The 264,674-nt window shown below is 43.1% G+C and overlaps 1 protein-coding gene across 9 annotated transcripts; it reads left to right on the top strand.

The window, feature by feature from the left end:
* Positions 1–29,828: 29,828 nt before the first annotated feature.
* cdk8 (cyclin dependent kinase 8) lies at positions 29,829–227,869 on the top strand. 9 transcript variants are annotated; one of them, XM_068033590.1, is made up of 14 exons: positions 30,075–30,190; positions 73,935–73,983; positions 79,097–79,172; positions 125,876–125,986; positions 128,168–128,308; positions 163,920–163,977; positions 183,998–184,129; positions 184,946–185,089; positions 201,799–201,868; positions 210,664–210,736; positions 223,554–223,651; positions 224,673–224,751; positions 225,293–225,451; positions 225,843–227,869. In XM_068033590.1, exons 1-14 carry the CDS (start codon positions 30,163–30,165, stop codon positions 225,966–225,968), a joined length of 1,344 nt encoding a protein of 447 aa, XP_067889691.1. In that variant the 5' UTR covers positions 30,075–30,162; the 3' UTR covers positions 225,969–227,869. The 9 variants fall into 9 exon arrangements, with proteins under 9 accessions (XP_067889689.1, XP_067889690.1, XP_067889691.1 ...); XM_068033594.1 differs by lacking the exon at positions 30,075–30,190 and adding an exon at positions 63,499–63,618; XM_068033587.1 differs by lacking the exon at positions 30,075–30,190 and adding an exon at positions 63,626–64,036 and having other exon boundaries at positions 225,296–225,451.
* Positions 227,870–264,674: the final 36,805 nt, after the last annotated feature.

Genomic DNA, 264,674 nt, shown 5'->3' with positions numbered 1-264,674 from the left:
ATTCCATCACACTCCTGACTTGTCCCTTGTAGATGGTGAACAGGCTTTGGGGAGTCAGGAGGTGAGTTACTTGCCACAGGATTTCTAGTCTCTGGCCTGCTCTTGTAGCCACGGTATTTATATGGCTACTCCAGTTCAGTTTCTGGTCAATGGTAACCACCAGGATGCTGATAGTGAGGGATTTAGTGATCGTAATGCCATTGAATGTCAAGGGGAGATGGTTAGATTCTCTCTTGTTGGAGATGGTCATTGCCTGGCACCATTTATCTCTATTTATGCCACTAGTTTAATTTATTTTATTGCAAATGCATTATGCATTCAGATAAACAGCCTTTAATTTTTTGTCAATGGTGGGGAAACTGTTAGAGACTATAATTTGGGAAAAACTTAATTGGCACTTGGAAAAGTATGGGAAATAATAAATAAATAAATAATGAAAGTCCACACAGATTTGTTAAAGGAAAATTGTATTTGACTAATTTTATTGAGTTCTTTGGTGACGTAAAGGAGAGGATTGATGAGGGTAGGGTGGTTGAAGTGTATATGGACTTTCAAAAGGTATTTAATAATGTATTAGATGTTAGCAGAATCAACGCCCACGGAACTAAAGGGACAGTGGCAGCATGGATATAAAATTGACTGAAGGTCAGAAAGCAGAAAGCAGTGGTGAAAAGTTGCCCTTATCTGTGATTGACAAGATAGCAGTAGAAAGATTACATGAGGTGGCAAGGTCAATGGTCTGGCCATGAATCTGGGCAGCTGAGTTTATTTGGAAGGGGAGATGAAAGGAGGATAGGAGGGTTGTGAACTCAGTGGAGAGAGGGCGTGATGAGTTGAGATGGAAGTTGAAATCACAGACAATGAGAAGTCACTGAGCAGAGGCTGAGGAAGGAAGCAGGAAAGACATGTTGGTGAGAGACCTGGTGTGGTACTTAGGTGGGTAGTAGAGATAGAGAATTTTAAAGGAAGGCAAGAGGGATCGAACAAGGAGTGATGATCAAAGGAGGAGAAAGTGCCAGAGGAGTAGGGGGACAAACTAAGGTGTGATTTGATGATAAGAGCCACACCATCAGCATGGTGGTCTGGTCTGGGGGAGGCAAGTGCTGGAAGATATAGCTAGGCAGGGAGACTTCATGAAGGAGAAGGTGCCATTATCTTTCAACGCAGTTTCTGTCAAGGCCATGATGTCGCTATAATCAGCCATAATATGCTCATGGATGGCAGGGCTTTGTTTGGGGCGGCACAGTGGCGCAGTGGTTAGCACCGCAGCCTCACAGCTCCAGCGACCCGGGTTCAATTCTGGGTACTGCCTGTGTGGAGTTTGCAAGTTCTCCCTGTGTCTGCATGGGTTTCCTCCAGGTGCTCCGGTTTCCTCCCACATGCCAAAGACTTGCTGGTTGATAGGTTAATTGGCCATTATAAATTGCCCCTAGTATAGGTAGGTGGTAGGGAAATATAGGGACAGGTGGGGATGTGGTAGGAATATGGAATTAGTGTAGGATTAGTATAAATGGGTGGTTGATGGTCGGCACAGACTCGGTGGGCCGAAGGGCCTGTTTCAGTGCTGTATCTCTAAACTAAACTAAACTAAACAAGCGAATGGATATTCTGGAGGGAGATGTGGAAAGGAGAGATGATAGCTGATTCTTACAAACATAGGAACAGAAGTAGGCCATTTAACCCCTCGAGCTTGTACCGCCATTCAATGAGATCACGCTGATCTGCGACCTAACTCCATGTACCCACCTTTGCCCCCATATCCCTATACCCCTTAGTACATCTGGTTACAAAATCTCTATCAATCACAATTTTAAATTTAACAATTGATCTCACATCATTTGCCATTTGTGGAAGAGTGTTCCGAAATTCTACCACCCTTTGTGCGTAGAAGTGTTTCCTAATTTCACTCCTGAAAGGTATGGTTCTAATTTTTAGACTATGCCCATAGTCCTAGACTTTCCCAACCAGTGGAAATAGTTTCTCTTTATCTACCCTATCTGTTCCCCTTAATATCTTGAAAACTTCAAGCAAACCATTCTTAAACCTTCCAAATTGCAGGGAATACAACCCTAGCTTGTGTAATTGCTCCTTGTAATTTAACCCTTGGAGTCCAGGTAACATTCTGGTAAATCTATGCTGTGCTCCATCCTGGACTAATATATCCTTCCTAAGCTGTGGTTCCCAGAACTGCTCACAGTGCTCCAGGTGTGGTGTTATGACCAAGGCGGGAGGAGTGCACCGTTTATTCTAGTTCCACTTCTCCATGGGTCATAACATGTATTTAATTATTTTCCCACTTACCAATACGGTCAATCATAGATCCAGAATAAAACACACCAACCAGGTTTCTTTAATAAACAAAAAATTATCAGTTTATTATAAAACTAGTCTTACCCAGCAAAGCACACACACACACACACACACACACACACACACACACACACACACACACACACACACACACACACACACACACACACACACACACACACACACACACACACACACACACACACACACACACACGTTAACCAGAAAAATAAAAGGGAATTTTGCTTTAGAGATCTGTTAAAAAAAAAGATGAAAAATCCACTTCGGCTGAATACTTGCTCATTCTTGAAGAAAAAAGAGAAGATATTGAAAGATGTTCTTTGTTTTGGTTTGGCATCCCAAATATGCATAGACAGCTGTCACTGGAATCTTCCTAGAACAGTTCTGTCCAGGTGATGTTGAAGATCAGTTTGGATAGGCTTTCCAAGAAGTGCAGCTACAGAGGCTTCAGACAGGTCCTACAGCAGAAATGTGGCAACAGGAGTTTCAGTTCTCACACATTTGATACACAGGGTTTCTTCAAATACAAGAGGAAAGAGGAAACTCACACACTGCATATGCAGGATTTCTTTCCACGAGAGAGAGAGAGAGAGATGAGCTGGGTTTTTTAACAATTCAAAGTGAAACCAAAAACATTCCAGAAGTCAAACCTCCTGAATAAATCTTCAATAAATCTTGACCTGTCACTTCTTTGTAAACATCTCCCAAGTCAAAACAACAAGCTTCATGTTGGTATTTTATCTGAAAACAGGTGCCTTCCAGTAAGGGCTTGTTTACAAGCCAAGTCTAGGAATCCTTCTGGTGACCTCTTTTAGAAAAACACAAAGTTCAGTATCTCTTCAAGCTTCCAGATGAATCAATGTCCATAATTCAACTATAAGTCCTTAAAACATATTTTACAAATAGTGGTCTAACTAGGGCTTTGTGTAGCTCACCAAGGTTACTCTTATAGCTCCTCCCTCCCCTGCAAACTTTACTACCAAGAAAAACAACAGCAGCAATGTAACGGGAGCACCATAACCTCCAAGTTGTATACCATACCGATGTTGGATATATGTCAGGATTCTTTCATCGTCATTGCCCGGTATCTTTGGAGTCCCTACTGAACATCATTGTGGCACCATCACCACAAAAACTGTAGCAGTTCAGGACAGCTAGGGATGAGCAATGAATGCTACCTTGCCAATATTGCCTATATCTTGAGAACTTTTTTTTTGGTATCAAAAGTCTCTACATTTACAGCTGCTACCAGAAATAAAGAACTTGCATTTATACTGTACTTTCCATGTCCTCAGGATGTAAAAGCAAGACCAAACTGAATAAAACACCACATAAAATTTTTAACACTATATATTATGAAAAGTAGGACGTACTTGAGAGTTATTTCTAATTAGCATCTTGTAAAATGTACTTCCAAGTACATCTTGCCCTGTTTCCTCATTATTCTTTTCCTTTTTCCTTCATACATTTCTACAAATTCCTGACAAAATCTACTGAAGTTACTTGTCAGTATGAAGAGTTTGTTTTCAAATGTAAAAGGCAATTCATTTCTTTAGAAGTTATTGAAAATGGTTATCACTATCATGGAATTTTGCTCGTTAAATTTATGTGTTAGGCTGTATCAATCATATTTTCTTAATTGTGTTTTGCTTCATATTTTCATTTTATTGGAAATAAATATTTTAGTTGCTTCAGTCTGAACAAACTCTGGTGCATGCCTATTCAAAGATAATGTACAGTGCAGCAGTTGTCAGAGAAATTGTTAATACTGAGGTCATGAACGAAATACAGATATGAAGTAAGACTTGAAAAATTGAGGCTTTTTTTATTTGGAGACATGTTAAAATTATGAAAGGATAAGAGAGGTAAGTAGGTTGCTAGTACTTGTGGGATTGAGAATGAATGGTTATAGATACAAGATTTAATGCAAGAGACTTAGAACAATGAGCAGAAGAAACTTAGTTCACATAGAATTGCAAGGCTGTGGAATTCATTTCTAGGGTTAGTGGTTGACACAGAAACTATGTCAACATTCAATATTTAGATTGGATAAATGGATGAAGGTAAAAGAATGAAGGGATATGAGAGCAGGATGGGTAAATGATACATGTTGTAATGCCTTTGTATTTCCATGTGTTTCATTCTCTCAGACAGTCTCTGTTTCTCCCTCACTCAGTCTGTTTCTCTCTCTGACACCCCTATCTCTTTGTTTCTCCCTCACAACCTCTCTGTTTCTCCCTCACACAAATGATTTCTCTGTATTTGTCGTTCTCTTTCTGTCTTTCTCTCTGCTTCTCTGTCTCTTTTTCTGTCCCCCCGCTTTGTTGCTGTGTTTACTTTTTCTCTTTATTTCTTCCCATATCTTTTGCCCTCTATCACATGTCTGTCTTTCTCTCCCTCACGCAGGCTCAGTCTCCCTCTTGCACTCTCTCTCCCTCATGCACTGTTTCTGTTTGTACCTCATGAAATGAAAACCAAAAGAACTGGGAAGTACAGACAGCACGGACTGGGGCCTGGTAACAGTTGGGTGATGGGCAGCACTAAAGGCACTGGTCTTCGAACAGTCAGAAGGGGGTTGGGGGAGCAGCATCAGCATCATCAAGCTAACAAACTTCCTCTGGTTGGAGGCTCAAGCTTCTCTCAGTCCTAATGCTGCCAAAATTTCTTGCACCATGCCTGTTTTAACTCCCCAATCCCAGTATCTATCTTAACTGATTCATGGCTGCTAATGAACAAATAGCAGCTCTGAGGAAAAGCAACATTGAAGTAAGGGAGAGACAAGAAAAAGTGCTTCAGAGTGAGAAAGACTCTATTTACCTGTAAACAAGAATGCAGGATATCATTATTTGCCATCAAGAGATTCTAGTACAGGTAGGTGAGGAATGTGTCACACTCAGGAGAAGTGCAGCGATGAAAATATAGGACCAAACTGAAGAGTTATAAAAAATTGACTTTTCTTTTAAAAAGTGGACAATGTGCTGCAAAATGGCCACTGAAGGTCGGCTGACTTGGCCTGTATATTCAATTTGTCTCACTGTCTGTTAAGGCCAAAAGGATGCATTCCAGTTCAGGAGATGTCAATTACACCCATTCCGAAACCATCAAGATACATTCTTGAATTGAATGGGTTCTTCTGAAACAAAGAAGGTGTGAAGTAGCCACATCCTGGGCCATTGTGTAGTCACAACAGGATGAGGGCCATGCATCTCCTAACAGAGGCTAATGTGAGAGATTTTTACCTTAAAAGGTAGTTCTCTGGAGAGAGAGAGAGAGAGAGAGAGAGAGAGATTACAAGAACATCACAGAAAGGAAGTCCAGCCAGTGGCTTTAGAAAGGCCAACCAAAACAAGAAAGGAACCTGTGGCAAATGCTACACTTCAACTTGGTGCAGCAGAGAACAGAAAGTGACTATCGCCTCCACTCTGAAGTCTTAACCACCAGAAAACGACAAATACCCAGGCCTGCAACTTTAAATAAATTGTCCTCAGAGAAGATTCAACAGGTTTACTGTTAACTCCGAGCACCTACTTCACTTCAAACCACTTACCCTTTTCCTGTCTATCTATCTATTCTTGTGTCTGTGTGTGTTTGTGTGTATGCGTGTGTGGGAGCAGTTGCGACCATTTCAGAAATGAACATAGTTCAATAAATAGCTAATTTTATTTTTTAAACCTGCTGGAAAACCAGTCACTGTCTGTTTATTTGACAAATAAAACACAAAGGATAAAAGCCCTAGTAACAGAAACACTTGCTGTAGTCAGCTCGGAGGTGAACAGTGGGAACAAGTCGCACGATCACCCACCTAGCCGTAACAAATGGAAAACTAGTAGGCATATATATTGAAATGCTATATTCAATATGCTTTTTAATAAATCATCTAGTACAAAGTAAGTTTTTGTCTAACTTATTGGCTATGTATATTACATTTGTTTATGATCAGAGTTCTTAGGCTAGAAATTCATTTGCCCCAATTTTCACATCGTGCCCATGCTCATTCAGATTGAGGTGGCAATGCAACTGCAGGACCCATCTTGGCATTGCCAGGACCTACATTGTTCAAACTTGGGATCCGGGCATCACATCAGTTAGTTGGACTGTGTGACATCAGGATAGCGCCAAATCAATGTGTTCAGATGCATGCAGGGGACGCACCTGTGTCCACCCATATCTTTGGAGAACACCATGCAGGCCGTGCAGATAGTGTCCTGTGGCATTGGCCGCTACCTGCGTGACCCATGCAGGTCTCCTCATTGATATCATTGCTGCCTCTCCCTGGGAAATTGACATAGCCTGCAGAAGCAAACAAATTTCTCCCACTTGTCTCTGGGATTTCCACTTCAAATAGCTTTACATTGGAAATTCTGTATTACCAGCAGAGGGCAGCAGAGGTGCAGTAAACGAAACAAAGTTGAACTGTGCCCTGGTATAGTAAAATCTAAATGAAAAAGAATGTAAATGTTGGAAATCTGAAATTAAAGCAGAATATTCTGGAAATATACAACAAGCCTTCCAGGACCTTCAGAGACAAAGATAAGTAATGTTTTGGCATTGACCCTTTGTCAGAGTTGGCGTTGGAAGGTAAAGCAAGCCATTTAATGGAATTGAACACAAAAGGTGGGGAGTTGGCGGCAATGAGATAATGGGTGAAGCAAACAGGTTTTATTCAAAGGCTAGAAAGAAATGAGAAATGGAGAAGGATGTGTAAAGATATGAAAAGACATCAAAAGAACAAAAGGTCATGAAATAGCTACAGGAGCATGTAGATATAGAAACCTGAAATAAACAACTATGTTGGGAACACACAGCAGGTTGCCAGCAGCCAAAAGAAGACAGGCCAACCTCCTGGGTACAAACATCCACAACTCGACTTGACCACAGCTGTATTCTGACAAACCTGCCTTACCCTCCCTCTAGATGTCTATGGACCCAATTTTCATTATCTGCACAAGATTAAGAAAATAGGAAGGTCAGCTGGCACACTTATACTGCAGCTCCCAATAGCTGCAGTTACCAGCTCCAGCAGGCAATATCCCAACCGTATTGCCTGGCTCAACCTAGAATTCTCCTGCCCAGGAAAGAGATCTGTTTACATGCATTGCATAAAGCTCCCCTCACAGTTTTAAGAGTGGAAGAAGGAATGTAACACACTCTGAACAATGAAATCAATTCCAAATGAATTTAAAAAGTGCTAAGAATGTCCAAGGGACCCCTGAGAATTTGTAAATTAGATTTGCCACTGGACTGTAGTTATGCTCCATGCTGTGACAAATCAGGCAAAGATTACATCTTTCATGGGGTCTTACGCCACTTCTGTAGTCTATTGTACATTTATTGTCCATTTGATATGTAGTGTATTGTTCATTTGAGGCCACCATACATACTTGAGGTAGCATGCACAGTGTGCCACTAGAGGGAGGTGATAATAAAGTTTCCGTTTACAGCAGCAATCAAGAAGGTAGTGCCTTGTGTTTCTTCCAGAGATTTTCAATGGAATATATTTTTGTTGAACCTTTTGAATTGTTTCTTTAAAGGTTTCCCACTGTTTATTTAGATTTTAGATTTTTTAGATTTAGAGATACAGCACTGAAACAGGCCCTTCGGCCCACCGAGTCTGTGCCGACCACTAACCACCCATTTATACTAATCCTACATTAATCCCATATTCCTACCACCATACTTTTTAATCTATTTACCCAACTTAACATGGAATTCAATGGTATTATGATCACTATTTTCCAGTGGATCTTTTACTATGGCATTTCTAATTAACCCTGCTTCATTACACAATATTAAATCTAATACAGCTTTATCCCTAGTTGGTTCCACGACGTATGGCTTCAAGAAATTGTCCAAAAAACATTCTACAAACTCATCTTCTAGACCACTCTTGCCAATTTCATTGTCCCACAATTTATACATTGCCTTTGCTACAAGCTCCAATAATTTCTTATTTAATGCTCTGTCCAATGGTATAACTACTGTTAGGGGACCTATAAACTGCTCCCACCAGTGATTCTTGCTGCTCCTAATTTACATCTAGACTGATTCTATGTCATGACCTTCTGAGGCCAGATCTGTTCTCACTAATGTCCTTATGTCATCCTTTATTATCAAGGCTACCCCTCCTCCTTTGCCATTCTGTCTGTCTTTCCAAAATATTGTGTACCCTGGAATATTTAATTCCTAATCTTGATCACCTTGTAACCATGTCTCTGAAATGGCGATTAGATCTAAATCGTTCACCTCTATTTGTGCCACTAGTTCATCTACCTTATTGCAGATGCTTTGTGTATTCAGATAAAGAGCCTTTAATTTCAATTTTTACTTCAATTATCTGCAATGACCGTATTCGCTGATATACAATTTTTGTTAAACTCTCTGTCTCTTCCTGTCCCATTCTGCTTATCTTTACCCACAATGCTATACTGTTACAATGCCTCAACCTTTCTCTTTGGATTTCTAAATCACCCTTCACCTGAACCCTCCCCATCTCTGTTAGTTCATGAGCTCTAGCCTTATCTGCTGGCGCACTCTTAAGTTTGTATGCTCTGTCCCTTCCTGCCACACTCTGATTATCATTACCCTTATTGCTATCCTGCTCTTTTGCCTTCTCGTCTCTTTTTAAATTATCACATCTTCCCTCATTTGATCCCTCATCCCCACAATTTTGTTTAATGCCCTCTCTACTGCCCGAGTTATACTACCTAGAACACTGGCCTAGTATGGTTCAGGTGAAGACCGTCCCAACGGTACAGCTTCCACTTCCCCCAGCACTGGTGCCAATGCCCCATGAATTGAAAGCCATTTCTCCCAAACCAATCTTTGACCAAAACATTTAACTCTCTAATCATGTTTACCCTACGCCAATCTGCTCGTGGCTCAGGTAATAATCCAGAGATTACTACCTTTGAGGTTCTGCTTTTTAATTTATCCCCTCACTGCTCATACTCCCTGTGCAGAACCTCTTTCTTAGTCCTGTCATACCCATGTGGACCACAACAACTGGATCCTCCCCCTCCCACTGCAAGTTCCTCTCTAGCCCTGAGCAGATGTCCTGAACACTAGCACACACCACCACGCTCTTAGACAATGCATTCCAGATCTTGACCACTCATCCAGTGGATACCTTCCTCCAGTCCAAAAAATAACTGCTACTCTCTGTTTCCTGTCACTCGGCCAACTTTGTACCCATGCTGCCACTGTCCCTTTTATTACATGGTCTTCCATTTTGCTGGTAAGGGCTCATAGATTTATCAACCACTTTGCCAAAAACATTTCTCGAATGTAATCTTTTACCAACACTTAAAGTAAAATCTATATTCACTTAAACATGAAATAGAACATTACAAATGTGACTGTTCCACTAGTCATCTTCTTGCCTTTATAGTATACATCTGGACCCACTCTGGAAGACATTGGTGAATCATCTGTAAGACACCATGCACTTTGAGACTGGCTACCATTATATATGCTCCCAAAGTTTTGTTTGTGCATATCTAGTTTCCTTTCAAATGGCTAACTGTCCTATAGGTGCCATCTCATCCTTTGATACTTTCTTCATTAACTCAGAAGTTCACCAGGGCTACACCTTCTTTCAACCTCTGGTCTTTCTTTGTGTCAATGATCTCCCTCACTTACCATCTAATCCTATCTAGTCTTTTTCTGCCACTTCAGTCTACATTCATCAATCTTCCTCAGATGTCATGCCTTCAGTGTACACAATCCTGTTGTGTAGTCATTGAATCAGTACCTCTCAATCTTTATTTTGTTTATTTTTATTTAGAGATACAGCACTGAAACAGGCCCTTTGGTCCACCGAGTCTGTGCCGACCATCAACCACCCATTCATACTAATCCTACATTAATCCCATATTCCTACCACATCCCCACAATTCCCCTACCTATACTAGGGGCAATTTACAATGGCCAATTTACCTACCAACCAGCAAGTCTTTGGCTGTGGGAGGAAACCGGAGTACCCGGCGGAAACCCACGCAGTCACAGGGAGAACTTGCAAACTCCGCACAGGCAGTACCCAGAATTGAACCCGGGTCGCTGGAGCTGTGAGGCTGCGGTGCTAACCACTGCGTCACTAACCACTGCGCCACTAACCACTGCGCCACTGTGCTGCCCTAAATTCTTTTTGATAGAACAATGAAAATGTTGCTTTCTTTCACTCTTCAAAGGCATAATATTTTTATGTCAATTCAAATTTAATTATCCTCTGATGAATTTTCTCATCAACAATATAGGTCTTCAAGAGAATGACAGGCCTTACAATCCCAGCAAATCTAAGCCTATTGCAATATGCAGACCAGCATAACTGCCACTACTATCTGCGTACAGGTAGAACATCTGGGGACATATCTCAGTCAGAAAGGATAATGTATGGGCTCTGTTTGGTACTCAGAAAATACTAGACAGCCTGGACCCAATTCTTGGAAACCCAGGCCCTTCCCAAACATACCTCCTGTTAAGATGGTAGCAATATTCATCTTCTCCAGTGCTCCATAAAGAACATGTCCTACCATCATATCTGAAAGGTCTTTGATGCCTCCTTACCTAGCCAAACCTTACAGACTTTTGAAAAATCATCCTGAGATCCTCAAACAGCATGTGGCTCCCAATGTGTGTGCAACGTACTGCCTATCCTATCTTTGTAAATCCTATGTGATAACTGTACTGCAACTTCATTAAATCAATTGTATATAATTAAACGTACTTCAGTGGAGAACTGAGGGAGTGCTGCACTGTCAGAGGCGCTGTCTTTCAGATGAGCTGTTAAACTGAGGTCACGTAAAAGATCCCATGGCACTGTTTAAAGAAGAACAGGAAAGTTGTCCCTAGTGTCCTGCCCAATATTTACTTATTTATTTTTATCTCTTCACGGGGTGTGGATGTTGCTGGCAAGACCAGCATTTATTGCCTACACCTAATTGCCCTTGAAAAGGTGGTGGTGAGCAGCCTTCTTGAACTGCTGCAGTCTGTGTGGTGTAGGTACAACCATAGTGCTGATAGGCAGGGAGTTCCAGAATATTGACAGTGAAGGAACAGTGATATATTTCCAAATCAGGATGATGTATGACTTAGAGGGGAACTTGCAGGTTGTCGTGTTTGCATATGCCTGCTGACTTGTCCTTCTAGCTAGTAGAGGTCACAGGTTTGGAAGGTGCTGTTGAAGAAGCCTTCGCAAATTGCTCCAGTGCATTTTGCAAATGGTACACACTGCAGCCACCCTCCACTGGTGGTGAAGGGAGTGAATGTTTAAGGTGGTGAGGAGGGTGCCAGGAAGTCGGTTGCTTTGTCCTGGATGGTTTCAAGCTTCTTGAGTGTTGTTGGAGTTGCACTTATCCAGGCAAGTGGAGAGTATTCCATTACACTCCTGACTTGTGTCTTTTTAAAAATTCGTTCATGGGATGTGGGCCTTGCTGGCTAGGCCAGCATTTATTGCCCATCCCTAATTGCCCTTGAGAAGGTGGTGGTGAGCTTCCTTCTTGAACCGCTGCAGTCCTTGGGTGTCGATACACCCACAATTCCGTTAGGAACAGAGTTCCAGGTTTCTGACCCAGCGGCAGTGAAGGAATGGCGATATAGTTCCAAGTCAGGATGGTGTGTGACTTGGAGGGGAACTTGCAGGTAGTGGTGTTCCCATGCATTTGCTGCCCTTGTGCTTCTAGCTGGTAGGGAGGTCGTGGGTTTGGAAGGTGGTGTCGAAGGAGCCTTGGTGCGTTGCTGCAGTGCATCTTGTAGATAGTACACATTGCTGCTACTGTGCGTCGGTGGTGAAGAGAGTGAATGTTGAAGGTGGTAGGTGGGGTGCCAATCAAGCAGGCTGCTTTGTCCTAGATGGTGTCAAGCTTCTTGTGTGTTGTTGGAGCTGCACCCATCCAGGAAAGTGGAGAGTATTCCATCACACTCCTGACCTGTGCCTTGTAGATGGTGGACAGGCATTGGGAAGTCAGGAGATGAGTTACTCGCTACAGAATTCCCAGCCTCTGACCTGCTCTTGTAGCCACAGTATTTATGTGGCTGGTCCCATTCAGTTTCTGGTCAACAGTAACCCCTAGGATGTTGATAGTAGGGGATTCAGTGATGGTAATGCCATTGAACATTAAGGGAGAGGGTTAGATTTTCTCTTGTTGGTGATGGTCATTGCCTGGCACTTATGTGGCATGAATGTTACTTGCCACTTATCAGCCCAAGGCTGGATGTTGTCCAGGTCTTGCTGCATCTGGACATGAGCTGCTTCAGTATCTGAGGAGTCGTGAATGGTGCTGAACATTGTGTGGCACAATTCAAAAAGCCCCAGTCTTACCAGTGGGTAGGTCATGTGACCATCTCTTTGTCTGAAACAGCAACGTCTGGGAGGGTTGTTGGATTTCAGAGCCTCCCAGATATACTCGGTGGGGGGATGGGGGGTGGAGTTTTGTCTCTTACAAAGTCAAAAGCTGTCGGTGTCTTTTGATCATCACTATTGTCCAGAACAATCTTGTTAATTGAATCAAGGAGCACCCGTATTGTCTCTCCATTAATGTCTCTCAGAATGCAAATATGAAACCATGTTTTCAGCTGCTCAACTCTGCTTTTTTTTAAAACAAGTTATTTGCAATGTCCAGTAAAAAGTTTCAAGTAGGGTCCCATATGACAAAATTAATATGTTTCCATTTGGCAGGTGTGATTTCTGTCACAGGATTGGATTTGTCCTGCTTTTTGTGTGCAGGATATGCTTGGGTAATATTCCACATTACCGGGTAGATGCCAGTGTTGTAGCTTGTAGCAGTGTTGTCTTCCAGAAGGTGGAAAGGCTTTGGGAAGTCAGAAGATGAGTTACTCGCAGCAGAATAATGCAGCCTCTGACCTGCTCTTGCAGCCTCACTATTTATGTGGTTTGTCCAGTTAAGTTTCTGGTCAGTGGTGACCCTGAGGATGTTGTGGCTTGGGGATTTGGCAATGGTAATGGCATTGAATGTCATGGGGAAATGGTTAGATTCTTTTTTGTTGGAGATGGTCATTGTCTGGCATTTGTGTTGTCAGCCCAAGCCTGAATTTGGACATGGACTGTTTCATTATCTAAGAAGCCGTGAATGGAACTGAACACTATGTAACCATCAGCAGATATCCCAACTTCTGACCTTATGATGGAGGGAAGGCCACTGATGAAGCAGCTGAAGATAGTTGGGCCTAGGACACTGTCCTGAGTAACTCTGGCAGCGATGTATTGGGGCTAAGATGATTGGCTTCCAAAAAACACAACCATCTCCAGTCAGTCGAGAGTAAAGGTCTGCAAAGGAAACTCGACCTGAGCCCAAATGCTGGACCTGGAAGTCCAACCCAGCCTGAACCCGACACATGTCATCGGGACCCGTCGGGGGCGGGTCAGGTAGAAGGCCTTGACATCAGTCCGGGTTGGACTTCCGGGTCCGGCATTCAGGCTCGGGTTGGGTTTCCTTTGCAGACCTTTGGTAGAGAGTTTTCCCCCCCGATTCCCTTTGAGTTCAATTGTCCTGGGGCTTCTTGATGCCACACTGAGCCTTGATGTTAAACTCAACCTTGGAATTCCACTCTTTGGTCCATGTTTGGACCAAGGCTTTAATGAGGTTTGGAGCTGAGTGATCCTGGCAGAACCCAAACTGAGCGTCAGTGAGCAGGTTATTAGTAAGTGCCCCTTGATGGCACTGTTGGTGACATCCTCCATTACTTTGCTGATGTTTGAAAGTAGACTGATGGGCGATAATTGACTGGATTGGATTTGTCCTGCTTTTTGTGAACAGGATGTACAAGGGAAATCTTCCACTTTGTTGGGTAGTTGCTAGTGTTGTAGCTGTACTGGAGCTTGGCTAGGAGCACAGCCAGTCTTGGACCACAAGTCTTCAGCACTACAGCTGACATGTTGTTGGGACCTTTGTTGTGCCCAATATGCTCAACTGTTTCTTGAAATCATGTGGAGTGAATCGAATTGGCTGAAGACAGGCTTCTGTGATTTTGGGTTCTCAGGTAGGCCGAGATAGATCATCCACTGAGCACTTCTGGTTGAGGATTGTTGCAAATGCTTCAACCTTGTCTTTTGCACTGACATGCTGGGCTCTGCCATCACTGAGGATGGGGATGTTTGTGGAGCCTCCTCCTACTGTTACTTGTTTAATTGTTCACCACCATTCATGACTGGATGTGGCAGAACTTCAGAGCTTTGATCGCATCTGTTGATTGTGGTATCGCTTTGTTCTGTCTACAGCATGATGCTTGTGTTGTCATTCAATTCACATCACTGCAACAGGTTATCTGTTCATTATCTTATTGCTGTTTGTGGAACCTTGCTGTGTGCAAATTGGCTGCCGCATTTCCTACGTCACCACAGTGACTACATCTCAAAAGTATTTCATTGGCTGTAAAGTACTTTGGAACACCCTGGGATTGTGAAAGGTATTTTTAAATGCAGTTGTTTCTTTCTTTTTATATGTATGTTTCTATCAAAGAAATGGTTTAAAACAGAACATGCAAAATGAGAAAAACAATTGGAAAATATCTTATTTAGGAAGAGAGAGTCAGAACAGCCATATGTCATTTTTATTACAATCTCATGCAAGAGGCAAGTTAATGCACTGAAGTGCAATTTATATTTTTGGATTCTGTGTTGGCAAACAGAAAACTGTTTTCTAAACACCTTCTCATGCAGATATTGTTCTTTTAACTTGCGCCTCCGGAGGCCTGTTATCCAACTATAATCTGTGAAATTTAGATTTTAGTTTACGGAAAGACTGAAATAATTTATCTTAAAGGGTGTAATAATAGGAACCGTTAGAAATCAGCTTATCTTTTCCAGCTGAAGAATGGACTACCAATGGATGTTAAATTGAAGTTGATTCTGTTTTGTAAACCTTATTAAAAACAATAATTTTCTGATAATCCCAAATAATATAGTTTTGAATGGAATCTTAAAATTTCGGTTTACCCCTCTCAATTGTGAAATTTCATGTTTTAAAGGAGGGCTAAGTGTTTAACAATGATAAATATTAGCAGTTTACTCACACATTTCAATTTTTCTGCTGAGCAACTGTAGGCAATATTGTGTTTTCTGCTTGCCAATATATTTAATTATGCATTGAATTCCAAGTAAAAATGAGGTAAATTCAATGTGGTTTTGTGAAAGGGAAATCATGTATAAGCAATTTATTGAAGTTTTTTGAAGAAGTAACGTGCTGTGGATCTACTAGACTTAGATTTCTAGAAGGCATTTGATAAGGTGCCACATCAAAGGTTATTGCGGAAAATAAAAGCTCATGGTGTAGCGGGTAACATATTGGCATGGATAGAAGATTGGCTAGCTCATAGGAAAGAGAGAGTAGGCATAAATGGGTCATTTTCTGGTTGGCAAGATGTAACGAGTGGTGTGCCACAGGGATTAGTGCTGGGGCCTCAATTTTTTACAATTTATATAAATGAGTTGGATGAAGGGACCAAAGATATGGTTACTAAATTTGCTGATGACACTAAGATAGGTAGGAAAATAAGTTGCGAAGAGGACAAAAGGAGGCTACAAAGGGATATAGATAGGCTAAGTGAGGGGGCAAAGATCTGTTAAATGGAATATAATGTGGGAAAATGTGAAATTGTCCATTTTGGCAGGAAGAATAAAAAAGAAGCATAATATCTAAATGGTGAGAGATTGCGGAGCTCTGAGATGTGGAGGGATTGGGTGTCCTCGTGTATGAATCTCAAAAGGTTAGTATGCAGGTACGGCACGTAATTAGGAAAGCTAATAGAATGTTATACTTTATTGTGAGGGGAATTGAATACAAAAGTAAGGAGCTTATGCTTCAGTTATACAGGGCATTGGTGAGACCACATCTGGAGTACTGTGTACAGTATTGGTTTCCTTATTTAAGGAAGGATGTAAATGCATTGGAAGCAGTACAGAGAAGGTTTACTAGACTAATACTTGGAATGGGTAAGTTGTCTTCTGAGGAAAGGTTGGACAAGCTTGGCTTGTATCCGCTTGAGTTTAGAAGAGTAAGAGGTGACTTGATTGAAACATATAAGATCCTGAGGGGTCTTGACAGGGTGGATGTGGAAAGGATGTTTCCTCTTGTGGGTGAATCCAAAACTAGGGGTCACTGTTTAAAAATAAGGGTTCGCCCATTTAAGACAGAGATGAGGAGAATATTTTCTCTCAGAGGGTCGTGAGTCTTTGGAACTCTTCTTCAAAAGGTAGTGGAATATTCTTTGTAGTTTGAATATTTTTCAGGCAGAGCTAGATAGATTCTTGATAAGCAAGGGGGTGAAAGGTTATCGAGGGTAGGTGGGAATGTGGAGTCAAGGTTACAATCAGATCAGCCATGATCTTGTTGAATGGCAGTGCAGGCTCGAGGGGCCGAATGGCCTACTCCTGCTCCTAATTCGTTTGCTTGTACCCCAAGTGGGACACATTATGTTAGGTAACCTAAAAGGACACATTATGATAGGTAATAACAGCTTGGCTCAGTTAGTAGCACTTTTGCCTGTAGATCAGAGGGTTGTAGATTTGAGTCCTTCACCAGGCTTTCAACTCATATTCTAGGTAACGGGTCTGCAACCTGCAGCTGCAGAGCCCATGCAGCTCTTTAAAATCTCATTTGCGTCTTGCAACCTTTTCCAGTCGGATCGCATTAACATGAAAAAAGCCTATAAACAATAAAATCAAGAAATATATTTTCATTGTGGAGATAAAAAGCTAATCATTTTGCTTCACTTTATGGTTTCAAATGATTATTTTAACAAAAAATCATCATGCTTTAAATAAATCTGTTTGAGTGATATAGCTATGCCATGGTTATAGATAACGCCCTTGGAAAACCTGAGGAACAGGTTTTATGGTTGCGACTATTCTAATATGGCTGAGACGATAAGATATTCCAAATGTGTTAATATAAGCTTTTATTTAATCACGAGAATCAAGAGCCAAAAAACTGTCTTAATTCTAAGCATTTTAATTTATAGCTTGTTTTAAAGATGACTTTACTGACAAGTTAGAGTAAAAATAAGTCAAAAAACAAGGTAATTCAGAGTTAGGTCTATTTTAATTTCCATGTTTTTTCCATTGATACATAAATTCAGTACATGCATTTTATTTATTATATATGCAATTTATGCATGCTACCAGAGACACTTGGCAGTTTGCCAAATATTTGGTTTAGAAATGCTGAAATTTTGTCCTGTGGCTCCCAATAGTTTTCATTTTCAGCAAATATTTTTTAAAAAGGCTCTTCAGGTAAAAAAAAGCTGCTGACCCCTGATCTGGGCTCCTACTCTAATGTAGTACTGAGAGGGTGCAGCATTGTCACAGGTGCCATCCTTTTGATAAAACAATGTACTTAGTTCTAACTTAGCCATCATGGTAGTTCACGTCGTCCTTAAATATCCCATGGTGTTATTCCATTGTCATTTGTGGAACATTACTGGTGCACCCTGGCTACAAAACAACTATCACTGCACCTTGGAACATTTTAACATGACAAATACAATGTAAATCTAAATATAATTTAAGAACGGGCAGCACAGTGGCGCAGTGGTTAGCACTGCAGCCTCACAGCTCCAGCGACCCGGGTTCAATTCTGGGTACTGCCTGTGTGGAGTTTGCAAGTTCTCCCTGTGTCTGCGTGGGTTTCCTCCGGGTGCTCCGGTTTCCTCCCACAGCCAAAAGACTTGCTGGTTGATAGGTTAATTGGACATTATAAATTGCCCCTAGTATAGGTAGGTGGTAGGGAAATATATAGGGACAGGTGGGGATGTGGTAGGAATGTGGAATTAGTGTAGGATTAGTATAAATGGGTGGTTGATGGTCGGCACAGACTCGGTGGGCCGAAGGGCCTGTTTCAGTGCTGTATCTCTAAAACTAAAACTAAAGACATAAGAAATAGGAGCTGGATTGGGCCATTCAATGAGATCATGGCTGATGTTCAACACTGTTTTCTTGCACGATCCCCGTATCCCTTGATGTTTTTAATATGTAGAAATCATTCGATTTCAGTCTTGAACGTACTCAATGACTGAGCCTCCACGGCCCTCTGGGGCAGAGAATTCCAAAGATTCACCGCCTTCTGAGTGAAGAAATTCCTCCTCATCTCAGTCCTAAATGGCCTGCCCCTTATTCTGAGACTGTATCCCCGGTTCTAGACTCCTCAGCCAGGGGAAACATCCTTCCTGCATGTACCTTGTCGAGCCCTGAAAGAATTTTGTATGTTTGAATGAGATCACTTCTCATTCTTCTAAACACCAGAGAATAAAGGCCCAGTCTATTTAATCCTTCCTCATCGGACAATCCCTCCATCCCAGGAATTAGTTTGGTGGACCTTTGTTGCACTCACTCGATGGCAAGTATAGCTTTCCTTAGGTGAGGAGACTAAAACTGCACATAATACTCCAGGTGCGGTCTCACCAAGGCACTATATAATTGCAGGAAGACATCTTTATTCCTATACTCAAATCCCCTTGTAATGAAGGTCAACATACCATTTGCCTTCTTTATTGCTTGCTGTACCTGCATGTTTGCTTTCAGTGGCTCATGAACAAGCACATCCAAGTCCATTTAAGTTCAATACTTTTCAGCCTCTCACCATTTAGGAAATACTCTGTGTGTCTGTTTTTCCTACCAAACTGGATAACCTCATATTTCTCCACATTGTATTCCATGTACCAAATTTTTGTCCACTCACTTAGCCTCTCCAAATCCCCTTGAAGCATCTTTGCTTCCTCCTCACAACTCACACTTTCAGCTAGTTTTGTATCATCTGCAAACCTGGAAATATTACATTTAATCCCCACATCCAAATCATTGATATGGATTGTGAATAGCTGGGGCCCAAGCACTGATCCTTGCGGTACCCCACAAGTTACAGCCTGCCAACCTGAAAATAACCCATTTATTCCGACTCTCTGTTTTCTGTCCATCAACGAGTTTTCAATCCATGCCAGTATATTCCCCCAATCCTATGTGCTCTAATTTTGTTTACTAGCCTCTTGGGCTGGATTTTGTTTTCCTGCCACCGCTCATAGTGGCGGGCGAAAAAATAGTGGCCAGCATGCATGGGCCGCCATGCCACCGCGATCTTGAGCCCGGTGGCTCATTAGAATATGCGGGGTGGCCGCCCTCCCCCCAATCACATGGCGGGGGCAGCCTTGGCAATGGCGTGAACAGCATCAGCTGTCTCTGCGCAGTGGCTGGTGCCATTTTTAAAGGGCTGCTAGCTCTGCTCAGAGAATGCAGATTTGCTCCCGTTCCCTCCCCCACTACACTGAAAATAAATGTGTGCCCCATTTTCCCCCCAACTGCACAAAGTGCAGAGTTCACCCCTTCCCCCCCACAACTGTACAAAGTGCAGAGTTCAGTCCTTCCCACCCCAACACTAAAAATGCAGAGTTGATCCCATCCCCCCCACCACCACACTAAAAGAGCTGGGTTCCCCTCTTCCTCACTTCGGTGGCGCCAGCTTTCCCTGGACGGGAAAGTGAAGGCGCGTGAGTGCCACCCATCGTGCTGAAAATCTGGAACTGCCAGTAAGATCGCTGCAGGTTCAGTTTTAACGCATGCAAACACCCCATTTATATATTTAAAGTCAGGCCTGTCGTTGAATGGTGGAGGGGCTACCCCGGAGCCTCGCTGCCGCCGCCGGGAAGATTGGGCCTGGCAAACCCATCATCGGGCTCCCTGGTGGGCCGCTGCCACTCCAATCTTCTGCACAACCCCCCCACCTTGTCACGGAGCCCGATGTTGGGAGCTGAACAACATTCAGCCCCTCGTATGGGATCTTATCAAAAGCATTCTGAAAATCTAAATATACCACATCCACTAGTTCCCCCTTATCTATTCTGCTAGTTACATCCTCAAGAAACTCCAACAGGTTTGTTAAACATGATTTCCTTTTCATAAATCCATGTTGACCATGAGCAATCCTACCATTATTTTCTAAGTGTCCTGTTATCACATCCTTTATTATAGATTCTAGCATTTTTACTATGATCGATGTGGGACTAACAGGTTCTTTCCTTTCTTAAATAGTGAGGTTACAATTGCCACCTTCCAATTTGCAGGAACCATTCCAGAATCTATAGAATTTTGAAAGATGACCACCAATGCAACTACCATCTCTCAGCCACTTCTTTCAATATTTTAGGATGTAGATCATCAGGTCCAGGGGATTTATCTACTTTAAGCCCCATTAATTTCTCTAATACTTTTTTTTAACTAATATTAATATCTTGCAGTTTCTCGTTTACACTAGTCCCTTGATTCTCCATTATTTCTGGGAGGTTTTTAGTATTTCCCTCCGTGAAGACAGACACAAAGTATTTGTTTAGTTTCTCTTCCATTTCTTTATTCCCCATTATACATTCTCTTGACTCCACCTGTAGTGGACCCAAATTTGTTTTCGCTAATCTTTTCCTTTTTACATACCGATATATGCTTTTATGTTTCTCACTAGTTTACTCTCATATTCTCTTTTCCCTTTCACAATCTTTTTCTTGGTCCTCCTTTGCAGAATTCTAAAATGCTCCCAACCCTCAGGCTTACCTTTTTTTGACAACTTTATACACCTCTTCCTTTGATCTAATACAATCCTTGATTTCTTTTGTTAGCCACATTTGGAACGCTTCACTTGCTGGATTTTTGTGCATTAAAGAATGTATTATTGTTGTAAGCTATGTATTAGTTCTTTAAATGTTAGCCATTGCCTGCCTACCATCATACCTTTTAGGGTAGTTTCCCAATCCACCATAGCCAATTTGCCCCTCATACCTTCATAGTTTCCTTTGCTTAGATTTAAGAACCTAGTTTCTGATTAAACTACCTGACTTCCAAACTTAATGTAAAATTATATCATATTATGGTCACTCTTTCTTAAAGACTCCTTTACAATGAGATTATTAATTAGCCCTTTTAAATTGCACAATACTAGATCTAAAATAACCCATTCCCTAGTTGGTTTCCAACGTAATGCTCTAGAAAACCATCTTGTATACATTCCAAGAATTCATCTTCCACGACAATAGTACTAATTAGGTTTACCCAGTCTATATGTAGATTGAAACCCCCCATGATTACTGTATTACCCTGGTTACATGCATCTCTAATTTCCTGATTTATAATGTGATTTACATTACCACTGCTGTTTTGTGGCCTCTAAACAACTCCCAGCAATATTTTCTGCCCCTTGCTGTTTTTTAGTTCCACCCAAACTGATTCTAGATCTTCAAAATACATCTGAAATAAAAACAAGAAATGCTGGAATCACTCAGCAGGTCTGGCAGCATCCGTTCCGATGAAGGGTCACTGACCCGAAACGTTAACTCTGCTTCTCTTTCCACAGATGCTGCCAGACCTGCTGAGTGATTCCAGCATTTCTTGTTTTTATTTCAGATTTCCAGCATCCGCAGTATTTTGCTTTTATTTATTTGATTCTAGATCTTGATCTTTTGAACTAATGTCATCTCTCATTACATTACTAATGTGCTCTTTAATTAACAGAGCTACTCCACCACTTACAAACATATGAATTAGGAGCAGGAGTAGGCCACGGCCCCTTGAGCCTGCTCCGCCATTCGATAAGATCATGGCTGATCAGATTGTACCCTCGACTCCACATTCCCACCTACCCCGATAACCTTTCACCCCCTTGCTTATCAAGAATTTATCGAGCCCTGCCTTAAAAATATGTCAAGACTGCTTCCACGAACTATTGAGGAAGACAGTTCCAAAGACTCACAACCCTCTGAGAGAAGAAAAATTCTCCTCTCTGTCTTAAAGGGGAGACCACTTATTTTTAAATAGTGAACCCTAGTTCTAGATTCTCCCATAAGGGGAAACATCCTTTCCACATCCACCCTGTCAAAACCCCTCAGGATCTTATGTTTCAATCAAGTCGCCACTTGCTCTCCTAAACTCCAGCAAATCCAAGCCTAGCCTCTCCAACCTTTCCTCATAAGACAAACAACCCTTTCCAGGTATTAGTCTAGTAAACCTTCTCTGAACTGCTTCCAACTCATTTACGTCCTTCCTTAAATAAGGAGAACAATACTGTCCTTCCTGAATGTCACGTACCCTTGGATATTCAGGTCATGGCTTTGGTTTCCTTGTAGCCACGTCTATGAAATAGCTATCGGGCCATACATATGAATTTGTAGTTGAGCTGACAATTCATCTGTTTTATTGTGAATGCTGTGGGCCTTCAGATACAGAGCCCTTAATTCAGTTTTTTTTAACTGTTTTTGTAAACTCTTTCCATATCTGCTGGCACACTCTTAAGTTTGTAATCACTGCCATACTCTGATTATCATTACCATTATTGCTACCTTGATCTATTGCCTTGCCATTTCCCTTTAATTCGTTCAATCTTCCCCTATATGATTCCTCCCCCACTTTATTTAGTTTAAAGCCCTCTTTACTTCCCTAGTTATACAACTCGCTCGAACACTGGTCCCAGCACGGTTCAGGTTGCGACATTTGATTTCAAGAAGATTTGCAATCCTATTTTGCTTTGTAATGTTCCGTCTAGGATCATTTATATTAATTAACTGGTGCTCAGTACGACAGTGGTGTGCATTTAGTGGGACAGAGGTGTCATGTGTGCAGTAAAGCCAACTTATAGCATTTATCAAAAGCAAAATACTGTGGATGCTGGAAATCTGAAAGAAAAACAGAAAATGCTGGAAATATTCAGCAGGTTAAGTAGTATCTGTGGAGAGAGAAACAAAGTTAACGTTTCAGATCGATGAACCTTCAACGGAACTGGAAAAAGTTAGACATGTAACAGGTTTTAAGCAAGTACAGAGGTAGGGAAATGGAGGAGGGGAGGAAAGAACAAAAGAGGAGGTATGTGATAGGGTGGAAGACAGGAGAGATTAAATGACAAAAGGGTTGATGGTGCAAGACAAAAGAGGATGGTAATAGGACAAGTAAAGCAACAAAAATGGGTCTAGAGTAACGTATCCTGTAAATTTTTTTCACAGTGTGTGACCAATTCGTTTAAGTGCATGGGCTCTTTAAATTTTTTTGCATGGCTGTACACGTGCATTAACTTAAAGCGGCTGACTTGTGTGCGGCCTATGCGGGAACTTTTAGGGTGCTGCGTCGCCATGTGGCTGCGCAGCATTGAGGGAACACTGGTCTAGATGAGGTGCATAGAGGCACAACACCTCACCTTTCAATTCGGCACTTCACAGCCGTCTGGACTGAACATTGATTTCAACAATTTCAGAGCGTAACCACTGCTCCCATTTTATCCGGTAAAGCTGTTTGCCATGATTCTGGTAACACAATTTATGTCTCCTCCAGATCCATTTTTGTTTCTTTACTTGTCCCATTACTATCTCCTTTTGCCTTGCACCATCACCCCTTTTGTCAATTAATCTCTCCTGCCTTCCACCCCACCACATACCTTCCCTTTTCTCCTTTCCTCCCTTTTGCCATTTCCCTACCTGTTACATATCTAACTTTTTGTACTTCTGATGAAGGGGCAACAATCGGAAACGTAACTTTGTTTCTCTATCCATAGATACTACCTGGCCTGCTGAGTAGTTCCAGCATTTTCTGTTTTATTTATTATAACATTTATGATAGTTTCGAATGTTACAAGTTGCACATAGCTGAAAATTACAGATTACAACAGGGCCTCCTTTTCCACAGTCCCTTCCATATAGCTGTGTTTGCAGCCTTTGTTCATTATGCATTCAAACAGTAGGCCAAAGAATTACACCTTGAAAAGAACTGTCACAGAACTACATCTGGAGACTAACTTGACGAGGGTTTCATAACAGTTGGGAAACAAGAGTGGGATGATATAAATGAGTAAAAACATGAATTTGACTCATCATACTCAGTTTAGACTAAAAAGTTGGATAGCCTGCCATGTAATTGTTGCAGACAGTGCATTGAGGTTATATTGTCAAATAATTTATTGATCAATCTTAATGTGGTTATACTTCATTCTAGCAATACTCTGTATTTCAATTTTATTTTGCTGCAAGACTTCAGTGTATAGTATTATTGTGGCTAATCCAAAGACATATTGGTATTAACAATCCAGCTGTAAGATATAAGTCTTGCTTATGCATGCATTTCCTGACAAAAAAATACTTCCTTTAATACTTTGCTATTTTTCTGTCGTATCTGTATTTCACACTTTTCTGTCATGATTAAAAATATCTGCTTCATTTTATTTACCTCTGTTTGAATCCTCCAAATTTGGCCTCTGGATTAGGTGGTACAGTTGTGCACTCCTGAGTGGGGCCTCCCAGCTATGTGACATTATTTGACAACAGGCCTACTCTCTGTTCCTTCTCTGAAATGGCCTCTCTCACTTCAGGGCCTGCATGACCCCCAAGCTGAACTCAAGCCCCCTCTAAGATTGAGCTGATCATATCCTCACCATGACACCAGAGCCTTGAGACACCCTTGGAGTACTGAAAGCTATTACCTTGGATGTTGCCAGGAACTGGCTGCAACTTTCTATCTGATCCACCCAGCTTTATTTTCATAGATATAAAACAATCTTAAAATGCTGTGTGCTTCAGTTAATTCTCTTGAAGGTCATACCAGTTCTACAATGACTACAAATTCTTAAGAGACCTGTCAACCAAACAACGTCAGGATTCTGAGCTTCTGGAACCGAGCCCTAAGTGAACCCACCATTAATTTCAAGAATGCAAAGTAATTATATCCTTCTAGTTACGTTCTATTTTACATGGCAGAATTTTCCTGTCCTCATAAAAGAGCACACCTCTGACTCACCTTGACACAAGAGATTCACTATGCAGAATTATTTATGAGCTTCCTGATTGGTCCAACTTATTTAATTGCAGGGCTGTAAATATCATGGGAGGTGTGACAGAAACCCAAACAATGTCTGAGCTTTGAACAGTATGTTTCTTTCACAAGTGGTGAACCAGTTAGGTGGGTGAAAGAACAAAAGGTTTATCCAAATGGGATGGCTGGACCAGATACCAGAAAGCAGTCCAGTTAGCTATCATATTCTTTTTCCCACATGAAATATTTAGTGGTAGCATCAAATAGATTTGAGACATCATGATATTAAACCACACTTTCAAACTCCCAACTGTCTTTGGCCCTCCTTTCTACAGCTGTTGATTTTCTCAACCACACCTCACCTTCAATGCCTTCCTCCTGTGCCTTCCACCTTCACCTCTAACAATTACACGGAGCTCAAAGATTTCTTCATCACTAAGATAGAGATCATATCCATTCAGTTTCCCCTGCTGAGTTCTCCTTTCCCACCAAGCTAAACCTCCACATTCCTCCTATCCTAACCTTGAACCTCCTTCCCTCCTGTTCCTCCTCTGTCACTCCATTCTTTTTCCAAGCTCATTTCATCCATGAGACCCACCTCCTGCTTCTTCAACCTCATTCACATTAGATGTCTGGCCACCCAACTTTGTTTCCTGACCATAATGCTAGCTGACATTGTAAATGGTTCTCTCTCCACAGGTATTGTCTCTCTCCATTTCAAAATTGCTGGTATCAATCAGCTCCGGAAAAAATCCACTCTGAACTCTTCTGTTCTTGCCACAATGCCTGAGCTCTGATCTCCCATTCCTCCCCAAGATCCTTGAAAGTATTTTTGTCAGAGCTCATATTCATCACTCCTGCAACTCCCTGTTTACATTCATCCAATTGAATATTCACCCCTTCCAAAGTGCCAAAATAGCCATTACCAGAATCATGAATGACATTCTCTATGATTGTGACCTTGGTGCATTATCCCTTCCTGTCTTTGTCAAACTCTCTGCAGCCTTTTACAAAGTCTTTCACACCATTGTCCTCCAAATCCTCTTCTTTGTGGTCCAATTCATTGGGACCACCCTTTCTTGGTTCCATTTTCACATGTTCAATCATAGGCAGACCATCTCAACCAATGGTTTCCCTAATCTCCCTTGAACCTTCATCTGCAGAGTCTCCCAAGGAGCCTCTTCCTCATGTACTTGCCACCCTTTAGCGACTTCATCATTGACATGGAGTCAGCCACATGTATGCTGTTGACACCCAGCTCTCCCTCTCTGCCACCTTTTTTGACCTCTCCTCTGTGCCTCTATGTTAACTGACTACTTGTGCAACATTCAGTACTGAATGATCTTTGCTTTCCTCCAGTTTAATGTCGGGAAGATCAAAGCCATTGTCTTCGGCCCTGGTGCAAGCTCTGGAAAGGCATAAATATAAAGTGCTTTTCACGACCTCAGGATGTCCCAAAGTACTTTACAGCCAATTGAATACTTTTTAAGTGTAGCTTCTGCTGTAAAGTAGGAAATGCAGTAGCCAATTGCATGCAGTAAGCTCCCACAAACAGCAATGTGTTTTAGTGATATTGATTGAGGAGTAAGTATTGGCCAGGACACTGGGCAGAACTTAACTGTTCTTCTTCAAAATAATGTGATGGAATCATCTACAACACCTGAGAAGGCAGAGGAGGCCTTGGGTTGACATCTCTTCTGAAAGAAGGCACCTCTGGCAGTGCAGCACTCCTTCAGTACAGCAGTGAAGTGTCAGTGTAGATTTTTGTGCTTAAGTCTCTGGAGTAGGATGTTAACCCACAGCATTCCATCTCAGAAGCAAGAGTGCTACCCACTGAGCCGTGGCTGACCCACTCCATCAACTCCATTTCTCACCTTGGCCAGTTTCAGGCTCGATCAGAATGTTCAGAATGTTGGCATCCTGTTTGATGCTGAGCCAAACTTCCAATGCATAACCACTTTATCACAAAGACTGCCTACTTCCACTTCTGTCACAATAGCTCATTTGCCTTATTCATGCTTTTACTCCAATATTCCCCTGGCCAGCCTCCAACTCTTCACCCTCTGTAAACTTCAGCTCACCCAAGTCTTTGTTGCTATTTCTGTATCTCACACCCATCAACACTGATGTACATTTTGTTCTTGGTTTCCCTCAACTCATAAATGTAAAGTTCTTATTTTTCTGGTTTAAATCTCTTTCTTGTCTTGCTCCTCCCTATTTCTGTACCCTCTTCTAGACCTACAACCACTCCTCATACTCTAATTTCCTCTGTCCAGTCTTTTGTGCATCTTCCGCCTTGCTTCACCTCACCTTTGAGAGTCATGCATTTAGCTGCCTAGGTCCAGTTCTCTGGATGTCTCTCCCTAAACCTCACAGACTGTCTACCTCCCTCTCCTCCTTAAACACCATTCTTTTTGATACACTTTTGGTCATCCTCCTCCTAATGTTTCCTTCTTTGGCATGGCATCCATTTTCCTATGTCTCTGTGAAATGCCTCCAGATGTTTTTCTATGTTGCATAAATACAGCTGTTATTGAGTAAAGTTAAAATCCACAATAACAAGGTCTAACATGATAAAAACTGGCCTATTTCCAATGTATATTATTAATCAATTACTCATTCAATTCATGCATCAGGTACTAACTTAAACTAACTTAAAGTGAGAAAATGGTTTTGAAGCTTTTATGATCAAACTACAAGAACACAGCATGCATTCATCATACAAAGACCTAGTCAATTTCTCAGCAGCCAGATTAACCACATAGCAAGGAGGTTCATCATACAGTTCCATCCATTGTTCACTGATCAGACCATTTTAAAATGTTGGTGGATGGACCAGGAGATTGTGAAAACTGTTACAACCGAGGCGGAGTAATGCACTGTCAATTCAGTCCCATTACTCCATTGGTCACAGCAAATTATTAAAGTTTCCCATCTACCAGAAATTAGCCAAATTAAACACTTTATTAACTCCCAGAATAAAACACACCAAGCCAGGTATCTTTAAACAACAACAAATTAACTGTTTATTAATAAACTAAATCGTAAACAATACTGTGATAAATCGATGTCTGAAAATACTTTATAACTTCTTATTCCTCCTAACCCTCATGCACACACACATACAATCAAAAACCAATAGTTAACCGCTTTTAAAATGATGTTTTAAATTAGAGTTGTTTCTTAGAAATAAGCAAACAGCTGGGTTGTAAGTCCTGGCAGGTTATGTACCCGGTTCGGTGAGGAGTCCCAGAGTCGAATAGTCAGATGCCACTCAAAGTCTCCCGGCGAGTTTGATGAACAATTCGTAATGGATAGGCATTCACAGCATCGGTTGCAGAAGGTGTCACACAGATCTTTCAACAAGGAGTATAACAACAGGTCTATTTAGATTTTGAATTTGCAGTCTATCAGTAGAAACTTTACTGAGTTTACAGAACTCCCAGAAACACGAAAGGCAACAGAAAGTCACTCCTGAGGCAGAGACTGGAAATAAAAAGGAATTTTTCTACCCCCAATAATGCAAATATTCCTTTCCAGGGGTCTTTTCCTCTTTAGGCAAAACACAGCCTGTGGACCAATGTAGATTTTCTGCTGAGAGAGATAAATTTTTCCTTCTTTCATGAGAGCACGATTCGCTGGTCTGTCAGTTCAAACCGGTTCCAGCCATTCTTTACACACAGTCAAACTGATATGGCATGTGACCTCTCTCTCTTGCTGTTGCTTAGGAAACAGGCTTGTAGCTCACGCACTGTTCCCAGAGAATATAAAAACTGCTCAGTCTTAAAGGCACACGACCCCCTTTAGCTTTTAAACAGAGAAAAAAACACTTCCATGACAACACAAGTAAGAGACTGAGGGAATGTTTTTGAGCCTATCAGATGTTTTGGAATGCTTAGTTTTGTGTCAAACATAATATGTGAAATAATAACAAAGTGCTGGAAATACTCAGCAGGTCTGGCAGCATTTGTGGAGAGAGAAACAGAGTTAATGTTTCAGGTCTGTAACCTTTCATCATAATATTTGAAGCCTTGATAGCAACCCAAAGCTACTAGAGGTTTCCGTCAACTGGGTTTTTAAAATTCACTTCTCCCCATCACTTTGATAATGAAAAATCCAGATTAAATCTATATTCTTCTAGCAAGCTGAGAGTATCCTGGCCTGTACAACTGTCATAAAACACATAAAATGCATCTTTCCTCCTGGTGCAGTGAAGGACGGGCAAGTCAAAGGACCTCCTCATGGGCCTGGACAAGGGGTTATCCACAGCTACAGAATGGACACTGCCTGTACGGGTGGTCGCTCTGGCTGCCTGCCTCTCTTCTGTGGCCTTTTCTGTGCCTGGGTGGCCTTGAGGCCGACAGCGACCGATGGGCACTGCAAACTTTGATTGACACAGGTGGAAAGCTTGTCAATTAATTATGTTTCCTTTGTCCTTTTTTAATGATTTGGGTTTCATTACGTGTGCCCCCTCTCGGGGGGGGGGAGGTTATTTTTGTTAGATCTTTTTGTTTGATGACACTTGGCGTAAACCAGTGCCTCCTTACAAGTTGGACTAAAAAGTATCAACCCTCTGTCCCTGGGCCTGAATTCAATCCGTTCCAAATATTCGTGCGCACGCACAGTTCAACGTCCGAGCGTTCTTCAACCGGCAGCGCACCAGATACGTAAGGAAAGCGCTGACTGGCGGCGTGTTCGTTATTTACGACAGTGTGCGGCAATGCCGTATGTGGGATTGAAGTGCGATACCGGTGTTGTGTGAAGCAGAGAGTGAGCGGCGGGGCGACAACAGCGACGACTGGTGCATCCATCCCACGTCGACAGGCCAACCAGTGGCTTATATGGTACCTCCGAGTGTCATCCAGCGACATCGTGTACTGAGGGAAGAGAGTCGGCTGTCTTCAGTTCGACAATACAAGTAATAAAGAAATAAGAATCTAATCGCAAAGCTTCAAAAATGGACTATGATTTCAAGATGAAGCTGACGACAGAGAGGGAGCGAGTGGAGGACCTGTTTGAATACGAGGGTTGCAAAGTTGGAAGAGGCACTTACGGTCATGTATACAAAGCCAAACGGAAAGACGGGTATGTACAGGTTCCGAGAGCATGTAGGCCACGTTGGTCAATTTTCAATATCGGTTATTACATGGATTTTAATTGGTGAAGGAGTGAAGCTGGGTTTTCTTTTTGCCAATAACTTTATCGTACGTAATCTCCTTTGAAGTAAAGTCTGCTGCTGGCTTGGTACAGCTTGTCGAGTGTTTGCGGTTATGAAGGCAATTGAGTAAAACAACATTTTTGTATTAATTTCTATATGGAAAGATGTCATACACCAGTTGGGAATTAAACCTTTGAACTTGTATGCTTCCTTTCATATTTACAAATTATATTTCATTCCAATTTACTGTTTTTGTGTTCAGGTAAACTAAATTACTTGGTCTGTAAGACCAAATAGATTATTACTGATCAATGTTTCTGTTTAGCTGGAAACATTTGAAGATTGATGGACCCATTTAAATATAATTAAAATGTGCTTTATTTATTGAATACTATTTGGATGTTTATTGAATGGTTTAAGATCTTGCAAACATTCCAGTGATGTGATTATAATATCTTTTGTAAGGTTATTGGTATTCAAATATATAGGTATTATACTTTTTGTAATGTGTGCAGTACAAAAAACTCCCCTTTCTATATCTTAAGTGATGCAAAGAAATACAAGAAAACATTTATCACATTTTCCCCAGCAGGATTAGTAATTTTACAGTGACAACCAGTCTAGTTTCATATGATTACTGTGAAATGAACACTATGACCTGTTGGGAAGAAATATTTTTCTTTAAAAGAGCCACTGTCTTTAAGCCTGGAGATAGCAATTGTGTAGCAGTTTGGTTGTTTTGACTTTGCATGTATTGTGGTAATACTTTTGAATTTTTTTTGGGTGTGTTTTATGTTATCCTTTAGTGTTCAGCAAACACTTTGTAGTATTAGTGCCTGCTTTCAGTTTTTTTCCTTCTGTCCTGTAGGTGCTAACTTTTTTTCTAGGGTATAGTTGCAGTAGTAATGACAACCTTTTGCTTGCCCAAGTGACTGTTCTACAATCAGAGGGCATTATGGCAAAGTTTGATCATTCACATAGATTTACAGATGGAGACATTATATTAGCCATCAGGGGAGAGATGCTTAGCTGATTTTACCCCTTCCATTTGAGATGCTGATGTATTGTTTCACCTGGTACCCTAGCTGATATTTGCTAACATACAGAGAGGGGATTGAACCTGGGACCTTCTTGCCTGTACAGTTTAATAATGCAACGTGCATGCATTTATCCTCTTGAGCTGTTGAGGGAACTTCAGTGCCTTTTCTTAACAAGTTTCTTTTATTCTAGCTCTGCCTGAAACAAGATTGAATCTTTTGTAGTTGCAGCTTTCATCGTGGTGAAATTGAATTGGTCAAATTAATGACATTTAACTTGTGAATATATTCATTTCCCACTTGTGTATTTTCATGTAAGAGTATGTCAATATTGATAAACTGTAATGATAAAAGGGAAGTAGATGTTCTCCCAAGACTTGCATATCCTAGCAGACAGTGAATTTCTTTGAAAGCATTTTGCATCTATATATATATATATAATAGGAACATAAAGCACTGTTGTGCTCTGAGATGATTCAATTTATGCGAACATAAAAGGTGCAAGTTGCTGAACCGAATAGTTAGGTAACAAATAATTCAGTATGTCAATCTGATATTTTTTTTTACCCTATTTAGTTTCATAAGTGTTTGAAACCATTTCCTGTAATGTAAATTTGCAGCATTATTGATTTTTAAAATAAGTTGTATTTCAGTAACCTATAATTCTCATGTTCAATTCAGCTCCAAATGTTTAACAGTTGGTTACAATTGATCCTACTTGTGGTTATGATAGTGTTAGAATACATGTGCTGCATTATGTGAAATCTCTATAGATTTTCACAATGTTTCTTTGAAGTCAAATTGTCTTTGTTGTGGAAATATTTTGCCTGAATCAGCAAGTTGTGGATTCAAGTCCCACTCCAGAACTTGGGCACGAAATCTAAGCTGTCACTAAGTGCAGTACTGAGGGAGCTGTCTGAATTGTTTTTCACATGAGACATTAATCTGAGGCCCCAACTGCCTGCTCAAGTGAACGTACAAAGATCTCATGACGCTTGATTGAAGAAGAGCAGAAAGTTCTTGGGGTGCCTGAGCCAATATTGAGCACCACCAAAACAGATGAACTGCTCATTCATTTCATTGTCCTTTGTAAGACCTTACTGTATATAAAATTAGCTGCTGCATTTGCCTACAAAGTAACAAGGGACTAGACTTAAAAAATAATCTATTGGCTGATGAAGTGTTTGGAATGTGGATATGATCAATGCAATATAAATTTTATTAAATTTGTGCCCAGTTGCTAGTCAGTGGAACCAATATATCACTATTTACCCTGTTGTAAATTTGAAAGTTTGATCATCATCTAGTGAAAAAAGCCACTCTTCCCTGTTAAGATTCCAGTGAATATATATTGCACCTTTTCCATTGTTTTTACACTCCTGCTCTAAATGGATGCCCAAACTGTCATCAGTACTTCACCCACAATCTAAGCTTTTGTACAGCATTAGCTACTTGCTTTTGTATTCTGGTGGTCCTCAGCTCTTCTGATAATGAAGAAGACCTCTTTATACTCTGACCTGAAATCAGCTGTAATGGTCGAAAGCTACATGCTTTTTGCCTTGCAGAGGGATGTTTCCAGGACTTTAGAGGACAGACCCTGAGTGCCCTCGAGGTGTGGTGTGACCAGTTAAGCCTAAACAAGATCCATAACTGCAATTAATGCCTTTTGGCAAAAGGAGAAGTTGGACTGTCATCTTTCTGAAGTGACTATTAGTGACATGGTCATACCAACAAATACAGCAAAGAGAAGAGTGAAGCGATTTCTGGTTTGCTGTGCAATCTTTGCCTGGTCTGCTTACAGTAAGTCCAAGTTTTCAATGCATACAGGAGAGTTGGAGTGTTGTAGGTATTTGAGATTTTATTGGGAGCAGGAGTTGTGATTACCATATGTTCTTACCTGGGTCTGTCATCACCTGGCACATGAAGCAATTTTGCATCATATTTATGTGGTGCTTCGTGATTCCTGGATGATGTGATACCAGATATATAAACAGCTCCACGTACTTCACCGTTTCACCTGCAATGTATAGATTAGGTGGATGTAGGGGATAGTTGCTGAGTGACTGGATTTTTATTTTCTTCCAGTTGACTTGAAAGCCCCAGGTACCAACTTCTCTGAAGGTTTCAAGGGTCAAGACTAGAATGGCAATCATTTACTGCAAACAGGGCAACATGGTTGCGAAATCTAGGTCCGTGAAGGAATTGCCACCAATAGAGGCTCCATTAAGCGATGACAGTTCCTCCTGAGAATCAATTCTATGACTGAATTGAAGGCATTTGGAGTAATGTGCCCTTGTCTAAAGTGAATTGGTTTGAAAAGGCAGAGTCTTGTCCCGTCCAATCCTCACGAGCTGTTAATATCTGAGTGTATGAAGTATAAGGTTATATGAACTTGTCAGGGATGCCAAGGATGGAGAATATTTGCTGGAGGTCAGGTCTATACACATAGTTGAACACAGACGTAAGACCACGTGTTTAGCAGGTGTTGATGCTCCTGCCTTGTCAGTGCAAGCGGGTTGAGTGTCCGTATTCAATCGTTGATGTCTGCACCCATATGGAACTTTGAATCTTCTAAATTGTTTGAAGTCACCTGTTTTTTGTTTAAAGTGATTTCACATTTATATATCAGCTGTTGTGTTGTCAACGTTCAAACAGAGGTATGCTTACATAAAGTTAGATTTTTTTTAATTATTTTAAAGCTCATGCAGTTTTTCAGATGTTCTTTGAGACACCACACTTGTAAAATTAAATAACACAAGGTATAGTAGTTTGTTCAGCTACAACTATGACTTGGAACGCTGTTAACTTTTCCATTGGTTTTTACAGCAAGAATAGTGCGTGAAAAGTTTGAAATTCACATTAGTTCTCTGTGTTGATTGCATCAGTGAAGACTGCAACAGTGCACCAGTGGACGAGCAGGGTATTGAGACAGCAACTACTGGATTTCTCCGTCTAACTGTGCATGTGCGGACACCAGAAGTTGCTGTCATTTTTACACAGTGACAGCGAGTGCTAACAGTTTCACGGTCGTTAGAATTGCTAAGTGTTTTATAACACAGAGGAGGTCATTTAGCCTAGTCAACTGCATTTGTGCTGGCTCTATAAAACAGCTATCCACTTGGGTCCATTCTCTTTCCAAATACCCGTTTAAAAAAAATAAATAATTTTTGGTATTTATCCACTTCCCTTTTAAAAGCTATTATAGATTCTATTTCCACCACTCTTTTTGATAGGGCATTCCATGCCCAACAACTCCTTGTATAAAAATAAAATTTCTTAACCTCTCCCTTCCTTGTTCTGTTGATCTTCAGTAGATTTTCTCAGTTTAAGATGTCTCCTTTCAAAGCTTTTCAAATAACCCAAGCTTCTTCAATCTTTATTCATCACTCAAAGCTCTCTGTACTGTACCCAGTTCTTGAATGTCTCCATTTTCTCTTGGTGGCCAGAACTTGGCATGTTACTAAAGGTGTGGTCTGACTAAAACAGTACACGCTTTGGTCATGTCTTCCTCTGACTTGAATTATACTCTTTTTTTTCAACATTGTATTGACTTTGTTGGTAGCTGCTCTAAACAGTCTGCTTTGATCCCACTGCCTCTCCTAACTTGGTATCATCTGCAAACTTGACCAATTTGCATTGACTTTCTGAATCCATATCATTGATGTAAATTAGGAACAGAAGTGATTCCAATACCGATCCACTTAGTACTTTCCTCCTCTTCTCGATACAGCTCTTCCAACTAATACTTGTTTTCTACACTCCAACCACTTTCTTTATTGCAAAGATTTTCCACAAATCTCCACTGTTTTGAACTTGAATAATAACTCTCGTTTGAGAATTTGTCTTTTGGATGTCTAGATACAGCATGCCATTAGGCTTTCCACAGTAAGGCTCTCTGGTTACTTCCTCAGGCCACTGTTTTGACAGAAAATATCCTTCTAATTCCATGTTGATTGCTGTTAAGAAGGTTGTTATTGTATAGAAAATTGTTTACTGCTGTTAATTTGATTATTTTACCCAAGATTGAAGTAAGACTAGTTGCTTTTTTTTTGTCATCTTTTTTGAATATGTGCACCACTTTGTCTTTTTTGACACCTTCAGAGATAGGGTCTGTGCTGGTTCCATTGGTGAGTATCACAGCTTGCATGTCATCGTGGAGTAGACGGAGGATGGTGACAAACTTCTGAGGGCAGCCAAATGTGAGCAGGATATTCCATAAGCCTTTGTGGTTGAGAGTTAAAGGCTTTTGTGAAATCAAAAAGGGCCATGTCCAGCAGTTGGCGTTCGCTGCATTTTGATTGGATTTGCTGCGCAGTGAAGGTCATGTCTGTGGTGCCTCTTCGTGGGTGAAAGCCGCAGTGAGACTCCGAAAGGAGCTCTTCAGCCACTGGAAGGAGGTAATTAAGGAGGATCCTTGCAATGAGCTTCCATTTGTCGTTGCTGCAATCGGTCTTGTCTCCCTTTTTGAATACAGTCACGATCACCGCATCCCTGAAGACCCCCGGCAAGCACTCCTATTCTCAGGTGAGGGATATGAGGTTGTGCAGTCATGCCTGGAGTGTATCTCTGCTATGCTTCTGGATTTCGGCAGGGATTCTTTCTGCTTCAGAGGCCTTGTTATTCTTCATCTGCAGAATGGCTTATCGGACCTTGCTCTGGACTGGGGTAGCACTGAGACTGAACCGCACAAGGTGTTGAGCGACGGAGTCGAGGACATACAAGTCGAAGACAGAGTCTCAATTGAGGAGTTCTTCAAAATGTTCCCACCAGTGAGCACTGACTGCCTTCCTGTCCTTGATGAGTTCTCCCCCATGTTTGGCTCTCAGTTTCATACTTTGTCATAACACTCCTTTGGCATGCCTTGGGATCTTCTAAAGGCAATATATAAATGCAAGTTATTTTACTAACTACAGATCATTGACTGCTTGGGTTATAGATCGCCTTGACAGCACTGAAGAAACCGTGCACGTCATTCGTGTCTGCAAGTTGCTGGATCTCTCGTGCTCTCTACCCACCATTTGTTTTTTATATCCTGAGTTTTATACTGCACCACTGCCTTCAGGAGCCTGTAGGATTGCTGCTTTACCTCAGATATGTGGTGAAGTTTCTGGTCTGTGAAGGCTTTGCGCTTACGATCGATTCAAGTCTGGTATTACTTTTTATGTAGCTGCTTGTTATGGTGGCCTTTCAGGTCGAGCAGGCACGAATGGCACACAGCGGCTCCTGGTGGTTGCAGGTTGAGAGGTTGGCAGTAAGGCGCTGACTGAGAAGGGCTGCTTTAGTGGGATCTTTGAAGCCTTCAGTGTTAATTTTCTTGTGGTATTGTTTTGTTTGTTCTGCTTGGGGGCTAGGCTGATGGAGATGGTTGGTCCAGCAGTCATTGGTGTCTGTCACGGCGCGGATGACTTTTTAAAACAAATAAATTGTTTCATGGGATGTGGGCATCACTGGCAAGGCCCGCATTTGTTGCCCATCCCTAATTGCCCTTGAACTACGAAGTGGTTTTCTTGACCATTCAAAAGAGCAGTTAACAGTCAACCATATTGCTGAGAGTCTGGAGTCACATGTTGGCCAAACCAAGTAAGGATGACAGATTTCCTTCCCTAAAGGACATGAGTGAAACAAATGGGTTTTTATGACAATCACTGATAGTCTCAGTAATGGCACCATAAAACTAACTTTCAACTCCAGATTTTATTATTTAAATTTATTTCACTGAATTTAAATTCCATTTGCTCCTGTGGTCGGATTTGAACCAGTGTCCTGAGGGCAATAGCCAGGGCCTCAGGATGACCAGTCTAATGACATTACCACGACACCACTGTGTCCCCCGCCCACCCACCCCCTGTGAACATCTCTGCAGTCCCTCGCTTGAACAATGACGTCGAGTAGGTGTCAGTGTTTGGACCATGGGTGTTGTCATTTAAGGTCTTGTTTTTGTCTCGCTGGCAGAACAGGGTGTTAGTTATGACGCGGTCATGCTCCAAGCATTTCATCAGGAGGAGGAGTCCATTGGAGTTTTGCTTTTCCTACTCCTTCCTTGCCAATCACCCCCTTCCAGAAATTCGCATCCTTCCCAACTCTGGCATTGAAGTTTCCAAGACTGATCAGTTTGTCGTCTGCTGAGGGATTGCTCGAGGTTGGTGTAGAATCCCTTCTTGGCCTCGTCAGTTGCCTCGAGTGGGAGCATGCAGTGGCATGCTGGTTTCTCATTTGGGTGAGCTGGGCAGTCATGAGGTGCTCGCTTATCTCATATGAGTAACCAGTTGAATGGCAAGGTAGTGTAAATGTAATAATCTGGACCAAATCCAATCATGTTGACAATGGAACAACAAATTTGAAGCTTAGTGCAGAAGTTACACTGATGTAAATGCAGTATATGGGGAGACGGTGGCGTAGTGGTATTGTCACTGGACGAGTAACCCAGAGACCTAGGGTATTGCTCTGGGGACATGGGTTCAAATCCCACCACAGCAGAAAGTGGAATTTGAATTCAATTAATAAATCTGGAATTAATAGCTAGTCTAATGATGGCCATGAAACCATTGTCGATTGTTGTAAAAACCCATCTGGTTCACTAATGTCCTTTTTAGGGAAGGAAATCTGCTGTCCTTACTCTGGCCTCCAGACCCACAGCAATGTGGTTGACTCTTAAATGCCCTCTGAAATTGCCTAGTAAGCCACTCAGTTGTATCTAACCGCTACAAAGTCAATAAAAAGGAGTGAAACCGGACGGATCACCTGGCATCGACCTAGGCACCGGAAACGACAACGGCAAACCCAGCCCTGTCAACCCTGCAAAGTCCTCCTTGCTGAAATCTGGGGGCTTGTTGCAAAGTTGGGAGAGCTGTCCCACAGACTAGTCAAGCAACAGCCTGACTGAGTCATACTTACGGAATCATACCTTACAATGCCCCAGACACTGCAATCACTATCCCCGGGTATGTCCTGTCCCACCGGCAGGACGGACCCACCAGGGGTGGTGGCACAGTGGTATACAGTAGGGAGGGAGTTGCCCGCGGAGTCCTCAACATCGATTCTGGACCCCATGAAGCCTCATGGCATCAGATCAAACATGGAGCAGGAAACCTCCTACTGATTACCACTTACCGCCCTCCCTCAGCTAATGATTCAGTACTCCTCCATGTTGAACACCACTTGGAGGAAGCACAGAGGGTGGCGAGGGCACAAAATGTACTCTGGGTGGGGGACTTCAATGTCCATCACCAAGAGTGGCTCGGTAGCACCACTACTGACCGAGCTGGCCGAGTCCTAAAGGACATATCTGCTAGCCTGGGTATGCGGCAGGTGGTGAGGGAACCAACAAGAGGGGAAAACATACTTGACCTCGTCCTCAGATGCATCGGTCCATGATAGTATTGGTAGGAGTGACCACCGCACAGTCCTTGTGGAGACGATGTCCCGCCTTCACAATGAGGATATCCTCCATCGTGTTGTGTGGCACTATCACCGTGCTAAATGGGATAGATTTCGAACAGATCTAGCAATGCAAAACTGGGCATCCATGAGATGTTGTGGGCCATCAGCAGCAGCAGAATTGTACTCAACCACAATCTGTAACCTCATGGCCCGGCATATCCCCCACTCTACCATTACCATCAAGCCAGGAGACCAACCCTGGTTCAATGAAGAGTGCAGGAGGGCATGCCAGGAGCAGCAGCAGGCATACCTCAAAATGAGGTGTCAACCTAGTGAAACTACAACACAGGACTATCTGCATGCCAAACTGCGTAAACAGCATGCGATAGACAGAGCTAAGCGATCCCGTAACCAACGGATCAGATCTAAGTTCTGCAGTCTTGCCACATCCAGCTGTGAATGGTGGTGGACAATTAAACAACTAACTGGAGGAGGTGGCTCCACAAATATCCCCACCCTCAATGATGGGGGAGCCTAGGACATCAGTGAGAAAGATAAGGCTGAAGCATTTGCAACAATCTTCAGCCAGAAGTGGCGAGTTGATGATCCATCTCGGCCTCCTCCTGAAGTCCCCAGCATCACAGATGCCAGACTTCTGCCAATTCGATTCACTCCGCGTGATATCAAGAAATGACTGAAGGCACTGGAAACTGCAAAAGCTATGGGCCCTGACAATATTCCGGCAGTAGTACTGAAGACCTGTGCTCCAGAATTTGCCACGCCCCTAGCCAAGCTGTTCCAGTACAGCTACAACACTGACATCCAGCCGGCAATGTGGAAAATTGCCCAGGTATGTCCTGTACACAAAAAGCAGGTCAAGTCCAACCCAGCCAATTACTGCCCCATCAGCCTACTCTCAATCAGTAAAGTGATGAAAGGTGTCGTCAAGCAGCACTTACTTAGCAATAACCTGCTCAGTGACGCTCAGTTTGGGTTCCGCCAGGGCCACTCATCTCCTGACCTCATTACAGCCTTGGTTCAAACATGGACAAAAGAGCTGAACTCAGAAGGTCCGGTGAGAGTGACTGCCCTTGACCTCAAGGCAGTATTTGACCGAGTATGGCATCAAGGATCCCTAGCAACACTGAGGTCAATGGGAATCAGGGGGAAAACCCTCCGCTGGCTGGAGTCATACCTAGCGCAAAGGAAGATGGTTGTGGTTATTGGAGGTCAATCATCTGAGCTCCAGGACATCACTGCAGGAGTTCCTCAGGGTAGTGTCCTAGGCTCAACCATCTTCAGCTGCTTCATCAATGACCTTCCTTCAATCATAAGGTCAGAAGTGGGGATGTTCGCGGATGATTGCGCAATGTTCAGCACCATTCACATCTCCTCAGATACTGAAGCAGTCCGTGTAGAAATGCAGCAAGACCTGGACGACGTTCTGGCTTGGACTGAAATGTGGCAATTAACATACAAACCACACAAGTGCCAGGCAATGACCATCTCCAACAAGAGAGAATCTAACCATCTCCCCTTGACATTCAATGGCATTACGTTTGCTGAATCCCCCACTATCAACATCCTAGGGGCTACCATTGACCAGAAACTGAACTGGAGTAGCCATATAAATACCGTGGCTACAAGAGCAGGTCAGAGGCTAGGAATCCTGAGGTGAGTAACTCGCCTCCTGACTTCCCTAAAGCATGTCCAGCATCTACAAGGCACAAGTCAGGAGTGTGATGGAATACTCTCCATTTGCCTGGATGGGTGCAGCTCCAACAACACCAAAGAAGCTCGACACCATCCAGGACAAAGCAGCCCGCTTGATTGGCACACCATCTACAAACATTCACTCCCTTCACCACCGATGCACAGTGGCAGCAGTGTGTACCATCTATAAGATGCACTGCAGCAATGCACCAAGGCTCCTTCGACAGCACCTTCTAAACCCGCGACCTCTACCAACTAGAAGGACAAGGGCAGCAAATGCATGGGAACACCACCACCTGCAAGTTCCCCTCCAAGTCACACACCATCCTGATTTGGAACGATATCGCCGTTCCTTCGCTGTCACTGGGTCAAAACCTGGAACTCCCTTCCTAACAGCACTACCCCAAATGGACTGCAGCGGTTCAAGAATGCAGCTCACCACCACCTTCTCAAGGGCAATTAGGGATGGGCAATAAATGCTGGCCTGGCCACATCCCATGAAGAAATAAAAAAAAATTCAATGTTTGCTCTGTGTTTTGATTTCTAATTGACATATTAGCCAATATCTTTCCTCTCCCATTACTTTATAACATGTAAAACCTCTATGAAGTAGAAGTTCGTAGGATTTGAAAACAATTACTTTTATCTCAATCTGTATAATTGACCAAGTTTCTGATCATATTTCCATTATGTAATAAGGGTTAAGTAAATACTCTCTGTTAAGAAAACTCTATGGAAAAAGCTGGAGCTGAAACTATTTTTTAAAACAATTTCATGTAGAACTTAAAATGTTTGGTAATAACTAGAATATTCCCCAAATGTGTGTCTGTTTTGCCTGAATGTATCTGGTATAATATGTTGATCAATATTAAACCTTGATGGGAGCAATAGCTGTTTTTGAGTTGTCCTAAGATGTAGTGCACTCAAAGAATATTTAAATCTTATCAACGATAGGCATTGTTGGAATGTATTTACCGTGAGTACTTTCTTGTGTTAAATTTGTACTGTGAAGAGTTGTCGCTCGAATGTTAGATTGTGCATTTGTTTTCGTCTCTCACCTGGTTACTTGTTCAAATGCAAAAAGGAAATCATGTGTTATAAGCTGGTTCTCCCTGCTTTGTACATTGGCAGTTATTCCCTCAGCCCATACATGCCTATTTTGAAAGGGTTAATTAATTTGAAAATGCATAATTTGAATTTTTAAAAGTTCAATTCATGGAATGTGCGTATCGCTAATTCCCCTTAAAAAGGTGGTGGTGAGCTGATGCCTTGAACTGCTGCAGTCCATAAACAGTGGCGTTAGGGCCGACGTTCCAGGATTTTGACCCAGCAACAGTGAAGGAGCGCGATATATTTCCAACTCTGGATGCTGTGTGACTTGGGGTTTGGAAAGTGCTGTCGAAGGAGCCTTGGCGAGTTTCTGCCAATGTGCACCAGTGGTGAAGGGAGTTTAAGGTGGTGGATGGGGTGATGACCACGCGAGCTGCTTTGTCCTGAATGGTGTCAAGTTTCCCAAGTGTGGTTGGAGCTACATTGACCCAGGTAAGTGGAGAATATTCCACCACACTCCTGACTTGTGCCTTGTAGATGCTGGACTGGATTTGGCAAGTGAGGAGGTGAGTTACTTGCCACAGAATTCCTAGCTTCTGATATGCTCTTGCAGCCACTGTATTTATATGGCTACTCCAGTTCAATGGTAACCCCCAGGATGTTGGGGATTCAGTAATGGTAATGCCATTGAATGTCAAGGGAAGATGGTTAGATTCTCCCTTGTTGGCGATGGTAACTTGTGTGGCATGAATGTTACTTGGCACTTATCAGCCCAAGCCTGAATGTTGTCCAGGTCTTGCTGCATGCAGGCACAGACTGCTTTGCTATCTGTGGAGATTCGAAAGGTACTAAATACTTGGCAATTAGCCAAGGTCTCTACTTCTGATCTTATATTGGAGGGAAGGGCATTGATGAAGCAGCTGAAGATGGTTGGGCCTTGGACACTACCCTGAAGAACTCCTGCAGTGGTGTCGAGGGGCTGAGATGATTGGCCACACTTGGTCAAATGCTGCCTTGATGTCGAGAGCAATCACCCTCCGCTCTGAATTCATGTTTGGACCAAGGCAATAATGAGGTTTAGAGCCGAGTGGCCCTGGTAGAAGCCAAACAGAGCATTGGTGAGCACAAGTCTTCAGTACTATAGCTGGGATGTTGTCAAGACCCATAGCCTTTTCTGTATCCACTGCCTTCAGGTGTTTCCTGATACCAGGTGGCGTGAATCAAATTGTCTGAAGACTAGCATTTATGATGCTGGGGACCTCAGGAGGCAGTGAAGATGGATCATCCACTCGACATTTCTGGCTGAAGATAGTTGCAGATGCTTCAGCCTTGTCTTTTGCACTGATGTGCTGCACTCCCTATCATGAGGATGAGGATGTTTGTGGAGCCTTCTCGTCACATTAGTTGTTTAATTGTCCACCACCATTCATGAGTGGATGTGGCAGGACTGCAGCGTCTGATCCATTGGCTGTGGGATCACTTGGTTGTGTCCTGTAGAATGCTGCTTACGCAGTTTGGCATGCATGTAGTCCTATGTTGTAGCTTCACAAGGTTGGCACCTGATTTTTAGGTATGTCTGGTGCTGCTCCTGGCATACTCTCATTGAAGCAGGGTTGATCCCCTGGCTTGATGGTAATGGTAGAATGAGGAATATACTGGGCCATGAGGTTACAGATTTTGATGGAATACAATTTTGCTGCTGATTTGGCCACAGCACCTCATGGATGCCCAGTTTTGAGCTGCTAGATTTATTCTGAACCTTTCCCATTGAGCACGGTGGTAGTGCCACACAACATGGAACTTCACGGTGAATACGAGATTTCGTTTCCACAATGACTCTGCAGTGGTCACTCCTACCAATACTGTCCTCTACAGATGCATCTGCGACAGCTCAATTGATGAAGATGAGGTAAAGTAGGTTTTTCCTTTTGTTAGCTTTCTAGCCACCTGCCACAGGCCCAGTCTAGTAGATATATCCTTCAGGTCAGTAGTGGTGTTACCGAGCCATCTTTGGTGATGAATGTTGAAGTCCCCCACTCAGAATACATTCACTGCCATTGCTGCCTTCATTGTTTTTTCCAAGTGCTGCTTAATATGAAGGAACACTGATTCACCAACTGAGGGAGGGTGGTAGGTGGTAATCAGCAGGAGGTTTCCTTGCCCATGTTTGACTTGATCCCATGAGACTTCATGGGCTCTGGGGTCAATGTTGAGGATTCCCAGGGCCACTCCCTCCCAACTGTATATCACTGTGCCATCATCTCTGGTGAATTGGGACAGGATATCACTAAGACTGCCTATTTCCAGCTCCGTAACATTGCCTGACTTTGCCCCGGTCTCAACTCATCGTTTCATGCCTTGAGACTGGGCTACTCAAATGCACTGTTGACTGGTCTCTCACATTCTACTCTCCGTAAACTTGAGATCATCTAAAACTGTGCTGCCATGCCTTAATTCACACCAAGTCCTGTTCCCCTGTGCTTGCTGACCTACATTGGCTCCCAGTGAAGCAACGTCTTGATTTTAAAATGTTCACCCTTGTTTTCAAATCCCTCCACTAAGAAAGGATATAATTGCATTGGAAGCAGTTCAGAGAAGGTTCACTCGACTGATTCCTGGGATGAGAAGGTTATCTCATGAGGAAAGGTTGGACAAGTTGGGTCTATATTCATTGGAGTTTAGAAGGGCGAGAGGTGATCTTATTTGAAACTTGTAAGATCCTGAGGGGACTTGACAGGGTGGATGCTGAAAGGATGTTTCCCCTTGTGGGAGAGACTAAAACCAGGGGGCATGGTTGAAAAATAAGGGGTCTGCCATTTAAGACTGAGATGAGGAGAAATTTTTTTCTCTGATGGTCATGAGTTTGTGGCACTCTCTTCCCCGGAGAACGATGAAGGCAGGGTCATTGAATATTTTTAAGACAGAGGTAGACAGATTCTTGACAAACAAGGGAATCAAAGGGTATCTGGGGTAGGCAGGAAAGTGGAGTTGTGTCCACAAACAGATCAGCCATGATCTTATAGAATGGCTTGAGGGGCCGAATAGCCTACTCCTAGTTTGAACGAACAAAGAGATTCTCTGAATTAATGGATTCAGATGGGCTGAATGTTCACCTGAGTCATCTGTCATTTACCCCTCAGACATCCGCTCGCTGACCCCAAACAATCAGTCTTCAGGAAGGGCAATAGCTTCATCTCTTTATGCCCCTGTCTCATTGAATTTTGAGCTGGGCATATCACTGAGCTCTTCTTCCATAGCCTTCACTTCTGCTCCCACATCTTTGTCCAGAATTTTATCACCACCCCCACGTACAACAGACACTTTCTCCTGTCCTCAGAATTTTCGTTCACCTGGACCACACCCCCACTGGCCTCTTAGTATCCCTAGATCTTTTCATTGGGAGCTGCTGGCATAACATTTGCTCCCCTCACTCACTCTCTAACCATCTCCCTCTGAACTTGCAGCACTCTATTCTCTCGGGCACAACCCTAACCCTGTCATTGAACTTGCTGTCGCGGGTGGTGCTGTTGGTTGGCGAATTGACCTCTCACTTTTGGAGGCTGAACGTCAACTTTCCACCTCCTCCTACCTCCCCTTGGACCATGACCCTACCACCAAAGGTCAAGCCATAGTTTTAAAGACTGTCACTGATCACCTCTCCTCTGGAGATCTTCTCTCCATGACCTCCAACCTCATAGTTACCCAATCCTACACAGCCGCTTCTACCTCCTTTCCAAGATCCACACAGGACTGCCCTAGTAGATCCATTATTTCATCCTGCTGTTAAACCACGGAATGGATTTCTTACTATCGAGACCTTTTTTCTCGCCATTATCCAGCCTCTTCACACCTACATCTTTGACTCTTCTGACACCCCCACTACTTTAAAAGTTTTCCGTTTCCTAACCTAACTGTGACCTTTTTCACCGTGGATGTTCAATCCCTTTATACCTTTATCCCCCAACAGGGCACCCTGAGGGTCCCCTGCTTCCTTGAAGGCCTAACCATCCACATCCACACCACCCCTTCTCTGCCTGGCTGTCCTTGTTCTCACATTGAACAATTTCTTCTTTGACTCCACTCGCTTCCTCTCAATCAAAGGTATTGCTGTGGAAACCCGTATGAGTCCTAACTATGTCTGCCTTTTTGTGTGATATGTGGACCATTTTTTGTTCCAGTCCTACTCAGGTCCTCTTCCTGATCCCTTTTTCTGGTACTGTTGGTGCCATCTCCTGTTTTCTTTTATTCTTTCATGGGATGTGGGCATCGCTGGCAGGGCAGCATTTGTTCTCCCTAATTGCCCTTCAAATTAGTTGCTTGGTAGGCCATTTCAGAGGGCAGTTAAGAGTCGAGCACATTGCTGTGGGTCTGGAGCCACATGTAGGCTAGACTAGGTAAGGACATCAGATTTCTTTCCCTAAAGGACCTTGGTGAACCAGATGTGTTTTTTATACAACAATCAAAGTCTCATAGCATCATTACTGAGACTAGCTCTCAGTTCCAGACTTTTGTTAATTAATTGAATTTAAATTCCACCAGCTGCAGCGACATAGGTCCGGGAAAGAGGTTCTGCATAGGGAGTATGAGCAGCTAGGGGCTAAAATAAAAAGCAGAACCTCAAAGATAATGATCTCTGGGTTATTACCTTTCTTTGGCCTGCTTGTCTCGAGAGACAATGGGTAAGCGCCTGGAGGTGGTCAGTGGTTTGTGAAGCAGCGCCTGGAGTGGCTACAAAGGCCAATTCTAGAGTGACAGACTCTTCCACAGGTGCTGCAGATAAAATTGTTTGTCGGGGCTGTTACACAGTTGGCTCTCCCCTTGCGCTTCTTTCTTTTTTCCTGCCAACTGCTAAGTCTCTTCGACTCGCCACTCTTTAGCCCCGCCTTTATGGCTGTCCGCCAATTCTGGCGATCACTGGCAACTGACTCACAGGACTTGTGATCAATGTCACAGGACTTCACGTCACATTTGCAAACGTCTTTAAAGGGGAGACATGGACGGCCGTTGGGTCTGATACCAGTGACGAGCTCACTGTACAGTGCATCCTTGGGGATCCTGCCATTTTCCATGCGGCTCACATGGCCAAACCATCTCAGGCGCTGTTGGCTCAGTAGGGTGTATATGCTGGGGATGTTGGCTGCCTCGAGGACTTCTGCGTTGGAGATATGGTCCTGCCACCTGATGCCAAGGAGTCTCCGGAGGCAGCGAAGATGGAATGAATTGAGATGTCGCTTTTGGCTGACATACGTTGTCCAGGCCTCACTGCTGTAGAACAAGGTACTGAGGACATGGGCTTGAAACACTTGGACTTTTGTGTACTGTGTTAGTGTGCCATTTTCCCACACTCTCTTGGCCAGTCTGGACATAGCAGCAGACACCTTTCCCATGTGCTTGTTGATTTCTGCATCGAGAGACGGGTTACTGATGATAGTTGAGCCTAGGCAGGTGAACTCTTGAACCACTCCAGAGCGTGGTCACTGATATTGATGGATGGAGTATTTCTGACGTCATGTCCCATGATGTTCATTTTCTTGAGGCTGATGGTTAGGCCAAATTCGTTGCAGGCAGCCGCAGTCCTGTCGATGAGTCTTTGCAGACACTCTTCTGTGTGGGATGTTAGTGCAGCATCATCAGCAAAGAGGAGTTCCCTGATGAGGACCTTTCTGTACTTTTTGGTCTTCGCTCTTAGACAGGCAAGGTTGAACAACCTGCCACCTGATCTTGTGTGGAGGAAAATTCCTTCTTAAGACTTGAATGCATGTGAGAGCAGCAGGGAGAAGAAGATCCCAAACAGTGTAGGTGCGAGAACACAGCCCTGATCATGCCACTCGGGTTCGGAAAGGGGTCTGATGACGCACCGCTATGCTGAATTGTGCCTTTCATATTGTCATGGAATGAGATGACACTAAGTAGCTTTGGTGGACATCCGATCTTTTCTAGTAGTCTGAAGAGACCACGTCTGCTGACGAGGTCAAAGGCTTTGCTGAGATCAATGAAAGCAATGTAGAGGGGCATCTGTTGCTCGTGGCATTTCTCCTGTAGCTGGCGAAGGGAGAACAGCATGTCAATGGTGGATCTCTCTGCTCGAAAGCCACACTGTGCCTCAGGGTAGATACGCTTAGTCAGCTTCTGGAGCCTGTTTAAAACGAATTTAAAAGGACATCAGATTTCCTTCCCTGAAGGACATTAGTGAACCAGATGTGTTTTTTATACAACAATCAAAGTCTCATTGCACCATTACTGAGACTAGCTCTTAGTTCCAGACTTTTGTTAATTAATTGAATTTAAATTCCACCAGCTGCAGCGACATAGGTCCGGGAAAGAGGTTCTGCATAGGGAGTATGAGCAGCTAGGGGCTAAAATAAAAAGCAGAACCTCAAAGATAATGATCTCTGGTTTATTAGCTGAGCCACAGTCAAATTGGTATAGGGTAAATAAGATTAGACATTTAAATGCGTGGTTCAAAGATTGGTGTGGGATAAATGGGTTTTGATTCATGGGGCACTGGCAGCAGTACTGGGCAAAGTGGGAGCTGTACTGTTCGGACAGTCTGTTAAACTCCAGAAAGCTTGTTATAGAAGGATAAGGCTGGCAGCCTATATTTACTCAGTTTCACATTTATTGTGCAGAGTAAAAGGATTACAAACATGTAGCTCCTCACACAAATCCCTCTCCCAGTCTCAGTGAGTGTCTGCTTTTAAGTGCTCAACTAAATCCCCAATTAATTCCCTTCACCTGCAGATAATCTCAGATTCCCTTCTTTCTTTTACAATACAACTTAGATTAACATGCTCAAAGAATATTTCAAAATGAATAAAAATTAAATTCCATATTAGGTAGTTTTTTTTATATTGAGATGCCCCCCCCATCCAGCATTTCCAACAATCTTTGTTTCACAAAGAGAAATGAGAGTACAGTCGGATAGCTGATGACTTGCATCTACCCATTTAAGTTTGGAGATTTCCTTTCTCTCCAGTGTTTGTTTCAATCCATCAAGGTCAATACGTCGTCTTTTCTCACTCACTTTTTGTAGAGTGTACATTATCCCACAAAGAATGATTATCCACATAACATTCAATGGTTTTCCTATCTTCAGGATGTCCCTTGTTCAGAATTTCACCCAAAGTATTTGACAAATAGAACCCCATGTCCACTGTCTCCACAAGACCCAGTGTTTCCGCAGCTCGCATGCTTTTAACGACCCATTTTATTTTCTTATCCTCCCAAGCTAAAGGACAACATTGCCCATTTTCACCCATCGAAATATTATGAAACCAACTGCACTCGAATACCCATCAGCAAGATTAGCATGTGAAGCATCACTAAAAATTATTAGCTTCATGTTCTTTGGGTACCTAAGGATGGGAACTTCAGTACACATTTCTCCAGATTTAGTTTTTTCAACATTTTATTTGTCCTTAAAACTTTCTCAGGGTTTGGATGTTTCATCATCATGCTTAACTCCAGCACATCGGAACTAACATCAGGCCTAGTCTGAGAGCCCAACCAGTTTAATTGACCCACCATGCTTCGCAAATGCTGAGTCTCTGGTTTAGTTAGGTCATCACAGAAAAGATGATCTGACACGATTAACTGGGATGGGAGTAACTCTCTCTAAATAGAATTGTTCGTTCAACCTTAATCCAAACTTATTCTGCTTAATATCTAAACCAATATATTTAAAGGCCCCACAAGCTTGACTCCTAATCTTAAATTCTGCCTTAATTTTAATATATTTCTCAATTCACTGTACCACTCCGTAAGGAAATCAGTGTGCATCATGAAGATGCCTGAAAGTTTCCCTTAATGATGCCAATGAAACATCAGAGGATCTGCTTTCAGTTGAACAGATCTCGCTGAGAAATACCACCCCCTGGAAGCATCATTAAGGCCCTAGACGCATTTGTTCAGTTTCCATAATTTTCCTTCTGTATCTGCTGTCTCTTTGGGTGGTTTCAGATACACATCTCTGAATAGTATCACCCTGCAGAAATACAGCTTTTATGTCAATGGATCGACATTGCCATGAATATGTGGCCAAAAGAGCCAAAAATATTTTCAAGATTACTTTTCCAGCTGTGGGAGAGTCCACTGTAACATCGGTATCCCACAATCGCTCTTCAAAGCACCTCTCAGCTAACCTTGCCGTAGCTTTATAAGTTCCATTGGGAAGGACTTTCAGTACAAATCCAGACAGGATTTCAGGCTAGCTGTCCCCGATCTAGTAACTCAGAATAGACTCCAAACTCCCTCCAACTCTCTAATTCCTTATGTTTGCTTCTCTTATTCGTTTATCTTCAAGTTTATTGGCAGCCACTAAAACTTCTCGATCATGAAGATTTCTGCTTTTAGTTCTATTCCAAGACTGCCCTCCAGCCTTTGTTTCATTGCAGTTTGGCTGGTCAGCCAAGACGTTATGTAACATTTCATCAACCACTGCATGATTCCTTTCACAAAGTCCATTGCTGAAAGGACTTTCAGCTGCAGTATTCAGAACGGTCATGTTCATGTATTCACACGCATCCCTGAACTCGTCATTGGCAAATTCCTCTCCATTATCAGTCAGAAACTTAGCTGGTGCCCCAAGCTCAGTTCCTATCCATTTCTCTGTAATTTTGCCTATAATCACCCTTTTGTCCTTACTATTATTGTAGAAAAATGAAATCTAGTTGCTAGGTCTATAAAATGTAGAATGAAAATATACTTGTCTTTGTCCCACACCTTTTAAATCCATGGCAATTACCTCATTAAAGTCACATGCCAATAGAAGGCTGACAATAGGACGTGATGGTGTCCTCCGATACTTTTTACAAATCTCACTTTTTGCTAATTTCTATTATCCTTGTCTACTCTCCATCAATCACACCTGCATCTTTCAGGAGGGTTTTTAAATCTCTGACAGGAGGGGTGAGCAAATTGTCTGTGCAACTTTAAGACAATCTGCCTTTTATTTCTGATTCATAACACCTGATGCCATCAACACTCATATTAGAAATATCAGGTTTTGTTAAGGGGATACAATAATGCCCTGACTGGGAAAATTACAAATTCACTGGCTTCCCAAAAACAATTGCCTTATCATGCTCCATATCAGGTTTCATCTGTGCCTTTTTCATTGAAGACTTACTCAAGAGTAAAGGTAACTCACTGAAGACTACATCAGTACTGATAAAGTGGCTTACCCCAGCTACTTTACATGGGATTACGACTCTCTTCAGTGACTTCAATGTGTTGTCAGCACTAAACCTAAATCTGGTAGTATTTTTATACTCAACCTTGCATTGATCCTCACTACTGATTGAATCCAGATAACACTGTAACCAGTCAGTTCCACATACGGTCAACGTACAAGCATTATCCAGTATTGCACAGTTGAACGAATCCGCAACCAACACATTCATCACAGGATGAAAACTCTGTGACTCGTACAATTCCTTCAGATCCATTAGTATCTTCCGCCTCAGAATTTTCTGCGTCATGTGTTATTTTGAAGATTCTGTCCCTCCGCTTAGGGCACTTCATTGCATAATGATACTTTGAGTCACATCTGAAGCACCTATTAATTGTTCCTTGGGCATTCCTGGGATTCATTCGCCTTTGGTTGCTGTTCCAACCCTCTCTGCCACTGTAATTTTCAGACCTGCTAAAGGTCCTGTCTTTAACTCTTCCATTGTATTTCGGCCTGCTTCCAGTACCTGGATTATTTCTAAATCTTTAAACATTGAGTCCTCCATTCTTTGTGTCACTGCAGAGTGTCCTGCTTGTTCTACCAGGACTGCAGGAAATGACTCTTTCCCCAGGAATTTATTTTTCAGGCTGCGGACATTTGGTCCAACCAGGAGTCTTTGTCCAAGAACTGAACCCCAATTAGAACCAGGAGCCTGTCCATATGCGACACCCTAGCACAATCAAGCAATTTAAAAGCTAGCACTGAACCAGGGATCTCCAAATTGAATTTTCTCAATCTTTTATATAGTCTGTTAAAATCCATGATATACTCCTCCATTGAATAACCATCTGTTTTCCAAAATCTATCGAAGCCTGACCATGCCTCATACGCTTTCAATAGGTCATCCTTTTTGTAAATTTCATCCAAAAATTCAAACAGAAAATCCAACCCTAAATCAGTATCCAATTGATGAGCATCCAGTTCACAAAACACTTTAAATCTGATTTTACTTTTGGTAGCAAGTGACAATGCCAAGACAATACCTTGTTTCCTTTTTGGTAGAGATGTAACCTGTGACAACATATCCACTTCATTCTTCCACAGACCATATGGTTCAGACTCCGAAAACACCAGGTAATCATACCCTGACAATTTGCACTTGCTTTCTGCCATATTTTTCACAATGGCCCTGGAAACTTTAGTTTTCTATCAATCTTTTTTCCTATTTTCCAACCTTCAGCTTTAGGCAACCATCCAAAGCTACCATGTTAAATTCCAGAAAGTTTGTTATAGAAGAATAAGGTTGGTGCCCATATTTACTCAGTTTCACTTTTTTTGTGCAGAGTAAAAGGATTACAAACATGTAGCTCCTCACACAAATCTTTCTTAGTCCCAGTGAGTGTCTGCTTTTAAGTGCTTAACTAAAACCCCAATTAACTCCCTTCGTTTGCAGATAATCACAAAATTAACAGTCTTCACCTGAACCATGCTGGGACCAGTGTTCTGGTGAGTCGTATAACTAGGGCGATAGAGAGGGCATTAAATTAAATAGTGGGGGCAAGGGATCAAGAGAGGGAAGATGTGATAATTTAAAGAGAAAGGAGAAGGCAAGAGAGCAAGATAGCAATAAGGGTAATGATAATCAGGGCGTGGCAGGAAGGGGCAGTGCATACAAGCTGAAGAGTGCTCCAGCAGATAAGACTAGAGGTTGTGAACTAATGGTTCCCAAGTGGGGGGGAGGGTGTTCGGAAGAGAAAGGCCAAGGCATCGGAACAGAATAGCATTGTGGGTAAAGACGAGCAGAATGAGTCGGGAAGGGACAGAGTTTAACAAAAATTGTACATCAGTGAATAAGGTCATTGAAGGGAATAGAAGCAAAAAAAATGAAATTCAAGGTTCTTTATCTGTGTGAAGCATCTGCAATAAGGTAGATAAACTAGTGACACAAATAGAGGTAAATGATTTAGATATAATTTTCATTACCGAGGCATGGTTACATGGTGATCAAGGTTGGGAAATAAATATTCCAGGGTACACAATATTTTGGGAAGACAGACAATGGCAAAGGAGGAGGGGTAGCCCTGATGGTAAAAGATGACAAAAGAGCATTAATGAGAAAGGATCTGGCCTCAGGAGATCTTGAAGTAGAATCCGTATGGGTGGAAATTAGCAATAAGAATCAGAAAACACTGGTGGGAGTAATTTGTAGGCCCCCTAACAGTAGTTATACCATTGGACAGAAGGTAAAACAAAAAATTATTAGAGCCTGTAACAAAGGCAATGTAATAACTGTGGGAGACTTGAATCTTGTTATAGACTGGGACAATGAAATTGGCAAGAGTTGTCTAGAAGATGAGTTTGTAGAATGTTTTCAGGACAGTTTCTTGGAGCAATCTGTAGTGAAACCAACTAGGGACAAAGCTGTCTTCGATCTAGTATTGTATAATGAAGCAAGGTTAATTAGTAATGTCAGAGCAAAAGATCCACTGGGAAATAGCGATCATAATATCATTGAATTCCATATTAAGTTTGAAAGTTACATGCTCCAATCGCAAATCAAATCGCAATCTTAAACTTAAAGCCGATTTACGTAGGCATGAGGAGAGAACTGGCTAAGGTAAATTGGGTAAATAGACTAAAGGTTATGGTAGTAAATGAACAGTGGGAAACCTTTCAAGAAACAAACAATTCAAAATATTCAACAGAAATACATTCCATTGGAAAAACAGAAAGTCAGCAAGAAAGACCCATCAGTGGCTCACTCAGGAAGTTAAGGATAGTATTAGATTGAAAGAAGATTCTTACAATGTTGCAAAAAAGAGTAACAAGTCTCAGTGTTTTAGAAACAAGCAAAGTGCCACCAAATAGTTGATAAAGAAAAAAATAGAATGTGAGAGTATTCTCGCCAGTAATATAAAAACAGATTGCAAGAGCCTTTATAGGTAGATAAAAAGGGAGAGAGTAACTGAAGTAAATGTTGGTCCCTTAGAAGCAGAAACAGGAGAAATTATCACGGGGGATGAGGAAATGGCAGATGCAGTGAACAAATATTTTGTGTCTGTCTTCACAGAAGGCACTATTTTCATACAGGTATGAAGTAGTCTTACTGCAGTTGTACAGGGTTTTGGTGAGACCACATGTAGAGTACTGTGTGCAGTTTTGGTCTACGCATTTAAGAAAGGATATACTTGCACTGGAGGTGGTACAGTGAAGGTTCACTAAATTGTTCCCTGGGATGAGAGGGTTGTCCTATGATAGGCTGAGTAAATTGGGCCTATATTCTCTGGAGTTTAAACGAATGAGTGACAATCTCATTGAAACATTCCAGATTCTGAAGCGGCTTGATAGGCTAGACACTGAACGCTGGTCGAGGAATCTAAAACACGGGGGCACAGTCTCAGGATAAGGGCCGATCATTTAGGACTGAGGTGAAGAGAAATTACTTCACTCAAAGGGTTGTGAATCTTTGGAATTCTCTACCCCAGAGGTTTGTGGATGCTTTGAATACGTTTAGGACTGGGATAGACAGATTTCGAGGAATCGAGGGATATTGTGAGTGGACGGAAGGTGGAGTTGAGACTTAAGATCAGCCATGATCGTTTTGACTAGTGGAGCAGGCTCGATGAACCATATGGTCTACTCCTCCTATTTCTTGTGTTCTTGTGAGCTCCATGGCGGGATTTGAACCTGTGCCCCCAGGACATTAGTGTGGGCCTCTGGGCTATTAATCCCGTGACATTATCGCTACGCCACCATCTCATCCTGTATTGGAAAATTTCATCAACTTAGATTCCAACACCTACCCTTCCTTCACCTTCACATGGTCCACCTCCAACTCTTCCCTTCCTTGACTTTTTTGTCTCCATTTCTGGGGATAGACTATCAATATCCACAATAAACCCACTGATGTCCATAGCTACCTTGACTGCACTTCTTCGCACCACTGAAGAAACAAAGGGTAGTGGTCGACTGATGTTTTTGCAAATGGAAAGTGGTTTCCTCGAGTCATAGAGTTGTCCACCACAGAAACAGGCCCTTCGGCCCATCGTGTCCGTGCCGGCCATCAAGCAGCTAACTATTCTAATCCCATTTTCCAGCACTTGTATGTTATGGCGTTTCAAGTGCTCATCTAAATACCTCTTAAATGTTGTGAGAATTCCTGCCTCTACCACCTCTTCAGGCAGTGTGTTCGAGATTCCAACCACCCTTTGGGTGAAAAGTTTTTTTCCTCAAATCCCCTCTAAACTTCCTGCCCCTTACCTTAAATCTATGCCCCCTGGTTATTGACCCCTCCACTAAGGGAAAAAAGTTTCTTGTTATCTAACCTATCAATGCCCCTCATAATTTTGTATACTTCATTCAGGTCCCCCCTCAGCCTTCTCTGCTCTAAGGAAAACAACCCTAGCCTTTTCAGTCTCTCTTCATAGCTGAAATGCTCCAGCCCAGGCAACATCCTGGTGAATGTCCTGCACCCTCTCCAGTGCAATCAGTGCAACCCTGTGGTGTTCCACAGGGCTCAGTGTGGGTCCTTTGCTGTTTGCAGTATATAGCCTTAAGGACTCTATTCCATTCTCTGTTTCTTTGTCTCCATCTTGTCTGTTCTGACAATACCATCTTGCACAGCAGAGCAATCACTTTAATTCTCTCCCACTCTGACCTCTCCTCAGCCTCCTGTATACTGTTCCATTGAAGCTCAAAATAAGCTCAAGGAACAGCACCTAATCTTTTGAATGGCCACTTTATAGCCTTCTGGACTCAAATTGAGTTCAGTAATTTCAGATCATAACCTGTACCCCCACTTTTTTGGACAGCAGCTGTTGATAATGATTTTACTGATCTCATTTACACCTCTTCTGGGCCTATATTTTGTTTCATTACGTGTCCCATTCCCATCTCCTTTGGGCTTGCACCATCATCCCATTTGTCATTTAATCTCTTCTGCTTTCCACCCTATCAAATACCTTCCCTTCCCCACCCCCTTTTCGCTGCCTCTGCACTTGTTTAAAACCTGTTGCATTTCTAGCTTATTCCAGTGATGACGAAAGGTCATTGATTTGAAAAGTTAATTCGATTTCCCTGTCCACAGATGCTGCCGAGCATGTTCTCTGCTGTTTTTAATTTCAGGTTTCCAGCATCCACAGTATTTCGCTTTTCTATTAACTAATCTACTTGTGCCGTGTTAACAAACTTGGACTTATTTAAAAACTTGGATGTCATTTTTCAAATGGTACATGTCTGTAAATTATTTCTATAAATTGTGTACAATGAAGACGAGCAACAGCAACCACTAGCATTTATGTGGCACCTTTAATGTAATAAAACATCTCGAGGTGCTTCACAAGAGCGTAATCAGACCATATTTGACTCTGAGCTACATAAGGAGATGGCTTGGTCAAAGACATAGGCTTTAAGGAGCTGCTTCAAGGAGGAGGGAGAAGCTTAGGGAGGAAAATTGAGGGCCTAGGCAGTGAAGGCATGGCTGCCAGTGGTGGTGCGATTAAAATCAAGGATGCACAAGAGACCAGATAGCACAAGGGTGAGTGGAACTTAGGATATGGGTAGCAGAATTTTGGATGAGTTTAAGCTTACTGTGATGCAAGGGTTTCAAGAGTAACTGAATTGATGGTTTTCCCAATCATATAAATTATAATTTTGATGTTACAATTTAAATATTGCAACATAAATAATTTAACAAGATTAAAATCAATACATTTATTATAATTTCTCAAGATAATCAGTAAAGTAACATCGGGGAGACCAAACGCAAATTGGGTGACCGTTTTACAGAACATCTCCGAGTCTGTAAACCCCGAGCTTCCAGTTGATGGCCATTTCAACCACCCCCCACCCCGGCTCTCATGCTCACATCTCTGTCCTGGGATTGCTGCAGTGTTCCAGCGAACATCAACAGCATCTCATTTACCAATTAGGCGTTCTACAGCCTGTCGGACTAAACATTGAGTTCAATAATTTCAGAGCATGATGGGCCCCTCTTTATTTTTAGTTATTTTTTTTATTTGGTTAGTTTTTTTTTGGTTTGTTTAGTTTGTTTCTACTGTGCCTACCCACTGTTTCTGTTTTTTGTAATGTTTGTGCTTGGAGTGCTTTGTGCTTTACAGTCTATTTACACTCTCTCTGCACTAATGCTTTGTCTTTCAGCATACTATCAACGTAGCGTTTGCCTTTGTTCCATGACCTTCTGGTCAGTTATTCTCTGTCACCCCCTGTCCTATCAACACCTCTTTTGTTATCTCTTTCCCTACCCCCCGGCTTTACTTGCTTAAAACCTTTTACATTTCTAATATCTGCCAGTTCTGATGAAGAGTCACTGACCTGAACCGTTAACTCTGCTTCTCTCTCCACAGATGCTGCCAGACATGCTGAGTATTTCCAGCATTTCTTGTTTTTAATTTCAGTAAAGTAACTGCTCAACTTCAGAAAATGTTATATTAAATAGGATTTAACTGAAGGTTTTGAAACTTATTAAACTTGCACAAATTTTTTTCTTAAGAGCAGTTCATAAAATTCAACAAGGCTGTTGTGCAAATTTAGTTTCTCTCTTTCCCCCCCCAACCATGGTAGGTTTAACAAATGAAATTTGAGAAAATATATTAGTTACTTGGTACCGATGGTGCTCTTTTAAATTGCACTTTGTGTCAGAGAATCGGTATTTAGTTCTGAGTACTGATGGGAGAGAGGGTTCCTCTGGAGAGTGCAGCGAGAATGATGACCAGAGCACCATGGTTCAGCTGTGCAGGGAGGGAGGAGAAAAGACAGGAGAGCAATAGTGGTAGGTGATTCTGTAGTTAGGGGAGCAATTAGGCGTTTCTGTGGTCGCAGATGTGATTCCAGGATAGTATGTTGTCTCCCTGGTGCAAGGTCATGAATGTCACCGAGCGGCTACAGAGCATTCTGGAGGGCGAGGGTGCACAGCCAGAGGTCCTAGTCCACATTGGTACCAATGTTGTAGGTAGAAAAAGGCCTCGGTGGTGGGTATATTATTAGAACCAATCCTGAGAGAGGTAGGATAAACTGCCACTTAGAAAGGCATGGATTAATTAGGGATAGTCAGCATGGATTTGTTCAGGGAAGGTTGTGTCTTACGAACTTGATTGAGTTTTTTGAGCAAGTAACAAGGAGGATTGATGAGTGTAGTGCAGTGAATGTGGTCTGCATGGATTTTAGCATGGCATTTGACAAGGTCCCACATGGCAGACTGGCCAGAAAAATAAAAGCCCATGGGATACAGGGGATAGTGGCAGGTTGGATCCAAAATTGGTTCAGTGTCAGGAAACAAAGGGTAGTGGTCGATGGATGTTTTTGCAAATGGAAAGCGAGCTCATTGTGGGTCCTTTGCTGTTTGTAGTATATATTAATGATTTGGATTTAAATGTGGGAGGCATGATGAGGAAATTTGCAAATGACACAAAAATTGGCCATGTAGTTGATAGTGAAGAGGATAGTTGTAGACTCCAGAATGATATCACTGGTATGGTTGTGTGGATGGAAAAGTGGCAAATGGACTTCAGTCCGGAGAAGTGTGAGCTAATGCATTTGGGGAGGGCAAACAAAGCAAGGGAATACACAATAAATGAGAGGATATTGAGAGGGGTAGAAGTGAGAGACCTTGGAGTGCATGTCCACAGGTCCCTGAAGGCGGCAGGACAGGTAGATAAAGTGGTGAAGAAGGCAAATGGAATGCTTTACTTTATTGGCCGAGGTATAGAATACAAAAGCAGGGATGTAATGCTGGAACTGTATGAAACACTGTTTAGGCCACAGATGGAGTATTGTGTACAGTTCTGGCCACCACATTACATGAACGACATAATTGTTCTGGAGAGAGTACAGAGGAGATTTACAAGAATGTTACCAGGGCTTGAAAGTTGCAGCTATGAAAAGATTGGATCAGCTAGGGTTGTTTTGCCCAGAACCGAGGGGGCTGAGGGGTGACTTAATTGAGGTGTACAAAATTATGAGGGGCCTAAATAGAGTGGACAGGCAGGACCCGTTGCCCCGAGCGGAGAGGTCAGTTACTAGAGGGCACAGATTTCAGGTGATTGGTAGGAGGATTAGAGCGGACATGAGGAAAGCTTTTTCACCCAGAGGGTGGTGGGTGTCTGGAATTCACTGCTTGGATTGGTGGTGGAGGCAGAAACCCTAAACTCATTTAAAAGATGCCTGGACACGCACCTGAAGTGCTGTAACCGTCAAGGCTACGGCCCAAATGCTAGAAAGTGGGATTAGATTGGGCGATTAGTTTTTTCAGCCGGCACAGAAACCATGGGCTGAATGGCCTCCTTCTGTGCCGTAATTTTTCTATGGTTCTATGATTCTGGAATACTATTGCAAACTCAAAATGAGTTCACTGTGCTTGTGAAAAGGTGTGTGATTGCTGTCAAAGTGGTTAAAAATCTCTACGTTCTTCTCCCTGTGCTGCCAGTATTTTCTTTGTCTGTTCTTGGAACCTGGCATCAGTTGCATTCTGATTTTAATGCAACTAAATGGTTCAAATTGGCTGTTTTTGTCTACCATGTGTAATGGACTCTATAGACTTTTGTTACGTTAAGCAAAGCTTAAAATCTTTAAATCCTTAGTTTCTAATGACTAATCTGTAGGCAATATTTAATTTCTGAATTCTTCTATCATTCAACTTTCCTTCTTTTGCTTTTCTTTGTTCCAGAAGAGGATTTGAATTTTTGTTGTGGTAATGTCAATTGAGTCCAGTGACAGTGGCCTAGATATTGCTGGACTGGAGCATCTTGCAGCGCGTGACATGCTGCATTGGACTTTTTTCCTTGCTCTTCAGATTTGTGCCGCAATTTGCTGGAAATACAAATTAAATAAGGCACAACAATGTTAACACTGCATTTTGGAACTCGTAGACGTTGTGTTCAGTGGTCTATCTTCTTGACCAATGGACTTTAAGGATACTGGAAGAATCAGGAGAAAGAAATGAGATGAATTGGAGTCAAACAAGATAAAGAGAAATAAAGCAAGTTGTTTTAAGAGAGACAAGAGTCGGAAAGGAAAATTAATAAGTTAAAAGAACAAGTAGAAGACGTTGCAACCCAGTTGTATTTGGGAATTGTTGTGCTAGTCATTGAGTGAATAATTTAGTGAATGACAGGATATTTGTGTGAAAAGTATTAACATTCTTACTCGTATATTGTATTCCAAAATGATTTTCTGAAAGAAATTGACCTAATTTACATTACTGAGTGTTGTTAAAGCTTTACATCCTGAGAATTATTGCCTTCCAACACAAACAGGAGGGTATACGGTAAGACTGGCACAAAAATATGGACAAAATAGGTTTTTAAAAAAGTTTCAAAAAAACCCTCTAGGAACTAATTCACTACCTGCTGGATCGAGCATGGCTCCCCGACCCGAACCTGACAGGATCCAACGACATGTGTCGGGTTTGGGTTGGGTCGCTTTTCCTGGTCTGGCAGTCATAGAGTTATACAGCACAGAAACAGGCCCTTCGACCCATCGTGTCTGTGCCGGCCATCAAGCACCTATCTATTGAAATCCCATTTTCCAGCACTTGGCCCGTAGCTTTGTATGCTATGGCGTTTCAGGTGCTCATCGAAATACTACTTAAATGTTGTGAGGTATTAACTGGGCTTGGGTTGGGTCAGGCCGGGTCAGAGACAGTGACAGCTGGGATGTCAAGGCAGGAAACACTCCGCATGAGACTGCAGTGAGTAATTCCATCCAAGGTAGAGCACGACCTCTTCAATAAAGTTGATTATATTCTGGTGGTCAGGTCGGGGGCGGGAAGAAATGAAAGGACTTGGGCTGGGTCGGGCTCGGGTCGGATGTGGTTCTGTCGGGCTTGGGTCGAGTTTCGTTTACAGACCTGAGCAGGCCTTTACTGCTGGAGTGAGACTCTACAGCTTCTATTTGGGCTTCCAAGGTTGTATTTCATGTCAGGACCATAAATCGCATCATTAATCAAGGCCTCACAACGTGAATTACAAACTCTGATTGGCAGTGACAAGGTTAATTTGCATTTATGATGCAAATCCAGCAATTTTATGACATGCAAGTAATTTCAATGAAGAGGCTCAGTGAGGTTGCAATTTTTTTCAGTTTTGGAGAGAGTAATCGTCCAGAAATTTTGCAGAAAATCTGAACTTGTGACCTATTTGTTCCAAATTGCTGGATTTGTTGTAAACTAATAATGGGTGCATTATTTATCCAGCAATTTCTGGACTTTTTTTTGCATTGTTCAGGAAAACCAAGTTACTGCTTATTTGTCTACAGTTTTACAATAAATTTCCTGTTATTTATAGCAGCATCTCCATCAGATAGTGTATTTTAAGTCTGTTCCCAAAGGCCAGAATTGTGGCAGCATGTGGTGTATGGAATTTATTTTATACAGAGCACCCATTCTTATTTGAATTATGGTACAATTCTTCCACAATTTCTTCAAGTTAAGCTGCCATCAATTTTTTTTTTCCATCTTGGCTTGGTTAGAAAGTAAATAAAATTAATTAATTTACTGAACTCTTAATCATAATCAAGGCCACTGATTTACAGTTTCTACATCAATAACGACATAATCATAAAGGTCGAGCCACAAAAATCACTAACACTCATAGTTGCAATAAAAATGCACTTCTTTCAAATATCTGTAAACCACCAGCCCTGATAATGTACATAGCATGGAACTAAATGTTCTTTGACACAACAACAATAAAAGTTTGCATTTATGTAGTGCCTTTTAAAACATCCCTGGTCACTTTACAGGCACACAATCAGACAAAAAATGACACCAACCTAAAGGAGATATTAGAATTGTTCAAAGATGAAGGTATTAACAACAACAACCTGTATCTATATAATGCTTTTAATACCATAAAACATCCCACGACAATTCACAACAGCTTTATGAAACAAAATTTTGACACCAGTCCACATAAGGAGATCTGAAATAAAAACAAGAAATGACTCCATCTATCCTCGAGGTTTTAACATCTTTCCAAGCTGTTATCCAAATGAAATTTAGATTTCCAAAGAGTGGAAAAGACCACAGGGAGTTCTGCCCTGTGCTAATAAGAAAAAAAACTAGTTTCCACTAAGTGGTAAACACTCCTTTAGGCATTTGAACATTTAAAAAATAATGTCATTCTTTAAAGCAAAAAGAATGTCATGCCATGTTGTGTACAGTCTATTGCCATCAGGAGCACTCAAGTCATTTAATATATTCAAGACAGGGATCGCTAGTTTTTTGGATACTCGGGATTAAGGGATATGTGGATAGTGTGGGAAGGTGGAGTTGAGATGGAAGATCAGCCATGATCACATCAGATGGTGGAGCAGGCTCAAGGGCTGAGTGGCCAACTCCCCTTTCCTATGTTCTTAGCGAGTTAAGGTGACTGAATTAATTAACTTCAGTTTTTATTGCATGGTATTCTGGGGTTTTAATGGTATTTTAGGGATTAAATTTTGTGATTGCCCATATATAAAATCTATAAATTACTTGCCTTTAATATTCCTTTTACATTTGTGTTCAATTTATTCTTTGTTTCGATTCAAATCACTGAAAAGCAAACTAAAAAAAAGTGTTTGGGCAAATTTAAATTGACTTGCCAACTGAGGAAAAATACTTTTTTTGTAAACAAAGAAAACGTAGATGTTTACATCATTGATTTATTTTCTCTTTCACTCTTTCCCTGTCACTCATTCTCTTTATTTCTTTTATTCTTTTTCTTTCTTTTGCTCTACATTTTCTTCCCTTGTCCTCTTTCTGTCTCATTTATTTTGTTTTTGTCTTTTTCTCTCTCAGCTAAGTTCTCTGTAATAAGAAGGAAACATCTAAATGCTTAGATGTAAATCAAACATTGTAAAATCATTCTCCTGATTTCCAAATCATTTATTAAGACAAAAAAGAGAAATCCAGTTACAGCATGATGCATACTGTCAGTTACAGTAAGAAGCATATTGCTGACTGATGGAAAATAGTGCACATGTTCAAATTGCAAGCACAGAATGATGGTGTGCAAAATCCAAGTTTTTGTGAGAGAATGAGACTTAGAAGTAAAAAAAAAAGCTTAATGAGGGTACACAAAGATTTCACTATCATGAAATATATAATTATTCAGTGTTTTATTATGTTGCAAACCTTATTATGAGCCTTTAGTTGGCAGGCGTAATAATTATAGAATAATTTAATCGTATAGCACAGAAGGAGGCTATTTGGCTCATTGAGCCTGTGTCGGCTTTTTCAAAGAGCAATCCAGTTAGTTGTACTCATCCATGCCTTCCACATATCCCTGCAGTTTTTTTCTTCCTTCATGTGTTTATCTCCTTCCCTTTTGAAAACGAGTATCAAGTCCAGGTCTATCGTACTATAGGCATTGTGTTCCAAGACCTAACCACATGTTTTTCCTCATGTCGCCTCTGCTTCTTTTGCTAATCACCTTGAATCTGTGCCCTCTGGTTATTGACCTTTCAGCCATTGGAAACAGTTTCTCTTTATTTACTCTAAATAACAGGGATGGGAAATTTCCACCAAATGGCGGATTTTGGGCATTGGGATTTTGGAAAGCCGCCATTGGTTTCTTCCTTTTCTGACCTCAGAACCAAAAGAATGGCTTTGAAAAAAAAAAGGAAGCGTCAGTTTCACTGACAGTTGCTGCGAGTAGGAACTGCTGCTTTCGACCTTCGGGACAGCTTTGTGGTTTTCTGGTGGGTTTAACTCACAGATTCTGTCTTTCCCAGGCTCGGCTGTTGCAGCTTGTCCAATTATAGCTTGCAGCTGAGGCTTGGAGAAGTAAATCAGCAGCTGGCCACTGAGAGACAGAAACAATGGTTGGTCAGCTGAGGGGTAGCAGGATGGGAGGGTGGGACCTGTTGGAGCAGTGAGGCCCTGGAGGATCAGCGCGTGCAGAAGCAGCAAGGAGGTCCTCGAGCAGTAAATGGGAGGTGGAGGTCGGGCGAAGCATTGAGGAGAGCGAGAAACATCAAAGACGTCGGTTGAGGAGTATCAAGGACGGTGAGGATCAAGCACGTTAGTGATTGGCTTGATGTCCATTGGACTGGAAGCTTGTATGGTACTCAGCCAATGGCTCTCGATTAATTTCAGCTACTCTGAACACTTGTGGAGAAAAATGTGCACCGTGGCAAGACAGAAAAGATATTGTTGATCGTGAAGATGGAGATGAGAAACTTAGGGAGGAGGTCGACAAGGGATTAAAGAATATGTGGCGCGGGGACTGACTGGAAGCAAAAGTTGGCGGTCTGTTGCTTCCCGAGTTCTTTTGAAAGATTTGTCAACCCGGCAAAGCATTGTGTCTGTGATGCAATTCAGAGGCACGCAATGGTGTGCAGGGAAAGAACTCAAATGAAGCATGCTGAAAGTGCGAAGCACATTGAGAACATGAAGCTCTGTAAGACCAATTATCAGCTGTCCGGTAATTGTGTTCTGAGTATAGTGCAATTTTATTCATTACATATGCAAAATTGTACAAAATTGCTATTACTCAACTAGTTTGCTTCATTAACAGTGCTATAATTACATGATTCCTTGTCAAATAAATGCAGACTTTTTTGCCTTCAGCCACTAATTTTCAGACGCTTTGGTCTTTGGCCCCTCTCACCCGAATATAAGCACTTTTTGTGATTTTTAAATGCCTATCAATAGTCAAAAAAATTTCATAATTACTTTGTGATTTGATTTGTTTGCTTTCTCATTTCTAAGAAACATGCATATTACTTAATTGTCATTGACAATAAATTTGTGCAGCTAATCGTTGCTCTTTTATGAATCCTTAATTTCAACTCATTGATCAAGTATGGCACAGAACTTTGCTTGTGGTTTTGCTTCAGCTTGAGTGCTGAAGTGCGACGGGCAACAAGTGCATGCGATCTTGCTGTTTTAAAATAGTTTATTTTCTGTGGTGTTGCTCATGAGGAAAATGACAGGACATTGTGTTTTACAAAGAAGTTGATGTTGTGTTGCTCACGGTCAAGTCAGAGTTTAATTGTTTGGTGAGAGAAGTGATGATTGGCAAAATACTTGTGCCTTTCAGCAGCATCAGGTTGTTTTGCATTTATAATGAATAGTTATGTTTGGAATTTGATGGAACAAATGCACACTGAATGTCTGTGTCTCTCTTCATATATATGTAGTATTTGATTTCCCCTGGTGTTACATAAGGGGAGTCAAGGCCTTCATCGTGTTGACAAGTTTGACCTAGATGTTTTTAAAGCAGTGCACAATAGAAACAGCTACAACTACAGCTTGGAGATTTCAAAAAACAAAATTAACTGAAGAACTTCAGTTGGAATAAAACAGGCCATTTTTTGGCCTTTGTACAATCTTAACAGGAAAGCTAAGGGGCACACCATAGATCAAATGGATCAGTGAGTCCAAATCAGTGTAGCAGTGGGCACCAGTGACTTAATAAATTGATGCAGTAATGGGAAACTAAGAAATCCATAAATTATTAAAGAAGTGGGGACCATAAATTAATATCATCTTAGTCATAGAGTCACAGAGCTATACAACATAGAAACAGGCCCTTCGGCCAACTGTGTTTGCGCCGGCAATCAAGCCTATCCTAATCCCATTTTCCAGCACTTGGCCCATAGCCTTGTATGCTGTGGCATTTCAAGTGCTCATCTAAATACTTCTTAAATGTTGTGAGGGTTCCTGCCTCTACCACCTCTATAGGAAGTGTGTTCCAGATTCCAATCACCCTCTAGGTGAAAAACTTTTTCCTCAAATTCCCTCTAAACCTCCTGCCCCTTACCTTAAATCTATGCCCCTTGATTATTGACACCTCTGCTAAGGGAAAAGGTTTCTTCCTATCTCTATGCCCCTCATAATTTTGTATAGCTCAAACATGTCCCCCCTCATCCTTCTCTGTTCTAAGGAAAACAGCCCTATCCGACCCAGTCTCTCTCCATGGCTGAAATACTCCAGCCCAGGCAACATCCTGGTGAATCTCCCCTGCACCTTTTCCAATGCAATCATATCCTTCCTATAGTGTGGCAACCAGAAGTGTACACAGTACTCCAGCTGTGGCCTAACTAGTGTTTTATACAGCTCCATCATAACCTCCCTGCTGTTCTATTCTATGCCTCGGCTAATAAAGGCAAGTATTCCATATGCCTTCCTAACCAACTTATCTATCTGTGCTGCTGCCTTCAGTGATCTATGGACAAGTACACCAAGGTCCCTCTGACCCTCTGTACTTCCTAGGGTCCTACCATCCATTGTATATTCCCTTGCCTTGTTAGTCCTCCCAAAATGCATCACTTCACACTTCTCAGGATTAAATTCCATTTGCCACTGTTCTGCCCATCTTGCCTGTCCATCTATATCATTGTGTAATCTAATGCTTTCCTCCTCACTATTTACGACACCACCAATTCTCGTGTCATCTGCGAACTTACTGATCATACCTCCTATCTCTTCTTTGGCCTCCTTATCTCGAGAGACAATGGGTAAGCGCCTGGAGGTGGTCAATGGTGTGTGGAGCAGCGCCTGGAGTGGCTATAAAGGCCAATTCTAGAGTGACAGGCTCTTCCACAGGTGCTGCAGAAAAACTTGTTTGTCGGGGCTGTTACACAGTTGGCTCTCCCCTTGCGCTTCTGTCTTTTATCCTGCCAACTGCTAAGTCTCTTCGACTCGCCACACTTTAGCCCCGCATTTATGGCTGCCTGCCAGCTCTGGCGAACGCTGGCAACTGACTCCCATGACTTGTGATCAATGTCACAGGACTTCATGTCGAGTTTGCAGACGTCTTTAAAGCGGAGACATGGACGGCCGGTGGGTCTGATACCAGTGGCGAGCTCGCTGTACAATGTGTCTTTGGGGATCCTGCCATCTTCCATGCGGCTCACATGGCCAAGCCATCTCAGGCGCCGCTGACTCAGTAGTGTGTATAAGCTGGGGATGTTGGCCGCCTCGAGGACTTCTGTGTTGGAGATACGGTCCTGCCACCTGATGCCAAGTATTCTCCGGAGGCAGCGAAGATGGAATGAATTGAGATGTCGCTCTTGGCTGACATACATTGTCCAGACCTCGCTGCCGTAGAGCAAGGTACTGAGGACACAGGCTTGATAAACTCGGACTTTTGTGTTCCGTGTCAGTGCGCCATTTTCCCACACTCTCATGGCCAGTCTGGACATAGCAGTGGAAGCCTTTCCCATGCGCTTGTTGATTTCAGCATCTAAAGACAGGTTACTGGTGATAGTTGAGCCTAGGTGGGTGAACTCTTGAACCACTTCCAGAGCGTGGTCGCCAATATTGATGGATGGAGCATTTCTGACGTCCTGTCCCATGATGTTCGTTTTCTTGAGGCTGATGGTTAGGCCAAATTCATTGCAGGCAGCCGCAAACCTGTCGATGCGACTCTGCAGGCACTCTTCAGTGTGAGATGTTAAAGCAGCATCGTCAGCAAAGAGGAGTTCCCTGATGAGGACTTTCCGTACTTTGGACTTTGCTCTTAGACGGGCAAGGTTGAACAACCTGCCCCCTGATCTTGTGTGGAGGAAAATTCCTTCTTCTAAAGACTTGAACGCATGTGAGAGCAGCAGGGAGAAGAAAATCCCAAAAAGTGTGGGTGCGAGAACACAGCCCTGTTTCACGCCACTCAGGATAGGAAAGGGGTCTGATGAGGTGCCGCTATGTTGAATTGTGCCTTTCATATTGTCGTGGAATGAGGTGATGATACTTAGTAGCTTTGGTGGGCATCCAATCTTATCTAGTAGTCTGAAGAGACCACGTCTGCTGACGAGGTCAAAGGCTTTGGTGAGATCAATGAAAGCAATGTAGAGGGGCCTCTGTTGTTTGCGGCATTTCTCCTGTATCTGATGAAGGGAGAACAGCATGTCAATGGTCGATCGCTCTGCACGAAAGCCACACTGTGCCTCAGGGTAGACGCGCTCGGCCAGCTTCTGGAGCCTGTTTAAAGGGACTCGAGCAAAGACTTTCCCCACTATGCTGAGCAGGGAGATTCCACGGTAGTTGTTGCAGTCACCGCGGTCGCCTTTGTTTTTATAGAGGGTGATGATATTGGCATCGCGCATGTCCTGAGGTACTGCTCCCTCGTCCCAGCACAGGCAAAGCAGTTCATGTCGTGCTGAGAGTATAGCAGGCTTGGCACTCTTGATTACTTCAGGGGTAATGCTGTCCTTCCCAGGGGCTTTTCTGCTGGCTAGAGAATCAGTGGCATCACTGAGTTCCGATTTGGTTGGCTGTATGTCCAGCTCATCCATGACTGGTAGAGGCTGGGCTGCATTGAGGGCAGTCTCAGTGACAACATTCTCCCTGGAGTACAGTTCTAGGTAGTGCTCAACCCAGCGGTCCATTTGCTTGCGTTGGTCAGTGATTATGTCCCCAGATTTAGATTTGAGGGGGGCGATCTTCTTGATGGTTGGCCCAAAAGCTCTCTTAATGCCATCATACATTCCTCTGATGTTTCCAGTGTCTGAGGCCAGCTGAATATGACTGCATAGGTGTTGCCAGTAGTCATTTGCGCAGCGCCTGGCTGTTCTTTGTGCAGTGCTTCTGGCTGCTTTAAGTGCTACGGATGTTGACTCGCTGGGGGCTTTCTTGTAGTTCAACAGTGCAATGCGCTTAGCGGCTATGACAGGTTCCAGCTCTTCAATATGAGATTGAAACCAGTCTGCATTCCTCTTCGCACGTTTGCCGTAGGTGGTCAAAGGTGACTCATAGATGGCGTCTCTGATGTGGGCCCACTTGGTCTCAGCATCCCCTGTGGGAGTACAAAGAACAAAGAAAATTACAGCACAGGAACAGGCCCTTCGGCCCTCCAAGCCTGCGCCGATCCAGATCCTCTATCTAAACATGTCGCCTATTTTCTAAGGGTCTGTATCTCTTTTCTTCCTGCCCATTCATGTATCTGTCTAGATACATCTTAAAAGACGCCATCGTGCTTTGAAGAGCTGTTACAAGTGAATTTAGAAATTTTTGTAACAGCTGTGGATGAGAAATTCTGCTCGTGTTGATGTGCGGGTGGCCCTTCTGCTTGGAATGATGCAACTTCTTTGGTCTGAGTCTAACCTTGTTGCACACCAGGCAGTCCGCACTGCGAAAGCTGCGTGTGATTTGAACACTGTTTAAGGAGGCTCACCTTGTGATGATGAGGTCTAGCTGGTACCAACGGCGCGATCTTGGGTGCCTCCATGAAACCTGGTGACAGGGTTTAATGTGAAAGAACGAGTTGGTGATGCAGAGGTTATGATAGGTACACAACTCAAGCAGTCTCTGCCCATTCTCATTCATCCTTCCAACGCCAAAGTGCCCAAGGCAGGAGGGCCATGAGTCATGGTCGGCCCCAACCCTGGCATTGAAGTCCCCCAGCAGGAACAGGTGTAATGTACCTCCTATATTCAATGTCTAAATCATTAATGTACACTACAAACAGTAAGGGTCCCAGCACCAATCCCTGCGGTACACCACTGGTCACAAGCTTCCAATCACAAAAACAACCCTGGACCATCACCCTCTGCCTCCTGCCAGTAAACCAATTTTGGATCCAATTTGCCAAATTGCCCTGGATGCCATGGGCTCTTAACTTCTTAACCAATCTCCCATGCGGGACCTTATCAAAAGCCTTACTGATGTCCATGTAGACTACATCAACTGCTTTACCCTCATCTGCATCTGTAGTCACCTCCTCGAAAAATTCAATCAAATTTGTTAGACACCATCCCCCCCTGACAAAGCCATGCTGACTGTTCTTGATTAATCCCTGCTTCTCCAAGTGGAGATTAATCCTGTCCCTCAGAATTTTTTCCAATAGTTTCCTTACCACTGATGTTAGACTCACTGCCCTGTAATTACCTGGTTTATCCCTACTACCCTTCTTGAATAATGGTACTACATTTGCTGTCCTCCAGTCCTCTCCCACTTCTCCTGTGACCAGAGAGGATTTGAAAATTTGTGTTCGAGCCCATGCAATCTCCTCCCTTGCCTCATTTAGCAGCCTGGGATACATCTCATCTGGGCCTGGGGATTTATCCATTTTTAAGCCCGCTAAAACCTCGAATACCTCCTCCCTTTCAATGCTAATTTGCTCAAGTATATCACAATCCCCCCCTCCCTGATCTCTACACCTACATCGTCCTTCTCCGTACTGAACACAGATGAACATTAATCATTTAAAACCTCACCTACGTCCTCCGGCTCCGCGCACAGATTGCCACTTCGGTCCTTAATGGGCCCTACTCTTACCCTGATTATCCTCTTGCCCTGAATATACTTAAAATGTCTTGGAATTTTTCTTTATCTTGCCCACCAGTGTTTATTCATGCCCCCTCTTCGCTCTCCTAATTACTTTTTTAAGTACCCCACTGCGCTTTCTATACACCTCTAGTCCCTCCGCTGTTTTCAGCCCTCTGAATCTGCCATTAGCCTCTTTTTTTCCCCCTGATCCAGTCCTCTATATCCCTTGGCATCCAGGGTTCCATGGACTTATTGGTCCTACCCTTCACCTTTACGGGAACATGTTGGCCCTGAACTCTCACTATTTCCTTTTTGAATGACTCCCACTGGTCTGATGTAGACTTTCCTACAAATAGCTGTTCCCAGTTCACTTTGGTCAGATACTGTTTTATCATATTGAAATCAGCCTTCCCCCAATTTAGTACCTTTATTTCCAGTCCATCTTTGTCCTTTTCCATAACTACCTTAAATCGTACAGATTTATGGTCACTATCCCCGAAATGCTCCCCCACTGACACTTCTACCCCTTGTCCGGCTTCATTCCCGAAGATTAGGTCCAGTACCACCCCTTCTCTTGTAGGACTTAGTACATGCTGGCTCAAAAAGCTCTCCTGAATGCACTTTAAGAATTCTGTCCCCTTTTAAGCCTTTTGCACTAAGACTATCCCAGTTAATATTGGGGAACTTGAAATCCCCTACTATTATTACCCTATTATTTTTTCACCTCCCTGAGATTTGCCTACGTATTTGCTCCTCGATCTCTCCCTAACTGTTTGTTTGTTTGGAGGCTTGTCATACACTCCCAGCAAAGTGATTGCCCCCTTTTTTGTTTTTAAGTGCTGCGGCCTCATTTGAGGAACCTTCCAAGATATCATCCCTCCTTACTGCAGTAATTGACTCCTTGATCAATGGTGCAATGCCACCTCCTCTTTTACACCCACCCCGTCACGCCTGAAGATTCTATACCCTGGAATATTAAGCTGCCAGTCCTGCCCTTCCCTCTGTGATAGCAATAATATCATATTTCCATGTGTTAATCAACGCCTTCAATTTATCTGCCTTACTTGTAAGACTGCTTGCATTAAAATAGATGCAATCCAGCCTTGCATCATTCGCTTGTGCCTTAACAGGTCTATATTTGCTCTGCCTTCCAGACTGACTTAGTTTCTCTTCTATATTTGGCTGTGCGTTACCCCTTACTGTGCCTCCACTCTGTATCCCACCCCCCTGCCAAATTAGTTTAAACCCCCCCCCCCCCCCCCCCCCCCAAACAGCACTCGCAAACCTCCCTGCAACGATGTTGGTCCCGTTTGGGTTCAGGTGCAACCCATCCGAGTTGTACATGTCCCACCTTGGCCAGAAACAGACCCAGTGATCCAGGAAACTAAAGCCCTTCCTCCTCACCATCTCTTCAGCCAGGCATTCTTCTGCTCTCTCCTCCTATTCCTCTACTCAATAGCACGTGACACCGGAAATAGTCCAGAGATTCCAACCTTTGAGGTCCTGCTTTTTAATCTGCTATCTAGCTCCCTAAATTCTTGTTGCAGGACCTCATCCCTCTTTCTACCTATATCTGCCTTTGCTATTGCTGCTTCGTTCCCTCGTGGCCATGAATTGGCTTTTGCCAGTTTTATTGGGAGTTTGTGTTTTATCCACCATGAGTGTTTATCATTTCCTGTCAGTGAAGATAAGATTTAAAAAAAACTAAAAGGCTTGTTACGGAGAGATGGTCAGCAGCGTGGGTAACTTCCACTCCTCACTTCCCAGTTGACCACAGTCATGTTTAGTTAAAAATGGTGTGTTTGTCCCTGAATGTTTTAGGGTCAAATAAACAAATGGCAGGTTTTCTTGTAGCTTTTTAAAAGAAAGATTAAATTTATTTAAAAAGCAAAAAATCCAAATTTCGCAACCTTTATCCACTCATGCATTCACACACGCATGCATACACAAGTATAGATAGATAGAGGGAGGAAGGGTAGGATGGAATTCAAGTTCGTAGGGAGGTAAGAATTTGTGGTTCACAGAAAACCTGTTGTAGCTTCCCGGGAGGAAAAGTCTTTTTAAATGTGCAGGCCTGGACGTTTGTAGTTGTGAGCTTGCTGAGGTGTTCGAAGATCTCTGGTGTTATAAACGTCATACTGGAGGCAGTGGCCACTTTAAGTTCCCTGCTGCAGCAAGTCGAAGTGTAGAATTAACAGCAAGGCTTCTTCCTTGTGCTGGTCCACACTCACAGCCTTTGGCTGGACTGGCTTTCATTGGTTTTTCTTCTCAATCTCCCCTCTCTCTTCTCAGAAGGCTACCTTTTAAGGTAAAACCCCATCATCTTTGACATTCTGTTGGGTGACACATGGCCCTCTCCCCTGGTGTGATCATGCGATGGTCCAGGATATGGAAACCATTGTTGTCTGTTGATGTCTAAATGGGGACCATTCTGTTATAATGATTCTGTTCTTCACCTGTTCTTTTTGTGTTGGGCTGTGAATCAGTTTGTTTCCAGAACCTTTTGTTAATTCGTTCATGTAGATAGGAGTCATCAATGTGCAATGGTGCTCCTTTCAATTTCAGTGGGTTCTCCGCAGAGCTATTCAGATGCAGTTCATGAATTTTGTCTTTGCAGACAGGTTTTTTGATTTCCAGTACAGGAGCGGTCACGTGACCGCTACTCCCTTTTGACTGTAGTACAAGTGTCCATGTTCTTGTGGTTTAATTTAACAGTTTTATTTTTCATAATTCCTCCAATTCATTGTTCATTTTCATCATGGTTCCAACCGTGCATGACAGGCTCTTTAAACTAATGAAGAGCGTTTTGGTTTACTGAGATATTTAAACTGGCAATATATGTTTCTACAAGTGCTCCTACAAATAGATTGCTGGTCTTTAACATTATAGTAGGGCCATGGGTCACAGTATGGATGTAGTACTAGGTCAGCATTGTACCGCCAGGCAAGCTCTGGGTCAGTAGGCCTCAGCTCCAAATGAGGCAGCTGCAAATAGTAGGGCGAGGTCTGCAAACAGGCAAGGGGATCCTAGATGTGTCTATTTGGTGAAAAAAAAACAAAAAAAGGCTTTAAACATGTGATAAACAGGAGAAAAGAACCCATGGAACTTTTTGCTGAATTGCTGCTGTAATTAGACAGATTTAAGAAACTGAAACTTGTCCAATAATGCTACTTAGTGACCACAACCTTATAACAAGCAGCAAAGGTTTACATAGGAAGGTTTCCAAATGAATGTTGCCATAAAAGTGCAACTCCATCTTGGCACAAGAGGTGAGTTTATGAACAGGAACAAAGGATTTGTAATAGTGGACATAGACATATTGATCACCTGCATCATTAATCAGATATTTTTTTAAGAACTGGACTTTTTAAAAAACATTGACAATGTATTCTATTGTTAAGATGGGGTTATGCCCATTTAAGGCTGCAAAATCTAATTAAGCAAAGGCTTAGATCAGAGTTCAGTTTGGTCAGTGAGTTTGAAAATTGCAAAGTACTTGTCAGTTTTAGGCTGCTGTAGTACCCAGCATTTTCAATCTGTTTGCATCTGCAACAAAGTGTGCCATCTGGACTGTGATAAGTCTTTAGATATATAATGTATGTCTAAATATATTAAAATTATTTTTATGCTCCACTGAAAACTTTTATGTGTACATTTCCTGTGCACCTCTTCCAAAAGCTTGGGGTTGGAGTTGATTTTTTTAATGACTGTTGGTTGAAGGCAGATAGGCTGAGTTTGTTTATCGAATTTCTGTGGATGCATCAGCATTTATTTAGTCTGCTGAAGTGCTGAATGTTTTTAGTTTCTGCATAGTTCTGAAATAATTTAAGAAAAAGAGAACAAATTTCAAAAGCTTTTTTTTCAGATAAATGTTATACTTGTTTGTTTCAAAGGAGAGGCTTTGTGCATGTTGGGGAAGAGAGGGAGAGAGCGAGTGAGGAAAGACTGCACGTCTGTTATAACTTTTGCTTGGCAAACTTCAGTAAGCTTATTAAACTGAGATATTGTCTGTCTTCTTATTTTAAGTTCATTTTTCAAGTTTAAAGAAACAAATTAGTTGAATTTTGGAGCAAAGAGAAATCTTCTGATTATCGTCTGTGTTTTATTGACAGAAATATTACTGACACCTGTGAGGCAGAGAGGGGGAAACAGAAAAAGAGTGTGAGTGTCTTTTGTCATACTAATTTGAGTTTATTTCACAAAATTCAATTTTGAAAGCTCGCAGTCTCTCATTGGCACTTGTGTCTGGTGCTCTTCGAAAATGGAAATTTTCGAATTATTAATAGCTTTTAAATGTAGGCACCTCGTTTAATTTGAGTTTGAGAAAAAGTTACATTATTGAAACAAATGAAAAAGCTTAAATTTCCACCTGTGTTTTCTAGATTATAATTAGAATTTTCTTACAGTTTAAGATAGAGACAGAGACATACACACATCTAGGAACCTATCACATAACATCAAATTTAATCTTTGCAGAGATCCCTTGTATATAGACCAGTGTTGCCCTCCAAGTGCCGATTTTCTCTCCCCTTATTGCTGATGGACACAAGGAATACACTTGTGAGGCAGCACACTCATCCCACCAATTTTGCTGATTGAAACTATTATTATGGTAAATTTCTGCATTAGATTGCTGATGTCGGAATTGAATATCTTGCTGTTTCTAGTTAAAGAAACTAACAGAGGTAATTTAGAATTGCAACAGAATGGTATAAGATTAGCCAGACAAAATGGTAGCATAGGTTTGCAGCTTTCTAAAAGAAGCGTCAATCCTAATTGAATGTGATGGTTCTATTTTTTTAAATCCCATACCTATGGGAGGCAGTCTGTATTTCAGGGGCTTATGCTTTTTATTGGGTACAGGTGTGCATTTGTAGTGTTGAACTTGTTTATGTATTAGTTCCACCATCAGATGTATGAACAATTACTGGATATTCTGCTCATTGTTGTTTTTCTGAAGGAGCTATTTAAATTTGCAACAAGAATTCTAAAATGTACATGTTTATAGTTTCTAGCTGGTTGCCTACCTGGCTGATGTTGGCACTTTTGCAGCAATCTATTGGCATCCTTCATTTGCAAGAGATGATGGGAATGCAGCCTCAGAACTTTGATGAGATCAGATGAGATTATCTGCTACACTTCTTTTGATGGCTGAACAAACCGATTCCGGAAAGGCAAAGTCTGCCACAAGTGCCACACATGAAGTTTTCCCTTGCCTGTGGTGCAAGATGATCTCTGCTGACACCTTGTTTTCAGGGCTGGTGTCTGCTTTGGAGGTCCAGCAACATGTCATGGTAGTGAGTTCTGGCCCACAGCTGGTGTTGTCATTTGCATTGATCATCAGCTAGAGTTTCCTGCTTGTCATGATTGGTGTTTAGGGTTTTCATGTATCTCTTGACCGACAGCATCTTTGAATCGGAGCTTTGGGTACCCTGCTGGTCTCTTGGCGTGGGCTAGCTCCCCATATAGCATATCCTTGGGGATGGGGCCATCTTCCATCCTGTGCACATGCCCAAGCCAGCGAAGCCTTCTTTGCTTTATTCGGGGTAGCATGCTTGGCATTTTGCCCTAGAAAGGACTGCTTCATTGGTGACTTTGTCTTTCCATGTGATGCCAAGGATGCATTGTAGTCACGGGGATGGAAGCTATTCAGCCTTTTTCTTGGTAGTTGTAAGATGCCCAGGCTTTGCTGCCATACAGTAATGTCCTGAGGTTACAGGCCTTGTAGATGAGCATTTTGGTCCTGTGGTTCAGTTTGTTGTTTATCTGTGCCCTTTTTGTTAGTTGGCCAAGGTTGGTGGCTTCCAATGCGTGTGCTGAGTTCTTCATCAAGAGACAGATTGTCTGTCACCATAGATCCAAGGTAGCAGAATTTGCTTACTGCTTCTAGTGGTGTTGTTGAGTCTGATTGTAGACGGAGACATAATACCCTGTCCCGTAACTACAGTTTTCTTGACACTCATGGCAAGGGAGAACATGACACAGGCATGGGACAGACAATCCATGAGCCTTTTGGATTTAGTCTTCTGTCTGGACAACTACTGCAGTACACTGAAGTTCTCTGATAAGGACATGCCACACTTTTGTCTTGGCTTTCAGTCTTTATAGGTTGAGGAGCTTCCCGTCTGTGTGTGGAGGTACACTCTTTTCTTGTCGGCAGGGAAGGCATATGTCAGGAGGAAAGAGAAAAAAAATACTAAACCGAGTAGGGGCTGAGACGCAGACCTGTTTTACCCCATTCTTGATCTCAAAACTGTCAAGCGGTGAAGCTGTCGAACTGAATGGCACCAGGCATGTTATCTTGGAAGGACAGTATGAGACGTATGTGAAGCTTGGGAGGACAGCCAATTTTCTTTAGTATCCTGCTCATGGTGTCAGATGCTTTTGTGAGATCAACACTGGTAGACTGGTGTTTGCTGCTCTCTGCACTTCTCTCGCATTTTCGCAGCAATCATCGAGGAGGTGAAAGTGATTGCCCTTTATATCAAGGCAGCATTTGATTGAGGAACCCTACCCAAATTGAAGGTAATGGAAATCGGGGAAAACTCTTCACTGGTCGGTGTCATACTGAGCGCAAAGGAAGATGGTTGTGGTTGTTGGAGGCCAATTATCTCAGCCCCAGGACATTGCTGCAAAAAAACCTCAGGATACCGTCCTAGGCCCAACCATTTTCAGCTGCTTCATCAATGACCTTCCCTCTATCAGAAGGTCAGAAGTGGGAATGTTTGCTGATGATTGTATGATGTTCAGTAGCTTTCGCGACTCCTCAGATACTGAAGCAATCCGTGTCCATATGCAGCAAGACCAGGACAGCATTCAGGCTTGTGCAGATAAGTGGCAAGTAACAGTTGTACCACACAAGTGCCAGGCAATGACCATCTCCAACAAGAGAGAATCTAACCACCCTCCTGTTGACATTCAATAGCATCACCACCGCTGAATCCCCCGCTATCTACATTCTGGGGGGTTATCATTGACCATAACTGAACTGGAGCTGCCGCATAAATACTGTGGCTACAGAACAGCTCAGAGGCTGGGAATTCTGCGGCAGGTGATTCACCTCCTGACTCCCCAAAGCCTGTCCACTGGCTACAAGGCACAAGCCAGGAGTGTGATGGAATGCTCTCCACTTGCCTGGATGAGTGCGGCTCCAACAACACTCAGGAAGCTGAACACCATCCAGGACAAAGCAGCCCGCTTGAATGGCACCCTATCCACCACCTTGAACATTCGCTGTCTTCACCACCGCACAGTGGCAGCAGTGTGTATCATCTACAAGATGCACTGCAGCAACTCGCCACGCTGTCTTCGACAGCACCTTCCAAACCCACGACCTCTTACACCTAAAAGGACAACAGCAGGTGGTGTAGAGAAAATGTCCCTAAATTAGTAATCCAGAGGCCCAAGCTAATGCACTGGGGATACAGGTTCAAATCCCACCATGGCAGCTGATGGAATTTAAATTCAACCAATTAGTAAAAAAAAAAATTTGGAATTGAAAGCTAGTTTCAGTAGTGGTATCATGAAACTATCATCGATTGTTGTAAAAACCCATCTGCTTAACTAATGTCCTTTTTACTGAAGGAAATTTGCCATCCTTACTTACCTGGTCTGGCCGACATGTGACTCCAGACCCACAGTAATGTGGTTTACTCTTAACTGCCCTCTGAAGTGGCCGAGATACCAGGAAATGAAGAAAATATATAGGATCAGGGTGGAGTGGAGAAGGAAGAAGGAGTTGATGTCCTTGTGCAAAAATGCTCTCAAAGTACACAAATGTAACTCATTCGTACATTTGAACACTCCTGAATGTAATACACTTGGAAAATACGTCACTTTAATTAGTTGTAAGCTATTCCTTCCTGCTTTACTCAAAGCTAGTGCTCGTTGTCTTTTAATTTAATGCCTAATATGATACAACTACTGTTATGTTATGCTTTGTTGTGCAAGCCTATGGATGATGCAGAGAAATGTTAAAACCCAGACACTGCAAAAGGATCTTTCCATCTGAATTTTTGAAACTTTTGGATCCTACAATTAGGCTACACATTTGATTATGTACTTGTTATAACAGAATTAGGGAAATTCTGTCTGGAGATTGTCAACAGCCCAATCACATTAGGAGAATTTTCCTACAGCATCTGCTTGCCTACATGAATAGGAAACAGATCATGGTTCCCAATCTCTGTTTTTTGTGTGACCAGGACTTGCTCTGCCTACCCAAATTATGCTATTTTTCGCAAAAAAGCTGAGGAAAGTTGTGGGTCCTGGATCTTTTTAGTGTTGATGTAGGAAAGCAGATTTGATGGGTTAATGTCTATAGCACTGTGCTTCCTACAAAAGTTTTGTTTTTAGTTTGGGTAGGCAAATGGTTGTGTGCATTATGTGACATACAAATGAGGGAAATATATCCTGTAATGTATTTTCTATCATGTGCACCCAAGAACCAATGGCATCCAATGTTGCTCAGGGCTGTGGTAGAATTAATATAAAGTCTTCCCTACTGCAATGAATAGAGCAGGATAGAAACCAGCTGTAGGTCTCATGAAATTTTAAAATAAATTTTTGGTTGGGGTTGGAGGGGTAAGATTTCCTTCCTTCCCAAGGTGGGTAATCCAGCTGCATCATGAATAGTACAAGTGCCTGTCCAAAATATTTAACCACCTTGACTTGGGTCTGGATGCAACTAATGGGCAGACAGAAGTCCTATCCTGCTGTACTTGAGTTAATGATGTGGTATTGGAGAAAATTCTGGACTCTCCTAGAGGTCCAGTATACGGTTTTATTTAGTGTTATTCTGTCTGTCATTGCTCCAGATCAGGGTTGAGTAGAGTTCATTCAGAACGTGAGCATAGATGATCAAGAAGAGGAAACTGTTGAGGTGTCGTGTCTGGGGTTTCGTACGACATAATTCCCTGAAGTTTAATAAGTTAGGTCAGCTAAACGCTGTTTGCAGTCTAAATTGAGCAGTTTGCCATTCGCTATATAGAGTTTGCCCAATATGCTCATCTGAGCTGAATGACTAAATGAGAAACTTAGATTCAGAAATTAACAGCTGTAAATGTGGTTTAAAACTAAGTTTAAGCAGATGTAATTATATTTGTTACTTTGTATGGAGCAATTGCTGTATACAGTGCTTAGTAGAGCAAATTGTAGCTCTCTAATTGGATGAAAAACTTTTACTAAGAACACATCATATATAGTCTTTTTTGTCTGAGTTCTTGCCAACAGAAAACCCCTTTCTGCAATAATTTTTTATTTTTGTTTTGTATAGGAAAGATGACAAAGACTACGCTTTAAAACAAATAGAGGGTACTGGAATTTCTATGTCTGCTTGCAGAGAAATAGCAGTAAGTAAACACCATAGTTTTTAATATTCTAAATGCAAAGCTGGAGCAAAATAACATTTTACTCACTTTTGCTTGAGGGTAAGCCATCCCTTGAAAAAGTTAATCAAGTTTCTCAGATATTGGAAATAAACAAAATAAAAAGTTAAGTCAATTTGAATTGTTATTGGTGGGCGAGATACAAGATTGTCCAGGATGCAAACAAGTAATTGGCCCACAGACCACAGGAGTGGCATATCATTATAGAATACATATTGGACATAGAATTTCCTAATAATTATCAGATGTTTATTAAAAGATCAATTCCCAGTAGTGATGATAAACTGCTAGACCTTTTTTGTGAACAGGGACATGGTGTACAGTCAGCATCTGTTCTAATGACTCACAAATTGAAAGACAGAAGACCAGCTCCAAAAAATGTCAACTGAATTATTCATTGCTTTGGGTAAGAGTACCTGGGAGTGGTTCCAAAGTTATGACCTATTCCCTGTGAGCAGATTATTTTAACCTGCATCAATTCTTCCTGTCATATAATTGGTCTCTTAATTTCCATGGATGTATTTTTTTTACATATTTATCTTAAAGAATTTCCTGAAATTTGTGTAATTTCCAGGTCTATCTACTGCACCTAGTTTACTGTGCATTGTTCCCCTCAAGTACAAGTCATTTTATTTTGTCCTTAGTTTCTTAAGGCCATGCACTGTATAATTTAACCATTTGATTTTTAGTTTGACAGCATCACTTATCACTCCCCCATTAGAATCCAAAAGTAGTCAGACTCTAGGTTGACTACTAAATGTACTGCTGAAAGATTTCTACGTTGTTAGAGGTGTGAGTCCTTCAGGTGAGAATTTAAATTGAGGCTTTGTGTTGCTATTGCGTTGGTTCAGGTAAATGTTAAAGATCCTATTGTACTAATGACAAAAGAGCTAGGAATCTTTCCTTAAACCAACACCACCAAAGAACAGTGAGGTAATTCTTCTTTGTAAGATCTTTCTGTGTATAACATGAGCACCAAGTTTGCCTGCATAAGTGTCTGAACTTTAGGTGTCAGCCGTGGCCATGTGATAGCACTCTTGTCTTTGTCAGAAACTCATGAGTTCACATCCTACTATAGAGGTCGTTTTACTGAACAAATGATTTGCTTGCCACTAATGTTTTAGAGCAGTGTTGTAAATACTTATTTTTTAGAAAATGTGTTATTGAAATGAAATAACTTAGGTGGGATATGATCGTTTGTGTTTGGAGATCAGTTTAAGAATCTCTTTTCTCCGTTAGTGATTTTTAACCGTGGCACATAGCCCTTTTGAATGATATATTCAAAAGCTGTGAATCAGAAAAGGGGTGATGCAGTGTAGCGTTTAATCCCAGAAGGTCACAATCTGTAAGTATCACAACACATACCCCTGGTTTTGCTTTGGAGCTATGGTGTGCCACAAATAGGTTAACTTGTCTAGACATTATGATATCTACAGTCAAGATTGACTTGATTCTGTTTATGGAGCTTGATTGGCCTTTAAAGCTATTTTCAGCTAATCGGGGACAATTTTTTCATTGTTGCCTATTCTTCCAGAACAAAGGGTTCCTGTTGCTCGAGAACATGCCAATAAACACAAACAACCCCACATGGTGTACAGGGTGCAACTTCAAAATTTGTCAATGATACGAAACTTGGAAACATTGTGAACTATGAGGAGGATAGTGTAGAACTTCAAAAAGAACTTCAAGTTGGTGGATTGGGTGGACAAGTGGCAGATGAAATTTAATGTAGAAATATGATCTATTTGGTAGAAAGAATGAAGAGAGACAATATAAAATAAAGGGTACAATTCTAAAGGGGGCGAAGGAGCAGAGGTACCTGGGTGTATATGTGCATAAGTCATTGAAGGTGGCAGGACAAGTTGAGAGAGCGGTTAATAAGGCATTGGGGTACTGAATTTCATGAATAGGGGCTCGGAGTACAAAAGCCAGGAAGTTATGTTAAAATTGTACAGAACACGAGAGTATTGTGTCCAGTTGTGTGTGCCACATTTTAGGAAAGCTATGAAGGCATTAGCGAGAATGCAGAAAAGATTCATGAGGAACTTCAGTTATGTAGATAGATTGGAGAAGTTGGGACTCTTTTTCTTGGAGAAGAGAAGTTCAAGAGGTTTGATTGAGGTGCTCAAAATCATGAGGGGTCTGGACAGAGTTGATGCGGAAAAACTGTTCCCATTGGTAGAACGATTGAGAACAAAAGGGCACAGATTTAAGGCATATGGCAAAAGTAGCAACGGTGACATTAGGGAAAACTTTTTTATGTAGCGAGTGGTAAGGATCTGGAATGTACTGCCTGAGAGTTTGGTGGAGGCAGGTTCAATCGAGAGGGAATTAGACTGTTATGTGAAAAGGAAGAATGTGCAGGGCTATGGGGAGAAGGCGGGGGAGTGGCACTAGGTAAATCACTCTTTTGGAGAGCCAGTGCAGGCAGGATGGGTCGAATAGCCGCCGCCTTTGCTGTAACGATTCTGTGATATCACTTAACCACAAACTGCTGCATTCAGCTTCCTTCTCCCTGCACCTACATCCTCATTTCTGAATTAATTGAGGTTGACTTCCTACTCCCCTCAGTCATCCTCGACATTGTACACCTTCTCCATTAACCTCAATCCTCATCAAACTGGTCTCCATCAAACTTATCACTTGCTCTTAATCTTCCCCAGTTAAACTGTTGAGTACAGAATATTGTCGTCTTCAGCTCTTCTTGCTGAGAAGAGCAAACACCACCCTCCCTGACCCTGCCGACCACTTACAAAGCTACAGTTATGTCACCTGACTGTAGCAGGTGTGTTTTGTTATTCGGGTTTAACACCCTTCGTGTTTTATTTATCAAATAAACAGACAGCAACAGGTTTTCTTGTAAGTTTAAAAATAGAAAATCAATTGTTTAATGATCAATATGTTTTGTTCCGAAATTGTTGCAACCGCATCCACTCATGCATTTGCTCGCACCCACACACACTAGAGAAAGATAGAGAAGGGAAAAAGGGGGAAACAATTGTAAGTGGGGGGTAGGTTTCGGGGGAGATCACGGTAAACTCTTGGATTCTCTTCGAATCGTTATTTGCATGCCTGAGGTGGTTGTAGATTTCTCTCTCGGTTGAAAGTTCAGTTGTAGTTCACTGCTGTATAGCAGCATAGATGCAGAATTCTACCACAGGGCACATGCCTTCTGGTTTGTTGGAAGCAAGCTTCTCTGCTGCTTTTTTCTCTCTCTGGGGGTGTGTTTCTCGAGGCTGCTTTTTTTTAAGGTAAAACTGTGTTATTTCTCCCCTGGTAGGAGACACTTTTTTTTCTCCTCCCCCATGGTGATCGCACAATGGCTCATGACATGGCTACTTCGCACCTTCTTTGTTTCAGAAGAAGACATTCAATTCTGGAATGTTTTTGGATGGGTACAATTGACACCTCTTGGCTTTGAAGAGCTTCCTTTGTCCCTTTCAGACAGTTTGAATATACAAAGGCCAAGGCCTTTTTTCTTCTTTGACTGTTTTGGAGCATTGTTTACTTTTTAAAAAGGAAAGTCCTTTTTTTAAAAAGACAAAGTCTGTTTTTTTAATAAATCTTCAGGTTTAGTCCATAATTTGTATCATCGTACTTCTTGTGTGTGTGACATTACCTTCATTATTGCCATCCTGTAAGATCTCATCTCTAATTTCTTTAATTGCAGCCCCATCTCCAGCTGACACTTTTTCTCCAAGAACTTCTCATTGCCAAACAACTATGCACTCATCTCTCTCAACAATCACTGCACCATATGCTTCAGAATTTTTGATACATCAGTAGTATAGGCACCAGCCTGGTTAGAGATAAAAATTGTATCCCGTGCTAGAACTATAAATTTGTTGCTGTTTATTCTCATTGGTCTTGCTGTTGCTTTGGGCATTGTTGACTACCAGTAATGAAGCACAATTGTATAAACCAAAACTAGCAACTTAGTCTGAAAGCTTGGAAAGGAATTTCCCTTTAAAGAGCAAACTTGTATTCATATGGCACTTTAATTGCCTGGCTTTTTTTGGTTGTAATGACAGTGAAACTGTCAGCTTTTGCCATCATTGCAACTGTGAAACTGACAGCAACCTCTGGTCTGCACATGCACAGCTAAACGCAGAAATCCAGAAGTTGCCTTGGTGAGTTGCTGCCCCTCCACATGGTGCATGGTTCAAGTCCCTACAGATAGCAATATTTAGAAAATGCTGAAGTGACGAGAACTTCCCCTTTTCATAAAAATCATAGAATTGTACAACACCAAAGTAACCCATTTTGTCTGTTGGGTCTTTGCCAGCTTGCAATCTAGTTTGTCCTGGTCCTCTGCTCTTTCCCCATATTCATGCATTTTTTTTCTCCTTTAAATATTTATCCATTTCTCTTTCGAAGGCTACTGTTAAATCTGTATCTACCACCCTTTTAGGCAACGTACTCCAAATTCTAACCGCTTGTTGCATAAAGATTTTCCTCATGTCACCTCTGGTTCTTTTGCCACCCATCTTAAGTCTCTGCCCTTGGTTATTGACCCTACAAACATTGGAAACATTTTCTCTTATTTACCCTATCCAAACCATTCATGATTTTAAACACCTATCAAATCCCTCCCTTTGCCTTCTCTGCTCTGAGGAGCACAACTCCAACTTCTCCAGTCCATCCATGTAACTGTAATCCCTGGAACCATTCTAATAAATCTGTTCTGTACCCCCTCCAAAGCTTTCTCATTCTTTCAAAGGTATAGTGCCCAGATTTGGACACAATACTCCAGTGAGGACTGAACTAGTGTTTTATATAGGTTTAGCATAACTTCCTGCCTTTTATACTCTCTGTCTTCATTTATAAAGCCCAGTATCCTATGTGCTTTATTAACTGCTTTGTTAATCTATCCTACCATCTTCAAAGACTCGTGCACAAGCACTCCCAGGGCGCACTCTTATTTTATTTATTTATTTAGAGATACAGCACTGAAACAGGCCCTTCGGCCCACCGAGTCTGTGCCGACCATCAACCACCCATTTATACTAATCCTACATTAATCCCATATTCCTACCACATCCCCACCTATCCCTATATTCCCCTACCACCTACCTATACTAGGGGCAATTTATAATGTCCAATTTACCTATCAACCTGCAAGTCTTTGGCTGTGGGAGGAAACCGGAGCACCCGGCGAAAACCCACGCAGACACAGGGAGAACTGGCAAACTCCACACAGGCAGTACCCAGAATTGAACCCGGGTCACTGGAGCTGTGAGGCTGCGGTGCTAACCACTGCACCACTGTGCCGCCCTCTGTTCTTGCATCCCTTTAAAACTGTACCACTTAGCATGTAATGTCTTTCCTCATTCTTCATATCAAGATGTGTCACCTCACGCTTTACAGCGCTGGATTTCATCTGCCAAGTGTCCACCCATTCTGCCTACCTCTCTCTGTCCTCTTGAAGCATGTCACTGTATTTCTCACTGTTAACTATGCTTCAAAGTTCTGTGTCATCTGCAGATTTTGAACTGTGCCCTGTACTGAGTCCAAGTTATCATATCAAAAACAGCAGTGGACCTAGGTCTGAACCTTCAAGAACTCCACTATACATTTCCCTTAAGTTTGAGAAACAGTCATTGACCACATCTGTTTTCTAGCCCTTAGGCAGTTTTGTATCCATGCTGCTACTGCTCCTTTTATCCCATGGCCTTCAATTTTACTAATAAGCCTAGTATATGTGATACTTTATCAAAGTCCATATACACAATATAAATGGCACTGCCCTCATCCACCCACTGTTGCCTCAACAAAAAACTCAATCAAGCTAGCCAAACACAATTTGCCCTCAACAAATTTGTGCTGGCTGTTCTTTATTGGTCTTTTCTCATCCAGTGGCTGTTAATTTTCTCCCTGATTATTGTCTCTAAAAGCCTCCCCACCAACAATGTTAAACTGATTGGATTTGAAACGTATACTGTTAAAGTCCCCCCAAAAAAGCCACAAACTGAGAATGCTGGAAATACTCAGCAGGCCGTGTAGCATTTGTGGGGAGAGATGCAGAGTTAATGTTTCAGGTCTGTGATCTTTCATCAGTTGTGAAACGTTAATTCTGTTTTTCTCTCCACAGATGTTGCTTGGCCAAAAAGGTTTTCCAGCATTTCTATTTTTGTTTCAGATTTCCAGCCTCCACAGTTTTTTTTGCTTTTGTCGCAAAATAGATACACTTTGTTAATGAGGTATAACTGTGTTTTTAGTGTTGTACTAATTCATAACTACTGCTGAAGAACCTCACTGGCCCTGAAAAGCTAACTTTATGTTTGTGTAATGTAAAATTTTTCCATTATGATAAATGCATAGTTTTTTCAATCATTTAAAATTTATGATATTTCACCACCTAATGTGTATATCCCAATCTTGATTTCACTCTCTAAAATTTGTAATAAATGAAGGATAATTAGTGCATTTTATTTCCTGATTTGCTGTTTGTAAGAATACTTCAGTGTGACTGGTTGCTCACCCTGCTTGATGACATCACTGTTGCTGGAAACCCGGAGAGTCCCTTGATTTGGCGCCAGATTCAAATTAACTTTGGGAAAGGTGAAATCCGCGCTACAGAGATCACTAGGTCTTTGTAGACAGCTTTCTTCAAGGGCAATGGCGAATGCTGTCACTTGGCCGCTGGCCACAAAACCCTGGCCATTGTGTTCTCAAAGCTTATCAAAGTGGTTCATTGCTAATTCACTACTTTTTGAGTTGAAGTCACTGTTTGGTAGGTAAACACAGCAGCCAATTGGGCATAGTAAGGTCCCAAATATAGTAAATGAGATGAATGACCAGTTAGTCTGTTTATTGATTGGTATTGGTTGAGAGACAGGACACAGGGATAATACTGTGTTCCTTTCCAAATAATACCATGTAATCTCCTGCATCCTAATGGGCAGACAAGCCTTTGCTTTAATGTCTTATCTGGAATATGACACTAACAAATGTGCAGGATTCCCACAACCTGATTATCTGGTCAAGTCCTGGAGTGGGGATGGAACCCATGTCCATTTGACTCTGATGTTTGGGTGCTACCTGTAAACCAAGCTAATGCTTTGTATAATGGTTTACTTGATTTGTTTCTTGTTTCCTCTCATGCCTATGATTTTCCATGATAATTGCATCAATAGTGATGGATGGATGGATGGAGGGACATGCCTATTTAAAGGCTCATATGTTATAGTGAAACTGAAATTAATAGCATGTGAAACATAAGATTGAATTACATAATTTTCTGTATTGTCTCCTGAGCACCTTTTTTGTATTCAGGATGTTTTTGGCTGCTATTGATTAGTTAAGATGCAAGATAAAAAGACAAAACAAAGACTTGCATTTAGATAGCGCCGTGCATGACCTCAGCCAATTAGATACTTTTGAGTGTAGTCACTGTTGTAATGTAGGAAAATACAGCAGCCAATTTGCATGTGGCAGGTTCCCACAAACAGCAGTGTGGCAATGACAAGATAATCTGTTTTGCTGATGTTGGTTGATGGAGAATTATTGATCTGGACACAAGGGAGAACTCCCCTGAGACAGTAGGTGCTATAGGTCATGACTCATCTGAAGGACAGCACCTAGGACAGTCCAGCACTCCCTCAGCACTGCACTGGAGTGTTGGCCTAGCTTTTATGCTCAAGTCTTAAATCCAGTACTATCTGATTTGGGCATGAGTGCCACCAACTTAGCCACATCTGATACCAAAAGGGTGGTGGACCTTAAAATTCTGATAGAATATAAGGCCGATATGCAGGCCTTTTTAAAATACTTCGCTAACATTTAATTACAAAGCAGTTCTTTATACTCATAATTTTTGCCCTGGTAAAATTATATTTGATATGGGACAGTGAACAGTTATGTTTTAATGAACTTAAAAACTAGTGACCTCTTAGAGTGGCAATGAATAGAATTCAGCCTCACCATTCTGGCAGAAGGATCACTGGAAGGTGCTGTTGAGACATTGAATAGTTCATGCCTACTAAACTTCAGTTTGAAACATCTAGTTCGGCAAAAGGTACCATTTATTGCTGAGCATGCTCCAGACAAACAGCATTATTGCCAGCAGACTGTATTTATAATGGATAAAATATTCAGAATTAGTTTTGATTTCTATGGTCAGTATATCATAAAAACATAGAATTTTACGGAAGAAGGCTTGCACAGCGCTGTGAAAGATATATCCACTTGGCTTTATATCCTTTTACATTTATCTTCAAATATTGATCCAGTGCCCTCACCTGTCTGCCTGTCGCAGATGCATCTGTCCATGACAATATCGGTAGGAGTGACCACCGCACAGTTCTTCTGGTGATGTAGTCCCGTCTTCAAAATGAGGACACCTCCCATAATGTTGTATGGCACCACCACTGTGCTGATTGGGATACATTCAGAACAGATCTAGTAATTGTGCGTGGGAAATCATATCTCAAGAATTTGAGTGAGTTTTTTGAGGTGACCAAGAGTTTTGACGAGGGCAGGGCGATGGACGTTATCTACGTGGACTTTAGCAAGGCCTTTGACAAGGTCCCGCATGGTAGGCTGGTCCAGAAGGTTCAAACAATGGGATCCAGGGTGAGCTAGCAAATTGGATACAAAATTGGCTTGATGATAGGAGGCAGAGGGTGGTAGTGGAGGGTTGTTTTTCAGATTGGAGGCCGGTGACCAGTGATGTGCCGCAGGGATCGGTGCTGGGCCCTCTGTGATTTATATTAATGACTTGGATGTGAATGTAAGTTTGCAGATGACACCAAAATTGGTGGTATAGTGGACAGTGAAGAAGGTTGTCTAAGGTTACAACAGGATATAGATCAACTAGGAAAATGGGCAAGGGATTGGCAAATGGAATTTAACGCAGACAAGTGCAAATTGATGCATTTTGGGAAGTTAACCCAGGGCAGGACATATACAGTGAATGGCAGGGCCCTGGGGAGTGTTGTTGAGCAGAGAGACCTTGGGGTGCAAGTACATAGTTCCCTGAAAGTGGCAACACAGGTAGACAGGGTGGTGAAGAAGGCATATGGCATGCTTGCCTTCATCGGCCGAGGCATTGAGTACAAGAGTTGGGATGTCATGTTACAGTTGTACATAATGTTGGTTAGGCCGCATTTGGAGTATTGTGTACAGTTCTGGTCGCCGCACTACAGAAAAGATGTGATTAAGCTGGAGAGGGTGCAGAAAAGATTCACAAGGATGTTGCCTGGTTTGGAGGCCTTGAATTATAAAGAGAGATTGGATAGGCTGGGTCTGTTTTCCCTGGAGCGAAGGAGGCTGAGAGGACATGATAGAGGTATATAAAATTATGAGAGGCATAGATAGAATAGATAGCCAGAGTCTGTTTCCCATGGTAGGGGTGACTAAAACTAGAGGGCATAGATTTAAGGTGAGAGGGAGGAGGTTTAGAGGAGGTTTAAAGGGGATCAAAGGGGTAAATTTTTCACACAAAGAATAGTGGGTATCTGGAATGAGCTGCCAGAGGAGGTGGTGGAGGCAGGAACAGTAGCGACATTTAAGAGGCATCTGGACAGGTACTTGAATGAGCAAGGCATAGAGGGATATGGAGTTAATGCAGGCAGGTGGGAGTAGTTTTGATAGGCATTATGGTCGGCATGGACGCGGTGGGCCGAAGGGCCTGTTTCTATGCTGTACGACTCTGACTCTAGTTCAAAACTAGGCATCCATGAGGCACTGTGGGCCAGCAGCAGAATTTATTCCACCTCTATCTATAACCTCATGGCCCAGCATATCCCTCACGCTACCATTACAATCAAGCCAGGGAACCAATCCTGGTTAAATGAGTATAGGAGAGCATGCCAGGAGCAGCACCAAGCGTACCTGTAAATGAGGTGCCAACCTGGTGAACTGACCTCATAGGACTACGTACATGCTGACCAGTCTAAACAGCATTCTTTGGGTAGAGGTAAGTGACCTAACCATCGGATCAGCTCAAAGCTCTGCAGTCCTGCCACATCCAGTGGGAATAGTGATGGTCAATCAAACAACTGATGCAAGAAGGAGGCTCCATGGACATCCCTATCCTCAACGATGATGGAAGCCAGCATGTGAGTACAAAAGACAAGGCTGCTGCTAACCATCTTCAGCCAGATGTGTCGAGTGAACGGTCCATCTCAGCCTCCTCCCGAATTCCCCACTATCACAGATGCCAGTCTTCAGCCAGTTTGATTCATTGCATGTGATTTTGAGAAATGGCTGAGTAAACTGGATACAGCAAAGGCTATAGACCCCAGCAACATCCTGGCTATGGTGTTGAAGATCTGTGCTCAAGAACTAGCCGTGCCTCTGGCCAAGCTGTTCCAGTATATCTACAACACTGGCATCTACCCGTCAAAGTGGAAAGTTGGCCATGCATGCCCTGCCCACAAAAAGCAGGACAAATCCAATCCAGCCAATTACAGCCCCATCAGCCTACTCTCAATCATCAGCAAAGAGCTGGAAGATGTTGTCGACAGCGCTGTTAGCGGGCCTTACTGACCAACAACCTGCTCACCGATGCTCAATTTGGGTTATTTATTTATTTAATTTATTTATTTATTTAGGGATACAGCTCTGAAACAGGCCCTTCGGCCCACTGAGTCTGTGCCGACCAACAACCACCCATTTATACTAACCCTACAGTAATCCCATATTCCTACCACCTACCTACCTATCACCTGCAAGTCTTTGGCTGTGGGCGGTCACAGGGAGAACTTGCAAACTCCTTACAGGCAGTACCCAGAATTGAACCCGGGTCCCTGGAGCTGTGAGGCTGCGGTGCTAACCACTGCACCACTGTGCCAGGATCACTCTGCTCCAGACCTCTTTACAGCCTTGGTCCAAACATGAACAAAAGAACTAATTCCAGAGGTGAGGATAAAGTGCCTGCCCTTAACATCAAGGTGGCATTTGAACGAGTGTGGCAGGAAGGAGCCTGAGTAAAACTGAAGCCGATCTGGATCAGGAAGAAAACTTCTACACTGGCTGGAGTCATAAATAGCACAAAGGAAGATGGTTGTTGGAGACCAATAAGTTCAACCCCAGGACATCACTGAAGGAGTTCCTGAGGGTAGTGCCTACGGCCAACCATCTTTAGCTGCTTCGTAATGACCTTTCTTCCTTCATAAGGTCAAACGTGGGTATGTTTACTGATTATTACACAGTGCTTAGTTCCATTTGCAATTCCTCATGCTGAAGAAGTCTGTGCCTGCATGCAGCAAGATCTGGGTAACTTTTAGCCTTGGGCTGACATATGACAAGTAATATTTGTGCCACATAGTGCCAAATGTTGACCATCTCCAAAAAGAGAGTCTGTCCCCCCTTCCCCCCCCCCCCCCCCAACCTCCCCATGATGTTCAATGGCATTATGATCATCTAATGCTCCACCATCAACACCCTGGGGGTCATCATTGACCAGAAACTTAACTGGACCAGCCATATAAATGTTGTGGCTACAAGTCAGAGGCTGGGAATTCTGCAGCGAGTGGCTCACCACCTAGAAAGGATAAGTCAGGAGTGTGATGGAATACTGTCCACTTTACTGGATGTGCAGCTCTGAAAACACACAAGAAGCTCAATACGATCCAGGACAAGGCCATCTGCTTGATCATCCTATCCATCACCTTAAAGATTCACTCTCTCCACCACTGGCGTAATGTGGCTGTGGTGCATACCATCTATAAGATGCACTTAAGCAATTCGCTAAGGCTTCTGCGACAGCACCTCCACCTAAACCTGCAATATCTAGGACAAAGGGCAGCAGGTACATGGGAAAACCACTCCCTGCAAATTTTCCTCCAAGTCACACACATTGTCACTTGGAAATATATTGCCCTTCCTTCATCATCACTGTGTCAAAATCCTAGAACTCCTGACCTGACAGCACTGCGGGAGTACCTTTGCCACATGATTGCATCAGGTCAAGAAGCGGCTCGCCACCACCTTCTAAATAAATGCCTGCCTTGCCAGCAAAGCCCATGTCCCATGAATGAATTTAAAAAAATAAGCTATTCTAGATTCTGCTTCCACCATTGTTTCTGATGGACATTCCATGTCCCAACAAACCTCTGCTTACTCTCTCTCCCTGCATTCTTTTGGTGGTGATTTAAAATTTATGCTGATTCATCAACTAGTGGTAGTTTTTCTGTATTGTAATAGAAGTAGCATGAACGCAACATTATCTGGCTTAACTATATCAAATATAGTTCCGCAGCAGTTAGAAATATTGAGTTGTTTTCTGCAGTTGCTTTTATTATTTTTATTTCAGTCTTTAGAATTTCATATACTGCACCTTCCTTTGATTTCAGCCAGGCTTGGTGAACTCCAGACCAGTGGTCTGCTTAACCTGCTCAAGTTACATACCAAATATGCAATTGCACAGTGGGTTGTTGTTTGAATTTTTTTTATTCTGAGGATCAACAGAAACAACAGCTTGTATTTGTATTTGCCTTCAGTGTAGGAAAATGTGTTCAAATCCTTCACAGGTGTAATTTAAAAAAAAGGCACTGTGCCAAAGAAGGCGATATTAGGAGGGATGGTCAAAGCCATGTGGTTTAAGGAGGGCCTTAAATGAGAAGAGGCAGAGGGATTTAGGGAGGGAAATTGCAGAGCGTTTGGTCTAGGTAGCTGAAGGTACAGCTTCCAATGGTGGGAGCTGGAGAGGGGCAGTGTGATTAGACAGAGGATGCACCAGAGGCAGAGATAAAAGAATGGAAAGTTCAGGGGTAAATGTTATAGAGGTGGAGGAGATTAGAGATAGGGAGGGGAGAGGCCATGAATTGATTTAAATGTGATGAGAATTTTAAATTTGAGGTGATGGCAGCCAAGAGCCAATGTAGGTCACCGAGAGCAGAATCATAGAGTGGTTACAGTACAGAAGGAGGCCATTTGACCGATCGTGTCTGTGTCAGCTCTCTACAAGTGCAACTCACCTAGTCCCACTCCCCCTGCCTTTTTCCCGTAGCCCTTCAATTTTTGTCTCTTCAGATAATTATCCAGTTATGTTTTGAAGGTCTCGATTGGATCAGCCTGCACCACACTATCGGGCAGTTCATTCCAGATCCTAAGCACTCACTGCATTAAAAAGTTTGTCTTCATGTCGCCATTGCTTTTTTTGCCAATCACTTTGCCCTCTGGCTTTGGGTCCTTCGGCCAATGGGAACAGTTTCTCCCTATCCACTATGTCCAGACCCCTCATGATTTTGAACATCTCTGTCAAATCTTCTCTTCTCCAAGGGGAACAGCTCCAGTTTTTCCACTCTATCCATGTAACAGAAATTCCTCATCCCTGGAACCATTTTTGTGAACCTTTTCAGTACCCTCTCTAATGCCTTAACATCCTTCCTAAAGTGTGGTGCCCAGAAAGGGACACAGTACTCCAGTTGAGGCCGAAACAGTGTTTTATACAAGTTTATCATAACCTCCTTATTCTTGCGCTCTGTGCCCCTATTTATAAAACCAAGGATCCCATATGCTTTCTCAACCTGCCCTGCCACCTTCAATAATTTGTGCACATACCTTCAAGTCTGTCTGCTCCTACACCCCCTTTAAAACTGTACCCGTCAATTTATGTTACCTCTCCTTGTTCTTCTTACCAAAATGAATCATTTCACACTTTACTGGATTCAGTTTCATCTGTCACTTGTCTGCCCATTCCACTGGCCTGTCTATGTCCTGTTGACGTTCATCACTATCCTCCTCACAGTTCACAAATACTTTCAAGTTTTGTGTCATTTGCAAATTTTCAAATTGTGCCCTGTACACCCAAGTCTAGGTCATTAATATATATCTAGGAAAGCAGGGGTCCTAACACCGAGCCCTGGGTAAGGTATACTTTAACAACCATTCACAGATACTCATGTTTCCTGACACTCAGCCAATTTCGTATCCATGCTGCTACTGTCTGTTTTGTTCCATGGGCTTTAACTTTGCTGACAAGTCTGTTTTGTGTCACTTTATCAAATGCCTTTTTAAAGTCCACGGGCACCATATCAACCCTCTCTGGTACCTCAAAAAAACTCAAGCAAGTTAATGAAACACGATTTGCTAGTAACAAATCTATGCTGGCTTTCCTTAACTAATCCACATTTGTCCAAATGACTATTCATTTTGTGTTGAATTATTGTTTCTAAAACCTTTCCCACCACCAAGGTTAAATTAAATGGCCTGTAGTTGCTGAGCTTGGCCTTAAACCCTTTTTTGAACAAGGGTGTAACATTTGCAATTCTCCAGTCCCCTCACACCACACCTGAGTCTAAGGAAGACTGGAAAATCATGGCCAGTGCCTCTGCAATTTTCACCCTTACCTCCATAAGTCTTCTTGGAATCATCTCATCCAGTGCTGGTGACTTATCAGTGCTAAACACAGCCAGCCTATCTAATATTTCCTCTTTATCAATTATTAGCCCATCCAGTGTCTCCTCTTTCATCATGATTTGGGCAGCATCTTCTTCCTTGGTAAACATGCAAAGTACTCATTTAGTACCTCAGCCATACCCCCAGACCTGTGTGCGTAAATCCCCCTTTTGGGTCCCAAATCAGCCCCGCTCCTCCTTTTACCACCCTTTCATGACTTATATGTCTGTAGAAGACTTTTAGATTCCCTTTTATATTAGTTGCAAGTCTCTTCTCATACTCTCCCTTTGTTTCTCTTATTTGTTTTTTCACTTCCCCTCTGAACCTTCTATATTTAGCCAGGTTCTCGATTGTATTGTCCACCTCACATCTGTCATATGCACCCTTTTTACTTTCATCTTTCTCTTCATCTCTTTCGTCATCCAGGGTGCTCTGCCCTACATTTTCCGCTCGTGGGATTGTACCTTGACTGTACCCAAATTATCTCCTCTTTAAAGGCAGCCCATTGTTCAGTTACAATTTTGCCTGCCAATCTTTGATTCTAATTTACTTGGGCCAGATCCGTTCTCACTCCATTTGAAGTTGGCCCTTCCCCAATTAATTATTTCTACTCTGGATTTCTACTTGGCCCTTTCCATAGCTAACCTAAACCTTATGATGCTGTGGTCACTGTACCGTAACTGTTCCAGTCCTGCCAATGATTCACTTGACCACACCTTATTCCCCAGAACCAGATCAAGGAATGCCTCTTTCCGCTTTGGACTGGAAACAAACTGATGTAGAAGATTCTCCTGAACGCACTCTAGAAATTCTTGCTCCTCTCTGTCCTTTACACTATTACTGTCCCACTTTATATTGGGATAATTAAAGTCCCTCATTATAGCTACTCTATAACTCCTGCACCTCTCTCTAATTTCCTTGCAAATTTGTTCCTCCATATCCTTCCCACTAGTTGGCCTATAGAATACCCCCAGCAATTTACCTCTCTCATTTCTTGGCTCCAATTAATTGTCTGTGACCCTTCTAGGACATCGTCTCTCTCCTGTACTGTAATGTTCTCCTTCAGCTATACAGCTACCCGTCCTTCCTTCTTTCCCTATCTTTCCTTAACACCTGTATCTAGGAATACTTAGTATCCAGTCCTGCCATTTTTTGAGCCAGGTTATCGTCACCACAACAACATATTTCCACGTAGCTATCTGTGCCTGCAACTCGCCAACGTTATTTACCATGCACAGTAAACCGAATTTAGACCTTTATTACATTCCCTCTTACATTGACCCCACCTAATGCCTTATTACTACCTACTCTAGTGCTATCTGTATCTCCCAGTTCTCTGTGCACCTTAGTTTTCCTCTTTAATCTTAACTCTCACACCCCTGCCAGGTAGCACTAGCAAATTGCGCTGCAAGGTCATCGGTCCCGGCTCTGTTCAGGCACAACCCCTCCGGCCTGTACTGATTCCATCTCCCTCAGAACTGATTCCAATGTCCCAAGAATCTAAAGCCCTCCCTCCTGCATCACCTCTCCAGCCGCGCATTCGTCTGCTCTATCCTATTTCTGTACTCACTGGCGCGTGCCACTGGGAGTAATCAGGAGATTGCTACCTTTTGAAGTCCTGTTTGCTAGTTTTTTTCCTCGCTCCCTCAACTCTGCCTGCAGGACCTCATTCCTCTTTCTATCTATGTTGTTGGTACCAATATGGACATAACTGCTGGCTGTTCACCCTCCCCTCAGAATGCTCTGCAGCTGCTCTGTGACATCCTTAACCCTGGCACCAGTGAAGCAACATACCATCCTGGATTTACGTCTGAGGCTGCAGAATCGCCTGTCTGTTCACCTAACTATTGCTATTTCTAATATTCCTCCCCCGCCCCTCCCCTCCCGCCCCCTCACCCGTACAGCTGAACCAGCCATGGTGCCGTGTACTGGACTCTGGCTGCTCACCCCAGAGGAACCATTACTTTCACCAGTCTTCAGAATGGAATAATGGTTGCTGAGTGAGATGGACTCAGGGGACTCTTGCACTACCTGCCTGGTCCTCCTTGACTGTCTGGTCACCCATTTCCTCCCTGTCTGCATGCCCTTTAAACTGCGAGGTGACCACATCTATAAATGTGCTATCCATGAAACTCAACTTCATGGATGCGTTGCAGTGAATCCAGAACTTGAGCTGCTGGAGCTGATGACACTTTCTGCACATGTGGTTGTCCAGGACGAGAAGAGTCCTGGAACTGCTCTGCCATGCCTCTATTTATTAGACTATTAAACTTACTACTTTAATAAATAAAGACTCACCAGCTACTCACCAATCAGCTGCTTTTTCTTTACTGATGTCACTTTATTTTATAGGGAGGTTAACTAAAGTGTTTTTATTTAACAATTATGTAAAAACCTTAGATAGGGGTGCTGGGGTGAGTGGGACTTGGTGTGTGATAGAATACAGGCGCAGAACTTCTAGATCAGCTGAAATTTCTTGAGGGAGGATGATGAGACTCCAGCTAGGAGAGTGTTGGAATAGATAAATCCTAAAGTGTCAAATGCAGGACTGAGGATTTCAGTAGCAGATGGGCTGAGGTAGGGCCGAAGCTAGGTGTTCAGGAGGTGGAAGCAGGAGTTGGAAAGATTTATGGGATTGGAACCTGCACTCAAGCTTCAGTAGGACACCGTGGTTGGCAATGATCTGATTCGACCTGAGACAAGTGCTGGGGAGAGGATGGAGTTGGTACTGGTGATGAAGATGGTGGGCTGCATTCTTCCCAGTGTTCAACTTGCGACTGAGCCAGGACTGAATGGCAGACAAGAAGCAACATGTAGATGAGGAAGTGGAGCGAGTCTGGATAGATCCTTGAGGGACTCCCAAGATTGCAGGGGTGAGTGGAAAATGGAAATGCTGGAGGTGCTGTGGTGGTCAAGTGTGATCTGTCCCATAGCTGGGCAAAGAAGGAGAAGCAATGGAGGAGGATGTTGTGGTCGACTGTGTCAAAGCACACACGACGAAGAGAAATAATGAATCATGGTCGCAGTTGCAGACAATGTTTTTCATGACTTGGGTTAAGACTGTTACAGCACTGTGATTAACACATTAAATATTGCAATTCTTTTTAGCTGCATCTCAGAAATGTGCATTGTTGATTAAGATCTGTTAGCTGATTACTTGACCTAAGTAATGCACGCTTGTTTCTTCAATCTCAATTATGTTGCTGTCATTTTCATATTTTTATTTATCTTTTGAATGAGAATTAGGTCCTTGTTTTCCTATTTTTGATATATTTTACCTTTTCAACTTTCCTTTATCATTAATCGTTTTAGTTTGTCATCTGTTTAGATTTTTCCATTTCTTTTATTCCTTTATTTCTATTTAATTTTTCTGTTATTCCTTTGAACTCTAAACTGCTGCCACCAACATGAATTGCAAACCTGACTTTTGGTTATTTATTGCAGACTTGTGGAATTTTCAGTTTCTCATCAATTTTCAACAAAAAATATTAGCTTTTGCTTCAAAGACAGGAAATTAATATAATTGCATAATTTAAATTAAGTAGTTTGTTCTTTGTAAATTTTATATCATTTTTTCTGCCTATAGTCTAATGTGCCCAAGCTGAAAACTGAGCACTTTTTTTCAATTTTGATAAGTAGCATCAAGCATTCCAAGGCCTGATAATTAGGCAGATACCAGATTAAAGCTCTCTCTCTGTTTTGCTCTGCTCAGCAAATTTAACTAACCTCAGTCTAAAAGACTATTAAGACTGCGTAAAATGCAATTTACTTACCGACACCCAGCTAGTGTTCCTTTAAGATTTCTGTTTTGTGCAAAATAGTTGATAATTTTGCACTGCAGATGAAGATTAACCAGGCTACTTTCACAGGAGATAATTATCCCACCATTCTGGACTGAGCTCCACCCCAGGTATCAAACCAAAAAGGACAGCAGCTTAATAAACAGTGCCACTAAGTTCCCCCATCTGTTACTAAAATTATCTTCCGTCTAACTTTCTTTTATCCACTTCTACTGAAGGTGTTGACATGCGGTTCATAGTTGCATAGGTATTAGCGTCAATTTCTGTCTTTACCCAAGCCTCCTTTTCATTGGACTAGACAGTGAATTGCTGCCAGGGTATTTGACCAAGGAGGGCATTATAGACAATACACCTTTCTCAGCCCAACAATGTAGACAGAAACAGGAACTGCACCAAATTCTTTTCTCTCATCCCTAGCTCAGATGAGGTCCAGTGAAGCACCCTACCTTTGATATCACTTAACCTGTAAAGATCGAAAACTGAGACCATCCTGGCATGCTGCACATTGAGCTGTGCCTTTACCAAATGAGCTTTGGGGGGGACTGGCCTTCCATCGTTTTAATTTTTGAATTGAACAACATTGGTAAATTGTCCTTTGAAGTAGTCTAAATTGTGCATAAACAAGTCCAGACTTAAAGAATGCTTTGATTGAATTTTATTTTAGTGTACAGCTATGCAACAGAACATTGGAAGAAAGATGAACAGTGATTGAAGTGTTTAAAAGAATACTTTAGGTATTGATTGTGCTTTTGCACAGCAGCTCTTCCTAGTTTGTATGGTTGATTGTCCAAAAAAACAGCTGTATTTAAAGGAACAGGTCTTAAATGCAGAATACTCAAAAGGATTGTGGATAACTTGGTATTCGTGAAACGTACATGATGAGAATAGCTCAGGGAATGTGGAGAATGGGAGGGACTTGAGCAATGCTACAAGTTAGTCCTGCAGGGGTTAACTTGCACGATTTGCTTGTTTTTCTCATGGTTTTGCTGATTTCAGGTCTGTCTCAAAGTAGCAGTATTTTCCAGTCAAAATAGTGCAACTTTGCAGAATTCTCATACCTTGATCACTTTTATGTGAAAGGGAAAAATACATAAAATAGTGCTGATTGTCAAACTACGTGCACGAATACACAAAAAAAAATCACAAACCGAGCAAATGTAAATACTGTATCAGAATGCAGTAGTTAAACTATGTTTAGTAATCTTCCATATTTACTGCACTGCAATTTATACAGATCTGTAGGAAAGACATTTATTTTGTTAATAGATTCTCTTTTTAAAAAAAAATGGCAAGTGTAATATCTTCAAATTATGGTCACTGCATTTTTCATACTCAGATTTTCAGTAGTTTATTTTTTGTTTATATATAATGTGTGACTACTTACAAACATGTTGCACATAAATGGATATAGATATAGGACATAGGAGCAGGAGTAGGCCATTCAGCCCATCGAGTCTGCCCCGCCATTCAATACCATGGCTAATTATCCACTTCAATGTCTTTTTCCCCACACTATCCCCATATCCCTTTATGTCATTGGTATTTAGAAATCTGTCAATCTCTGCTTTAAACATACTCAATGACTGAGCTTCTGCAGCCCTCTGGGGTAGAGAATTCCAAAGATTCACAACCCTCTGAGTAAAGAAATTTCTCCTCATCTCTGTCCTGAGTGGCTTCCCCTTATTTTGAAATTGTGTCCCCTTGTTCTAGACTCCCCAACCAGCGGAAACATCTAACCTGCATCTACCCTGTCTATCCCTTTAAGCATTTTGTAGGTCTCCATGAGATCACCTCTCATTCTTCGAAACTCTAGAGAATACAGGCCCAGTTTCCCCAATCTCTCTCCATAGGACTGTCCTGCCATCCTGGGAATAAGTGTGGTGAACCTTTGTTGCACTCCCTCTATGGCAATGATATCCTTTGTCAGGCAAACCCCCCCCCACCCCTACCCCACCCCACCTGCCAAGACTGAGGCACACTTGATTTTGCCACATGAACATTAAAACTGGAAAGACATTTGCATAGTAACAGACCGTGTTGGATGAAGGGACAAAGGACCATGCCCTGACACATTCAACCAACTATGGACTTTTGATTACCAGACGTTGAAGGTGGAGGAGCTAGCATTCCAGCTTGACTGCTAAGGTAGCAGAATCCACAAGCACAGAAGAAGTGGTCAGACCAGTTTTAGTCACATGACTGACTGACTGTTGGAGTTTTGAATTTGAACTTCCAACAAGGAATTTGAAATCAGAAGGCACTTTTCTCCTGGACTAAGAAGACCTCTGTCCTGTCTGCTCTCATCTCGCTCCCACCAGCTTTGGAAACCAGTTAAGACACATGAACCCAAAGAGAGAAAAGTCTTCTACAGTGACCAAGGTTTAAGAAGAGTACTGGGCCCCAATGAAAAGTAAGAACTGTCTACAATCAAGGACATTATGGCGAGCTGGAAACACAGCACAGGAAACAAGAAACTCTTCTGATATTGCCTCAAACCACTCCATTTTATTTTTCTTCTCTTTTCTGTCCCTATTTGCATGTGTATCGAGTGTGCATGCTAGCATGAGCGGGTCATATATCCGTAGGCGTTAACTGTATTAGAGTTTAAATTTAAGCTTTTAATAAATTTCACTTTTCTCCTTTAAACCAAAGAAAGCCTGTTTATGCTCATTTCTTTGCCTTATAATTGGAAAGCTATGAACAAGGATTCACAAAGGGGGAGCTCAAAACACTCTGTTTAAAAATTAAACCCTGTTACAATTAGAGCGGGTAAAGACAGAAAAAGACCCCCAGACACCTTTCTTAGCCGGTTGTAACACCTTCCTAAGGTAAGGGGACCAAAACTACACACCGTACTCCAGGTGCGGTCTAATCAAGGTTCGCTACAATTGAAGCAAGACTTCACTACTCCTGTACTCAAATCCTCTTGCGATAAAGGCTAACATTACATGAGCCTTCCTAATTGCTTGCTGCACTTGCATGTTAGCTTTCAGTGACTTATTGGCAAGGACACCCAGGTCCGTTTGTATGTCTACACTTTGTAAACTGTTACCATTTAAGAGATACTCTGTACATTTGTTCCTCCAACCAAAATGGATAACCTCGCATTTTTCCACATTATATTCTATTTGCCACGTTCTTGCCCACTCACTAATTCTGTCCAAATCCCATTAAAGCCACTTTGCATCTTCCTCACAACACATATTCCCACCTAGCTTTGTGTCATCTGTGAACTTGGAAATATTACATTTGGTACACACGTCAAAATCATCGATCTATATTGTGAACAGCTGGGGCTCCAAGTAGAGATCCTTGTGGTACTCCACTAGTCACAGCCTGCCAATGCGAGAATGACCCATTTATTCCTACTCTCTGCTTTCTGCCCGTTAACCAATCCTTAATTCATGCCAGTATATTACCTCCTATCCATGTGCTTTACTAATCAACCTCCTGTGGGGGACTTTATCAAAAGCCTTCTGAAAATCCAAGTATACTACGTCCACCGACTCCCCTTTATCAATTCTGTTAGTAACATCCTCAAAAAACTTGAAAAGGTTCGTCAAACATGATTTCCTATTCATAAATCCACGTTGGCTATGCCCAATCAGATCATTATTATCCAAGTATTCATTTATCACTTCCTTTAGAATAGACTCCAGCATTTTCCCAATGACTGATGTAAGCCTAACAGGTCTGCTCCTCAGGAAATTCAGGGAAAGGCCAGTAAGCAAATCAGGCTAAAGTTAGATTTTGCTGTGCAGCTGAGCCGGATCAACTTGGAATGCATGTGCAAGTTGTTAGATAAAAATAGAAAATGGTGGTAATATGCAGAGATCCATCAACATCTGTAAAGAGCAGAGGCACAATGTCGTCTTGAGTGCAGAATCTTTGTGAGGGTCTATGCTTAAAATTGCCATTTTCCTTACACGCACCTCTAGATCGATTTGGATTTTCTGTTTTTATTTCTGATTTCTAACATTTGCTGCTTTCTTACAAATTATGCCCAGTTTTCCAAGCACCTGGTTGTACTGCAACTAAATGTTACTCCTAGTTTGGGATTGTGTGCCCAGGAATGTATTATGTAATGACATCCGTCTTACTCTGTTGCAAAACTTAGATGGAACAAAAATAGTCTCTCCTGTTCTGACATCATGGCAGTACAGTCAAGATGTGAGTGGTGATTCAAACTTTGGATATGTCACAATTCTTCCAAGAGTTTGCAGCCTGTAGTGAGGAGTGTACAGTATTATATAGAATATACAGCACAGAAACTGGTCATTTGGCCCAAGCAGTCCATGCTCCATTCGAGCATCCTTCCATCTTCCTTATCTTTGTCACCATAATCCTCAATTCATGTTTTCCTCATAAGCTTATGTTATGGCCAGGTGAGGAGGGGTCTTAGGCTCCCCTCTTGCCCTCCCTCTTATTTGACCGCAACAAGGTTAATTACTTTTTAAGCAGTGGTTGTGCTTGCCACTTCTGAGAGTGATTTACCTTTTTCCTTTACTGTGATTGAGAAAGAACCAATCGGACAGGTTTTCTTGAGTTTAAACAGGCAAGTTAAGTTTTTTTTATTCATTCATGGGATGTGGGCGATGCTGGCCAGGCCAGCATTTATTTCCCATCCCTAATTGCCCTTGAGAAGGTGGTGGTGAGCTGCCTTCTTGAACCGCTGCAGTCCATTTGGGGTAGGTATACCCACAGTGCTGTTAGGAAGGGAGTTCCAGGATTTTGACCCAGTGACAGTGAAGGAACGATGATATAGTTCCGAGTCAGGATGGTGTGTGACTTGGAGGGGAACTTGCAGGTGGTCGTGTTCCCATGTATTTGCTGCCCTTGTCCTTCTAGTTGGTAGAGGTCGCGGGTGTGGAAGTGCTGTCTAAGGAGCCTTGGTGCATTGCTGCAGTGCATCTTGTAGATGGTACACACTGCTGCCACTGTGTGTAGGTGGTGGAGGGAGTGAATGTTTGTAGGTGGGGTGCCAATCAAGCGGTCTGCTTGGTCCTGGATGGTGTCGAGCTTCTTGAGTGTTGTTGGAGCTGCACCCATCCAGGCAAGTGGAGAGTATTCCATCACACTCCTGACTTGTGCCTTGTAGATAGTGGACAGGCTTTGGGGAAGTCAGGAGGTGAGTTACTCACCTCAGGATTCCTAGCCTCTGACCTGCTCTTGTAGCCACGGTATTTATATGGCTACTCCAGTTCAGTTTCTGGTCAGTGGCAACCCCCTAGGATGTTGATAGTGGGAGATTCAGCGATGGTAATGCTGTTGAATGTCAAGGGGAGATGGTTAGATTCTCTCTTGTTGGAGATGATCATTGCCTGGCACTTGTGTGGCACAAATGTTACTTGCCACATAAGCCCAAGCCTGGATATTGTCCAGGTCTTGCTGCATTTCTACACGGACTGCTTCAGTATTGGCGGAGTCACGAATGGTGCTGAACATTGTGCAATCATCTGTGAACATCCCCACTTCTGACCTTATGATTGAAGGAAGGTCATTGATGAAGCAGCTGAAGATGGTTGGGCCTAGGACACTACCCTGAGGAACTCCTGCAGTGATGTCCTGGAGCTCAGATTATTGACCTCCAGCAACCACACCCATCTTCCTTTGCGCTAGGTATGACTCCAGCCAGCGGAGGGTTTCCCCCTGATTCCCATTGACCTCAGTTTTACTAGGGCTCCTTGATGCCATACTCGGTCAAATGCTGCCTTGATGTCAATGGTAGTCACTCTCACCTCACCTCTTGAGTTCAGCTCTTTTGTCCATGTTTGAACCAAGGCTGTAATGAGGCCAGGAGCTGAGTGGCCCTGGCGGAACCCAAACTGAGCGTCACTGAGCAGGTTATTGCTAAACAAGTGCCGCTTGATGGCACTGTTGATGATACCTTCCATCACTTTACTGATGATTGAGAGTAGGCTGATGGGGCGGTAATTGGCCGGGTTGAATTTGTCCTGCTTTTTGTGTACAGGACATACCTGGTAAATTTTCCACATTGCAGGGTAGATGCCAGTGTTGTAGCTGTACTGGAACAGCTTGGCGAGGGGCGCGGAAAGTTCTGGAGCACAGGTCTTCAGTACTACTGCCGGAATATTGTCAGGGCCCATAGCTTTTGCAGTATCCAGTGCCTTCAGTCGTTTCTTGATATCACGCGGAGTGAATCGAATTGGCTGAAGTCTGGCATCTGTAATGCTGGAGACTTCAGGAGGAGGCCGAGAAGGATCATCAACTCGGCACTTCTGGCTGAAGATTGTTGCAAACGCTTCAGCCTTATCTTTCCCACAGATGTGCTGGGCTCCCCCATTATTGAGGATGGGGATATTTGTGGAGCCACCTCCTCCAGTTAGTTGTTTAATTGTCCACCACCATTCACCATTTATTATACTTAATGCCCTAACCCGATTTTAAAAAATATGCTGGACTTTCATGCACATTTTCAAATGAGAATCTCACGCACAAATAGATTACAGAGGGAAAAATACATTTGGTTGAATTAAAGTCCAGAACAAATGGAACTTAAATACACAGTCTCTGAAGTGGATAATCCGGTTGTCTTCGGCTGAAACTGTATTCTTGAAGTCCTCGCTGGTCAAAGTGCGCTTTGGCTGGCTTGCTTTGCTCAGGCGTTTTCCTGAAGGCAGAATTGTATTTGGCTGTCTTTCCCCCTGGTCACTAGCTGTAGCGGCTTGGAGGGTCCCCCAGTCCCAGACAGTGTTCAAACTTGATGTGTTCTGGAGAGAGAGAAAGGGAAGCCTGCAACCTTTTCTGCTGCTGCACACTCAGTTACTGCTTGTTTCTTTGTCTGTGTTGTGAAGAGAGTTTGCATTTTTTTGTTAAAACTTGAGAATCTATATTTTTAAAACTGAAAAGGATTTCATGGACATTGAATCATCTGGAGAATGCTGAACTTCACAGAATCACAGAATTGTTACAGTGCAGAAGGAGGCCATTTGGCCCATCGTGTCAGCACTGGCTCTCTGAAAGAGCAATTCACTCAGTTCCATTCCCCTGCCTTCTCCCTGTAACCCTGCACATTCTTCCTTTTCATATAACTGTCTAATTCCCTTTTGAATGCTTCAATTGATCCTGCCTCCACCACACATTCAGGCAGTGCGTTCCAGAGCTTAACCCTCTCTGTGTGAACAAGTTTTCCCTTATGTCACTTTTGCTCCTCTTACCGAATACTTTAAATCTGTGCCCTCTCGTTCTCGATCCTTTCACAACTAGAAACAGTTTCTCGCTATCTACTCTGTCCAGACCCCTTCATGATTTTGAATACCTCTATCAAATCACCTCTCTGCCTTCTCTTCAAGGATAGAAGTCCTAACTTCTCCAATCTGTCTTTGTAACTGAAGTTCCTCATCCCTGGAACCATTCTCGTTAATCTTATCTGCACCCTGTCTAACGTTTTCACATCCTTCCGGAAGTGTGGCTCCCAGAACTGGCCGGAATACCCCATCTGAGGCCGAACTAGTGTCTTGTACAAGTTCAACATAACTTCCTTGCTCCTGTAGTCTAAACCCCTATTAATAAAGCCCAGGATACTGTATGCTTTATTAACTGCGCTCTCAACCTGTCCTGCCGCCTTCAGTGACTTGTGCACATATACATCTAGGTCCCTCTGCTCCTGCACCTTCTTTAGAATTGTACCCTTTATTCTATATTGTTTCTCCTTGTTCTTCCTACCAAAATGAGTCACTTCACATTTCTCTGCATTGAACTTCATCTGCCACCTGTCTGCCCATTCCATCAACTTGTCTATGTCCTTTTGGAGTTCAACACTATCCTGCTCACAGTTCACAATGCTTCCAAGTTTTGTGTCATCTGCAAACTTTGAAATTGTGCCCTGTACACCAAGGTCTGGGTCATAAATATGTATCAGGAAAAACAAGGGTCTCAACACTAACCCTTGGGGAACTCCATTTACAAACCTTCTTCCAGCCTGAAAAACATCCATTAACCACTACGGTTTGTTTCCTGTCACTCAGCCAATTCCATATCCATGTTGCTACCTTCCCTTTTATTCCATGATCTATAATCTTGGCACTATATCAAACGCCTTTTGAAATTGTGGATTTTTTTTTTGTTAAAGGAAGGGCAACAAAAGGTTGACCAGTAAATAAGTACAGGAAAACATGTGATTTCAAATGAGCATTGCAGGCGTTCTAACCTGATGGGGCAGATGTTTACAGACCATGATATGTGGCTGTCACAGGGATTGGTGCTGAACTGTTTTTGGTTTCATCTTGAACTGTTAAAAGCCAGCTGGTTTTGGACTAAAAGAGGCAGTTGGAGTTGGTTTATGGACCTGCCAGGAGATCAGAAGAAAATCCAGTTAACTGTTACCTCTCCTTGAAGAATCCCTACTCTTGAAAAGAAAAATTTTGTATCAAGTTGTACTGTTGCCTCCTGCATTTTGAAGAAATCTGGAATGTTTGCGGAAACCTTGCATCTTCAAAAGTACTGCGCATCGCATGTGTGAGAACTGAAACCTTAGTTGCTGCGCACCTGCTATAAGACCGTTGTGAAGCCTTCTGTAGTTGAATTTCTCTAACTGTTTCAGTAAGTGGGAAAATTTATTGATATGTTGTGACCTGTGGAGAAGTGGGACTGAATTAGAGGTGAGCTGGCAAGATGGATACAGAACTGGCTCGGTCATAGAAGACAGAGGGTATCAGTGGATGGGTGTTTTTCTGAATGGAGGGATGTGACTAGTGGTGTTCCACAGTGATCAGTGCTGGGCCCTTTGCTGTTTGTAGTAAATATAAATGATTTGGAGGAAAATGTAGCTGGTCTGATTAGTAAGTTTGCGGACGACACAAAGGTTGGTGGAGTTGCGGATAATGATGAGGATTGTCAGAGGATACAGCAGGATATAGATCGGTTGGAGACTTGGGCGGAGAAATGGCAGATGGAGTTTAATCCGGACAAATGTGAGGTAATGCATTTTGGAAGGTCTAATGCAGGTGGGAAGTATACAGTAAATGGCAGAACCCTTAGGAGTATTGACAGGCAGAGAGATCTGGGCATACAAGTCCACAGGTCACTGAAAGTGGCAATGTAGGTGGATAAGGTCGTCAGAAGGCATACGGCATGCTTGCCTTCATCGGTCGGGGCATAGAGTATAAAATTGGCAAGTCATGCTGCAGCTGTACAGAACTTTAGTTAGGCCACACTTAGAATATTGCGTGCAATTCTGGTTGCCACACTACCAGAAGGACGTGGAGGCTTTGGAGAAGGTACAGAGGAGGTTTACCAGGATGTTGCCTGGTCTGGAGGGCATTAGCTATGAGGAGGGGTTGGAAAAACTCGGATTGTTTTCACTGGAACGACGGAGGTGGAGGGGCGACATGATAGAGGTTTACAAAGTTATGAGCGGCATGGACAGAGTGGATAGTCAGAAGCTTTTTCCCAGGGTGGAAGAGTCAGTTACTAGGGGACATAGGTTTAAGGTGCGAGGGGCAAAGTTTAGAGGGGATGTGCGAGGCAAGTTTTTTACACAGAGGGTGGTGAGTGCCTGGAACTTGCTGCCAGGGGAGGTGGTGGAAGCAGATACGATAGCGACGTTTAAGAGACATCTTGACAAATATATGAATAGGAAGGGAATAGAGGGATATGAGCCCCGGAAGTGCAGAAGGTGTTAGTTTAGGCAGGCATCATGATCGGCGCAGGCTAGGAGGGCCGAATGGCCTGTTCCTGTGCTGTATTGTTCTTTGTACTTCTCTCACCTTGGTCGTAACAGTGTAACAACTCCCAGTTTCTTCCAACGGTCACCTGATTCTCTCAATCACCTTTGTTTTTAATGAGGTCCCAAGTCTAAAACCCAAAACCTTTCTCAGGTGGGAATGTCGGGGTTTACCCCCTGGAGGGGCATCTCCACTTATGAATGCTCGAAATGGTTTGGAATGTCCTGCTAATGAGGGTGATCTGGCTAATCTTGTCAGTTAGCTGAAGCATTGTTTTGGCTTGGCTTCTTGTTAGACATTTTGTTTCCAATTCAATCTTCTCGTATTTCAGATACAAATTACAATGGCCATTTTGGCTGCTAGTTTTTTAAAAGTTAACTTGTAGGATTTTTCCATTAAAAGTCTAACGTGAATTTCCAACCAATGAAATCAATATTTCTCATTTGGCATATAGGGTTTTCTTGACACTTATCTAGCTTCCTCTTAAATACATCGATACTTTTTGCCTCAACTACTCCCTGTGGTGCTAAGTTCCACATTTTCACCACTGTCTGAGAAAAGAAGTTTCTTTGAATTCCTATTTGGTTTCTTTGTCTGTCTGTCTGTCTTATTTTGATGGCTTCAAGTTTTGCTCTTCCCTCCAAGTGGAAACATCTCTGTGTCTACTCCATCAAAACCTGTCATAGTTTTAACAGTCTCCTGACAATGCAGAGCATGCGCAAAGCGATGCCAACATTATCAGTGCATCCAACCATTTGCCAGCTTGTTAGTATGGGACTGTGCATGCGCGCAGCAACATCACCATGTAACGGCGTCAGACGCATTGACGTCCTAGTGTTGCCTCACCCCTCAATGGCTGCGATCGCCGACTCCATACCCTCCAACAGTACCCTGCTCCCTCCTGCAATTGCTGCTTCTCTCCTATGCCCACCTGCTCGCTGCTCCATCCTGCCGCTTGGTCGCCACACCCCCGCCGCTTCTCTGGGCAGCGAGGCAAGGAATGAGTGGCAAGAGGCAACAGTGAGAAGGCGAGCGTGGGAGGGATTGGGACATTGAATGCAGCAATCGCAGGAGGGAGTGGGATGCTGTTTAAAGGGTGTGGCGATCGCGGCCATTGAGGGGTGAGGGGGTTTGGCTTCAGTTTGCTTTCTTGTGTCATATTGAGCAGCAGCATCTCTTAATGGCAGCTGCCTGAGACGTCACAGACGGTGACGTTTCTGTCAATGAGTCTGCATTTGTGCATGTGCCAGTACTGCGCCACCTAGTGGTTGCATTGTCAACAATGCAGCCGAATTTTAAAGACCTCTATTTGGTCACTCCTCAGCCTTCTCTTTTCAAGAGAAAATAGACCAAGACTGTTCATTCTTTCCTGATGGGTATACCTCGCAGTTCTGGTATCCTCCTTGTGAATTATTTTTGCATCCTCTCCCGTGCCTCTCTACCCTTTTTATAATATGGCAACCAGAATTGTACACAGTGCTCCATGTGTGGTCTAACCAAGGTTTGATAGTTTTGTTTTAGTTATGGCCTTATTCATCTGTGTTGTGACTTTTAGTGATTTTTGTATTTGTACTCCCAGATCTCTCTGCTCCTCTACCCCATTTAGATTCTTATTTTCCAAGTACTATGTGACCTCCTTATTTTTTTCACCTAAAGCTAATTTTCTCTTCCTTTTATGTTCAGATTCATTTGCCAATTAAATGTCTGTTCTGTAACTTTATTAATGTCGTCTTGTAATTTGTTGCAATGCTGCTCACTGTTGACTCTCTTCCAATTTGGTGTTGTCTACAAATTTAGATATGTTTTTTTAATTCCAAAGTCTAAATTGCTGATATAAATTGCAGGTTATTGCCAAATTCTGTAGTTTACATGTTTTACAAAATACTGCAGATTTGATTATGCTTCAGGATCCAGCAGTACTGGAAGCCACATCCATTGCACTGCCTTTTCAATATTGATCCCTCAGTATCCAAACTTGGACAAACTTCTGGGTTTTTGCCTAACTGTAGCAAATTAAGGTGGTTGTTGCTGCACCCACAACCCAGCCAATTTTGGCCATGGAAAATAATCCATCAGATTTTTTAAAAAAAACATAAACTGAGGCTTTCCTGGGGGAAATTTCCAACTCTTGTGCTCTACTGCCAACCTTTAGCTAGCACACTGACAACACTCCCCATGTACATAGGAATGCATAGAGATTATAACATGAATCAGATCATTCAGTCCCAGCAGCCCATTTTGATGTTTACCTTGGTTGCCAGGACATAGTCATAATCACATTACTTGCCCTGTATCAATATCCCTTTATCCACTTTTCCTTCAAATACTTATGCGATCCAGTCTTGAATGTTGATGTAGTTTCTGCCTCAGCAATGAGCCTTGAAAGTGAATTCCACAGCCTCACAACTATCTGGCAAATAAGTTTCTGCTGCCTTCAAATCCAAGCCTGTTATATTTACATTTTGTATCTATGGTGCCTTATTTTAGATTCCTCAATTATTGGTATTCTGCTTTTATCTACTCTACCTTTGGCAATTTTAAACACTTCTATCACATTGGCCCGTAACCTGTGTTGTTCTAATGAGAAAATACGCAGTTTTTCAAATCTTCCTTTTGTATTGCCTCATATCAGGCAGCATTCTTCTCCTCTGCAACACAGATCCTGCTTCCATTCGGAATATAAATGCTGCTGTTAGTTTTTAAACAAAGCGTATCACATTACTGTTGCTGACATTGATTTCGATCTGCCATTTTTTAGCCCAGGCATCAAATGAAGGGGTCATGGAAGTTCACAAAGCTACAGTGATTTTAGCCAAAAAGATCCCATTAACATTCATGTTGCAACAAGCAGCACATCTAAATATCAATATACTCACCAGAGCCCGTCCTTGATGCACCTTTGAGCCACTTTTACCATAAATTATGTCCGTTCCACCTTATATGGCAGCTCAAAACTGGGCATCCATGAGGCACTGTGGACCAACAGCAGAATTATATTCAACCACAATCGGTAACTAGGCATATCCCTCACTCTACCATTACCATCAAGTCAAGGGATCAATCCTGGTTCAATGAAGAGTGCAGAAGAGCATGCCAGTAGCAGCACCCGCATACCTAAAAATGAGGTGTCAACCTAGTGATGCTACAATACAGGACTACTTGCATGCCAAACAGCGGAAGCAGTATGCTATAGATAGAGCGAAGCAACCAATGGATCAGATCAAATCTCTGCAGTCCTGCCACATCGAGTCATGAATGGTGGTGGACAATTAAACGTAACTGGAGGAGTTTGTTTCACAAATATCCCCAACCTCAATGATGGGGGAGTCCATCCCATCAGTGCATAAGATAAGGCTGAAGCAGTTACATCCAGCTCCAGCCAGAAGTGCTGAGTGGATGGTCCATCTCTGCCTCCTTATGAGGTCCCCAGCAACACGGATGGCATCAAGGAGCCCTAACCAAATTGAAGTCAATGGGAATTAGAGAGAAAACTCTCAATTGGTTGGCGTCATAGCTAGGAGGATAGTTGTGGTTGTTGGAGGCCAATCATCTCAGCGTCAGGACATTGCTAGAGGAGTTCCTCAGGGTAGTGCAGCGTTGTGCAACCTTTTCCTGTTGGTGGGGGGGGGGTGCACATTACAATTTTAGTCTTACATAGGGGGCCAGTGAGACAATTTCAGAAAGGTAAAGGCATTCAAATTTATCTTGCTATTAATCAAAACAGCTGCAAATGTAAATTTTTGTGAAGAAGCTTTAAATGAGAAGATTAATTTATTGACTTACTTTCTCTTCACTATGTTGGACACTGATTTAGTGAGATATCTGTTATTTTCATTGCTTGCACAAGTAGCCTATGTTTGCCGCAGAGTATTCCGGACAGATGTCATTCTGTCAGGAGTGATTTTGATCCTGTTCTCTTTCCCCCTCTCTGCCCTGCCCCCCTGCACCACTGCCCCTCTGCCCCCGCAAAGTGGACTGGGAGCAGCTACTTGTAGGAAAGTCTACATCAGACCAGTGGGAGTCATTCAAAAAGGAAATAGTGAGAGCTCAGGGCCAACATGTACCCGTAAAGGTGAAGGGTAGGACCAACAAGTCAAGGGAACCCTGGATGTCCAAGGGATATAGAGGATTGGATAAAGAAAAAAAGCAGGCTTATGGCAGATTCAGAGGGCTGAAAAGAGCGGAGGCCCTAGAGGAGCAGAGAAAGTGTAAGGGGGTACTTAAAACATCAGGGAGGGGGATTGTGATATACTTGAACCAATTAGCATTGAAAGGGAGGACGTATCAGCTGTTTTAGCGGGCTTAAAAGAGGATAAATCCCCAGGCCCAGATGAGATGTATCCCAGGCTGCAATGTGAGGTAAGGGAGGAGATAGCAGGGGCTCTGACACAAATTTTCAAATCCTGTCTGACCACAGGAGAGGTACTAGAGGACTGGAGGACACCGAATGTGGTACCATTATTCAAGAAGGGTAGTTTGAGGACAGCTGTACAAGGAGCTGCAGAAATGTGGCAGCTTCACTGAACAGATGTATTGCAATATTGCCATTTAAAGAAGGTGATACACAGACGTCAAGCTAGAGAACCTGCTGCAGGGCCTGCATGGTGAGCCTAACATCAGTGGTAGGGAAACTGTTGGAAAAAATTCTGAGGGACAGGGTTAATCTCCACTTGGAGAGGCAGGGATTAATCAGGGATAGTCAACATGGCTTTGTCAGGGGGCAATAGTGTATAACAAGCTTGATTTGAATTTTTCAAGGAGGTGACTCTAGGTGTGTAGATGAGGATAAAGCAGTTGATGTAGTCTACTTCAGTAAGGCTTTTGATAAGGTCCCGCATGGGAGATTGGTCAAGAAGGTAAGAGCCCATGGCACCAGGGCAATTTGGCAACTTGGTTCCAAAATTGGCTTAGCGGCAGGAGGCAGAGGGTGGTGGTCGAAGGTTGTTTTTGCGATTGGAAGCTTGTGACTGGTGGTGTACCACAGGGATCGTTGCTGGGACCCTTGCTATTTGTAGTGTACATTAATGATTTAGACATTGAATATAGGAGGTATGGTCAGTAAGTTTGTAGATGACACTAAAAATTGTGGTGTTGTAAATAGTGAGGAGGAAAGCCTTAGATTACAGGATGATATAGATGGGCTGGTAAGATTAGCAGAACAGTGGTAAGTGGAATTTAATCCTGAGAAGATTGAGGTGATGCATTTTGGGAGGACGAACAAGGCAAGGGAATATACAATGGATGGTAGGACCTCAGGAAGTAGAGGGTCAGAGGGACCTTGGTGTACTTGTTCATGGATCACTGAAGGCAGCAGCACAGATAGATAAGGTGGTTAGGAAGGCATATGGGATACTTGCCCTTATTAGCCGAGGCATAGAATATAAGAGCATGGAGGTTATGATGGAGCTGTATAAAATGCTAGTTAGGCACAGCTGGAGTACTGTGTACAGTTCTGGTCGCCACACTGTAGAAAGGATGTGATTGCACTGGAGAGAGTGCAGAGGGGATTCACCAGGATATTGCCTGGGCTGGAGCATTTCAGCTATGAAGAGAGACTGGATAGGCAGGGGTTGTTTTCCTTTGAGCAGAGAAGGCTGAGGGGGGGGACATGATTGAGGTATACAAAATTATGAGGGGCGTAGATAGGAAGAAACGTTTTCCCTTAACGGAGGTGTCAATAACTAGGGGGCATAGATTTAAGGTAAGGGGCAAGAGGTTGAAAGGGGATTTGAGAAAAGAAATTTCAGCCAGAGGATGTTTGGAATCTGGAACACAATGCCTGATGTGGTGTTAGAGGCAGGAACCCTCACAACATTAAAGAAGTATTGAGAGGAGCACTTGAAACGTCAGAGCGTACAAGGTTATGGGACAAGTGCTGCAAATGCGATTAGAATAGGTAAGTGCTTGATGGCCGGCACAGACACAATGGGCTGAAGGGCCTGTTTCTGTGCTGTATAACTCTGACTCTCTCTTTCCCCCCCCCTCTCTCTTTTCCACCCTCCCACTCGCTCTCTCTCCCCCTCCCACTCGCTCTCTCTCCCCCTCCCACTCGCTCTCTCTCCCCCTCCCACTCGCGCGCTATGTTCCTAAACTGGCATATCGTCTAACTTCTGAGTACATGTCGACACATCACTGAAATTTTTAGAACAGTTTTTTTCAGGTGGCATTGAGAATTAATTTTAGCAGGCTTTTTTCAGAGACAGGAGACTAGATGAATCCCCACAGTGAACTTCACAGGGTCTTTTATGGAATTGCTGGAAAGTGAGCTGGGTTGTGGTCTTCTCTCCTTTTTCAGGAATTCTCCAGCAGACTTGACTTTATCAGCCGCACACTCCACAACCAAAAAGCTTGAGTTTTCTGTCCATCCCAGGTGCTTTCTGCTGCTGTTGGGCTTGTCCAATCAAGGGGCGCTTATCTCTGCCCTATTACCAGGGTTTCTGTTCTATTTTTTACCTGAGTCATGTGACAACCAGTAACTTTGCTGCTAATCCGGCTCCCTCAGTGACCTCTTGATGGCTGTCGTTTTAAAAAAAAACTGGTCCAACATTTATTCAGTTTAACTATAAATTCCTTAAACTATTTTAACAAAAACAGAATCACCTTCATAGCACCTCCACCCTCGGAGGAATGAAGCACCATTTTTAAATGTGTTTCATTACAAAGTGTGGAAAAATAGAAGATAAAAAATGTTAAAACACATTTTCACACTCAAACTCATTTACTCTTTTCTTATAGTTAATACAATTTTGCTCTGTACGCTCTGTTCATTCAGATAACTTGAACAAAGTTAGATTCTCGATAAAGCGTCTGCAATAACATTATTTTTACTGGCAATGTGGACAATCTTCAAATGATAAGGTTGTAATAGTAAACTCTATTGGAATAGTCTGGCATTCTGGTTTTTAAATTTTTCCACAAAGACTATCATCAAATCAGCCAACTGCAACCTTCCGAACCAAGCGCCCCAGTTGTTTCAAGCGAGGAATTGGGCAGTAGTTTGTCTTTGTTATTGCATTAACTTTTCTGTAGTCTATACAGAGTCCAGATGAACTGTCAGGTCAGGTTTAGGCACCAATACTACTGGTGAACTCCAGCTGCTTTGCATTCTATTAGGTGGTTTTCCAACATGTTTTGGATTTCTGCTTTTACCTGGGCCTGTTTCTCTGGACTGAAGTGGTAAGGATGCTGTTTTATAGGAACGGATTCCCCTATATCCACATCATGTGTGGCTAAGGTTGTACATCCTGGCTTATCCCCACAGACTCTTTTTTTTAAAAAATGCTGTGAGGAGTCTTGTTCGGTCTTCTCATTGGTTAGCTAACAGGATAGTGGGAAGCTCAATTTGAGAATTGTCTAGGCCTCCTTCTGCCTCATCCTCACTATTCCTTTCATCTTTCACTGCCCCTATTACCTGACACATTTGGGTTTGCTTATCCTCCTCCTGGCGATAATATTGTTTTAACGTGTTGATATGACACAGCCAATTCTTTTTCCAGTGATCTGGGGTGTCAATCAAATAATTTACTTCACAATTTCTCTTGACCACCTTATATGGACCACCGAACTGTGCTTTCAATGGTTCACCCTGTAAAGGCAGTGATACTAACACCTCATCCCCTGGTTGAAATGTTTGGGTCATAGCATGCTTGTCTGCCCATTTCTTCATACTTGTTTGGGAAGCTTTAAAGTGTTCCTGAGCCACTTTGCAGCTCTCATGAGACGTTCACGGAACACGGATACTTAATCTAGTACAGAAGATTCATCCCTCTGTTCCAAAAATCTAACTTTAATTAGTTTCAGAGGACCTCATCTCATTTCCGTAAACTAATTCAAAGGACTAAAACCGGTAGGCTCATCAGGTGAATCCCTAGTGCCAAGCAAAAGAGATTCCAGCCCTTTATCCCAATCATGGGGATATTCATGACAGAATGCCCTGATCATTGTTTTGAGGATTTGATGGTACCTCTCTAAAGCTCCCTGTGTCTGTGGGTGGTATGCTGAAGAGTTTAACTGTGTCAGACCCAAGTTACCCATAACATCTTGAAAAATTTAAGATATAAAATTGGAACCTTTATCTAACGGAACCTCAATTAGTAAGCCATATCTATTGAAGAACTGGGTTAACTTCTCTACCGCTATTTTAGCAGAAATTGTTCTCAAGGGAATGGCCTGTGGGAACTGATAAGCCATATCCACGATAGTGAGTATATATTGGTGTCCCACTTCAGAACAAAGAACAGTACAGCACAGGGACAGGCCATTCGGCCCTCCAAGCCTGCGCAGGTCTTGATGCCTGCCTAAACTAAAACCTTCTGCACTTCCGGGGTCCGTATCCCTCTATTCCCATCCTATTCATGTATTTGTCAAGATGCCTCTTAAACGTCTCTATGGTACCTGCTTCCACCACCTCCCCCGGCAGCAAGTTCCAGGCACTCACCACCCTCTGTGTAAAGAACTTGCCTCGCACATCCCCTCTAAACTTTTCCCCTCTCACCTTAAACCTGTGTCCCCTAGTAACTGACTCTTCCACCCTGGGGAAAAAGTTTCTGACTATCCACTCTGTCCATGCCGCTTATAACTTTGTAAACCTCTTTCATGTCGCCCCTCCACCTCCGTCGTTCCAGTGAAAGAAATCTGAGTTTATCCAACCTCTCCTCATAGCTAATGCCCTCCAGACCAGGCACCATCCTGGTAAACCTCTTCTGTACCCTCTCCAAAGCGTCCACGTCCTTCTGTTAGTGTGGCGACCAGAATTGCATGCAATATTCTAAGTGTGGCCTAACTAAAGTTCTGTACAGCTGCAGCATGACTTGCCTATTTTTATACTCTATGCCCCGACCGATGAAGGCAAGCATGCCGTATGCCGCCTTGACTACCTCATCCACCTGCGTTGCCACTTTCAGTGACCTGTGGACCTGTACGCCCAGATCTCTCTGCCTGTCAGTACTCCTAAGGGTTCTGCCATTTACTGTATACTTCCCATCTGCATTAGACCTTCCAAAATGCATTACCTCACATTTGTCCGAATTAAACTCCATCTGCCATTCCTCTGCCCAAGTCTCCAACTGATCTATATCCTGCTGTATCCTCTGACAATCCTCATCACTGTCCGCAACTCCACCAACCTTTGTGTCGTCCGCAAACTTATTAATCAGACCAGCTACATTTTCCTCCAAATCATTTATATGTACTACAAACAGCAAAGGTCCCAGCACTGATCCCTGCGGAACACCACTAGTCACAGCCCTCCATTTAGTTTTTGGTAAAGGTCCTACACAACCTACCAACACCCTACTAAATGGTTCCCCAAAAACTGGTATGGGCATTAGAGGTGTCGGTTTTATGGCAGGTTGCAGTTTTCCCACAATCTGGCACATATGGCGTGTTTTACAAAACTGCACCACATCCTTGGAAAGACGTGGCCAGTAAAAATGTTGACCTATACATGATTGGGTCTTCCAAATCCCCACATGTCCCGACACAGGAATTTCATGCGCCATTCTTAATAATTCCCAGCGATAATTTGGGGAGACCACTATCTGGTGAACAACTGCCATTCATCGTCCGCAGGTCTGTGAGGAGGTCTCCACTTCCTCATCAGAATCTCACTTTTAATATAATAGTCTTCTGGAACTCCTTTCATCTCAGCTTCTCTTAGAGCTGATTGTAAAGCCTGGCTACCCGACCCGAATCTAACAAAACCCGACTACGTGTTGGGTTCGGGTCAGGTTGGGTCTATATTCCGAGTCCAGCATTCGGGCTTGGGTCGGGTTGGGTTGGGCTGGACAGTGCTGCTTCCGGGAAGTCATGGGATCAGACTTACCCATGATTCCTCACAACTCTAACTGCAGGAATAGTCTGCAGTCGGAACAGATGAACGATATTCATGTTGGGTCGGGTCGGGCTGGGCCGGACGCAATAAAAAAATTAAACGACTCTGGCCTGGGTCGAGTTCAGGTTGGCTGTGATCGAGTCGGGCCCGGGTCGGGTTTTAATTTGATTCCCGAGCCAGGATTTAGCTGGATGTGCCTTTAACTCTGGATCAACTTGCTGAGCCGTCATCTGTGAAGATTTATAAAATATTTCCTTGGAATTATCCAAATCTCCAAAGAAAGTTTCAGATATTCAGCTATCTGACTGTGGTGGCAATTTTACTTTCGACAATGGAACTTGTTTAGCCATTGCATGGGTAGTTACACATAAAGGAAAAGTTCCTGGAACCTTTTCCTGTAACTGTTCTGTCTCTTTAACTTCAGTTGTTTTTTCCGTGACTACTGGAGAAGCTACTACTTTCACTCCGGCCAAATCATTCCCCAGTAGTATGTCAACTCAGTCTACTGGCAAATATTGGACAACTCCTACACTTACCGTTCCAGGCATTAGGTCACACTCTCTGTACACCTGATGCAAAGGTACGGGTATGTACTCCCTGCCGATACCATTCACTAAAACCTTGGCATTCAGCGCACTCTCTGGTGGAAATGATATGCCTTTCCCCAGCAAAAGAGTTTGGGTGGCTCCTGTATCTCTAAATATAACTATCGGTTTGGCTGCCTATCATACAGGCCCCTACCTGCCAAGAATGAGGCATATTAATTTGGCCACATGGACATTAAATTTCAAATTGTTGCTGGGAAGAAGGGAAGGCCTATTACAAGGACTGCCAGACCTTGGCTGTAAAACACGCTACTTACATACTACAGACATTGAAGTCAGGGAAGCACATTCCATTCCCTGCTAAGATGATACAATACACACAGCCAAGACATGGTCAGACCAGTTAGTCACATGACTAACCTGCTTGGGAACCTGGGGGTTTCTGAATTGTACAGTTTGAACTGAGAGTCTGCAAAAAGCTGTTTGCTCCTGGATTGAAAAGACCTCTCCTCTCTGGCTCGGCACAGCCTCTCCTGTCTGCTCCCATCTCTTTCTCACAAGCCTCTTAATCCACTGAAGACACATGAACCCCAAGAGAGAAAAGTCTCCTACAGCGAACAAGGTTTAAGACGAATTCGGGGCCTCAACAAAAAGCAAGATTTGCCTACAATCATGGACTCTACAGTAAACTCGAAGACCCATAACATAAACTCTTCAGATATTGCCTCAAACTTTTCCACTTTATTTTTTCTGTTCCTTTCTGTCTCTATCTGCATGTGTGTATTGCGTGTGCATGCTCATGTGGGCGCGTCGTGTATCCATAGGCATTAACCAAATTAGAGTTTAAGTTTAAATACGTTTCAACTTTTCTTCTTTAAACCTAAGAAAGCCTGTTTGTGCTGGTTTCTTTGCCTAATAATTGGACAGCAGTGAACAAAGATTCACCAAGGTGGAGCTAAAAACACAATGTGTTTCAAAATAAAATCCTTTTACAGTAAGACCAGGTGAAGGCTGAAAGGGAACCAGAGACCTCTTTCTCACCTGGTCGTGATAGAAATATGGGTGCTAGTGCCTAGAATTTTACCCACAGACAAATGAGAGAAATTGGAAGTGGAAAGCCAAATTGTTCCCAATCAAAAAAGAGCAAGATTAGTACAGGTTTTCTTGTGGTTGTGTGTGCTTGAATACTAACATGTCTACAACTGAAGCTAGTAGCTCTCCAAGCCATGGTGTAGTAACTTGGGATAAGTTAAAAGCACTGTCTATGGAGGAGTTGAGGAAAATGTCTGAGCAGTTTGGGATCTCAGTACATGGCAAGGCGAGGAAGTCTGAACACCTAAGGCTAGTGGCCAACCATTTTTCCCTTGAATCTGAAGAAGCAGAAGCAGTGTTAGAAGCAGACTCCAACAGGGTATTGTTAGCAAAGCTATAATTGGAACAGAGGAAACTTGAATTTGAGGAGAGAGAGAGAAAGAATATTCCAGAAAGTATGCGAAGAAAGAGTTGAAGCTGCTTGAGTTAACTAGGGGGTGACAGAGTAACCCCAGTGAAAGCATGGCCTATATGGAGGAGTGTATTCCGGGGCTGGCTACAAAATTGTTCAAACTAGCTCAGCTAATCCCAAAATTAAATGAAGATGTGGAAGCCTTTTTTGTGTCTTTCGAGAAACTGGCAAGGCAGCTAAAATGGCCAGCTGAAACCTGGTCTCTTTTACTACAAAACAAGCTAACTGGAAAAGCCCAGGAGGTTTATTCCATGTTGCCAGATGAGAGTTCATCAAATTAGGAACTGACCAAAAATGCTATCCTCTGGGCATATGAATTAGTACCCGAAGCCTATCACCAAAAGTTTAGAATCCTCAAGGAGCAAGCTAATCAAACTTATCTGGAGTTTAAAAGAAGTAAGCAGCTGGCTTTTGACCAGTGGCTGAGGTCTCTGCAAGTACAGCTCAGCTATGAGAATCTCAGGGAAGTAGTTCTGTAGAGGAATTTAATAACTCTCTCCCACTCTCAATAAAGACCCATGTGGAGGACCAGCGGGTTTGGAGAGCCCAGCAAGCTGCCGTTCTGGCCGATGAGTTTGCTTTAATTTATAAGTTGGTTTCCCTGGGGAAAACCTTTCCAAATCACCACCACAAAGCTGAAAAGGGCAAAGGGTGGGAAGGTGATAGCAGCCCAAGCAGTCCTGGGAAAGAAAGGAAAGCAGGATACACGGGGTTCTCCTCTAGCCAAAGCGGAAGGTGCTGTGAGCAAGAGTGAGACCCTGAGACCTGTGTGCTTACATTGTAATAAAGCAGGGCATTTAAAAGCTGACTGCCTGGAAACTAAAGGGAAAACTGGTAGGGTTAATCAGGGCACACCCACTCAGTGAAGGAAGGAACCTGAAGAAAAGCACAGCAGAACAAGCTGTGGCTTTAACTGCAATAAGAGTGAGACCCAGGAAGCTTACGGTTGCAAGTGCAGGAAAACTTAATAGGATTCCTGAACGTTATCAGGGTTTTGTGTCGAAGAGCAAGTAATCCCATACCCCTCGAGTGGGGCCAGCAAGCCCATAGTAATTCTCAGGGACAGGGGGCCACTCAATCCCTTTTACTGGAAAAAGGCCTAACCTTTCCCCCAGAGAGTGTAGTGAACATCAAAATGGTGGTGAATGGTATTGGAGGGCAGTGTATGCCTGTACCTGTACACCGGGGGCAACTGGAGTGCGACCTAGTTTCGGGACCGGTGACCGTAGGGATTGCCCATAGTTTGCTTGTGGACAGGGTTGACCTGCTCCTAGGTAATGATCTGGTGGGGATGAAGGTGGTAGCCCCCCCAGTAGTGAAAGAAAGACCACAGGAGGTCGGAGAGACAGGGCAGTGGCAGGAGATGGACCCCTGCAGTTTCCCTGAATGTTTAGTAGATCAGGCAATGATCAAACCAGCTCCCCCAGAGGAGACTGCATTGGCACTGCAGACAGATGACCATGAGGTCTGCCTGTCCGAGACTTTCTTTGGGAAGTTAGGAGACCCAGGGAATGAATTAAATGGATTTTCCCTAGCTGAGACACAGTGAGCCGACCCAAAATTTTAAGTGTTAGCACAGGCTGCCCAGTCTGAAATTGAATCAGACGGAGTCCCTGATTGTTACTATTTAAAGAATGAGGTACTGATGAGGAAATTGAGTTCTCCTCACAGACCTGAGAGCAAGGAGTGGGCAGTAGTTCACCAGTTAGTGGTGCCGCAGAGGTACCGGAAAGAAATATTAAGAATGGCCCATGAGATTGCAGTGGCAGTACATGCCGGTATATGAAAGACCAAAGCACGCATAAGACAGCAGTTTGACTGCCCAAAACTCCACAAAGATGTGGTGGAGTACTGTAGGAGTTGCCACATTTGTCAGGTTGAGGGGAAACCCCAACTTATAGTGAAACCTGCATCCCTAAGTCCTGTACCGGCGTTAGGAGGACCCTCCAGCAGAGGGCTGGTGAACAGTAAAGGACCCCCGCTGAGAACAAAAGGGGATGGGCAAGCACAAGGCTGGCAAAAGGTTAGAACGAGAAGGGGGATAAAGCGACCAAGAGGGCAGGTTAAAGGAAGTCTGGGAGAATCCTGGATGAAAACCCCTATGTCTGGTCAGCCAACCCCGAAAAATGTGAAAAGTTAGACCCCACATCCTGCTATGTAAATGCAGATACTAGAAGCATCCCACATGAGTTGCTAACAGCATTTACACGAACCCGCAGAGACAAAGGAAGAGCTCTGGGGGGGGCAGGGGGTGATGCCTCACCTCGTCGAAGTGCCACTGTGGAGTGCAGTAGAATCTGCACAAATCCCTGCAGGCAGGAGTGTCCCAGAGGACAAAGGGGAGGTTAGCAAAGAATCCTCCCGCACAGTTCGAAAAAAAGAGAACCACCTATCCCCTGAAGTCAAAAGCCTTTGCATGACTCAGCAAAGCGCTGAAGGAGAGTTCAGGATAGACCCACCCACTATTGACTCTCCTGGGGAAAAAAAAAATTCCAACTTGGGGTTAATTAAACCTAACTATCTCAAAGACCCCCTAGGCAGTCATGGAAATGGCAAAGTGAAAAAAAACCTCCACAAAGAACCATATGTTTATTGGGTTGCCAGAAAAGGGCAGTTTAAAGCAACACTGCTGCCAAGAAAAGATGGGCTGTAATAAGTCTTAGGATTTATGAATGAATGTGAATCACGTGGAGAGAGAGAGAGAGACGCATGCTTTTTCCTGTATCTTATATTTTCTCTCTCGACCCTTTTAATAAAATGCGCTATTCTCAAAACGCATTTCATTCCACTGGGTGTGGAGGTGTCATGCAGGCCCCTACCTGCCAAGAATGAGGCATATTAATTTTGTCATATGAACATTGATTTTAAACTGGCTGGGAAGAGGAGAAGGCCTGTTACAAGACAGTTAGCTGAAAAACATTTGCATACTAGCAGACAGTGCTTGTGGAGACAAGGACCATTCTCTGACACATTCAACCCACAATGGATTTTGATCACCAGACATTGAAGGTGTAAGGAAGAGCATTCCAGAGACCGCTAGGTAATACAATCCACAAAAGCCAGGACTGGTTAAACCAGCTAGTCACATGACTAACTGGCTGGTCCAAGGTTTTTTGAACTAGCCACAGTTTTTGAACTCAAAGAAAGACTGTTTGCTCCTGAAGTGAGAAGACCTCTCCTGTCTGCTCCCATCTCTTTCTCACAAGCCTCTGGACCCACTGAGGATACATGAACTTCAAGAGAAAAGTCTCCTACATCGAACAAGGTTTAGGAAGAATACTGGTCCCCAACGAAAAGCAAGACCTACCGACATCAAGGACTTTACAGCGAGCTCGAACAGTAACCAAAACCATCTTCAGATATTGCCTCAACTTTTTCACTTTATTTCTTCTCTTTTCTGTCTGCATGTATGTATCGCATATGCATGTTCGCGTGGGCGCATCACAAATCTGTAGGCGTTAACCGAATTAGAGTTTGATTTTAATCAAGTTCAACCTTTTTTCTTCAAACCTAAGAAAACCTGTTTGGCTAGTTTCTTTGCTTTATAATTGGAAGTTAGTGAATAAGCATTCACCAAGGGGGAGCTTAAAAAAAAACGTGTTAAGAATTAAACCCTGTTACGGCAAGACCAGGTGAAGGCTGAGAGGGAACCCTAGACCCCTTTCTCACCTGGTCATAACACATAACAGGGTTTCACGCTTTAAGTCCTTTGTAATAACAGCTAAAAGAAAAGAAATCCCCAATTAACTAAATAGTACTTTGTAAGTAGCTGAACCCCAAATTACAAAAAGGTATTTTCTTTACTTATTCAAAACTTACACCACACTTGTAATGTTACACAGTCCTTTTTGATGATGAAATCCTTTGTGGGTATAAGTCCCAAACTACTCCTAGTTGCATTGGGTTCGATCTCCCAGACATTTCAACCATCAATATTTTCTTCTCTCCCTTTTCTGAGCGCTCCCAACCTGGACGTCCGTGGATAATGTGATTTCCAGTGATCCTGTGGGCCCTTTTACTCCACCACAAGCTTTGACTCTCAAAACAGGTTCACATCTCCATAGCCTTTCGCAGTATGTCTTCAGAGAGCAGATGTTGTATGTGTGTGTGTCGCTCTCTCTCTGTTTCCCCCTACCCCCCCATCCAAACCGCAGAGATCAGTAGCCTGAGTTCCACAAAGCTACTCGGCCTTTCCATTGTCCCAGGTGCTCACAGCTGCCTGGTGCATCTGCATGTTCTGAATGGCTGCCTCGTCGTTTTACAATCCAAATGTCTGGGAGGGCAAAACCCATTGTTATTCAGGTGTTCGTGCTGTAGTCTCTGTTTTTCGGAAGACGGTCTTTGATCTGTTCTCTGTTGTCCTGTGGTAACCTTTCGCCGAGTGGAGGTGAGGCCCACTGACTTTCTGGACTCCGTCTTTAACTTTTTCAAAATCACAATCTTTAAGACACAATTGTGTTTGCAAGATGTAGCATTTTAACACTAATGTAAGCAAAACAACAGCAATGAAGTATGACAAGTCCCTAGGAGCAGATGGCTTTCATTCCAGGGGTTCACAGGAAGTTGGTGAGAACATTGCAGATGCTCTAACTATAATCTTCCCAAGTTCTCTTGATTTGGGAGCTATTCCTTTTTAGATTGGAAAATTGCATCTGTCCCTCTGCTGTTTAAGAAATGTGATGGGCAGCATTTGTTGCCGAGAAATTGCTAGAGTCTATAATTAAGGATAAGGTGACTGAACACCTTGAAATTTTTCAGCTGATTGGGGAGAGCCAGTGTGGATTTGCAAAGGGTTGGTCATGCCTGATGAACCTGATTGATCGAATTTTTTGAAGAGATGACTCAAGTAGTAGTTAGGATGTTATTTTATATGGATTTCCAGAAGGCATTTAATAATGTCCCTCATAAGAAACTGTTGGTTAAAGTTGAAACCCATGGATTTGAAGGCAATTTATTGACCTGGTTATGAAATTGGCTAAGTACCGGGGAGGAGGTGGCATAGTGGTAATGTCACTGGTCTAGTAATCCAGAGCCCAGGCTAATTCTCTGGTGACATGTGATCAAATCCCACCATGGCAGATGGTGAAATATGAATTCAATTAATAAATCTGGAGTTAAAAGCTAGTCTAATGATGAAACCATGAAACCATTGACGATTGTTGTAAAAACCCATCTGGTTCACTGATGTCCTTTAGGGAAGGAAATTTGCCATCCTTACCTGGTGACTCCAGACCCACAGCCATGTAGTTGACTCTTAAATGCCCTCTGAATGGCCTAGCTAGCCACTCAGTTCAAGGGCAATTAGGGATGGGCAATAAATGCTGGTTTAGTCAGCGACGCCCACATCCCACAAAAAAAACAAATACAGAAAAAAAAGTGGCAAGAGACAGACAGTAAGGATAATGGCAGGTACTCTATCTGGTTGGCAGGTATCCTGTAAGGCCTCAACTATTCACCGTATTTATTAACGACTTAGAGCATGGGATAGGAAGCCACATAACCAGATTTGTCGATACACAGATAAGCAGCATTGTTAATTGAAGCATAAAATTACAAAGGGATATTATTAATAGATTAAGTGAATGGATTTAGTGTAGGCAAATGTGAGGTCATCCACTTTGGACCTAAACAGGATAGAATAGGGTACTTTCTTGTTGGTGAAAAGCTAGACACAGTGGAGGTCCAAAGAGACTTGAGGGTCCAGGTATATAGATCATTAAAATGTCATGAACAGGTAGAGAAAATAATCAAAAAGGCTAATGGAATGCTGGCCTTTATATTTCTAGGAGTAGAATACAAGGGGGTAGCAGTCATGCTTCAGCTACACAAAACCCTGGTTAGACCGCACCTGGAATACTGTGAGCAATTCTGGGCACCACGCGTTAGCAAGAATATGTTGGTTTTGGAGGGAGTGCAATGTAGGTTGACCAGAATGATATCTGGACTCGAGGAGTTAAATTATGAGGAGAGATTACACACACTAGGGTTATAATCCCTGGAATTTAGAAAGTTAAAGGGTCAAAGTTATCAGGATATTAAGGGGTAAAGATAGCATAGTTGGAGAGAAACTATTTCTGCTGGCTGGGGAGTGTAGGACTAGGGGGGCATCATCTAAAACTTAGAGCCACACTTTTCAGGAGTGAAGTTAGGAAGCACATGTATACACAAAGGGTGATAAAAGTTTGAACTCTTCTGCAAACAGCAATTGATGCTGAATTAATTGTTAATTTTAAATCTGAGTTTGATTCTCATATTAACTAAAGGTATTAAGGGATATAGGGCAAAGGCAGATTTGTGGAGTTAGGTCACAAATCAGCCAAGATCTCATTGAATGGCAGAACAGGCGCGAGGAACTTAATGTCCCACTCCTGATGTTCCTATGTTTTGAGAGGGAAAAGTGAATGTTTGTTTCCACCAGTTTGCAAAAACACTATATGATTGCGAGAAGAATGAATATGAGGTTAGAAGAATTTTTTAAAATTCAGTATGCTTTACACCAAGTTGCGAATGGATGGAGATCATTACATTTTAAAAGCGAGCTGGTTAAGTGTACAAAGATATTAGGGGAAAGGGCAGGGAATTCAGATTGCTTTTGAGAACTCCAGGTGAACTAAAGGGGCTATAATTTTGTTGATTCTCATGTTAACAACCTGTAGAATTTTGTTTATTGTCTTTTAAAAAAAAAACATTAAACTGTTAATTTTTTTTAAAGGAAATAGAAGGGACTCACAGCTCTGCCAAAATAATCATTTTGATGGGTGTAAGAGAGATATGCTGGTCACAATAAAATTGATGATGTGTGCAAATAAAGCCACTAAATTCATTTTTTAAAATTAAAAATCCCTAGGTTGTGAGGATAAACTTAATTTGAATTGAAAGAACATTAATTCTGATACAACGGGAATGTACATTTTCAGTTGTAGAAACTCTAATGCAATATATTTTGTTTCACAGTTGCTGCGGGAGTTGAAACACCCAAACGTCATTGCTCTCCAGAAAGTATTTCTGTCACATGCAGACAGGAAAGTGTGGCTTTTGTTTGACTATGCTGAACATGACCTCTGGGTAAGGTCTACCTTTCTGGACTGCTAAGTACTTAGTGCAACATTGTCTAATTTCACTGTTTATACCACTGACTGGTTTAACTTGATATGTTTGTGTTTTAACATCTATTTCCAAAAATTATGCTGTGGATCCATTTTGTACAGTAATTCTCATCAGACTGAGTAATCATAAGGTGACCCATTGTAAGTGATTGATTAGCTGAAAAGTGAGTATCTGACTTTTGAAAAGTTACTTCCATAAACAATTTTATGCAGCCTTTAATATGACACTGTTGGTACCTAAAGGAAGAAAGAAATATAATTCTTGTTTTCCTCAGACTTGCATAGCTCTTTGGCAAGAGCCACATTTTGATTTTTGTGTTCCCCTTTTCCACCTGCCAATAAAGTTGAACCAATGTGATGAGTACAAATTGTGCATATGATGATTTTCACTGTTTTGCAGGAATAAGTTCCCAGAAAATGTTAGTCTGCTGTTTTTAATCAACATTGAGTTGAGCTAAACCTTGTATAATTCATATGAGTTAGTCAGAGTGCAAAGTTTATTTTCATTTCAACAGATTTTGAAATGTTGGAAAGATGATTCTCAATACAACACATCCAGTAATTGTTCAATAGTTACACTTAAACAAAATATCATATGCTTTCCACAGTATGAACATTCTATTAATCATTTACAGTATAATAGATTTCATTCATCAGGTAGAGTGTCACATGTTTCAAAGAGGAATGTTATTAATAGGTCTGAAACCTGCAGAAGTAAAAATTGTAGTGGTGGTCTACAAAATTTCACCGCAGGTCTATTCCAGTTTTTATTGTTTATAGTCTCTTGATTTACTTTGAAAACATTTCAGCACTGAAAACTATGCTTTATAAAACAAATTGCATTTCTTGTGTCAAATAAATTGTGCATGGACTAGACAGTCCTTTCAGCTGAGCTAAGATTGAGATTGCAGGAATGAAGAATGGCCATTCAACTCTTTCCAGTCAGTCTTTCAAATTCTTTCTTTGAATATACCTATTGAAAGAGCAATAGAGATGATATAGGTGCAATCAAGATATGTGTGCATGCATATCAAATCTCACATCAAAATCTGTATCTCTGTTCTTTGCTGAATCAGGTTAATTCTGCCAGTCTTAGAATGTTTCAAGAGTTTTTAACTGTAGTACTTAGCAGTCTACCTTTTTATATTGATTGTGCAAGTTAAGTCATTCCTTATAAACTCATCAAGTAATTTATTTGTTTATAATCGTGCTCTCTCATTTTTCTTCCCTTGTTTTGAGCCTCTTGTCTGTGTGCAACTTGTCTATTCCTGTCATTATTTCAAAATTATAGTTATTAACCACTTTTAATTGTAATTAATCTGTGGAATCCATTATATAGTGGCACAAATTATCTAGTCTGCTTTTCATCTCTAATGTCAGCCACTTACAGACAGACCACAGACTTATTTCTGTGTAGCATTTTATTTAGTAGCCAGCTGAGAGTCAACGAGTTCAGTTAGCTGGAATGATGAACCACTTTGGGAGCAACAAACACCTTTTTAAGTTGCCTTTATGTTTTGGTAAATATATTTATATATTGTACCAATTATGTAATTTTCTAAATAGCATGAATAGCTGTTCATAATATTTAATATAATAAAGCACTTTCAGCCTTATTTAATTGTCTTTTACATGTAAAATGCAATTCAAAACAAAACATTATCATTTCTCTGACTCTTTTTGTTCAGAAAGAATGCCTCACTAGGTTTTTCAGGAACCCTAATGCATCGATTCACTACAGTAGGAATTCAGAAGCTCAAATCTATTGACAATATTGTGGCATTCCTAACTGATAATTTTAAGTCATTTAGATCTTGGTTGAGCTTTGGACCCAGGAACTCAGCTCCATGCACATCATTGTATTCTGAATGTTTAGTGCAAGAAGCATTTTTGGATGGGGTTTCATGTGAGGCAGATACAGGTGGGAATCCTTTTTGATGCATGCAGATCTTGAGGGAAAAATAAATCTAAGTATTTTAAAGTAAGGGATGGGACTGGAAAAGGTAAGGGATTTTTAAATGTGCCAGTACACAGCCAAGAAATTACTCTCTGGAATGCACTTCACTAGTAATATGGTCCAAATCTCTGATTCTCCATTTTTTTTCTTTTCCCAATAAATGGTTTATTTTTCTTTTTCCAGCACATAATCAAATTTCACAGAGCTTCTAAAGCAAACAAGAAACCAGTTCAATTACCTCGAGGGATGGTGAAGTCCCTATTATATCAGATTCTAGATGGCATTCACTACCTGCATGCTAACTGGGTGTTACACAGGGATCTGGTAAGTAATTTACTGAGGGTATGTGAAATGGATAGCAATGCTTGAATAGCTGTTGGGGGCAAAAAGCTAATTTTATCACTAGTTGCTTTAGTGACATATTAGGCAACTTACCTGAAATAGTGCAATAAAGGGGGTTTAGTTGGAGTCAATGCTGAATAACAGATGTTGGATTTTATGACTTGGTATAGATTTCTTCATAGCATATTTACAGCTTTATCAAAAAAAACCTGAGAATTATCTCCCCCCACCCCCACACCCCCACATCACTACCACTACTCACCGCTAGCTATTTTGTCTATCCGATCCCTTTTGGGCATATTTCATTGTATATTTCTGTAGGTAGTAATAGAAATTGGGGAAATATTGTCTTAAAAGTATAATTAATTTTGTAAGACCTCATTTGAAAAGAAGGAAGATCTTTGGGGAGTACTTTCTGTTCAAGGGACACTGCCTCCAATTCTATCTTAAATATTTAACATGATGACTTTAAAAAAACAAATACTGTACTTTTTTTTATAGTTCAGGGATCTACCATTTTGTATTGCCCCACTTTCCCAGGTGCTTGATGATAAATTGTAAGGAACTACTATGTGAATCCTTGAAAGCCTTTATTAATTTCTAAGCCAACATTTGAGCTGCCTAGTTGGTAGCTGATTTTTGGGGTTGGTTTATCAGATTAACTACTCAATTTGATTTGAATTCTGGCTGCCGTTGAAATGAATTAATTTGCTCCAAAATATATATGACACTCTCGTGGACTGAGTGGCTGGGGGGTTTGGGGGAGGGAAGACCAGTTTTCCACAAATATGCAATTAAATGAATTGAAGAGGAATAATTGCAATGCTGTATCTATGATATAAGTAATTCAAATGGAAGTGATGTACTAACAAGAGCAAATGTGTATTTTCCTGATGAGGTTGAATTCAATAATGGTCTTTAGATCCCCGAGTATTCTTCTTTTACCTTTATTAAGCTTGGTGTGAAGCGAAGTTACACAAGCAGAGTAAAATCAAGTCTAGTGACATGCTCTTCAGATTTGGATACCCTTTAAGTATTACACCAGGCACCTGTTTGGGTATTGTGCTACTAAAAACTAAACATCACAGCCTATTTACATGCTAATAAGTCCCCCCCCAAAGTTCCTTGTTCTCCCTATTGGCTCCTTTTGTCACATGACATCATACGGTCCTTCCTCTTCAGTAATTTTCCTTCATGCTTGGACTTGTCTTTGATCTTGAGCAACTCCTAGTCTTTGCATTGCAATTGATCCAATCAACCATTGCTAGAGTTCCTGTCTTTGTACCCGCAATTAATTTAATCTGCTGTTGCTGGGCTAACTCTCTCGAATCATCTTTCTGTTTTCCATGCTACAACTGAATGCAGTTTCCTTAATTTCTCTAATTTCTTGTGGCAGTGTTCATGTTCTGTTTCAACATAACTGTAATATGAAAGTCTGTTACACTAATGAAGGTAAGCAATGCACAGACTTCATTATTCATTCCAATGGGAGCTTTATCTTGAACCTGTATCAACTAAGCAACTATTGTCACAATCTGCTATTGGAATAAGTAATGTGTGACTGACTTGGGATTTGCCCAAGGGAATGATTAGTAATGCACAGCTGAAGAAGATTAATTTTCTAATGTACAACTTGAGTAGTGTTAAATCTGTGGTCCCTTTTGAGTCTCCGATTCAAGTAGATTTTTGTGAATTGTTGGATATCGAATTGTTTTCCTTCCCTGTTTCTGGGCATTTGACTTCCTTTTATTACTATTTTCTTAAAATGCAAATAGTCAAATCCAGAGGTTAAAGACATCTTTGCCACATGTGTTGAAATCTGAGGAATGATGAATAAATAGAGCTCCACTTGTTGATGCACAACTGGAGCAGGAGGAATTACAGCCAACATGGATTGGTTGGTTGACCAACCTGTGTCATTATTGTAATTTTCATGTGTTCTGCTCCATTTGTAGAATGTTTCTTCAGTTTTCCTTTTTATAGTGTGTTCAAGAATTTGGTGAGACAAGCGGGTAGGTATGCTGTCCTTTCACCTGTGGCCTGGGCTCAAATATAACCTGGGCTGATGGCAAATTACTCTTTCCTGGCTACAAGGATCTTGTATACAGTGAGTTTAGGCCATCTCAATTCAAGTGTGGTTCATAACACAAAATTACCTGCAATTTGCATTAATTTGCAACCTCAGTTTACTACAAGGTTTGCCTGTCAAACATGGGAAAACATCACATTGGTGCTGAGAAGGTTGCTCTCCTGAGGCTAGAGTTGAGGCTGATTTGTTGGGGAGGAGTAAAATGAGCTTTCCTCCAGATACTGATATTGAGTCCTAAAAGTGGAGAAATGTTTGAATGCCCATAACAAAATATCAAAAATAATGCGAGAAAAAAAATGATAGCCAACTGACAAAAATATATGTCTCCCATAGATTATCCTGCCTGTATATCTTCTGAACTTTATGCAACATGGCACTTTTGATATTTAGTAATGTCTTATTGCTGGGTTCCAGTTCTTTACATTTTGTACCAATTCAAAAGCTAGTTTTGAATCTGACCACAAATCGATCTGTTTTATTGCACGATGTGCATACTGTTGGTTGGACTCATTGATTAGTCTCTAATTTAGATGACCATCTTTAATATCTCCCATAATGATGACAGTTTTGAAACCGGCACAAATTGAGAACCTTCTGAACTTGTTTCAGGTGGGAGAGTGGGGTAGATGAGACTTATGTATAATAATGTCACTGTATAAAAACCTGTCAATTCAAAGAGTGAATTATAAGGACCTCTAGCTTATCAGTGAGTTTACTGTAGTCCAACTTGGGATGTTCTGCATCTTCTGTTACTGGAGTAAAACTTGCATGTTTGACAAATCGTACCCTCTTAAACATGAACATCATAAAGTCTAGAAGTAAATCAGTAATGGTACCTAACTTTGTGTATAACATTTCCTCAGTACTATTTCAGCATGCATTCTCTTGAACAAGGAGAACAATAAACATTTGCCATGTATGTGTAACTCTTTTAACAAATTTGGTCTTCCAAAGATGCTTCTACTATATAGAGGTTACAGTCTCAGGGGACTACAACTGTGCACCCTACTGGGAAGCATAGAATCACTGACAGAAACTTCTGGATTTCCGCATTTAATTGCTTGCATGTGCAGACTCGTGAAGTTCCTGTCATGACGACAAATGACAGTTTCACCGTCTTTACTGCGCAGAATCTGACAGTAGAATTTTACAGACAGGAGTGCAGTTGGACCATTGTGTCTGTACTGGAGCTCTTAGTCTCGATCTTTTGCTCTTTCTCCATATCCTTTTAAATTTTTCTCTGTGATATCTTAAATGCTATCAAAGATTCTGCTTCCACCACTGTTTGTGGTATGGCATACATTTCCTGACATCTTCAATGTTATGTAAAAAATAAATTATCTAAGGTCTTGTTTTAATCTTCAATGTATGTGCTCCAGTTATCAACACTGACCAATAGAAGTATTTTTCCTATTTACCTCATCGAAACTGCTCATGGAATACTTGGAGTGAGAACAGTAATGGTCAAAATACTGCTCCCTGGAAACAACAATATTGTACATCGCTCCAAGTTAATATTGTATTCTGCCCTTTCGCCATCTTCCTATCAATGCTGCCACATCCCAATTCCATGCATCTTATTTTTATTAATGAGCTTCTAATTATACAATCATAGAATGGTTACAGCACAGAAGGAGGCCATTCGGTCCATCATGTCAATGCCACTTCCCTGCAAAAAGCTAGTTCCACACCCCTGCCTTTTCCCGTAGCCCTGCAAATTCTTTCCAGATAATTATCCTGTTCTCTTTGAAGGCCTCAGTTGAATCTGCCTCTACCACACACTTGGGAAGTGCATTCCAGAACCTAACCACTTGCTGAGTAAAAAGATTTTCCTCATGTCATTGTTGGTTCTTTCCCCAATCACTTTAAATTTGGTGTCCTCTGGTACTGGATCCTTCTGCCAATGGGAACAGTTTCTCCCTCTCCACTCTGTCCAGACCCCTCATGATTTTGACAGCTCTATCAAATCTCTTCAAAGAGGAAAGCCCCAGCTCTCCAAACTATCCATGTAACTGAAGTTCCTCATCCCTGGAAACATTCTCATGAATTTTTTCTGCAGCCTCTCTAATGCCTTAACATCCTTTCTAAAGTGTTTTGCCCAGAACTGGACACAATACTCCAGTTGACGTGGAACCAGTGTTTTATACAGGTTTAATCGTAATTTCCTTGTTCTGTACTCGGCCCTATTTGTAAAGGCCAGGATCCATATATTTTATTAGCTGCTTTCTCAACCTTTCCTGCAACCTTCAATGATCTGTGCACATATACCCCCAGCTCCCTTGCTCCTGCACCCCCTTTAGAATTGAACCCTTCAATTTATATTGACCTCTCCTCATTCTTCTACCAAAATGAATCACTGAACACTGCGTTAAATTTCATCTGCCACTTGGCCGCCCATTCCACTAACCTGTCGATGTTCCCCTCCCCTCTCTCTGTCGGCCCCCTCTCTCTCTGTCGGCCTCCTCTTCCCCCCCCCCCCCCCCCCTCTCTCTCTCTCGGCCCCCTCTCCACTCTCTTTCTCTCTCGGCCCCCACCCCCCCCCCCTCGGCCCCCACTCTCTTTCCCTCCCCCCCCCCCTCGGCCCCCACTCTCTTCCCCCCCCCCCCCCCCTCGCCCCCACTCTCCCCCCCCTCGGCCCCCCACTCTCCCCCCCCTCGGCCCCCACTCTCCCCCCCCCCTCGGCCCCCACACTCCCCCCCCCCCCCTCGGCCCCCACACGCACCCCCCCCCCTCGGCCCCCACAGTCCCCCCCCCCCCCTCGGCCCCCACTCTCCCCCCCCCCCCCCTCGGCTCCCCACTCTCCCCCCCCCCCCCTCGGCCCCTACTCTCCCCCCCCCCTTCCCCCCCCTCCCCCTCGGCCCCCACTCTCCCCCCTTCCCCCCCCCCCTCGGCCCCCCACTCTCCCCCCTTCCCCCCTCCCCCCCCCCTCCCCCCCCCCCCTCGGCCCCCACTCTTTTCCCCCCCCTCCCCCCCCCCCTCGGCCCCCACTCTCCCCCCCCCCCCCCCCCACCCCCCTCGGCCCCCACTCTTCCCCCCCCCCCCTCGGCCCCACTCTTCCCCCCCCCCCCCCTCGGCCCCCCTCTCTCTCTCTCGGCCCCCTCTCCCCCCCTCTCCCTCTCTGTCGGCCCCCTCTCCCTCTCTGTCGGCCCCCTCTCCCCCTCTGTCGGCCCCCTCTTCCCCCTCTCCCTCTCTGTCGGCCCCCTCTCTCCCCCTCTCCCTCTCTGTCGGCCCCTTCTCTCCCCCTCAGCCCCTCGTCCCCCTCTATCCCCGTCAACTCCCTGTCTCTGTCGACCCCCCTCCCTCCTCTCCTCTCTATCTGTCTATCTATGTCTCTATCTCTCTCTCTCTCTCCCCTCTCTCTCTCTCCTCTCTATCTATCTCTCTCTCTCGCTCTCGCTCTCTCACCCCTCTGCCAGCTCCGGCCCCCCCCCCTCTGCTCCGGCCCCCCCCCCCCTCTGCTCCGGCCCCCCCCCCCCCTCTGCTCCGGCCCCCACCCCCCCCCCTCTGCTCCGGCCCCCCCCCCCCCCTCTGCTCCGGCCCCCCCCCCCCTCTGCTCCGGCCCCCCCCCCCCCCTCTGCTGCGGCCCCCCCCCCCCCTCTGCTCCGGCCCCCCCCCTCTGCTCCGGCCCGCCCCCCCCCTGCTCCCGCCCCCCCCCTGCTCCCGCCCCCCCCCTGCTCCCGCCCCCCCCCTGCTCCCGCCCCCCCCCTGCTCCCGTCCCCCCCTCTGCTCCCGCCCCCCCCTCTGCTCCCGCCCCCCCCTCTGCTCCCGCCCCCCCCTCTGCTCCCGCCCCCCCCTCTGCTCCCGCCCCCCCCCCCCTCTGCTCCGGCCCCCCCCCCCCCCTCTGCTCCGGCCCCCCCCCCCCCTCTGCTCCGGCCCCCCCCCCCCCTCTGCTCCGGCCCCCCCCCCCCTCTGCTCCGGCCCCCCCCCCCCCTCTGCTCCGGCCCCCCCCCCCCCTCTGCTCCGGCCCCCCCCCCCCCTCTGCTCCGGCCCGCCCCCCCCCTGCTCCCGCCCCCCCTCCCCCCCCCTGCTCCCCAGCCCCCCCCCTGCTCCCGTCCCCCCCCCTGCTCCCGTCCCCACCCCTCTGCTCCCGCCCCCCCCCTCTGCTTCCCGCCCCCCCCTCTGCTCCCCGCCCCCCCCTCTGCTCCCGCCCCCCCCCTCTGCTCCCGCCCCCCCCTCTGCTCCCGCCCCCCCCCTCTGCTCCCGCCCCCCCCTCTGCTCCCGCCCCCCCCTCTGCTCCCCGCCCCCCTCTGCTCCCCCGCCCCCCCCTCTGCTCCCGCCCCCCCTCTGCTCCCGCCCCCCCTCTGCTCCCGCCCCCCCTCTGCTCCCGCCCCCCCCTCTGCTCCCGCCCCCCCCTCTGCTCCCGCCCCCCCCCTCTGCTCCCGCCCCCCCCTCTGCTCCCGCCCCCCCCTCTGCTCCTCGCCCCCCCCCCTCTGCTCCGCCCCCCCCTCTGCTCCGCCCCCCCCTGCTCCCGCCCCCCCTCTGCTCCCGCCCCCCCTCTGCTCCCGCCCCCCCCTCTGCTCCCGCCCCCCCCTCTGCTCCCGCCCCCCCCTCTGCTCCCGCCCCCCCCTCTGCTCCCGCCCCCCCCTCTGCTCCCGCCCCCCCCTCTGCTCCCGCCCCCCCCTCTGCTCCCGCCCCCCCCTCTGCTCCCGCCCCCCCCTCTGCTCCCGCCCCCATACCCCTCTGCTCCCGCCCCCCCCTCTGCTCCCGCCCCCCCCTCTGCTCCCGCCCCCCCCTCTGCTCCCGCCGCCCCACCCTCTGCTCCCGCCCCCCCCTCTGCTCCCGCCCCCCCCTCTGCTCCCGCCCCACCCTCTGCTCCCGCCCCCCCCTCTGCTCCCGCCCCCCCTCTGCTCCCGCCCCCCCTCTGCTCCGCCCCCCCCTCGCTCCCGCCCCCCCCTCTGCTCCCGCCCCCCCCTCTGCTCCCGCCCCCACCCTCTGCTCCCGCCCCCCCTCTGCTCCCGCCCCCCCCTTCTGCTCCCGCCCCCCCCTCTGCTCCGCCCCCCCCTCTGCTCCCGCCCCCCCTCTGCTCCCCCGCCCCCCCCCTCTGCTCACGCCCCCCCCTCTGCTCCCGCCCCCCCCCTCTGCTCCCGCCCCCCCCTCTGCTCCCGCCCCCCCCTCTGCTCCCGCCCCCCCCTCTGCTCCCGCCCCCCCTCTGCTCCCGCCCCCCCCTCTGCTCCCGCCCCCCCCTCTGCTCCCGCCCCCCCCTCTGCTCCCGCCCCCCCCCTCTGCTCCCGCCCCCCCCTCTGCTCCCGCCCCCCCCTCTGCTCCCGCCCCCCCCTCTGCTCCCGCCCCCCCTCTGCTCCCGCCCCCCCTCTGCTCCCGCCCCCCCCTCTGCTCCCGCCCCCCCCTCTGCTCCCGCCCCCCCCTCTGCCTCCCGCCCCCCCCTCTGCTCCCGCCCCCCCTCTGCTCCCGCTCGCCCCCCCCCTCTGCTCCCGCCCCCCCCTCTGCTCCCGCCCCCCCCTCTGCTCCCCGCCCCCCCCCCTCTGCTCCCGCCCCCCCCTCTGCTCCCGCCCCCCCCTCTGCTCCCTGCCCCCCCCTCTGCTCCCGCCCCCCCCTCTGCTCCCGCCCCCCCTCTGCTCCCGCCCCCCCTCTGCTCCCGCCCCCCCCGCTGCTCCCGCCCCCCCCTCTGCTCCCGCCCCCCCCTCTGCTCCCGCCCCCCCCTCTGCTCCCGCCCCCCCCCCTCTGCTCCCGCCCCCCCCCCTCTGCTCCCGCCCCCCCCCTCTGCTCCCGCCCCCCCCCTCTGCTCCCGCCCCCCCCCTCTGCTCCCGCCCCCCCCCTCTGCTCCCGCCCCCCCCCTCTGCTCCCGCCCCCCCCCTCTGCTCCCGCCCCCCCCCTCTGCTCCCGCCCCCCCCCTCTGCTCCCGCCCCCCCCCTCTGCTCCCGCCCCCCCCCTCTGCTCCCGCCCCCCCCCTCTGCTCCCGCCCCCCCCTCTGCTCCCGCCCCCCCCCTCTGCTCCCGCCCCCCCCTCTGCTCCCGCCCCCCCCTCTGCTCCCGCCCCCCCCTCTGCTCCCTCTCTCTCGCACTCTCTCTCTCTCTCTCCCTCTCTCCACCCTCTCTCTCGCTCTCTCGCTCTCTCCCTCTCTCCACCCTCTCTCTCGCTCTCTCCCTCTCTCCACCCTCTCTCTCGCTCTCTCCCTCTCTCCACCCTCTCTCTCGCTCTCTCCTGCTCTCTCTGCCCCTCCCCCTCTCTTTCTCTTTGTTTCCCCCCCGCCGGCAGTTGCAGCGAGCACTGAGCACAGCAGCTATGTGATCAATTTGTTTGAAAACCTCACACTGTCAGTTTCACGGCTGACAGTTGCTGAAGCGGGAACGTATTTACCAACGTGGGACAGAATTAGGGGTTTTCCGACTTTTTTTATAAGTCAGCCGGCAAACCCCAAATCTGTCGGCAGTTAGGAAGCGCGTTCCTGCTTCAGCAGCTGTCAGCTGTGAAACTGACAGCACGATGTATTTGAAAAGGCCAGTCTGCAAGAAGAAGACAATGGGAAATTTCCCATCTCTAGTCACTGAGCTCTGGTGAAGATGAGGAACGGCCCCGGGTAAAGTTTACATCCGTGGACCGGATGGAAACCTTTGGCGGGCCGGATCCTGGCCCCTGGGCCATATTTTGGTCAACCCTGTGCTAAAGGAACCTGGACTTCAAAAATGAAGTTGTAATAACTGATGAGGAAATAGAATTTCTGGGAGGTCATAAAAGGTTTAAGGGAATAAATAAAATCTAAGTAGGAAAACAATTCATTGTTTCATAAATTAGAAATGACTTCTAGTGGTTTACTGAAGACAAGATGATTGTTTTAGGAAGAACAAGCCTTTATCAATTAATTCTGAGCAGGAATGGCTGTCTGGGAAGAGCAAGTTAATGGAAGTGGTTACCAAAACTAGACATACCTTTGAAGCCATATTTCCTAGCCTTAAGAACCAGTTATTTGAACTAATTTTAAGTCAGGCTTGATGTTTTCTGGAGAAAATTATTCTGTGAGGATGCTGAAAACCGCAATGGAGCTGTCAAGACATCATCTCTTCACAATAATCTAGGGTTGTAATCTCAGGATTACTCCCTGTGCCATGTGCTAGTGAGGGTAGGAATCAGAGGATAAGGCAAATGAATGCGTGGCTGACGAGCTGGTGTAGGCGGGAGGGCTTCAGCTACTTGGATCATTGGGATCTCTTCTGGTGCAGAGGTGACCTGTACAAGAAGGACGGATTGCATTTGAACTGGAAGGGGACCAATATCCTTGCGGGGAGGTTTGCTACTCGGGAGGGTTTAAACTAGTCTTGCAGGGGGATGGGACCCAAAGTAGTAGTCTCTCAGATGAGATAGTTGAGGCAAATGTAGAGGTTAAAGCAAGCAAGTCCAGTAGGCAGGCCGGGCAGGGACAGGACAGGGAGCGTGGAAGGTCTGGTAGGCTAAACTGCATTCACTTTAATGCAGGAAGCCTTACAGGTAAGGCAGATGAACTTAGAACATGGATCGGTACATGGGATTGTGATATTATAATTATTACGGAAACGTGGTTGAGGGATGGGCAGGACTGGCAGTTCACTGTTCCGGGGTACTGATGCTTCCGGCGTGACAGAGGTGGAGGTAAGAGAGGAGGGGGAGTTGCACTATTGATTAGGGAGGACATCACGGCAGTACTGAGAGAGGATATCCCAGGGGGAATGTCCAGCGAGGCCATATAGGTAGAACTTAGAAATAAGAAAGGGGTGATCACTTTGCGATTATACTATAGGCCCCCCAATAGTCAGAGGGAAGTGGAGGAGTATATATGTAGGGAAATCACAGATGAGTGTAGGAATTATAGGGTTGTAATAGTAGGTGATTTTAACTTCCCTAATATTGACTGGGACTGCCTTAGTGCTAAGGGATCAGATGGGGAAGAATTTGTTTAGTGTGTCCAGGATAGTTTTCTGAAGCAGTATTTGGATGGCCCTACTAGAGAAGGGGCTACACTCGACCTCCTCTTAGGAAATGAGGATGGGCAGGTGGTTGATGTGTCAATGGGGGAGCACTTTGGGACTCGATTAGCTTCAAAATAGTTATGGAAAAGGATAGGACTGGTCCTCAGGTTGAAGTCCTAAATTGGGGGAAGGCGAATTTCGATGGCATCAGACAGGAACTGTCAAAAGTTGAATGGGAGAGGCTGTTTACAGGTAAAGGGACGTCTGGCAAGTGGGAGGCTTTTAAAAGTGAGATAGGAAGAGTTCAGGGCCGGCATGTTCCTGTTAGATGGAAGGCAAAGGTTGGCAAGTTTAGGGAACCTTGGTTGACGAGGGATATTGAGGGTCTGGTCAGGACAAAGAAGGAGGTATATGTCAGGTATTGGCTGCTGGAATCAAGCGAGTCCTTCGAGGAGTATAGAGGATGTAGGAGTACACTTAAGAAGGAAATTAGGAGGGCGAAAAGGGGCCATGAGATTTCCCTGGCAGATAAGATAAAGGAGAATCCTAAAAGATTTTACCAGTAGATTAAGAGTAAAAGGGTAGCTAGGGAGAGAGTAGGTCCCCTTAAGGATCAGTGTGGTAATCTATGTGTCGAGCCACGGGAAATGGGCGAGGTTTTAAATGAATACTTCTTGTCTGTATGTACCGTCGAGAAGGTCATGGAAGCTAGTGAGTTCAAGGGAGGGAACACCGATATCCTGGAGCATATCAACATTACAAAAGAGGAGGTGTTGGAGGTTTTGAAGTGCATTAAGGTGGATAAATCCCCAGGGCCTGACAAGGTGTATCTGAGGATGCTTTGGGAAGCAAGGGAGGAGATTGCTGGGGCCCTGGCAGAGACTCATATTCTTTTATCCATCGAAGATGTCAGCCTGACCTTACTGCTCTTTTCAAATTACAAATCTAGCATTAAACATTGCTGGATTTTACTAAGGAATTTTTTTAGTTTAGAGATACAGCACTGAAACAGGCCCTTCGGCCCACCGAGTCTGTGCCGACCATCAACCACCCATTTATAGTAATCCTACACTAATCCCATATTCCACCACATCCCCACCTGTCCCTATATTTCCCTATCACCTACCTATACTAGGGGCAATTTATAATGGCCAATTTACCTACCAACCTGCAAGTCTTTTGGCTTGTGGGAGGAAACCGGAGCACCCGGAGGAAACCCACGCAGACACAGGGAGAACTTGCAAACTCCACACAGGCAGTACCCAGAATTGAACCCGGGTCGCTGGAGCTGTGAGGCTACAGTGCTAACCACTGCGCCACTGTACCATCCTTGCTTAAATATTCGTATATTGGTTTGAGAGGTCAAAATTACCTTTCTAGAAGAGGTAATTTAATTAACTCTATTTATGAATCAATTAGAGATGTGATTTCTGAATATTCTGTAACTGAGTTACAAAATATTCCAGATGTTGGTATATTTGTATGCATTACATACTTTATAGTAATTGCATTGTATTATGCTACTGAGAGGAGAAATTAATTTGTAGAAAATGAAACTCAATTCTACTGTAATTAAGAGGAAAGTGATTGAGGGCAGTTCTAATCATTGTAATCCCATGGAAGATGACTCCACATTAAGGTAAATAGTAATGGCATTTGGCTGAAAACAGAACTGCATACAACTTTTGAAGTCCTGAATTTATGTTGAGTTATTCAGCATATTCAGCATCAGGTGGCCGGACCGTATCTCCAACACAGAAGTCTTCGAGGTGGCCAACATCCCCAGCATATACACCCTACTGAGCCAACGGCGCCTGAGATGGCTTGGCCATGTGAGCCGCATGGAAGATGGCAGGATCCCCAAGGATACATTGTACAGCGAGCTCGTCACTGGTACCAGACCCACCGGCCGTCCATGGCTCCGCTTTAAAGACGTCTGCAAACGCGACATGAAGTCCTGTGACATTGATCACAAGTTGTGGGAGTCAGTTGCCAGCGATCGCCAGAGCTGGCGGGCAACCATAAAGGCGGGGCTAAAGCGTGGCGAGTCGAAGAGACTTAGCAGTTGGCAGGAAAAAAGACAAGCGCAAGGAGAGAGCCAACTGTGTAACAGCCCCGACAACCAATTTTATCTGCAGCACCTGTGGAAAAGTCTGTCACTCTAGAATTGGCCTTTATAGCCACTCCAGGCGCTGCTGCACAAACCACTGACCACCTCCAGGCGCTTATCCATTGTCTCTCGAGACAAGGAGGCCAAAGAAGAAGAATTCAGCATATTACTCCACACAGTAGCACTGAACATTAAGTAAGTGTTTATTCTGAACACTATAAAGTGATGAAATTAATAGCTTACAATTTACTCAATGGGTTAGAATATTCTCAATACCGATAGAAAATTACATTCTCTACATTTTGAGTGAATTATCTTTTTCGGCCACAATTCCATCTCTGATCTTTAAAAAAGTATGTAAATATCTAATCAATGTAAGTGTGAAAAGTAAACTATATAACTCACCATTACAGGCTGGCTATGAGGATTTAAATGAAAAGCCTACATAACTATTCTGAGTCTGGTGCTTCTGAGTTCTGTCTCTTGGACATATGAAAGAACATCCATATGTATGCAGTGGTAAATTCTAACTTCTCTTTTCTGTCTTGAGTTATAGTACAGTGTTCCCATGTTATACCAGCCACCCATATAGGGCAACAAATTTAAAATATGCACATTTCTCGTGTATTATATGCATTTTGCCATTCTTGCTCATCGGAAAATGACGGATGGTAACAGTTTGATACAGCAGTTGCTTATCCTTCACTGTCATCCTCACATACCTATTGGCAGGTCTGAACTTGATGGCACTAATTAGCAATAATAAGATAAATTACATCAAAAGTAATTCTCTCAGTAATGAACATCGCAATACCCAGAAGTGGTAGAACCATAACTTGATGGTGGTATAACATTGGTCACTATTTAGAAATGAGTTTAAAAAGCTGTACATTAGATTTGATATTCTTTAAGTCCTGTTGGTATTTATCACTAATCTGTGCCCATGGAACTTAGTATTGTAAATGTTTTGAATTCCATACTTAGCCTAAGTAAGAACTGAAGTATTGAAAATTATAATACTGCACATCTTGCTAAATTAGCTGATACAGGAACATAGGCACAGGAGTAGGCCATTTAGCCCCTCGGGTGTATTCTACCATTTAGAGAGATCATGGCTGATCTGTGACCTGACTCCATTTACCTGCCTTTCCCCTATATTCCTTATACCTTTGGTTAACAAAAATCTACCAATCTTCCATTTAAAACTAACAATTGACTTACCATCAACTGCCGTTTGTGGAAAAGAGTTCCAAACTTGACTTCTACCCTTTGCATGCCATCAGTGTTTTCCAACTTCACTCCTAAAAGGCCTGGCTCTAATTTTTAGGCTATGTGCCCTTGTCACAGAGTAGTCAGAAATAGGGTAGATGGAGAGAAACTCCGTTCCCCTTAATATCTTGAAAACTTCAATCAACTCACCCATAATTTTCTAAATTCTAGGTAGTACAACCCTATTTTTTGTAATCTCTCCTCATAATTTAAGCTGTGGAGTCTTCAGTATCATTCCAGTACATCTACATTGCACTCCGTCCAAGGCCTTCCGAAGGTGGGATGCCCATAACTGCTCGCAGTACTCCAGATGTGGTCTTATCAGGGATTTGTATAGCTGTAGCATGACTTCTACCCCTTGTATTCTAGTTATCAATATATAATGGCCAGCATTCCATTAGCCGCCTTGATTATTTTCTGTGTCTTCCAATGACATGCGATCTATGTGCATGTACTCCTAAGTCTCTTTGGATGTCCACTGCTTCGAGCTTTTCACCATTTAGAAAGTACTGTGATCTTTTTTTGTCCAAAGTGGATTACCTCACATTTGTCTACATTCTAATCCATTTATCACAGTTTTGCCCAATCACTTAATCGATTAAAAAACCTTTGTAATTTTATGCTTCCATTTACACTGCTTACAATGCTGTCTATCTTTGTGTCAGTGATAAATTTAGATAGCTGTCCCGTCATCTAAGTTAATAAATGCAATGAACAGTTGCAGTCCCAGCACAGATTCTTGTAGGATACCACAGGCCATGTCCTATCAATTTGAGTACCTTCCCATTATTGATGCTGTCTGTCAGCCAATCTCTGAACTAGGTCAATTATTTGCCTTCAATTCCAAGAGCTTCAACTTTAACTAACAGTCTCTTATAAAGGGCTTTATCAGTTGCCTTCCGAAAGTCTATATAAATAATATCCTTAGACATTCTCCTGTCCACTACTTTAGTTACCTCTTCAAAAAATTCCATCAGATTCATCCTGTATAACCTACCCTTTACAAATTTATGCTGGCTCTCTCTGATCAGCTGAACATTTTCAAGGTGTTCAGTCACTCTATATTTAATTGTAGACTCCAGTAATTTCCTGATCTTAGCTAGATGCTACAGTTGGTTTCAGTGCACCTGATTAGGAAGTGTAAAATTGGCCACAGCTCCTGAGTTGTCTGCTGGGAAATGTGCATGGGTTCTGCAGGAAATGCAGAAGTGTGGACGCAGTGTGAGGACCACATTGGGTCACCTGTGCCTTTCTTTCTCCATATGGCCCAGTAGTCTGCTGAAAGACTGTCGAATTCTCATAAGAAGAATGGCCACTTTGGTATTGGAGGATGCCTCTGCATTGCACCCCAACAAGGAGGGGAGAAAATTGGCAACAAAAAAAAATGCATTTGTGTAAATAATTTCCTCCTGTGTCCAAATTTTCCTGAGCAAATCAGAAGAAGTGGATCTCCAGGCTTCACTGTTTGGAAACGAAAATACTAGAGGAACCTGTAAGCTTTTACTGAGCTTTCAATTTGAAATACCAGTGCCAGAATACATGTTAAATGGAATTCGGCTATGCACGTTGACTCTATATATGTTTGGGAATAATAGAAATCTTAGTCGAGAGACCTTTTTGTGATCGTGTTTCCAAATTGCATGATGACTAACGCGAATGTAAGGAGGGAGGAATTGCATAAAATGGATAAGACTTTGGTTTTGTTTAACAAATGTGACTAAGCTTTTAAATTTGCACACAAACATACGAATTAGGAGCAGGAGTAGGCCACTCGGCCCCTCGAGCCTGCTCTGCCATTCAACAAGATCATGGCTGATCTGATCGTAACCTCAACTTCACAGTCCCGCCTACCCCCCGATAACCTTTCACCCCCCCTTTCTAATCAAGAATCTATCTACCTCTCCCTTAAAAATATTCAAAGACTGCTTCCACTGCCTTTTGAGAAAGAAAGTTCCAAAAAGACACGACTGTCTGAGAGAAAAAATTCTCCTCATCTCTGTCTTAAATGAACGACTCCTTACTTTTAAACGGTGACCTCTAGTTCTAGATTCTCCCACAAGAGGAAACATCCTTTCCACATTCCCCCATGTCAACACCCCTCAGGATTTTGTATGTTTCAATCAAGTCACCTATTCCTCTTCTAAATTCCAGTGGGTACAAGCCTAGCCTGTCCGACCTTTCCTCATAAGGCAGCCTGTTCATTCCAGTTATTAGTCAATAAACCTTCTCTGTGTTTCCAACACATTTACATCCTTCCTTAAGTAAGGAGACCAGTACTGTACATAGTACTCCAGATGTGGTCTCACCAATATCCTGCATAACTGAAGCATGACCTCCCTACTTTTGTCTTAAATTCCCCTCGCAATAAACAATAACTTTCTATTAGCTTTCCTAATTATGTGCTGTACGTGCATACTAACCTTTTGTGATTCATGCACTAGTACACCCAGATCCCTCTGCATCTCAGAGCTCTTCAATCTCTCACCATTTAGGTAATGTTTATTTTTTATTCTTCCTGCTAAAATGGACAATTTCACATTTTTCCCTTGATACTCCATTTGCCAGATCTTTCCTACTCACTTAACCTATCTATATCCTTTTGTAGCCTCCTTATGTCCTCTTCACAATTTATTTTCCTACTTGTCTTTGTGTCATCAGCAAATTTAGCAACCATACCTTCGCTCCCTTCAGCCAAGTCATTTATATAAATTGGAAAAAGTTGAGGCCCCAGCACTGATCCTTGTGGCACACCACTCGTTACATCTTGCCAGCCAGAAAATGACCCATTTATGCTGACTCTTTGTTTCCTGTTAGCTAGCCAATCTTCTATCCGTGCCAATATGTTACACTCTACACTATGAGCTTTTATTTTCTGCAATAACCTTTGATGTGACACCTTATCAAATGCCTTCTGAAAATCTAAGTACAGTACATCCACCGGCTCCCCTTTATCCACAGCACATGTTACTTCCTCAAAATACTGCAATAAATTGGTTAAACATGATTTCCCTTTCACAAAACCATGTTGACTGCCTGATTACTGTGAATTTTTCTAAGTGCCCTGTTATAATGTCTTTGATTTAGCTTCTGACATTTTCTAACAGTTAAGCTAACTGGCCTGTAGTTTCTTGCTTTCTGTCTCTCTCCCTTTTTGAATAAAGGAGTTACATTTGCTATTTTCCAATCTAATGGAGCCTTCCCCGAATCTAGGGAATTTTGGAAAATAAAACCAACACATCAACTATCTCACTAGCCACTTCTTTTAAGACTCAATGATGAAGTCCATCAGGACCCGGGGACTTGTCAGCCCGCAGCTCCAACAATTTGTTCAGTACCACTTCCCTGGTGATTATAATTTTCTTGAGTTCGTCCCTCACTTCTATTTCCTGATTTACAGCTATTTCTGGGATGTTACTTGTCTACTCTATAGTGAGGACCAATACAAAATCCCTGTTCAATTCATCTCCCATCTCCTTATTTTCCATTATTAATTCCCTAGACTCACTTTCTGTAGGGCCAGTGCTCACTTTATTAACTTTTCAATGTTAAATATCTAAAGAAATGCTTACTATCTGTTTTTCTATTTCTAGCTAGCTTTCTCTCGTATTCTAATTTTTCCCTTCTTATTAATCTTTTAGTCATTCTTTGTTGTATTTTATATTCTGTCCAATCTTCCAATCTGTTTTGGGGAACTTGGCTTAAAATTATGACAGTGAATCAATGGGTAAATGTACAGTATTGCTGAGCCGTAGTGACTAGGATCAGCAACAACTTGTGTTTGTAAAGCGTCTTTAATGTAGTAAAACATGCCAAGACACTTAAACAAAATTTGACACCGAGTCAGGTAAGAAGATATTCGAGCAGAGCTTGGTCAAAAAGGTAGGTTTTAAGGTGCATCTTAAAGGAGGGAAGAGAAAGCTGGAAAGATGTAGGCAGAGAATTCCAGAGCTTAGGACTTGGGCAGCCGAAGGCACAACCACCAATGATGGAGCTATTAAATGGTGGATGAAGGTGTCCCCCTCTTTGCTGAACTAGCTATTTTTGGTTTAATTGTCTCTAAAATTGGCCTTGGTGCTACATAGGGATGGGGACATCAGCCAGAATCTGCACTTATGATGGCTATCTAAAAGTATGTGTGTAAATGTTAACTGAGGAATAGATCTGGACCTGTTGCAATTTACCCCTGTTCCCACATTAAATACCTTCAAGATCCCATGGCACTTTACAAGATAGAGTGTGGAGATTTACTGTTCTCCCAGTTAACATTTCATCCCTCAACAAAATTTCTGGTCAACATTTTTACATCAAAATTGATTAACTGATCATTTTGTTTTTTAATTAAATTTTACTGTGCACATATTGACTCTGCATTTGCCTACTTAAGTGACTATGCAAAGTATTTCATTGTCTGTGAAGCACATTAAGACGTTTTACAGATATGAAAAGGCTTTATATAAATTGAAGTGCATAACTAAACAATGCTTACATATTTATGGTTGATGATGCATTTTGCTGAAAAGGTGTGAGCCACATGTGCAAAGCTTTTATGGTGAATGAAACATGAATGACCAAAACTTGCAGGGCTACAGGGATCAAGTAGGGGAGTGGGACTGATTGGATTGCTCCACAGAGAGCCAGCATGGACTTGATGGGTTGAATGGCCACCTATGTTGTAAATGACTCTATTTGAAAACACGTGACTATCATGGAATCAGTCATTTACAGCACAGAAAGTGGCCATTCGGCCCATTGAGTCCATGCCAGCTCTTCGTAGAGCAATCCAGTAAGTCCTGTCCCCTTAACCCTGCAAGTTTATTTCTTTCAAGTAAACTTTCAATTGCCTTTTGAAATCACTGTCTCTGCCTCCACCACCCTTGTATGCAGCAAGTTCCAGGTCATTGTGACTTGCTGCGTTTAAAAAAAAAAGAAAAAACGTTCTTCCTCACATCCACCCCCCCACCCCTCCGCCCTGCATCTCTTGCCCAAAACCTTAAATCTGTGTCCCTTAGTTCTTGTACCATCAGCTAATGGGAACAGTTTTTCCTTGTCAGCCTTATCCAAACCTGTCATAATCTTGTACACCTCAATCAAATCTCCCTGCAAGCTTCTTTGCTCCGAGGAGAACAACCCCAGCTTATCCAATCTAACCTTCTAGCTAAAATCGCTCATCCATGGAACTCTCTCTCCCAGTCCTCCTTCATTTGCCTGCAGCTTTTGACATGGTTGACCACACCATCCTCCTCTAATACCTCTCCATTGTCGTCCAGCTGTGTGGGACTTCTCTCACCTGGTTCCATTATCTATCTAATTGTAGCCAGATAATCACTTGCAATGACTTCTCTTCCTGCTAGCGCACCATTACCTCTGGTCTCCCCCAAGGATCTGTCCTTGGCCCCGTCCTACATCTACATGCTGCCCTTTGGTGACATCATCTGAAAGCACAGTATTCGTTTTTGCATGTATGCTACCACTTCTCTTGACTCCTCCACTGTTGCTAAATTATCAGACTGCTTATCTGACATCCAGTACTGGATGAGCAGAAATTTCCTACAATTAAATATTGGGAAGACTGAAGCCATTGTTTTCGGTCCCCACTCTAAACTCCATTCCCCAGCTATCAACTCTATTTCTTTCCTTGGTAGCAGTCTGAGATTAAGCCAGTCTGTTTGCAACCTTGGTGTCACATTTGACCCTGAGGTGAGCTTCCAACCTCATATTCGTGTCATCACTAAGACTGCCTACTTTTATCGCTGTAACATCACCTAACTACACCCCTGTCTCAGTTCACCTGCTGCTGAAACCCTCATTCATGCCATAGTTACCTCTAGACTTGACTGTTCCAATGCACTTCTGGCTGGTCTCCGACATTGTACTCTCCTATCATCCCCCTGTCCCTACAAACTCTTCAGAACTGTGCCGGTATGACCTTTCCCCATCCCTTCTGCCAAAATGCATCACGTCACATTTGTCTGTATTAAATTCCATCTGCCACTTGTCTGCCCATTCTGCTAGCCTATCTATGTCTTGTTGCAGTCGATTGGCATGATCCTCACTGTTTGCCACTCCGCCATGTTTGGTATCAGCTGCAAATTTTGAAATGTTACTCTATTCCAATATCCAACTCATTTATATATCAAAAAGCAATGGTTGTCGCACTAACACTTGGGGAACACCACTGTCTACCTCCTTCAGTCTAAAAAAAAAATAGCCATTTACAAAGACTTGCTGCTTTCTGTCTTTAAGCTAATTTTTTATCAAAGCTAACACTGACCTTCCTATTCCATGAGCCTCAGTTTTGTTAACCTGTCTTTTATGTGGTACTTTGTCAAACACTTCCTTAAAATCTAAATGGACAACATCCACTGCATTCCCTTAATCGACCTTCTCAGTTACTTCATCAAAAAATTCAATTAGATTAGTCATGCATGATCTGCCTTTCACAAATCTGCCCTGGCTATCTTTATTTAACTCTCACGTCTCCCAATGCCTGTTGATTTTTGCCCCTGATTATTGTTTCTGAATACTTCTAAATCCTTCCGCCATCTTGTCTGTAGCTTTGTAGCCTCCTCTACCTACTGTAGCCCAACAAACCCCCGAGCTCTCTGCAGTCATCCAATTTCTAGCCTCTTGTGCATCCCCAATTTTCATCACATTACCCTTGGTGTCTGTGCTTCAGCTACCTAGGCACTAAGCTCTGGCACTCCCTACCTTGACTTCTCCGCCTTTACCTCTCTGCTCCTTCAAGACACTCTTTAAAACTTCTTTACCCAAGCTCTTGTCCTAATATCTCCATATGTGACTCTGTCAAATTTTGTTGGACAACGCTCCTGTGAAGCACTCTTGGGGTATTTTATTGTGATAAAAGGTGCTATATAAATGCAAGTTGTTATGGGTGACCTATTAAGAATAGCTGTTGGGGTTAAAGTAATTTTATTTCTTTTTCCCCAGTTGTCCACACATGCTATTCCCAGTCAAGTGAACAGATAACTTAGGTCTGAAACATATCTGCTCATCAGCAACTTATGGTAATTATCTGTCTAATTCTTTCTAACTGCCTTAAAGTGGTGCCTTGATCTGCACTGAGTTTCGCTGCCTGCAGCTAAGACCAGGTATTCAACTCAGTGGGAGATAAGACTTCACTCGTGCAAACCTATCAATCCATGGCACTCTGCCAATCTTGCATTTCCATATTTCAAAAAGCAGAATACTTCTGTCACTGATGTAAGACTTCATAAAACTGGGATCATTCTCTATTCTCAGCAGCATGTACAACTTCTTGCAGTATGCAATATGCAAATACATTGTGTAGTACTTTTTTCTTCCCAAATAGTATTGTGGGCTGAACAATTTCAAGCTCCTTCCACCAGAGACTTACTGTCTATTTTTTTTCTGCTAGATGGAGCACTTTGTTGTAGTTGAATATTCACTCGCCGGTTTAGGTGGAAAAGCCAGTAGGACCTGACTCAGCCCACAGCAGCACACCTTTGTTGGCCAATCATGGAATGACGACTGCAACTGTGGTGCCATCCTGACTGAAGAAGGAAGTGTTGAAGTGGGGATATTCCGGGTTTTTTAAAAATCACTTGGCAACAATTTATTCGTTTAGATTACTCTTATAAATTCTAAATTACTATCATTTTGTAGAACTTTTAAATCATTATTATTCACACATTACCCAGTTTGCTCCTTTTTATAACTTTGTAATAATTGGAACACAATGGTTTAAATTGTGTGATTCAAATAATTGTCCAACATCTTTTGCTTCCTTATTGACTTTCAACTGCCCTCTGAAATGGCCCAGCAAACCATTAGTTTGTATTCAAGAAGGCGGCTCACCGCTACCTTCTTGAGCAATAAATGTTGCCTTGCCAGCGATGTCCACATCCCGTGAATGAATTTTTAAAAATGGCTTTTCTTTACTATCAGAATAAAATTCTTCACTAAGGAAATATGCTTGCCAAAAAAATAGATTTTAGAAGGATCTGCTTTTGAATCTATTTCCTGTAATTCGAGTTAGAGTCAATATTGGAAACTCCATAGTCCATATACTTACAACAATGATGTTTTCTCTCTCTTCTCTCTATCACTAGGCTAAAAAATAAGCCTGAAAGTTAAGTCTGCTCCAGAGCTTACCTCTGCTGGAAAGGAAATGGCTTTAAAGCTGGCCATTTTGTTTGAATTGTGTTTTTGTTTGACGAGAGATGTTTCTGTAGTGAAGACTTAAATTTTTTTTTAAAGGGCTACAGTTTCAACAAAAGCAGCAGCAGTGCTGTTTGAATACTAAAAGCAGCAAACAGTGATTTTATTGATTTAATTACTAAATACTTCCCTTCTGCTTGATACAACTTCTTGACAACTATTGATCCCAGCACACAGTGCTGTTATATGAAGGTAGAACTTTCTAGAGACTAGGTCAATGAAAGGCTCCCATCTGCAATGAAAATGATTCAGAGCAGATGAAATAAAATTGGCTTATATCATCAGGAAATTGAGATACTGGTTGTTTATGATCTGATGCTGCGGTATCTGCAGTTTCATCATGCCCCAATCTTTTTTCCCTAAATTTCACAAGTTGATGGCAGATCTGAGGTATAAAGAATATTGCAGATAGATTTGAATCAATTGGCAACGTGACAAGGATTTGAAAGCTGCAGATTGATTTTTTTTTTGAAGAGACCAAGAAGGAACAGAATAATTTAAAGTAAAGCATTTATATTAAGAGGAGAAAGGCTATTATTTTAAATATGGTTATTGTGGTGATGCATAATCCAAATAAATATTGCAAATGAGCTAAACTACTGGGACTTTGGCTGATGTTGCAATATGGCATCATGTAATCACTAAAAGAAATGTAACAAAAGTGAAATCCAGTAGCTGCTGGAAATCTGAACTAAAAAAAGAAAATGGAAAACACTCAGCAGATCAGGCAGCACGTATGGCCGAGAACCTTTCATCAGAACCAGAAGATGTTCAAGATTAACAGTTTTTAAGCAAGTACAGAGCCAGGAAATCGGGGTGAGGGAAGGAAAGAACAAAGGGGAAAGTGTGATAGCGTGGTAATGGTACAAGGCAAAAGAGGGTTTTAATGAGACAAGTAAAGAAACAAAAGGTGGGCCCTGAGGAGGTGTATAAACGGTTAGAGCAGAATGGAGAGGGGAAGGAAAGCATGGAAAATCTGGCAAAGACTAGAAGGATCCTGTGGCCTAGGAATATATGTAGAAATCTGGGTAGTTCCCAAGGGTGCAGATCAAAATGACAGCTGTTAGGGAGATCCCTAGCTCAGGCACCAACCCACACTTCCTCCACTCCCAGTGGCTGTGGTGTAGCCATCCTCCATTACCAGCACCTGCTGTCTGAGGAAATGGGAATGGTGGTTAAGATCTAAAGTTAATAAACTCACTGTTAAGACAGGAAGGCTGTAAAGTGCCTAATAACAAGATGAGGTGATGTTCCTCAAGCGTGCAGTGAGAATCATTGCAACAATGTAGAAGGCTAAGGACAGAGGTCAGAATGGGACGGAGAATTGAAGTAAGCAACTGGAAGCACTGTCACACTTCAGGATTGAATGGAACCTAATTTGTATTTGGTTTCCCCAGTGTAGAGGAAACCACATTTTGAGCAGCAATTATAGTATACCAAGTCCTCTTGCCATGTTGTAGAATCACAGGTGCTTTTCCTTCTAATACATGATGCTCTCTGTAGAAATGAAAACTTGTTTTATTTCAAGATTCAAGAAATTTGGTTTAATTCTCTTTTTCTTGCTTATTCCCTCTCGCTCGCACCCCCCACCCCCCCCACCCCCATCCCGGACCACCACCCCAAATGAGTGTTATAGACAAGCTCACGAGCTCTGATTTGACTTCTCATGCCTGTAAAATTTACATTTCGTACCTTACAAATGTGCTTATTGTAAAGCATTACATCATGAGTTTGTGTATTATTTCTGTCTGTCTTTTTCTTTCAATGTTTCTTTTTATCTTTTTTTTTTGTATTCTAACCTTCTAGCCGGCCAAAGCTTTCCCAGTAACCAACTTTTTGTGTACAGAGTTTCAAAGGTTTATATTTGTCTACAGCACAGAAGCTTAAAAACTGATACTGGTTGGTTGTGCTCCTTTCCATGATTTAAGTGTATACCTATTGATACCCTGGGGTGGAAACCATCATGTCCTGGAGATTTGTCTACCGTTAATGACATTGATTTCTCCATGTTTCTAACCAGTATTGAACTGGTTAGTTCTCTTTTTTTTTTTTGTTTTCCTTGTATCCTTATCTTCCCTGCGAAGACTGATGCAAAGTCGCTGTTTAGTAAGTCTGCCATTTCCTGAATTCCACTGACAATATCATCTATATCTGTCATTAAGGGGCCCACGTTACTCTAAGCCGCCCTCTTTATCTTAATATATTTGTAAAAAACTTTGTTTCCTTGATATACCTCATAAGTTTTTTTTTCTTGTATTTCCATTAGATATAGCACGTCACCTCTGTCCCACTTAGCAATGCGATTTGTGCCACAGTATACAATGGAGGGTGTTTGCACTGTGAAGAAACTTTGTGTCCACTACAATTGAATGCTAGACTGGTCTGGACAAGATCAAATAGATTACTGTCTTGAGTTGGTTCTCTCACCAAATGATGCAGGCATTTCATCCCTCAGTGCTTGCTGCAAGTCTTTTTCAAGATGGAAAAGTACTAATTTGTTAATTACGGAGTTATGATTTGCAGATTTCCTTGGCTGTGTTTGACATGAAGTCATGAGTCAAAATTGTATACCACTGTGCCCCCACTTCTGTTGGTCTGTCCTGAAAGTGGCACAGGGACATTAAACAAAAACAAATTACTGCAGATGCTGGAAGTCTGAAATAAAAACAGAAAATGTTGGAATATCAGCAGGTCAGGCAGCATCTATGGAGAGAGGAAGAGTTAACATTTCAGGTTGGTGATCTTGTGTCAGAACTGTTCTGATGAAAGGTCATCAACCTGAAATGTTAACTCTGTTTCTTTTTCTATTGATGCTCCCTGACCTGCTGAGTATTTCCAGAATTTTCTGTTTTTATTCCAGGGTTATTACTGAGGGAATCTGGGATGCTGGTTAGAAGATCTGACTCTTGTATCTGTGACTGTCAGCCTATTGCTTGACTAATCTGTGGAATAGCTCTCCTGATTTAGGCACCAGTCTCCTAGATATTGGTGAGAAGGACTTTGGAGGATGATCAAATGGGTTGGCATTGTTTGAGTCTTGTGCTGAGTTGATGCCTGGTTGTTGCTGATGGATCTGTCTGATTTTGTTTTCTTATTCTGTTTCGTCGGCTTGCTAGGCTATTTGAGGGCACCAAAAGTGAACAATATACTAGCACTCAAGTTGTGTAGGCCAGATCATGTAGGGATGAATGACAGGTATTCTTCCCTGAAATATATTAATGAGCCAGTAGGATTGTTATGCCAATCTGGCATCATCCATGATCATATTTGTCTGGTGCATTTGAGATATCTAAATGTAAGCACCCCCCCCCCCCCCACTAACCCCGTGCCACCTCTGTTTTAAAAAAATATATATAGGCAGTGTGCTTATTTAGTACCTCTGTTGTTCTCTTAAATTCTACGATAAATTTGGCTCCTTAATTTCTTAGAAAAATGTGTCACTTTCTCATTGTCAACATTTTCCATATCCCAGTCTATTATTGAGTATTTTAAATCTGCTAAAATTATATATATTTTTAATGCCTGTCATTCTAATAATTGTACAAATTTTGTCCTCAATATTTTCACTGTTCAACAGTGAACAACCAAATTCCCAGTAATGTGACTGATCTCTTGTTAATCCTCAGCTCATAGAAACATAAAAAATAGGAGCGGGAGTAGGCTGTTCCGCCATTCATTATGATCGTGGCTGATCACCCAACTCAGTAACCTGTTTCCGCTTTCACCCCATACCCTTTGATCCCTTTAGACCCAAGAGCTATATCTAACTCCTCCTTGAAAGCATACAATGTTTTGGCCTCAACTGCTTTCTGTGGTAGTGAATTCCACAGGCTCACCACTCTCTGGGTGAAGAAATTTCTCCTCATCTCAGTCCTGAAAGGTTTACCCTGTATCCTTAGACTATGACCCCTGGTTCTGGACTCCCCCACCATTGGGAACATCCTTCCTGCATCTACCCTGTCAAGTCCTGTTAGAATTTTATAGGTTTCTATGAGATCCCCCCTCACTCTTCTGAACTCCAGCGAATATAATCCTAACCGACTCAGTCTCTCCTCATATGTCAGTCCCGCCATCCCAGGAATCAGTCTGGTAAACCTTCACTGCACTCCCTCTATAGCAAGAACATCTTTCCTCAGATAAGGAGACCAAAATTGCACGCAATATTCCAGGTATGGCCTCACCAAGGCTCTATATAATTGTCAATCTCTGCTTTAAACATACTCAATGACTGAGCTTCCACAGCCCTCTGGGGTAGAGAATTCCAAAGATTCACAACCCTCTGAGTAAAGACATTTCTCCGCATTTCTGTCCTCAGTGACTTCCCCCCTATTTTGAAGTTGTGTCCCCTTGTTCTAAACTCCCCAACCTGCTTCTTCCCTGTCTATCCCTTTTAAGTATTTTGTAGGTTTCAATGAGATCACCTTTCATTCTTCAAAACTCGAGAGAAAACAGGCCCAGTTTCCTCAATCTCTTGTTAAGAGCCCGCCAACCCGGGAATAAGTCTGGTGAACCTTCGTTGCACTCCCTCTATGGCAATAATATCCTCCCTAAGGTAAGTGGACCAAAACTGCACACACTACTCCAGATGTGGTCTAACCAAGGTTCTCTACAATTGAAGCAGGAGTTCACTACTTCTGTACTCAAATTTTCTTGCGATAAAGTCCAACATACCATTAGCCGCCTTAATTGCTTTCTGCACCTGCATGTTAGCTTTCAGTGAGTTGTTGACAAAGACACCCATGTCCCTTTGTACATCTACATTTTCTAATCTCTTACCATTTTAAGAACTGCTCTGCACGTCTATTCCTCCTAACAAAGTGGATAATGTCACATTTTTCCACATTATATTCCATCTGCCACATTCTTGCCCACTCACTTAAGTTTGTCCAAATCCCCTTGAAGCCGCTTTGCATCTTCCTCACAACACATTCCCACCGAGTTTTGTGTCATCTGCGAACTTGGAAATATTACATTTGGTCCCCACATCCAAATCATTGACATATATTTTGATCATTTGGGGCCCAAACACTGATCCCTGTGGTACGCCACTGGTTATAGCCTGCCAACGCGAGAATGACCCATTTATTCCTACTCTCTGCTTTCTGCCTGTTAACCAATCCTTAATTCATGCCGGTATATTACCTCCTATCCCATGTGCTTTAATTTTGCTAACCAACCTCCTGTGGGGGACTTTATCAAAAGCCTTCTGAAAATCCAAGTATACTACGTCCACCGACTCCCCGTTATCAATTCTGTTAGTAACAGCCTCAAAAAAACTCCCAACACGTTTGTCAAACATGATCTCCCATTCATAAATCCATGTTGACTATGCCCAATCAGATCATTATTATCCAAGTGTCCATTTATCACATCCTTTAGAATAGATTCTAACATTTTCCTAACGACTGATGTATGCCTAACAGGTCTGTAACTCCCTGTTTTCTCTCTCCCTCCCTTCTTAAATAGTGGGGTGACACTTGCGACCTTCCAATCTGCAGGAACCACTCCAGAATCTATATTCACCAATCTACCTGTTGCAGCTGCATCTGTCGATGACAGTATTGATGGGAGTGACCACCGCACAATCCTTGTGGAGACAAAATCCCGTCTTCACATTGAGGATACCCACCATCATGTTGTGTGGCACTACCACTGTGCTAAATGGGGTAGGTTTCAAATTGATCTAGCAACTCAAATCTGGGCATCCATGAGGCGCTGTGGGCCATCAGCAACAGCAAAATTGTACTCAGCCACAATCTGTAACCTCATGGCTTGGCATATCTCCCACTCTGACATTCCCAACAAGCCGGGAGACCAAGCTTCGTTCAATGAAGAGTGCAGGAGGGTATGCCCGGAGCAGCACCAGGCAAACCTAAAAATGAGCTTTCAGCCTGGTGAAGCTACAACACAGGACTTCTTGCATGCCAAACAGCAGAAGCAGCATGCAATAGACAGAGCTAAGCAATCCCACAACCAATGGATCAAATCTAAGCTCTGCTGTCCTGCCACATTCAGTCGTGAATGATGGTGGACAATTAAACAACTAACAGGAGGAAGAGGCTCCACAAATATCCCCATCCTCAATGATGGGGGAACCCAGAACATCAGTGCGAAAGACATGGCTGAAGCATTTGCATCCATCTTCAGCCAGAAGTGACGAGTGGATGATCCATCTCAGTGTCCTCCTGAGGTCCCCAACATCACAGATGCCAGTCTTCAGCCAATCTGATTCATTCCACATGATAGTGATATCAAGAAACGGCTGAAGGCACTGGATACTGCAAAGGCTACAGGCCCTGACCACGTTCCGGCAATAGTACTGAAGACCTGTGCTCCAGAACTAACTGTGCCCCTAGCCAAGCTGTTCCAGTACAGCTACAACACTAGCATCTATCCGGTAATGTGAAAAATTGCCCAGGTATGTCCTGTACACAAAAAGAAGGACAAATCCAACCCTCCCAATTACCGCCCTATCAGTCTACTCTCCATCGTCACCAAAGTTATGGAAGGGGTCGTCGACAGTGCTGTCAAGTGGCACTTGCTCAGCAAAACGGGATGGGCGACACAGTGGCGCAGTCGTTAGCACCGCAGCCTCACAGCTCCAGCGACCCGGGTTCGGTTCTGGCTACTGTCTGTGCAGAGTTTGCAAGTTCTCCCTGCGACCGCGTGGGTTTCTGCCGGGTGCTCTGATTTCCTCCCACAGCCAAGGACTTGCAGGTTGATGGGTAAATTGGCCAGTGTAAATTGCTCCTTGTGTAGTTTGGGTAGGAGAATTGAGAGAAGGTGAGGATGTGGTAGGGTGTATGGAATTAATGTAAGATTAGTATAAATGGATGGTTGATGGTCGGCACAGACTCGGTGGGCCGAATGGCCTGTTTCAGTGCTGTATCTCTCTGACTCTAAAACCTGCTCAGTGACGCTCAGTTTGGGTCCCGCCAGGGCCACTCAGCTCCTGACCTCATTACAGCCTTGGCCTTAGCAAGGACAAAAGAGGTGAGGTGAGAATGACTGCCCTTGGCATCAAGGCAACATTTGACTGAATATTGCATCAAAGAGCCCTAGCAAAACTGGAGTCAATGGGAATCGGGGAAAACTCTCTGCTGGTTGGAGTCATACCTAGTACAAAGGAAGATGGTTGTGGTTGTTGGAGGTCAAATATCTGTCTCAGGACATCACTGCAGGAGTTCCTCAGGGTAGTGTCCTAGGCCCAACCATCTTCAGCTGTTTCATCAAACACCTTCCCTCCATCATAAGGTCAGAAGTGAGGATGTTCGCTGTTTGCACAATGTTCAGCGCCATTCGCGACTCCTCAGATAATGAAGCAGCCTGTGTACAGATGCAGCAAGATCTGGACAGCATCCAGGTTCGGCTGATAAGTGGCAAGTAACATTCACTGAAAAGACCCCAGTTCTGTTTTTGCCACCAAAGTGGCTAACCTCACATTGATCCACATTATACTGCATCTGCCATGTATTTGCCCACTCACCCAACCTGTCCAAATCACACTGGAGCTTCTCTACATCCTCCTCACAGCTCACACTCCCACCCAGCTTTGTGTCGTCTGCAAACTTGGATATATTACATTTAATTCCCTCATCTATATCATTAATATATATTGTGAATAGCTGGGGTCCTAGCACTGATCCCTGCGGTACCACACTAGTCATTGCCGGCCACTCGGAAAAAGACCTGTTTATTCCTACTCTTTGTTTCCTGTCTGCCAACCAGTTCTCTGTCCATGTCAGTACCTTACCCCCCAATCCCATGTGCTTTAATTTTGCATTATATGGGACCTTATTGAAAGCCTTCTGAAAGTCCAAATACACCACATTCATTGCTTCTCCCTTATCTATTCTACGAGTTACATCCTCAAAAAATTCCAGTAGACTTGTCAAGTATGATTTCCCTTTCGTAAATCCATGTTGACTTTGTCTGATCCTGTCACTGTTTTCCAAGTGCTCTGCTATTACATCTTTTATAATGGACTCTAGCATTTTCCCCACTACTGATGTCAGGCTAACCGGTCTATAATTCCCTGTTTTCTCTCTGCCACCTTTTTTAAATAGTGGAGTTACATTAGTTACCCTCCAATCTGTAGGAACTGTTCCTGAGTCTATAGAATTTTGAGAAATGATCAGCAATGCATCTACTATTTCTAGGGCCACTTCCTTAAATACTCTGGGATGTAGATTATTAGGCCCTGGGGATTTTTCGGCCTTCAATCCCATCAATTTCCCTAACACCATTTTCCTTCTACTACTGATTTCATACAGTTCCTCCTTCTCACTAGACCCTATGTTCCCCAACATTTTTGGGAGGTAATTTGTGTGCTCCTTTGTGAAGACAGAACCAAAGTATGTATTTAACTGGTCTGTCATTTCTTTGTTCTCCATTATAAATTCCCCCGTTTCTAATTGTAAGGGACCCACATTTGTCTTCACTAATCTTTTTCTCTTCACGTATCTATAGAAGATTTTAAAGTCAGATTTTATGTTCTCTGCAAGCTTACTCTCATACTCTATTTTTCCCTTCTTAATCAATCCCTTTGTCCTCCTTTGCTGAATTCTAAACTGCTCCCAATCCTCAGGTTTGCTGCTTGTTCTGGCCATTTTATATTTCTCCTCCTTGGATCTAATACTATCTTTTCTTTTGTAAGCCACGGTTGAGCTACCCTTCCTGTTTTATTTTTGCGCCAGACAGGAATGAGCAATTGTAATTCATCCATGCGCTCTTTAAATGCTAGCCATTGCCTATCCACTGTCAATCCTTTAACGTTCCCCAATCTATCATAGCTAAGTCGTGCCTCATACCTTCATAGTTTCCTTTATTTAGATTCAGGACCCTAGTTCTAGAATCAACTCTTTCAGTCTCCATCTTAATGAAGAATTCCATCATGTTATGGTCACTCTTCCCTAAGGGACACCACACAACAAGATTGTTAACTAATCCTTTCTCATTACACAATACCCGGTCTAGGATGGCCTGTTCTCTAGTTGGTTCCTCAACGTATTGGTCCAAAAAACCATCATGTACGCACTCTAGGAATTCCTCCTCTACAGTATTATTGCTAATTTGGTTTGCCCCATCTATATGTAGATTAAAATCACCCATAATTACAGTTGCACCCTTATTGCGTGCGTCTCCAATTTCCTGTTTAATGCCATCCTCTACATCACCACTATAGTTTGGGGGTCTATATACAACCCCCACCAACGCTTTCTGCCCCTTGTTGTTTCTTAGCTCGACCCATACAGATTCCACATCCGGATTCTCTGAGCTCATATCCTTCCTCACTACTGTATTGATTTCCTCTTTTGCTGACTACGCTACTCCACCTCCTTTTGCTTTTTGCCTGTCCTTCCTAATATCTTTTCTTTCTCCTTCAAGCATTAACAAGTATTTGGCCGAAGTATTTATTTTCGTCTTTTTGTAAAGTGAATTTCTGCAGAGAAAGCCTCTGTTTTTTCTTTAACCTGTGTGTGTGTTGGGTCCAGAAGGGAATACATGTATTTACATTCATATTGCAAACTGTGGTAATGCATTGCTGGATAAGTTGTGGTTTATAATAAACTGATATTGTTTATTAAAGAAACTTAGTGTATTTTATTCTGAAATTAAAAGTAGAATATACGATTGGCTGTATTGGTAACTGGGTAAGCATTTAAATATATATTGTGACCTGCAGAGAAGTGGAACTGGAGAAAGATAGTGCGCTCCTCCCACCTCGGTCGTAATAGCAGCATCTTCCTTTGTTTCCTGATAATCTCAGCCATGCCCCCGCCTTCATGCATAACACCCCTTTATGATCCCTAATTGGACCCACTCCTCCTTTTACTACCCTTTTACTATTTATATGCTTAGAGAAGACTTTTAGATTCCCTTTTGTGTTAGCTGCCAGTCTCTTCTCATACTCTTTCTTTGCTTCTCTCATTTCTTTTTTCACTTTCCCTCTGAACTTTCTATATTCAGCCTAATTCTCAATTGTTTTATCCACCTGACATCTATCATACACACCCACCATTTTTCTGCTTTATCCTATTCTCGATCACTTTCGTCATCCAGAGAGCACTGGGTTTGCTTGTCCTATCTTTTCCCCTCGTTGGAATGTACCTTGATTCTACCCAAACGATCTCCTCTTTGAAGGTCACCCATTGTCCCACTGCAACTATTTTGGTATTTGGCTAACAACCTAGTTTTACCAATCTTCGACAATAACTTATAATACTTGTATGGATTTTGTTAACTGCTTGGAAATCTTGCATTTGGGGGAAAAAAAGTTTTATATCACTTGAATTTAATTTGGGTGCTTTTTTCAAATAATAGACACTTAAGTATAGATTTCTCGATTGAAAACGGAAAATACTGGAAATACTCAAAATGGGAGCATTGGTTGAATCTTAGAGCTGGAAGTTGAAGTGTCTAATCAAAAGATGGGGTGCTGTTCCTCGAGCTTTTGTTGAGCTTCATTGTCCCTCAGCTTTTGATTAGACACTTTATAATCTTCCAGCTTTGTTAATTTGATTTCAGCAACTTCAGATCATAATCACTCCCCCATTTTCTCGAACAGATGCTGGTAATGGTTCTGCTGTAGCCATTTCCACTTCCTCTGCACCCATCTTTATTTTCTTTATTGTCTCATTGCCACTTCCCTTTTGTCTTGCACCATCATCCCTTTTGTCACTTGATCTCTCGTTAAACCGTTAAATCTCCAACTTCCAGTCCTGATGAACAGTCATCGACCCGAAGCAGTAATTCTGTTTCTCTCTCCACAGATACTGCCTAACATGCTAAGTATTTTCAGCATTTTCTGTTTTTATTTCAGATTTCCAGCATCATTAGGAATGGTAGCATTGCGGTTATGTTATTCTACAAGTAATTCAGAGGCCTGAGCTAATAATCCGGAAACATGAGCTCAAATGCCACCATGGAGGCTGGGGAATTTAAATTTACTTAATTAAATAAGTCTTGAATATTTTTTTAAAAACTAGCATCAGTAAAGGTGACCATGTTACTACTGGATTGTCGTTCAAAACCCATCTGATTTACTAATGTCCTTTAAGGAAGCAAATCTGCTGTCTGGCCTATATGTGATTCCAGACCCACAGCAATGTGGTTGACTCTTAACAGTCCTCTCAAATGTCCTAGCAAGCCACTCAGTTGTCAAGAAGGTGGCTCATCACCACCTTCTCAAGGGCATTTAGGGATGGGCAATAATTGCCAGCCTTAAGAGCAACACCCCTGTCCCGTGACTGCTATAGATTTCTCAACTACAGTGTTTTAGAATTGTCATCCATATTGCACTGTTGCTTTGCCTCAAGCCTGTGCATAGCTTTACTTTCTGAGGAGTCTGAGATGACAAGATAAATGCAGTTGAGAAAGGCCATTTGATCCATCAGAAATAAAAGTATGCGGTTCCCCCACCACTTTACAGAATCCAACTGACTTTCAGTTTTTGCATTCACTATTCTAGGAAGTGTGTCCTAAGTGTTGATTATTCATTGCATGAAGAATTACTTCCTGACATCTTATTTAAATCAGGCTTTCACCTGCAGAACCCAATGTCCTTCTGTTAGGGCTTAACTTGAAGTCATGCTCTGGTCTTTTAAAAAAAAAAAAATACTATTTAGAATATCAAGTACTTCTATACAGCACCCCCCCGAATTTCCTTTATCAAAGCTAAAGAGCAATTACATTTTCTGCTTCTGGAGATTAGCCACTTGTCTCTGCTTCATCTGCTTGGATATTTAACTGGTATCTAGGTGATCAAAGTACATTACTTAAGGCGCTGTCTGATTACTGTATAAGTTAATTCTGATTTCCTCTGGTTTTTGTTTTAGTGATTAGCAATGTAACATAGCATTCCTCTGGTTGCTTTGTTGATTGCTGCTGCATATTGACTGGACATGTTAAATGTTCAGCCTAACAGCCCAGATCGCTTTCGACCTCACCTGTAACTTGTTCAGAACGATTCATGGAGTATGTGTGTTGCAGTTTTTCTCCCAGTTTTCTCCTGTTGTGGAAAATTTTGCACTTGGTTATGTTAAGTTTTATGTGACACTTTTCTGCCCATTTATAATTTTATCAAACTCCTTTGAAACTGGTGCTTCCTTTGACTTGACTTTATTCACCCCTTCCTCTCAATTTAGTATCATCTTTGATCTTGACCAATTTGTATTGAGTTTCTGCATCTCGGTCATCTATATAAATTAGAGCCAATAGGTCTCCCAGCATTCAATTCAGTACTTTCTCCACTCTGCCAGCACTGCCTTAATTCCTGCTTCCAGCCTTTCAATCTATTTCTTGTCCATTTCCTGGTTTTACCTTGAATTCTGACTTTTAATCTTTCATGGAAATTTTGTCAAAAGCTTTCTGGAATTCCAAGGTCCAAGTTTCAGCTTCGTTCAGTTGATAGCACTGTTGCCACTGAATCAGAGGATAGTTGGGTCAAACCCCACCATGTACTTAAGCGCACACATTTTACTGCAGTACTAAGTGATGCTGCAATGTGAGAAGTACTTGAATTCAGATGAGACACTGAATTGAGGCCCGCTTTGCCTGTACAGATTCAATCCATCTGAAAGATTCAATGCCACAAGTTAAAGAACAGGGAATTCTACCAGTATTCTGGCCAACATTGATAGCCTTTTTTTTAAAGCAGTATTTGCTGTCTGTGGGCCCTTGCTGTGCACATATTGTGTGTTGTATTTGTTTATATGACAGCAGTAACTATACTTCTAAAAGTAACTAATTGATTATGAATTACTTTTATGATGTCCTGAGAAGACACTATAGAATGTCTTTCCTTCCTTTACTTGTTTAGAGTCCACCTGCCATGCCACCTCCTGAAAAAATGAGTTGATGGGGTTGGTCAGGCAGGATACTGCTTTTCTGAAGCCATTTTGGGTGCCAGTGACTAGGTTATCATAATTGAGGCAATCCTCTAGTTTGCTATTGCTGATTGATTGATTGAATTATTTTAACCTGTTGATGTAAAACAAATGGACTCTTAGTTACCCAGACTAGAATTTTCACCTTTCTGAATATTTATTCCTTTCAATGTTCTGTGATATTGTCTGATTTATGTTGTGACATTGATCTTCATTTAAAACAGTTTATTCCCCATTTGTGTTGGTTTAATTTTCACCTTTGCATCTGATTTTTGTGAAGACCTTGGCCATGGTTCTTTCATTTCTGTTGTATTCAAGTGTTTGAGGGAGATAATAATTTGAACCTAATTTTCTGCTAATTTTTTTGTTGAAAATTGTAACCTCCTTTTCAACTTTTAGTATGCTAAGTGTTGTCCAAATTTTTGTGAGTTCTATGCTTGCACATTTATCTGAACTAATTGTTTTAGGAATAATTAAAGCAGCTCTGTCTTAATTGTAAACTTGAAAGTTTAAATGACATGAATAAAATTGATCTGAATTGTAAAAATCAAGCAAAATTTTAAATGGCAAGGTCTGTGAGAAAAGCTTTTTATCTATCCCTATAAGTACTTGTGCACTTGTGTGAACAAACAGGTTAGTACATTGCTCTACACTGGAGCACTTTGCATACAATGATTGATTGCATTTGTGCTCCATGAACAAAAGCGTTCGTAAGGAAATATTTCTAATTGCAGGTGGAACCTGAAGCACTACTTCAAGCTAACTCACTAGAACTGCAACCCAATCCATCGTTCTTTCTCTGTAACTTTCTGTTATTGTCTGGCTCCAGCAACATCCTGGAACATATTGACTGAATAGAGACCCAGGGAGCAGCATTTCTGCTTGGGGTCATAGGCGAAGGAAAGGTGGAGTCCAAGTGGCAGTATGTGCCACTTCCCAAATTCATCCTGTATCCAATACAAATACTCAAAACTTATCAACCTTGTATGTTGGAATGCACCCCTGTGTAATTGAGCATAGTTTATGAAAGGATTTATACTTATGATACTATGACTTTGTTGATCTTGTTTTGAGAAGCATAATTTATTTGAAATGAAATCTGGCAATTGACCTTAAATGATCATTGTTCTTATTCCTCCAGAAACCTGCAAACATTTTAGTAATGGGTGAAGGACCAGAACGAGGGAGAGTCAAAATTGGTATAGTATGCTGTAATTCTTTTTTATTTATGTGTAGTTACTATACTGATTATGGAAACTACCCTGGAAGTTTGTATTGTAGATTAAAAATAGATGTTCTGAATATTGTATCCAAATACAAGATTTTATTTTAAAACTTCTAAATTGCAGAATATTTTCATTTTTATTTTGTTTATTTTGCTTCCTGTGTAAAGAACTGCCATTGTGTCTCCAGACAAAGATCAGCCAACATCAGCTATAGAACATTGGTAGCTCCATGGGAAAATCCAATGCATTTCAGTTCTTTCCTGTCCCGGATGCCAGGCAAGTGGCATCCAAGCTATGGAATTTCCTGCCTGAGGATTTGCAATCACATCCAGAATAGGAAAGAATGCTGATCAGTGAGATTTGCTTGACACTAATTGCTGTTGTTAGCTGAGAAGATCCCTGCTGAGTGAGAAATTCAAAAATCTTCTACAATGAGCATTAACCACATATTTTAATCATTCATAGGTTCATTCATGAGGAAAGTACTTTACTTCCCCTGTTGCAAGTAGTTACCCTCCCCCCCCATGAATGCACATGAGCATGCACAAGCATATATTTACATCCATATCAACCAACCAAGGCGGGAGGAGTACACTGTCTTTTCTAGTTCCACTTCTCCACAGGTCACATCATATAATTTTTAAAATGTTTACCCAGTTACCGGTGCAATCGTATACTCTACTCTTTATCCCAGAATAAAATATACCAAACAGGTTTCTTTAATAAACAGCAAAATTATCAGTTTATTATAAAACAAGACTTAACCAGTACCAAAGCAAAGCATTAACACACAGTTTGAAATCTGAAAGTGCCCCTTTTTAAATTCCTCACACACAAACTCTCACACATGTACACACACTGAAAACAATACAGAAATTCTCTCTGCAGAGGTCTGTTCCTAACAAAAAAGACAAAGAACACTTTGGCCAAATACTTGATAATTCTTGAAGAAAAAAGAGAAGATATGGAAAGATGTCAGTTGTCCCTTTTGTGGGTCAGGCATCCCAAATACTCGTACATGGCTGTCACTGGGATCTTTCTGGAGCAGTTCTTTTCAGGCGACATTAAGGATCAGTTTGGCAAGCTTTCCAGGAGTAATGCGGCATCAGGAGTTTCTGGAAGGCTTTTCAAGAGAAATGCAGTATCAGTTTCTCTATTGCACTTGATTCTCAGGAAGTTCTCAAAGAGATGGAAGAGGGTGAGCTGATGGTGGCTGCTCTCTTGGCTGGTTTTCTCCAACTGTCTTCAAAACAGTTCACAGCCCAACACACTGTCCAAAACGAAACCACAAACAATGTCTCAGGAATAAAGCCTCCTGACCCCTATAAATTTTGACCTGTCACTTCTCTGTAAACATCATCCCCAGGTCACCAAGGTTTCTGTTGTTCGTTGCTTAAAGCACATGATTTCCAGCAAGGCTGTTTTTAAACAACATTTCAGTGTCCTTTCAATGAACTGTCAACAACAAAGCAAAGTCCAGCTTCTATTAAATCATCAGCCTTCCAGTGAATCCATCGGCACAAATTAAATACAAGTCCTCAAAAACATATACTTAAACAAAAAAAAAGAAGCACTTTTGTAACAGAACACACATCCATCTATGCAGACACTTACTCTTTTAAACCAAAATCAGGCTGATTAGATAAATGTAAGACACATAATATTTCAGTATTGTTGTTTGAGATGGCCATTTTTGAAGTATGCAGTGGTTCTCACTGTAGAGTTTCACCCCTAGAATGGAATATGAATTTCAGTCACAAGACTAGTATTTAAACTCTAGTTAATCCTCAATGAACGGATAAGTTGTCTTAAAAAGGAAATTGAGTGTACTTGTGATGTGTAATGTCAGACTTGGGGAGTTGTTGAACTGGGCCCAACAGGGGTCAGTGCTTTCACCCTTGCTGTTTCTAATTTATCTCAATGACCTGTATATTGTAATCAAATGTAAGCTTGTGAAATTTGTTGACAACACTAAATTAGGGAGGGACTAGAGCGAGAGAGAAAACTGTGAAGAAAAATACAGAATAATTTACATCCACATTGCAATTCGGTTGACAAATAACAAAATTTGTCTGGTAAATTATTGCACTGGGTTGATACATGTGCAACAGTAGTAATGAATGCGATTGCATTGATAGAACGAGTGATAGATAACTCATAACTTGCAGTATCTGGATAATATGAGGAATTGATTTAATAAAGTAATGTTGGGATCTGTAGTCAAACTGTAGAGTACCAAGTCTACAGATAAGGCTTTATGATGCACTGGCTAGACCACACTTGGAATACCATTTCAATTTTGGTCACTACAACCCAAAAATAATGTATATGCATTGGAGTTGGAGCAAAGAAGGGCAACAAAACAGGTTGCAGGTTTAAAAGGGGATGAGATATGAGGAAAGATTAGAGAAGTTGAAGCTCTGCAATCTTGAAATAAGACACCTCCTCAACATATCTAAATGTTCAATGGTGATAGTTAATGTAACACAGTAGAATAGAAATACATTTGAGTTGGTGAAAGGTAAATTTAAAAGATACAGTAGGAAGAATTGTAGTATCATATAGAGAAGGAGGTCATTCGGTCCATCATACCCGTGTCAGTTCTTTGAAATGCTCCTGCTCTTTCCCCATGGCACTGCAAATTTTCCCCTTCAAGTTCTTTATTCTGAGATAAATGTTGGAAATAATATAGCAATCAAGATGCTAGAGACTAAACTGCATGGTACAATGAGATACTTGGGGAATCTTCATTGGGTTAAATGGCCTTTTCTTTTTCTGGTGTCGATTTCTCATAACAATCCTACAGTTTAAGTGCATTTTTGGCAAATATTCTGTAAATTATGCACAGTCAATAAACTTTACACCAATACACATGCTTGTTTTATCTACAAATTTATTTGTCATCAGAAAGGGATATTATCTGCATGTGAACTGAACTCAAACCCTGATTTCAGTAAAACAAAAAGCAAAACACTGTCGGTGCTGGAAATCTGAAATGAAGCGATCAGCATGTCAGGCAGCATCTGTGGAGAGAGGAAATTAGGGTTAATGTTTCAGGTTGTGACCTTTTGTCAGGACCCTGCCTCCTCCTTTCCACAGATTCTGTCTGTTCTGCTGAATGATTCCAGCATTTACCATTTTTATTCCTGATTTCAGTACTGACATTACAGGCTTATATTTTAATTGGATACCCTCCTTTTTAGCGCTACTTCTCATTTGTTTTGCTGTTTTTGTTGCTTCCCTAAAGATGTGCAAGGAATGGTAAGCAATGTGGTAGACTCTTAACTGCCCTCTAAAATGGCCTAGCAAGCCACTAGATTGTATCAAACCACGAGAGAAAAGGCTCAAAGGAATGAAACCGGGTGGACTACCTGGCGTCAACCCAAGCACCGGAAACTACAACGGCACACCCAGCCCTGTCAACCCTGCAAAGTCCTCCTTACTAACATCTTGGGGCTTGTGCCAAAATTGGGAGAGCTGTCCAACAGACTAGTCAAACAACAGCCTTATATAATCATACTCACGGAATCATGCTCACGGTTCCTGGTGGGGGTTCTCCGTGGACCACAGATTGGCCATGGAGGAGGTTCTCCGCCCCACGCACAAGCCTGCAAGGAGGGGGCCTAGTTTTAGAAGGTGCCCTCCTCCCATGGTGGAGGGCCCCCAACATCCCCGTCCCCCCTCCCAGCCACTGCTAAAATCCCAGAGGTAGCAGAAAGAGGCCCTTAATTGGCCATGAATAGGCCAATTAAAGACCTCAATTGGCCTCAGGGCAAGAAGGCATATCCCGCCCCTGGTAAGATCGCTTGGCGATGGGCCCTCCATCCCCACACCTCCAGCCTTGCCTTTGGGGGGTGGGATGCCCATAAAATGCAGCCAGAAGTCCCGTCTTCACATTGAGGATAACATCCATTTGTGTTTTGCGGCTCGACTACCATGCTAAATGGGATAGATTTCCAACAGATCTATCAACTCAAAACTGGGCATCCCTGAGGCACTGTGAGCCACCAGCAGCAGCAAAATTATGTTCAACCACAATCTGTAACCTCTTTGCCCAGCATATTCCATCAATCTAGCGTTACCATCAAGCCAGGGGAATTAACACTGGTTCATTGAAGAGTGCAGGAGGGCAAAAACCTGGTGAAGCTACAACACAAGACTACATGCATGCATGCCAAACAGCGGAAGCAGCATACGATATACAGAGCTAAGTGATCCCACAGCCAAAGGATCAGATCTAAGCTCTGCAGTCCTGCTACATCCAGTCATGAATAGTGGTGGACAATTAAACAACTGACAGGAGGAGGATGCTCCACAAATATCCCCATCCTCAATGATGTGGGTGCCCAGCACATCTGTGCAAAAGATAAGGCTGAAGCATTTGTAACTATCTTCAGCCAGAAGTGCCAAGTGGATGATCCATCTCTGCCTCCCCCACCATCACAGATGCCAGTCTTCAGCCAATTCGATTCACTCCACATGATATCAAGAAACGGCTGAAGGCGTTGGATACTGCAAAGGCTATGGACATTGACAACATTCCGGCAATAGTACTGAAGAACTGTACTCCAGAACTGGCTGCGCCCCTAGTCAAGCTGTTCCAGTACTGCTACAACACCTACATCTACCCGAAAAAGTGGAAAATTGCCCAGGTATATCCTGTGTACAAAAAGCAGGACAAATCCAACCTGAACAGTTGCCACCCCATCAGTCTACTCTCAATCATCAGCAAATTAATAGAGGGGGTTGTTGACAGTGCTACCAAACAGCACTTACACAGCAATAACCTGCTCAATGACGCTCAATTTGGTTTCTGCCAGGGCCACTCAACTGCTGATCTCATTACAGCCTTGATCCAAATATGGATAAAAGAGTTGAACTCGAGGTGAGGTGAGAGTGACTGCCCTTGACATCACGGCATCATTTGACCAAGTGTGGCATCAAAGAGCCCCAGCCAAACTGGAGTTAATCAGAATCGGGGGGAAAACTCTCCGCTTGTTGGAGTCATACCTGGCACAAAGGAAGATGGTTGTGGTTGTTGGAGGTCAATCATCTCCGTTCCAAGACATCACTGCAGGAGTTCCTCAGGGTAGTGTCTTAGGCTCAACCATCTTCAGCTGCTTCATCAATGACCTTCCTTCAATCATAAGGTCAGAAGTTGGGATGTTCGCGGATGATTGCACAATGTTCAGCACCATTCACAACTCAGATATTGAAGCAGTCTGTGTCCATGTGCACACAGACCTGGACAACATTCAGAATTGGACTGATAAGTGGCAAGTTACATTCATGCCACACAAGTGCCAGAGAATGCCCACCTCCAACAAGAGAGAATCCAACCATCTCTTAACATTCAACAGTATTAACATTGCTAAATACCCCCATCAACGTCCTGGGGGTTACCATTGACCAGAAAATGAACTGGGCCAACCATATATGCACAAAGCAGCCAGCTTGATTGGCATCCTATCCACCACCTTCAACATTCACTCCCTCCACCGACGCACAGTGGCAGCAGTGTGAACCGTCTAGAAGATGCACTGCAGCAACTCACCAAGGCTCCTTCGACAGCACCTTCCAAACCCACAACCTCTACCACCTAGAAGGACAAGGGCAGCAGATGCATGGGGGTACCACCACCTGCAAGTTCCCCTTCAAGCCACACAGCATCCTGACTTGGAACTATATCGCTGTTCCTTCATGTCGCTGGGTCAAAATCCTGGCACTCCCTTGCTAATAGCACTGTGGATGCACCTACACCACGTGGACTGCAGCGGTTCAAGAAGGCGGCTTACCACCACCTTCTCTAGGGCAATTCGGGATGGGGGATAAATGCTTGTCTAGTCAGCGACGCCCATATCCCGTGAAAGAATATATTAAAGCAGTGTTGGGTGACTGCCTCTATTTAGTGTTGCTCTCATGAAATCAGCAGCTCAGTGTCTGCAAAATTTCAACAATCAAACTCTCTCCATCCAAAGGCGTAGTGCAGAAACAAATAATTTTCTGTGTCACTGGCTTACCATAAGTAGTTGATGGAATCTTCAAAATTTTATTTGCAAATGCCTCTTTTTCAAACAGAACTAATTTCACTTGAAAGGCAATGCAGTCACATTTATGACATGTACAGGTTCAAGACTGGATACATTCTGATATTTTCATACCCTGTAAGCTTGTTTGCAGACTGTCTCTTATAATCACTTAAACAAGGCATTGTTGCACATAATTATTATTGATAAATTTCCCAATTGTCATCCTGGATCACAACCTGGTGGACCATTGGCTTTTCTAATGAAAGGCACAAAAGTAGGGTTCTAACCTTTTTTTTTAACGAATTTGTGGTCAGTAAGCTGTTATTTTTGTAGTTTGCATCTGTATTTTCAGACTCTTAGCTGCTGTTCATGTGGGAGCTGCATGCAGTAGTTGAAGTCACAATTATGCATAATGTTACGAAAGTGCTTCCATTTTTTAATTAATTTTTTGAGGACTTGTGTTAAAACTGAAAAGATTCCATGGATGTGTTTTTTTTCCCAAGTTCACTGAAAGGACACTGAGATGTTGTTTGAAGCTTTAAGCTCAATAAACAACAGAAACCTTGGTGACCTGGGGAAGATGTTTACAGAGAAGCCACATGTCCAGGTTTATGGAGCTCAGGAGGTTGACTTTCTGTTTGGGGTGTGAACTGTTTCGAAGACAGATGGAGATCAACTTGCCAAGGAAAAAGAAGCCACCCAGCTCACCTCTTTCTCTACCTCTTTTTGAAGAAACCCTGCAAAGATCCAGAGATCCAGTGTGGGATAGCTAAAATCCCTGGTGCTGTATCTCTCCCGAGAAGCTGGAAAAACCTGCCAATTATTTCTCAATGCTGCCTGAAAAGAACTGCTTTAGAAAAGATCCCTGTGACATGTCTCTATATACCCGGACGCCAGACCAAAAGGGAGAACTGACTTCCTTCCATATCTTGTTTTTCTTCAAGAATTAGCAAGACTTTGGCCAAAGTATTTCTTTTTTGTAACAGACCTCTGCAGAGAAAATTTCTGGGTTTTTTTTCCAGAGTGTGGGCGGAATTTATCACGGTGCGGGGGGTGGGGGGAGGAGGGCGGTAAAATGCTGCGGGGAGAGGTCCGCCTCATCAAGAAGCGCCCACCACATATTACCAGTGGTGGGACCTCGGTGCGACACCCCCCACTATATGGCGGCGGCACCACAATCAATATGAGTCATAGTTATACAGCACAGAAACAAGCCCTTCGGCCCATCGTATCTGTGCCGACCATCAAGCACCTAACTATTCTCGTTCCATTTTCCAGTACTTGGCCCGTAGCCTTGTATGCTATGGCGTTTCAAGTGCCCATTTAAATACTACTTAAATGTTGTGAGAGTTTCTGCCTCTACCACCACTTCAGGCAGTGCGTTACAGATTCCAACCACCCTCTGGGTGAAAACATTTTTCCTCAAATCCCCTCTAAACTTCCTGCCCCTTACCTTAAATCTATGCCCTGTGGTTATTGACACCTCCGCTAAGGGAAAAAGTCTCTTCCTACCTAACCTATCAATGCCCCTCATAATTTTGTATAGCTCAATCATGTCCCCCCCTCATCCCTCTCTGTTCTAAGGAAAACAACCCTATCCTATCCAGTCTCTCTTCATTGCTGAAATACTCCAGCCCAGGCAACATCCTGGTGGATCTCATCTGCACCCTCTCCAATGCAATCACATCCTTCCTATAGTGTGGTGCCCAGAACTGTACACAGTACTCCAGCTGTGGCCTAACTAGCATTTTATACAGATCCATCATAACCTCCCTGCTCTTATATTTTATCCCTCGGCTAATAAAGGCAAGTATCCCATATGCCTTCCTAACCACCTTATCTACCTGTGCTGCTGCCTTCAGTGATCTATGGACAAGTACACCAAAGTCCCTCTGACCCTCTCTACTCCCTAGGGACCTACCATCCATTGTATATTCCCTTGCCTTGTTAGTCCTTCCAAAATGCATCACCTCACACTTCTCAGGATTAAATTCCATTTGCCACTGCTCTGCCCATCTTACCAGCCCATCTATATCGTCCTGTAATCTAAGGCTTTCCTCCTCACTTTTTACGACACCACCAATTTTTGTGTCATCTGCGAACTTACTTATCATACCTCCTATATTCACGTCTAAATCATTAATGTACACTACAAACAGCAAGGGTCCCAGCACTGATCTCTGCCGTATACCACTGGTCACAGGCTTCCATTTGCAAAAACAACCCTTGACCATTACTCTGTTTCCTGCCACCAAGCCAATTTTGGATCCAATTTGCCAAATTGCCCTGGATCCCATGGGCTCTTACCTTCTTAACCAATCTCCCATGCGGGACCTTGTCAAAAGCCTTACTGAAGTCCATGTAGACTACATCAACTGCTTTACCGTCATCTACACATCTAGTCACCGCCTCGAAAAATTCAATCAAGTTAGTTAGTCTCCCCCTGACACAGCCATGCTGACTATCCCTGATTATTCCCTGCCTCTCCAAGTGGAGATTAATCCTGTCCCTCAGAATTTTTTCCAATAGTTTCCTAACCACTGATATTAGACTCACCGACATGTAATTACCTGGTCTAACCCTGCTACCCTTCTAGAATAATGGTACAACATTCGCTGTGCTCCAGTCCTCTGGCACCTCTCCCGTGGCCAGAAAGGATCTGAAAATTTGTGTCAAAGCCCCTGCAATCACCTCCTTTGCCTCACACAACAGCCTGGGATACATCTCATCTGAGCCGAGGGATTTATCCACTTTTAAGCCCACTAAAACATCTAATACTTCCTCCCTTTCGATGTTAATATGTTCAGTTATATCTCAATCCCCCTCCCTGATCTCTACACCGACATCGTCGTTCTCCACAGTGAAAACAGATGAACAGTAATCATTTAAAACCTCACCTGTGTCCTCCGGCTCCACATACAGATCCACTTTGGTCCCTAATGGACCCTACTCTTTCCCTGGTTATCCTCTTGCCCTTAATATATTTATAAATCGCCGTAGGATTTTCCTTTATATTGACCGCCAATGTTTTTTCATGTCCCCTCTTCGCTCTCCTAATTACTTTTATTAGTACCCCCCTACACTTTCTATACTCCTCTAATGCCTCCGTTGTTTTCAGTCCTCTGAATCTGCCATAAGCCTCCTTTTTTTCCTGATCCAATCCTCTATATCCCTTGACATCCAGGGTTCCCTGGACTTGATGGTCCTACCCTTCACCTTAACAGGTACGTGTTGGCTCTGAACCCTCACTATTTCCTCTTTGAATGACTCCCGCTGGCCTGATGTAGACTTTCCTACAAGTAGCTGCTCCCAGTCCACTTTGGCCAGATCCTATTTTATCAAATTGAAATCGGCCTTCCCCCAATTCAGCACCTTAATTTCTGGCCCGTCTTTGTCCTTTTCCATAACTACCTTAAATCTAACAGAGTTATGGTCACTATCCACGAAATGCTGCCCCACTGATACTTCTACCACATGTCTAGCTTCATTCTCTAGGATTAGGTCCAGTACTGCCCCTTCTCTTGTAGGACTTTCTACGTACTGGCTCAAAAAGCTCTCCTGTATGCATTTTAAGAATTCCGCTCCCTTTAAGCCTTTTACACTAAGACTATCCCAGGTGATATTAGGTAAGTTGAAATCCATTACTACTATTACCCTATTATTTTTAAGCCTCTCTGAGATTTGCCGACATATCTGTTCCTCTATCTCTTCCTGACTGTTTGGAGACCTGTAGTACACTCCCAGCCAAGTGATTGCCCCCTTTTTGTTTTTAAGTTCTACCCATATGGCCTCATTTGAGGAACCTTCTAAGGTATCATCCCTCCTTACTGCAGTAATTGACTCCTTGATCAACAGTGCAATGCCACCTCCTCTTTTATCCCCTCCTCTATCATGCCTGAAGATTCCATACCCTGGAATATTGCAGTTGCCAGGCCTGCCCCTCCCTCAACCATGTCTCTGTGATAGCAATAATATCATAATGCCATGTGCTAATCAATGCCCTCAATTCATCTGCTTTATTAGTAAGACTGCTTGCATTAAAGTATATGCAATCCAGCCTTGCATTTTTCATTTGTGCCTTATCAGGTCTATATTTGCTGTGCCTTCCAGACTGTCTCAGTTTCTCTTCTATATTTGGCTGTGCCTCACCTTCTACTTTACCTCCACTCTGTATCTTATCTCCCTGCCAAATTAGTTTAAACCCCCCCAACAGCACTAGCAAACCTCCCAGCAAGGATGTTGGTCCCGTTCCGGTTCAGGTGCAACCCATCCAACTTGTACAGGTCCCATCTTTGCCAGGAACCGACCCAGTGATCCAGGAACCTAAAGCCCTCCCTCCTGCACCATCTCCTCAGCTACGCATTCATCTGCTCTATCCCCCTATTCCTATACTTGCTAGCACATGGCACAGGGAGTAATCCAGAGATTGCAACCTTTGAGGTCCTGATTTTTAATCTACTACCTAGCTCCCTAAATTCTTGTTGCAGGAGCTTATCCCTCTTTCTACCTATGTCATTGGTACCAATGTGTGTCACAACCTCTGACTGTTCACCTTCCCCCTTCAGAATGTTCTGTAGCCGCTCCGTGACATCCTTGACCCTAGCACCAGGGAGGCAACATACCGTCCTGGAGTCTCGTTTGCAGCCACAGAAACACCTATTTGCACCCCTTACGATAGAATCCCCTATCACTATTGCTCTTCCACCTCTTTTCCTCCTCTGCTGTGCAGCAGAGCTCTCTGTGGTGCCACGAACTTGGCTGTTGCTGCTTTCCTCTGGGAGGTCATTTCCCCCCAACCCCTCCCCCCCAACAGTATCCAAAGCGGTATATCTGTTTGAGAGGGGGATGGCCACAGGGGACTCCTGCACTACCTGCCTGCGCCTACTACTCCGCCTGGTGGTCACCCATCCCTTTACTGCCTGTGCAGCCATTACCTGCAGTGTGACCACCTCACTAAACGTGCTATCCACGATGTTCTCAGTATCGCGGATGCTCCACAGTGAATCCACCCGCAGCTCCAACTCTGTAATCCAGGTTGCCAGTAGCTGCAGATGGATACTCCAGGATGGTATGTTGCCTCCCTGGTGCTCGGGTCAAGGATGACTCAGAGTGGCTGCAGGACATTCTGAAAGGGGAGGGTGAGCAGCCAGAGTTTGTGGTCCATATTGGTACTAACGACATAGGTAGGAAGAGAGATGAGGTCCTGCAAAGTGAATATAGGGAGTTACGCAGAAGGTTAAAAAGCAGGACTCCTAGGGTTGTAATCTCAGGATTACTCCCTGTGCTACGTGCTCAGGAATAGGAGGATTAGGCAAATGAATGCGTGGCTGAAGAGCTGGTGTAGGCGGGAGGGCTTCAGCTACTTGGATCATTGGGATCTCTTCTGGTGCAGAGGTGACCTGTACAAGAAGGACTGGTTGCATCTAAACTGGCAGGGGGCCAATATCCTTGCGGGGAAGTTTGCTAGTACTACTCGGGAGGGTTTAAACTAGTCTTGCAGGTGGGTGGGACCCAAAGTAGTAGTCTCTCAGATGAGATAGTTGAGGCAAATTTTGAGGTTAAAGCAAGGTGGTCCAGTAGGCAGGCCGGGCAGGGGCAGGACAGGGAGCGTGGAAGGTCTGGTAGGTTAACTTTAATGCAAGAAGCCTTACAGATAAGGCAGATGAACTCAGAGCATGGATCGGTACATGGGATTGTGATATTATAGCTATTATGGAAACGTGGTTGAGGGATGGGCAGAACTGGCAGTTCAATGTTCCGGGGTACTGATCCTTCCGGCGTGACAGAGGTGGAGGTAAGAGAGGAGAGGGAGTTGCACTATTGATTAGGGAGAACATCACGGCAGTACTGAGAGAGGATATCCCAGGGGGAATGTCCAGCGGGGCCATATGGGTAGAACTTAGAAATAAGAATGTGGTACTCTTTTTGGGATTATACTCTAGGCCCCCCAATAGTCAGAGGGCAGTGGAGGAGCATATATGTAGGGAAATCACAGATAGGTGTAGGAATTATAGGGTTATAATAGTAGGTGATTTTAACTTCCCTAATATTGACTGGGACTGCCTTAGTGCTAAGGGATCAGATAGGGAAGAATTTGTTGAGTGTGTCCAGGATAGTTTTCTGAAGCAGTATGTGGATGGCCCTACTAGAGAAGGGGCTACACTCGACCTCCTCTTAGGAAATGAGGATGGGCAGGTGGTTGATGTGTCAGTGGGGGAGCACTTTGGGACCAGTGACCATAACTCTATTAGCTTCAAGATAGTTATGGAAAAGGATAGGACTGGCCCTTAGGTTGAAGTCCTAAATTGGGGGAAGGCTAATTTCGATGGCATCAGACAGGAACTGTCAAAAGTTGAATGGGAGAGGCTGTTTACAGGTAAAGGGACGTCTGGCAAGTGGGAGGCTTTTATAAGTGAGATGGGAAGAGTTCAGGGCCGGCATGTTCCTGTTAGATGGAAGGGCAAGGCTGGCAAGTTTAGGGAACCTTGGTTGACGAGGGATATTGGGGGTCTGGTCAGGACGAAGAAGGAGGTATATGTCAGGTATTGGCTGCTGGGATCGAGCGAGTCCCTCGAGGATTATAGGGGATGTAGGAGTACACTTAAGAAGGAAATTAGGAGGGCGAAAAGGGGCCATGAGATTTCCCTGGCAGATACGATAAAGGAGAATCCTAAAAGATTCCACAAGTATATTAAGAGTAAAAGGGTAGCTAGGGAGAGAGTAGGTCCTCTTAAGGATCAGTGTGGCAATCTATGTGTGGAGCCACGGGAAATGGGCGAGGTTTTAAATGAATATTTCTCGTCCGTATTTACCGTGGAGAAGGTCATGGAAGCTAGTGAGTTCAAGGGAGGAAACACTGATATCCTGGAGCATATCAACATTACAAAGGAGTAGGTGTTGGAGGTTTTGAAGCGCATTAAGGTGGATAAATCCCCAGGGCCTGACCAGGTGTATCTGAGGATGCTTTGGGAAGCAAGGGAGGAGATTGCTGGGGCCCCGACAGAGACTTTTGTATCATCGTTAGCCACAGGTGAGGTACCGGAAGACTGGAGGATAGCTAATGTTGTGCCTTTATTTAAGAAGGGCAGCAGGGATAAGCCAGGGAACTACAGGCCGGTGAGCCTTACATCAGTGGTGGGAAAGTTATTGGAAGGGATTCTGCATCTGGAAAGGCATGGTCTGATTAGGGATAGTCAGCATGGCTTTGTGCGTGGGAAATCATGTCTCACGAACTTGATTGAGTTTTTTGAGGAAGTGACCAAGAGGATTGATGAGGGCAGGGCAATGGACGTTGTCTACACGGACTTTGACAAGGTCCCGCATGGTAGACTGGTCCAGAAGGTTCGAACACATGGGATCCAGGGTGAGCTAGCAAATTGGATACAAAATTGACTTGGTGATAGGAGGCAGAGGGTGGTAGTGGAGGGTTGTTTTTCAGATTGGAGGCCGATAACCAGTGGTGTGCTGCAGGGATCGGTGCTGGGCCCTCTGTTGTTTGTCATATATATTAATGACTTGGATGTGAATGTAAGGGGCATGATTAGTAAGTTTGCAGATGACACCAAAATTGATGGTATAGCAGACAGTGAAGAAGGTTGTCTAAGATTACAACACGATATAGATCAACTGGGACAGTGGGCAAGGGAGTGGCAAATGGAATTTAATGCAGACATGTGTGAAGTGATGCATTTTGGGAAGTTAAACCAGGGTAGGACATATACAGTGAATGGCAGGGCCCTGGGGAGTGTTGTTGAGCAGAGAGACCTTGGGGTGCAAGTACATAGTTGCCTGAAAGTGGCAACACCGGTAGACAGGGTGGTGAAGAAGGCATATGGCATGCTTGCCTTCATCAGCCGAGGCATTAAGCACAAAAGTTGGGACGTCATGTTACAGTTGTACATAATGTTGGTTAGGCCGCATTTGGAGTACTGTGTGCAGTTCTGGTCGCCGCACTGCAGGAAAGATGTGATTAAGCGAGAGAGGGTGCAGAAAAGGTTCATAAGGATGTTGCCTGTTTTGGAGGCCTTGAATTATAAAGAGAGATTGGATAGGCTGGGTTTGTTTTCCCTGTAGCGAAGGAGGCTGAGAGGGGCCATGATAGAAGTATATAAAATTATGAGAGGCATAGATAGGGTAGATAGCCAGAGTCTGTTTCCCATGTCGGGTGACTAAAACTAGAGGGCACAGATTGAAGGTGAGAGGGAGGAGGTTTAAAGGGGATCAACGGGGTAAATTTTTCACACAAAGAATAGTGAGTATCTGAAATGAGCTGCCAGAGGAGGTGGTGGAGGCGGGAACAGTAGTGACATTTAAGAGGCATCTGGACAGGTACTTGAATGAGCAAGGCATGGAGGGAAATGGAATTAATGCAGGCAGGTGGGATTAGTATAGATGGGCATTATGGTCGGCATGGACGTGGTGGGCCGAAGGGCCTGTTTCTATGCTGTACGACTCTGACTTCCTGCACACATGGTCATCAGGGACACTGGAAGAGTCCCTGATTTCCCACATAACGCAGGAGGAGCATATCACGGGTCTGCGCTCTCCTGCCATGACTTACCCTTAGATTAATTAATTTATAGAGTTAATTAATTAACTCTTCATTAAAAAATACTAATTACACTAGGGGCCTTGTTCTACCCACTACAATCTAAAGTCCTTAATAAGTTACACTGAATTTTAAAAAATACATTTTAGTAGTACTCACCTTATCACTAGAGGTTTTTTTTCACCAAAGAAAAACTTTCCCCCTTTTTTAAGCTATTTAAATGCACTAACAGCTGCTACTCACCCAACCAATCACCTTGCAGATTTCCTGTGATGTCACTAAGTTTTTTTTTTCCGAGTCTCAGCGCGCACCGAGAGAGGGAGCAGGTCCGCCAGCCACCACCGCTCCTGTCTTCAGGTAAGTGAGGGCCTCAAGCCCTGCGCTCTTTTACAGCTCCCGCTCTGGATCAGCTTCCGCCCAGGTCCGCCAGCCGCTGCCGCTCCTGTCTTCAGGTAAGTGATATGGTAATGATTGCTTACCTTTGCTGATTATGCAGCCCGCCGCCTCTCCACCGACACTGCCAGATTTTTCGTTGAGCGGGCAGCTGTCACGTGCCGTCCCGTTCTTGATCTAAAAAGCCGGCAGGTCCTCACTCTGCATTACGGAAGGGAGGGGGGGTAACACAGGGGTCGCACTCTGCATTCTGAACGGGAGGGGGTCTGGGATTACTGGAGGGAAAGCTGTGCTGGTATGAAGGGAGGTACCGTGTACCATTCCTCCGTTAACAGTATACGCTCTGTGTTTGTGAGAAGGCAATGGCACACTAGGCACCCTGTGTGTGGGGAGTGTTCCAGAAAGGATAGGAGCGTTAAGGTTTTATGGATGGTAGGGGCAATCGATTCAGCTGGTAGGATCTTGATGTGGTCATGCTGTGCCACTGAGTGTTAGCCAAGAAGGGCAATGCTATGGTACGCCACATTGCTGATGCAGGAAAGCAGCTGATGGACCCGTCAACACCAATCCCTGCCCTGTTAGGAACCTTCGAATACTTGCAGGGTTCAACTTTATTTATCAGCTGGAAATAGGTATGGCTCTTCCTACATTGTTTGATCCTCTGCACGTGAGGATCCGTATGCACCAGAGGCAATGCCAACAGGCAGGTGCGATCCACGTAGAGGCCCCCGGACGTGAGCAGCAGTCCCCAAGGGGAGCCCACCATTACGGTTGCCGTGCATCTACAGGCCCCACATGACATGCCATTGGATGTCAGAGCACCAGTGTCAGAGGAGATTGCGCATATAGAGAGGGTGTGACACCTCTCTGTGCCCTGCTCAAGGACAACCTGCAGCCCATGGGCTCCAGTGGACATCCTATGCCTTTGTTCTTCATAGTGGCAGCCGTTCTCAAGCTTGGCGCCTCTGCAGCCTTTTAGGGGCCCACCAGAGACCTTTGTGGGGTCACACAGTCAGCAGTGTACTGCTGCATCAGGGAGGTCACCAATGCCCTGCACCAGAGGGCCAGTGAGGATGTCCGCTTCAGGATGGATTCTCACAGGCAGGCCCAGAGGGCCATTGGTTCTGGTACCATTGCCGGAGAACCATAGGTTGTAATGTTCATGGACTGCCCTTATGGCCATCAGGCCTACTGCCAGGCTACCACCTGCTGACGTTACCATTAAAGGAACCCTCTCAATCTTGGTGAAGCTGGTATGTGAACACTGCAGATGCTTGCAGTGAATGTGTGACTGCTTCTCAGGCAGCTGCCATGACACCTGGGTCTTGCGCCAGTCCCAGCTGCCACGGCTGTTCACTGAACTGGTTCAGATGGACGGGTGGCTTCTTGGAGTTAAGGGCTATCCTTTGCAGACATGGCTCCCAACATCAGTGAGAGACTCCACGATTGCTGCAGAGGAGAGATACAACGCCAGCCACTGAGCTACAGGAGCCAGCATTGAGCAGGAGATCGGCATGCTGAAAGAGTGCCTCCAATGCCTGGATGGATAGCGTGATGCCCTGTACTACGGGCCGAAAAGGCCAGCTCCTTTCTTTGCTGCTCTGCACAACTACGCACCCAATAGAGGTCAAGCCTAGTCTGTTGAGGAGAGACGTCAACAAATTCCTCTTCGGACTATGAGGACTCTGAGGACCTACCACATGAAAGAAGCATTGAAGGGCGGATGGCACCCAAGCTCTGTACGCAGGGCTAGCAGTGAGCTAGGGATGTACGGAAGTGGCTTATCAAACAAAGGCTGTCTGCTCCATAGGAACCGACATGAGCTCTGCAAGCCACACATCACTCTCGCTCACCTGCTGTGCACCAGTCTACATCTGCAGCATCCCTGTGTAAACCATTAGAGGCAGCAGCTGACTGCCAATGTCCATGTCACTGAGTCCGTGGAGACGCTCATGAATAATGGTGGCATGGCAATGCTGTTGCATACGTTAGCTCTCCTGAAGGGCCAATGGTGTAAAGGGATGTGACATTGGCGCTACATGCTGGCACACATCATTTACACAGAGAAAAGGACACACATGTTGGTGAGGAATATTTAATGAAAGACTTATTTACATTGCTGTGACACCCGTGCATTCCCATTTGTGTCAGTGTGTTCTCTGTAAACCACTAATACCTTTTATGGTCTATTTAAGTCTCACATTCTGGAATGTGCAAAATTAAGATTATTCATCCAGGTGCGGCACGCCTACAGGCAGGAATGTTACACTTGAGTGGGAGAAGAAGATCGCAAGTTCATAAGACACTGGGACACAGCAGGGGTAAGTATGTGGCAGCAAAGCGGAAAATGCTGCAAAAATACAGCAGGTCAGGCAGCATTTGTGGAGAGAGAAGCAGAGTTAACTTTCAGGTCTGTGAACTTGGACAAGTTGACTCTGCTACTCTCTCCACGGATGCTGCCTGACCTGCTGTATTTTTGCAGCACTTTCCGCTTTGCTGCCAGATTGACAGCAGCCCCACTTTTCAGTAGTCAGGTAAGTATTCTTTGACAGCTGTTAGGAAGCAGGTGCTGGGGCACTTAAATTAGGGTCCCAGCACCTGCTGCACAACTGTCAAAAACATTCTCATTGCGCCGAATGTCCCGCCTCTTCCCACGTAATATGGGGAGGGCGGCTCGGCGCCGTGATTCTAATGAGCCCCGGCGATTAATATCGCGGAGCCTTGGTGGTGGCTGGTGAATGTGGGCACGCCGCAGAGTTCAAATGACAGCGGCGCCCCAATAAAATTCAGCAGTGTGTGTATGTGTGGAATTTAAAAAGGGACCTTTCATATTTCAATCTGTGTGTTAATGCTTTGCTTCATTACTGGATAAGTCTTGTTTGGTAATAAACTGATAATTTTGTTGTTTATTAAAGAAACCTGGTTGGGGTATTTTATTCGGGATAAAGAGTAGTATATATGATTCACGGAATCGGGAACTGGATAAACATTTTTTAAATATATGTTGTGACCTGCGGAGAAGTGGGACTAGAAAAGACAGTGCACTCCTCCCACCTCAGTCGTAACACTAAATAATGATCTGAAACTATTTGAAGTGTCATACTTGGTCACTCTGCAATTAAACTAAATTTGGACTCAAGATTATAAGTATATCGTAATCACAGGCACACACCAAATCCAGGGATTTATCCTGAGTGCTTGCTTACATCTTGCTCAATTTGTTTTATCATTTATAAGATATACCTTGGATTTGCCGATTATATACACGGCATCTTACTCATCAAAAATGAATTTTTTTTATTTGTTCTTGGGATGTGAGTGTTGCTGGCAAGGCCATCCTTAATTTCCTTTGAGAAGGTGATGGTGAGCTGCCTTCTTGAACTGCTGCAGTCCATGTGGTTTAGGTACACCCACAATGCTGTTTGGGAGGGAGTTTCAGGATTTTGATCCAGCGACAGTAAAGGAATGGTGATATAGTTCCAAGTCAGGATGGTGTGTGACTTGGAGGGCAATGTGCAGGTGGTAGTGATCCCATGCATCTGCTGCCCTTGTTCCTCTAGGTGGTAGAATTTGCAGGTTTGGAAGGTACTGTCAAAGGAGGCTTGCCGAGTTGCTGCAGTGGATATTGTAGATGGTACACACTGCTGCCACTGTGCACCGTGGTGGATGGGGTATTGACCAAGTGGGCTGCTTTGTCTTGGATTCAGTTGAGCTTCTTGAGTGTTGGAGCTGCACTCGTCCAAACAAGTGGAGAATATTCCATCACACTCCTGACTTGTAGATGGTTGGCATGCTTTGGGGAGTCAGGAGGTGAGCTCCTTGCCACAGTATTTATATGGCTTATCCAGTTAGGTTTCTGGTCAATGCTGACCCGCAGGATATTGATGGTGGGGGTTTCAGCATTGGTAAGGGCTGTTCGATATGAAGGGGAGGTGGTTAGATTCTCTCTTGTTCAAGATGGTTATTGCCGACCACTTGTGTGGCATGAATGGTAGATAAATTCCCGCCAATTCTTCAGATTTTGTTTTCTTTATTTTAGTAAATAATTGAAATTTGATAAGTGTACGTTATTTTCCCTAAAGCTGGAACAATCCTTGGACTTGAAACGTTTACCTGAAAAATCTTAAATATTCAACATTTGCAAATTTGTAGCTGAGGAAACAGCATTCTATTGACTTTCTGAGCTACTAAAACTGTCTACTAATTACTACAATATGTTTTATGGTCATTTACTTAAAAGTCCGTAGTCCCCGGGGTGTTCTCCGAATATACGATTGCATTGAGAGTCTCATTAATCCCTCATTTTCCGTGTAAAGCATCTGTGCAGGAAGACTGAATATTCCCCAGATTTGTGCTTCTCTGTTCTTCTAGCCATCTCCATTTGTATCCCCTTTGTGCTAGCTGTTTCCATACTTTCCCTGCTTAACTTTTTTCCCTCTCAGCTGTCCTCATACGTCTCTCTCCAATCATTTATTGTTCTAGCTGTCTCTGTCCATTCCCTGTCGAGTCCTTTATTGTCCAAACTGTTGTGTTTGTTGATTGGTTTTGTGTTCTTGGAACTGGCTGGCTCTGCTCAGTCTCTGTCTGCTTCCCTTTTTTATGATTGTGAATAATTGCTGACTGCCTGTATGAGCAAAAAAACATGGGGAGTGGGGGGGGGGCAGGGAATCCAGCAAGTGAGATGAACAAAAAATACAGAAACTCGACATAAAAACAGAGGAAAGTGAGAGAATACAACTGCATAGGTCATTGCTGTACTGGTAGATTACATTTTACAAAAGTGTACCCTTGGATTTGTGGTTCCTTCATCTCTGGAGAGAAATGATTTACATGGGTTGTGGGGGGGCGCGGGGAAGAGAAATATCTGAGGCATCATTGTCTTGGCATTGCTGTTGTGCATTTACAAAAACCTGTTTGACAGCACCTTTGCTGGAGTCAGTATTTTGGTGTAAATGGAGAATGATGTGTGCTGTTACATTTGTGTTCATAGTTACTGTTTCAACATTGTATATCTTTCACGCAGCGGACATGGGTTTTGCTCGATTGTTTAATTCTCCTCTGAAGCCTTTAGCAGACTTGGATCCAGTAGTAGTAACATTCTGGTATCGAGCACCAGAGTTGCTGCTTGGGGCAAGACATTATACCAAAGCCATAGGTGAGTGATGAAATAAATTGGAGAACATCAACGTCTTTGAACAGCATTTTCCTTTCTCAGGAAAAGAAGCTAAATGAATGTTTATGGTATTAGGAATCCATTTTAAAGTTTTTATGCTATCCAAGTGATGTATACTGGAAAATTAAGAAACAACTTAAAAAGAAAAATTATGCAGCAACCTATGCACACAGATTTCTGAATGCAAAGGTCATTCATTTGCAAAGTGAAATCTTAAGTTTTTTTTCATTTAGCTTATAATTATTAGTATAGCCCTTTTAAAATGTAGAACTTTGTATTTTTTAAAACTTAATTTTCATTTTTTTTCATTTATAAGGAATACTCACTAAGCTAGTAATGATTTATGACTCTGCTGAAGGGTATCACAGTTAAATTAAGGCAAAGTTGTTCTGTTAAAGTTGTTTAACATAGATGGATTATAATTCTGAATTTTGTAATTTCATTACTAAGAAACTTTTCAATACTTTTAAGTTAAACCATTCACAATTTTGTATTTATAACTTGAACAACCCTTCATAATTTACTTGCATAAATACGGTAGCTATGAGAAGGTGCTACTTAGAAATGCAGAATAACCCATTTTGTTTTAGAATGAAATTTACTTCATTTATTGGCAATCTATAAAGCTCAATTGTACTAAATATCTGAAAATGAGGATTATGTCTCTAAATGATCAAGCAAAAAAAGGAAAGCAGTGCTTTCTGATCTTCAGAAGCTGAAAAGCTGCAGTTTGGCAATGCTTGCTTTACTTGTTTTATCCGTTTGGCTTACTGGTCTCCACTTTTTCTGTTCTAATAGATATTTGGGCGATTGGCTGTATATTTGCTGAGCTGCTAACGTCTGAGCCTATTTTTCATTGTCGTCAAGAGGATATCAAGACCAGTAATCCTTATCACCATGACCAACTGGATAGAATATTCAATGTGATGGGATTTCCAGCAGGTGAGTTTTGAATATTGACTGAATTGATGTGATGTGAATTTAAGTGGCTTTTATAGTTATTTCTAAGCACTGACAGTGGAGCATTCCATCACATAGTATTAATGCTGCATATACAGAATTGTTGCATATTTGAAATGTTGTACACTTGATGTAACAATGTTAGTTGTGAATTTAAAAAGTAGCAGCTCTGCTTTATTCTAAATTCCATAAACGGATAGACTATGGAGTTTTATTGGCTAAACCCAGCAGCACAGGAATAAATACTTCGGTATTCTGCAAAAAAAAAATGATGTTAACAGCTTTTCAATTTTTCTGAACTGGGTTACTTTAGTTCAATGGCTGGTTCGGAAGCTGTCTTTGCCATTTCTGTCTGACGGTGTGAATTTGCTTTAACAATAATCTGAGCGTTTCTCTTGCAGAAAGAAGGCGTTTAAAAATAATAAAATATTTTATATAAATTAAATATGAATGGCCACCTGCTGCTTGCTTTAGTTAAGTGGTGGACAGGAATCTGAAGAACATTGTCCAGAAGTCTTCACATAAATGCACTGAAAATGGTAGATCGAGATCTCTTGTGTTACGAGGTAGATAGTAGTTCACTATTGCCCACTGGGTAATGTTTGATAGCTCAGTTAATTAATCGCTGGACTCAGGGATGGAAGATCTGAGGCTCAAAGCCCGACATAGAGGACCCCCAAGCCTTACATCCTCTCGAGGTGGATATTGGGTATAGGATATGGAGAAATACTGGAGACTGTGTGTAACACTTGCTACACTGTTGCAATATCTCACTTTGAAAATCCATGACAGTTAACAATGGAACTGGGGATTAGCGCTGCTCACAAACAGGCCAAACGTCTGTTTGAAGGAGCAGCCGGTGTCGGTTAACTACTTTCTCTCCCAGATGCCTCATTACAAATTTGATTTGCCGTACTTCAGCGAGAGAAGCATGTTAAAGAGTGTTTTATTTCCTTCATTATAAAATGTGGCATAAACAACATTTAGAACTCTAGCCTTTCACAGCACAACTGAACACCTGGAACTGAATTTTACAGTTATTTCGAATTATAGGCAGTTTTTGGATTTGGAAAGCCCTGACAATACTTTGAGTGCAATATACTTTCCTCATCCATATCAAAATAAAAATATTGGAATATAAGTGTCTTGAATTTATTGGCTAATTTTCAGTGTTACCATTGAAGTATGCTATTGGGAAAGACCTTGAGGGTCATGGAGGGCTTTGTGTACTTCTGTTGCCTTGGACCACTTGGACGGCGATGCAGAGGCATCCAAACTACAAAATGTTGCTATTCATAGAGCACTGTTGTGTAGTCATCTTTCTGCAGTAACTTTTCCTACCTCGATGGCTTCTGATTAGCATTCTGCACAAGTCTGGATGCCACTTTTTTGCACCTGCACAAAGCTGCAGCAGGACATGTGCAGTATTGCCAAATGTAAGTGAAAATTTGAACTAGCTGGGCTTAATCAGGGAAGAAAAGTGACCATAATATAATAGAATTTTACATTAAGTTTGTAAGTGATGTAGTTCAATACGAAACTTGGGTCAAAACTAAACAAAGGAAACTACGAAGCTATGAGGGACAAGTTGGCTGTGGTAGATTGGGAAACTACATGAAAAGGTATGATGGTAGACAGGCAAAGGCTAGCATTTAAAGAATTAATACATGGTTTACAATAAATATACATTACTTTGAGGCACGAAAACCCAACAGGAAAAGTGATCCAACCATGGCTAACAAGGGAAGTTAAAGATTGTATTAGACCAATGGAAGAGACCTATCAAATCTGAAAACCCCGAATCTGTCTGAAGTTGGGAAACGGCTGTTCCCGACGTCAGCACCTGTCAGCTGTGAAACTGACTTGCGGTCAGATTCGGCATTTTCTGGCAGGTTCTGACTTTTATTTAAAAGCCCTCTCGAAAACCCCGAATCTGACTGCACTTGGGAAAACACCTTTTCCGATGTCAGCACCAGTCAGCTCTGAAACTGATAGCATGATTTCTTTTTTCAAAAAGATGATGAACCACAAAGCTGCTGTCCACTCCCACTCTTTACAGTTGTCAGAGAGAGGAGAAATGGGGGGGGGGGGGGGAGAGGGGGAGTGACAGAGAGAGAGAGGGGTGTGAAAAAGAGAGGGGGCGATAGAGGTGGGCAAGTGAGAGAGTGGGGGGGCCATAGAGGTGGGCGGAAGAGAGAGGGGGGGATAGAGGTGGGCAAGAGAGAGAGGGAATAGAGGGGAAAGAGAGAGAGAGACGGGGGTGGTGGACAGTAAGAGAGAGGGGGGGGAGACAGAGGAGGAGAGAGGGAGGGGGGGACAGTGGGAGGGGGGGGACAGTGGGAGGGGGGGACAGTGAGGGGAGGGGGGGGAGAGGGGAGGGGGGGAGAGGGGGAGGGGGGAGAGTAGGAGGGGGGGAGAGTGAGGGGGAGGGGGGGACGGTGGGGAGGAGGAGGGGGGGAGAGTGGGAGGGGGGGAGAGTGAGGGGGAGGGGGGACGGTGGGGAGGAGAGAGAGAGAGGGGGGACAGTGGGGGGAGGAGAGAGAGAGAGGGGGGACAGTGGGGGGAGGAGAGAGAGAGAGGGGGGACAGTGGGGGGAGGAGAGAGAGAGAGGGGGGACAGTGGGGGGAGGAGAGAGAGAGAGGGGGGACAGTGGGGGGAGGAGAGAGAGAGAGGGGGGACAGTGGGGGGAGGAGAGAGAGAGAGGGGGGACAGTGGGGGGGAGGAGAGAGAGAGAGGGGGGACAGTGGGGGGGAGGAGAGAGAGAGAGGGGGGACAGTGGGGGGAGGAGAGAGAGAGAGGGGGGACAGTGGGGGGGAGGAGAGAGAGAGAGGGGGGACAGTGGGGGGGAGGAGAGAGAGAGGGGGACAGTGGGGTGGGGGGGGAAGAGAGAGTGTGGGGAGAGGGAGAGATTGTGGGGCGGGGGGGAGAGAGGGAGGCAGACAGACACAGAGGGGGGCGGACGGACAGAGTGATAGACGAAGAGGGGGAACACAGAGACGTCGGCACAGGGAGAGAGAGAGACTCATGGAGAGAGAAATAGAGGGAGAATGATCAAGATCAATCTTGACAGATGGACATCTATCCAAAATACTGCGCATAGCTCCAAGTGTGTGGGCAAACATTGACTAATTGTGCAAGCAAAAAAAAAAGGCCCTGTATCTCTCTGTATCAGTGTCCAACATAGTGATGAGAAAGTCAGTCAATAAATTAATCTCATTTGAAGCTTCACAAAAATGCACATTTGAAGTTGTTTTGATTAGTAATAAGATAATTTAATACCTTTATCCTTCTGAAATTTTCTCACTGGCCCCCTCAACTTACAAACGAATTAGGAGCAGGCGTAGGCCACTTGGCCCCTCTAGCCTGCTGCGCCATTCAACAAGTTCATGGCTGATCTGATTGTAACCTCAACTCCACATTTCCGCTTACCCTCAATCACCTTTCACCCCAGTTGCTTATCAAGAATCTATCTACCTCCGCCGTAAAAATATTCAACGACTTTGCTTCCACTGCCTTTTGAAGAGTGTTCGAAAGACTCATGACCCTCAGAAAAAATGTTACTACTCATCTCTGTCTTAAATGGGCGACTTCTTATTTTTAAACAATGACGCCCGAGTTCTAGATTCTCCCACAAGTGGAAACATCCTTTCCACAGCCACCCTCTCAAGACCCCTCAGGATCTTCTATGTTTCAATCAAGTCATCTCTTACTCTTCTAAACTCCAGCGGATACAAGTCTAGCCTTTCCAACCTTTCCTCATAAGACAACCCGCCCATTCCAGTTATTAGTCTAGCCAACCTTCTCTGAACTGCTTCCAACACATTTACATCCTTCCGTAAGTAAGGAAACCAGTACTGTACACAGTACTCCAGATGTCGTCTCGCCAATGCCCTGTATAACTGAAGCATAACCTCCCTACTTTTGTCTCAAATTCCCCTCTCAATAAATGATAACATTCTATTAGCTTTCCTAGTTACGTTCTGTACCTACATACTAACCTTTTGCGATTCATGCACGAGGACACCCAGATCCCTCTTCATCTTAGCTCTGCAATCTCTCACCATTTAGATAATATACTTTTTATATTCTTCCTGCTAAAATGGACAATTTCACATTTTCCCACATGATTCTCCTTTTGCCAGGTCTTTGTCCACTCACTTAATCTATTTATATCCCTTTGTAGCCTCCTTACGGCCCTTTCACAACTTACTTTCCTACCTACCTTTGTGTCATCAGCAAATTTAGCAACCATACCTTCGGTCCCTTCATCCAAGTCATTTATATAAGTTGTAAAAAGTTGAGGCCCCAGCACTGATCCCTGTGGCACACCACTTGTTGCATCTTGCCAACTGGAAAATGACCCATTTCTGCCTACTCTCTCTTTCCTGTTAGCTAGCCAATCTTCTATCCATGCCAATATGTTACTCACTACACCATGAGCTTTTATTTACCGCAATAACCTTTGATGTGGCACCTTATCAAATGCCTTCTGGAAATCTAAGTACAGTCCATCCACCAATTCCCCTTTATCCACAGTACATGTTACTTCTTCAAAGAACTGCAATAAATTGTTTCAACATGACTTCCCTTTCACAAAACCATGTTGACTCTGCCTTGTTACCTTAAATTTCTGGAAGTGCCCTGTTATAATGTCTTTAATAATAGCTTCATATCTAAGTCAAAAATTGTAATGTGGGCCCCCACACAAAAAGGTTGGATCATCCTGGTCGAGAACCAGGGGACACAGTCTCAGAATAAGGGGTAGGCTAGGTTGGATTGAGGTGATGAGGAATTTCTTCACTCAGAGGATGGTAAATCTTAGGAATTCCCTACCCCAGAAGGCAGTGGAGGCTCAGTCATTGGGTATGTTCAAGACAGATAGCGATAGATTTCTAGGGTGGAATCTTATGAGTGCCGCAGCATTCCCAATGGCGGGACTGGAAGTTGTCGTAACAACTGTGGAGGACGGGTTTCTGGAGTGTCTTATGGATGGTTTTTTCGAGCAGTATGTTGAGGAACAGATATCTTTGCAGCATCCTTAAACACGGGTGAGATCCCGGAGGACTGGAGAATTGCTAATGTTGTCCCCTTGTTTAAGAAGGGTAGCAGGGATAATCCAGGTAATTATAGACCGGTGAGCCTGACGTCAGTGGTAGGGAAGCTGCTGGAGAAGATACTGAGGGATAGGATCTATTCCCATTTGGAAGAAAATGGGCTTATCAGTGATAGGCAACATGGTTTTGTGCAGAGAAGGTCATGTCTTACCAACTTAATAGAATTCTTTGAGGAAGTGACAAAGTTGATTGATGAGGGAAGGGCTGTAGATGTCATATACATGGACTTCAGTAAGGTGTTTGATAAGGTTCCCCATGGTAGGCTGATGGAGAAAGTGAAGGCGCATGGGGTCCAAGGTGTACTAGCTAGATGGATAAAGAACTGGCTGGGCAACAGGAGACAGAGAGTAGTAGTGGAAGGGAGTTTCTCAAAATGGAGACGTGTGACCAGTGGTGTTCCACAGGGATCCGTGCTGGGACCACTGTTGTTTGTGATATACATTAATGATTTGGAGGAAAGTATAGGTGGTCTGATTAGCAAGTTTGCAGACGACACTAAGATAGGTGGAGTAGCAGATAGTGAAGGGGACTGTCAGAGAATACAGCAGAATATAGATAGCTTGGAGAGTTGGGCAGAGAAATGTCAGATGGAGTTCAATCAGGGCAAATGCGAGGTGATGTATTTTGGAAGATCCAATTCAAGAGTGAACTATACAGTAAATGGAAAAGTCCAGGGGAAAATTGATGTCCAGAGAGATTTGGGTGTTCAGGTCCATTGTTCCCTGAAGGTGGCAACGCAGGTCAATAGAGTGGTCAAGAAGGCATGCGGCATGCTTTCCTTCATCGGTCAGGGTATTGAGTACAAGAGTTGGCAGGTCATGTTACAGTTGTATAGGACTTTGGTTCGGCCACATTTGGAATACTGCGTGCAGTTCTGGTCGCCACATTACCAAAAGGATGTGGATGCTTTGGAGAGGGTGCAGAGGAGGTTCACCAGGATGTTGCCTGGTATGGAGGGCGCTAGCTATGAAGAGAGGCTGAGTAGATTAGGATTATTTTCATTAGAAAGACGGAGGTTGAGGGGGGACCTGATAGAGGTGTACAAAATCATGAGAGGTATAGACAGGGTGGATAGCAAGAAGCTTTTTCCCAGAGTGGGGGATTCAATTACAAGGGGACACGAGTTCAAAGTGAAAGGGGAGAAGTTTAGTGGGGATATGCGTGAAAAGTTCTTTACGCAGAGGGTGGTGGGTGCCTGGGACGCATTGCCAGCAGAAGTGGTAGACGCGGGCACGATAGCGTCTTTTAAGATGTATCTAGACAGATACATGAATGGGCAGGAAGTAAAGAGATACAGACCCTTAGAAAATAGGCGACAGGTTTAGATAGAGGATTTGGATCGGCGTAGGCATGGAGGGCCGAAGGGCCTGTTCCTGTGCTGTAATTTTCTTCGTTCTTTGTTCTTTGAACCGACTAGAGAACAGGCTATTTTAAATCTAGTATTATGTAATGAGAAAGGGCTAATTAATAATCTTGCTAACGATCCTTTAGGGATGAGTGACCATAATATGATATAATTTTAAATTATGTCTGAAAGTGAGGTAGTTCAATTTGAAGCCAGGGTGTTAAATTTGAACAAAGGAAATTATGAAGTTATGAGGGGTAAATTGGCTAAGGTGGATTGGAAAAATATATTAAAAGGTATGACAGTACATAGGTAATGGATGGTCTTTAAAGAATTATTGCATAGTTTACAGCAACTATCCATTCCTACAAGGCACAAAAGCCAAAAAAGAAAAGTGAGTCAACCATGGTGAACGAAGGAAGTTAAGGATTGTATAAGATTGAAAGAAAAGGCCAATAAAGTTGCCAGAAATAATAGTAAACCTGAGGAGTGGGAGGATTTTAGAATACAGCAAAGGAGGATCAAGAAACTGATAAAGGGAGAACAGAATATGAATGTAAACTAGCAAAAAACATAAAATTGGACTGTAAAAGCTTCTATAGGTACGTAAAAAAGAAACGTTTGGCTAAGACAAATGTGGGTCCATTACAGGCAGAGTCAGGAGAATTTATAATGGGGAATAGAGAAATGGCAGAGAAGCTAAATGATTACTTTGAGTCTGTCTTCAGATACAAGATGCAAGAATCTCCAAGAATTAGAGATCCAAGGGATTAGGGAGAATGAGGAATTGAAGGAAATTAGTATTAGTAAGAAGGTTGTATTGGGGAAATTAATGGGACTGACGGTTGATAAGTCCCCAGGACCTTATATTTTACATCCCAGAGTGTTGAAAGAGGTAGCTATAGAGATAGTGAATGCATTGGAGATCATCTTCCAAAATTCTGTAGATTCTGGAGAGGTTCCTGCAGATTGGAAGGTAGCAAATGTCACTCCACTATTTAAGATGGGAGGGAGAGAGAAAACAGGGAACTCCAGACCTGTTAGCCTTACATCAGTAGTAGGGAAAATGTTAGAATCTATTCTTAAGGATGTGATAAATGGACACTTGGATAATAATGATCTGATTGGGCGTAGTCAACATGGATTTATGAATGGGAAATCATGTTTGACGAACCTGGTGGAGTTTTTTGAGGATGTTACTAACAGAATTGATAAAGGGGAGTTGGTGAATGTAGTATACTTGGATTTTCAGAAGGCTTTTGATAAAGTCCCCCACAGGTTGGTTAGCAAAATTAAAGCACATGGGATAGGAGATAATATACTGGTATGGATTAAGGATTGGTTAACTGGCAGAAAGCAGAGAGTAGGAATAAATGAGTCATTCTCACGTTGGCCGACTATAACCAGTGGGGTACCGCAGGGATTTGGCCCCAGCTGTTCACAATATATATCAATGATTTGGATGTGGGTACCAAATGTAATATTTCCAAGTTCGCGGATGACACAAAACTCTGTGGGAATGTATTGTGAGGAAGATGCAAAGCGGCTTCAAGGGGATTTGGACAGACTTAGTGAGTTGGCAAGAACGTGGCAGCTGGAATATCATGGAAAAATGTGAGGTTATCCATTTTGGTTGGAGGAACAGATGTGCAGAGTATTTCTTAAATGGTAAGAGATTAGAAAATATAGATGTACAAAGGGACCTGGGTGTCCACATCAATATGTCACTGAAAGCTAACATGCATGTGCAGCAAGCAGTTGGGTAGGCTAATGGTATGATGGCCTTTATTGTAAGAGGATTTGAGTGCAGGAGTAGTGAAGTCTTGCTTCAATTGTATAGAACCTTGGTTAGACGTACCTGGAGTACTGTGTGCAGTTTTGGTCCCCTTACCTTAGGAAGGATATTATTGCCAAAGAGGGAGTGCAACGAAGGTTCACCAGACTTGTCCCCGTGATGGTAGGACTGTCTTATGAGGGGAGATTGGGGAAACTGGGCCTGCATTGTCTGGAGTTTCGAAGAATGAGAGATGATTTCATTGAAACCTACAAAATGCTTAAAGGGATAGACAGGTTAGATGCAGCTAAGATGTTTCCCCTGGTTGGGGAGTCTAGAACCAGGGAACACAATTTCAAAATCAGGGGGAAGCCACTTTTGACTGAGATGAGGAGAAATTTCTTTGCTCAGAGGGTTGTGAATCTTTGGAATTCTCTACCCCAGAGGGCTGTGGAAGCTCAGTCATTGAGTAGGTTTGAAGCGGAGATTGGCAGATTTCTAAATACAAATGGCATAAAGGTATGTGGCGATAGTGTGGGGGAAAAGGCATTTAAGTGGATGATCAGCCATGATCCTCTTGAATGGTGGAGCAGGTTCAGTGGGCTGAATGGCCTACTCCTGCTCCTATGTTCCTACGTAACTTCCACTCCCACCACAAATCCCGTTTCCGAAGCGATTTTGTATTTAAGTTAGCCATGAGGCGACGGGCCTGGGGAACTCGTGGGATCGTGCGGCGGGTGTGACCTTTCATTGGTGGAACCCACCGTCACTGCCTCAGCACCATTTTTGCCACAAATATAAAACATTTTGTGCTTACAGCCGCAAGGAACAGAGCCTTTCTTTCATGTAAGTATCTTCAGAATAACTTAGTTGAAGCTTTCATTTAAATTAAAATGTTTTTACCTCCCTTATTTGTGAAACACACCACCAACTTCATATAATTTATTTTCCCTACAGCCAAAGTGAATCAAATGGCAGCCAGCAAGCAGTGTCCCGCCCCATGGTTCAGTGCTGCCTCCCTGCAGGTTCTCCTCCAGGCCGTCAGGGAAAGGCGGGGATTCCTCTTCCCTGCAGATGGAGTCAGAAGACCCTCCTGCCTCACCAAGGCTGCCTAGATGGAGATAGTGGAGGAGGTGTCGAACCGTGGGTAACTCTTAGAACATGGGTACAGTTCCACAAGCGCGTCTGTGACTTGCTCAGATCAGTGAGGGTAAGTGGTCCTAGCGAGGCTGCTGCATTGATTTCTTCCCTGGCTAGGTGTCTTTAAGGCAGAGGGTACGCAAGGAGTGCAGTCGAATGCGTGAGCAGCCTTGGTGCCATCTACTAAATGAAGATTGGCATTCTTGTGTGATTGGATGTGTCATGCGAAAGCCAATGCAGAATGAGTGATGTTGATGCATGTATGCAATCGCCATGTCTTTAAATCTGCACTGTCTATTGTAGGAGAAACAAAGCCACGACCAGTGGAGCATGCTGGGATGGGAGGAGGGGTCCCTGACATCAGGCTACTGACCATGGCTGAGGAGGAGGCCTCTGAGATCGCGAGAGAGGAGGGAGGCAGGATCCACAAGGCATAAGGATGAAGTGTCATCTCTGTTCTTACAGCCATACATGGAAACTGAATGAAATTGTGTGAACTCATGTGAAACACATGCTTAAAGTGCCTCTCTTGGTGTCTTCGCTGGGTGGCTGCTCTTGAGTAGCAGAATGCTAGGTAGCCCAAGAATCCTCCTTTGGGGAGCAAGAAGAAGCCAGTGCCCCAGAGGGTGCACCGTTACCTGGTGGTTCTTCCATCTCTGCCAGCACAGATACATCCGCGGGGGGTTTAAGATTAGAATCTGGGTCACAAGCTGATGTGCACGACACATCCCAGCAACTGAGGGAGCATGTGCCAGCTGGGTCCTCTGACAAGCGGAGGATTGCTAGGAACCAGGCCCCTGCTCAGCTCCACGGTCATGGTGATCCTCTGTTTGTTGCTACGAGAAGTCAGCTGGATGTGTAGCAAAGCCATGTGGAAAATATGTCGGAGATGCCTAAGGTCACACATGGCTTAGCGCGTGCCATGGAGGAGTCCGTGCAAGCCATGATGTCTGCCATGTCCCAGGCTTCCTCAATAGAGAGTCTGGCAAGCTCCATGGCGAGTCTAGTTGAGCACTCGAGCCATATGCGATCTGACCTGCACTCCATCACTGTTGTCGTGGGCTCCATGCAGCAGAGTCTAAGCGAGAGGGGGGACGAGGAACCTGGATCCCTCTCCAGGTGCTCCTTCCCCTCAGGAGACAGGCAGGTGCCATCGTGCACTCAGATGGAGGAGGAGTGCGTGCCAGCTGCCCAGGGCCTTTCTCTCGGCACACTCCCAGGGAAAGCAGCATCTTGTACACTCCCCACCCTCTTTCCCCCTTACCTCCAGCAGGGGGATACTGAATCACCATTGCTGCAGACCCTTAGGATGAAGCCGTCAAGGCCTCATTCCTCCTGAGGACGCCCACCACGGTCATCCACAGCAACGGGGTAGTGCACTGAGCTGACTGCCTCCACCTCAGCTGCTAATGTCAAGGTAGACGTAGTGGCAGGAAAAGAAAATTGAAACTGTTTTGAGCGGGAAGGTGGCACGGGTGATGTAGAAATGTTAATGAGTGCAAAGATGTATTTGATCCACACTCAGTAATGTTTTACTTGGTTACAGATGGATACAAATAAGTTTTCTGTCTGTCCAGTGTCCATATCTCATTGGAATTTTAGCCTTCAATCATCAATGATGGCTGCTTTCCTATTGATGATTAATAACGCTTTCCAGTACGGCCATGCCTTGCCTTTGCTTTCTACGGCCATAAGAATGGTGCTTGCAGTGTTGTGTAGTCACATTCATCGTAGCTAATGGATGATTTCAAGTGCCAGTCACGTGAAAGTACAGCCACTCTTTGTTAAGAATGCAGAGATGACTAAGACCTCATGCAAAAGGGAATTTCTGTGGGGAATTATGTTTTTCCTCACATTCCTTGATGATGTGGCTTATTGTTGGATGAAACCTGCATAAATGAGGTTCTTAAAGATGTCCCTTGTATGTCTCTTCATGGCCCTCTTGATGATGGCATCATTGTCATTGCTGTCCACCTTCTCACCCTCTTCATAGTATTCCTCCTGTTCCTCCATCTGCCTTTGCCACATCTAATTGCAAGGTTGTGCAAGGCACAGCAGACAACAATTATTCATGACACACTCTGTGGCGCGTACTGAAGAGCCCCTCCAGACCAGTCAAGGCAGCGGAATTGCATTTTCAGCATGCCAATGATGTGCTCAAAGGCTCTGGTGGATGCGTGGGTAACATTGTAACTCTCCAGCAGCACTTTGGGGATGACCTACTGGTGTCATCAACCATGTACAAAGGCGGTGACTCTTGTCACCCAGGATCCATCCATCCACTTCGGCCGGTTCCTCGAAAACTGGCAGCTGGGAGTTCCTCGAAATGTAGGAGTCATGACAGCTCACTGGGAAATGTGCACAAACATGCATGATCTCCTGTAGTCAGATTTAAAGAGTGTAAGTCTTTGTGATTGACAAAGACAGCAGGCTGATCCCAGGGAGCTCTAATGACCACATGAGTACAATAACCCCTTGCACTCTAGGGACGCCAGCAATGGTGCCGAAGGCCGCAGACCTTGCTGCCTGGCTGTCCTCGTCTACAGGTAAATAGATGATATCATTGGCACACCGAAAAATGGCATTGGTTACCTCTTTAACACACATGTAGATCTCAGACTGCGAGATGCCACATATGTCGCCCATTGATTTCTAATAGCAAAGAAATTGAGTGCACTAGTAACCTTGAGGGTAAGTGGCGTGAGGTTCCCAAAGAAAACAAGCAGCTGCAGGTAATGCTGAACGATTGTACACATTTCTGTCGCCATTGCAAGTCACATCCTCATGCTTCCCTGGCATTGCCTCTTGGACACCTGAAGGTAATGTGTCCTTGTCCTGAGGATGCGATGACATGCCAGCGCCTGTCTTGGATAATGCCTTTCCTGGATGGCTTCATTCTGATCTGCCTCACTGTCTTGTATTGCCTGCTGCCCCTGTTGAGATATCATCCGTTGATCACCAAGTTCCCTCCTTAGTCTCTCCCTCTGCAATTGTTCGTGTGTTAGAGAACAAATTGCGTGTATGAGACTCCTGTCTTTTCAGTTTTTAAATTGTTGAGATGAGAAGAGTGTTGTAAAACCATCCTCCTTCTGCCATTCAGCAGAACCAAGAAAGTCATGAGTAGATTGCTGTTATGTGCCTTATATTTGCATGTAGCAGGAGATCCCACGCACTGTCATTTGTCTCCTCCCAATCGACTTGAATTCCTTGATTGGACACGTGGTTTGCATTCTTCTTCCAGAAAAATGTTGCATCTGCAATACCAGGCAAGCTTGCCCACCTTCCAACCTCTTCCTGCCACCTTCCAGCCTGCACCCATCACCCTTGACCCACACAGTTTAACCTTTATCCTTCCCCCTCTTACCATAGAACCTTCCCTCCTCCTTTCCCCCCCCCCCCCATTGCCATCATCAATTTATATATGCCATCCCTCCTCCCGTCACCATCTAGCTGTCGACACTCACCCTTGAACCTCCAAGAATCCACCTTGATATAGTTACAGATTCCCAATCCCCTCCCTATGATGACCTTGAATACCCAACCCTAAGTCTCTACCTCCCCGCCCCCCCCCATCATATAAAATTGCCCCATGACTGTGACCGTACCTTCTGCCAGCCAGTACCCTGATATGGACACAGGACTTCGACAACGACAGTGATCTTCCTTCCTTTTAGGCCTCTCATGACCATCAGTTTTCTGACAGGAACATATCAAACCACCACCCACTGCAACCGAACACAGGCAGCCTCATTGTCAAAATCAGCCACTACACATCCTAGACTCTGCCCTCCTCCCTCCCCTGCTCCTTCAGGTATCTGAGACCCCACCCTGTCCTCCCTGACTACCCTCCCCGATCCTCCATGTAGCGCCTGCCCATGCCATCGTCGCCATCCTCTGAGATAACTCACCCTTTCTGGTGCTGAGCCTGGAGGCAAACATTCATTCCAATGCTGCCGTTAGTTTAGTGGTTGAATGAAAGAGAGAAGAGCACAGTGCTGAGACTCAATTGCACAAATATGACTGTTGCATGCCACGTTGAAACATTTGTGAACCGGGTGGCAAGGGAATATCGCTCGCCATTCAGTTAATCTGGCAGGTAGGACTGAATCCTAACTATGCGTAGGTTAATGAGTATTCATGGCATGCAAATGAATGCAAAGCTGCAGTCCGCCACCACGCCGGGGGCACCCTGGAACGCCGCAAACCAGCCGATATGTTAATTCCTCTAAAATATCTCACTGTCGGGAATCCGAAGAAACACTTCCCACCTAATTCAATCTCTCTGCACATCACCAATTCTGCCATGGCAGACTGCTTAAAATTCCCCCCCCTTGATATTAAAGATATCAAGGGATACGGGTTAGTGCAGGAAAATGGCATTGAGATAGAAGATCAGCCATGAACTAGTTGAATGATGGAGCAAGCTCGAGGGGCTGAATGGCCCAGTCCTGCTCCTATTTCCTATGTTCCTGTAATAAAAATTGGTTCATTGAAAGATCTCCCATCATGCGAGGGAAAAATTCTTTTTAAAAAAAAAAAATGAAGGAATACTTTCTGCTGAAGCTTTCGAGTAGCTTTGCTTTTCTGTCTATATTATAATGCTATTGCCTGTGTCGGTTCTGTGTATAGTGTCGCAAGGGTTTTATTTTTGTACTAAAATCTGCGTTTTTTTTAAAAACTGAAAAAGGATTTTCAGTGGACACGGACACCTGCAAATAGCTGAAATGTTTTGATGTTGACTTTGTATATAAGAATAGGAAAAGCAAGCAGTCTCAAGGAAGCCAGCCAGGGGTTTTTGACCTCCTCAGAGTAACACTTTGAATGACAGGGGAGACACTGTGTCTAGTCATGTGATTGGCTCAGGAAAGTTTACTTTTTTTTTGGACCCTTTTTAAAAACCAGTGAGTGTGACAAAGAGTGGGCATTTGAAATCTGGTTTCAGACCTGCTTGGTGATCAAAGTGGAAGACTCAGAAAAAGACCTCTGTCTGTGTGTGTGTATATATAAAAAGGAAACCTGAATCTCTTGAAAAGAAACCCTGTGTTTGAAAGGTGGCAAATTTCTATTGCCTCCTGTCTCTGAAGAATTCCTGCTTCCAGTGTGGTTCCTGTTTCCTCCTGTGTTTTGGGAAATTCTGGAACCTGACGACAGCTTCTACTGCTGTATTGCTGCTGTGAGTCCTAAGCAGACCTGTTGCTACACCCCTGCTGAAAGACCTATGTGAAGCCTGCTGTAGTCAAATTGCCTTGAACATCTATCCATCACAGACTGTTAATTAACCTCGCCTGGAGAGACTTCGAGTGGCATCCGACTATTCGATTCTGGGACACCTCACCCAACCAAAGAATTTTCTACCGGAACATGACAAACTGAATTATTTTATTCCTTTTATTCATACGAAACAGTTGTAAACCCAAAAATCCTTTTTCCCTGGTTAACTTTTTTTTTGAATGTATGTGTGTGTGCATGAGAGCTAGGGAAATTAGGAGTTTTTCATATATATAGAATTATCCCATTAGTGGTTAAGACTTATTTTTTCTCTAATAAATAATTAATGTTGTGTTTAAAGAAACCTGGTTGGTATGCTTTATTTTGGGGGTCAAATAGAGTTTTAATTGGCTATTCTTCGGTTTGTGGGAAAATTTATTGATATGCTGTGACTCATGGAGAAGTGGGACTGAATTAACAGTGCAGTTCTCCTGCCTTGGTCATAACAATTGCAGCAGCTTAATACATAAATAAGCTAGTGATAGCATGGATGCCTACTCCTAAAGGTGGTTTTTCTTTGCACTGCTGGAGACAAAAGATCTTAGGTGGGAGAGATGAATGGCTACTGCTGATGGTACTGGATGCAGCTTTTTGTTTCACTTGTGAGCAAATGAACCTCTCAGTCTACCTGTGTAGGCCCACAAAACCTCTGCAGCCTTTGCTCAGATATTGAGTAGTGCCAAAAGCCAGGGACATGAGCCGCAAATTCATATTATAAATATTCACAATTACTTCATTGTTGCTGCTAGTGCGCTGAATTCCTGCTTGCAATTAAAATGGGGAAAATCCAGAGCGCCAGCAGACTCACCATATTGTGGAATGAAAGAGGGTTTGTAATATAAGTGCAGAATAAATGGTGCTGATGTCAGTTGAAGTAGATTTTAAAACTGGCCTCCAGCAACTGAATTTGAATTAGGTTTCTGGAAACAGTTTGATTCAAACATTTGTGATTGCTATTTAACCTGAAATGGCACTGTATGTCAGATGAGTAATTTTATACTGTCTGCTACTGGTTTCAGGCAGAGATAAGTGTAATCTATTTGGATTCCTCAATTATTTTACTTCATTGTTAAAAACCTTGTCTTCCCACTTGATATTTGAAATATGGTAAAGATGTGTAAAGAGTTTAACCTTCTCTCATGCCTCCTGTAGATTGTGCAGGTCTTGCTACTTCACAGCGGTTTGCTCAGAATACACTTAGTAGACTTAATGTTAATTTCCCATTATTCCACACACATTTAGTCAAGTAGCCAAAGTTATTTTAACTTTCTGCCATTTGGCTGATAAATTTAAAAAAATAAATATTTTGTAAGGTGCATTTAATGCTTTAGACGAAGGAGCACATAATGTGAAGAAGTACTGCTTCAGAGCAGAAAGACAATCATTTGGGTTTTCCACTTAGTTTTGAATTGTCGCATTTTTGTGTCATTATAGTGTTCAATCTCCAACAATCTCTGGCAACAGAAGTCAGTTTGTTAGCTTCAGTAACATAATATGGGTTACTTTGATCAGGAGACAAATACATTTTATTCACCTTTTTTAAACTTGGGGTTATTTCATATTATGCTTCAGGACTAACAGACTGTGAACTTGAAGTTCATTTTTTAATTAGGTAGTATTGAACACAAAAGCAAGACAAATGTGCTAAAAAGAGGTTCCTGTGTACTGCAGTTTGTGAATACACTGGGATTTCAGTTTAAATCTAGCCCAAATTAAAAGAATGAGAATATTTTCTGTCCCTTAGCCGTAATTTCTGTGAATTATGTTTGTGGAGCCTCAACCCAGTTTCAGGTGGATGATCTGATGATGTGGAAGAGTAAAGAAAACTTTTGCTCTGCATTTATGTCAATTCTTGATATCAATATTGTGTATCAAAAATAAAATCGTATTCCATTACCCGGCCTAAGGCTAAGCACAAAAACATGCAAGTACCATTTAGTTCTTTACTGCTATTATATTTTTAAAAATATGTTGTAGATAATATTGAGATCATTAAAGAACATACAGCAATGCTAATTAACCTGCATTTTATCTTGTGTTTTGTTGCCAGATAAAGATTGGGAAGACATTAAAAAGATGCCAGAACATTCAACATTGATGAAAGATTTCAGAAGAAATACGTGAGTTTGTTCTTAATTGATCTGCTATAATTAATTTACATGCAAAAAGCACTGTCACTAAGAAACCATGTGCTGTTTTAGATCTTAGAATCATAGAATGCTTGCAGTCACAGAAGGAGGCCTTTCAGCCCTTCATGACTGTCCCGGCTCTCTGCAAGAGCAACTCCGCTAGTCCCAGTCCCTGGCCCTTTCCCCTAGCCCTGCAAATTTGTTCTCTTCAGATAATTATCCAATTCCCTTTTGAAAGCCGTGATTGAATCTGCCTCCACCACTCAGGCAGTGCATTCCAGATCCCAACTACATGCTGCATTTAAAAAAAAAAGTTTTTCCTTATGTTGCCTTTGGTTCTTCTGCCATTCACCTTAAATTAGTGTCCTCTGGTTCTTGACCCTTCCGCCAGTTGTAACAGTTTCTCCCTATCTTCTCTGCCTAAACCCCTCGTGATTTTGTACACCTGTATCAGTTCTTCTCTCAACCTTCCCTTCTGTAAGGAGAATAGCCCCAGCTTCTCCAATCTATTCACGTAACTGAAGTTCCTCATCCCTGGAACCATTCTCATAAATCTTTTCTGTACCCTTTCTAATGCCTTCACATCCTTCCTAAGGTGCAGTGCCCAGAATTGGACACAGTACTCCACTTGAGGTTGAACCAGTGTTTTGTAAAGGTTCACCATAAATTCCTTGTTTTTATACTCTGTCTCTATTTATAAAGCCCAGAATCTCGTATGCCTTATTAATCACTTTCTCAACCTGCCCTGCCACTTTCAACGATTTGTGCACATATACCCCCAGGTCCCTCTGCTCCTACACTCCATTTTAGAATTTTATCCTTCATTTTATATTATCTCTCCTTGTTCTCTTACCAAAATATATCACTTCACACTTCTCTGCATTAAATTGCATCTGCCATGAGTCACCACATTCCACCAGCCTGTCTATGTCCTCTTGAAGTCCATCACTATCCTCCTCACAATACTTCCAAGTTTAGTGTCATCGGCAAATTTTGAAATTGTGCCCTGCACACCCAAGTCTAGGTCATTAATATAGATCAAGAAAAGCAGCGGTCCCTGGAGAACCCTGCTGTAGACCTATCTCCAGTCCAAAAACAACCATTCTCTGCTACTCTATTTCCTGTCACTCAGCCAACTTTGTATTCATGCTGCTACTGTTCCTTTTATTCCATGGGCTTTAACTTTGCTGCCAAACCTGTTAAGTGACATTTCATCAAATGCCTTTTGGAAATCCATATACACCACATTAACTGCATTACCCTCATCAGCCTTCTCTGTTACCTCATCAAAAAACTCAATCAGGTTTGTTAAACAAGATTTGGCTTTAGCAAATCTGTGTTGGCTTTCCTTAATTGATCCATATTTGTCTAAGTGACATCAAGTATTTTTCACATTTTGCAGTGAGACTCTTTGGCAGTCAGAAACAGTGTGTATTATGAGGTCATTGGATGCTATTAATAGTGCAGTGCAGACAGACTAAAGATTCTGAAAGAAAGATTTCAACTTCATTTCCTCCTTGGCTTTGAGAAATTTGTCCTTTTATGTGGAATTTATAGTAGATTTTCATATTTATCACCTGACTGAAATACGGCCAGATGGAGTGTCAGAAGAAATTCTGGTGGGGCATTTCACCCATCCCTTATAGAACCCACCAGATTTTCCTTCCACTGATTTCAATAAGAGAAAAAAATCAGGTATTTTACATTATTGGCAAGCATCCTCCCTACCAGGCTTTCCTTTCTGCACTCCACCCAGGCATTGCTTAACACCCAGGCGTTAAAGTGAAAATCTACTCCATGCAATTGGAGTATTTTTAAGCGTAGCCTCATCACTGAATACTGGTATCACCTCTGTTCAACACACCATCCAATTCGTGTACAGCCCAGTAAACCCACTTACTGATGTAAATAAATGATTTATATCTGATGTAAATTGACTTGCATTCTCAACAAAAAGCCATATAGGTAGAAGTGGACATGATTCCTTTTCATGGCCTTTCTGAGAGATATTTCTAATATAAAATGTGAAATTCCCAACTTTTTGTAATGGCCTTTCATGTTAACAGTTTCTTAATAGGCAATGTCAGCTTTTAGTCAAACTAACCCTCATCCCCATCCCAGGATCAGACTCCGCCAGTTTAACTCGGCAGTGACCCCTGTTGAGTTCACATGAATAGATGGGAAAGAGTGCAAATAATTACTGGAATATCAAACAATCTTTCAATGTTTCTGGGATACTGGTCCAGACGTTCAGTTTGGAATTTAATCGACACCTGCCAGCTCTGTGACTTTAACTCTGAGACCTATGTTATGCACAATAGTAGGATGTCAGAAATGCTCCATCCATCAATATTGGCGACCACGCTCTGGAAGTGGTTCAAGAGTTCACCTACCTAGGCTCAACTATCACCAGTAACCTGTCTCTAGATGCAGAAATCAACAAACGCATGGGAAAGGCTTCCACTGCTATGTCCAGAATGGCCAAGAAAGCGTGGGAAAATGGCGCACTGACACGGAACACAAAAGTCCGAGTGTGTCAAGCCTGTGTCCTCAGTACCTTGCTCTATGGCAGCGAGGCCTGGACAACGTATGTCAGCCAAGAGCGACGTCTCAATTCATTCCATCTTCGCTGCCTCCGGAGAATACTTGGCATCAGGTGGCAGGACCGTATCTCCAACACAGAAGTCCTCGAGGCAGCCAACATCCCCAGCTTATCCACACTACTGAGTCAGCAGCGCTTGAGATGGCTTGGCCATGTGAGCCGCATGGAAGATGGCAGGATCCCCAAAGACACATTGTACAGCGAGCTCGCCACTGCTATCAGACCCATCGGCCGTCCATGTCTCCACTTTAAAGACATCTGCAAATGTGACATGAAGTCCTGTGACATTGATCACAAGTCGTGGGAGTCAGTTGCCAGCGTTTGCCAGAGCTGGCGGACAGCCATAAAGGCGGGGCTAAAGTGTGGCGAGTCGAAGAGACTTAGCAGTTGGCAGAAAAAAGACAGAGGCGCAAGGGAAGGAGCCAACTGTGAAATAGCCCCGACAATCAAATTTTTCTGCAGCACCTGTGGAAGAGCCTGTCACTCTAGAATTGGCCTTTATAGCCACTCCAGGCGCTGCTCCACACACCACTGACCACCTCCAGGCGCTTACCCATTGTCTCTCGAGATAAGGAGGCCAAAGAAGAAAGAAGCTTTTATAATATATATATTATGCCAGGATCCTCTATGGCAGCATAAGCTGAAATTCTGAAATATGACAATAGCCATTCTGAACATGCTGGAGCATTTAGTGAGCTCAGTTTGATTCCCAACAGGCACAACAAGCTTACATTTCCTTGCTAACAACAGAAAGGTGGCCCTCTTTGCCACACCTAGTATGGATTCCCAAATGGAAATGTATGTAGAGAACCAATTCTAAAAATCATCATTGCCAGGAGAAGAATCCCCAAAGCCTAGGAAGAATGGCTGTATGCCAAAGCCACATTTTAAATGAGGATTGAATTTTACCAAATCTATTCACAGATGAGTAGCCGAAATCATGTCCATTATTATCCCAGCTACCCTATGCTATCAGGTCTAGCTGTTTTGTCATTGGGAAACAGATTGCTAAATTATTTTAGCATTCTTCCATTAGTGTCTGAGGGACCTGGAGAATACTATTTCCTATAATTGCCTAGCTGAGAATTTCAGGCTTCCTCTCTGACCTGCAGCTTGAATTGCTAGAAATTTTCTTTGCAGGGAGGGATTTATTTGGATGACAGGTAGTAATTGAAATTTTGAAGAAATTGGCCCTGAAATTCCATAGGGCTTGCATAACTGTCAGGAGATCAGTGAAAACCCCACAGAAATGGTGTCAACAGCAATTATTAGCTATGTAGTCGTTTCTCTGAAGGTTCCATTGGAGTTACTGTGGGAAATCTTTTACAGCACCAGTGAATACAGCCAGTTTGTAATAGGTCTCAAAACATAGTCATTTTACATCAGCCATTAATAAGTTATGTAGGCAAGCCAATTATTTGAGTTCCTTTGAGTCTTTGCAGACTTTTCAGGGAACAAATGGTAGATTCTTCTGGGTAATTAATCACCTTAATCTCTACTGGTGTAATCATACTTGCAATTGTATAGATGCTTTTACCGATGGAATTTGTACCTTTCAATTAACTAGAGGATTTTATTCAAAACTTCTTGCATTCTTTGAAATGGAGGCTTGCCTTTTGAGAGCCAATCTGCTTGTCTAAGCTAATTACTTGCATAGTGGACTGCAGTTACATTATATTTAAATTAAGTTTGTTTTGAATATACTGTGATGTTGATTAATGTATAGTGATACATTTTCCTCGTACTTTGTTTTTCCTCAATGATATCAATCTTAGTAATCAACATATCAACATCCTGACTGGCTTCTTTTAAGCTTCAGGCATAGCCAGAAAACATAGACAAGTTTCTGAGCGCGTAATGTCCGAAGTCATTTTGAGGATGGTATCTTTCTTAAAATAACATCTTTGCCCTGATACTACTACTTATATTACATGGAAGACATAAACTAAGGAGAAAAACTCTTTCATATGTTAATAAAATTTAGTTAAATGCATTACTAAACATAATTTCACAAAACAGATTTTAGAATTTGTTTAATTATTATGTTCTTCACCAAAAAGTTGAAGTTGATTTTACATGCACTATGGCCATATTATAGACTAATACGCATTGCGATTTCATTACACTATTCACAAGATAGTTCCGTGAAGTAAGACATTGCATTGTTAATTTGAGATAATGAGAACTTTGGCACTTGTGTTTCAAACTGATCTCTTAATTAAGTAACATAACCACTTTTTTCGTTCTCAAATTTTCTTGCCACTTTTCTTTGCTTCCATCTTTTCCTTGAAGGCATCAAACCCTTTCTGGGGTACAATTTTAGCAGTGCTGGTCACCTTCCAGGACTTGCCCAAATGGACATTATTCACACCTAATACTTCATAGTTTGTATGGTTCAGCTACTTCCTGGACAAACTTGCTAATCCCTTAGGAGAAACATCCGCTTCTATTCTTCTGTGTTTCTTTAGCTTAATACATTTGCATTTGAAAGTTGAATGAGCAGAGGAAAACATTAGACTCTTTTAGGTCTTAGTATTCAGCCACTGTAGAAAAACCCATTTTGTATGGTTAAATCTTGGAAATTTCTGTTAATTTCTTCATTGCATGTCCATTCTTTTGAGAGATGATGTTGTCACCTGTGATATCATCACTTCCCAAAGAATGGACATACACAGGGGAAATGGAGTGTGGGAGACCATATTCTTTTTTCTTTTGGGCCTCCTTATCTCGAGAGACAATGGATACACGCCTGGAGGTGGTCAGTGGTTTGTGAAGCAGCGCCTGGAGTGGCTATAAAGGCCAATTCTGGAGTGACAGGCTCTTCCACAGGTGCTGCAGAGAAATTTGTTTGTTGGGGCTGTTGCACAGTTGGCTCTCCCCTTGCGCCTCTGTCTTTTTTCCTGCCAACTACTAAGTCTCTTCGACTCGCCACAATTTAGCCCTGTCTTTATGGCTGCCCGCCAGCTCTGGCGAATGCTGGCAACTGACTCCCACGACTTGTGATCAATGTCACACGATTTCATGTCGCGTTTGCAGACGTCTTTATAACGGAGACATGGACGGCCGGTGGGTCTGATACCAGTGGCGAGCTCGCTGTACAATGTGTCTTTGGGGATCCTGCCATCTTCCATGCGGCTCACATGGCCAAGCCATCTCAAGCGCCGCTGACTCAGTAGTGTGTATAAGCTGGGGGTGTTGGCCGCTTCAAGGACTTCTGTGTTGGAGATATAGTCCTGTCACCTGATGCCAAGTATTCTCCGAAGGCAGCGAAGATGGAATGAATTGAGACGTCGCTCTTGGCTGGCATACGTTGTCCAGGCCTCGCTGCCGTAGAGCAAGGTACTGAGGACACAGGCCTGATACACTCGGACTTTTGTGTTCCGTGTCAGTGCGCCATTTTCCCACACTCTCTTGGCCAGTCTGGACATAGCAGTGGAAGCCTTACCCATGCGCTTGTTGATTTCTGCATCTAGAGACAGGTTACTGGTGATAGTTGAGCCTAGGTAGGTGAACTCTTGAACCACTTCCAGAGCGTGGTCGCCAATATTGATGGATGGAGCATTTCTGACATCCTGCCCCATGATGTTCGTTTTCTTGAGGCTGATGGTTAGGCCAAATTCATTGCAGGCAGACACAAACCTGTCGATGAGACTCTGCAGGCATTCTTCAGTGTGAGATGTTAAAGCAGCATCGTCCGCAAAGAGGAGTTCTCTGATGAGGACTTTCCGTACTTTGGACTTCGCTCTTAGACGGGCAAGGTTGAACAACCTGCCCCCTGATCTTGTGTGGAGGAAAATTCCTTCTTCAGAGGATTTGAACGCATGTGAAAGCAGCAGGGAGAAGAAAATCCCAAAAAGTGTGGGTGCGAGAACACAGCCCTGTTTCACACCACTCAGGATAGGAAAGGGCTCTGATGAGGAGCCACCATGTTGAATTGTGCCTTTCATATTGTCATGGAATGAGGTGATGATACTTAGTAGCTTTGGTGGACATCCGATCTTTTCTAGTAGTCTGAAGAGACCACGTCTGCTGACGAGGTCAAAGGCTTTGGTGAGATCAATGAAAGCAATGTAGAGGGGCATCTGTTGTTCACGGCATTTCTCCTGTATCTGACGAAGGGAGAACAGCATGTCAATAGTCGATCTCTCTGCACGAAAGCCACACTGTGCCTCAGGGTAGACGCGCTCGGCCAGCTTCTGGAGCCTGTTCAGAGCGACTCGAGCAAAGACTTTCCCCACTATGCTGAGCAGGGAGATTCCACGGTAGTTGTTGCAGTCACCGCGGTCACCTTTGTTTTTATAGAGGGTGATGATGTTGGCATCGCGCATGTCCTGGGGTACTGCTCCCTCGTCCCAGCACAGGCATAGCAGTTCATGTAGTGCTGAGAGTATAGCAGGCTTGGCACTCTTGATTATTTCAGGGGTAATGCTGTCCTTCCCAGGGGCTTTTCCGCTGGCTAGGGAATCAATGGCATCACTGAGTTCCGATTTGGTTGGCTGTATGTCCAGCTCATCCATGACTGGTAGAGGCTGGGCTGCATTGAGGGCAGTCTCAGTGACAGCATTCTCCCTGGAGTACAGTTCTAGGTAGTGCTCAACCCAGCGGTCCATCTGTTTGCGTTGGTCAGTGATTATGTCCCCCGATTTAGATTTGAGGGGGGGTGATCTTCTTGATGGTTGGCCCAAGAGCTCTCTTCATGCCATCATACATTCCTCTGATGTTTCCGGTGTCTGAGGCCAGCTGAATATGGCTGCATAGGTGTTGCCAGTAGTCGTTTGCGCAACGCCTAGCTGTTCTTTGTGCAGTACTTCTGGCTGCTTTAAGTGCTGCGGATGTTAAATCGCTGGGGGCTTTCTTGTAGTTCAAAAGTGCAATGCGCTTAGCGGCTATGACAGGTTCCAGCTCTTCATTATGAGATTGAAACCAGTCTGCATTTCTCTTCGCACTTTTGCCGTAGGTGGTCAAAGCTGACTCATAGATGGCGTCTCTGATGTGGGCCCACTTGGTCTCAGCATCCCCTGTGGGAGTGTTTTGAAGGGCTGTTACAAGTGAATTTAGAAATTTTTGTAACAGCTGTGGGTGAGAAATTCTGCTCGTGTTGATGCGCGGGTGGCCCTTCTGCTTGGAATGATGCAACTTCTTTGGTCTGAGTCTAACCTTGCTGCACACCAGGGAGTGGTCGGTGTCGCAGTCCGCACTGTGGAAGCTGCGTGTGATTTGAACACTGTTTAAGGCGGCTCGCCTTGTGACAATGAGGTCTAGCTCGTGCCAACGACGTGATCTTGGGTGCCTCCATGAAACCTGGTGACAGGGTTTAGTGTGAAAGAACGAGTTGGTGATGCAGAGGTTATGATAGGTACACAACTCAAGCAGTCTCTGCCCGTTCTCATTCATCCTTCCAACGCCATAGCGCCCAAGGCAGGAGGGCCATGAGTCATGGTCGGTCATATCTATTTCTACTGGTGGTGGTAGTAAGAAATGTCACTTTCTGAAGGGAGGAATGGTTACAGTCACAAGGCACTGCAGCTTCCAGCAGAAGCCACCTGCATGGAGGTGAGAGTCATTGTCAGCAAGGTAGTATCACAGAATGTTACAATTCAAACAGACCATTCAACCCATTAAGTCTGCAGCAATTTTTTTAATAAATGTCTAAACTAATCCCATTTCCTGCTAGATCTCCATGTCTTTTAATGTTTGTTTTTCAAACAACAAATTGTTTTTTAAAAGAATTTATAGAATCTGCTTCAACAATGATTTGTGGCCAAGAATTCCACATTTTAAGAACCATTTTTCTGATTTTTTTCTAGCCTCCCCATAACATTGAATGTGGACCCTCTCAATACTGTCTCGTTGACCAGGGAATACAATATATGGATAAAAAATGGAACAAACTACATTTTTTTGCATTCAGATTAAGTTAAAAGGAACTCCCCATTATGTAGATAAATTATTGCTTCTGACCAAATTTCCTGATTGGTCTGTATGAAGTTTTTTAGTAATTACATTTAGGTTGTCAGAGATGGCTCAGAGGGGAATAACATATTTGCTAATTAGGTTGAATAATTAGCAGTCTTTCTCTTGCATTTGTCTGCCTATAGTAAATGGGAATTAAAATTTGTTAATTGTTTATTTTGTAAGAAACAGCATTTCAATGTGCTAACAGTTTGAAATGTATTTCTTCCAGTTATACTAACTGCAGCCTTATCAAGTATATGGAGAAACATAAAGTAAAGCCAGATAGCAAAGCTTTCCATTTGGTAAGTATAGGCTTTGATATTTTTTGTCTGTTGGTTGTATGCATAGCTACAGAAACAAATCTATTATTAACCAAAATTTCACGAATCAAGAAACACTTGCCAGCAATCAAGTTACTTAAATGAAAACAGAATGTGCTGGAAATACTCAGCAAGTCTGGCAGCATCTGTGGAGAGAGGAATAGAGTTAACAGAGGGTTCTGATGAAAGGTCACAGACCTGAAACATTATCTCTTTCTCTCTAAAATAAAAGCAAAATACTGCGGATGCTGGAAATCTGAAATAAAAACAAGAAATGCTGGAACCACTCAGCAGGTCTGGCAGCATCTGTAGATAGAGAAGGGTCACTGACCCGAAACGTTAACTGTGCTTCTCTTTCCACAGATGCTGCCAGACCTGCTGAGTATTTCCAGCACTTCCTGTTTTATTTCAGATTTCCAGCATCCGCAGTATTTTTCTTTTTAAGTTACTTAAATTCCTGCTTAATCTGTAAACATTTTGTGAGTAAACATTGTCAAGAAAACCCTAAATGCCAAATGAGCAATATTAATTTCATCGGTTGGAAACTCACATTAGACTTTTAATGGAAAAATCCTACAAGTTAACTTTTAAAAAAACGAGCAGCCAAGATGCCACTGCAATTTGCATCTGAAATGCCAGGAAATTGAACTGGAGACAAAATGCCAAACAAGAAGCCCAGCCAGAACAATGCTTTGGCTAACGAAGTAGCCAGATCACCCTCGTTAGCAGGACGCTCGAAACCATCTCGAGGCATTCGTAAATGGAGATGTCCCTCCATAGGATAATCCCTAACAACCCCACCTGAGAACGGTTTTGGGTTTTAGACTTGGGACCTCATTTAAAAACAAAGGGGATTGAGAGAACCATGTGATTGTCTGTCCATCTTGGAAGAAACTGGAAGTTGTTGCACAGACAAAGAGACAAGCAGTAACTGTGCAGCAGCAGAGAAGTCTGCAGGCTTCCCTTTTTCTCTCTCTCTCTCCGCAGAAAACATCAAGTTTGAAAACCTTCTGCGACTGGGGAACCCTCCAAGCCTACAGACTGCACTTTGACCAGCGAGGACTTCAAGAATGTAGTTTCAGCCGAGGACTACCAGACCATCCACTTCACAGACTTGTGTATTTAAGTTCCATTTATTCTGGACTTTAACCCAAACACCATACCTATTTTTTCGTCTGTAATCTACTTGTGTGTGTGTGATTCTCGTGTGAATGTGTAGCGTATTTTTTTAGTATTTTTAAATTGGGATTAGAGTGTTAAGTATAATAAATTTACCTCTTTCTTGCTTAAACTCAAGAAAACCTGTCCGACTGTTCTTTCATGATCACAGTAAAGGTAAAACACTCACGGAGGTAGTAAGCACAACCACGGTTTAAAAAGGAGTAAATCCTGTTGCGATTAGATAAGAGGAAGGGCAAGAAGGGGCGACTGTGACCCCCTCCTCACTTGGCCATAACAACATTAACAAGCGGCATTTATAATGCATGCAACTTATTTTGTTTTATTCGTCCATGGGATGTGGACGTCGCTGGCAAGGCCAGCATTTATGCCTACCCCTAATAGCCTTGAGAATGTGGTATTGAGCCGAGGGAGTTCCAGGATTTTGGCATAGCGATGATGAAGGAATGGCAATATATTTCCAAGTCAGGATGGTGTATGACTCAGAGGGGAATATGAAGGTGGCGGTGTTCCCATACTTTTCAGATGTTCCCATCTTTACCCTTCCAGGTGGTAGAGGTCAAGGAAGAAGCCTTGGCAAGTTATTGCAGTGCATCTTGTAGATGGTGCACACTGCAACCATAATGTGCTGGTGGAGTGAATGAATGCTTGTTTAAGGTGCTGGATTGGGTGCCAACTAAGCAGGCTGCTTTGTTCTGGCTGATGTCAAGCTTCTTGAGTATTGTTGGAGTTGCACTCATCTGGGTAGGTAGAGAGTATGCAGTCACACCCCGGACTTGTGCCTTGTAGATACTGGAAAGGCTTTGGGAGTCAGGAGGTGTCAGATTAGCCAGCCCATGACCTGCTCTTGTAGCCACAGTGTTTAAGTGACTGGTCTAGTTAGTTAATGGTGACCCCCAGAATGTTGGTGGTGGATTCGGTGATGGTAATCCTGTTGAATGTCAAGAGGAGATGGTTAGATTCTCTTGTTGGAGCTGGTCATTACCTGGCATGTCTGTGGCTGAAGTGTTACTTGCCACTTATCAGCCCAAGCATGAATGTTGTCCAGGTCTTGTTGCATGCAGACCTGGACTGCTTCATTATCTGAGGAGTTGCAAATGGAACTGAAGACTGTGCAATCATCTGCAAACAACCCTATTTCTCACCTTATGATGGAGGGAAGGCCATTGATGAAGCAGATGAAGATGGTTGAGCCTAGGACATTTCTCAGAGGAACTCCTGCAGTGAGGTCCAGGGACTGAGATGATTGGTCTCTAACAACCAATTCCTTTGTGCTAGGTCTGATTCTAGCCAGTGCAGAGATCCCCCTGATTCCCTTGTATTTCAGTTTTACAAGAGCCATATTTGGTCAAATGCTCCCTTGATGTTAAAGGCAGTCACTCTCACCTCACCTCTGGAATTCAGCTCTTTTGTCCATGTCTGTTATAATGAGGACTTGAGCCGAGTGGTTCTGGTGGAACTGAAACTGAGCATTGTTGAGCACGTTATTGGTGAGTAAAAGCCACTTGATAGCACTGTTGATAACACCTTCCATCACTTTGCTGATGATTCAGAGTAGAATGATGGGGCAGTAATTGGCCGGATTGGATTTGTCATGCTTTTTGTGAACAGGACATACCTGGGAAACTTTGCACTTTGTTGGGCAGATGCCAGTGTTGTAGTTGTACTGGGATAGCTTGGCAGGAGGCGCAGATAGTTCTGGTGCATGACTTCAGTGCTACAGTCTGAGTGTTGTTGGGGCCTGTGGCCTTTGATGTGTCGAGCAAGCTCAGCCATGCGGACCTCAGGTGGAGGCCAAGATGAATCATCCACTCGGCACTTGTGGCTGAAAATGGTTGCAAACACTTCAGCCTTGTTTTTTACACCAGTGTGCAAGTGGATAAAGCACCAGGACCGGATGAGATGCATCTAAGGATACTGCGGGAAGTGAGGGCGGAAATTGTGGAGGCACTGGCCATAATTTTTCAGTCTTCCTTTGACTCTGGTGTAGTGCCAGAAGACTGGAGAATTGCAAACGTTACACCCTTGTTCAAAAAAGGCTGTAAAGATAAGCCCAGCAACTACAGGCCAGTCAGTTTAACTTCGGGAAACTTCTAGAAAAAATAATTCGGGACAAAGTTAATAGTCACATAGACAAATGCGGGTTAATTAAGGAAAGCCTGCATGGATTTCTTAAGGGAAAATCATGTTTAACTAACTTGCTGGAATTTTCTGAGGAGGTAACAGAGAGGGTTGATGAGGGCAATGCTGTTGATGTGGTGTACCTGGACTTTCAAAAGGCGTTTGATAAAGTGCCACACAACAGACTTGTGAGCAAGATTATAGCTCATGGAATAAAAGGAACGGTAGCATCATGGATACGGAATTGGCTGAGTGACAGGAAGCAGAGTAGTGGTTAATGGATGTTTTTCGGGCTGGAGTTCCCCAGGGTTCAGTGTTGGGACCCTTGTTTTTCCTGATATATATTAATTACCTGGACCTTGGTGCACAGAGCACAATTTCAAAATTTCCAAATGATACAAAACTTAGAAGCATTGTGAACTGTGAGGAGGATAGTGTAGAACTCCGAAAGGACATAGACAAGTTGGTGGAATGGGCAGACAGGTGGAAGATGACGTACAATGCAGAGAAATGTGAAGTGATTCATTTTGGTAGGAAGAACATGGAGAGACAATACAAAATAAAGGGTACAATTCTAAAGAAGGTACAGAAGCAGAGGGACCTGGGTGTATATGTGCATAAGCCATTGAAGGTAGCAGGACAGGTTGAGAGAGCAGTTAATAAAGCATACAGTATCCTGGGCTTTATTAATAGGGGCATGGAGTACAAGAGCAAGGAAGTTATGTTGAGCTTGTACAGGACACTAGTTCAGCCTCAGCTGGAGTATTTGGCCCAGTTCTGGGTACCGCACTTTAGGAAAGACGCGAGGGCATTGGAGAGAGTGCAGAAAAGATTCATGAGAATGGTTCTAGGGATGAGGAACTTCAGTTATGAAGATAGATTGGAGAAATTAGGACTGTTTTCCTTGGAGAAGAGAAGTCTGAGAGGTGATTTGATGGAGGTATTCAAAATCATGAGGGGTCTGGACAGAATAGATAAAGAGGAACTGTTCCCAGTCATGAAAAGATCGAGAATGAAAGGGCACCGATTTAGTATTTGGTAAGAGAAGCAAAAGTGACATGAGAAAAAACTTTTTCACGCAGAGTGATTAAGGTTTGGAATGCACTGCCTGCGAGTGTGGTGGAGGCAGGTTCAATTGAAGCATTCAAAAGGGAATTAGACAGTTATATGAAAAGAAAGTATGTGCAGGATTACGGGGTGAAGGCAGGGGAATGGAACTGAATGAGTTGCTCTTTCAGAGAGCCGGTGCATTCACGATGGGCCAAATGGCCACCTTCTACACTAACAATTCTGTGATTCTGTGGGCTCTGCCATCATTGAGGATGGAGATGTTCATGGAGCCTTCTCCTCCCTTTAGTTGCTTAATTGTCCACTACTATTAACAACTGGATGTTACAGGACTGCAGAGCTTTAATCTGATCCATTGGTTGTGGGATCACTTAGCTCGGTCTATAGCATGCTGCATCTGTTGTTTCACATGCATTTAGTCCTGTGTTGTAGTTTCACCAGGTGGCATCTCATTTTTAATATGTCTGGTGCTGCTCCTGGTATGCTGTCCTACACTCCTCATTGAACCAGGGTGGTACCCTGGCTTGATAATTGTTAGGGCCCGACCAAATTCACGGCCATGAAAAACGCATCATAGACTGTGAAATGTGTTTTTCGTGAAATCGAGCACTTTGCAAACTTCACATGTTTTATTCATTGACACAAGGCTCACCTCACTGGTCGAGGAGGGAGGGTTTCTGGTGAAGTTTTGAGAGAAGTAGTCTCAAATATTAGCAGATAAGTGAGAATGTCAATGAGCAAATCAAAAACGGCCACAACCATTACTGCAGCACATCAAGTGAAAGAATTTGAAGCCAAATTCTACATGGTATACTGTTTTGTACAAGCTGCAATGTTTCACTGGATCACACACGGTGGGCAATGGTTCACCACCACTTAGAGTCCGAAAGCCATCGTAGCAGAATGAGAGTATCTGACGCTGCGCTGCTGGAAAACGAACATGCAAAAGAAAAGCAACGATTTCATCTCTTTTTAAGAAGTTGACAGACAGCTCCGAAAATTGTCAGTTGGTTACAGTGGAACTTGTGGATGCTTTTGCAAGTACCAACATACCATTGGAAAAACTTGATCACCCAAAGCTGCAGATATTCATTCAACGTAATGTGCAAAATGGTGGGTTGCTTACCAAGTGCAAGTAAGCTATGAAAGGACGACCTACTGAAGTTGTTTGCTACACATTGTGAGGAAATGAAGTCTCAGATTAATACATGTGAGGCTTTTGCAATTATTTGTGATGAATCCACCGATGAGCAAGACAACTATGTGCTGCATGTTTATTTGATTTTATGTCTGGTAAGACTGAAAATGTACAGTCAGGAAAGCTAACAACAGTGCTCGCAGACTGCGTCCACTTAGAAGCTGTTAGTTACGTCACAGTTTCACAAGTGATAATCAAAACCGTTTCAAAATACGGTGTAGATTTCAACAAGGTATCAGCTTTCCTTATTGACAATGCAACTTACATGACATAATCTTTCAAATCTGTGCTCCAAGGTGTCATGCCTAATGCTGACCATATTACATGTAATGCACATATTATTTCTCATCAGTGAGCTGTGGAAAAGCGAATTTGGTAAAGTCGACCAACTGGTCAGCTACATTAAAAAGATCTTAAAACGCTGCCCTAGCCACAAGCTTTGATATAGGCAACACATTGCAAATGCGGCTGAAATTGGGGAACAAAACATCATCCTTCCTCCAAGGCCAGTAATTACATGTTGGAGTCCTTGGTTTTGGGCAGTACAGTATCATGCAGCTCACCTGAAATACTACTCAGACTTCGTCTCAGAAGAGCTCACACTGATGCCGAAAACACAGGTTTTAACAGACATTGTAACCCTTCTAAACGATGCTCAGCTTAATGAGGAGATTCAGTTTGTTGCCAAGAATGTTATACGACTGATGGATTTAATCACTTGGCTTGAATCTCGACACTTCACAATCCATAAAGCTTACATTAAAGTAATGGATGCACTGTTCTGGGCTGAAGCAGTCAAATGAAGAACACTCTGATGACGAATTAAATGTCTATGTTCAACAGGTGTTTTCTAGCATGGCAAAGAAGGTCAAACAATATTACTGCTACGGAGAGGGTCAAGGGGTGAAGAAAAAGCAGCTCAGCGGTTTCAACAACCTTCTGCAGCGTTCCTGAAAGTTGTGCATATCTTTGACCCTGCACAAATGCACCTGTTGATGGTGGATGTAAACTCATTTGATGCAATTCCTGGCCTTGACGAGAACTGTAGCCTGGAGATTCTTGCTTATAAAAGCATTTGCAAAAGAAGCAGGTTGTACTTTGTGTTGCAGATTAGGAACTCTGTGGAATGTGGAATCCCCCACCTTGCAAGGCTAGCACGGCGCTGTCTGACAATTCCAACAAACTATGTGATTGCAGAGAGAGCTGTGTCTAAACATGAACAAGTGTTGACAGCACAGGGACGGGGAATGAAGAAGGAGACAGTTGCAGGTTGCTCCATGCTCACATTCAACCACTGATTTCAGCGAGTAAAGAATGTGACCTGTTTATAGTCGGCTTTTTACAATAGCTTTTGAGTTTACAATAAATGCCATTTGAAATCAGAAACCTCCCTTTTTTGTTTTAGATAGATCATGTTCATGGTTTGTTGTGACACCGTGAAATTTGTAAAATGTGACCATGAGTTTGGTAGGGCTTGAGTAATAGTAGAATGAGGGATATGCTAGGCCATGAGTTTACAGATTGTGGTGGAATGCGATCCTGCTGCTGCTGATGGTACACAGAGCCTCACAGATCCCCAGTTTTGAGCTGTTAGATCTGTTCTAAATCTATCCCATTTAGTACTTTGGTCGTGCCACACGTGTTGGAAAGTGTTCTCAATGTGAAGACATGACATCTTCATGAGGACTGTGCTGGTCACTGTTACAAATACTGTCATCCTAGATGCATCTGTGATAGGTAGATTGGTGAGGACGAGGTCAAGCAGGTTGGTGTTCTCACCACCTACCACAGGCCTGGACTGGCAGATATGTCATTCACGACTTGGCCAGCTCAGTCTGTAATGGTGCTACTGAACCACTCTTGGCGATAGGCATTGAAGGCCCCCACCCAGACTACATTCTATGCCCTTGCTATCCTCAGTTGTTCTTCCAATTGGCATTCAACATGGGGGAGTACTGACTCATCAGTTGAAGGAGGGTGGTAGATGGTAATCACGTTTGCTCTGATGCCATGAGGCTTCAAGGGGTCCAGAGTCAATGTTGAGGACTCCCAGGGCCACTCGCTCCTGATTGTATTCCACTGTGCCACTTCTGCTGGTCTGTCCTGACAGTGGGACAGGATATACCCAGGGATGGTGATCGAGGAGGCTGGGATGTTGGCCAAAAGATATGATTCTGTGAGTTAAACTGTGCTTGACTAGTCTATGGGATAGCTGTCCCAATTTTGGCACAACCCCAGATATTTGTGAATGTTCGACTGGGCTGGGTGTGTCTTTGACATGTCCAATGACTAGGTCGATGCCGGGTGGTCTGTCTGGTTTTATTCTCAGTAAGACTTTCTCATAGCGCTTTTGATACAACTGAGTGGCTTGCTAAGCCATTTCAGAGGGCAGTTAAAAGTCAACCACATTGCTGTGGGCCTGTAGTCACATGGCCAGATTGGGATGACAGATTTCCTCCCCTAAAAGACATTAGTGCACCAGATGGGATTTTACAACAATCTGGCCGTTTGGTCATCATTACTGATGACATTTTAGTTCCAGATGTATTTAATTAACTGAATTTAAATTCCTCAGCTGTCCTGGTGGAATTTGAACTAGTAGGATCATAGGAAATAGGAGAAGGAGTAGGCCATTTGGCCCTTCGAGCCTGCTCCTCCATTCAAACAGATCATGGCCGATCATCTACCTCTACGCCATTTTTCCCCACAATCCCCTTATCCCTTTATGTTGTTAGTATTCAGAAATCTATTGATTTCTGTCTTGAACATGCTCAATGATTGAACTTCCAAAGCCCTCTGGGTTAGAGAATTCCACAGATTCAGCACCCTCTGAGTAAACAAATTCCTCCTCATCTCAGTCTTAAATGGCCAACCCCTTATTCTGAGACTGTGTCCCCTTGTTCTAGACTCACTAGCCAGAGGAAACATCCTATCCACATCCACTCTGTAAAGAATTTTGTAAGTTTCAATGAGATCACCTCTCATTCTTCGAAACTAGAGAATACAGGCCCAGTTTCTGCAGTCTCTCCTCATAAGACAATCCTGCCAACTCGGGGTTTAGTCTGGTGAACCTCTGTTGCACTCCCTCTATGGCAAGTATATACTTCCTTAGATGAGGAGACCAAAACTGTACACGATACTCCAGCAATACATCTTTACTCCTATAATCAAATCCCCATTTGCCACCTTAATTTCTTGCTGCACCTGCATACTAGCTTTTAGTGACTCATGAACAAGGACACCTAGGTCTCTTTGGACATCAACACTTCCAACCTCTCATCATTTAAGAAATACTCTGCCTTTTTGTTTTTTCTACCAAAGTGGATCACTTCACACTTATTCACATTATATTCCAACTGCCATGTTCTTGCCCATTCACTCAGCCTGTCCAAATCCCCTTGAAGCCTCTTTGCATTCTCCTCACAACTTACACTCCCTGCTAGTTTTGTGTCATCTGCAAATTTGGAAATATTTACAATTGATCCCCATATCCAAGTCATTTATATAGATTGTAAACAGCTGTGGCCCAATCTTTGCAGTACAGACTACTAACAGCCTGTCATCCTGAAAATGACCCATTTATTCCTACTCTTTGCTTTCTGTCTATTAACCAATTCTCAATCCATTGCAGTATATTACCCACAATCCCATGTGCTCTTATTTGGTTTATTAACCTCTTGTGTGGCACCTTATCAAAAGCCTTCTGAAAATCCAAATACAGCACATCCACTGGTTCTCCTTGATCAAGTAACATCCTCAAAAAACTCCAACAGGTTTGTCAAACATGATTTCCCTTTCACAAATCCATGTTGACTCTGCCCAATCATATCATATATTATTTTCCAAGTGTCCAGTTATCTCATCCTTTAGAATAGATTCCAACATTTTCCCTGCTACCGACGTCAAACTAACAGGTCTGTAGTTCTCCGTTTTCTCTTTCGCTCCCTTCTTAAATAGTGGGGTTACATTTGCTACTTTCCAGTCTGCAGGAACCCTTCCAGAATCTATAGAATGTTGAAAGATAGCCACCAATGCATCTACTATCTATAGCCACCTCTTTCAATACTCTGGGATGTAGCTCATCTGGTCCAGGGGATTTATCAACTTTCAATCCAATTACATTTTCGAGTACTACCTCTTTATTGATACTAATTCCTCTCAGTTCCTCATTATTACAAGTCCCTTAGTTCTCTAGTATTTCTGGGAGTTTTTCTCTATCTTCCTCCGTGAAGAATGACACAAAGGGCTGGATTTTACCTTAGGCGGATGGGAATTCGCCACCATTTTTTAACTTGGTGGCGAACTCGCTTCTGCCTAGCCCAGGGATCCATCCCGCATTTTACGGGTCCCCGGGCTTTAATTGTTCCGAGGCAGGACATCCACCCGCCTGAGGGAGGAGGTCCCATCTCATTGAGCTGCCGGCCAATCAGCGGGCTGGCAGCTCTTAGTCCCAGCAGCACCACTGGGAGTGGTGGCCACTGCTGGGACTGCAGCCCAGCCGATGCCATGGAGCCAGGAGGGAAGGTAAGTTGGGCTTGCCTCACCAGGGAGATCGGTCCTTCCCTGGTGAGGCTGGAGTGGACGTTTGGGCGGAGGGAGGGTGTCTTGGGTCCCAAGAGTGGGTTGGGAGGCGGGGGTGGCCCTCAATTGGACACCCTCTGCCCAACTGCCAGAGCCCCCTCCCACCGGCGCGCGGAAAGGCTGACAGCTATTGCTGGGCGGCCTTTCACGTCCCAGCACGCCCGCTTTCCATAGAGGCGGGTGAGGGCCCTTAAGTGGCCATTAAGTGGTCACTTAAGGGCCTTGATTGGCCTTGGGCGGGTGGGCCGTTCCACCCCCCCCCCCCCCCCCCACAACCGTCGTAAAGTTGGCTGGAGACGGGAGTGGGGCAGGTAGGCCTCCCGGAGACTCCCGCTCAATTTTACGCAGCTCCCACGCCACCATCTGCCCCACTAGTCTCTTAGCCATTTCCTCATTCTCCACCACAAACTCTCCAGTCTCTGCCTGCAATGGATCCACATTCGTCCTTGCTAATCATTGCTTTTTCACATAGCTAAAGAAGCTTTTACAGTCTGCCTTTATATTTTTAGCTAGCTTAGATTCATAATCCCGTTCCCCTTCTTTATCAATTTCTTGATCCTCCTTTATTGGACTCTAAATTGCTCCCAATCCTCGGGCTTATCACTTTTTCTGGCAACCTTATAAGCCACTTCCTTTGACCTAATGCAATCCTTAATTTCTCTTGTTAGTCATGGTTGATTCATCTTTCCTATTGGGTTTTTGTCTTAGAGGAATGCATATTTGTTGTAAACCATGTAATACTCCTTTAAATATTAGCCATTGCCTGTCAACTGTCAAATCTTTTAATGTATTTTCCCAATCCACCATAGCCAACTTGCCCCTCATGTCCTCATAATTTCTTTAGTTCAAATTTAAGGCCCTAGTTTCAGAATAAACTATATTGCTTTCAAACTTAATGTAGAATTCTATCATATTGTGGTCACTATTTTCTAATGTCTCCTTTAGCAAGGTTGTTAATTAGCCCTTTCTCATTGCATAATACTCATGTCTGTTGATCATTAGGATTGCTCGTCCAGTAACATAACTAGTATTAAATAACCAAATATAAGTTCAGCTTTCAATTGCGTAAGTTAAAACCTTGCTATTGTTCCAGTCAGCCTGTAAAATAATGATTAAGAATGGAAGGGCTGCCCAGACCAGGGAGAACATAAGTATGATGCTTCTAAAATATTGCAAAAACATTGGATTGGAGTGTGCACTCTCCATCAAAGAGGAGCTGAATAAAAATCAGGATACAGCATGATCTCAGTCGAACCTGGAGAGGTGCCATGTGAGATGAAGAAAAGATGAAAGACAGTAAGAATAGAAACAAATTGGAAAGCAAGGTCAGAAAATGAACTCAGCATGATCTATTTAATTAAAATGGGAATGTTTATCCTTAAGATCTGTTAGACTCGAGCAAAAACCAAATCTGATGCATAGAAAAAGAAAAAAAACTCAAGATAAAACATTTACAGTACACATAATATAGAAAATCACAGATACTTGAATGTGCATTATGGTGTCGTCAAAGGGTTCAACTTACACCTTAAAACTCCCCATAGTTGAATTTATTCCCTAAATTTATGTTGAGGCATGTTTTTAATATACTGTAAATGCCAGAATGAACTTAAAATTAGTTTTCATAGCATTGCAGCATGGTTTGGCAGACTGTTTGACATGGTGATTTTTTGGATGCTGAGATAAAAGTATACATGACCTAGAACAAAAGCTTTTATTAACGTATATCTGTGAAGGCAAGAGCAGAAGGCATATGTCATCTGACGGGATCTGTAATATTTCTAGATACCTTTGCTGCAATCGGTTGAAAATATTTAAATATATATTGTAATGATGTGAGGAGAATAGAATCATAGAAATTAAAACACAAAAGGCACCCATTCAGCCCTTCTAGTGGTACTAGTTCTTCAACTGGAGTTGGCAATTTTTAATTCCAGTACCTTTTCTTTATACTGTAAAAATTATTAAAATATTTTGATTTTAAATGGTTTCAACATTAATAAGCTAGTACTTTGTCCGAGAATCCTGAGATTTGCATTAATAATTTTATGATATTAAAAGAAACATTGAGTAAAAGCACATTAAAATGATTTTGCAGAGCTCACTCATTCTCGAAGTTTCTGTCTTAACACCCATATGACATAAATCTCTTTAATGTTTAACAGAATGAGAATCCCATAGTTTTTGGGTATTGTATGCATGCCATAACTTAACTTAGTACATGAATGTTAATCTTGTCAGTGTGCCATACCTGTACCAGCATCATGGCTTTAAATTCAAACCCTGTTTAACATCTGACTGGTTATTTAAAAGCACGGTATACTTCAGCATGCCTCAGTGCCTCATCATATAACTGGTGTTTTTGGATTAATCATGGCATGGCAATTTTCTGTTGTTTTGGGTGTGGTGTTCATATGTAATCCTAAACCTTTGCAGTTGCATAAGTTATTTCCTGTGTATATTTATGAGTATCGGAAAAAGATTGTGAGCGTAACACCTGTTTTCACGGTTATGATTCCCAGAGACAGCAATTTAGACTAACTCTACTAATAGAGGGAGCTTATATGGAAAATGGTGACATAATCCTCAGTTAATTTTGGTGACTACCATCGCAATTAATATACTTTTCTTGCAATCTCCACTCAATTTCAGCTTCAGAAGTTACTCACAATGGACCCAACCAAGAGAATTACCTCAGAACAGGCTATGCAGGACCCCTACTTCCTTGAAGACCCACTCCCTACTTCAGAGTATGTTCACTCTTTTAGAAAAAACATTCCAGAATGCTTTTAACAATAATTTGTACTTGTATAATGCCTTTAATGTGGAATAACTTCCCAAGATACTTCAGATGTATAATTAGAAATAAATGGACACTGAGCCAAAGAAGGAGATAGTAGGAGAAATGACCAAAAGCTTTGAGTTTTTTTTAAGGAGAATTTTAAAGGAGGAGAGGGAGGTAGAGAGTTGAAGGGCTTAAGCAGGGAATGCTAGAGCTGAAGGCACGTCTGCCAGTGGTAGGGAATAGTTTGGGGTTGGTGTGTCTTAAAGGACAGAGTCAGAGGAACTGAGTGTTCTTGGGGGAGTTGTAGGGTTGGAGGAGGTTACTGAACTAGGGACGGGTAAGGCCATGAAGGGACTTAAACAGGATGAAAATTTTAAATTGGAGGTATTGGAGAAGGGAAGTCAACATATGTTAGCAAAGATAGGATGATCGCTGAGTTGGACTTAGTGCAGAATGGAATATGTGCAGCAGAGTTTTGAAAGAGCTGAAATGTTCATAGTTTGGAGGATGGTAGGTCAGCCAGGAGAGCAAGAGGTTTGGAGATGACAAAGGCAGATTCTCGAAGTATTTAAGTGTTTATTCCACCTGAACATTGCTTTTAATGGTATTTCATGAAGTAAATGTAATTTTGTTGTACCTATTGCGTTATGTAATAAATAACATCTGAAGTGGAGAAATATGCTATTTTGCATACGATTGGCAAGGATTTTGCATTGGATCTCTAACTTTCACAGCTTATACTAATACAATTGCAGGGAATTACTAAACTAGTATTTGGAACTATTTTCCTCAGTATCAGTTCATTTTCTACTGTCATATAGTAACAATTGAACACCATCTTTTAAATTCTCGGGAAGGAATGCTAGCTATCATAAGATTTAATACTGTACTTTTTAATTTCCTTCTGTAAATGTCAACATCAAGAATGAGATGTGCAGCTAAGTAGAATTGTGACCTTCAATATATTATCTTTTTAAATTTTGCAGTGTTTTTGCTGGTTGTCAGATTCCTTATCCAAAACGAGAATTTCTTACAGAAGATGAACCTGATGATAAGGGAGACAAGGTAGGTGTAAAGAACAGAGCATGTAGAAAAGTCACTGTATATTATGGACTCCCTGAAATTAAACAAAAATTAAACTGATCTTATCTAATCAATTTTATAGTTCAACCTGTTGGATAAAATTGCATTATGACAGCAGGTGGCAAGATAATTTTTTTTAAGATGTGGGATATTGTGCTTAAATTAGTTGACTGTTTTTATTCAACTGCATCTATAGTCAATCACTTTTATGCTCCTTAAGTTCCGAAACTTCTGACGGTAAGCTTCAGGGACTAACTCGTATACAGCGAGAATAGCCTTTTTTGCCATCTCATAATCTGAATAATCTTCGGGAAGCATGGCATTAACTTCGAGCTCTGCCCAATTATGCTAATTGCTGCCTCAGGAAAGAGCTTCGTTTTGGTGCAGAAACAAAGCTTTCATAAAAGGATAACAGCTATTTAAATTGTAGAATTTTGTACACCAAATTCAATTATGATTCTCTGGATATTGGAATATGCTGGTTCAGATTTCTCTCTCTCTATTCTGTTTTTAATAAATTGAGAAGAACCAACAGCAACAGCAAGGCAATAATCACACTAATGGAGGTGGCCATCCAGGAAACCAAGACAACAGTCATACACAAGGACCCCCCCTCAAGAAAGTCCGAGTTGTTCCCCCGACCACTACCTCAGGTGGACTTATCATGACCTCAGATTACCAGGTACAGAGCTCGTCATTACGAGTAACATGCTGTTTAGAAGCTCAAGATAGTTATAGTCATTTTTTTCTAAAATCTATTTTTCCCTGAAACATTAGATAAACTGACGTTTCTTTAACGGCACTTAATCATTGTGAAGGAATGTTGTATTAACCTAATTTTACTGTAAAACATATTTTGATATTGTAGGTGGGTTTACATTGCCCACAGATATCAAACAAGTCTTGAATGTGCACTAAACAATGAATTCATTAAAGAGATATAATATTCATGTTCATTTAAGATTACAGCATAAATGGGTTTCTAGACAGAAAAAAGTTCACCATAGTTCTAGATTTTAAATTACTTCTCAATAAAAAATAAAAATAAATATTTTGTAATTTTTCTTTTAAAGCGTTCCAATCCACATGCTGCCTATCAGAATCCTGGACCAAGCACATCACAACCGCAAAGCAGCATGGGATATTCAACTACCTCCCAGCAGCCTCCACAGTACTCACACCAGGCACACCGGTACTGAGCTGTAGCTATTCCCAAGCTCAATGCACTCACTGAGACTACAGACTGAGCATATGGCTAGACCGGGTCTGGCTCAGATCCCAAGAATGTACTGTATAACCACATTAGCCAAGTTCTTTTCTTTCCACAGATGGAGCAGTGTCTCCATATTGTAAAGTACTTGGGTTAGACTTGAAAAGAAAGCTCTAGCACAGTTTGTGTTTATTGACATGCTGCTTCCATAGTTTACTTCACCTGTTTCTTCACACCAATTATTTTTTCCCCCCTTTATGGTTACAGATTGTAGCAGTTGAAGCTGTGAATGTGCTAGAGCAACCATTTCTAAATTTTGGTGGTGAATGTTCTTGCTGTATAACAATGTTTTACTAAAAGCAAGAAAATATCTTTTAATCTGGTACTTGAAGAACAGTTATGTTTAATGGTCAAGATATCCATGATGCGGTATATACGTTATTTGGTACAAATTTCAGCTTAGGTGCAGTTTGTGGTAGGTTGCTTCATGTCTCAGTGTTTTATGTCAAATGCATTTACAGCACAAGACTTCCCTGTATGTAAGCTTCATAATTTATCAACTGACTGTAACCTCTCAATGACTCCACACTGTTCAAACATGCCTTCAGCCAACCCCACCCCATTCTTAACAATTGACTTGACTTATAACAGCTGCTACTCTTAATTTTGTCAGCAGTAGATGAACTGTACTGAGTATTGTATCAATGATCTTTATCCAGACTTTCAAAAGGACATTTACTTTGGGCAGTGTTTATTTTTTCTATTGGTGTTGCTGATTTGTGAGCATGCTTTGGGGTGGCAAACAAGAAGCACGGGATGTGTCTCCACGTTTGCAGCTTCAGCTCGGATATTTTGTCATAAATTTGCAAAGCTGACATTGTGTCGTGGATTTCCTTTTTGTTGAATTAAGTTTTTTTTTAAATGAAAATGTATGTGCTTTTATTGAGTGCCCTTAAGATGAGTGTGAGATGTAGGAAAGCCTTAGGATTCATTTAAAATGTAAGGTGTACTGTACCATTTTACATGAACGAAACAAGTATTCTGACAATAAATTTTGGAAACTTATAGTATTAACTTTACTACTGTTAAATTTTATCAAGCATTGGGGATGACTTTGATGGGTTGCATAAAATACCCATGATTCCAGTTTGCTCAGCATCCGTTACATGGATAGCTGGAACCATAAGCACTCTTTTCTGAACTAGTTCTGTGTAGTCTCCTCTGTTTAGTTTTCCATGCCTAATTATTTTCCTAATTCTTGAAAACCATGCACTCTATGCATGGTCACTTTAACACAAGCTTGCCTGGTGCATTATTTCTGCAGTCATCTGTTGGGCAGTGTCATCTTTAAACTGCTTTTTTTTTTGGATTGCAATGTACAGACTGTTTCCTGACACCCTCTTCTGGCCAGTAAAGTAACTACAGCAAGGGAAAGTTTGATCGGGCACTGCATTAATCACTGTCATTCGCTAACAAGTAGTTCTTTTAAATAACCTTTCTATGCATATTTTACTTTTGTTACTCTAAATTAGAAATTTCCAGCATGATTATATAGCCAGACAACTTTTACTGTGCTAAATCTGAAGCAAAATATATACATTTTCTGCAATTTTATTCATTGGCAACTTGCTTATTGCCACAATACCAAAAATTGATTTTGAAGGGATATTGATTGAAATGTAATTGATGAAATACAGGAAAGCCCATTCATCACAAACCTTAAAGTTTTAGACTTACAATTTCATTTCTGGGTAGCTCAACTATATATTTTAATGGGTCAGTTAAGGAACAGTCTTGATGGTATCTGTGGACTGAAGACAGCATGGATGTGGAAATTAAAAAAGTTAAATATTTGTTTTAAAAAATGCACAGAATAAAATATCAACTACATTTTTCATTTTTGTTTACAATTTTTTCTTCCTTTCTTGCCACCCCAACCCTCACCCCAACATGTGAGCTTTAGTTCCACACATCAGTTGGGGGAGATAATGGTTCAGATGCTCCATTGAAGCTAGTTCATGAATAGCATTGAAGCTTGTCAAAGTTCACACTTTCTGAATATCAGTTCTATGAAGGTCTCTGCATGAGAGAAACTTTTGATAGCCACCACCTAATAAGATTCTGGAATGAATATTGCTATGTCCTGTCACTGGGGTTTTCAAGGCCTCTGTCTCCAAAACATTTTTGTTAGCCACTACTAATTGGATTCTGGAAGGTTTATTGCTTTGTCTGGTCACAGGGGTTTCCAACGTCTGTTCAAAGTGTAACTGTGCTTGAATACTAGACTGAATTCCACCCAAAAGAGGTTACAATAATGTGAGGGTCTTACTGGGCTACTTTTGAATGTTCTTATCCAAGGTTTGGGAACAAGTAACCTGGCCCCTTCACAGTGGAATGACACATGACATGCAGAAATCTAAAAGGTGGCTAGTAAAATTGGTTTAAAAGGGAAAAGAGAGATCATGATGTGCTCAGAAATCCAGTTGGGAAAGGACACAATTGATGCATTCTCTAAAAATAGGTGTTTGAGAAAAGTCATTTACATGGGACTTAATTACAGAATAGTTAATTATCCAAGTCAGCTAATGTATTGAGTGAACTAGAAATAAAGTTCGTAGCTCTAATTAGTCACTTTTATTTGGCGTGATAACAACATGGTGCTAACTCTAAAATAAAAGCAAAATACTGCGGATGCTGGAAATCTGAAATAAAAACAAGAAATGCTGGAACCACTCAGCAGGTCTGGCAGCATCTGTGGAAAGAGAAGCAGAGTTAATGTTTCGGGTCAGTGACCCTTCTTCGGAACTGGCAAATATTAGAAATGTCAAAGGTTATAAGCAAGTGAGGTGGGGGTGGGGCAAGAGATAACAAAGGAGAAGGTGTAGATTGGACAAGGCTACATAGCTGACCAAAAGGTCATGGAGCAAAGGCAAGCAATATGTTAATTATATTGTTTGCCTTTGCTCCATGACCTTTTGGTCAGCTATGTGGCCTTGTCCAATCTACACCTTTTCCTTTGTTATCTCTTGCCCCACCCCCGCCTCACTTGCTTATAACCTTTGACATTTCTAATATTTGCTAGTTCCGAAGAAGGGTCACTGACCCGAAACGTTAACTCCATTTATGGTGCTAACTCTCTCTGAAGATCGTTGAATATGTAGTTTGCTGTGACTAAAACTTTTTTTTTTGGAAGGATTTTATTGCAGAATATGCATTTTAACTCTAAGGTAACACAATATAAGCACTTTGGACAATAGAAGATACCGTCTTTAATTAAGTTTATTTTTCAGGTAGAAACTGAGTTATTTTGTGGGAACAGCAATCATATCGACATTGAGCAATCATATGCTTGTTTGGGACATTAGCATTGTCCTTGAACTCTCTTCAGTGTACCTCAGGATTAAATGAGGATGCTTTAAGAGTATTAGCCTGATTCCAAAAAGGCTTGTGAGGTTTCAGATAATCTAGAAGAGACATTTCAAGTGCAGGTACTGAGGAAGTACTGCACTGTTGGAGGTGCCTTCTTTCACGCAAGATGTTAATTCAAGCCTCTGTCTGTCCTCACAATTGGATATAAGATCCAATGCATGTTTCGAAGCAAACCCGGGAATTCTTGTGGTTTCTTAGCAATATTTATCTCAGCCAGCATCACTAAAGCAGATTATCTGCTTTGCCTACACTGAAATGTCTTGCCTAGATTATGTATTCAAGTTTTTGAAGTAGGGCTTGAACCCACAACCTTCTGATGTAAGGCGATGATCATTGCCCTTCTCAAGTATGGAATACCATCCAATGATACCATCAGTTGTCACCCAATATCACTCCTTTCCATAGCTCGGTAGTTGCTGGAGTGTGTTTTACTGGCCCATCTCACCTTCATCTTTGAGGAGGAATAGACCAGTTTCGAACCAGAATGAAGTTACTGTGACTCGTCTTCCGAATTATATTGAGGCTGTCTTCCAGTGCTATCAGAAAACTGGAACAGTGCTGATAGATGCATCTGCTGTGTATGGTTAATCTCATTGCTGTTTGTGTGACCCTTGTGTGTAAAAATTGGTTCCTGCGTTACTCTAGGTTATAACACTTCAAAGTACTTTTTTGCTGTTAAAAACTTTGAAAGCTCCTGAGGTTGTGAAAACCACTATTTAATTGCAAATTCATGTATTACCAGTGTATGAAAAAATGATTTCAGCTAATTCCACTCAATTTAATATATCCGATAGATCCTCTCTGAAGCATTTTCTGGTTTCAAGAGAGAAAGAACATCACATACCAAACCTTAACTTCAAAGCTTTATTAAAATTGCAAGAAATATGGGAAACATGCTCACTTGAATCCAAACAGGCAGCCAAGGAACTATAAATTGAATTAGATAAAATATGTAAATGACTGATAAATACAGTTAAGCATAAAGTACTGCACATAGGGGAAGAAATGGGCAATATACATACAGGTTACTGCACAGAAATAGGTCATATGACACATCTGTCCATGCTAGCATTTACCCTCCACCCAAGAAAATAATCCTAATCACATTTATTGATTTTTCTTGCATTTACTTATCCAATCTAATCTTGAATGCTTTTCCACAGCACCGAACCTACTTCTATTCAGAGTAGAATTAGTTCCTTTTTAGCTCCCCCACCCCCCATCTCATCAATAGCCCTTTGCAGCTGCTTGGAATTAACTACTTTAGCATTATCTGAAAATTTCTACAGCACTTCCTCTAGACCTATATCCAAATTATTGATGTACACATTGAACAGAAGTGAACCTAGTACTAAACCGTTTGGAACACTGCTACCCACATGCAACCACACTGAAACACTGCTTTTAGTTCTGACTCTTGTTTTCTCACTTCCAACCACTTTTTAATCTACTTTGCTACCCTTCCCCCCCTCCCCCCCCCCCCCAGTTCCTTACCCCATAATGTTCTCTAATAATCTACCATATGGTTTCTTGTCAAAGGCTTTCCTAAAGTCTATGTACACTATGTTACAACCAGGTGAGAACGGTGTCTGGGGGTCCCTCTCAGCCTTCATCTGGTCTTACCATAACAGAGTTTAATTTTAAACATACCATGTTTTTAGCTCTCCCTTGGTGAATCCTTGTTCAATGCTTTCCAATTATAAGGCAAAGAAACCAGCACAAACAGGCTTTCTTAGATTTAAAAAGAAAAGTTGAAATTTATTGAACTTAAAGGGGCGGCACAGTGGCGCAGTGGTTAGCACTGCAGCCTCACAGCTCCAGCGACCCAGGTTCAATTCTGGGCACTGCCTGTGTGGACTTTGCAAGTTCTCCCTGTGTCTGCGTGGGTTTCCTCCGGGTGCTCCGGTTTCCTCCCACATGCCAAAAATTGCAGGTTGATAGGTTAATTGGCCATTATAAATTGCCCCTAGTCTAGGTAGGTGGTAGGGAAATATAGGGACAGGTGGGGATGTGGTAGGGATATGGGATTAGTGTAGGATTAGTATAAGTGGGTGGTTGATGGTCGGCACAGACTCGGTGGGCCGCAGGGCCTGTTTCAGTGCTGTATCTCTAAACTAAACTAAACTAAAACTAAACTAAAATCGAATTCGGTTAACACCTACCAATACACAACGCGCCCACGCTAGCGTGCATATGTGATACACACATGCAAACAGAGACAGAAAAGAGCAGAAGAAAAATAAAGTGGAAATGTTTGCGGCAATATCTGAAGAGTTTTTGTTACGGTTCTTCGAGCTCACTGTAGAGTTCTTGATTATAGATAGATCTTGCTTTTCGCTAGGGCCCAGTATTCTTTTAAACCTTGTTCGCTGTAGGAGACATTTCTCTCTTGAGGTTCATGTGTCTTCAGTGGATTCAGAGGCTTGTGAGAAAGAGATGGGAGCAGGCAGACAGGAGAGGCTGGGGCGAGCCAGCCAAGAGATCTCTCAGTCCAGGAACATTCTGCTTTCTGCCCAAACTGTTTGTACAAATTCAAAAAACTCAGGTTGCCCAACAGGTTAGTCATGTGACTAGCTGGTTTGACCATGTATTGTTAATGTATTCAGCCATATTAGCAGTCAACCTGGAATGCGAGCTCCCCCAGCTTCAACTTCTGGCGATCAAAAGTCCATTGTGGGTTGAATGTGTCAGGGAATGGCTGTTTTGTCCTTCCAAACACTGTGTGTTAATATACAAATGTCTTTCCAGCCAAGATCTGGCAATTTTTTTTTAAGTCCTTTCCTCACTTCAACAACAGTTTGAAATTTAATGTCCATGTGGTGAAATTAATATGCCTCATGCTTGGCAGATGGGGGCCTGCATGACAACTACATCCACAGCATTTGTCCGTCTCCTTGGATGTTGTCTTCCACTGAAAGAATTCTATGAAGTTTATCGTGCACTACTGTCCCTTTGAAATGTATGTTGGATGCTTTTACTATTACTGAATATAGATGCGTGATTTCATCATTAGACCCTGAAACATTGCCTGCTACAGATGTCCAGCTAATTCACCTGTAATTACCCAGTTTAACTGTGTCCTTTTTATAAATAGGTACTATATATCAACCACACTCCACTCCTCTGATGCACATCCACACTTGACGCAGCCCTGAAATATTAATATTTTGGGGCATTTAACTTGAAGTTGCATGCTTGATTTTTTTAAATTGAAACTTTCAGATTTTAGAGAAGCTATTCTTTATCACTTGGGATTACAAGGTATTTATAGCACAAACAGTGTTCCTGCTTCACAGAGGCCTCCTCCCATCCTTCTTTACTACCCATCAACATATCCTTCCTCCCTTGTGTTTATCTAGTTTCCCCTTAGATGCATCTATGCTATTTGCCTCAACTACTCCTTGTGGTCATGAGTTCCACATTCTAACCACTCTCTGGGTAAAGAAGTTTCTCTTGAATTCCTTAATGGATTTATTAGAAACTGTCTTCCATTTATAGCCCCTAGTTCCAGTCTCTTCCACAAGTGGAGACTTCACCACATCTAATCTTAAAGACCTCTGTCTGATCACCCCTCAGAGTTTAGAGGAAAGAGCCCCAACTTGTTAAATCTTTTCTGATAGCAGAACTGAGAAGTTATAACTATCATTCTAGTAAATCTTTCTTGCACCTTCTCCAGTGCCTCTGTATCCTTTTTCTAATATGGAGACCAATGTTCACAGTACTCCACTATTCTATACAAGTTTAACAGAACTTCTCTGCTTTTCAATTCTGTTTCTCTAGAAATGAACCCCAGTGTTTTGTTTGCTTTTTCCATGGATTTATTAACCTGCTAGGTAATGCTGAATATTCTTAAATAAAAAATTAGTACAAAGACTTCCTCTGTAATGTAGATTGTTTTACCTTGAATGACATACTGTATCATTCTGAAAAATGAAAATGCTATTTTTCCTTGAATGAAGACCTAAAAGAAGCGAAAAGGCTGAGAATGAAATAAAACAGTATTACTATAGGTTTATGCATCAGAATAAATCATCTTATTACCAGGCTTTCCCAGCATGACAGGTTTACACTGTACAGTTGATATGCATAGCACCTTGTTATATGCGAAGGATCTTGGATAACTAAAAGAAAGAAATTCAGGTTTTGGTGGTAGTGCATTGTATAGAGCTCTGGTCTGTTAAGAGTCCCAGTTTATGATTAACCTTTTCTACTGATTTTCTGTAATTTTCCTATGTATCCGCGAGTTAAAGTGCAGGAAGAGCAATATAAACACAATGAAATGGGTAGAATACAAATTAAGATTAACAAATACGTTCCTAATGCATGGGTGAAATTGGTATCAAGGCAACATTTGACCCAGTGTGGCAACAAGGAGCCTGAGCTAAATTGAAGTAATTGGGAATCAGGAGGAAAACTCTCCACTGGTTGGAGTCATACCTAGCACATAGGAAGATGGTTGTGGTTGTTGGAGGCCAATCATCTCAACCCCAGGACATCGCATGCAGGAGTTCCTCAGAACAGTGTCCTAGCCCAACCATCTTCAGCTGCTTCGTCAGTGACCTTCCCTCCATCATAAGGTCAGAAGTGGGGATGTTTGCTGATGATTGTACAATCTTCAGTACCATTCGCAACTCCTCAGATACTGAAGCCGTCAGTCCATATGCAGCAAGACCTGGACAACATTCAGGCTTTGTTTGATAAGTGGCAAGTAACATTCATGCCACACAAATGCCAGGCAGTGACCATCTCCAACAAGAGAGAATGTAACCAGAATCTAAGAAGTAAAATGCAAAAACATACAAGAAGTAGTGGTGGCAGGCCTCAGGCTGACAGCCTCCCCCCTTTAAAATACAAATTACAGCAGTATTTTAGAATCAAGATAACTACTTTTTGTAATTTATTCAGTTGGAATGATCTTTTTCATATCCCATTGGGGTTTCAAACCGGGCAATTGTTAATACATTTTACTTATGTGTCGTTGTATACAGTATTTAACTAGCAGAGGCAAAATTATCAGTAACAGAACAAAGACTAATACATGCGATATAATCCTAGTCCATGGATGAACATTCACATTCATGCCTCAGTTCCATAAATCCTCCCACCATGTGCAAATCTTGATATCATCAAAAAAATATTTTTTGGAATTTAGCAATGCTCTCTCTTAATTCTTTCAGTTGTTCGGGCAGCTGTGGGACATTATAACTGAATATTTCCACATATTCCCATAATTGTCCCTTCGTTTTATCTTTTACACTAATTTCTGTGATATTATGATGGCATGTATTTATCAATTCTCGGTCCCCAATTCTGACAGGTGTTTCTGGGGTAAAACTAAAGTTCGCTTCAGAAACAGGGCATAGTTTTTCATCTCCATAATTATATTCCTTTTCTATGATAACAGTATTCTTCTACGTATGAAATTTGTGTCGGCTTTACGTCATCTCTAACAGCCTCCATTGTGCAATTTACTCATGTTTGATTAAACTCACATGTTGCTTCAGGATGGTTCCTTATCTCGTATGGGAGAAATCTATATTTTGTTCTCGCAAGCTGTTTTTTACTGTCCGCTCTCAAGGTCTCAAGTAAGCATTTTAAAACTTAATATAATCTCTCAGAATCCCACTACTTTGGCATCTTGTCTATTCTGTGCCCTATTTCCTAAGTTTTCCCACTTATCAGACAACAAAGCAGGGTTCTAATAAAGCTAAATGTTACTTTATAATAGCTAAATACAATCCGTATCGACCCATTAACTATTTTACTATTTTCCAGAAAAGCCGCAAGCTCTAAGCTTCGTGTCTTGTAACAGGCTTGTTACAAGTAGCAAATAGCAAAGCATAAAGAGTCCTACTACTAATACTATGGCCTGTGTTAGTATCAGAAACATGTACAGAGTCCAGTGCCATGGGTGTTGGCCTACATTATATATAGTCTCTCGCCTAGCTGTTGTAGAACAATGGCTGTAGAATGCAGGAAATACATCATTTTACTGTGTTTCTGTGAGGTAGTCATCCTTTCTATTCCAGACTGCAGTGCTGACTGCTGTACTAATACCCAACCATTCCCCTTCCTTGAATCTAACCCACCTAATAATGATGGCAACATCCATGGCCCAATCACACTTGTCACAAAAACATCATATTACATTCATCACAATGAAGTCACAATCCTTCCATCCTGCATGGACTTAAAAGATTCTCCAGCTCTCTCTTTACCTGTATCCATCTTGTGGATAGTTCTTGAGTATTATTTTCTGAGCCCTTCAACTATCTCACTGAACTTTAATTTCAGTTCTTACCATTACCAGTGTGTTTAATTTATCCTGATCGTTGTAAAGTCAATTTCTCTATGGAGTATGTATTGGTGCCTTGATAATTTAAAATGTTATTTCACTCTACTGGCCACATTAACCATTTCATCCCACGTCATGTCAAGTTGGTGAGCATGTCTGGGACCTTTTCTTCAGTGCCTTTCACTATGCATTTTGCGTGTAGTTGCTTCACATATAACTAATGACATCTGCACACTTACACCAGTGCCCTAGTATGTCACACATTCTTGACTCTCAGGTGATCTTATCAAAAGATCCGAAAGGGGAGGGGGTGGTGTCTGTCTGAAATCTTTGCTTATCTCCCCTTGTATGATCCTGATGTCTTGGGTAGTGGCCAGACTATCAAATGCCGCACGCTTTTTTAAAAAAAAACTCATAGGTAGGGATACAAATATCTCCAAGAGAAAGCTATTAAATTACTGGTCTTCCACTGGAAAGTTCTGGACTTCTTGGAAATTCCAGACTATATTAATTTAATGGCTTGAATTTGAATTTCACCATGGCGTGTCCCCAAAATTCTTTTATTAGCTCTTGCATCAGCGGAATTTAACTTCCAATTCCCATTAATTATAATGCTATTTGATTTTGAGCTCTGGAGAAACTTTACTGTCCAATACTCATATCTTTTAAACAGAAATCAAACATTCACATTTGATTCCAGCCATTCCCATGTTTTGTTTGTTCTTAGCTTAAAAGTACATTCATTTTAGTTTCTTTAACGTGTCACGCTCGGCCCCCATCTGCCAAGAGTGAGGCACATCTCTTTCCCACAAGCCTCTGAAGACACATGAACCCCCAAGAGAGAAAAGTCTCCTACAGCGAACAAGGTTTAAGAAGAATATTGGGCCCCAGTAAAAAGCAAGATCTACCTATAATCAAGGACTCCATAGTGAGCTCCAAGAACCGTAACAGAAGCTCTTCAGATATTGCTTCAAACTTTTCCACTTTTTTTCTTCTCTTTTCTGTCTCTATTTGCATGTGTATTGCGTACATATGCTTGCGTGGGCATGTTGTGTATCCATAGGCATCAACCGAATTAGAGTTTAAGTTCAAGTTTAATAAATTTCAACTTTTCTTATTTAAACCTCAGAAAACCTATAACATCTGGTTTCTTTGCCTTAGGTGGAAGTCCCGCCTCAGAACAATTAAAGCCTGGGGACCTGTAAAATACGAAACGGATCCCCAGGTGAGGCAGAAGCAGGTTCGCCAACGATTTTTCAGTTGGTGGCCAGCTCCTGTCCACCCAATGTAAAATCTCAGCCTGGGTGTTTAAAACGTAAGACCAGGTGAAGGCTGAGAGGGACTCCTAGACACCTTTCTCACCTGGTCGTAACAAAAGTAACTTGCTAAATAATACTGGATATTTTGCGCCTCAAAATTATCCCAAATTCAAATGTGTTGCTAGGGTTACAGGTGGACTGTTTGTTTTTTAGCTCTTCTAAATTTGATTATCCCCTTAAACTTCAAATAAATTCCCCTTTGAGAGCTTGAAATAACCACTCATATCAATTTAATTTTGTTTATCGATTCCAATTTCTTATGCCCAGGCTTAGTGGTATTGCATGGTGTTTTACATTAAAGCCAGAAATGTTTGCAACTAGGTTAGAGGTAACTTGCATATCTCCCATTGTCAAGCATTTTGTCTCTGATAACAAAGAACAAAAGTTTTTGAAAAGGCAAAGCCTTTGGTCCAAATTATGACAATGCTGTGAGATTGAAAGTCTTGAAGCTGTTGGAAATCTTTTTGCACTTGCAGTTACCTGATGGGGAAAAAAAACCAAAAGATTCATTCTGTTCAGAGCTGAATGGGTTAATTGATTCAGACATATCTGATGATTCAGAAACTTAAAATTTCATAGTGTCCAATATATATATATATATAATATAAATTTTCATTCAGCAAACTAACAGTTGTGGTGAGCTAAGCTGCTAGCAGAAAGGGTTAACTTCTCTGCTCATTTAAAAGGGGGCAGAACTAAGCTCTCAGATGGGTGTGATAACATCTTCCAGGTCTCTTTTTAGACAAGACAACTCTGATTGTTTACAAACCACCCCCCCACCCTTTCTTCAAATTATCTTTTCATTTTTTTTTTTACATACAGTTTGAGTTCAAAACACCCAGGACTGTTTCAGGCTCAAACTGTTCAAGTTTCAATTAGCAGTTTATTTAATCTCAAAGGTTCCCTCCTTTTTTTGAAAATTGTGTCCAGAGCAAAATTCCCAAATGTTTATAATATGCTCAAGTTGTGACTTTGGACAGCAATCACAACTCAAGCTTTCATAACTTGAAACATTTAATAATTAAATTTTCTTGTTAATCCATGTTAATCTCATTGTTAGTATTTTTTTAAACAATGTGCTGAAACTACTACCGCAAAATTACAATTTCAGGAAGACAAACACATTAAAACCTGAAACACATCAAAAAATCATTCACACAAATCCTTTCATTCCACAGCTGGAATCTGAGCTGGAGTCTGAGTTTCGGACACTGCGACACATCAGGGAGGGGGAGTTACCTGGACGCTGTGTTTCAGGAGGCAGTCACACCCCTTAGATTAACTAGCGTGAATTCGGCCAGTGGTCAGGGACAGGAGGGTGTGACTATGAGTGAGGCAGGTAGAGGGATTCAGGAGGTAGTGCTGTAGGAGCCTCAGCCATTGTCCTTGTCCAACAGGTTCGAGATTCTTGCTCCGTGTGTGGACGAGAGCAGAGACTAGGGAGGATGAGCAAACTGACCACAGCACCGTGGTACAGGGAGCCGTTCAAGTGGGGGGAGAAAAGAGAAATGTAGTCATAATCGGGGATAGTACAGTTAGGGGCATAGATACTGTTCTCTGTGGCCAGGATTGAGAGTCCCGAAGGCTCTGATGCCTACCTGGTGCCAGGGTTCGGGATATCTCATCTGGGCTGCAGAGGAACTTGGAGTGGGAGGGGAAAGATCCAGTTGTCGTGGTCCACGTTGGTACCAACGATATAGGTAGAACGAGGTTAGAGGTTCTGCTGAGGGAATATGAGCAGCTAGGGGCTAAATTAAAAAGCAGAACCAAAAAGGTAATAATCTTCGGATTACTACCTGAACCACAAGCAAATTGGCAAATTTTATTTTTTTATTTAGAGATACAGCACTGAAACGGGCCCTTCAGCCCACCGAGTCTGTGCCGACCATCAACCACCCATTTATACTAATCCTACATTAATCCCATATTCCTACCACATCCCCAACTTCCCTCAATTCCTCTACCACCTACCTATACTAGGGGCAATTTATAATGGCCAATTTACCTATCAACCTGCAAGTCTTTGGCTGTGGGAGGAAACCGGAGCACCCGGCGAAAACCCACGCGGTCACAGGGAGAACTTGCAAACTCCGCACAGGCAGTACCCAGAATTGAACCCGGGTCACTGGAGCTGTGAGGCTGCGGTGCTAACCACTGTGCGGCAAAGGGTCAATAAGATTAAAGAGGTAAATGCGTGGCTCAAAGATTGGTGTGGGAGAAATGGGTTTGAATTCGTGGGACATTGGCACCAGTACTGGGGAAGGAGGGAGCTGTTCCGATGGGATGGGCTCCATCTGAATCATGCTGGGACCAGAGTCCTGGCGAATCGTATAACTAGGGCTGTAGATAAGGCTTTAAACTAAATAGTGGTGGGGGGGGGGTTCAGTTACATGGAAAAACAGGAAGTTGAAGGAGAAGGTAGGAATGCAGGTTAGTGGTGAGGCTGATTGTTACCAAACTGCAAGAAGTATACTGGTGAAACCAGAAAAGAGAAGGAATAAACAGGCGAATAAAGCATCAGTGCTGAGGGACAGTTTAGGGGGTGTAGCCCAAATAAGAGTTCTATATACAAATGTATGGAGAGTAAGAAATAAACTAGATGAGCAGCAGGCGCAAATTCAAATGGAAGATTATGATGTGGTGGCCATTGCAGAGACGTGGCTGCTGAATGGTTAGGACTGAGAACTAAATATACCTGGTTATAAAGTTTACAGGAAGGACAGGGAAATTGGCAGAGGGGGTGGAGTAGCCTTACTGATTAGAAATAATATCACCTTATTGGTGAGGAAGGATATAATGAGGGGAAAGCATCCAGTGGAGACCTTATGCGTGGAATTGAGGAACAAAAAAGGATCTAAAACTGTAATGGGTGTTGTGCATAGACCCCCTGGTAGCAGTTCTGAGGTGTTAGATTGTATAAATGCACAAATCAGGCAAGTGTGTAACAAAGGCAGAGTCGTATTAATGGGGGATTTTAACTTACACATAGATTGGGAGAGGCAGACTAGCACCTGTCAGAAAGATAGTATATTTCTGGAATGTGTCCGGGATAGTTTCCTACAGCAGTATGTCCCAGATGTAACAAGGGGACAGGCAATATTAGATTTAGTTGAGTAATGAGCCAAATTTAATTTGTAGCCTAACTGTGTGTGAACATTTATCAAATAGTGATCACAACATGATCGAATTCAAGGTAGCATTTGAAAGTGAAAAGAACGAATCAGATACTAGAATTTTAGACTTGGGTAAAGCTGACTTTATCGGGATGAGACAGAGACTGTCCACGGTAAACTGGGTAGATCTGTTAATGGGTCATATGACTGAAGAACAGTGGAGAATATTTAAAGAAACAAAGAAATACAGAGCGAGTATATACCCCTGAGAGGAAAAAGCTCCACTTCAAAGAAAAAACAGCCATGGACAACTAAAGGGATTAGGGATAGCATAAAACAAAAAGAAATTGCTTACAAAAATGCAAAACGTAGCACAGATCTGACCGAATGGGATTGATGCAACGACCAGCAAAGGGTCACAAAGCAGCTTATAAGAACTACTAAAAGAGATTATGAAAGGAAACTTGCAAGGGACATCAAAATCAATAAGAAGAAATTTTTTAGTTACATAAAGGGAAAACGGGTGGTCAAGAGCAATGTAGGCCCACTAAAAGCTGAAACTGGAGATATTGTCATTGATAATGGGGAAATGGCAAACATGTTGAACAATTACTTTGCCTCAGTATTTACAGTTGAAAAGGAGGATAACTTGCCGGAAGTCCTGAAAAAATTAATAGCCGATGGGGGACAGGGACTTAATACAATTAACGTAAGTAAAACATCAGTAACAAGGAAATTAATGGAACTAAAGAGTGAGAAATCCCGAGGACCTGACGGTTTCCATCCGAGGGTGTTAAAGGAAGTAGGCGAGCACATTGTAGATGCCCTAACTATAGTCTTTCAGAGTTCCCTAGATTCAGGAGTGGTCCCTCTGGATTGGAAAGTTGCACATGTCAGTCCACTTTTTAAGAAGGGTGAAAGGGGGAACCAAGGAAATTACAGACCAGTTAGCCTGACATCTATGGTGGGCAAGATGCTGGAGTCTATAATCAAGGATAGGGTGACTGAACACCTAGAAAAATTTCAGTTAATCAGGGACAGCCAGCATGGATTCATGATGGGAAGGTCATGCCTGACAAATCTCATTGAATTTTTTGAAGAGGTGACTAAGGTAGTGGACAGGGGAGTGTCCATGGATGTTATTTATATGGACTTCCAGAAGGCATTTGGTAAAGTCCCACATAAGAGACTGTTAACTAAGGTAGAAGCCCATGGAGTTGAGGGCAAATTATTGACATGGTTAGAAAGTTGGTTGAGTGGTAGGCAACAGAGAGTGGGGATAATGGGTAAGTACTCCAATTGGCAGGATGTGACTAGTGGTGTCCCGCAGGGATCTGTTTTGGGGCCTCAATTATTCACATTATTCATTAACGACTTGGATGATGGCATAGTAAGTCATATATCCAAATTTTCTGATGATACAAAGTTAGGCGACATTGCAGACAGTCAAGATGATAGCACAAAATTGCAAAGAGATATTGACAGACTAGGTGAGTGGGCAAAACTGTGGCAGATGGATTTTAATGCGGGCAAGTGTGAGGTTATCCATTTTGGACCAAAAAAGGATAGAGCAGGGTACTTTCTAAATGGGAAGAGGTTAAGGACAGTGGATTTTTTTTTTAATTCATTCATGGGATGTGGGCGACGCTGGCCAGGCCAGCATTTATTGCTCATCCCTAATTGCCCTTGAGAAGGTGGTGGTGAGCTGCCTTCTTGAACTGCTGCAGTCCATTTGGGGTAGGTACACCCACAGTGCTGTTAGTTCCAGGATTTTGACCCAGCGACAGTGAAGGAATGGCGATATAGTTCCAAGTCAGGATGGTGTGTGACTTGGAGGGGAACTTGCAGGTGGTGGTGTTCCCATGTATTTGCTGCCCTTGTCCTTCTAGTTGGGAGAGGTCGCGGGTTTGGAAGGTACTGTCTAAGGAGTCTTGGTGCATTGCTGCAGTGCATCTTGTAGATGGTACACACTGCTGCCACTGTGCGTTGGTGGTGGAGGGAGTGAATGTTTGTAGATGGGGTGCCAATCAAAAGGGCTGCTTTGTCCTGGATGGTGTCGAGCTTCTTGAGTGTTGGAGCTGCACCCATCCAGGCAAGTGGAGAGTATTCCATCACACTCCTAACTTGTGCCTTGTGGATGGTGCATAGGCTTTGGGGAGTCAGGAGGTGAGTTACTCGCCTCAGGATTCCTAGCCTCTGACCTGCTCTTGTAGCCACGGTATTTATATGGCTACTCCAGTTCAGTTTCTGGTCAATGGTAACCCCTTGGATGTTGATAGTGGGGTTTCAGCTATGGTAATGCTGTTGAATGTCAAGGGGAGATGGTTAGATTCTCTCTTGTTGGAGATGGTCGTTGCCTGGCACTCGTGTGGCGTAAATGTTACTTGCCACTTATCCGTCCAAGCCTGGATATTGTTCAAGTCTTGCTGCATTTCTACACTGACTGCTTCAGTATCTGAGGAGTCACGAATGGTGCTAGACATTGTTCAATCGTCCGCGAACATCCCCACTTCTGACCTTATGATTGAAGGAAGGTCATTGATGAAGCAGCTGAAGATGGTTGGGCCCAGGACACTACCCTGAGGAACTCCTGCAGTGATGTCCTGGAGCTCAGATGATTGACCTCCAACAACCACAACCATCTTCCTTTGCGCTAGGTATGACTCCAGCCAGCGGAGGGTTTTTCCCCTGATTCCCATTGACCTCAGTTTTGCTCGGGCTCCTTGATGCCATACTCGGTCAAATGCTGCCTTGATGTCAAGGGCAGTCACTCTCACCTCTCAGCTCTTTTGTCCATGTTTGAACCAAGGCTGTAATGAGGTCAGGAGCTGAGTGGCCATGGCGGAACCCAAACTGAGCATCACTGAGCAGGTTATTGCTAAGCAAGTGCTGCTTGATGGCACTGTTGATGACACCTTGCATCACTTTACTGATGATTGAGAGTAGGCTGATGGGGCGGTAATTGGCCGGGTTGGATTTGTCCTGCTTTTTGTGTACAGGACATACCTGGGCAATTTTCCACATTGCAGGGTAGATGCCAGTGTTGTAGCTGTACTGAAACAGCTTGGCTAGGGGCGCGGCAAGTTCTGGAGCACAGGTCTTCAGTACTATTGCCGGAATATTGTCAGGGCCCATAGCTTTTGCAGTATCCAGTGCCTTCAGTCGTTTCTTGATATCACGTGGAGTGAATTGAATTGGCTGAAGTCTGGCATCTGTGAAGAGACTTGGGAATTCGGGTGCATAGATCTTTAAAATGCCACGAGCAAGTGCAGAAAATAATCAAAAAGGCTAATGGAATGCTAGCCTTTATATCCAGAGGATTGGAGTTTAAAGACACAGAGGTTATGCTACAGCTGTACAAAACCCTGGTTAGACCCCACTTGGAGTACTGTGAGCAGTTCTGAGCACCACACCTTAGGAAGGATATATTGGCCTTGGAGAGAGTGCAACGTAGGTTTACAAGAATGATATCTGGACTACAGGGGTTAAGTTACGAGGAGAGATTGCACAAATTAGGCCTGTTTTTGCTAGAATTTAGAAGGTTAAGGGATGATCTGATCTAAGTCTTCAAGATATTAACAGGAAAAGACAGGCATGATGAACTATTTCCACTGGTTGGAGATTCTAAAACTAGGGGGCATAGTCTAAAAATTAGGACCAGACCTTTCAGGAGAGATGTTAGGAAGCACTTCTTCACGCAAAGGGTGGTAGAGGTTTGGAACTCTCTCCCACAAACAGCAGTTGAAGCTAAAACAGTTGTTAACAAAAATCTATCTCAGATTTAAAATTAATATCTTTGCTTAAGGGATATGGGCCAAAGACAGGTATATGGAGATAGGCCGCGGATTAACCATGATCTCATTGAATGGCGGGACAGGCTCGAGGGGCTGAATGGCCTACTCCTGTTCCTATGTTCCTATGTTCACACACAGACGGGCACTCCCTTATGCTGTACACTTTACATTCTACATTCTCACGATGCAGAGTTTTGCTTCAAGTACAATCTTAATAACTGCAACTTCAGTCAAACCCTTCATCAACTAAACACAGAGTGAAATAACACATGCTTCTTTTGAAGCAAAAGGGAGAAAGAAAAACAAATTGCATCACTTTGTCTTCACCCTTCGAGTACTTTTCAAATCCCTGTCCTCAAAAACTAAAGAAAAAGTTAATTCTCACAAATAAACAAAAAGAAACACAAAAGAAAAATCATACAATAGTACCAAGCATTCACAAATTAGGCGGCAGAGTTTTCACTGCCACAGGGAGATTCAAATAGAATTTTCCATTCTCCTTTATTTTGTCATAACTTATCCCATTTCCCCTCTTAAACCAACTTCCAGTTCCTGGGGCTGGATTTTAAGGACCCCTCAAAGTCGCGATCTGTGGCAGGGGAAGCCTTAAGATGGCCCCGAATGAAGCCCGTCACAGATGTCGACTCCGGCAGGGCCCGGCCCGATATTACCGGTGGTGGCGAGGCCTCAGGGTAGCCCCACCCCCACTGCCGCTCGGCGACGGGACTGCAATTTAAATATGTAGACAAAGTAAAATAATTGAATTAATTAATCTCACATCTCCTCCTGATGTCCTGCCATGATCTTCAGCCCGGCGACAAGCATTGCTGCGCCTTTGCATCCCTGTCCGGGGGAACAAGGCAGAACACTTTAGGTGGGGGGGGGGAGGAATAAGTTTATCAGTATGGGGGGGTGGGGACGAGATCATATCGTCGTGGGTGTAGGGGATGGTGGGAAGGATTGTAGTTGAAAGTTTGTGCAATTTGGGTGGGGAAAGGTCAGATGGTAAAGGCATGTTTTGTGAGGGGAAAGGGCAAATAATTTCATTGTTATTGAGGGGTTGGAAGAGGGGCAAAAGAGATGTATTTATTTATTTTAATTCCATTTCCATTAAAATATTTACATTTCGCGGTAGGGCTGACAGCCCTTTAAAAATTTTTGGCGTTTTCGACGGCTGGCTTATAACATTCCGCCCCTAATGTTATCTGCATTACCCATTCTGTACTGATTCAAAATCTCTAACTCACTCTCACCCAAACACATCACCTCCTGCAAAATTCTCTTTTTTTTATCTGGAGGAGATGTGACAACACAATAAAATCTCAACACGAATTCCACATCCCTTTAGACTTACAATTCTCACTTTTAACCTGCCATTGATCCTCATTTAAACTTTACATAATATTAAATTAACATAGGCACATTCAATAATTATGCTTTCCTAATTCCAAACAACTTACAAATATTCCAAAGGATTCCAGGTTTGACTCCTGGCTGGATTCCTGTAATGGGTCTCTCAAAAATATATACGTGTATAAATAGAAGAAGAAACAGACTCATGCTTTCAACATTAAAGCCAGACTACAAAGTGTTAACGACTGTTAGCTCTACAGAACACAAGCTGCACATTCAGTCATGGAAGCCTCCAACATTTATACAGACTCGAATAAAAGACACAGTAACTTTTCATTACTCACTTTAAAGTTCCTGCCTGAGTACTATTTTCTCGGCCTCATCTCGCCTACACTGTCTCTTATATGCCATCAACCTTCCATCGAGGTTCACTTTTCACACTGATCCCTCCATCCAGAGTTCTACCTCAAAGACTAGATCGTCCAACTTCTCAACGAGTCGAACCACCATTCTTTCAGGGGTAACTTATTTATTTTAATTTTATTTAGAGATACAGCACTGAAACAGGCCCTTCGGCCCACCAAGTCTGTGCCGACCAACAATCACCCATTTATACTAACCCTACAGTAATCCCATATTCCCTACCACCTACCTACACTAGGGGCAATTTATCACAGCCAATTTACCTATCACCTGCAAGTCTTTGGCTGTGGGAGGAAATCGGAGCACCCGCCGAAAACCCACACGGTCACAGGGAGAACTTGCAAACTCCGCACAGGCAGTACCCAGAATTGAACCCGGGTCGCTGGAGCTGTGAGGCTGCGGTGCTAACCACTGCGCCACTGTGCGGCAAAGGGTCAATAAGATTAAAGAGGTAAATGCGTGGCTCAAAGATTGGTGTGGGACATTGGCACCAGTACTGGGGAAGGAGGGAGCTGTTCCGATGGGATGGGCTCCATCTGAATCATGCTGGGACCAGAGTCCTGGCGAATCGTATAACTAGGGCTGTAGATAAGGCTTTAAACTAAATAGTGGAGGGGGAGGGTTCAGTTACATGGAAAAACAGGAAGTTGAAGGAGAAGGTAGGAGTGCAGGTTAGTGGTGAGGCTGATTGTTACCAAACTGCAAGAAGTATACTGGTTAAACCAGAAGAGAGAAGTAATAAACAGGCGAATAAAGCATCAGTGCTGAGGGACAGTTTAGGGGGTGTAGCCCAAATAAGAGTTCTATATACAAATGCATGGCAGTACCCAGAATCGAACCTGGAGCTGTGAGGTTGCGGTGCTAACCACTGTGCCACCGCAGATCTAAGGTATCTCTAAGATACCTCTCTATAGCCTCATCCATGTTCATCTTTGGGCTCCGGGCTGGCTCGCCAAAAGTCTGTAGGGCACGAGAGTCCCCTACAGAGTCTCTCTTATGTTCAGAGTCATACTGTAGACGTACCAGGAATTAGTGACTCAACACCAAATAATGTGTTAAAACAGTAATTTTATTGAGTAATTATTAAGCAATTATTAAAAGATTAATGATAAAAAAGGAAAGAAAGATAACTTTATTAAAAAGAAAGGAAAGAAAAGAGTATAGAAAGACAAAAAAGATTATAGCACACTGCTATCACCTCAAATTACTCTGTTCATGACAGCTCCCTAAAATGGTACAGTGTTCCCCTTGGTACATACATCACCCAAGTTTCCAAAAAAGCTTATAGCATTCTGCTATAACACCAAATTAGTCTGTTCATGACAGCTCCCTAAAATGGTACTGACCACACCCCCCCACTTGGTACATACATCACCAACTCTCCGGAGAACCTTGCATGGGAGTGGACTCTCCGATCAGTCACTCTGTCAACATCCCTTCCTCCATACTCTTCGATGGTTGACTAGTCCACTCTGGCTGCAGTCCTGAACGTTGGATGCTGTGCCCCTTTAAATCCAATTTCTGGCTCCATTCCAACTTTCCATGGCCTCCATCAGACTTTCTCAAAACAAGAGACTGACAACTGTGAGTCCTTATCAAATTCTTCTCACAGGCACTATAAGGCTGCCACACTGTTTACACATCCTTTGATGGTGTCTCTCACCTGCCATCAATTAGGTTATACTGTCCATCAATTAAACTCTATCTTCTGATAACACACCGTAGTGGACCACCTCATGTGCACGGTTATCCATTGTCCTGCCTTGTAGTTCAAGTGTCCCCGAATACCATAAGAACTGACTTCTGTTTAAACAATGGGAGACAACCGTTATTTTCAAGAACAGAAAAACAGTAGTTTAAACAAAACAACAGCTCAATCACACTTAGTTTTAACTCAATGCCTACAAAATAACCTTTAAAAAATTCACTACAGGTTTAATGTAACTTTTTTTAAAAATCAAAAGCAAAGCAAAAGCAAGGAAGGCAGAAGTAAAATGCAAAAACATACGAAAAGTAGTGGCTGCAGGCCTCAGGCCTACATGTGCAGTGGCAGCAGTGTGTACCATATACAAGATGCACTGCAGCAACTCACCATGGCTCCTTCGACAGCACCTCCCAAACCCGGGACCTCCTAGAAAGGCAACACCACCATCTGCAAAATCCCCTCCAAGCCACACACCATCCTGACTTGGAAATATATCGCCATTTCCTCACTGTTGCTGGATCAAAATCCTGGAACTCCCTCCCTAACAGCACTGTGGGTGTACCTGCACAAGATGGACTGCAGTGGTTCAACAAGATAGCTCACCACCACCACTTTCTCAATTAGGGATGGGCAACAAATGCTGGCCTTGTCAACAATACCCACATCCCATGAAACAAATTTTAAAAAATTGATTCATGTGTTTCAAGGCAAAAGGTTTTGCTATGTTAAATAACTTGCCCAGCTAGCTACAATAACCCAAATGTACCATGCAAAAATGTATATAAACCTTTCATTCCTACCTTACCTGTGATAACCACATGATTAGCTTTATAAATAGCTGCATAAATGCATTCGGTTGTGAATATCCCTGGCCTTTAAGCTAATCCTATTTTCTAGCATTATCCTCTATATCTCACGTGTTTACTCTTACAGGGTAGCTGCCTTTCATTTGTACTTGATTCTACTTTAAAAAAATGTTTACTTAATGTATTAATGACCCTGAATAAGAGATGTTCACTTTCTGAGCCAGAACAGGTAGATGCACAACTGCTCTCCCACATCTGTCAATACTGTGACCAGCCACTAGAGGAATCAGTGTAACTGTATCTAATTCAATGTTCAATACAGATAAATGTGAAGTTAATCATTTTGGTAGGAAGAACATGGAGAGGGAATATTGAATAAAGGGTACAATTCTAAAGGGAGTGCAGGAACGCAGGGACATGGGTGTATATGTGCATAAGTCATTGAAGGTGGCAGGACAGGTTGAGAGAGCGGTTAATACAGCATGCAGTGTTCTGGACTTTATTAATAGGGGCATAGAGTACAAGAGCAAGGAAGTTATGTTAAACTTATATAAGACACTAGTTCAGCCTCAGCTGGAGTATTGCATCCAATTCTGGGTGCCAGACTTTAGGAAAGACATGAGGGCATTGGAGAGAGTGCAGAAAAGGTTCACAAGTATGGTTCCAGGGATGAGGAACTTCAGTTATGAAGATAGATTGGAGAAGTTAGGACTGTTTCCCTGGAGAAGAGAAGACTGAGAGGTGATTTGATAGAGGCCTTCAAAATCATGCGGGGTCTGGACAGAGTAGATAGAGTGAAACCGTTCCCATTCGTAAAATGATAAAGAAAGAGAGGGCACAGATTTAAAGTATTTGCTAAGAAAAGCAAAAGTGACATGAGGAAAAACTTTTTCACACAGAATGGTTAAGGTCTGGAATGCACTACCGAAGAGTGTTGTGGATGCCGGTTCAACTGAAGCATTCAAAAGGGAATTAGACTGTTATATAGAACCATAGAAAAATTACGGCACAGAAGGAGGCCATTCAGCCCATTGTATTTGCGCCGGAAAAGGAAGAATGTGCAGGGTTATGGAGAGAAGGCGGGGGAATGGAATTGACTGAATTACTCTTTCGGAGAGGCGGTGCGGACATAATGGGCCAAATGGCCTCCTTCTGCACTGTAATTATAATTCTGTGAGATTCTGAGAGAGAGATTGCAGAAGAGGGATCTGGGTGTCATAGAAACATAGAAAATAGGAGCAGGAGTAGGCCATTCAGCCCTTCGAGCCTGCTTCACCATTCATTATGATCAGGGCTGATCATCCAACTCAGTAGCTTGTTCCGGCTTTCGCCCCACACCCTTTGATCACTTTAGACCCAAGAGCTATATCTAACTCCTTCTTAAAACATACAATGTTTTGACCTCAACTGCTTCCTGTGGTAGTGAATTCCACAGGCTCACCACTCTCTGGGTGTAGAAATTTCTCCTCATCTCAGTCCTGAAAGATTTACTCTGTATCCACAGACTATGACCCCTGGTTCTGGACTCCCCCACCATCGGGAACATCCTTCCTGCATCTACCCTGTCAAGTCCTGTTAGAATTTTATAGGTTTCTATGAAATCCCCCCTCAATCTTCTGAACTCCAACGAATATAATCCTAACCGACTCAATCTCTCCTCATACGTCAGTCCCGCCATCCCAGGAATCAGTCTGGTAAACCTTCGCTGCGCTCCCTCTATAGCAAGAACATCCTTCCTCAGATAAGGAGACCAAAACTGCACACAATATTCCAGGTGTGGCCTCACCAAGGCCCTGAATAATTGCAGCAAGAGGTACATGCCCCTGTACTTGAATCTTCTCACTATGAAGGCCAACATACCATTTGCCTTTTTTACCGCCTGTTGCACCTGCATGCTTACCTTCAGTGACTGGTGTACGGGAACACCCAGGTCTCACTGCAAATTCCCCTCTCTCAGTTTATAGCCGTTCAGATAATAATCTGCCTTCCTGTTTTTGCTACCAAAGTGGATAACCTCACATTTATCCACATTATACTGCATCTGCCATGCATTAGCCCACTCACTCAACTTGTCCAAATCACACTGAAGCATCTCTGCATCCTCCTCACAACTCACCCTCCCACCCAGTTTTGTGTCATTGGCAAATTTGGAGATATTACATTTAGTTCCCTCATCTAAATCATTAACGTATATTGTGAATAGCTGGGGTACTGGCACCGATCCCTACGGTACCCCACTAGTCACTGCCTGCCATTCGGAAAAAGACCCATTTATCCCTACTCTTTGTTTCCTGTCCGCCAACCAATTTTCTATCCACTGCAATACACTACCCCCAATCCCATGCGCTTTAATTTTACATGCTAATTTCTTAGTTAGGCCACACTTAGAATATTGCGTGCAATCCTGGTTGCCACACTACCAGAAGGACGTGGAGGGTTTGGAGAGGGTATAGAGGAGGTTTACCAGGATGTTGCCTGGTCTGGAGGGCATTAGCTATGAGGAGAGGTTTGGTAAACTCGGATTGTTTTCACTGGAACGATGGAGGTGGAGTGGCGACGTGAAAGAGGTTTACAAAGTTATAAGCGGCATGGACAGAGTGGATAGTCAGAAGCTTTTTCCCAGGGTGGAAGAGTCAGTTACTAGGGGACATAGGTTTAAGGTGAGAGGGGCAAAGTTTAGAGGGGATGTGCGAGGCAAGTTCTTTACACAGAGGGTGGTGAGTGCCTGGAACTTGTTGCCGGGGGAGGTGGTGGAAGCAGGTACCAGAGAGACGTTTAAGAGGCATCTTGACAAATACATGAATAGGATGGGAATAGAGGGATACGGACCCCGGAAGTGCAGAAGGTTTTAGTTTCGGCAGGCATCAAGATCGGCACAGGCTTGGAGGTCCGAATGGCCTGTTCTTGTGCTGTAGTGTTCTTTGTTCTTTGTTCTTATGTGGGACTTTGTTGAAAGCCTTCTGAAAGTCCAAATAAACCACATCCACTGGCTCCCCCTCATCAACTCTACTAGTTACATCCTCGAAGAATTTCAAGCATGATTTCCCTTTCGTAAATCCATGCTGACTCTGCCCAATTCTACCACTGTTCTGTAAGTGCTCTGCTATAAAATCTTTGAGAATGGACTCTCGAATTTTTCCCACTACTGACATCAGGCTGACTGGTCTATAATTCCCTGCTTTCTCTCTACCTCCCTTTTTAAATAGTGGGGTTACATTAGCTACCCTCCAATCTGTAGGAACTGTTCCAGAGTCTATAGAATCTTGGAAGATGACCACCAATGCATCCACTGTTTCTAGGGCCACTTCCTTAAGTACTCTGGGATGCATACCATCAGGCCCTGGGAATTTATCGGCCTTCAATCCCATCAATTTCCCCAACACCATTTCTCTACTAATACTGATTTCTTTCAGTTCCTCTCTCTCACTAAGCCCTGTGTTCCCCAACATTTCTGGTATGATATTTGTGTTCTCCTTTGTGAAGACAGAACCAAAGTATGCATGTAGTTGGTCAGCCATTTCTTTATTCCCCATAAGAAATTCATCTGTAATCTGACTGATTGTCTTCACCAATCTTTTTCTCTTTACATACCTATAGAAACTTTTACAGTCAGTTTTTATGTTTCCCACAAGCTTGCTCTCGTATTCTATTTTCCCCTTCTTAATCAATCCCTTGGTCCTCCTTTGCTGAATTCTAAGCTGCTCCCAATCCTCAGGTCTGTTGTTTTTCCTGGCAAATTTATATGCCTCTTCCTTGGATCTAATGCTATCTCTAAATTTCCTTGTTAGTCATGGTTTGGCTAACTTTCCCGTTTTACTTTTGCGCCAGACAGGAATAAACAATTGTCGCAGTTCATCCATGCGCTCTTTAAAAGTTTGCCATTGCCTATCCACTGTCATCCCTTTAAGTAACGTTTCCCAATCCGTCATGGCCAACTCGCACCTCATACCTTCGTAGTTTCCTTTACTAAGATTCAGGACCCTTGTCTCAGAATCAACTACGTCACTCTCCATCTTGATGAAGAATTTTATCATATTATGGTCGCTCGTCCCCAAGGGGTCTCGCACCACTAGATTGTCAATTATTCCTCTCTCATTACACAATACCCTGTCTAGGATGGCCTGTTCTCTAGTTGATTCCTCAACATATTGGTCCAGTGTCCTTGTACGTGTATCACAAAAAATTAGCATGCAGGTACAAGTAATTCGAAAGGTAAATGGAATGTTGGCTTTTATTGCAAGATGGGTGGAGTATAAAAGTAGGGAAGTCTTGCTACAACTGTACAGGGCATTGACGGAACCATACCTAGAGTATGCAGTTTTGGTCTCCTTATCTAAGGAGGGATATACTTGCATTGGAGGCAGTTCAGAGAATGTTCACTAGGTTGATTCCTGGGATGAATGGGTTGTCTTATGAGGAAAGGTTGAGCAGTTTGAGCCTATACTATTTAGTGGAATGAGAGGTGATTTTATTGAAACATATAATATTCTGAGGGCACTTGAAGGGTAGATGCTGAGAGGCTGTATCTCCTTGTGGGGGAATCTAGAACTAGGGGGCACTGTTTCAAAATAAGGGGTCTCCCATTTAAGACGGAGATGAGGAGGAATTTCTTCTCTCAGAAGGTCATTAATCTTTGAAATTCTCTTCTTGAGAGAGCAGTGGAGTATATTCAAGGCTGAACTAGACAGATTTTTGAACTACAAGGGTTATGAGGGACAGGCAGGGCAATGGAGTTAAGGTCACAATCAGATCAGCCATGATCTTATTGAATGGCGGAGCAGGCTCGAGGGGCAAATGGCCTACTCCTGCTCCTATTTCTTATGTTCTTATACTTGTGTCTCCATGCTTACCTGAGAGGGTAGAGGACCTGATGGTGTCTCCGGGTCCCCGGTCCCCCTCTCCCCTTGTCACTGCTGCCTTGAGCTCTTGGTTAAGACGAGGGTATGCAGCTCTGCACCAATGTCCTGCAGACACTGAATGCTCTGCTGGATGTGGCTCTCCAGGAGCATTGCGAATCTCTCAGTGCCACTGCCAGATGTTGCCTGATCTCTTGCTGCAGCTGCAGCACTTCCAGTGAAGCTGGCGACACCAGAGGCACTTCATGAGCCTGGGGCTCAGCATGGGTCTGGCCTCCCACAGTCCTCCAACTGTCAGAGGCCCGGGCTGTCACAGCCTCCGTCAGCTGTGGGAGGTGGTGGTGTACTGGTATTATCACTAGACTAGTAATCCAGAGCCCAGGCTAATGCTCTGGGGACATGGGTTTGAATCCTAGTACAGCAGATAGTGAAATTTGAATTCAATTAATAAATCTGGAATTAAAAAGCTCATCTAGTGGTGAACATGAAACCATTGTCAATTTTGTATAAACCCATCTGGTTCACTAATGCCCTTTAGCGAAGGAAATCTGCCATCCTTGCAGGTGCCTACATGTGACTCCAGACACACAGCAATGTAGTTGACTCAGAAAATGCCCTCTGAAATGGCCTAGCAAGCCACTCAGTTCAAGGGCAATTAGGGATGGGGCAATAAATGCTGGCCTAGCCAACAACGCCCTCATCCGACAAACGAATAAAAATAAAGCATGTGTATGATGTGCTCACCTAGTTGTGTGCCCAAATCTAACTGTGAGCACATACTCACCAACCTGAAATTATCTGCGCTGGTGGAGAGTGCTGGGATATGAGGTGACGACGCACCCTCGGAGGCTCTGACCTCCCCCTCAGAGGTGGAAGGTTCTCCCAGAGTCTTGGAGGCTCTTTGTTCTCTCATGCAGGACCTACTCAGAGACATTGAAGGGTTGAGAGCCCCCCTCCAGACATAGTACACACCCCTACATTGGAAATCCCTATAGGCACCCGATGCCTGATTAACAGCATGGCTCCAACACTGCAGATGCACCCTTGTGCCTCATGACAACCTTACTCATTGTCTTAGGAAGGTGCTCCTGTCTCTCCATCTACAACACTTCTTCCATCCTGTGGCATAGCCAGCTCCATGGCCTCCTCCTCCATCGGGCTCAGGACATGGAGAATTGGCAGCCCACCATCTGTCTTGGCCCACTCTCTGCAATCTTCTGCAGACACAAGGATGAATGCTGTTGGTCTCCCGGCAGGAACATCTGAAGACATTTGCTAGTGTTTGTCCATCGGTGACGGATGGGAGCACACAGATGCCTCCTGCATCCGGTCCTTTCCAGGATCATCATGAGTGTCTCCTGACCCTTTGCCCATGTCTGGGTGGGAACTCCCTCCCCACCCAACGTACCTTGAGACCCAAGAGCTGAAGGTTTTAAGAAGTACTCACTTTTGCTGTCTAGATGAGGTTATTGAGCCGCTCGTGGCACTGTATCTGTGTGCTAGGGTTGACCCATGGCTGCTGACTGTAATGGATTCTTTATGTGGTCTGATGCAACATAAATGAGATGCGTAAAGTCCAGTTATGCTGAAGATCTCAAAGGGATTTATTCCAGCTAAACTATTATACAGAGTGCAGAGCTAACTATTTATAGAACCTTACTCTAGGTGTTACAGTTGCTGAGTGACTCTGGTTCTGAGTCACATGACTGGTACTTGGCTCATTACTTAAGATCTTAAAGGGGTCTTAAAAGCAATCACACAACATCCTCCTTCTTTCCAAAGATAAGTCTCATATGCTCAAAGTAAAAACACATAAAATTAGATAACACCAAAATTATTTACACAGATATAGATATTGTGAAATTTACAAGTATAGAGGCTCAAAAGTCCATATATCGTTTTTAGATTAGATTAGATTAGAGATACAGCACTGAAACAGGCCCTTCGGCCCACCGAGTCTGTGCCGAACATCAACCACCCATTTATACTAATCCTACACTAATCCCATATTCATATTCCTACCAAACATCCCCACCTGTCCCTATATTTCCCTACCACCTACCTATACTAGTGACAATTTATAATGGCCAATTTACCTATCAACCTGCAAGTCTTTTTTTGGCTTGTGGGAGGAAACCGGAGCACCCGGAGAAAAACCCACGCAGACACAGGGAGAACTTGCAAACTCCACACAGGCAGTACCCGGAATCGAACCCGGGTTGCTGGAGCTGTGAGGCTGCGGTGCTAACCACTGCGCCACTGTGCCGCCCCGTTTTGGTGATTTGGTGATTTGGCACCTTTTGCTCGGAGAATTTGCGTCTCATCTGTTGCTGTTCTTTCTGAAGTTTCTCCCTCTCCGCATTCAGTGTCTGTTGCTCTGCTTTCAGCCTGCGAACATACTCTGTTGCTTTTCTCAAGGTGATCACTTTTGAGGCCTTGTCATTCTTGGAGAGTTCCAGCACCTCATCTTGAGGAGCCAACAGACAATGCTTCAACTCATTCCTCCTCTGCCTCTTTAGGACATTGCATGTCCTTCGCCTCTCCTCATCCTCCGCACCTGAAGGCTTGGGGCTCAAGGTCAAGGACTTGTTGGGGGAGGAGTACTTGGTCTCATGGAGGCACCTTTCCATTCTGGCTCGTTGTGGTGCTGGTGGTTCTCTAGAGAGAAGAAGTGAAGGCGCGGCATAGCTGTGCTGTTGCTGGATTTCCAAACTGCACCATTTGATGCTGACCACAGTCTGCGAGCGGGCTCTAGTCCTTGGATATTTCCCCTTGGCAATGCTCCCCACTGCCAGCCTTTGTTTCTCAGCAGTTACAACACCAATCTCTTTTTCTGAGTTGCTGGAGCACGAAGAGACAGTGCCTGTTGATAGAGAACTTTCACCATCTGAATTTGGATCTTCATTCTCTTGGTGTGGTGTCTCTTGAGATAGGGCTGATACTGTTCAAACCAAAGACACTGAGATCCTGGCAGAACTGTTACTCAATGCGGGTATCCTTGGTGACTTTGTGGATGGTTACGACGTTGAGGTCTTTACACGCTGGTAGTCCTGCCACTGCTGGTCCACTTGTGTCTACAAAGTAGAACATTTGTGGTTTCCATGCCGACTTGCCGTATCTGCATTGCATTGTTAATGTGCCCCTGCAAGAAATGGCTGACTCGTTGTATGCAGATAACTTGGCAGTTGTCGGTTCTATCATTGATTTCCAATGACTCCGGTACATTTCTTTGAGGATTCGCACTGGTAGGATATTTGCACTAGCGCCAGTGTCAATCTTGACCTTGAGTGTATGTTTTCCAGCTTTCTTTGGGCACGTGATGTTAATAGTGGCGAAGGCTTCCAGTTGTTTGACTTTATCAATGTGATGTGTCTGGTTCACAATGTGGAATGCCTGTTCGTCTTCTGGCTGAGAATTACTCCTCATTGAGTCTTGTCTTAGGTCTGTTTCACTGTGGACTTCATGTACTGACTTGCATTTACGTAGGTCTCTGGCGCTCTGTTATTGCCCTGTTGCTACGCCTGTTTTCTATTTTGTCGGTGTCCCACTGCAGCTTCTGGCCGCGTCTTTGAAGCCAAATTTCTTACATAGGCAGGCCCAGTGTCCTTTTGCACTGCACGCCTTGCACAGGTCACGAAATGCAGGACAATTTCACAGTGAGTGGGACAGACTGCACTTACCACACAGCTTACTTGCTCTTTTCGGCCTGCTTATCCTGCCGATGCTGTTGGCTGCATCTAATGCTGTTGTCCAGCTACAATGGCTTCGTTTTTCCTGCCATCTTCCAGTAGTGAATCAATGTTGTGACCTTTCTTTTTCCCCAAGAGGTCATTCTGAAATGCTTCAATGCGTATCAATACAATCACTAGCTCCATTATTCGGTCTGACAGCTCAGTGTCTGAGAAGTTGCTTTCGTTGCCCTTACTACAGCAACAACTGATGAACTGGTCTCCTCATTCCTGTGGCTATAGCCTGTAGGACATCAATTCCGAGTGGTGAATTTGAAAATTCACCCTTAATTGGAGTTGATCTTCAGATAAGCCTGAGGTATTGTTTCTGTGTAATCCCTCATTTCTAACTACTATTAGTATTTTTACAGCCTGTTTTTCTGGTTGTACAATTATTTGGTCTGTGAAGAATACTGCATTCTTTGTTTGAACAGTTGGAACTCGGATAGGACATCCAAGGCTGGGAAAGTTGATATTCATATTTCTGCTGTTCTTTTGCTTTAAAATTTGCTTTCAGACTTGTTCTATGACTCTGTGTACTGTTTCCCCTTTAAGAGACTCTCTGGCCAGAATTTTTCGTTGGACAGGAGGCCCCATCCACTGGCCGAAAAGTTGGGGGTGAGGCCACCTCTGCCAGGCCTGGGGAGCCAGGACAGGATTTTTCACTCCCCAGGCCCTTAATTGGTCTTGGGCAGGACTTCCATCTCCTTGAGGCAGGAAGTGCTCCCCAGCCTTTGTAAGGAAGATGAAGGATGGCTGGAAGACAGGTCAGGTTTTAGGACCTCGCTGGGGACAATCGGCCGGGCCCCGACGAGCCAAGGGGAGGTTGGTTGGGGGGGCAGGGAGAGTGTTGTGCATGGCAGTTGGGGCTTCAAGGGTGGCCCTCCATGGGGCACAGTGTGCCCGATCAGGAGGGGCGCTCCTTCCCCCCCAGCCCACAAGAAGACCGCCTAGTCCATGAGGCTTTTGCTGTCCGGCCGCTGAGGGTAAAATACTTGCGGTGGCAGTAGTAGGTCCTTAAGTACCAGTTAATTGGCCACTTAAGGGCTGTTTCTCACTGCCGTCCAGTGTAAAATTGCATTGGGGGCGGGAGGGGGTCAGGAATGGCCCCCCTGCCTTTCATCAATTTTACGCCCCCACCACCAGCCTGCTCATTTGGGGGCTGTAAAACTGGCCTCTGTTATTTATACTAGCTGCTTTGATTGACAGGGGCAGGTGTTTGCCAGTGCTGTGTGTTTATCTTGCTTCCAGCAGTTAAGCCTGTTCTGTTTACACAGCTATTCAATAGGCAGTTCAATAGGTTTTTTAATAAGTGTTTTTTCATGTTCTTCACAGTCGAGTGGTTTTGATGTTTGTTTTTTTTACTGTGGCTTCATGAATGGAAGCTTTTATTCACGCTTGAGTAATTTAATGTTTTTCTAAACTTTGGTTATGTGGATGAAGGCTCTGCAGTGATCTGGGTTTTCCCGCCTTTTTTCTAACGGATGCCTCCTGTAATGGCGGTGACCTTGATCAGCTCGGGAAAGGAGTTGGGTCTTCCTCTTTTTCTTCTATATGGAGCTTTTGAAAAAAAATCTTTTGAAGGACTTCAAAGCTGTTTTCTTTGAAGCAGTATCCCTCGCCCGTCAGCACAATGACTCATTCGATTTACTTGCAGCCTATTGTTCTCAGCTCTGTCTTCTACAGTTTGAAATAAGTTCTTTTTCACTGTTTAAGCCAGTATTTTTCTTGAACTTTCTCTACAGTGCCTGTAGGAATGGTCATTTTTCAGAGCTGTTTCACCTGTGGTCTTCAACCTCAGACTTTGTCTTCTCACTGCATCTACCACCGTGTAATGAGTTCTTTTATGTTGTCCGATGCAACATAAATGAAATGCATGGAGTCCAGTTATGCTGAAGATCTCAAACAATTTTATTACAGCTAAACTATTATACAGTAGAGAGCTAACTACTTATAGAACCTTACTCTAGATGTTACAATTTCGGACTGACTCTGGCTCCGAGTTACATGACTGCATCCTGTTACTTGGCTCAATAGCATAATAAGATCTTAAAGGGACATCACCCTTAAAGGCAATCATACAACACTGACCTCCTCCGCAATCTGCAGCTAGGCTTACCTGGTCAGACTTCCAGCTCTCCTCCTCCTTTCCCTTGGGAAGAGAATCTGCTGCCTTTCCTTGGCAGCTTGTAAGAGCATCTGGAGGAAGGCATCACTAAAGCGTGGGGCCACCCGGGGTCTACTGTCCACCATTACTCTGCAGCCTTTCAGTACTCTGGAAATCCTCTCACTGTAGACAGAAAGATAGAATGCAGAAATAAAAACCGAAAGTGCTAGAAATACTCAGCAGGTCAGGCAGCATCTGTGGAGAGATACTGCCACAGATGCTGCCTGACCTGCTGAGTATTTCCAGCACTTTCTGTTTTTAGTTCAGATTTCCAGTATCTGCAGTATTTTGCTTTTACGTAAGATTGAATGCAGGTCTGGCAGCCCTTTAAAAATGGTGCCAGGACCTGCCGCCAGCGTAAGCTGACATCAGCGTCTCTACCTCTGCCCCCACCACCGACCAGTTATTTGGTCAGCTACCATGCCTTATTCTCTTAATTGGCTGGCTGCTGCTGGATCGCGTGCACCTGCTATTCCTGGCCCTGATGTAAGCCGCACTCACTTCCAGTCCCGACGGTGGGATCGACAGCTTCATCATTAAATCTGGCCCCTTATGTCTGGAGGTAACAAAATCTTTGAGGGTTTCAGCAGCAGATAACTGCAGCAGGGGTGGAGACAGGCAATGATACAGAGTTAGAGATGAGTGGTCTTTATGATGGTGAGCATATGACATTAGAAACTCATCTTCAGGTCAAATAAGACACCAAAGTCGTGAACAGTCTGGTTCAACTTGAGACAGTGGCTAGGGAGGGAGTGGAATCAGAAACTTGGGAACAGAGTTTGTAGCAGGGGCTGAAGCCAATGGCACTGGCTTTTCCAATGTTTAATTGGAGGAAATTTCAGCTTATGTGGAACAAGCAGCTTGACAATACTTTGCCACTAAAGAGGTCAAGAGAGGAGGGGATAAGATAGAGCTGTGTCGTCAGTTTGTATGTGGAACCACATCATTTCTTTGGATGATGTCACCAAGGGGCAGATGAGAAATAGGTGGGGCCAGGGAAAATCATTGGCAACTTCTGAGGTAATGGAGTGGGAAGAGAACACCATTACGGCAGTTTATCTGGTGACAAAAGGATAGGTAGAAATGGAACCAATGAGGGCAGTCCCATTCAGCTGAACAATGGAGGAGAAGCACTGGAGAAGGATGAGAAGAAAGGGTCAACCATTTCAAAGACTGCAGGCAGGCTGAGAAGGATGAAAAGGGGTAGTGCGCCATTTATGACTTTTATCAGGGCCATTTCAGTGCTCCGGCAGGGGCAGTAACCTAATTGGAGAGGTCAGACATGGAGTTGTATGAAAGATGGGCAGGGATGTGGAGGCAATGACATGTTCAGGACTTTGGAAAGGAAAGGGAAGTTAGAGATGTCTACGTATGTGCAGGGACAGAGGGGCCAAGGGTGTGTTTTTTAGGAGGGGGACGATATCTTAGGAGAGGGAACCGTTTACAATAGCAGCTAGTATGGGGAGTCAGGTGATAATTTGGGGGTTCAGCAGTTTAAAGGGAATAGGTTGAGAGAGCAAGAGGTAGGTACAATGAACAAGATGAGTATGGAGAAGGCGTGAGTGGGCATAGGAGAGAAGCTTCGAGAAAGAAGTGAGTTCAGGGCTAGGGCAGGGTGAGGGGGTGGTCGGGGAGGAAATCCCTGGGCTTCCCATGTAATCATAGCCCACTTAAGACTCATAGGAGATGCAGATATGAAAATGTAGATTTAGGTCGATCCGTAGAAGCTTCAATTTTCCACTATTATCCAACTGAGTCCTCACATCGTGATGTGCAACAAAAGGTATTTAACCGCTGCCTGATACAGTACTTGGACAGTACTGTCCTAGGAAGAGAATTGGGAAAGAGCACTGTAATGAATGAGATTGACAGTTCAATGCCAATTGGAGTTGGCTCGGGGTACTTTTGTGCTGTGGGACTCATGACATTGGTCACTTACAGCCAACTGACAGATGAGGTCATCATCCTAGATTTAAACCCAAGATATGAAAGGCTAGTGTTTAATCTTCTGCTCCACCTTCACCTCAGTTAAGAAAAGTTTTCCCTACATAGATACACTAACTGTTGCAATTTAGAATTGAGTTAAATTAATACATTATTTCAGCTAAATTATTTGTGTGTACAACTAGCTCATATTTTGCACAGTGGATATTAGGAATTGAGGCTGTAATATGGAAAAAGTTAATCAGAGCAGCAGTAGAGATCTAGTGATTGACTTGATTGGATGAGAAAATCTTCGAGTTCAACATTGCTATGCTTTGTTTTAAACAAATGTAAATGTTATCTTTTTATTTGACGAACATGATGACATGATGCTTCAGCCACAATGTCTTAAAGCAAACAATCAATACCTAATTACTGTTTTGTCATTGTATGTAAGGAAATGGTTTTAACAGAAGTTTTTTTGAGTGAGTGAATAAATTAACAAGGTAGAATCCATCATTAGGGATAAGAACGTTGAGGTTTAAAAAATAATTAGAGTATGACTTTACATGAAATAGTGTACTATAGGTTGAGAATGGCACACCTGGAAGTTAACAGGTCCCTAAACTAAGAATGATTTGTAACCAGATTTATGGTTAGCAGAGCCACATGGTTGAACAACAATTAGCTATAGGAATGCTGTCCGATAGGGTAACTAGTATGTCCAAATTACAAGGGTGCCAGAATGTAATTCAGCAACAAGGAATTATTTCCTTAAATATGACATGCCATCTTCATATAATAAAGTTTATGTAAAGCCTAAGAAACAAAGGGAAGTCACTGTTGGGGTAAGTTATTTACAGCCATGTAACAATGATAGTAAAAGGTATAAAGAGAGAGGCTCTGCACCTAGACTGTGAGCAGCGGTGAGTTATCCACAAAAGAAAGGTGTCAGCTAACTGCAGCCACAGCATAAAAGTAAGTATGGTATTCTGTAAGTTAAGGTTGCCCCTTAGAAGAACATAGTTCAATGTCCTTTTACTGCTATGTCAATGTTGCATGCTTTGCTGGTACACAACAAATGTAACTAAAAAAAAGTTACATTGATTTTTAAAATACATATATGCATCCAGAACTCAAATTACATTTGAAAATACACTGAATAATTATCTAACAGTATTATATATTTCATTTGAGGGCTTGAATTGAGGCTCAAGTTTTTCATACAAATGAGCTTCTGTTTGTTACCAAATCTGATTAATTGCTTTAAGCTAGTCCTGTGACCAGATTTAAGAATGACTATACTTTGAAATTCAAGAAGCAATGAAACACAAATGCTCTGGGGTAGTTGAAATATTATTCAGGAACACAAGAAATTGGAGCACGTGGAAACCATATGGCCCATCGAGCCTGTTCCACCATTCAGTGTGATCCTGGCTACTCTTAGACTTCAACTCCACTTTACTACCCACTCACCATATTCCTTGATTCCCTGAGAGACAAAAAAATCTGTGTATTCCAGCCTTAAATATATTCAACGATGGAGCATCCACAACCCTCTGGGATAGAGAATTCCAAAGATTCACAACCCTTTGAGTGAAGTAATTTCTCCTCATCTCAGTCCTAACTGATCGGCCCTGTGTTTTTGATTCCCTCTTCAGCGGAAATACTGGGCTGAATTTTAAGCCGCCCCAATGGGTCAGATGGTGACGTGGGGATGGATGGGGGTGGCGTAAAATTGAGTGGGAGGCCTTCCCGCCCCACTCCCACCTCCGGTCAACTTTACAGCGGTTGGTGGCGGGTGGTGGGGGGGGGGGTGGTGGTGGAACAGCCCGCCCACCCCAAGCCAACCGAGGCCCATCTCCACAGTATTTTACCCGTGGCAAGTGGACGTGCTGGGGACGTGAAAGGCCGCCCAGCGATAGCTGCCGGCCTTTGCGCGCGCTGGAGGGGTGCCATGGCAGTCAGGCACAGGGTGCCCGATTGAGGGCCGACCCACCTCCCAACCCACCCCCAGGGCCCAAGACACCCCCTTCCCCCCAAACGACTACGCTTGCCTCGCCATCACCACCCCCTGGCGAGGCAAGCCCAACTCACCTGAGGTCCTGGCTCCATGGTGTCGGCTGGGCTGTGGTGGCCACTGCTGGGACTAAGAGCTGCTGGCCCACTGATTGGCCGGCAGCTCACTGAGGCTTACTTTTACGCCTGTGGCGAAGTCCCGTCTGCCTATGGTAAAATCCAGCCCAATCTCTCAGTTTCTACCCTATTCAGCCCCTTCAGAATCTTGTATGTTTCAATGAGATCGCCTTTCATTCTTCTAAACTCCAGAGAATATAGTCTCAATTTACTCAGCCTCTCATATAGGGCAACCCCCTCATCCCAGGGACCAATTTAGTGAACCTTCACTGTACCGCCTCCAATGCAAGTATATCCATTCAGAAATGTGGAGACCAAAACTGCACACAGTACTCCAGATGTGGTCTCACCAAACCCTGTACAATTGTAGCAAGACTTCTTTATTCCTGCACTCCAATCCCCTAGCAATAAAGGCCAACACACCATTTGCCTTCCTAATTGCTTGCTGTACCTGCATGCTAACTTTTTGCATTCCTTGTTCGAGTACATCCAAGTCTCTTTGAACAGCAACACTTACTAGTTTCACACCTTTTAAGGTAGCACCAATATATATGACTATTGTGAGAGTCTAAAATAACTAGAAATAGAATTTCTATGAATTGAAAAGCATTATTGAAATGTTAATTCACTTAGGATGACAGCAAGGGACAGCATATTGGTTCTTTAGAAGATACAGTTACAAAATCATAGGAGGGCGGAACTTGCAACTTCAGCAGGGGCCTAAAATGGGCAGGAAGCAGATTGGCCATCAGTTTTACAATCTGCCTGATTTGCCTTTCCGTTCATGCATAACAGGTAAATAATGGGCAGCCAAACAACAATAATTTGCATTGCCATGGTGCCTTTAATGTAGTAAAACATCTCAAGGTGCTTCACAGAAGTGTTAACAAACAAAATTTGACACTGAGCCACATAAGGTAATATTAGGGCAGATGACCAAAAGCTTGGTCAAAGAGGTAGGTTTTCAGGACCACCTTAAAGGAAGAGAGGGAAGTAGAGAGACAGAGATTTAAGGATGGAATTCCAGAACTTGTGACTTGGCAGTGGAAGACATGGCTGCCAATGATGGAGTGATTACATCTCAGAGGGTTGTAAGGCTGAAGTAAGTTCCTGAAATAGGGAGCGGTATGGTCATGGAAGGATTTGAAAATAAGGATGAGAATTTGAAAATTGAATCGTTGTTTAACCAGGAGCCAATGTTGTTTGCCAAGCACAGGGGTACTGGGTGAATGGGACTTGATGCAAGTCAGGACATGGGCAGCAGAGTTCTGGATGAGTTTAAGTTTATGGAGAATGGAAGATGGGAGGCTGGCCAGGGGTGTGTTGGAATAGTCAAGTCTAGAGGTAACAAAGGCATGGGTTTTAGCAGCAGATGAGCTGAGATAGAAGTGGAGCCAGGAGATATTATTGAAGTAGAAATAGGTGGCCTTAGTGATATTGTGGATGTGTAGTCGGATGTTCAACTCAGGGTAAAAAAAATGACACTACTGTTGCAAGCAGTCTGGTTGTTGCTCAGCCAGTACTGGATGTCAAACAAGCAGTCTGACAATTTAGCGACAGTGGAGAAGTCAAGAGAGGTGGTGGTGAGGTAGAGCTGGGTGTCATCAGTGTTCGTGGAACCTGACATTGTGTTTACAGGTGATGTAGC

Source organism: Heterodontus francisci, chromosome 6 (genome assembly GCF_036365525.1).
Source record: "Heterodontus francisci isolate sHetFra1 chromosome 6, sHetFra1.hap1, whole genome shotgun sequence".
Lineage (NCBI taxonomy): Eukaryota > Metazoa > Chordata > Chondrichthyes > Heterodontiformes > Heterodontidae > Heterodontus > Heterodontus francisci.
This window is presented reverse-complemented; position numbering and strand designations above follow the sequence as displayed.

Coding starts and splice junctions, on each gene's coding strand:
- cdk8 (XM_068033586.1), top strand. CDS start 63,943: ATGGTGTGCAGGGAAAGAACTCAAATGAAGCATGCTGAAAGTGCGAAG. Junction 64,037..73,934: donor GACCAATTATCAGCTGTCCG/GTAATTGTGTTC, acceptor TTTTATTGACAG/AAATATTACTGACACCTGTG. Junction 201,869..210,663: donor AAAGATTTCAGAAGAAATAC/GTGAGTTTGTTC, acceptor TATTTCTTCCAG/TTATACTAACTGCAGCCTTA.